We start from the raw sequence: 221,048 nt of genomic DNA, 5'->3' as shown, positions 1-221,048 counted from the left end.
CTAGCCCCTGCAGGCTGTGTTCACGCCGCCAACCCCAGTCCTCTCCCTGCGCTCCGACCGAAGCCCGAGCCTCAGCTCCCAGCCCCGCCCACCCCGGCGGCCGAGCAGACAAGCCTCTCGGGCTGGTGAGTGCCGGTCGGCCCTGATCCTCTGTGCGGGAATCTCTCCGCTTTGCCCTCTGCACCCCTGTGGCTGCGCTCTCCTCCGCGGCGCCGAAGCTCCCCCCTCCGCCACCCGCAATCTCCGTCCGCGAAGGGGCTCCTAGTGTGTGGAAACCTTTCCTCCTTCACGGCTCCCTCCCACTGGTGCAGGTCCCGTCCCTATCCTTTTGTCTCTGTTTATTCTTTTTTTTCTTTTGACCTACCCAGGTATGTGGGGAGTTTCTTGCCTTTTGGGAGGTCTGAGGTCTTCTGCCAGCGTTCAGTAGGTGTTCTGTAGGAGCTGTTCCACGTGTAGATGTATTTCTGATGTATCTGTGGGGAAGAAGGTGATCTCCGCGGCTTACTCTTCCGCCATCTTGAAGGTCTCCTTGAGGGTTTTTTAAATTGAAGTGTAGTTGATTTACCGTGTTGTGTTACTTTCTGCTTGCAGCAAAGTGATTCAGCTTTACATATACACATATATAGACATATATATATATACATTCTTTTTAAATATTCTTTTCCATTAGAGTTTATCACAGGATATTGAACACAGTTCCCAGTGCTGTACAGTAGGACCTTGTTGTTTATCCATTCTATATATAATAGTTTACATCTGCTCACTCCAACTCTCAACCCATCCCTTCCCACCCACCCCCACTTGGCAACCACAAGTCTATTCTCTATGTCTGTGACTCTGTTTCTGTTTCATAGACAGGTTAATTTGTGTCACATTTTAGATTCCACATATAAGTATTATCATATGGTATTTGTCTTTCTCTTTCTGGCTTACTTCACTTAGTATGATAATTTCTTGCTGCATCCATGTTGCTGCAAATGGCATTATTTCATTGTTTTTTCATGGCTGAGTAGTATTCCATTCTATATATGTACCACATCTTCTTTATCCATTCCTCTGTTGATGGACATTTAGGTTGTTTCTGTGTTCTGCATGCTGATTGCTCGTGGGAAACGCTATTTGCATGGAAGGATGTCACATTCCATTCCCCAGGCAGGAGGATATAGTGGAGAAGGCAGGGACGTGTAAAATCAGGAGACTTGGCCTTGAGCCCACCTCGTTCCACCAGTGGTGTCCTTAATTAGTCTGTTTTAAAATTTATTTTTATTTATTTATTTTTGGCTGCATTGGGTCTTCATTGCTGCATGTGGGCTTTCTCTAGCTGCAGTGAGTGGGGGCTACTCTTCATTGTGATGCATGGGTTTCTCATTGCGGTGGCTTCTCTTGTTGCAGAGCACAGGCTCTAGGCATGCAGCCTTCAGTAGTTATGGCTTGCGTGCTCTAGAGCACAGGCTCAGTAGTTGCGGCGCACGGGCTTAGTTGCTCCACAGCATGTGGGATCTTCCTGGACCAGGGCTCGAACCTATGTCCCCTGCATTGGCAGGCGGATTCTTAACTACTGCACCACCAGGGAAGTCCCCTTCATTGGTCTTAAAACCACTGAGCTGGTTTCCTTTTCTGTCCAGTGGGGAGCCCCTTAGAAGTTCACTGTGACACCCAAGCTCATCCACACGAGAGAGCTTTGTAAAGTGTCAAGTAACCTACAAAGGTAATTATTGTTTCGGAAGGATTTAGGGAGTACCTGTGATGTGCAGGACCACAGTTTCACATAGTAATCACAACTGAAGAAGGCAAACTCCCAACTCTCAAAAACCTTAAAATGTAGCAGAGAAGCGAAGACATACATACCCTTACAGAGTAGCAGATAGTAAGTTCCCTAAGCAATATGCCATGACTTCAACTCAATTTGACAAATATCCGTGAAACAGGCTCTTGAGATCCAAATGTAAACACAGTGGGTCACTGTCACCTGTCTGGCAGGAAGGACAGAGAAGCAGTGACAGTGTCAGTACAAGCAGATGGTGACAAATCCCGTAAAGAAAGAGCTTCCTGGGAATGCGTTAGGTCTGTGTAGAAAGGCAGATGGAGAGGCTGAAGCCTAGATGTCCACGGGGAAAGTCTGCAGGAGATGGCAGAGTGTGAAATCTGTTTCCAAATACTGGGTTTCTATTTCCAGAAAAGGTGAAAAGGACCAGACGTGGCATTGGGTCGACCAGCGCAGTAAGGCAGCTGGATGCTGGGGGTGGGAGTGGAGGTGACCACGGAGACTCAGCTGTTCTGGGAAAGCGTAAGGGTGGGTTCGCATCACCTCCAGCAGAAGCCTGATCACTGTGGGGGGAAGAGAATGGTGCCAACAGGGTCAGCGAACCAGGGATGGGAAAACAGGGACTTTGGTTCTGGAAGGACAGGATCTACCAGATGGGTTTCTTGTTTGTTTGTTTGTTTTTTAAATCATAACTTTAAAATAGCAGTTTTATCTGGGCACTCTTCTAAGCGTTTCATCTATAGTGACTCATTTAATCACACAGCAACCAAGAGTGGTAGGCGCAGTTATCCCCACTGGATGGATGAGGAAACTGAGATGAGGAGAGTTTGACCACATTTGTGGGCTGAGAAAAGGGAGCCAGCACCTATAGGGAGAGCAAAGATGCTATCTGAACTCAAAGAGGGACTGCTCGGGGATTACGGATGATCGGTATTGTCCTTTCCGCATTTTATAACTCCTAACTTCTCTACCATAGGCATTATGATTTTTGTAATCAGAAAACTAAACCATACAAAAATGGGCAATCATGGCTTCCCAGGTGGTGCAGTGCTTAAGAATCTACCTGCCAGCTTAGGGGACACAGGTTCGATCCCTGGTCCAGGAAGATCCCACATGCCGCGGAGCAACTAAGCCTGTGTGCCACAGCTACTGAGCCTGTGCTCTAGAGCCCACGAGCCACAACTACTGGACCCACATGCCACAACTACTGAAGCCCGCATGCCTAGAGCCCGTGCTCCGCAACAGGAGAAGCCACTGCAGTGAGAAACCCACACACCGCAATGAAGAGTAGCCCCCATTCACCACAGCTAGAGAGAAGCCCGCGTGCAGCAACAAAGACCCAGCGAAGCCAAAAATAAATAATTTTTTTTAATGGACGACCATGTTAGTGATTCATATTGTCTTTAAATTTGTCCTTATGTCTTCTATGTAAAAATAAGCTTTCCAATAAGAGAGTTAGCATCCTGAGGGTAGGAACGGTCCCTTATTTCTCCTTTCCCCCCACGTCTGCACCTGAGGCGTGTGTGTGTGTGTGTGTGTGTGTGTGTGTGTGTGTGTGTGTGGCTTTTAAAGGGAACAAGATTAAACCCAACCAAACCCAGACCCTTTTTAATAATGCCTCAAATTTAGCTTTCCACACGCTAACTACCCTGTGTTGCTGGCCTTGAGTACCTTTAGTATGCGCTTTAATTCTTTTTCCTTCCCCTTCTATTATCCCATCTCCCACTACCACTACTTAAGGACCTAGGATATAGGCATCCTCTCCTGGGGCCGGCCGGCCAGATGGCAGATATGTCCTGCCATTGGCTCTCACTGTCTTATGTTGGAGATTCACAACTTTCCCCTGTAACATCACCCAGATATCTGAGTAATAATCTGAGCATACTGTCATTTTTGTTTCTTTGTCATTTTCATAAGCTGAGTTATAAATTAAATTGCAGTCTTTTACATTCAATCTTAACGTAACTTTCCTTCAATATATTGATTTTTTAAAGTTTGTGGTTGTTGCTGATATTGTTTTTCTAGGGAAGAGAAAGCAAAAATGCCATTTTTCCTATATTTTGATATTCCTTTCTTTCTTCTCCTTCTCTCTTAGCCAACCCATCCCTGAAGTTCATGCTTCTCTTCCTCCTATGAAAACTGTTCCCCTTGGTTTCCTCACTGCTATACATTAAAATTTCAAGGGAGGAAGCCTGAACTCCTAGGTCCATTCATGGGGATCACTTCCTCCCAAGTTCAATGCAGGTCCTGTAGGGCTTTGTCAGGGAAGAAGACAGTCATGGGCGAGGAAGAAAGGTAAGTATCAGCCTGTCTCCATGCGCTGGCCTGTGTGGACCTGTGTTCAGCACATTCACAAAAGATGGGGAGGTTGTAAGTGTGATCTGCTTCCCACTTCTTCCAGAAGTGAAGGTGAGAGGGGTCCCAGGATGAGAGTGAAAAGAGAACTCCCTTAAACAGAATGCTGGTTCTACTCGATACAAAAGAATGTATATATATATATAAACTGAAACACTTAACTGTACAGCAGAAATTAACACAATATTGTAAATCAACTCTACTTCGATTAAAATAAAGGATTTTTTAAAAAGCTGTCACACAATATCTGAAATTCTGGACCTATTTGTCCTCTGAATTTTTGATCCATTAGAGACATTATAGCTGTGTGAAACAGTATGTTAAAATGACTTGCTGACCTTTTTAAAAATTCCAGTGCTTGGATCTACTCAAGCAGATCTGGGTAGATCAGACTTAATTGTTCAGAGGTTCAGATTTAATTGCCTGGGCATCAGTATTTTCTTAAATCCCTCTCCCCATCCCCTCACGTCCTCCATGTTCACCCCCAATGATTCTAACACGTAGTCAGGTTGGGAACCACTGCTATAGAGCCAGTCCAAAAACCTAAAAGTTTTAGGGGTGATTGAACATCTATGCATCCTCATTGGATCTTGAAATACATTCTAGATCTAGTTTCTTTTTAATTAAGAGAAGATTACATCTGAGGTGACAGTCAAAGCTCTTCACCAAATTATCTCTTCTTTACTACAAACATGCACAGAAATGTTAAACTAAAACATCATCTCCAGGGCTGCTCAGGGGACTCACCAAGAAATTTGAGCTAGTTATCTTTACACCAGCTGCATGTGACATCGCTAAACTTGCTAACGAGGCAGCAAAGTCATTTGGGAGAGAATGTTTCCATGTTAATATGACTTTGATCCAAGAAAGCAAAGAAGCATATTCTGCTGAAAGTAATTAGAAGATGTGGCACTTTTAAAAAAAACATCTAGTCAGAGAGATTATAAAAGTCTGGCCCTGAACGCCAGGATATATGCAAGCTTTGGGATGTGGAGAGCCATTCCTTGCTTCAATTCCTAGTTTCCAAGTCTGGGATAGAGCAATATTCAGGTGCTCTAAATACAGTCTGTTCATATTTAAAATAACAGAACATTTCACCTCTCAGTGACTCGTGGAAACTGAAGTGCACCCCAATGTAGAGGGCAGAAACTGCGAGAAACCATGCTTCAGAGTTTTAACTACAAACAGCCGCAGCCGTGGTCTCTCCTCAGTTCATTCCTGGTTGGTTTCATTTTCAAGTTAGGCAATTAGATTGAGACCCTTTCCTCAAGGGGCAAGAACTTTTTTCCTGCAACTCACAGAGGGCAGTGAAACATGATTCTCCTGACCCTCAGTTTGAGTGGCTCTTTGTCTTATGAAACTTCTAGGCTCAGGTTCATGTCACACACACGCACACTGTCTTTGCAAAGAATCCACAGTTCATCCTCAATAATATATAAACCAAAGGTCTAAGGTGACCAACTCATCCCAGTTTGCCCAGGACTTTCCCGGTTTTAGAAAACCTGGTGTCCTGGGAGCCACACTCCCATCCCGGTCCTAAGCAGATCAGGATGATTGGTTACCCTAAAAACAACCAGAATCAGAATCCAGCCCAGAGTGGACTTGGAGCTGTCGGAGCCATCCTTGGGGCCAGCCGTTCCTCCCTGATTACAGTTAGCGGTACCTGCGGAAGAGGGTCAACTGATCCACCAGCCCCTCCCACGCTCCCTCGCCTCATGGGACCTGCCACCATGCTCTGTTTGTGTTGTCTGGAATCCTGCCAACAATGAGGAGGATAATTGTCCTTACCCCAATATTAGAATATAAAGCAATAGAGGCTCTGATAAATTAAGCGAGCTGACCAAGACCACACTGGTGGTACCTGGTAGGGCAGAAGCCCACCACCAATAATACATCTGAAGAACTACATAGAGAAGATTTCATAAGAGCTAAGGCAAAACTAAGTAATAAAACATGGAGGAAGAATGGAAATGACAAACCAAATATCAGACTCTATATGAATTTAATCAAATGTGAGGCATAAACAAGACAACCCGAAGCTAACTGATGGGTTACAAATCGCCCAAAGTGAAATTCATAAGCTTCTTTATAATATATCCTCCCAAGTATTCAAATAAATACCGTGACCTTAGGCAAAAAAGGGTTTTCTATTCATATGCATGAAATATTTTGTTCCTAATTATTTCTCCTTAGAGTGAATAATAATGTCTAGCATAAATATGATTTGTTGCTTAAATTTTTGTATTTTAATTTATCCTATATGTTTACAAGGAAAAATAGGATCATAAAGTTGCTATATAAGAACTGTCTAACAGGAGCAAAAAAAACCTGTTGATTTATAATTTACATCTTAGCTGTGTGTATTTGTTCTCAGCATATATTTAAATATGTGCTGATGTAAGTCAGCACATATTTTTGGACCAACATAATTGCAAAGACATTCCTAAAGCAATTCATGTCTGCTGTCTTTTTCTTGACATTCCTTTATACTCCTAATTTTCCCTATATGTCAGTCCTATTATCTGCCTCCTTACAGTGGATCTTTGGAAAAGCACAAACCAAAGGAGATTACTTCTAGTAGCTACATGTAGAAGAAAGGAACTGACACCCATCAGTGATAATGAGAGTGAGTCTCGATGACGTGTGATTGGCCAGGGCAGGGTCCCCCTGTGAATCTCTCAATAGAATGGCAGAGAGGCAGACTTTCTGGTGCTGATCTTTAATTAATTTTTTTTAATGTGTGCTCCTATGTTATACCATCTTAAGGTTGTCCAGCAGCTTAAAAAAATTAAAATACTCTTAACTGTGGTCAGACAACTAGATTTACAAGTGGCAGAATCAACAACCAGACCTAACATTGTCTGGGTCTCAATAATTTCCAAAGTCTCCAGTATTGTGGGTTATCAGACACCTCTGACATCTGGAAAAGTTTATAAAATGTCTTTAGGATACCATTTCCATCCATCTTTAGGGTATTTTTTTCTCTGAGAAATCTTGAACATAGCACATTTCAGCACTTTCCATAAAGATCTTTTTTTTGAGGCATAGTTCATTTACAATGTTGTATTACTCTCAAGTATACAGCAAAGTGGTTCAGTTTTATAGATAAATATATATATGTATACACACACATATTTACACGTATGTATTCTTTTTCAGATTCTTTTCCATTATAGGTTATACAAGATATTGTATATAGTGCCTTGTGCTATACAGTAGCCACTTGTTTTTTATCAATTCTATATATAGTAGTGTGTCTCTCTTAATCCCAAACTCCTAATTTATCTCTCCCATCCCCTTTCCCCTTTGGTAACCATAAGTTTGTTTTCTATGTCCATGAGTCTATTTCTGTTTTATAAATAAGTTTGTTTGGATCTCTCTTTTTTTTTTTTTTTTTTTTTTTTGCGGTACCTGGTCCAGGGAGCTCTCTGGTCCTCTCGTTCACGGGCACCATCCCTACTGTGAGGGCTCCACGCTCACGACTGATCCCCTTGCAAAGGCCCCACCGCCTAATACCATCACGTCAGGGATTAAGATTTCAACTTGTGAATTGTGGGCGACAGGGGGGCCCAAAAATTGAGTCCATGGCAGAATCCATTTAATTTACACATAAAGTCCGAAGGGAGCCACCCTCGCTGCCTGCACAGCCTACATTAGATTAGAGAGTATCTAATCCAGAGAGGCTACATTATATCCGTTCTGCTCTATCATGGCCAGTTGGTAAAAGCTTGAAGTACCCGAGTCCATTTTTGATAGAGTATAACATTCTGATGGGCTCTCATTTCCATGCCACCATAAAGACTCTACAGGGTTTCCTCAGTAAAAGATCTCTTAAAAAACGATCCAGGGCTTCCCTGGTGGCGCAGTGGTTGAGAGTCCGCCTGCCGATGCAGGGGACACGGGTTCGTGCCCCGGTCTGGGAAGATCCCACATGCCGTGGATTGGCTGGGCCCGTGAGCCATGGCCACTGAGCCTGCGCGTCCGGAGCCTGTGCTCCGCAACGGGAGAGGCCACAGCAGTGAGAGGCCCGCGTACCGCAAAAAAAAAAAAAAAAGCCATAAAAAGAGAGAGACCCCTAAAATAAGTAAATAATGCTTTTGCACAAAAATCCAAATCAAAGGTTAAAAGCTTGGCACTGTGTCTGAATACAAATTCAGTGCAAGCCAGTACACATGTGTAATTATAAATTCCAGGTCATGCTTCCTATTTACCTATGCTCCGCTCTTTTCTGCACCAATCACTAGACATTAGCAAGACAAAATTGAGCACAAATGGACAAGTTAATTGACAATGCCATTAGAATTGTGGACAGAACTGAAATAACTCTCAAGCTAATTGTTGAGTGGGGAAGTTGGCTTTTACAGTTTCCATTTTGCAGAAATCTTTACACACATCTTTTTTTCCCCAGAAACTCGACATTGTGTGAAGCTGTACTGACGTGAGGTAGGGGAGATGATCTGGAAAAATTCTGGATCAGGTGTTTCGGAATTCTCACCAGTAGCAAAACAAACCAAAGCCAGGTTGAAAGATTCCCAAAAGCATCTCATAATCTGCTAGCAGCAAACTGTGAGTCACGTCTATTTTTTGATCCTCTGCAAGGGTACAAAACAGGAAATAATTTTAGAATGTAATAATGTTTCTTCCTAGTTACTTAGAGAGATTTGACTTTAAATTCCGGTCTTTCTCAGTTGTCACATAAATATTGGGTTGGCCAAAACGTTTGTTCGGGTTTTTCTGTAACATCTTATGGAAAAACCCGAACAAACGTTTTGGCCACAACCCCATACCTTCTCCGCATCCTGAATATTAGCTGTGTCATAACAATCTCCTAGGAGAGACTCATCAAACAAAGTGTCACACCCAGGCAAGTCATATAACATGTATGACATGGTAGGTCACAGCAGCCAAATCTAAGGAAACCTGGGAGAACTCAAACCCGATTCTAAGTAGGTGTCAGTATCCATGTGAGATGATAGTGGCCACTGATGACAAAAACCATGCAATCTAAACAAAATGACTATATAGTGATCCCACATAAATATACAAACATGACAAAAAAGATTAAGACTAGGCACCATTATTAAATACAAAATCCAGTTATTGATACATGTGTGCAACTAGAGATGATATCTCTCCATCCTTTATGCTAGAGACATTGGGGAACAGGGCAGCAAGAGATGCCAGAGACCTAGTCCAAAGGGTCAAGGGCTCTTCCCCTCCAGCAGCCCCTACAGTGAGGAGAGCATGGAGATGCTGAAGCCCTGTTTGTTGATGACTTAGGTGACAGTAGTATCTTTTAAAGTACTTCAGGGCTCAAGCTGAAGATGGTGAAGAGCGTTTCCGAACCATACTGACTGCTGAGACCCGTCAAGGGTCTAAAATTCTACCCTCCTTGCAAGCTAATAAGACAGGCTGCCATGTATTCACAGTTGCTGGCAGAAGACACAAGATTCCTGGGTCAGAGGCAAAGGACAGTTTACCATTCATAGCTGTAGCCAGAGGATCAGCATTTGTGTCAGGGCCCTGAACTCCAGTTCCCACAGGGGATGTGAAGGCCAGGTGATGTCTGCACGTGGAGTGGGGCTTGTTGCAGGAGAACTTAGGAAACCCCAATCTTTTAGAATGGGAAGTCAGCCTGGCAGAGCTGGTCTTGGAGGGAGACGTACCTATTATACTGGAGAGTAAACAGACTTGACCTTCCTCCACACAGAGACTTTCCTCCTCTCTACCTGCTCAGCACAGCACCATCCTCCTCAGAAACTGCATTCACCACCCCAGTCCCAAATTGCCCCATGTTTTTCCTTTTGTTCCCCAGTGGTTTCTCCATATTGAATCTAGTCCTTGTTTTGGCTCTGGTGTCTGAACTACTGACTCCCAGCCCCAGCTCTTAGAATCACCTCTGACTTATGTGCCTAGCTCATACCCCCAGCAAGATGATCTCACAAGTATCCTACCACTGACAGCTTCCTTACCTCGCTGGTACTGGCACTCAAGCACTGCCCTGATAAGGAGCCCTCTCCTCTCACAGGGCACGTACTGGCCACGAAATTGTTTATTTCTAGGGCTGGGCAGGATGGACAACCTATAGGTGACTGGATAATTGGGTTCAGCCTGCTCTAGCTTTTTTTTTCTTTTAATGAGCTTTCTAGGGAAGGAGGGGACTCATCTCATGCGTATGCAATTTTAGTTAGTGCTATTTGGAATAGTCTTTCAGTCTGTAAATCCCATATGTTGCCATAGAAACAAGTCTCCATCTGAAATGCATCCAGTCAATTCTGAAATTATCATTCAGAGCACTGCTATAAACTGGAACAAATCCAACAGGTACCCAGCGTATCAGTATTTAGGCAGTAAGCTGCATTGTCTCATTTTCAAGTCAAAAAAATGAAGAGAGAAGAACCCAACTTGCATATCCATAAAAATTCAAACATATTCAAAGTAAGAACATTTCTTCTTGATTATTTTACTCTTGAAGCAGCATTAAAATAGAGCTATGTACACCATTCAGAAAAGACAAGGTATGTTTCAAATGACTAAACAGAATGCAGTGTGGGGAAAAGGGTTCATTTAAACAGCTTTATTCTTCTTAGCAAAGGAAACTGTAAATTTATTTATTGGAAGAACTCCAAGAAATTTTAGAGTGAAATTTTAATACTCTCTTGCACCTATTGTCTCCTTGAAAATATTTTAACCACTTCATATTCCCAAATGGAAAATTATTAGGAGTTATGTAGCCCATGGGAAGAGAGCCACAGATCTGAAATAAGGATCCAAAATTTCCAGAATTTAGGGGCAAGGTCAGAAATTTTTCCCATATGGAATTTATGATAAAAAGAATAAACATAAAATTAATTAAACGATCCATCAGTTAAATTAATCTACCCCAAATGATGATAAGCTCACGTGTTGGCAGTAAAACTTAAGTGCTTTCCAAATCTCTTCCTGGAGTTCACGTTACTGGACTAAGATTTCATCAGGAAAACACTGGTATACAGTCCGTAGAGAAGCATGGTTCTAGAGAATTTTCTGTGGTGATGGAAGGAAGCTGTAAGCAGTGCTGTCCAGGATGGTAGCTGCGGCCACATATGGCTGTTGGGCACTTGAATGGGGCTAGCATGACTACAAGGCTGAACTTTTAAAAAAATGATAGTTAATTTAAATTTGAATTGTGACATGTGCCTAGTGGCAACCATAATGGACAGCACACATTTATATCTTAATAGTCAGAGTTAATATTCAGAGTTGGAGTCATACTGACAAGGTTCAAACTCTGGCTTCACTATTTATTTTGTTACTTTTCTCTCCCCCATTATTGGGTTGATGTGAAGATTCAGTGTGTTACATGACATGCTATATAAATCTTAGCAATTGCGTTCTTTTAGTTTATTTTTATTGAAGTATAGTTGATTTACAATGTTGTGTTAGTTTCAGGTGTACAGCAAAGTGATTCAGTTACACACACACACACACACACACACACACACATATTCCTTTTCAGATTATTTTCCCTTATAACTTATTACAAGATATTCTGTATAGTTCCCTGTGCTATATAGTAGGTCCTTGTTGGTTATCTATTTTATGTATAGTAGAGTGTATATGTTAATCCCAAAATCATTCCAAAAAATGATACAAATGACCTTATTTACAAAACAGAAATAGACTCACAGACATAGAAAACAAACTTACGGTTACCAAAGGGGATGGGGGCAGGGAGAGCTAAATTAGGAGTTTGAGATTACCAATGGTTATTATTATATCAAAATTGGACAATTTTCTAGCCTTATGGTCAAGTTACCTAACCTCACAGTACATGAATAATTTCATCTGCAAAACAGGGTTAATAATACTCCTTCATGGGGTTGTTCTGAGGATTAAATGAGATAATGCATTAAAGTGCTTTGCACACGCCCACCACACGGAAGCACTCAATACATGTCAGATGTTATTATTCAATTATGATTGAAGTCATATTGTAATAAGAGATTTTTATAACTTGTAGAAAATACTGGAGAAAACAGGGTGAAGTTATAATGATTTATACTGGGTGAGCCAATAACAGGGAGCCAAATCAAATTTGTTCATCGTCAAATGTAAGACTTTAAAGCTGGAATGATTCCACCAAGATTCAAAAGACACATGAGATCTCAACACAGTCTGCCAACTTTTCTTTTTCATAGTTGCAGCCTCATTAGCAGAGGAAAAATGTATATTATATATATATTTTTAATATATATATTTATATTATATATTTTATATATGTATATTCTATATTATATATAATATGTCTATTATATATATGTATATGTATATGTATAGAATATGTATTCCCTTCGTCTCTCCTAGTATGGTGTTACTCTTTCCTTATTTTCAGTACCTGGTAGCACAGGAAAGGTAGGTAGGAGAAATATATCACTTCAGGAAATCCTGTTTCAAATTATTTCAAGATGTGCAGCACCCATCAATGACATTCCCAGCTCTAAAAACAACATATTTATAGCCACGACTTTGCACACCTCAAAAGATTTCTTAACATGATGTTCAAATAAACCAGTAACTCCCACACATGTCAACTCTCTCTATTTATATCTTAGAGTACCAAATGATAAAACAGCTAAAATTTAAGAATTCAGAGAAATTGTTAACACATTTTTAAAAAAATGTTTCTTCAAATGTTTCAGAACTATGTGAAGTCTGGAAAATCTGAGTAGGAATGCTGCAAGTCATGCCTTAAAACAGTTTTACCTTATAAATGGACCTGGTGCGCCCTTCTCATCATTTTTCTGGCATCTCGAGAGCAGACAAGGAAAGTTCTTGTTTGTCTGGCAGCCTCCTTGGTAAAGTCTAAGTAGGTCAGGGCAAGAAGCAAAAAGCCTTTCTTTCAGTGAGAAATTAGCAACTTTATATTTAAGATGACTTTGACCGTACAGTTGCCTAAAAGCAAACATGTAGCAGACCCCTCGCTCCCAGATGTGTGCTCACAGATCCTAAAGACACAACAAGCCTTCAGTGTTGGAACTGCAGATTTCCTGGAATATTTTGTACTCTGCTAATCACAGTTTGCGAAATTGCGATGCGACGTCAAAGGCATGGCAACTTGTGGTTAACCTCGGCCGTGGCTGCCCCCTGAATGAGCAGTTAGTTGTAATTCAGACTCCACCTCTGGCAGACAAGGTAATCTGGCTTTGGGTAATTTTCAAGTACAGATTAGAGTAAGAGGACAAAGGTGTGAGGGTTGGAATGCAATTTAGAGGCAACAGGAAGATGATGTGAGTCTGACTTTCCAAGTCCTCCCAGATTGGACTACAACGTCTCAAGCTGACTGTCACGAGACAAGGATCACACCTGTGCTGTGTCCTTTTGCAGGGACGATGCTTCTATTGATCTGAACTTTTAACTTACACCAGTGTCTGATGATAACCATTCTGACAGTGACATGTAAACACTTTATTGTGTTAACATGAGTAATGCAGATGGTAAATGGGATCTCTCCACTCCCTGAGTTCCAGCTGAAACTGCCCTGCTCTGCCCAAAGCCTCCCCCAGGATGTTGCTGATTTGGGGGTAACTATATTCCCAAGGGCTTTGCCTCAGCTTCTTGCATCCACAGATGTGTCGCTACTTCACTAGGCATCAATTTGGACAGAAAATACAAACCTTTCATCAATTTCCACCCCCACCCCCCAAAAAAAGGCTCATTCACAGAGAACATTCACATGGTTAGTAGAAGGGGGTGACATGGACTCATCTGAGGAAAGATCTCCTGAAAAATCAATGGCCATAAATTTAGGTAAGCAAAAAGATAGACTCTCTCCCACTCTCTAACCCCGAACCATACTGTCTCAGGTGATCATCGCCCAATGAAGAAAAGTTACTTCCACATAAGACTAAATGGTATTCTGGGATGGAGTTCAAATACAGTATTCCAAAAGTACAAGCATATATAAGTATTAAGGACTACATCTTTAAGAAAAACATAAATGAGAAAAATGGCCAATAAGCTCCCACACACACAACTGCATAACTTGATTACCACACCACAGTCTTTATTTCACCACTAAAAACAAAAAAGAAAAGAAACCTTTCAGTAATTACTGTGGCCCAAGTCCAAATTCTTGATAATTGGAAAATTTTTTTAAATTTAAGATTTAGTTTCATGATTAAACGCATTGTGTGAAGTACTTGATTCCGGCTTGTTTCAAATTTTAAATTGCTTTTCTTTCCCCGTATGTAAGGGGTTTGGAAAGAATCCCATTTAGAAAGCAAGCTATCAGGGCAGGGAAAGGAGTATTAACTCACTAAAGTCACTATATATACTTAAGAGAGCCTGTAGCCTTGATTTAAGTGCTAAGCTAAATATGGTATCTCATCACACTTCTGTGCTTGGAGCCAGTGCCGCAGAAAAGCAAACTGACATGAATGAGGTTCTTTGATTAATTTTCTAGTACAAGACAGTTTAAACATCACACTGGCTATGTAATTTAAATTAAGCAGAGGGAGATGGCAAAGTCCTTAAAAAGATTCCTGCACACTCTTCCGGGATTAAGAAGTCTCTTGTTTAAGTACCAGAGCCTACCTTAATATGAGTTACTTGTGGATATCGGCTATTGAGCTGCCAGGTCAGAGGGAGTGTAATTCATGTGACCCAGATGAATGATTCTACTGCAGAAAAAATCAATATACAACTACCATATTTTTACTCTGGTAAGTGGTGTTATCTGTTATGGCTCTGTGTTCTAACCAGGTAAGCTTCTATCGGACACCCTAACAGGAGTTATCCCAGTAGATGGTTTCAGGGAATTTGATGTTATTGGTTTATGACCCATCCCTACTCCCACACTCGTGAGAATGTCTGCAAAATGAGACAAGCATGCCTGGACTTTTACCATGGAGCTAAATCAATATACTGAGTTACCGTAACATAGCAGAGTTCAGTGTTGGTCTGTGAAGCCAACCTATTTCTCTGCTCTCACACTGTCTGACTCCTGATCAGACTTGTTTGTGATGACTAAAGATACAGGCATTATTTTTTCTACTTGGGCTACCTTGCTGCCTAAGTTTGTCTTCCTGGTTCAAACCAGAAGGGCTTTTCTGGGTTTGTCAGGATGCTGAACAGCTGCTCAGTATCCCCAGCCTCCAGCCTGTGCCTACGTGGTTGCTGTGACACCGGTGGTCCATACGATGCTCGATGCATTCTAACTTCTTCCTTTGGCTCCCAGGATCTGTGTCCTCTTCAGTTTCCATCTCTCCTCTCTTATTCCCATCTGTGACTTGATAGAGATATGGGGTTACACTCTGTAGGAGTGTAACGTTCACACTCTGTAGTGTTCCCAGAACAATGTTACTCTATGTGGCAAAATGGGAGGCATAATCACTTTGTCAATGTGATCCTGGTTATGGACATTAAAATAGCCATAGTATCCCCGTTTATTCAGCTGGGCCCAATATATTATCAAGCAAAATGCTTAGAAGTAGGAGAGGAAAAGGAAAAGTTAATCAGAGGTGCAGCAGAAAAGGAGGCAGGAAAGATGAGGCAAAAGGAGAAGTCACAAGGAATAAGTATGGGAATGCCTGGACCACCATTGCTGCTTTGAGGATGGAGAAAGAGGCCACACCCTGGGATGCAGACTGGACCACCACTGCTGCTTTAAGGATGGAGAAAGAGGCCCACTAGCCAGGGATGCAGATTGGACCACATTGCTGCTTTAAGGATGGAGGAAGAGGCCACAAGCCAGGGATGCAGGCAGCTTCCAGAAGCAGAGAACAACCACTAGCCAACAACCAGCTTGGAAATGAGGAACTCAGTGCTGTACCACATGGAGCTGAATTCTGCCAAAGGCCCAAATGAGCGTGGAAGTGGATTCTCCCTCCAGGTAACACCCTAGGCTGACCGGCACCTTGATTACAGCCTGTGGCACCCATAGCAGGGAAACCAGCTGACCCTTCCAGGCTTCGGACCTACGTAACTGTAAAATAATAACTCTGCTCTATTTTAAACTGCTGAGTTTGTGATAATATGCTGGTAATAATAGGCAACTAATACACAGTCAGATTTAACTTATTATAAGAATATGATCCAAAAAAAAAAAAATATGATCCTCTCTGCTTTTCTAATAGTATAGTGCCTCCATACCTTCAAGGAACTTAAAATCCAAAAATCATTTTAAATGACCTTGTCTTTCACAGAAGTAATTTCAAAAATTTGTTTTGTGCCTTTTGCTGAAAGCTAGAATGGTCTCCATTATTTTGCTGCTGCTTTTTGGAAGAATTGGTTTAAAGATTCAAGATCTAAAATGTACTTCTCCAAAATTAGCAAAATCACAAGACAGTAGTACTCTTGTGAATTTCTCCCCTGAGTTTCAGGTGGTGAGTTTGAGTTCCAGAAAATCAAAGTGGTGTGTTGGAGGAGAGCTCTCAGCAAGATCCAGGGGCATGAATTCCTGTCCTAGCTCTGATACGAAACAGCTAGGCAACCTCTTGGAAATCAGTTGCCTGTCTGGATCTCGTTTCTTTCCTCTAGAATAAAAGGGATGGGAAATCAGGGAGGCTTCCCTGATGAAGAGCTGCTCAGTTGGAATCTGCAGGCCTGATATACGTCAGTGAGGTATGAGAAATGGGCAGATGCTGGGAGAAGAGGGGGTCAGCAGGCTCAGCCTGTCAGGTTCTATATGCCACGTGCTACAGTATCACTCAGTGACCAAAACACAGAGCCCAGAACAGTCCATAATGGGCTTAGAAGCATTCACACCACTTGCAGGCAGTGTTACCTCTAAGAAGCTTTATCTGGAAAAACTGAGGGCTGAGAGAGTCTTATAAAGTAGAGTTTAAGGGCATGGAACACTTGGTCACATCTCCTAAATCGAGTCATGGCTCTGCCACTTATTAGCTGCGTGTTTTCTCTAGATCCCTCAGTTTCCTCATCTGTAAAATGTGTATATGTGTGCAAATGCTGCTCAGGACAGATCTTGGCACATTATATAAATTAGCAAGCACTACACCAATGTTTATCAATATTATTGCTATGGACTGAATTGTGTACCGACCCACCCCCAGCCAAAATTCATACACTGAGGCCCTAACCCCTGTTGTGATAGTAATTGGAGATGAGGCCTTCAAAGGTAGCTGGGTTCAGATGAGGTCATGAGGGTGGGGCCCTCTTGATGGGATTAGTGTCCTTCAAGTAGAGACACCAAAGAGCTTGCTCTCTGTGTCCAGCCTGTGAGCACAGAGCAAGAAGGTGGCCACGTACAAGACAGGAAGAAAGCTTTCACTAGAACCCGGCCGTGCTGGCACCCTGATCTCAGACCTCCAGCCTCCAGAACCGTGAGAAAATAAACTTCTGTTGTGAAGTCTATGGTATTTTGTTATGGCAACCTGAGCTGACTAAGACAATTATTAAGGAAGAACTTCAGTTTTGCTCTGTAACTGCTATTTTATGTAACTTTCCTTTAAGAACATATTAATGTATTTTTATTATTTAAATGAACTAAAAGCAAATCAAGGGGGAAAAAAGCCCTATAGCTCATTTACAGTGATACTTTCAGTTATCTCTTAGACTCAGAAGCATACCAGACGCAGGTTGAACGAGCCATCAATGAAAGACATCAACTGTCCGTTTCATCAGTACTCACACTCAGTTTGGAAGATGTCTCATTGATCCACTCATCTACATTAAAGTGATGCAATTAACAAGCATTGCAATGAAAAGACCCTTCAGAACAATGTCAAAAATTCAAGAAAGTACTAAAATGTGGCTCTTCTGGTGACATTTAGAAGCATATATAAAGTTCAGCAATTACTTCAAAGGATGACTATGAAAAAGAAACGTTCATACAATTCATGAAATTCAGACCTTGGAAATTACCTGTAGAACCGCTCATATAATATTAGAGAAAATACTTAAAGAGAAATTTTAAGTTGGCAAGTTAAATATCTCTTTTAAAAAGGACAACTAGGGCTTCCCTGGTGGCGCAGTGGCTGAGAGTCTGCCTGCTGACGCAGGGGACGCGGGTTCGTGCCCCAGTCCGGGAGGATCCCACATGCCACGGAGCGGCTGGGCCTGTGAGCCATGGCCGCTTGGCCTGCGCGTCCAGAGCCTGTGCTCCGCAACGGGAGAGGCCACAACAGTGAGAGGCCTGCGTACCACAAAAAAAAAAAAAAAAAAAGGACAACTATATGCCTGTTATCAAAATGTAATTTAAAATGTAATTGTTGCTGTCTTGGTGCTTACAATTTAGTGGGTTAGAAAGGTATTTTTAAATAATCAAATAAATTAGTGTACAACTACAAACAATAATACGGATTTTATTTTTCTATACTCTCCCAGGGGTCCCCAAGCCCCGGGATCTAATGCCTGCTGATCTGAGGTGGAGCTGATATAACAATAATAGAAATAAAGTGCACAATAAAGGTAATGCGCTTGAATCATCCCAAAACCATCCCTCCACCCCCAGCCTGTGAAAAAATTGTCTTCCACGAAACCGGCCCCTGGTGCCAAAAAGGTTGGCAATTTGTCCATAGTACTTTTTAGTTATCGCTATTAATCTTGCTTGCTTAGACCCTAGATCAGCCTTTCTATCCCCTCTATGTACATGAGGAGCTATACACAATGAGGAAATTATTACATAAGGCACAAAGCACCGGCCTGAAAATCAGTTGAGTTCCAGCTCTGCCACTAGCCAAGTGAACTTGCAGACTTCTTTAGACTCTGTAAAATTAGGTGGTGCCATAGATATCCTGGTAGGGTTCTTTCAATTTTAAAATCACGTGATACGTATCTTTCCAATCACAACATTATTTTATATTCCAACAATGCATTGTTTCATAACAAATAAAGGCTGTGTCCTCCAGAAGGCAAAGGGACTTGAAAATATTCATGTATAAAGAATTCACACAAATAAGTAATAAGCAAAATTGTAAGAACACAACAGTCTTGGCTTTAAGAAACTTATAATAAAGAGTGTTCAGTATAATCAATAATGGACAGGTTTAGTTGTGACCAGAGGATGGTTGACCTGTGTGATGTTAACTCCTTTCTCTGGAGGTCTTTAAAGACAAAGCAGTTGCAGTGGGAGGGCTTAGGAAGCAAGAGGGCTGGGATTACGTGTCAGGCACATCTGTACATTACCTGAGACATTTTCTTCAGAACTCAAGAATTTTTTTCTATAAAGGAAGAGCTCTTTTTTAATTATGCATGGACATAGACATTATTAATCAAACTCTATCTTTGAATCATAATTCATGCCAAAATCCCTAGAAGTTAAGGACATGTATAAGAATTTATGAGAATTTGAAAATTCCACACAAAGGTCATTGCAAAGACATTAAAGGGCATTTGCTTTGTTTAAATGGGATATACTTTATGATTAGGGCTGATTCACACCCTCTGCAATACTCCAGGGTAATTAAACACATTAATCTAATTATGAGAGTTTCACATCGCTCTTAGTAGAAAGGCATTCAGCAAACTTCAATTATTTTTAGAGGATGTACCTTTGAATTTAATTTAAAATTTGATTAAATTCCCTTTTCTGTTATCTAAACTGATGTCAAGACATTGTTTAAGCTTATTCAAAAACAAAAGAATATCTTTATTAGCTTTTGGTTTCTTCATGTAGCCCACATTTAATAATAAAGCATTGCATAGTTTATTTATATCTGATGACATTATTCTTCAAACCAAACACAGGTTTTATATTGGACAGTCTTGAACCCAATATGGTACAAACATTAACCAGTTTCTCTTTTCCCGGTCATTGTTTTCAAATATACTGTGTCAAATCTTTCTTTCCTGACCCTTAATAACATCTCAGGCAGAACCCATAGCTTTCTGGTGACTTCAAATATTAAAACATCCAGTCCAGTATAGGCCAGTTTAAAAGTTCAAATCTTATAGCACAGGGAACTATATTTAATACCCTGTGATAAACCATAATGGAAAAGAATATGAAGAATAATGTGTATATATGCAAAGCTGAATCATTTTGCTGTACAGCAGAAATTAACACAACATTGTAAATCTACTATACTTCAATAAAATAAATTTTCAATCTTATACTCAATTTAGTATTCACGACCTCACCTTCCAAAGCACTGCCAGGTGCAGCCTGAGGGTCATGGCATGTACCCAGGTCGTGATCTGCTTTTTTCTCTCCTTCAAAGACATGCAACAGAAACATGGTGTTGAGGAACTGGGGATATGCCATGCCTGTCAGCACTCACGGAATATCCATGTGCTGCTCAAAGTTTCCCAGCCCTCGTGCATCAGGACCATGACTTAGTCCTCACCAGGAGAACTAAGGAGAATGGAGGTGTCTCTGCCAGCCTGGACAGGTATAATCAAGGGTCTCTTCCACACGTGTGCTCTCTCCCTTGGCTGGGGCTGAAAGCAAAGCCTTGGATGCTAATACAGCCCCATGGAGCTGGTTGTAACTGAGGTCTCTGGGTTAGTCTCGGGAGAGACTGGGTGAGACGCGCCTGCCCAGCCTGCATCAGACTGTGCTGTGGATGGATGCCGAGCTCTGTTTCGCTAAAGCCACAGAGAGTTCTCACATATTTGTTATCACAGCATAACCTCTCTTGCATCCTGATTAACGCAAAGATAGACTGGGAGGTGGGGCAAAAAGAGTAGGTTACACTGCCTCTGACCCAAACAAAGAAGGAGAAAGAGAGGGTGACCGCATGAAAAGATAGTGAGCCCACTGGAGCCCATTGGAGCTTGTTTGTACCCAAGCAAGAAGGAGTCAAGAAAGAGAGACACTGGCAAAGTAAAGAAGACGGGAGGAAATGGAGGGACCAGTCTTCATGAAAAGAAATGAAAGACTGAGATTCAAGACACCAACGAAGAGATAAGTCTTGGAAGGAATGTTTGCTCAAAGAGTGGAGCAAAGGAAAGTAAGATGGGAGAAGAAACAAAAAAATTAGAAGGGAACGAAAAGTTGCAGAAAACCTAATAATAGCAAAATGGATCACTTTTTCCCATCTTCTGATAGGGACATAAGGAATTGCCAAAGGACTGAGCTTGTGTTAATCTTCTCTCACTTACTTAAATGTATTTAGCTTCATCCCCGCAGACTACACTTAATACCTAATCTTAATTCACTCTAAGCCTGATGTCTTCTAAATCTTACAAGCTTTTCATGGATTTTCGGGCAGTCACTCATGCACCATGGCCACTAGCGATATCATACATTTAGATCGAGAGCTGCAGGGATAGGAGAGAGTTTACCAACCTGACTCAGTGGAAGTAGAAGACCATTATTCATAGGTTTTACAGGCAGATATCTTGTTTGAATTGAACACCAAACATAAGGAAAAGGTACATTTCATTTTTTTTAAATGGTTGGAAAAATGTAATTTACAGAAAAGTGTGTTCTCCTTTCTATTAAAGAGACAGGAAGAAACGGAGGGAGGGAGGGACACAGGGAGGGAGGGTTGACAGTTCTAAAATTCTGGAAAGTTCTATTTCTGCTCCCTCCCACAAAGTTCCTAAACCAACAGTGTCCAAGTCAGCGGATAATCGGGCATGCAAACCTACTGCTCCCAACAAACGAGTCAACAGATTTGGAAATACTAATTTCTTTCACGCGTGCCAGTATCACTCTTTTTTTTTTTTTTTTTTTTTTTGCGGTACACGGGCCTCTCACTCTCGTGGCCTCTCCCGTTGCGGAGCACAGGCTCCGGACGCACAGACTCAGCGGCCATGGCTCATGGGCCTAACCGCTCTGCGGCATGTGGGATCTTCCCAGACCAGGGCTCGAACCCATGTCCCCTGCATCGGCAGACGGACTCTCAACCACTGCGCCACCAGGGAAGCCCCAGTATCACTCTTTAAAAACAAGGGATGGTTACTGTGTCAATTGGCTCATCTTTAAGGATCGTTTTTCAAGAGCACAAAATCATTGTGATCGGGTTTCTCCACACAAGTGATAGGAGAGCCCCTCTGCTCTTCCTTTCCTGCGTCTCCTTCCTCATCCACAGGGCATCGCGCTCTGTCGCAGCCCCTCCTCACCTTATACCCACACCCTCCCGCTCTCCAGTTCCCAGCTTTCTGTCCACCCTGAACACCTCCTTGAATCATCTTCATCTCGTCTTTGCAGACCTAAAAACTTTCAGGGCCTCCCCACTGTGTGTTACAGGGGCTATTTTGTGGCACTCGTGGATGGGCTTCAAAGGCATTTTTGAAGGCACTGAAATTTTGTGCTAACTTTTGTATGCTGTGCGTTATTTTGCTGGTAAAAATTTCCAGTTGTTTCACATCCTCCTAGAGGCCCTAAAAAGGTTGAGAACCACCAGTCTAGAGGGCAAAATCCAAACACGACATGCAAGAAGTGAGACCAAGTCTGCATCCTAAGTAGGATCTTCTGCTAGGTCAGTTCTCCTCGCCGCATTCGTTCATGTATTCATTCAATAGACATTCGCTGAGCACTTCTATGTTCCAGACAGGACGATACGTACTGAGGACACATAAATGAAAGAACAGTTTCTTCCCTAAAGAATTTCCAAGCTCTCCTCACAACTCCCTGCTCAGGCGGGTAGGGAATTAGGTCTGTGGCCAGGCTTGGAATTTTAGGAATTGGAACAGGGTATGGATGTGGAATAACAGAAATGGCCCTTGGGGTCAGGAACAAAAGGGATGCCATCAGATCTGAAGAGGGGGTGCTGGGCAGAGAGGTGAAGACCAAGCAGTAGCTGAATCCAAAGTTCAGCCAATCTAAACAGAGCAAATGAACTCAAGAGGATAACACAGGAGAGGGACCAATAGAGACAGACCCTGAAAGTCCCGAACCCGCCGCCAGGTTTACTACGCATCCTCCAGCTGTGCCAGGGAGAGCGCTGTCAGGACCCTGAGAAACAGCAAAATGTGGTGCCGAAGTGTTCTGAGAGTCATGGAGGGCCTACAGTGGTGGGCACACACGAGCTGACCCTTTAAAGAGGAGCAAGATGCTGTCAGATGGACAGACAGGAAGGCAGGACATTCCATAAAGAACATTAAATACAAAGCCCAGAGATCTGACACAGCGTGTTTGGGAGAATGTAAAGTGCTTTAGTACAAATAGAGGTTTGGGGAAACTAATTTAGAGATGATGACTGATAACCCAAAGTGCATTGATACGCGACATTGCAAAAGAAAATTAGATTTGTAATTCAGAATTCAAGAGCAGGGATAATTAGAGTTTGCTAGACCAAGCCTCTTTATTTTGCAAAGAAACTCAGGTTTGCAGGGGCTGGGGGACGGGAGGCATCTGTCTCACCCAGGTTAACTAAACGGCATCCTTGTCTGCTGGTCCCAGCTTTGATGTTGCTTCTGCGACGCACAACACAGCTCTGTGACCTGATCCAAACAATTTGGCCTCACACTCAAACTGGGGTGTTCAGAAAAAACCATCCATGCCTGCAAGGTTAGAGGGTAGGTGAGAAAAAGGTAATCTTTCACCTTCGTGGTTTATAATACTGAGCAGCTTTGGAGATTCTAATATGAAACAAAGTAGAGAAGACCTGACCGGGGTGCCGCGATCCCACCATCCCTGCCTGGACCAGCACGAGGACCAGCCTTGAGTCTGGTGCCTGGGCAGTGGTGTGCTGACAACTGTTTAAGCACCAGCATTCAGGGCGAGAAGGCGGGAGGCTCATCTGCAAAGTCTTCCGACTTCTGTGTTGTGACTCTTCCCTTCATGGCCCGTTTCAAGCTACCAATGTGATATAACTGAGATGCTGACAGTCAGGTCTCAGGAGCCAGGACAAGCTGGTTCAAACACAGCACTACGGGTAGACCTCAATAAGCCCCTAATGAATCCATCCACAGCCAGCCAACCACCACCTGCAGGGCTTCCAACCTCCTTGGCTTCAGTCAGTGGTCGAGCCAGGGCTGCCCATTCGTGGCAGATAGTCAAATAGTGCATCTATCTCGCTACCAAGTGCTGCGCTTCCTAGAAGAATAGAAAGAGGCTAAACCCTGCCTTCCTGGCACAAGAGCACTAGCGGCTCCTCCTGACCTTGGATCACGAGCTTGAACTTGACCTCGGTCCCCACCATGGTGTGCCCATCACACTCCAGGAACAAGAGTGACCAAAACGTCGGCCAAAAGAGAGCTGGGAAATCACCCCCTTACAAATTTTCAAACAGTCTCCATGGAAGTTACAGGGTTTCCACTGCTCCTGGAGTACTTACATTGTCCTGAAATTAACAGCACGGAAATCAAGTTGCGATCAGGCAGATGGAGTTCAGTGGCCGTCAGGCAGAAATCAAGGGCAAGTGTGACACTTGGGGACAGTCCCGAGCCATGAGGGGCCATAGGGAAGCCTGGTGACACTCGCCAGCCACAGTTAATATCACTGCTGGCCTTGTGCCCCTACTGTGGCTGAATGTGACTCACAGGCTCCGGGCAAAGCACTACAGCCTGGCGTCTCTTAGGACCTGGGCTACGTGTTTGCAGCCACACTAAAGTGGGTATTTGAAAGGTCCTTTAAGGAAAGGCCTTCTAGGGCTAGGGGATCGTGCAGGAGCGTCCCCTGCAGGCTTCACCACTTAGCCAGACCAGCTGGAGCTTCTGTAACTATCACGCCCTCCTCCCGGCTTCTCCCTGCATTCCTGGCTCCTAAATTGACTTTGATTCAACCGGGCCACCCTGCGGCCCTCTGCTGCCCCCTCCTGTCACCAAGTGGTACTGACTCCAGCGGCCCCATCCTTTGGACCAGAATCCAAGGTCACCCAAAATCTGATCTTTCCCCTCTGACTTCTGCATGTTCCTGTGAACTGTTGGCAGCTCTTCCCACTTTGTCCTCTGGCTTCACAGACAACTACCTCTCCTGGCTTCTTTCATAACATCTCTGTTGACACTCAGTGCTTTCCTGAATTTTGTCTTCTTCTGTATTAATAATGAGCATCTTCAAAGAGACAGTTCAAGGACATCTGCTTCTTTTCTCGTATATTCAGTCTTGGGGAAAGCCATTCCCTTACAGGTTTTCAAACAGCAGCCTCAGTGGAAGTTGTAGATTTCCATTACAAGACCTATGCTACGTTTTCTCTCCACCCTGCATTGTTCATTCTCTCTCTTTTCACAAACTTTATTTATAGATTTCCGGGCTGGAGTTAATCGTTTAGCTGGTTGTCTGGCCCTGGCACTCGAATGACAAGAGTATAAGATTCAGGCTTTCAGGGACAAATTGTGTAGATCTTTATGAGAAAATTAAAGTTTTTCTTCCCATGTGCAAATCCAGCACACTTCTGCTGGAAATTCATCAGCACTAGAAAAATAATGGTTAGTCAGACCCAAAGAAGAGGCAAATGTGTACACAAACCAAGACAACAGGGTTTTGGTTCATGTACATATCGCGAACCACTCAATGGCATTTGGGCAGAAAAATGATGCACTAGTCATGTGGTTTTCACGAGCCTCTGCATCCCCTCCCCTGTTCAACCCCATTACAAAGGGACAACTTTATAATTTACAAACACACGCACATGCTAATTATTCTATTTTCTAAAGACGTGGAAAGATTCACAGTATACCAGTGTCAGTTCCAAACAGGATAATCTATTGAGGATTAAGTTCTAAGCTTATCCTCTCTAAATTCATCCATAATAATGAGATTTGGGTTCATTTGAATATAAAATGCTACAGCTGAGTATCTGGAAGCTGGATTGATTAAAATCCTTACCCAGGTTATTACTGACTGTGCTGCCTACATGTCTGACATGATTTTCCTTAAAAAAGTTAACATTTACCCAGAAATGAACTAAAATGACTCCACAGTGTAAACAAATTACCTCATTTCTATTTTAAATAATTGTACTTCATTTTACTTTTTAAACTAATCTTGGGCATTTTCCACTTTTAATAAAGAAGTATTTTTCTGTCATTGAAGAAAATTAGCTGATCTAAATCAAACTTTATGCCACCAATTTTATAAGAGCAGTCCAATCTGAAGTAAGCATACCTTATCATGAGTAATAAAATATACTTATTATAAAATGGCTTTTTAAAAGCTTCATTATAATGTTGCCAATAAAGACATTACCAGCACTGAATTTTACATATCCTAAGGAATGAGAAATCCTATTTTTGACTTTTAACCTGACAAACATCTTACAAATAACCCATGATATAGAGCTCCATCACTATCACATGTGGGAAAATATGTTCAATCAATTAAAGCTTAATTTAAAATAGTGAACATAACCCACATTTAATGTGTGTATATATATCAGAGCTTAAGAAATTAACTTGAAAGTAGTTAATACAAAACCTGACAAAAACTAACAAATTCTTCAATTACCTTCTGTTTACAGTGCAAATAGAAATGTTTTTGTAAAACTCAGTCTGCCTCAGTTATAAGTGGTTAGAAACTAGTAATAAATTAGTATGTCTTGAAGTCCCAGGTTTTGTACTGAAGGCAGTTAACATCAAAAAATAAAAGACTGATAAAGTCATAAAAATTTTGTGCAAACATTAGCTCAGTACTTTGAACTAAAGTGTAAACATAAAGATTAGTCATTAGTTTGCCGATGGTTCTTAAGAGTTCTTGGACATCTACCAAAGTTTGTGCACTCAGAGCTGTGTAGGAAACCAGAATTTCTTCAATATTGCCACTAGATGGCAGAGACTTGGAGACTCAGCTTTGGTCTAAAAGCAGTTTAAACAAAACAAAACACAAAACCCTATGGGAGAGATGGACCTTCAAGATGGCAGAGGAATAAAACGTGGAGATCACCTTCCTCCCCACAAATACGTCAGAAATACATCTACATGTGGAACAACTCCTAAAGAACACCTACTGAATGCTGGCAGAAGACCTCAGACTTCCCAAAAGATATATATTTTTTCTTCCTTTTTCTCTTTTTCTGAGTGTGTATGTGTATGCTTCTTTGTGTGATATTATCTGTATAGCTTTCCTTTTACCATTTGTCCTAGGGTTCTGTCTGTCCATTTTTTTTTGTTTTACTTTTTACTTTTTATATTTTTAATAATTAAAAAATTTTTTTATGGTAATAACTTTATTTTATTTTATTATTATTATTATTATTTCTTTATTTTTTCCTCCCTTTTCTTCTGAGCCGTGTGGCTGACAGGGTCTTCGTGCTCCAGCCAAGTGTCAGGCCTGTGCCTCTGAGGTGGGAGAGCCGAGTTCAGGACATTCATCTACCAGAGACCTCCCGGCTCCACGTAGTATCAAACGGTGAGAGCTCTCCCAGAGATCTCCATCTCAATGCTAAGACCCAGCTCCAGTCAATGAGCAGCAAGCTACAGTGCTGGACACCCTATGCCAAAAAACTAGCAAGACAGGAACACTGCCCCACCTATTAGCAGAGAGGATGCCTAAAATAATAATAAAGTCACAGACACCCCAAAACACACCACCGGATGCGGTCCTGCCCACCAGAAAGACAAGATGCAGCCTCATCCACCAGAACACAGGCACCAGTTCCCACCACCAGGAAGCCTACAAAACCAACTGACTCAACCTCACCCACTGGGGACAGGCACCAAAAACAACAGGAACTTCGAACCTGCAGCCTGCAGAAAGGAGACCCCAAACACAGTAAGTTAAGCAAAATGAGAAGACAGAGAAACATGCAGCAGATAAAGAGCAAGGTAAAAACCCACCAGACAAAAAAAAATGAAGGGGAAATAGGCAGTCTACCTGAAAAAGAATTCAGAGTAATGATAGTAAAGATGATCAAAAATCTTGGAAACAGAATGGAGGAAATACAAGAAACATTTAACAAGGACCTAGAAGAACAAAAGAGCAAACAACCAATGATGAGCAACACAATAAATGAATTAAAAATTCTCTAGAAGGAATCAATAGCAGAATACCTGAGGCAGAAGAACAGATAAGTGACCTGGAAGATAAAATAGTGGAAATAACTACCTCAGAGGAGAATAAAAAAAAAAAGAATGAAAAGAATTGAGGACAGTCTCAGAGACCTCTGGGACAACATTAAACGCACAAACATTTGAATTATAGGGGTCCCAGAGGAAGAAGAGAAAAAGAAAGGGACTGAGAAAATATTTGAAGAGATTATAGTCGTAAACTTCCCTAATATGGGAAGGGAAATATTAATCAAGTCCAGGAAGCGCAGAGAGTCTCATAGAGGATAAATCCACGGAGAAACAGGCCAAGACACTTATTAATCAAACTATCAAAATTTAAGTATAAAGAAAAAATATTAAAAGCAGCAAGGGAAAAGCAACAAATAACATACAAGGGAATCCCCATAAGGTTAACAGCTGATCTTTCAGCAGGAACTCTACAAGTCAGAAGGGAGTGGCAGGACATATCTAAAGTGATGAAAGAGAAATACCTACAATCAGGAGTACTCTACACAGCAAGGATCTCATTCAGATTCGATGGAGAAATTAAAACTTTAAAGACAAGCAAAAGCTAAGAGAATTCAACACCACCAAACCAGCTTTACAACAAATGCTAAAGGGACTTGTCTAGGCAGGAAACACAAGAGAAGGAAAAGACCTACAATAACGAACCCAAAACAATTAAGAAAATGGTAACAGGAACATACATATCGATAACTACCTTAAATGTAAATGGATTAAATGCTCCAACAAAAAGACATAGACTGGCTGAGTGGATACAAAAACAAGAACCATATATATGCTGCCTACAAGAGACCCACTTCAGACCTAGGGACACATACAGATTGAAAGTAAGGGGATGGAAAAAGGTATTCCATGCAAATGGAAATCAAAAGAGAGCTGGAGTAGCAATTCTCATATCAGAAAAAATAGACTTTAAAACAAAGACTATTACAAGAGACAAAGAAGGACACTACATAATGATCAAAGGATCAATCCAAGAAGAAGATATAACAATTGTAAAAATTTATGCACCCAACATAGGAGCACCTCAATACATAAGGCAAATGCTAACAGCCATAAAAGGGGAAATCGACAGTAACACATTCATCGTAGGGGACTTTCACACCCCACATTAACCAATGGACAGAACATCCAAAATGAAAATAAATAAGGAAACACAAGCTTAAAATGATACATTCAACAAGATGGCCTTAATTGATATTTATAGGACATTCCATCCAAAAACAACAGAATACATTTTCTTCTCAAGTGCTCATGGAACATTCTCCAGGACAGATCATATCTTGGGTCACAAATCAAGTCTTGGTAAATTTAAGAAAATTGAAATCACATCAAGTATCTTTTCTGACCACAACGCTTTGAGACTAAATATCAATTACAGGAAAAAATCTGTAAAAAATACAAACACATGGAGAGTAAACAATATACTACTAAATAACCAAGAGATCACTGAAGAAATCAAAGCTGAAATTAAAAAATACCTAGAAATAAATGACAATGAAAACACGACAACCCCAAACCTATGGTATGCAGCAAAAGCAGTTCTAAGAGGAAAGATTATAGCAATACAATCCTACCTTAAGAAACAAGAAACATCTCAAATAAACAACCTAACCTTACACCTAAAGCAATTAGAGAAAGAAGAACAAAAAACCCCCCAAAATTAGCAGAAGGAAACAAAAAATAAAGATCAGATCAGAAATAAATGAAAAAGAAATGAAAGAAACAATAGCAAAGATCAATAAAGCTAAAAGCTGGTTCTTTGAGAAGATAAACAAAATTCATACATCATTAGCCAGACTCATCAAGAAAAAAAGGGAGAAGACGTGAATCAATAGAATTAGAAATTAAAAGGGAGAAGTAAGAACTAACACTGCAGAAATGCAAAGGATCATGAGAGATTACTACAAGTAACTATATGGCAATAAAATGGACAACCTGGAAGAAATGGACACATTCTTAGAAAAGCACAACTTCCAAGACTGAACCAGGAAGAAATAGAAAATATGAACAGACCAATCACAAGCACTGAAATTGAAACTGTGATTAAAAATCTTCCAACAAACAAAAGTCCAGGACCAGACGGCTTCACAGGCGAATTCTATCAAACATTTAGAGAAAACCTAACACCTATCTTTCTCAAACTCTTCCAAAATATAGCAGAAGGAAGAACACTCCCAAACTCATTCTATGAGGACACCATCACCCTGATACCAAAAGCAGACAAAGATGTCACAAAGAAGGAAAACTACAGGCCAATATCACTGATGAACATAGATGCAAAAATCCTCAACAAAATACTAGCAAACAGAATCCAACAGCACATTAAAAGGATCATACACCATGATCAAGTGGGGTTTATCCCAGGAATGCAAGGAATATTCAATATACACAAATCAATCACTGTGATAAACCATATTAACAAATTGAAGGAGAAAAACCATATGATCATCTCAATAGATGCAGAAAAAGCTTATGACAAAATTCAACACCCATTTACAATAAAAACCCTCTGGAAAGTAGGAATAGAGGGAACTTACCTCAACATAATAAGGCCATATATGACAAACCCACAGCCAACATCGTTCTCAATGGTGAAAAACTGAAAACATGTCCTCTAAGACCAGGAACAAGACAAGGTTGTTCACTCTCACCACTATTACTCAACATAGTTTTGGAAGTTTAGCCACAGCAATTAGAGGAGAAAAAGAAATAAAAGAAATCCACATGGGAAAAGAAGTGGTAAAGCTGTCACTGTTTGCAGATGACATGATACTATACATAGAGAATCCTGAAGATGCTACCAGAAGACTACTAGAGCTAATCAATGACATTGGTAAAGTAGCAGGATACAAAATTAATGCACAGAAATCTCTTACATTCCTATACACTACTGATGAAAAATCTGAAAGAGAAATTAAGGAAACACTCCCATTTACCACTGCAAGAAAAAGAATAAAATTCCTAGAAATAAACCTACCATAGGAGACAAAATACCTGTATGCAGAAAACTATAAGACACTGATGAAAGAAATTAAAGATGATACAAACTGATGGAGAGATATACCAGGTTCTTGGATTGGAAGAATCAGCATTGTGAAAATGACAATACTACCCAAAGATATCTACAGATTTCAATGCAATCCCTATCAAACTACCAATGGCATTTTTCACAGAACTAGAACAAAAAATTTCACAATTCGTATGGGAACACAGAAGACCCCGAATAGCCAAAGCAATATTGAGAAAGAAAAATTGAGCTGTAGGAATTAGGCTCCCAGACTTCAGACTATACTACAAAGCCACAGAAATCAAGACAGTATCGTACTGGCAAAATAACAGAAATATAGATCAATGGTACAGGATAGAAAACCCAGAGATAAACCCATGCACATATGGTCACCTTATTTTTGATTAAGGAGGCAAGAATATGTAATGGAGAAAAGACAGCCTCTCCAATAAGTGGTGCTGGGAAAACTGGACAGCTACATGTAAAAGAATGAAATAATAACACTCCCTAACACCATATGCAAAAATAAACTGAAAATGGATTAAAGAGCTAACTGTAAGGCCAGACACTATCAAACTCTTAGAGGAAAACATAGGCAGAACACTCTATGACATAAATCACAGCAAGTTCCTTTTTGACCCACCTCCTACAGAAATGAAAATAAAAACAAAAACAAACAAACGTGACCTAATGAAACTTAAAAGCTTTTGCACAGCAAAGGAAACCATAAACAAGACAAAAAGACAAACCTCAGAATGGGTGAAAATATTTGCAAATGAAGCAACTGACAGTGGATTAATCTCCAAAATTTACAAGCAGCTCAATATCAAAAAAACAAACAACCCAATCCAAGAATGGGCAGAAAACCTAAATAGACATTTCTCCAAAGAAGGTATACAGATTGCCAACAAGCACATGGAAGAATGCTCAACATCATTAATCATTAGAGAAATGCAAATCAAAACTACAATGAGATATCATCTCACACCCATCAGAATGGCCATCATCAAAAAATCTACAAACAATAAATGCTGGAGAGGGTGTGGAGAAAAGGGAACCCTCTTGCACTGTTGGTGGGAATGTAAACTGATACAGCCACTATGGAGAACAATATGGAGGTCCTTAAAAAACTAAAAATAGAACTACCATATGACTCAGCAATCCCACTACTGGACATATACCCTGAGAAAACCATAATTCAAAAAGAGTCATGTACCAAAATGTTCATTGCATCTCTGTTTACAATAGCCAGGATGTGGAAGCAACCTAGGTGTCCATCAGCAGATGAATGGATAAAGAAGATGTGGCACATATATACAGTGGAATATTACTCAGCCATAAAAAGAAACCAAATTGAGTTATTTGTAGGAGGTGGATGGGCCTAGAGTCTGTCATACAGAGTGAAGTAAGTCAGAAAGAGTAAAGCAAATACCATATGCTAACACATATATATGGAATCTAGAAAAAAGAGTGGTTCTGAAGAATCTAGGAGCAGGACAGGAAGAAAGACACAGATGTGGAGAACAGACTTGAGGAAACGGGGAGGGGGAAGAGTAAGCTGGGACGAAGTGAGAGAGTGGCATGGACTTATATACACTACCAAATGTAAAATAGATAGCTAGTGGGAAGCAGCCGCATAGCACAGGGAGATCAGCTCAGTGCTTTGTGACCACCTAGGGGGTGGGATAGGGAGGGTGGGAGGGAGACGCAAGAGGGAGGCAATACGGGGGTATATGTATACGTATAGCTGATTCACTTTGTTATAAAGCAGAAACTAACACACCATTGTAAAGCAATTATACTCCAATAAAGGTGTTTAAAAAAAAGACAAAAACAGGGCTTCCCTGGTGGCGCAGTGGTTGAGAGTCCGCTTGCCGATGCAGGGGACACGGGTTCGTTCCCCGGTCTGGGGGGATCCCACGTGCCGCAGAGCAGCTGGGCCCGTGAGCCATGGCTGCTGGGCCTGCGCGTCCGGAGCCTGTGTTCCGCGGCGGGAGAGGCCACGGCAGTGAGAGGCCCGCGTACCGCAAAAACAACAACAACAAAAAACACTAATAGAGTAAAATTTGATCAGAAGAGTATACACTTTTAGTTTTTGATTCAAATGTGAAGTTTAATTCACTTCTGAATGCTTCCTTGTCTGATAGAAGTGAAAATGATAGCTACTTCATAAAGCAGTTTTAAGAATTAAATTAACTAATGTCAATAAAGAGATTAGCACAATACCTGGCACACAATAAATGATCAATAAATGGTAGCTTTTATTAATGGTTAATGTGATTTTCTGATTGGGATATGAATTTTATTTTTTTATCATTTACCAGTTTGTAACTTTCCATACTATAGTGAAGCATATGCTTTTCTAAATAAAAAATTTAACTTTTAAGGTCTATTTTGAAAAAAACTGTTATACATCCATTGAATTAAAAGGTAAAATATAGTGTGTAAAATAAAATAAAATAATTCCAACTGGTTAAATTTAGTCAAAATAAAAGAATATTCTATCACCTCTTCAAAAAAAATATCCCTATGGTAATAGTAGGCATAGAGAAAAGGTGTTTATAATACTTTGGGTCAAAGAATCAAAGAATGAATAAGGAGTCTTTCTTTATACCAGATTCAGTTTTCCCATATGAACATTTAGGATACTAGAATTTTACAATTTGGCACACATAGGACAAGTGAAAAAAATTGGTGGTGAAAGAGAAAAATATTTTCCCTAAAATTTGTCTATTTTTAACTATGATAAATATTACAACAGAATAGCAATAAGTGAGAACTACAGAGGTTAAAGCCTATGGTTCTGCCCTCTACCCACTTTGGAATGAACTCAGATGAAAATATATCTGCCAACTATTAGGAACATACACTTACAGATTAGTAAATTAGTTGAATTTAACTTGAAGCCATCTGGTGGCATATTGAACAACTTAAATGTCTTTAAGTGTAGCTCCTTATTTATAAAGCCCAATGGTAATTTTCACTCCAAACAACATTTTTTAACAGCTTATTGAGATAAAACTCACATACCATACAATTCAACCATTTACCCTGTATAATTCAATATTTTCCAGTATAGTCACAAAGTTACACAGCCATCGCCATAATCTAATTTAAGAGAATTTTGTCTCCCTTAAAAGAAACCCCGTACCCATGGGCTGTCAATACACATCCTCTCTGCCATCCCCCACTCAGCAAGCACGAATCTACTTCATGTTTCCATGGATTTGCCTGTTCTGGATATTTCATATACATGGAATCACACAATATGTGGTCTTTTGAGATTGGCTTCATAAGTGTAGCATAATGTTTCAAGATTCATCCATGTTGTAGCAGCTATCAGAACTTCATTCTTTTCTATTTATTACTGAAAATATAAAATATTTTATATACTGCATTGATAATATTATATAACAATAATACATAGCACATATTCTCTATCCATTCATCAGTTGATGGACATTGGGTTGTTTCCACCTTTTGGCTCTTCTGAATAACGCTGCCATGAACATTGGTATACAACTATCTGTTTGAGTCTGTGTTTTCAAATTTGGGCGTTTATACCCAGGGGTGGAATTCCTGGATTATATAATTCTATGTTTAACCTTCTGAGGAAATGCCAAAGTGTTTTCCACAGTGGCTGCACCATTTTATATTCCCACTAACAATATACAAATGTTCCAAGTGCTATTTTCTAGAGATTGTTTGTTTGTTTGTTTGTTTGTTTGTTTATTATGGCCATCCCAGAGTCTGTGAAGTGGTTTTTCGTTGTGACTTTTGTTGTGTTCCCCAAGTGCCTAATGATGTTAAGCATCTTTTCACGTGTTTATAGGCCAATTATGTATTTTCTTTAGAGAAATCTCTATTCAAATTCTTTGCCTATTTGTAATCAGGTTATTTGCCTTTTTATTATTGAGTTCTATGAGTTCTTTATATATTCTGGATATTTGTCCCTTCTCTGATATATAGATTGCAAACATTTTTTCCATACTGAGGGTTGTCTTTTCACTTTCTTAATGGCACCTGTTGCAGCACAGAAGTTTTTGTATTTATAATGTGGTTTAATTTTCCATTTTTTCTTTTGTCACTTTTGCTTTTGGTGTCATATCTAAGAAGCCATTGTCTAACTCAAAGTCACAGAGATTTACTCCTATGTTTTCCTCTAAGAGTTTGGTTGTGTAGGTCTTACATTAAATTGATGACCCATTTTGAATGAACTTTTATATGTGTGAAGTATGAACCCACCTTCATTCTTTTGCATGTGAATATCCAGTTGTCTCAGCACCATCTGTTGAAGAGACTATTATTGCCCAGTTGTTGCACTGTCCTGGTCCAAGTAACATATTATATCTTAAATAATCTGTATGTATTTGAAAGCAAAATTAAGATATATTGTTCCAGATGCTTTACTGAGGCTCAAACAAAGGTTATTCTTTTATACATTTCAAATGAACCTGTGATTTCAACATAGCACCATGCTTAGCCTCAAAAGACACTCAAATTTTTTGACAAATTAGTGAATAAACATACAAACATCTTTGTCATTTTCTATTTTCAAAAACCAATTGATGTATCTCCTCCTTCATTTTGACTTTGTACATTTTACTTACAAATTATAAAATTTTCAAATTGTATAAGACATGACATTGTTAAATTCACTAAATTCTTACTTGTATCTATTTATTTTGCCTCTTGAGAAAGGTGTTACTATAAAGAAACTTGTTTAGAAGACTACCTATATTGAAACAGCACCTGACTTTAAGTTTGCTTGAAATTTTATTTTGATTTTTTACAAGTGCTATTTCTCAAACTTGACCCCAATCTGCTAGTAGCAACTGAAGATGATACACAAAATGCCTTATGAACTTACTCAATAAAAAATGACATACAACGTGATGAGGACAATTACCATCCAATACTGAGCATTGGACCAGGCCTTTTTACATATGTTAAGCCACTGGCCTGCGATGGCACAGTTAGTAAGTTACTGGACTTGGATTCAAATCTAGATCTGTCTGACTCCAAGGACAATTTGCTGGCCTGTTTATTGTGTCCTTTGGAGATAGCAGTGATTGTGTTAAATTTCCCAATGAACATTTAAAACATGTGTCTCTAGACATATAGACAAGATTTAGATTTATAATGGTTAACACTGAGGAGGCCCAGGGACACATGAAACTTTTTAGTTCAAAATGTATGCTCCGACCAATACTGTAATACAAATATAACTATAAGAAACATAGGGCTTCCTTGGTGGCTCAGTGGTTGAGAGTCCGCCTGCCGATGCAGGGGACACGGTTTCGTGCCCCGGTCCGGGAAGATCCCACATGCCCGTGGAGCGGCTGGGCCCATGAGCCATGGCCGCTGAGCCTGCACGTCTGGAGCCTGTGCTCCGCAACGGGAGAGGCCACAGCAGTGAGAGGCCCGCGTACCGCAAAAAAAAAAAAAAAAGGGCTTCCCTGGTGGCGCAGTGGTTGAGAGCCCGCCTGCCGATGCAGGGGACGCAGGTTCGTGCCCTGGTCCGGGAGGATCCCACATGCCCGTGGAGAGGCTGGGCCCGTGAGCCATGGCCGCTGAGCCTGTGCGTCCGGAACCTATGCTCCGCAACGGGAGAGGCCACAACAGTGAGAGGCCCACATACCGCAAAAAAAAAAAAAAAAAGAAAGAAACATAACAGAATGTGAAACATGACAAAATTTATTCAGTTATTTTTCCTTTTATTCACTCATTCAGCAAATACTTAAAGAGAGTGATGATTATACTCTAGACGTTACCCCCGACACTAAAGATACATCCATAAACAATATAAAATTCCTGCACTCGTGGACCTTCCTTCCAGTGGATAGATACAGATAAGAAATACAAGAAACTAAAAATAAAATAAGCTCCTTTTTGATGGTGAAAAAAGCTATAAAGAAAATTCAAAAGGATGATGAAATGAAGAGTTAGAAGGGAGAAGGGCTACTTTGCCTTGGAGAGTCAGAAAAGGTCTCTATGTGAAAACGACATTTGCCAAAAAAGAGGAGAGGGTGCCAACCATGCCAAGATCTGGGAAGACAGGGCTCCAGGCAGAAGGAGCAAACAAAGCAAGTGAAAACACATGGAGATGAGAGTAAGCTTAGCGGCTGCAGGAAGACCTAGACGGCTCCGGGGATGGGACACAGCAGATGGGAACGCATGGTAGGAGGTGAAGTCTGGAAATAGGCTGCCATGGGGTCGTGCAGGCTCTTTTCAGCTGTGGTAAGAAGTGTGGGTATCAGTCTAACGGCAGTGAGTGTACCTCACAGGATTAAAAGCAAAGAAATAGCATGGCCAGTGGATACGGTAGAAGTGGTCAGATTCAGGGCATAGTTGAGAGGTAGAACCAGAAGATCTTGCTGAAGTTTCACCTGTACAAGTAACAGAAAGAAAAGAGTTATTCATTCGTGAAACAAGGTCTCGAATTGTAAAACATAATTCATACTTGTATTTTTGTAAGACAAGAGAAAAACAGTAAATTTCCTAACAGAATTGAAATTTAAAGAAAAACTCTGTTCCCCTCTTTCCTCCTGTGGAGAATGTTGCCATCACCAAACATCCGATTGTGCATTCCAACAATTCTAATCACACCATGTGATTCTAGGTATAGGACATTGTTTCACGAAAAATGAAAAGAATGAACTATTTTGCCGTATTCACTGAAGGGCTTTTCCTTTCAGTAACTGTGTGTACTCCTAGTGGCTGACATGTCTGGGGGTACCTACCCCATCCTCAGCCTTTGTCTCTACAAACTAATCTTACCTATAATCCCACCCAAGGAGCCAGCCTAGATGGCCATGCTTGTACCATGTAATTTCATTCCCTTCCCCCAAGACCGCAGGTGATTGGGGCAAGATTGCCCAGGACTGGCTAAGTTATTGGCAGATCAAAGGGTTGACAGAACAAAGACAGAGCCCAGTGACTTCTGTAGCTCTAGGGGAGTGGAAACTGGAGGTAGCAGGCTGGGGCGAGGGTGGGGCTGGGGCGCAGGGGAGGTGAGACCAGTATGAAGGCAGGAGAAAGTGGCAGACCGAAAAGCAGAATCAAGAGAGCATGCAGACTCGGAATTTGAGCAGTCCAATCCTTTGGGTGGGTATCTTGCAACCATAATTCCAGGCTGAGACACTTCTCTGCTCCATTTAAAATATGATGCCCTTTACATCTACTGGGCTTTATTTAACTTTTATTAAGAACAAATCCACTGCAAGTCCTGGCTGTAGGGTGGCCACGGGGGGATACTGTGGACAGCTGGCCTGTCTTTTCCATTTCAGTGAAACAATAATTCTGTCTCAGTATGACTCTTTCAAGACAGCTTCAGACTGCCTCGGTGGCTCTGAGAAAGAGAAGAAGGTTAGGAATTACAACTCCCTTTTCCAGAAACCCTAACAGATATTCCAGGCCACTTAAAATGTCTGTGACGGCCACCAAACTAACAGCAAAAACTGCAAGAGAAGACATTTTTTCTGGCCAACTTGATTTGATCCAGCCCTCATTTGCTAGTTGAGATTAGAATATGTTGGGTGATAAGATTTTGTATATGAGAGTTACAAGCGCACTATCACGTTGTGCTCTATCACGGGGCCAAAATAAGAAGAAAACATGAAGGGCTAGCACTCTAAATGTGTGGGAACCTGATAAGGAAAAGGAAGTCGGCAATGTGTGTCCACAGATAAATTTCACCAAGTGTAGCAAAAATCAAATAATAAATATTCTGGGCACCAAAAGATCTAAAATAGAAACAAGGACAATATGATGTATTTTTAGCTGTATATTCTCACACAGACTACATTCCCAAGTATTATATATTCTACACATATATGTATACACATTCATAAAGAAAGAGCTGCAAAAAGACACACCTACCAATGAGAGCAGTGATTGCCTCTGAGGAAGGCTTCAGGGGACAGGAGTGGTCGGAGGGAAATTGGGCTTTAGCTATAACGTCTGAGCTTGTTTTTTACAAGAGTTGCTTATATAATTAAACATAGTTTTAACTGCTTGAGGAAAATATGAAGAAAGGCTTGAAAAGGAAAAAAAAAACAGGAAAAACTACATCATAAGAAACTGTGCTTCATGCAGCAGAGCAACTAAGCCCACGAGCCACAACTACTGAGCCCACGTGCCACAACTACTGAAGCCTACATGCCTAGAGCCCATGCTCCGCAACAAGAGAAGCCACCACAATGAGAAGCCCATGCACCACAACGAAGAGTAACCCTTCTCACCGCAACTAGAGAAAGCCCGCATGCAGCAACAAAGACCCAGTGCAGCCAAGAATAAATTAATCAATTAATCAATTTAAAAAAAAGAAACTGTGCTAATGTGAAAATAGTTGCAAAAGACAAGGGTGTGATGCTGCCCTGTTTACCAACCCGTAATCTACGGAAATCGCGGCTAAAGGCTAACATACCCTTGCAACCAAATTCTGACGCAAAACGTGTGCAGGTCCCCATCATCCACTGTTTCACTGAATTGGGGAGGAATAAGATGTATCTAAACCCGCTACACAGGCAAGCTGCATCAGTAGAGAACGCTAGGTTCCAGGACAGTTTACGTTCTCAACAAAAGATAGACTGTCCGAGCTCTTTCTCACTGATCTTGTTAAAATCTAATAAGATGTGCCTGTCAGAAAGTTGGTGTTTGACATATATATACTAATATGTATAAAATAGGTAACTAATAAGAACCTGCTGTATAAAAAAATAAATTAAATAAAATTCAAAAAAAGAAAGTTGGTGAGAGCTTAGCTGCAGTGGTAGTACTGATAAGGAACCCTCACTTCAAACCCTGAAAGTCTACTGCAGTAAGTTAGCAGTGAACAAACAGGAAACAGCAAATGGCAGATGATCTGTTCTAAACATCACTGTTATCAAATAGGAAATCATTATCTGCCTTGTCATCCCTTAATCCTTTCAAACCACCTGAAGTTATTCAATACATAACTGAAATTTCTAACCTTACACCAAAAATTTCCCCAACCATTTATCAGAATACAAATCACAATTTCAAACCATTCTTTTTTTAAAAAAGAAAAGATAAGAAAAAAGAATAGTGAGAAATGTACTTACTTGTGTGCCAGATATCTCAAAGTTTTTCAAAAGCATGAGCTAATCTAAAAATGTTCTAGAAGCACAAGATGACGTCACACTTTTTCCATGTACCTTACAGACATCTTGCCAACCTTATTGAAGGTGTTCAGAAGGAAAATCTGATTATGATTTTCATGAGAAAATCAAAGGTTCACTCTGAAAAAATACATGAAATGTTAGGGAAATCTTCAGAATGTCTAGGAGGAGAAATATAAAAAGAAATTTCCCTTGGAATTCTTTTTTTCTGTTTTTGAGGGGAAGAAAACACAAATAAATAATTGAAGACACCAATTTTTTAAATGCACTATTTTATTCGATGTGCTTTTGTGTACACCACTGAACCACTGTAAATAGGGTGATGAACTTCCAATTGACTTTTCATTATTGATATCAGCTTTGCGCACTGTGTTCTTTTAGACTGCCCCATGGGCCCCAAACCACACATGTGCACAATGGCAGAGACAACTAGGAGGCACTGCAGCTTCCAAAGCAAGTAGGGCTGGCTAACTGCACCGTGTCAGAACTGAACTCACGACCCTGGGATCCTCAAGGCTATAATCAAAAGAGCTGATAAGCAACCAATAACTGCTCAGATAAAAGCCGTTTTCAAAAATAATGATGAGATGAACAGTATTTCAGAAAATAAAAGTATATTATTGAAGACTCAGAAACCAAATAGCAGAGTATAAAATCAAATTTTGCTTTCAAATCATGTCCAAAATGCTTTTTTGGTTGTTGTTTTTAAATCTCAGATAGCTTTTGGTGCAATAATTTTAAATGTGTTTTTTAAACCTAAAGTTTTATTTATGTGGATTTTAAAAGTCTAAGCTTTCGAAAAGTAGTCTGTATCAAAATAGGTTTTTAAGACTCTGTGAATTAAGAATTCATTTCTATGGGATCTTGAATGAGCTACTGATCAGAAAGGATTGGGTAAGTTAAGGTAGGGGCAAGTTAGTAATTAATAAACTACTAAGTTAGTAAACTAATAATTTTTCTGCTGTAACAGAAAACTAAAAGCAACCACAAAGTTCAACACAAACGACCAGCAACATTTGGCTGCATAAATAATGGTTCTGTCCCTTAGTAGATCCCCATCAACACAGGAGCCTGAAAAACCAGGACTGAGGAACTGTGATGGTTAATTTTATGCGCTAATTTAACGAGGCCGTGGCACCCAGATATTTGGTCCGGTGCCAGTCTGGACATTGCTGAGAAGGTATTTTTTGATGATATTCACATTTAAATCAGTAGACTTAAGAGTTAAGCCGTTTATCTTCTGGTTGTGTGTGGACCTCATGTGACCAGTTGAAGGCCTCGAGAAGACAGACTGAGCTTCCCCAGAAGCAGACGTAATTCTGTCTGCAGTCTGTCTTGAGAACCAAACTGCAGCACCAGCTCTTGCCTGGGTTTCCAGCTCACCCTGCGGCTTTGGAGTTGCCAGCTCCTACAATCACAGGAGCCAATTCCTGCGACTCTCTCTCTCTCTCTTTATTTATCTATGCTTTATATACGTAGGTACATAAAAGAACCAAAGAGAAACACTTTCTCTCCTGCCTTAGCAGGTTTTCCCGCTAAAAAAAGACATAAGGACAAATACCAGTCCTATGATTACTTTTAAATATGTGCATTTCCATGAAAAGAGTGAAGGCGAAGACTGGATTCATTTACACAACAAATGTTTACGGAGCACCCACTACAGGGCAGACCCTGCACTGCCCCGGTTCCCATGGGGATGCAGCAGAGAACAAAAGAGACTCAACCTCAGCCCTCGCAGAGTTTATCATCCAGTGACAAGATACACATGATAGAAAAATAAATAAATGCATAACGGATTCAATGGTATTAGTGCCAAGAAGAAAAATAGAGCAGGAAAGGGAGATGGAGAAGAGGGTTGCTGTTTTATAGTGATCAGGGTGGGCCAAGAGGGTATCAGTGGAGGAGAAATAGCAGGCGAGGGAACCGCAGGTGTAAATGTCCGAGGTGGGGGTGTGCCCGGTGTGTCCACAGAGCAAGGAGGCCAGTATGGCTGGAGCAGAGTCGTCCAGGCAGAGGAGAACAGAAGACAAAGCCTTTCTCTGAGTGAGGTGAGAAGCCAGTAGAAGCTTTTGAGCAAAGGAGTGAGGTGATCAGACATGATTTGGGACAATTACTCTGGCTGCTCTATGGAGAGAAGATTATGGGAGGACAAGCCTGGACTAAGGGAGACCTTGAAGACGTTATACTTCAGGCAGGAAAGGATGGTGGCTAGAGTCATTGGGTAGGAGATATGCAATCCATCAGTGCATGGGCGACAGAATTCCAAATTAGAGCTGTTCCTCTTTGGAAACATCAAGGTCTGAAGGCTATAGCTGATTATGGCACAGAGGGGTGACCAGTGCTTATGCATGAACCCAAGTAAACATTCTTGGAAGTTCCTGAGTGGGGGACAGGCAGGAGGATCTATCAGAGACTTTGCAACCACAATGACCCCTTTATAATCACAGCTAAACTATCCAATGTTCATGGCTGTGGAGAAAGGATATGGGGCAAAGGGGACATAGTGTCTCTGCAGTCTAGCAAAGGGAGCAATGGCTCTTCTAGTCTGTCTCTAGAATCATCCCAGAGAGGCAACATGCTGGCTGTTTTCACATTCAGTCCGTTGCAGGGCACAGACATCCTTATAACACAGAGGGATACAACAGACTCTCTTGGCTTGCTGGCAACAGATGCTAGGATCACCCACCTTCATCTCCTTATCCTGATTCCATGCTCCACTAACAACCTGATGCATAGATTACTAATTGCTAGAGTTCCCACACTAGTGAGCATGAACTTTACAATTTGCTTGATAGCTATGCTTTTCATTGTAAATTAATACATCGGTTCAAAGTTATAATTTAGTGAATACCATGAGTCTAACTGATGTGAATCAATCCGCTTGAATCTGAATGCTTCGAAAATTTCAGGTTTGTGTGTCTTGCTAAACTGAGGAACAGACTCTGAATCCCTGGCAATGCTGCCCTGAGAAGTTCAGCATAAATGGTGGGGTGATTTGAGTTGTCCTTTGATGAGAGAATAGGAGTTTGCTAGGCGAAGAATTCAGGAGGAAAGCTGAAAGAATGAAATATGCAAAACCACAGGGGCAGGAGAGGGAGCACTGTGTTCACATAGTTGTTTAACATCCACTAAGCAGAGACTGAGCATTTGAGCAATGTTGAGATACGTCTGGAAAAGTTGTTTGGGGTCAGATTATCCCCCAAATGCCATAATGAGAAGTTTGGATTCTCTCTCCTAAGGCCAGGGAGAATGAAAGCTATCTGTGAGCAGAACTGGAATACAGAGGAATATACAATTGTTTTAGAAAATGTCTCTGGTGATGGCGTGGAGGATGGACTGGACAGGAGAGAAATTGGATGTACTGGGATGTATGAGGGAGAGTTTCCACAGGAAATGACATGGACCTGAACAAAGGCAAGGGCGATGGGTACAGAATGGAAGCAGAACCAGCAAGACAACACAAAACGAACCACACGTGAATATTAATAGAGAAGCACCGGTAGCTTTAGCTTAGTCAAATAATTAGACAGCAAGATCGTTAACTGAGATAGGGAAGGGAAATGGACAAGCAGGTTCTGGAGGGGGATATGTTGAGTTCAGTTTTGAACATGTTGATTTTGAAATGGCTATGAGTCATCCAAGTGAAGAGGTCCAGAAGGCAATGGAGACATAGGTCTGTGGTTCAGGAGAGCTGTGTGGGCAAAGCTGTAACTTTGGGATTTGCTGTAGGTGACAAGCAAAGTCCTAGAAGTTGATCATTTAGAATATAAATTAGAATTTGGCAGTGGGAGGAAAGAGTCAAATGAATAAAATGCCAGATTAATCTAGAACGCCAGTTACCTCATGTGATTGTCCGTTCAAAAAACTCCAGTGGGAGAGATCTTAAAAGTTCTCATCACACACGCATAAATCTGTAACTATGTGAGTTGATGGATGTACTTGACTTATTGCAATAATCATTTCACAATATATACAAATACCAAATCATGATGTTGTACACCTGAAACTAATATAAAGTTCCATGTCAATTGTATCTCAATAAAAAGTAAACAAATAAATAATAAAGTTTATCTCTGCACACCAAACAAACAAACAAATCAAACACTCCAGTGGTTCCTCATTCTTTCTTATACCCTCTTCAGCCTGACATTTGATGTTTGACCAGGATAGGTCATCCTCATCCTTTCCATCCTATAACCACCTCCCACCTGCTTCAGCCGAGATGGACTTCTCACTGTTCTACATGCCAAGCCATTAGGCTGACTGGTTCACCATCTGCCTTCTCTCAGGTAATCAACCCCACCTGTCCTTCAAGGTCAAGTTAATTTCCAAGACTTCTATGAAAAATGAGGAAGAAGAGGAAGTGAAAATAATTACTAAACAATTTTGTCTATTTTACCTTACAGGTGGGCTAGAAAGAAGAGAAGGGGAAAATAGTTAGGGAAATAAATAATAATGTCTCTATGAAGGTAGAGATCAGTAAATAGACACTTTTGACAACTATCATTCATGAACGTGTATTTACATGCTTTTGATATTGAAGTTTCCTATTTACTTCAAACAGTAATGTCTTGTTTTTACAGTAACATAGCAGCTCCTGGATTCAAGGTTTACAGCTTTCTCCTGAATATGTGAACAATTGCTATATGACAGGTTTTGGTCCCAGCTTTGCAATTCAAGCACTAGAGAAAAATACATGGGGAGATTTTTGAAATTACCCACACTCCTAGAGATTCTGTTATCACTTCCCTTGGGGGCTACTGCCCCTGCCTGAGAATCCCTGGCTTGTGAGTCTTCTCACAGATGGATGCACCACTTGCCTCAGGTGTGGGTTTGAGAATCACTGCAGAGCATGTGGGGTGGGAAAAGGCAGACCTCTGACAATACCTCAGGTTGGTTATCCCTAGTGAAAAAGTGAATCCCCCACATGAGAGCAATTAATTGGGTGACTCCAGTTCCTCAGGATATAAAGAATAACCCCCCAAAAGTATTAAATAATAGAAGGAAATTTTCCCCCCAAATAGTCACACAAAAATTTGAAAAATACCTAAGAAATGCAATATCAAAGTGAAAATAAGCCAGCAGCCTGTCTCCAATCTGTTGGGTGATATATTTAGCACATTTTACAATTAAATAAGCTGACTTGAAAGTAGTTTTGAAAGTCTAAACTACTTAGTTTTCCTCATAAGACTGCATGGCACTCTGTATCTTCCGCATCGGCGATCATATTGATGACGCTGTGTCCTCCAGAGAGGCGAGCTGTATTTCCTGCTACACTGTGTTAATAGCTCTTAATGATATGGATACAGTTTCACTGGGGCAGTCATTTTTTTATTCAATTAATGAACACCAAACAGTCCCAAGCTGTTCTGATGACTAATGCCCTCGGGTATTCTTGTTCAGTCAGAGCCAGGATAGCCAGTATGTATTTAGCACCTTAAATTTTAATGGCTTTGTGTTTATTTTTATTAACAAAAGCAAACAGCGCTCTTTGAAATAAGTAGGCAGGTGGCTCTGAGGAAAGATACTAAGGTACCAAAAGTTCAAATTCTAACCCAGAATTTTAAAATCAGAGGAGACTTCAGCCATTCCTTCCGTTGTTGACTCCCACTTCAGGTGCACAGGAGAATCATGTGGGGAACTTGTTCAACATATGGATCCCCAAGCTGGAAAGTTCTCCTGAGTTCCCCAAATCTGCAACTGAAACAGAACTCAGGATGATCCTTGAGCTCCAGTGTGAAACTTACTGACCAACCCCCTCACTTACACGTGATGAACCTGAGCCCCAGGGAGGTTAAAGGACTTCCCCAAGGTCACACACCTGGATAAGGACGAATGACGGCCAAGGGAAGAACTGATGAAGCCTCACTCTCAGCTCTGGGCTCTTCACCTCGACGTCCTGCCCGTCTAGACTGCCGTCCTCCTAGGTCCCCAGGGCAGGAGCAGTCACCTCTCTAGGGCTTCCAAGAAGGGACATTCACAGACAGTTCTCTGCGGGTGCCGTGGACCAGAAGGAAGTTACCTCTGTGACAATAGCAGGAGAAAGGCTGTCACCTTAACGGGAGGACAAATGATGCAGGCACCAACGGAACATTAAGGCCAAGTGCCAAGGACTTGGTGAGACAGACAGAGACCCCTCTGAAATGGCACGTTCACTCATGGACTCAATGTGAATAAAATCATAAAAAATAAACTAAAAAAATACATTTTGAGTTTATTTTTGTATATGGTGTTAGAGATTGTTCTAATTTCATAATTTTACATGTAGCTGTCCAGTATTACTCAGCCATAAAAAAGAATGAAATAATGCCATTTGCAGCAACATGGATGGACCTAGAGATTATCACATTAAGTGAAGTAAGTCAGAGAAAGACAAATATCATATTATATCACGTATATGTGGAATCTAAAATAGGACACAAATGAACTTATTTCCAAAACAGAAATAGACTCAGGGACATAGAAAACAAACTTATGGTTACCAAAGTGGAAAGGGGGGGTTGGATAAATTAGGAGTTTGGGATTAACAGATACACCCTAGTATATATAAAATAGATAAACAACAAGGACCTACTGTATAGCACAGGGAACTAGACTCAATAGTTTGTAATAATCTATAAGGGAAAAGAATCTGAAAAAGCATATATATATATATATATATATATATATATGGAAAGTAGATATTTCAATTGAAAAATGAAATTAAATTTAAAAAGAAATAAAAACAAAATTTGTGCTCCTGGTAACAAAATCTCAGAAAGGCCCGAACTTACTTATCTTTCTGAATTTCAGTTTCTTATCTGTAAAAACAGTATGTTAAACCTATACACTATGCAGAATTATCAAGAATATAGCGATATTATTTGAACAGTACTTCAGGCAGTCCTGGCACATGGTAGACACTCAATAAATGTTATAATTCTTAAAAATATTATCATGTGGTGGGAGGGCCAGGGAGATTAGAATTACAAACACAGGCTTCCCTGGTGGCGTAGTGGTTGAGAGTCCGCCTGCCGATGCAGGGGACATGGGTTCGTGCCCTGGTCCGGGAAGATCCCACATGCCGCGGAGCGGCTGGGCCCGTGAGCCATGGCCGCTGAGCCTGCGCGTCCGGAGCCTGTGCTCCGCAACGGGAGAGGCCACAGCAGTGAGAGGCCCGCGTACCGAAAAAAAAAAAAAAGAATTACAAACATACCAGAGTAGAATTATTGATTCCTCCCATCACTAGACTGTTGTACAAATTACAACGCATGGCAGATAGAGGATATTAGAAAGATTTAGGAGTTTTAAGAGAGCGCCTGTGTATAATAACACGAATGGAGCTCATGGAATATAATGTCGAACAAAGGAAGTAATGCTGAACAAAAACAGCCACAACCCAAAATATATTGCTTGGGAAGGCATAGTCAGGAGGCAGAGCTAGAAAGCAAAGCCAGGAATTAACAAAAACACCAGGATAGTCGTTCCCACTAAAGGGTACAGGGTGAGGGCGTTGCCATGAGGAAAGGCACTCAGGGGCTTCTGGGGGTGCTGGCCGTGTTCTATTTCTTGACCTGGGAGGTGGTTACATCGCTGTTCCCTTTAAAACTTTTAAGTCTCTTTTTGTCTTCTGTTTCTATGTATATATGTTATATTTCACAATAAATTTTTCCAAAGATTTTTCAGAAGCCTGAGGGAGGCACTGGAGGTTCCTAGTATAGGTGCTAGGTTGCCTTTCCACGTGGACTGCTAAGATTACAGAGTCCAGCTGTGCCGCGGGCTCGTGTAAATATTTGTCTGTGTACCGGCCCAGACGACTCACACCCCGGAGGTATTGGGATGTTTAATTGCAAGGCACTTGATGGGAGGTTGCCAGGACCCATTCAACACTAAATATAGAGCCCATCTGAAATAATGTATGTCCTAAAGGAGAAGATAAATAATTGTCTGAGTTTTACAAGGGCAAAGGCTTCATTTTGCCACCTAAAAAAATATCCCTGCATTTATTTTGTTTTAGGTGTGATTAACCAGGAACTAAACTAAAACTTTAACTAAGACGTTAGAGGATGAAATTATAGTCAATGGCTGTGGTTTATCATTTCATTATTTGAATTGATTCGCACAGCTTTGACACCTAGAAAAGACAGCTTTGGATGGTGTACCCCTGTGTGCTGTTCTAAGTTACAGCATACTTAAAAACTTAAAAACAATTTGGTATCAGAGTTGGTGACAACAGCTTCCACGAAACTGAATTCTTAAAATGTTTTTAATTTCCTGTGATTTAATATCTGAAGGCAGAAAATGGACCTAACTTATTAACATGCTACTTCAAAATTAATTATTTGGAATTACTTTAGTGAAGTATGTCATACAAACAAGAGAGTACAATTTATATGTACAGTTTAAAAAATAATAATGAAGCAAACACCCAAGTACCCACCACACAACTTACGAAATAGAGCATAATCAAAATCTCTGTTCCCTTTCTCCCCTGTGAGAGGCAAACACTATTTTGAATTTTGTGAATATCACTCCATGCTTTTCTCTGCAATTTTACCACATGTATGTGGTACATATAATTGTGCATATTGTTTAGTTTGACATATTTTTAAGGAATAAATAAATGAAGTCATGTAGCAGCATTCTCCAATAAATGTTCTTTATTCAGCATTACATTTTTTTAGATTTACCATGTTGACAAATGTATCCGTACTTCATTTTCAATGTTCTATATTCAATTCTATGAGTATATATCATACTCATAGAATACTCATTCTTAAATTCATATAAAAGGTATTTGGGCTGTTTCCAGTTTAAGGGTTTTTTCTGTTACCAAATATGATGCTATAAACATTCTTAGACATGATTTTTCCCTTGTGCAAATTTCTCACTAATGAATATCTGGCAGTGGAATTCCTAGATCATAGGTATTCATATCTTTAATTCGAGCAGATAATGCCAAATTGTTTTTCCAAAGTGGTTGTACACGTTTACTTTCTTAAATGTCTGAATTTGCTTTTCACTCCCACTTACTCAGTTACAAACAACATAGCAGTAGTAACTTTCCCTTGTAGATTCTCTTGGTTACAAGCATTGGACGCAAACTCTGAAAAGTGACTAGGACTCACATAACCAGTCTACAGAAAGGGCGAAGGTAGGGTTGGCCTTGGGTGTGACAGGAAGCGGGAATTTGAATGCCATCAGGACTTTCCCTCTCGCTCTCATTTCTGCCCCGCAGTGACTGCCAGACTTGTTCTCCCAGAGCAGCTTCTCCTCTGAGGAAGGGACACCGTTGTCTGTAATTCCAGATTCACTTCCTTCTAACGTCTCAGCTCCAGATTGAAAAATCCTAACCAGAGCTATGACTGGGCAGCCTGGGGTGCAAGCCCATTCCTTAGATTGGTAATCCCTGTGACCAGCGGGCAAGGCCCACTGATGGGCTCACAGGACCACTTATGTAGCAGACAGTTAGGAGCCTTTTTCCCAGAGAAGAGGGATGAGACAGCGAGCCGATGACAGATGTAAAATGTAAAGAATGACTCTAACTGGGATGGTGGCTAAAAAAAAGAAATCTGAGCCAAACCTTACATGACGTAAAGTATGACACCTGGAGACCAGAGCACACAGAGGATGTCACACCTGAGGACCCTGACTCTTCCACCGTGAGAGGCCAAGGAAGGTGCATCCCTCTCTCCAGGTGCCCGGCTTCACCTGTGGAGGCGTCGCAGGTGGCAGATATGGGGAGGGAAGGGACCTGGCAGCCAGATCATATCTTCTGTGGACTGAACTTTACCTGAAAGGACTGTTCAGCTTCAGGACCAGAGTAAGTTTTAAATGTAATAGACTTAGGCTTCCCTGGTGGCGCAGTGGTTTAGGGTCCGCCTGCCGATGCAGGGGACATGGGTTTGTGCCCTGGTCCGGGAAGATCCCACATGCCGCGAAGCGGCTGGGCCCGTGAGCCATGGCCGCTGAGCCTGTGCATCCAGACCCTGTGCTCCGCAACAGGAGAGGCCACAACAGTGAGAGGCCCGCGTACCGCAAAAAAAAAAAAAAAAAAAAAAAAAAGTAATAGACTTGCCACATATGTTCAGCATACCTGCGCTGTGGTGAGAGCCTGCATGGCTTTGAAGTTCCTGCTTCTGTTTTCTGGCTCAGGCGGAGCTGACACAGTCCTCCTCTCAGCCCCTTCTGGCTGCAGGTTCCCCAGTCTCTGCTTGGCCCCCTCTCTACTTCGGCTTAGGTGTCACAGAGCCTTACCATCAGGATGCCGCGTGGAGTCAGCACCCTTGCACCTGGGGATGAAAAGACCAGGTGTATGAGATGCGACCAGGGTCCAGCCAATATTCCCTCATGCTTACACTTTTCATGGACGCCAGTCTGACTCACTGGCCAACTTGGTTTCTTGGCTGAAGACTTTCTCTGGCCACAAGTGGCTACTCACGAAACACACGACAGGCTGGAAATGCCAGGCAATTAAGGTTCTTCAGGAACAGCCCCAAACCACTGACTGTCTGGGAGACAGTGGATAAAGACCCCAGCTCCTTTGCCTCTGGTGTGGAGTCACCTGAGATATGTGCTCTAACATACTCTCCAGAGTACCCAGCAGGGTTAGACCCCAATTGCCCATGTGGCAACTTGTGTGACAACACACCTGTGAAGTAATAGAAAATCTATGTAGTGCAAGTCCCCTATGTACGATTGAGTTCCGTTCTGAGAACGCGTTCGTAGGTCTAATTTGTTCGTAAGTCCCACTCATTTAGCTTAGGTACCCAACTAACACAATCAGCTATATAGTACTGTACTGTAATAGGTTCATAATACTTTTCACACAAATAATACACAAAAAACAGACAAACACAAAAAATAAACATTTTAAATCTTACAGTACAGTACCTTGAAAAGTACAGTACAGTACCAGCTACATCACTGCTGCTTTTATGCTTGCTTCCGGACATCCTGGGCTTGAAATAAAGATACTGTACTACTGTACTCTATACAGCACTGTACAGTAAAGTACACAAAAGCACAACCACTTGTAGAGGATACATGCACATGACAACATACACCAGACACATGAACTAACTTTCGTGATTGGACACACAACTGCACATTCGCATCTTTGAAAGTTCACGACTCGATGGTTCGTATGTAGGGGACTTACTGTATTGGTCTCTGCCCCTGGTTTCTGGCACAGAGCTCCTGAAACCCTCGTAAATTCCTGAGTGATAAGAGTGCCAGGAGCATTGTTTGTTCTAATATTTGGTCTTTGACTCTGGTTCCTGACATAGGGCTCCTGAATCCCTTGTAATTTCCTGGGTGACAAGAGTGTCTTTTGTTCCAATGAGGCAATGCTGAGTGAGCCCCTGGATGGCTCCTGGATGGGGCCTGGTCACCAGAAAGAACAAGCCATGATCAGAAGCTTGGAATTTCAGCCATACCGCCACATTCTCTTGAGAAGGGAGAAGGGCTGAAAATGGACTTGATGATCGGTCATGCCTACCTGATGAAGCCTCCATAAAAATCCCAACAGTAGGGGGTTTGGGGGGCTTGCAGGTTGGTGAACACATCCATGGAGTGGGGTGCGGGTAAGGCAGCCCACCTCCAAGGGGACAGACGTCCTATGCTCAGGACGCTCCTAGGTACATCTTTATTCAGCTGCTCACCTGTACCTTTTATCACATCCTTTAAACTGGTCAACGTACGTGGTTCCCTCAGTTCTGTCAGCTGCTCTAGCAAGTTAATGGAACCCGAGATGGGCGTCATGGGAGCCCCCGATTAGCAGCCACATCAGACAGAAGTGTTGGGTACCCTGAGGACCTGCTCCTTGTTTTTTTTTTTTTTTAAAGATTACCTACAATTACCTCTAATTCCACCAGACCTTTAAATACATATGCATCACATATTTAGTATGGGGAAAACTCACTGTGACTTGGAGAAGGTAAAACTGTAAGGTTGGGAGCTCAAATTAAAAAAGCAAATAATATTACATAGATACAAATAAATTATATAGTGCTTCCTTCTTGCCAGGCACTGGTGTGATCATATATATTTTACGTGTATTAATTAACATATATAATTAATCCTCAAAACCATCTTTTGAGGTAGGTAATATTATTCTATCTTACAAGTGAGGAAACTGAGGCACACAGAACTTAAGTAACTTTCCCAAGGTCATACAGCTCGTAAATGGTAGAGCCGGGAAGTTTTTTTTTTTTTTTTGGCTGCACCGTGTGGCATGTGGGGTCTTAGTTCCCCGACCAAGGATCAAACCCATGCCCCCTGCAGTGGAAGCGCGGAGTCCTAAGCATTGGACTGCCAGGGAAGTCCCAGGATCTGTTATTTGTAATTGACACCTGAAGAGGGCTGGGGGCAGTCTCGTGGGACTGGGGGATCTGACACCATCCCCATTAGACAATGTCCGAATTCAGTTAAATTGTAAGACACCCAGCTGGTGCCTGGAGAATTGCTTGTGCATGGAAAGGACCCCACGCTTTTGGTGACCAGAAGCGTCAGAGTGAAACACACAGGAGAAGGACTGTGGGTTATTCCAGCACTGCACCCTTATTGGCTTTCTTCCTTTATGTTTAACTTCTCCACTAACCTACTGGTGTTTCCTGGGAACACGTCCCACATAAATCCTCCCATTCCCAAATCCTTTCCTTGGCTCTGCCTCTGAAGGGCCACAAATTAAGACAACAGGGAAACACAACTTAAGAGCCTCTAAAAACGTGACTGTGCTGTATCTGCATTGCTGTGGCCGTGCCCCAGATTCTGCAGCAGAGTCTGAGGTAAGCTCCTCTCAGAATCCCAAGCGGGAAACAGAAGCGAGAGCCCTCCCCACCCTCACCCTCGTTGTTATCCTCGAGGAATCAGTGCAAAGTTAGGACACAGGCTTCCTGAATCTCTTCCCTCTCTGGCTTCTCCTCCTTTCCTTGCTGGAACACAGGTAACTTTTTCTCGGACATTTCCTATATCATATCTTCCTTCTACTGTGGGAAAGCAGGCCTCCTGCTTATATATTACAAAGGTTTTGACTACCATTGGCTGAAGGGGTATTCTTCTTAAGCTCCATGAGAAATCTGTGTGCTAGGTCATGCTGGTTTAACCCTTGGTATGTTAAAGGGGAAAGACTGAGCAATTTATAAAATGCTCTCTCAAAGCTTGTTGTATACACTTATTTTTTTCATTTCAGAAACTTTCACCTGTTTTTATCCTCCATTCTTTCTGAAACATCCATTTCCCTGATGGAAACATAGATACTGAGGAAAAATAGGGAGGAAAGAAACAAACAAAAGTCAAACGAAGAATACAGAATTTCAGGCCCTTTCCTAGCAAAATAGGTCAATTTCAAACAAATAGTTCTGCCAATATTCAAAGAAACTAAAAGCAAGTTTCCCTTCCTGAAAAAATGAGCATGAAAAACTAACAGGTGATCAAAACAAGAGATGAAGAGAGAACCGGAGATGAAAATTGAGTTTATGGAGCTCAGGAATGAATAGAAGAATAAAACGAAACTGTTACAGACATGAACCTCCCATTAGACCCAACAAAAAGTAAAATAGATATAGATAAAAGCATAGTCAAGTACAAAGAGAATAGGCTTGAGGAAATAACAAAATGAAATGACAAAGAACAAAGAGATAAAATAAGAAAGAAGATGACAAATAGGGACAACATACAAATAATCACTCTCCTAGAAGAAAAGAGCACATGATATAGGGGGAAAAATCAAATGTATAACTGAATAAATGTTCCTGAAATAAAGATTCAAATCCATAGATTACAAAGACATAGCTTAGCCAACACTCTAGAAAATCTGACTAAGACTGATTAATCAGACAGATCCCAGAAAATGGATTTGAGGAGGGAAGTTGTAGTAAGTTACACAGGCAAGAAATAAGGAAGCACATGAACAAAATCAGCTGAAACAAGAAAGAATAGGAGGAAATGAATTCAGGATATTGAGGATCCTGACATGTTGGAAGACAGCAGATCATGGCTGTTGAAAGGCTGGCTCTCTAGTTAGACCCCACCCCTACCCTATTACCCCATGTCCTGACAAATTATTTAGCCCCTTGTGCCTCAGCTTTCTTACCTTTAAAATGGTGTTAGTAATAGCCATAACACATAACACAGTGATACTGAAGACTGAGATGATGCACTTAATCCTCTTAGAAAAATGCCCAGCCCATATGAAGCACTATTAATTATTACTAAATCCAACAGAGCTTGGTAATTTTCTGAAGGTGGAGAGTCAGAGAGAGAAGGGAGAAACAAAGGTGATTCCTAGGCTTCAAGACTGGACAGTCATAGCCCCATTCATTATCAAGGAGAATACAGAAGAGAAGATTATAAAAAACATCCCCAATTATGGATTCATTTTGGACATTTTGTGCTGGAAGCATCTTTGGACAGAGCTGTGCCATGGGCAGCACCTGGAGCTCTCAGGAGAGCAGTCAGGGCTGGGGGCAGATGCAGACATCTTTAGTGTGAGCTTGAAGCCAGGGGAGTGGGTAAGATCTCCTTTGTGATACACAGAGGAGAGAAGGAAGGGTTTGAGGGTTGAACTGCAGAACGTCCTCACTTAGGGGCTGGGCAGAGGGCTAAGGTCTGTGACAAGGGACCAGGGGGATAGTTGGAGCAAAGCCACCAGAGCTTTGGAAAGCCTGAGTTTGGGAGCACAGATCAATGGTTAGCCTCTGTCAAAAGGAGGACACTCCTCCCACGAGAGAGAAAGAAAACTGTAAGGATGTGTCGGGGAGCAGATAAGTTTGTAGACTGTAGTTTGTAAAGCTGAAGAGAGTTCCCATCTGATGCTTCGATTTTGTCTGTGAAGTAAGAGCAAGGCCACCTGTAGCCAAATACAGAAAGTCAGTGCAGGACCAAGGGTTAGGATCAGTTAATGACAGGAGGGTGGCCAGAGGGGACTCTTCTCAAAAAAAAAAAAGCCTCATTGAGGACCCAGCAGATATGGAATGAAAAGTATGAACTATGGTATTGCAAGTAAAAAAATTTTTTGCCAAGGTTTTTTCTCAGCAATTTTTCCAGTGTTCTGAACGTAGAAATAAGATCCAGGATGGAGATTTTGAGGTAAGATGTGGCATGCAAAATTTGTTACATGGCTACTTTTACCATAAAACAAAGTATAAAATAACCGAAGTCCATTTCAAGATTTACCTGGCACTGCAGTATTGGCTTAGGATACAAAATACCTGTATCCGCCTCACATTCCTATTGTCTATTGAAAGGATTTTAATCATTTAGTAAAATCACTCATAGCATACAATGAAAAGTATTTCCTAGAATTTTTTAAAACTAATGAGAAGGAAGCTTGAATATGCTGATTAACATGGAAGCTAGTTATTGGGAAAGGAAAGATTATTGTTTTAATATCCTTTTGGTTACTCTAAAAGATTCCAAAACTGATAGTATAACATGCTATATAAAGTACAAGGCTTAGTCATAGAAACATCAGTCTCATACCTGGGTTTTCATAGTTAGTATAAATGTCTGGAGGATTTTTTATCCTCCACCTGAATGGTTTAAAACTCCCAGAAACCTCACTACACAGCACAAAAAGACATCTTAGAAATAATTATTTCAAGTTGCTTATGCAGACAAGCGCATTTCTGTTCGCCTTCAGCATTCAGTAGTTTGTTGTAAATTGGTTGGAGTGAAATTAGGAAATCTCTTCAACGATCATTTCAAATATACAACGTATTAAATACTTTAAACATCATTCACAAAACAACATTAGGACATAAGATTGACAGTAAATCTCCCTAATCAATAGAGCTGTTAACTTTCCTTCTTTCCAAGGAGTCAGTTGTCAATACAAAAAAATATGTTAAAGAAATGGGTCAGTGAATGAGACGTTAAGACAATTTGTTGAAGGATAATGAATCAAACTGAGGGAAACAAAAAGAAAGTGAGAATAAAGATTAGCGATAAGTGGATTAATGCAAGTAAAAGTAATGTGCATTTTATTAACAAACTTATAAGGCAAATTCTGCAGAATAAACAAACTCTCAACAACGAGTACATGAAGGAAGAGCTGCATCTGGACACCAGTTTCAGATCCACGTCCACTAGCTCAGGAGGCAGCAGCGGGCTGCCGACCAGGGAGAACCCAAACACTGAAGCACCCCTTCAGGTCCTTTCTCCTCATTTCCTCCCTTATTTGACGTTATATTTGAAAACAAATCAGGTCAATGAAAAACAGTGAAAGGCCACGTTAGGAAAGAGTTCATGATAAGACAACAGAGGTGGGCTTCCCTGGTGGCGCAGTGGTTAGGAATCTGCCTGCTAATGCAGGGGACACGGGTTCGAGCCCTGGTCTGGGAGGATCCCACATGCCGCGGAGCAACTGGACCCGTGAGTCACAACTACTGAGCCTGCGCGTGTGGAGCCTGTGCTCTGCAACAAGAGAGGCTGCGATAGTGAGAGGCCCGCGCACCGTGATGAAGAGTGGCCCCCGCTCGCTGCAACTAGAGAAAGCCCTCGCACAGAAACGAAGACCCAACACAGCAAAATTAAATTAATTAATTAATAAACTCCTACCCCCAACATATTCTTTAAAAAAAAAAAAAAAGACAACAGAGGTGTTCGTGTGTCTAGAAGAAGAAAAGGGAAATACAGGTCCTGAAAAGAACTAGACTGGGAAGATAATAACTTAGTTAGAAATGATGGAGAAAGACGCTTAGGCCTCAACACCGTGGTGTTGTTTGTGTGGCACGTGATGACTTCTGGGAGCCTCTTGCTATTGATCCTCTGGGTTAGATACGGGTGTAAATGATTTTTGGAATCGTGTTCAAAGTGGATATCATATCACAAAAAACCAATGGCTCTCCAATAACTTATCACATATGTGGCATCTCTACTCATTATCGGAGGAGAAACTCTGATTTGACTAAAGTGGAATATGAAACATGCCTTTTTTATTCTACAGGAGCCCATTCCTCCTTACTAGTTAGGTTTTCCTAATTACCAACACTTGTTTTTCTGAAACCTATGCAATCAATCCTTTGTCAGTTCCTTACTACTACTATTTGAATTTAAGAAAGTTCCAATGCAAAGACAATTTAGGTTACAATTATACTTGGAGATGAGAGTACTGAGAATCTATGAGTACTTCTGAAAACCTGGCAAATGGTTAGCTCTCAGTTGCTTTCACTACTTTATTTGATGCCTAGTCAACTCAACTGGGTGCCCAAAACTCCCTTTCTATTTATTCTCAACTTCTATTATACAAACTAGTTTAATAAATTATTTAGCCTCTATTGTTTTAAGTTCTTGGATTTTTTCACATCACAATTCTCCAGTTTCCAGTGTGTTACTTCCTGTTATGAAAGGATTCAAAGTGGTTTGTTTTTTATTGTTGTTTTTTCAAGAGAGGGAGGCTCGCCAGTGGTACTTGGGGATATTTCGCAATGCTAGTTCCTTCCTGTATACACACACACACACACACACACACACACTCAAACACACACTGGCCCTAGGTAAGAAGTTGCCAAATTTCTCAGGTCTTCAAACAGCCCTTTCTGGTTCTTTTCTCCTCCTTGTGGAAGCACATCCTGCCCTTGAATTGTCCCGCATCCTGGATTCTCCTCTCTTCCTTGCAAACTGCCTGGCACGGGTCACAGCCCTCGTGCTCCTGGGTGACAGTGGTCCACTTCTACAAGAATGCATGCACTGGGTAGCAAAGCAAAGGGAAGAAGCAGGCTGGCCCCTCAGCTGGAAGCCTCAATCTTTTTGGGACACCAGGGCTTCTCCTTCCTACAAGTTATATCCTGTCTGTAGACAGACTGGCCCAACAAGGTTGTATCTGTTGCAGTGAAACTTGCCCCAGAGGGTGTGTGTTGGAGCAGAGGTGTGGGGAAGGGGAGAGGTGAAATAGGAAAGTGGACTCTCAGAAAAGAGTTAGAATCCAGCCCATCAAAATCCTACATATACTCAGTCAAGTAAACCCTCCTGATATTTTCCTGGTATTTTGTTCTAGAAGAGAGCAATATTAGCATATTCTAGGAAAGAAAAACTTGACTTTAGTAAAATATCACTAAGTGAGAGGTACATGATTATGATATATGATTAAATGTTATGTTATTGACAAAAACGTTATTTCGAAGTTATCTCATACACTTAGGTTTAATGAAGTCTTAAATACATAGAAGTATTACAGGCACATGTTAAAGAAATATGAAGTAGGCGGCTAGGTGGAGTTGAAAAACAGGCATTCAAATATTTCAGATTGCTCATTCCTTGTATATGTCTAGTTTTATGTGTGAGAGTGTTTGTCACTCTATTCAGAATACAGGGACTTTCTTGTCATTTATTTAATTTTTTAAATCGAAGTATAGTTGATTTACAATGTTGTGTTAGTTTCAGGTGTACAGCAAAGTGATTCAGTTATATACGTATATATATATATTTTTTCTTTTTCAGATTCTTTTCCCTTATAGGTTATTACAAAATATTAAGTAGAGTGCTATACAGTAGGACCTTGTAGAATACAGTGACTTTTAATAGTCCTTGTGGAATCATTTTTTTCCTAGCCTGTGGAATAATTTATTGTGGAACAGCTGAAAATGTGCTCTAATTTGCTAACACTTCAAAGCATTGTTTATTTTCTCAGGGAAAGAGCTAGAAAGATTTGTTCCAAATTTAAAATGTCACCCAGGTAGTTTAATATTCAAAAATGAGTAAGTACATGGAGTTATCAGTGATATTTTCAAATTCATATTCTGGCTTTATGTACATGACTGGATGTTTTTTGTTTTTTGGCAAAACCATAGCAAGTACACCAAAGTGAGCTAACAGTCTTCATTCCAAAACGATTTCCCAAATAATTTCTGAACCATATGGCAAAATTGTGATACAGATGACTCAATTTGCAGTCATGTTTCATTATTATTAACAGTGAAACCAATGAGAGAGCTAGGCTTTAGACACAAATTAATACCTTATAAATATGAACTTACATCAGACAATATAGATATCATCTTAAAGTACTCTTACTCTTCAAAAAATAAAATTTAAAAAAGATCAGAGATTAAGGGAAGAAATAGATTGAGTGACACTATATGCCAGCCAGACACTGGTCTGGATGCTTCACATACCTTAGGTTATTTAACAGTATAGTTATATAGGAAATTTTTTAAGTTGTGGAAGTTTTCTTTTTCTAAGCCAGCATAACACTTTTTAAAATTTTTATTTTATTGAAGTACACTTGATTTACAATGTTGTGTTCATTTCTGCTGTACAGCAAAGTGATTCAGTTATACATACATATATTCTTTTTCATATTCTTTTCCATTATGGCTTATCACAGGATATTGAATACAGTTCCCTGTGCTATACAGTAGGACGTGTTGTTTATCCATTCTATATATACTAGTTTGCATCTGCTGTTACCAAACTTCCAATCCATCCCTCTCCTGCCCTTGGCAACCACAGTCTGTTCTCTATGCTTGAGTCTGTTTTTCTTTAGTAGATAAGTTCATTTATTTCACATTTTACTTTATTTTTTTAATTTACTTATATTTATTTTTATTTTATTTATTTTTGGCTGTGTTGGGTCTTCGTTGCTGCATGCAGGCTTTCTCTAGTTGCAGTGAGTAGGGGCTACTCTTCGTTGTGGTGTGCAAGCTTCTCATTGCAGTGGCTTCTCTTGTTGCAGAGCACAGGCTCTAGGCATGCGGGCTTCAGTAGTTGTGGCTCATGGGCTCAATAGTTGTGGCTCACGGGCTCTAGAGTGCAGGCTCAGTGGTTGTGGCACACGTGCTTAGTTGCTCTGCGGCATCTGGGATCTTCCTGGACCAGGGCTCAAACCCCTGTCCCCTGCATAGGCAGGACGATTCTTAACCACTGCACCACCAGGGAAACCCCTGTGTCATATTTTAGATTCCACATATAAATGATATCATATGATAATTTGTTTTTCTCTGTCTAGCTTACTTCACTTAGTATGATAATCTCTAAGTCCATCCATGCTGCTGCAAATGGCATTATTTCATTATTTTTTATGTCTCAGTAATATTCCATTGTGTATATACCCCACACCTTCTTTACTCATTTATCTGTCAATGGACACTTAGCTTGCTTCCATGTCTTGGCTATTATAAAAGTGCCGTTATGAACATTGGGATGCATGTATCATTTTGAATTAGAGTTTTGTCTGGATATATGCCCAGGAATGGGATCACTGGCTCATATGCAAGCCAGCATAACTCTTGACTACTCACACGTTCATAATGCAGAGATCATTTGCTCTGCCCTATGTTTCTGTTGCACAAGATTTTCTCTTTTTTAAGCCCTATTTCTTGAATCACCAGCTGCTTCAGGCTTGGTGTGGAGCAGTCTCTGAAGGACTGGGCTAGTACGTCGACTCACCTTTCAAAATATTTCCAGTACAGGTCACTCCTTCAGCGTCCCAGGTGCCTAATGAGTCATGCTCCTCTCCGCAGCCAACTAGACAGGTTATCAAAGTCTCCTTTATCTCTCTGGGTGGATACAGAGTCATTAAGCTTAAACATGCCCTTTGCCGATAGACTTGAGGGTTGGGTTTAGTTATTAACTTGGTGAGCCTCCACCCAGCTAACTATTCTAGGAAATAATTTGGTGAGTCAGGTGTTTTTATATTCATATATCAGCAAACCAGTAATCTTTCCTGAGCACTGTGGCTGCAGGCTGAATGTCCCAGAAAGTTGTCCATCTCGACACAAGCTCCGTGGCTAACAGACGGAGAGTGCATTGTCAACAGAATTATTTTTGTTTTCTTTTAAACAACATTGCCTTCTTTGTGATAAAAGGTCAGTAAGCATTTGTTCACCTCAGCTTTGATGAGGCTGTGAGCTGTTACCATAAAGCACAGAGCAGCATCTTAACTTAGGGAGTGTGGAAGTGGGGATGGGAAGTGAGAGTCTATGATTCAGTGGGATGGAAACCTGAGAAGTTCCTCCTCTGCCTGGAAGAAAGGCAGCACTGGGAGCATCTGCCTTTCTTCCCACTCCGAGCAAAGACTAGACTCCCTGGTATGTTTTCCTTATGGCAGCATATGGTGTGACAGTGCCAAGTGAGACAGCTCCAGGGACACCTCTCCCTTCAGCCAGACACAACACCTGATCCAGAGGAAGAGCTGTAGGGAGGAAGGAGGAAAGGGTGTGAGGGGGCACAGCAGACTGGGCACCTTCCCTTCATCTTCAGAGCAAATGCAATCAGCGCTCACCTGCTCGGGACCTGAGGATGCTCGTAATTCGTACAACACCATAAACAGGACTTAACTTCCTAAATGTAAAGACATAAGGGAAGTTTAATCGTCTGTATGAAAAAGTTCTCCTGAAATCAAATGAGTTGATTTTGTATTCCATACTTCCTGGGAAGTAGGCGCTGAACCAAGCACCGTGCATACTTTTGCTACCAACAAAGCTCACGACAAGTCCAGAAAGTTGTCATTGTTTCACCATTTTACAGATGAAAAACTTGGGACAGTAACTTGCCCAGAGTTCCATAGCTGAGCCAACATTTAAAGCAAAGTTTTGTTGGTTTCTAAGAACCAGAACTATTGACAAGCATATTATATTGCCTGTATAGTAACTGATTAAATAAAACTAACATGACTAGCATGTATCCTGCATATCTAAGCTTACAATGAATTTGTATTATATATATAATAACTTATTTTGATATAAAATACAAAAACCTCATGGTAACCACAAACCAAACCACTGAAAGTCACAAAGGAAAAAAAAGGATTCAGATTTGACAAAGATGGGTTGTGAAGTCTCAGGCATTCTTTGTACTTCTCTCTATATTTTTATATAAGTGTGAAATATTTTACATGGAAATATATTTATAAAAGACAGATCACTACCCGTCTGGCAGAACTTCTGGCCATCATTTTCACCTTGATGTTGCCCTGGGTGGCCATGTGCCTGGGCTCACAGGCATTACCAAAAATAATGAAAAGAAAAGCTGTGGGCTTCCCTGGTGGCGCAGTGGTTGAGAGTCCGCCTGCCGATGCAGGGGACATGGATTCGTGCCCCGATCCGGGAAGATCCCACATGCCGTGGAGCGGCTGGGCCCATCAGGCATGGCCGCTGAGCCTGCGCGTCTGGAGCCTGTGCTCCGCAACGGGAGAGGCCACAACAGTGAGAGGCCCGCGTACCGCAAAACAAAAAAACAAAACAAAAAAAACAAACTTAAAGCTTTTGCTCTTCAAAAGATATTGTTGAGAATGCAAAGACAAGTCACAGACTCAGAGAAAATATTTGCAAATCACTTGTCTGTTAAAGAATGTACAGTAAATCTGACACACCATTGTAAAGCAATCATACTCTAATAAAGATGTTTTAAAAATTAATTAATTAAAAAAATAATGATAGAAATTAATATATTAGAAATTAATAATAAAATGAATACATAAAACCAAGAGTTCAGATTTGGCATAAATACATTAAACATACTATTTGCTTGCTTAGCAAAAAAAAAAAAAAAGAATGTACAGTATATCCAGAGTATATAAAGAACGCTCAGAAATTAATAACAAGAAAACAACCCATAACATAATGTGTGAAAGATTTAAACAAACACTTCACCAAAGTTACATGATGACAAAAAAACTCATGACAAAAATGCTCCCTCCAGACATTAGTTATTAGAGAAATGTACATTAAAACCACAGTAAGATATCATTATATACTTATTAGGATACTAGCATTAAAAGATTGACCATACCATATTGAAGAGGATGTAAAGTAACTGAAACTTTCAAACACTGTTTGTGGGAATGTAAATTAGTACAATCAGTGGGAAAACAGTTTGACTGTTTCTTTAAAAATTAAACATACACCTACCATATGACCCATCCATTCCATTCCTGGGTATTATCCAAGAGAAATGAAAGTATTGATATATGTACACACAAGTACATGTAAAAACATTCATTGCAGCTTTGTTTGTAATAGCCCAAAACTGTAATAATCCAAAAACTGTAATAGTCCAAAATGCCACCACCACCACCAGTTCGTACATTGATGCCCTTAACCCTCAGCAAGACTGTATTTGGAGACAGGACTTTTAGGAGGAATTTAAGGTTAAATGAGGTCAAAAGGGTGGGACCCTAATCCAATAGGATTGGTGGTCTTGTATGAAGAGGAAGAGATCTCTCTTTCTCTCACCACCATGTAAGGACACAACAAGAAGGCAGCCTTCTGCAAGCTAAGAACAAAGCTCTCACCAGGAACTAAACAGGCCAGCACCTTGATCTTGGACTTCCCAGCCTCCAGAGCTGTAGGAATTCAATTTCTGTTGTCTAAGCCACCCAGTCTATGGTGTTTTGTTATGGCAGCCAGAGCTGACTAATCCAGCGGACTACTACTGAATGGTAAAAAGGAGTGAATTATTGGTATGTGCAACAACATGGATGAATCTCAAAATAATTGTGCTGAGTGAAAGAAGTCAGACAAAAAAGTAGGCATTGTATGATTAATTCCATTCATATAAAATTCTAGAAAATGAAATCTATCCTATAGTGAAATAAAGTAGTTTGGTGCTTGCCTAGGGATAGGCGTGGGTAGGGAAGGGGACAGGATATAGGGTTACAAAGAGGCTCAAGGAAACTTTTCATGCTCATGAATATGTTCATTATCTTGATTATGGTGATGATTTTACAAGCATCAACATACCAAATTGTACATGGTAAATAAGTGCAGTTTTTGTCAACTGTATGTCAATAAACTATTTTTTAAACCTAATAAAGTTTTGCTTTAGCACTTGTAAAATTTTCATCTACAAATTTCAATCTTGACAATATACTATTTATATGATCATTTTAAACCAGTGAAAAATTAGTAGAAGATATTTTTTACAGGAGTAACTTAATAAAATCCTCTGTCAGCTTTTAATTCCTACATTCTACATGGTGATAAAGCAAGAAAAAAGAAAAGCAACTGCCAAGAACATTTTTCCTTAACTTGTAAAAGCAAGTACAAAGGCATATGTTCTCTTAAAGTAGTTTCTACAAATAGAATCACCCAAAAGCTAACTATTTTCTCATCTCCCAGATCACTTTAAACTACTTTTTTTTCTAAATAATTCAAAAATAGTGGTAGCTTTTAATAACAATGGAAATAATGAATGAAATTCATATTTCCTAATACAAAGAAGCTTTTATTTTCAATACCCGAGACAAATTTGGCAACTGTTACACATTTCAAATAAATCTAAGGATAAATAAATTTGGTAATTACCCAAGAAAAAAATAAAACATAATGACAACTATAATACAGAAAAATGATTTTATTGTAGTTTTTTTTTCTTTCTATTGAGTTCCCACCAATGTTCCCAATGCAGAAACTAAGAAGTGGAAAGAAGAGTTTTCCACTGAAGACATTTTAAACATATGAAGTTAATTTTGCATTCTCTATGGTCTTCAAATTGACATAGGAGTTTAGAATTGTATCTGTTGCTTTTCAAGAGGAAATTAAACACTAATTATGGACACATTATAAGTTCGATTCATCTCTTAATCTTCCATGACTTCTCATTATTCCTGCCAGTGCCAGGAACTATCAGAAATGTATACCTTTTTTTTTTTTTGTAAAAGATCTTTGTAATAATTTCACAACATTCTCGTGAAGCAACTTCTTATTATGATACCCAACTTACAGATCAGGAAGCTAGAAAAGAAAGTTATGCAAAGGTTTAAGGTCACAGATATTAGAAAGCTGTTTTGATTATGTGTTCAATCCATAAAGTTGCAAATACAGCTGTGAGGTTCCAGGCTTAGGTAAATGGGAGGGGAGGAGTGTCATTAACAGACACTAGAAGGTTGGTAGGGAGATGGAGCTGTGTGTGATGGGGAAAGGAGAGCAGGATGAGTCTGGGATGTGTTGAGTAACAGGCGTCGACAGGATACCTCAGTGACAGGGCCTGATATGAGGCAGAAAGAAGTTTTGTGACTGGAGTTAAGGATCATGACTTGAGATTAAAATGTGTGAGTCATTAGAAGAGTGAGATAGTTGCCCTAATATGTTTGCTATCACAGATCAAATGGCAACTAGTGTAAATAATACCTTTTTAAAAATCATGTTACCCTTCTAGCATATGAGGAAGAGAATAATTCAGAAATCATTTCATTACTGTCACATGATGCTAGATAATTATACTTCACAGGAATGATTCGGTGGGATGGTGGTGGGGGGAACACCTTCTGTCTGACAGATTCTCTCTGAGTGATCCAACCAGACACTCTGTCTTTAGGAAATCCAGATAATCGGAGTTGCAACCAAGGAGTCACTGTTTACCCCTTTCACATTGTACAACAAACACTTGTTTGTATTTTAATCAATTATGTAGCTATCAAGGTTTTCTTTTCTGTAATATCATCATTAAAGTCTGTGTACATTAAAAAAAACTGTATCATTTAACATAGATTCAAACATTTTTTTCTTTAATACATTTGCTAGCTTTGAACTTAGAAGAATATACTATATAAAGCCTTCTTTCCCTCCCCTCACCAAAAGCCCAGCCCTCCAAGTCTCCCTCTCAGAAGCAAACACCATTATCAGTTTAAAAAGAAAGAGAGAAAGAAAGAAAGAAAGAAGGAAGGAAGGAAGGAAGGAAGGAAGGAAACTTTTTTTTTTGAGGGTTTGCTATTACATTACAGGGAAGAAAAACTTGGTAATTGAGTTTTATATTGTGATTCCTCCAGAAAGACCATGGCTATTAAGTCATGAAATAATGTTATGACATTAAGTTGTGAAGTAATACATTTGTCCTTCTGGTTTGTAGTTGTTACTAAACCATGAAGGAAGTCCTGTAATGAAACTTTTTTTTTTTGCCCCATCTCATATTTGTTAAGATTATATAAGCGTTAAAAAACTTACCTTGAGTACTGTGGGCACTTTCCCAAATGTCTGCAAATGATTAAATATATATTTTACATGGAGACAAGAGTGACCGCCCCAGAAGGAATACTCCAGTTAAGAGAATACTACAGTTAGAAGGGTTTAGTAAAGATTCAAATGCATTCTATGCCAAAGTGAAATCATGTAAACCATAAATAGTAAACCACAGGATAGAAAGTATTCCAACTTTGCATCCTTTGAGCATACATGGCTTGGATAGAAAATGACACATATAACATAAAACTTAGTTTAAATGTTAAGTGTGTTAAGTGTGACACAAAAATGTTAATTAGCAGCATAGAGGCTGACTCAAAACCTTGGTAGATAAATGTGAAGTAAATTTAGAGTCAAAAATTTTCTAAAAGACTTTAGATACCATATAATCTGATTCTCTTGTTATGAGAGAAACTGAGACCTAGAGAAGGTAGGATTACACAGATTACACAGACTCTTCAGATTACACAGTGTATTGCAGATCTAGAACATGAACCAGGTAAACTGATGCCTAGATCAACACATTCTGCACTCTAATAGTCTGTATGTCAGGAGATATCATAGTTTTTCTAATTTGAAGAGAGTATTCTGTATTCTGCTATTGACAAATCATTTCCAGGAAGTCTTGTCTAAACCTCTAGGTTAGTTAGAAGGGAGCTCCTTTTCTGGACCCCCAACCAACCTTCTGCCTACCCCAATTTTAACTCCTTGGTACAACTTTTTGACTTTTGAGGTGCCTGTCTCCCCTTACTAGATTGTAAACTCCCTGAGAGTTAGGAGTGACTCTTGTGCCCTAGTAACTAGCACAGTGCTTGGCATACATTGACTAGGTAATGAAAAAATACTAAATTGACCTTTCCTTGAAATCCTTCAAAGGCTCACCATGATCTGATCTTTGCCTGGCTCTCTAGCGTCACACCCCCAAATTGTGGCACCAAATTGCTTAGTCTTAGTTCTGTGCAAAGATCAGTTTCTTGTTGCCTGGTTTTGTTTTAGTGATCTTTTCCCCCTCTATTCCTCCTCCCCCCTCCTCACCCCCATACACACATATATTCCACTGCATTAACACTCTGGAATCATTTCCTCCTGGAAGTCTTTCTTTTTCTTTTTTCTTTTTTTTTCTGTACGCGGGCCTCTCACTGTTGTGGCCTCTCCCATTGCGGACAGACGCGCAGGCTCAGCGGCCATGGCTCACGGGCCCAGCCGCTCCTCGGCATGTGGGATCCTCCCGGACTGGGGCACGAACCCACGTCCCCTGCATTGGCAGGCAGACTCTCAACCACTGCGCCACCAGGGAAGCCCTGGAAGTCTTTCTTGACTCATGACCTCTCCCAACCTAAATTGGACTAATCCTCTTCTGCGCTCCAGTAGTTCCCTGTGCACACATCTCTGCACTACACACATCACATCATAAGGCAGTTATGTAAACACTCCACCCAAGTTCTGTTTTATTCATGTTGGTATCCTCCAAGATTAGTATACTCTCTGGCACATAGGTGTCTTAAAAATGTTATTTGAACAAAAAGAATACATTAATAGGGAAGAAATCTTGGCACAGGGTGAATTTTAGGGAAGACATAGATATGGAACTGCAAACTAGTGGATATTTAGGACATTTTCCTAAGAGAGCCAGACCTAAAAAAGAAAAAAGAAAAAAATAGGAAAAGGCCTTCAGTTGTGAGGTTACAATTCAAATCACAAAACAAAAAAAAACCTTTACGTGTAAGGATAGTAAAATGCTATTTGGCCATTTTTTAAAAAGACAGAGATTAGGAACCAGGAAAGCAAGCCATTTATGCAAATGCTAATACACTGGTTATCGTAGGGTAACAAGGCACTTACAGTCATGTTAACAAGACATAGTAACACAAAGAAACACCAGAGGTTAAATTATATTCAAAACCTGTCCCCCAAATGGTCTAGGCCAGGGGTCCCCAACTCTTGGGCCACAGACTGGCACCGGTCGTGGCCTGTTAGTAACCAGGCTGCACAGCAGGAGGTGAGCAGCGGGCCGGCAAGTGAAGCTACCTCGGTATTTGCAGCCGCTCCCCATGGTTCGCATTACTGCCTCAGCTCCGCCTCCTGTCAGATCCGCGGTGGCATTAGATGCTCAAAGGAGTGCAAACCCTACTGTGAACTGCGCATTCGAGCGATCTAGGTTGCACGCTCCTTGTGAGAATCTAATGCCTGATGATCTGAGGTGGAGCTGAGGCAGTGATGCTAGCGCTGGGGAGCGGCTGCAAATACAGATGATCATTAGCAGAGAGGTTTGACAGCACTGAGACCATAATAAATCAATTGCTTGCAGACTCATATCAAAACCCGATCTGTGGGCTTCCCTGGTGGCGCAGTGGTTGAGAGTCCGCCTGCCGATGCAGGGGACACGGGTTCGTGTCCCGGCCCGGGAAGATCCCACATGCCGTGGAGCAGCTGGGCCCGTGAGCCATGGCTGCTGGGCCTGTGCGTCCGGAGCCTGTGCTTCGCAACGGGAGAGGCCACAACAGTGAGAGGCCCGCGTACTGCAAAAAAAAACAACCCGATCTGTGAATGGCAAGTGACAAGTTGCATCTTATGGAGTAAGGTTCATAAGCAACACATAAGCAACACACGTTGGGTGTCACTGTCCCCATCACCCCCAGATGGGACCATCTAGTTGCAGGAAAACAAGTTCAGGGCTCCCACTGATTCTGCATTATGGTGAGCTGTATAATTATTTCATTATATATTACAATGTAATAATAGAAATAAAGTGAACAATAAATGTAATGCACTTGAATCATCCCAAAACCATCCGCCCCCATCCGTGGAAAAATTGTCTTCCAGAAAACTGGTCCCTGGTGCCAAAAAGGTTGAGGACTGCTGGTCTAAGCTACAAGGCATCAGTGTTACTCCCAAATCAGTGCACAAAGCTTTTTCTTTCCAATTCATTTTTATTGTGGTAAAATATACATAAAATTTACCATTTTAATCACTTTTTTTGTTGAAGTATAGTTGACTTATAATGTGTTAGTTTCAGGTGCACAGCAAAGTGATTCAGATTTTTATATATATATATATATATATATATATATATATATATATATATGTATCTTTTTCAGATTCTTTTCCTTTACAGGTTATTATAAAATATTGAGTATAATTCCCTGTGCTATACAGTAGGTCCTTATTGTTTATCTGTTTTATATATATATAGTAGTGTGTATATTCTAATCCCAAACTCCTGATTTATCTCTCCCCCGCCCCCATTTTAAGCACTTTTAAAAGTGCAGTTCAGTGCTATTAAGCATACTCATATTGTTATATACCCTCACCACCATCCACCCCCCTCAGTTGTAAAATACCCGCCGCAGCCGCAACTTCCTTCTTTTCAACTTTGCTTTTGTAACACACTGAGCTTTCCGCACCACAAAAGGTTCTTCTGGGTTAGGTTCAGAAACTGGGGTGAGTGAGGTAGATCACTGAAGGATTATCCTTCACGGGCTCCGTTCATGGAACCTAAGAGGTACATTCACTTCGCCCTCCAACCCTTTTCGGCATCAGTAACCGAGCAGTAACCATAGCAACACGGACACCTCCCCGCTTAAATGCAGCAACCGAGTCTCCCACGGCAGCTGTCCCTTCCCTTCCTGCTGCGCAGAGTGAACAGCGCGAGGACCGGGCTCTTCATCCCGGACCGCAGGCAGGAGGTGAGGAAGAGAGATGAACGAAGGACGCTGTGAGAAATACAGCTCAAGTCCCCGCATTCCCTCTCCTCACCCGCCGCTGGGTGCCAACCCCAAGGAGCTGAACCTCCTTACACCCGCAGCCCGGCACTTCCAAGACGCTCGCGCTTTTTATTGACGCAAACCTCCCGTTCTCGCGGGAGCTTGGGAGCGGGAGCCCAATAGGGCGGACAGAGCTCTCGAAATCTCAGTCAGCGCTGGAGCTGGAGCGGCTGCCGGGGCGCTGGGAGCGCGCGGGGGGCGGGGCGCAGGCCTGGGGGGCGGGGCCTCGCTTGGAGAAGGGAGGACGGACGGGGGCGGGGCCGCGCGGCGGGACCTGTGGCTCCCAGGTAGCGCAGCCGGCCGGGCTCCCTCGGGACCGGGCGACTGCGCATGCTCACTGGCCGCGCTGGGCCGTTCGTCGGGCGGCGTTGACGAGCCGGCTCCTCAGCGGCGGAGGTTGCGGTGCTACGATGGCGATGTGAGGGGCCCGCGGCGGGATGGTGCTGACCCGGGCGGGGCCGCCTTCTTGCAGCGACACCACGGGCTCCTTCGTCCGACGGGCGGTGGCGGAGGCCGAGCCGGGCGAGAGGTGAGCCGCCGACGCCCTCCCGTCCCAGCTCGCGACCCCCGCGACCCCCTCCTTGTCCTTCCCGCGGGCCCGGCGGGAAGCGGCCTCCTCTGCGCCCGGTCCGCCCTCGCCGCTCCGGCCCTCACCGTCCGCTCGGGTGAGAGCCGGCGCCGGGCGGCTGAAGGTCGGCGGGGACAGCGGTGCGGACGCGCTCGGGATGCGGAGCCGCTGTCCCCCGTGCCCTCACTCCTGCCCCCCCCACCCGGTGCCCCCGGCCCCCTGGCCTCGGCCCCCGCCCCGCACTTCTTCTGCCCGCCCCCCTGCGCCCCCGCCTGCCGTTAGCCCTCTGCCCATCCTCGCGCCTCGCTCCCGCCCGTGCCCCCCTCGCGGATCCGCTCTTCATCCCCGGTGGTCCCCCGTGGGAGGCGGCGTACCCCTTGCGCGCCTGGACTTCTCTCTCCCCCTCCCCCCCGTGCATCCCTGGGCCGGCTCTTCCCTCACCGGCCAGGCTTCCTACTCCGCCGCCTCTGTCACTGCTCCCTTGGCTCTCTGCTCTTCCCATTGACCCCCTTCGGTACTTCACCTTCTCTCTCTCGTGTGAGTTTCCGACGGTGTGTTTGGCTTTAGCATCGCTCTGTGCTGGAGTTCGTTCTACGCCCCTCTCGCTGCCTGAATCCTTCCCTCTCGGTCCCTACTTCCTCGCTTCCGTTTGACGGCCCCTGTCCTCCAGTCTTTATCCATCCTGATCCCATCTCTACTCTCTAACCTTGATCTTCTTTTTCTCTAAAACTTTTTCTTTTTTCTGTTTGCATAGGTCGAGCCTCTTAATGCCAATCCGTTTTACTTCTTGTTAAATCTCTGAAGAGTTCTAGTCTCTTTTACTTTCTACCCAAACCAGGTATCCACTCAGTATACTTAGTTCAGTTGACAATTTAATAAAATCTCTTCCTTTTCTTTCTTCGCTGACTGGAAGTATCATCAAAAGAGTGACAGTAGCAATAACCTGTTACACTTACTGATAGAAGCTTTAATTTTTAAGAATAGTGTTTGCCTGACGTGTCAAGAGAAGCCACTTGAGGACAGAGCTGATGAAAATATAAAGGCTGACCTCCAAACATAAGGTTAAAATTTGGAGATTTTATTGTCCTCCGGGAAATACAGTTGTCCAAGAGCTAGTCTTAAATGGAATTTAACAAATTAAAAAAAAATAAAATTAGTTATTAATTTGATATTTTATACATTTGCTATTGCAACGGATTGCATCGTTTTTGTGATGGTCTCTGTAATAAATGCATAGTTTTTACTAACTTACAGAATTAGTGTCCTTACTAAAGGAGAAACATGTGCGGACAGAAGTGCTAACTTTCTGAATTGGGTAAAAGAACTTTCTAAACAGTTGTGGAGGTTTTTTCCTCTACTTCATGGTGATCAAGATTTGGCTTACGAAAAACTTCTCTATGTAAATAATGTTGTAGGAGCTTATTTTGAAGGCATCTGCGGAAGCAGTCACTCTCAGTGAAGTTTGCGTTCATTCTAGGGCCGAAGAACAACTGGGTTATGTGTTTCATTCTGGAATCTCAAAGCTGTCCACAAACAGTAAATTCTTCCTTACGTTGTCTATGTCAGGTAGGAATTAAATTTTTCTGTTTCTCTTGTACAGAAGGGAAGCACCAAGACAAAAATGTGTAGTTCCTTATTTGAAGGTATATGAGAGGTAAAAGTAGAAGGAGACGCTGTTAGGGTCTGAGGTGGTGAAACCATATCTCTTTTGGAAGAACCAGCAGTTATTGTGTATGGTAGGAGGTGATAAACTCCTCAGCTTTTAAGATTTTAAAAATGATCTTTCCAATGCAAATAGAGATAAGTGCTGCTTCTGAAGGAAGTCTTCCCATCATTCAAAGGCAAGTCTTTCTATTTCCAGGTATTTATAGTGAGTTGATTCTGTGCTCTTAGAAATTAAAATAAAGATTCATGGTGGACAGCGGGCACAGGGCTAGAAATCAGAAGATCTACACTCCTCTGATGAGTCATGACATTAGTCTGTAGAAGTCGCTTAACCTCTATACCTCGGGTGTGTCTCCCTGTAATATGTGGGTAAACAGGTGGCTGGCTACCCACTAATCTTTCAGAAGCAAAGTAAGCCCTAATCATTTAAACATGCTTAGGGCCACCAGAGTCAAAAATTGCAATATGAACTCTTAATTTTTATCTCTTTTAGACTATGTTGTAAGTGTAATTGAATGCTTAAATCCCAGATCACTGCAATTTAGATGTTTTTTTTTAAATTTTCAGACTTATGTGAAAAGTTTAGTAGCATGTGCCATGAACTGTGGACTAGTTTAATGTTCATATGCAGTGAAACAGCCACTGCAGCGTTCAGTATGTTTGCTGAAAATGTAAAGTTACATTTACATAAACTGAAAAAGTAAAATTAACAGGATTTTGGTTACTTCCATAAATTTCTGTTGTCTTACATTTTATCTTTGCTGTGATGTAGACCCTTGAGAGTGGAGGTTCTTTAGGGGATAGAAAGGGCAAGGATTTCCTTTGCTTTGATTCAAAGTATCAAAAAACTCTTTAAAAAGTAAGAAAAAACTGCTTAAAAGTGAGTTTTGTGATATGTTCATTGTGTGTTTAAATAAATGGTTGGAGATGTGAGTATGTAGATCTGAAGTGAGTAGTGTATCGTTTTTTTTTTTTTTCCTTGAGTTGTCAGGAAGAAGGTTTAGAAATGAATATGAGTAAGAAGCAGAGTGGTAATACAGAAAAAAGTGTTCCTAATGGGCCCAGGGGATTTTCAGAAAAATCAGAGAGCACAAGTTGTTTGGCAGGTCTAGATTTTTCAGGGAAATAATAGTGGAACGACTTCACGGTGAGTTTTACCATTTTATTTTCAAAGATTGACACTTTTAACAGGTTCATACTTGGTAATCAGTGATGTGCTAAATTTAATAAAAACCTCTTTTTTCTTAATGGAAATATAGAAGTGTCAGGTCCTTTTGACTTAGGAATTATAAATATTATTTCCATTTGAGAAAACTGAGGCTTAGAGAGTCTGAATTAGAATCCAGGTTACCTGGATCTGTTACCAAAGTTAACGGTATACTGAAGAAAGCAAGAAAGCAGAAGCTGTTAAGAAAACATTGGCAGTTTCTTGGAATATTTTTCAGAGAGAGGATTGTGCTTTCTGTTCTGGTTCTGAGTTTTGTTCTCTGTTGAGATAACTAGTAAGATGAAATATTTTCTGAATGTTGGGCAGATCCCTGAACTAGGTAATAGATAATGATTGTGGTTCTTTCTGAGTTTCTCTTTATGTTAAAAGGAATAACTAGTTTTGGTACTTGGGGCTATTCTGGGATTTTAAAGATATATAATAACATGATATATTCAAAGGCGTTCTCTATTATGTTACTGGCAGGTTTATTTTCTGGCATATACAACTGAAAAGTTTATATGAACTGCTCTTAATAAATTAAATCCGATTTGCCATGTAATGTCAAAAAGTATCTTTTACCAAGTGTCCCATAATGAGCAAGAAAAGTTGTTTCTCAGTTTCTTTACTTCATTCATGTAGTAAGTCAATCATCGAAATACTCAGAAGTTACTGACATTCTTTCTACATTATGTTTAAAAATTATTTTTTCTATGGATTTTCTATCATATTAGTACAATTATACAAAATTAACAATTTCTGAGAGTGCTTCTTAATCTAAGTGTCAGTTCTAAGATGAGTAATAATAATATATATCTCTTTTATTAGACACAACTGTTTAAACCCAAATTTTTAAGAAATCAGAAGATAGCAATGCCTTTAAACTTCAGATTTTGTATTTGTGGGTGTGAGGAATTTGAAGATTTCATGATTAGGGAATAATGTTAATTACATGAAAAATTGAATATAGTTAATTTATCAAGTGTAATTGTTTCATCAATATTGCATTCTGATTTCAGGTTTTCTTGTAGTAGGGGCATATTTATCTCATGGCTTGATGACTACTGAATCTATTTCCTAAAACAAGGTGTGGACTTTAGAATTATACAAGTTTAAATATAGGCCATGAAGTTTGACACTTTTGAGGTATTTGTCCTCTTTTCATTATTTTCTAACTGTGTGACCTTGGATAAGTTATGTAAACTTTTTGCTCCTTAGTTTCTTCACCTGTAAAATGGAGTAATAATAGCTCTTTCAGATTTTTATGAGAATTAGATGCAGTAATAAAAGCTACTGGTATAAGAGTAAGTAATCCATAAAGTTTTGAGTGTTCATATTTGGTTTGTATTTGATATTGCCATTTGGTCTATATTTGGTATCAACAGGGAAACGTATAGCTTTTTAAAATATAATTTGTCTGTCAAGCTATTTTGCTTATCTTTCCTTTGGAGGATTTCCCTCTTACCCTCTCCCCAGAAGAGAAGAACTTAGTACTCTGTTCTCTTCTTAAATATTTCTATAATTAGTGCATACAGTATGTGGCCTTCAGGAGTTCGTTTTGATGAGTGATGAGTAGCAGCAAAGGGTTCTAGACGGGCGATTTTCCTCACATTACATGTCCCCTTTACATTTTCCTCACATTACATGTCCCCTTTACATTTTCCTCACGTTACATGTCCCCTTTACTCTAGTGATTCTCTTAAGCTCATCCTTGTTGAGAATCACCTTTTAAGATGAGAGATGTCACTGATGAAAGGGTGTTGTGTGTGCGAATAATCGTGGAGGCAAAAAGAAGGTTAGACGCCGTCTGAGTGGTGGTGAGCCTCAGAGTCAGGAGAGTGCCGGGTGGCTTGGCTGCTTTAGAGTAGGGTATAATTCAGGGACTAAGCATGCTTAGCCCCTGAAATAGGGAGCTTCCAGAGCTGGGCAGGGTGTCGAGGCCTCAGCCAGTCCTAAAGGGAACTGAATGTCAATCAAGAAACAAGACCATAGGCCAGATATTTAGACTGAACCAAGCAATGCAGACTTAACCGGCTTAGGTGGCCAGAATTACACCAGAAAGCAGGGCGAGAGGTGCAAGACTAGTACAGACGTCACTGGCTGGTTGTTTTCAGTTTATGGCTGTCTGGTTTGAATTGGTCAAGATTAGCTCAAAGACTGTGAGGGCTGGACCCTTGTGGACTGGAGTTCTGCTGTGCCCTAGGTGAGTGGTCCTTAGGAAAGGTGGTGGCTGAGCGTACTTTCGCCAAGAGACGCATCTTCCTACTCTCCTTGGTTTGCTACAGAACTTGAGTGTTACAGGAATCTTTTATTATTTGCAAGGTTATGAGACAGCATTCTGAAGGCTTCTTGCAGTGCCCCTCTTTGGGGCTTCCTGTTTATTCATGGGAGAAGGCCCAAAAAAATGGACTCAAAATTGACTAACTAGTATTAAATGATTGAGTTAACCCCCTTCTAGATCTAGAGGATTCCTTTGTTCCCGTCGTATTCCTATTTAACAAACTTGAATTTAACTGGACGTGTTTGATGCCCTTCCCTTCACTGGTCCCAGGTCCCCAGTGTCACTCTCAGTCCCCAGATATCTGTCGTAGTGTGAGTCCCTCATCTGGTTGGGCTCGAATTTGATGTTCCTTCATTTGGTATCAGTTCCTATGTGTCTATCATAATGTGAGCATCTCACTACATTGAGTGTGAACATTTAGAGATGTATAGATTTTTGTACACTATGGCCCCTCAGTGCAAGTTTACTACATTATCTAGTGTTCATCTGAAGAACCAGTGATTTTTTTTTTCTAAAGCTAGAAGAAAAAGTGAATGTGCTTTATTCATTGAGAAATGATGTATTGATTGCCAACATGGAGCCTTTCTAAGGGTAAGTTGGTCCATACGTATTTTTTACCTTATGTGGTATCTTTAGTACCTAACATCTGCATACAACTGGGCATCATTATTTGGACAGTCAGTATTACAGGCTCTGAACCCATTTGTCCCATGTCTGCTGACTTGGGAATGGAATTCAGAAGCTGGAGCCTTTGGCTCCATAATTGATAAAAGTGGTGCCTTTATTTCTTAGGTTGACAAAGGGAGTGTCTGGAATCTCCAATTTGTTCAGCTTCTTACCCTCGGCCTTAGGAGAAAGGATATCCTCAGAACATCTGTTTTGGGCTCATAGTTCAAGAGTCAAGACTGTTAGCTCTTTGATTTCTGAGAAAGGATCTCATCATCGCCTGTGGTCTCTAGTCTTTTGTAAGGAACCTCTGAACTAACTGTGTCTCTTAGTTTCAGATATTTCTGTGTCCTCTTTTAGGTTTCCGAAACACTCAGGAGTTCAGGCTGAGCTCAAAATGTTTAGCTATTCTTTCAGGATGGGTATTGGTGGTGCAGGAGCATCTTCCACATTTTTCCAGGTATCCATGCCCAGACTCCTCTTTGCGGATACCGGAGGTCTCAGCTGATCTGATGGGTGTGAGAATCCCTGGTCTTAGAAGCTAGGCACAGTGTTATGCACCCAGCGCTGTTTCTGGGGCAGTTGCTGTGCACTCTAGTGATTAAAGAGTTGGCTTGGCATTCCTAGACTAAGATCTAGTAGAAATATGTGAGATACATGTAATTAAACATGTCCTAGGAGCTACATTTAAAAAAATCAAAACAAACTGATAAAATTAATTTGTATAGTATATTTTGTTTAATCCAGCATATCCAAAATATTATTTCAAGATGTGATCAATATAAAAAACATATTAATGAGACATTTACATTCTTTTTCTGTACTAAGTCTTTGAAACCCAGTGTGTGCTTTACATTTACAGTATATCTCAGTTAGTACACTCATCTTTAACAGTTAAAGTAAAATACAGCCCTATCAAAACAATAAAGTTATGTTCAATGAAAAAGTGTCTACACTGCTTCAGTGTTTGGATGTAAATGTAAACGAATTAAAACTTTTAAATTCAGTTCCTTGGTCCCACTAGTCACATTTCTGTTGTTCAGTAGCCATTGTGACTGCTGGCCGCCACGTGGGGTGTAGCGACTCTTGAGGGCCAAGGCCGTCTTCCAGTCTGATCGGTGACTGCATTCCTCTGGGAGTGGGCTGCCTTTCCCTGAGGTGTTACAGGGGATTGTCGGGTTTGACTGTCAGAGAAATCCCTCTTCAGACCTAAGAGCCTTGGTGCCTACGTTTCTCACTTAGTATCAGGGGCAGTTCCTGTTTGAGGTTCCCCTGTGGCGTCTTTGGATTGAGGTTTGTAGTTTACGCAGCTCAGTTCTTTCTTAGGGACCTAGGAAATGGCCCAGGCAGGGACTCTTCTTGAACAGGCCTCTCAAGTTATTCTGTTTAGGCTACTTTGCCAGGGCCAGGAGAGCAGAGTGGACAGTCTCAGGTAAGCCAGGGTTCCCATAGCTTCAGAGGCTCAGATGAAAGTGACAGATATGAGCTGTCTAGCAGACTCTGCAAGAGGCCATGAAGCTCACAGCTTCCGGTGGTGCAGGGAGTTTCTGGCAGTGGAGAGTCTCCCAGGCACGTCTGGGTAAAAGGAAAGGCTTCCTCTCTTCAATTTCTTTCCTCCTTGAGAGAGGACAGGCCAGAATTTCCCTCTTTCATGAAAGATTCTTTACCTGATGAACTGAGTGGCATGAGAATCTGTGGAAGTCAGACATTGCAAACTTTGAATGAATTTGTCCTGTAGAGGAATTTGATTTTCACTGTACAGGTTTTGTTCTGTTTGTGTTTGTTTGTCTGTTGTTGTTGTTGTTGTTGTTTTTGCAGTACGTGGGCCTCTCACTGTTGTGGCCTCTCCCGTTGCGGAGCACAGGCTCCGGACGCGCAGGCTCAGCAGCCATGGCTCATGGGCCCAGCCGCTCCGCGGCATGTGGGATCTTCCCCGACCGGGGCACGAACCCGCGTCCCCTGCATCGGCAGGCGGACTCTCAACCACTGCGCCACCAGGGAAGCCCTGTTGTTTTTTTAAATTTAATTTAATTTTATTTATTTTGGGCTGTGTTGGGTCTTCGTTGTTGTGCGTGGGCTTTCTCTAGTTGCGGCAAGCAGGGGCTACTCTTCATTGTGGTGAGTGGGCCTCTCCTTGCGGTGGCTTCTCTAGTTGCGGAGCATGGGCTCTAGGCACGCGGGCTTAGTAGTTGTGGCGCATGGGCTTCAGTAGTTGTGGCTCGCGGGCTCTAGAGCGCAGGCTCAGTAGTTGTGGCACAAGGGCTTAGTTGCTCCGCAGCATGTGGGATCTTCCTGGACCAGGACTCAAACCCGTGTCCCCTGCATTGGCAGGCGGATTCTTAACCACTGTGCCACCAGGGAAGCCCCTGTATTTGCTTTTTAACTAGCTGGCAACATCTAAAATTTAGGAGAAATTTAGGTGAAAACCTTTAGGAAAAACATTTTCAATATCTACTTGGAAATTTAGAAGCCTCTTATGGTGCTGGGCCAGCAAGGATTGTGTGGACCTTAGTAGCAGTTACTCCCTGTGATGGGGAAGAGCAGTTTATGAGGAGAGGGTCCCACAGATCCCCCTGGACTCTGAGAGTGCTCTGAATTTTTCTTTCCTTTCTTTTTTGCCTATTCTCCTTTTCCTTTAGTCTCTTCTCCTTTGAATTTTTTTCTTCTACCAACATATAAAAATAAAAATAATTCTTTTTTGGGGGGGAATGAAAAATAGATTTATCAGTATTACTCTGTATATATCTGTACACATATGTTTCTACTTAGGGAATAATCAGTAAAATGGGATGAATTGAGGAAAATTAGGCATCAACAAAAGAACAAAAAGCACAGCAGGATATGAGACGAAAAGTGAAGGAAATTGCTAACAGATCTTGGACTTATACTGGTAAAGGAATTCTATCATAACAGTTTATTCATGCAAGACTTTTCAATACATCAGCGTAATGATTCCTTTCTTCAAGTCGGTCGGGTTTAAATAGGAGAAAACTACTAATAGTTAATATTTATGGAATATTTAAAGCTAATTTATTAAGTGTTCCTGAAAATCTTAAATTAAGTGCCTGCCGTGTGGCAGGCAGTGGGGTACATCTGTGAACAGAGTAGTCAGAATTTCCTGCCTTCATGAAGTTTACATTTTACTGGGGAGAATAAAGACTACTAAGTAGAATCTTTGGTTTGTTAAATGGAGATTAGTGCTGAGGAGAAACAATAAAGGAGGAAAGAGATAGGGTGTGTCAGGAGAGAGAGTCCTGTTTTAGAGGGTGTGGCTCGAAGGTAACGTTTGAATCAAGGCTAGGAGGAGTGGAGTGAGTCATTTGGATATTCTGGAGGGAAGGGTGTTCCAGGGAACCACTGCAGATGCCCTGGAGCAGGAACCTCTCTGGTGTGTGTGGGGAAAAGCAAGGAAACCACGTGACTGGAGTGGGCAGACTGGTAGGAGATGAGAACAGAGACGGGATGAAAGATCCAGATCCTGTAAGGCTGTCATACAAGCCCTTGTAAGGCACTACTGCTGAACGTGGTGGGAAGCCGTTTGGGGTTTGAATCAGAACAAAGAGAGACAATTTGAATTATTGTCAAATAATGTATGTCTTTATATAGTATTTTATATTATTGTACATAATTATATAACATAATTATTAATTAACATATGTAATACATAATATAAAGGATCATCTGCCTTCCTCTTTGAAAATAGCCTGGAGGGGGGGATGTATTACTTAGGGTATAGGTTAGGTACAGTTGCTGTAATAAAGAGTTATAAGACATAAAAATCTGAACAGTCTAGATAAGTTCGACATCTGTGCTCTGTGAAACCATTCAGGAATCCAGAATCTTTCCACCTTTCTGTTTACCATTCTTCAGGTTTTGCCCTAATCTGTGTGGTCAATACTGGGTCACTATTCAGAAGGTATTCCAGCCTGTAAAAAAGGGAAGCAATGAAGTCCAGGACAAAGAAATTCCTTTTAAACAAATGAGGCAAACATTGCATATATTACTTCAGTTTGCGGTCCACAGAAAGGATCGATTGGCCACACTTGCCTCAAGGGTGGTTGGGAAACGTAGTCTCGGGCTGGGTGACCATTTAGCAGTGAGGAAGAGGAAAACAGAAATGACAAGTAGTTGACCACAGTCTTGCAGTTCGGCACCAAATATCCATGTGTATCCTTCATCCTACCTATTGAAAACACTCCAGCTCCCTTCCCCAAAGGAGACAACCCAGGTGCAATCCTCTTGTTGCACTAATCCAACTAAGCGATCAGTACTTCCTGTCAGATCGCAAGTCCAGTGACCTGTAGGCAAAACACAGTTATTACCCCTTATCCCTCCCACATACACTGAACATATCATGGTGGATCAGAAACAGGAAAAGAATAATAAAATTTTCCATTTGGGTAAGTAAACAATGAGAGACACATAGAGGTCTCTGGTTGAGAGTAATGCTGGGCAGTAATGGTGTAGCATCTATTATCCTTAGTTCTGCTTTCTGGTAAGAATGCCTATATTCATTGCACTATGACCCCAGTCTTTGCTGTCTGGGTGTTTCTTCCTTACTTTAACCTCCATGACCACATCTGAAGTTGCTATTGAAAATTTCCCAACTTTGGAGGGTATATAGCTTTCATAGTCAGTTTCCTGCTACTGCAGGCTTGCTATCCTGCAAGTGACATGGTCACAGGTGTTTGTAGGTTAGCTTATAATTTCTCTGACAAATACAATTCTCTCAAAAATATAGTGGGATTGTTTAATGTTTGTCTCCATTCCGTTCTGGTGCCAGTGACTATAGTAAAATTGTTTCCTGGTGTAGTTCTTAAGCCTGCCTTATTTACTGCTCTCTGTGCGCTGACCACTTTATCTCATTCTAATGGCCACTGTCTTGAAGCCAATCCGAAACAGCAGGCATTGGGGGGTGGGATGACAGCACCCTAAAATATAATCTTAGCCACAGCGCTAGATTCCTTCGTTTCATCAAGAAGTCTTAAAAGTTCTGCGAAAAATGCCATTGGTAATTTGATAGGGATTGCATTAAATCTGTAGATTGCCTTGGGTAGTGTGGTTATTTTAACAATATTGATTCGTCCAATCCAAGAACAAGGTGTATCTTTCCATCTGTTTGTGTTGACTTCAGTTTCTTTTGTCAGCATCTTATAGTTTTCAGAGTGCAGGTCTTTTGCCTCCTTAGGTAGGTTTATTCCTAGGCATTTTATTCTATTTGAAGTGATGGTAAATGGGATTGTTTCCTTAATTTCTCTTTCTGATAGTTAATTGTTAGTCTGTAGAAATGCAAGAGATTTCTGTATATTAATTTTGTATCCTGCAACTTTACTGAATTCATTGATGAGCTCTAGTAGTTTTCTGGTAGCATCTTTAGGGTTCTCTAGAACAACAAATTTTAAGACTTGTATGAAAACACAAAAGACTCCAAAACAATCTTGAGAAAGAAGAGCAGAGCTGGAGGAATCACACTCCCTGACTTCATACTATACTACAGAGCTACAGTAATCAAAACAGTATGGTACTGGCACAAAAACAGACACATAGATGGATGGAACAGGATAGAAAGCCCATAAATAAGCCCACACTCTTATGGTCAATTCATCTTTGACAAAAGAGGGAAGAATATACATGGGAGAAAAGACAGTCTCTTTAATAAGTGGTGCTGTGAAAACTGGACAACTGCATGTAAAAAAATGAAATTGGAGCATTCTCTAACACCATATACATTTAGGATTAAAGACCTAAATGTAAGACTGAATGCTATAAAACTCCTAGAGGAAAACGTAGGCAGAACACTCTTTGACATAAATCATAGCAATATTTTTTGGATCCATCTCCTAGAGTAATGGAAATAAAAGCAAAAATAAACAAATGGGACCTAATCAAACTTAAGAAGTTTCTGCACAGTAAAGGAAACCATTAAAAAAAAAAAAAAAGAAAAGGCAACCTACAAAATGGGAGAAAATATTTGCAAATGATGCAACTAACAAGGGCTTAATTTCCAAAATATACAGCTCATACAACTCAACAACAAAAAAACAAACAATCGAAAAATGGGCAGAAGACCTAAGTAGACATTGCTACAAACAAGACATGCAGATGGCCAATAGACACGTGAAAAGATGCTCAACATTGCCAATTATTAGAGAAATGCAAACCAAAACCTCAATGAGGTACCACCTTTTCCGGTCAGAATGACCATCATTAAAAATCTGCAAATAACAAATGCTGGAGAGGGTGTGGAGAAAAAACCCTCCTCACTGTTGGTGGGAATGTAAGTTGATGCAGCCGCTATGGAAAACAGTATGGAGGTTCCTCGGAAAACTAAAAATAGAATTACCATATGATCCAGCAATCCCACTCCTGGGAGTATATCTGGAGAAAACCATCATTTGAAAAGGTACATGTACCCCTATATTTATAGCAGCACTGTTTACAATAGCCAAGATATGTAAATGACCTAAATATCCATTGACAGAGGTATGGATAAAGAAGATGTGGTACGTATATACAATGAAATACTACTCAGCCATAAAAAATGAATGAAATGCCATTTGCAGCAACATGGATGGACCTAGAGATTATCATGTTAAATGAAGTAAGTGAGACAGAGGAAGAAAAATATCATATGGTATCACTTATATGTGGAATCAAAAAAGAATGTTACAAGTGAACTTATTTACAAAACAGAAATAGGCTCACAGACATAGAAAACAAATTTATGGTTACCAAAGGGGAAAGAGGGGGGAGGGATAACTTAGGAGGTTGGGATTAAGAGAGACAAAAACTGCTACATATAAAATAGATAAACAGCAAGGACCTATTGTATAGCACAGGGAACTATGTTCAATGTCTTGTAATAAAGTATAGCGGAAAAAAAAATATATGTAACTGAATCACTTTGCTGTACACCTGAAGCTAATACAACATTGTAAATCAACTATGCACCAATAAAAATTTGTTTTGAAAAATAGTGTCTTAATAGAAGTCTTTAAGAAAAGTACTAATAATCTTATCTCCTGATATGCAGGTACTAAGGACCCACATCTCTATATTTCCGCAAACTGGCCAGTTCTTGCCTGAGTAAATGCAGCAAAGAACTACTGACACACACAAATATTGTGGTTCTTTTCATCTACTTTCCCAGAAGTTCTGGGCTTTTTATGGGCACCACGTTCTGTAAGTTAGTATAGGCAACAGTTTATGGAATGTTTTGCTCCGTTATAACCAGGGTCACCATTATCCTAGTAGTATCTGCTTCCCTGTTGCCTGCTACCCGGTGACTTAGCCAGTGCCGCATATTTTAGGATTTTGTTGTGGCAGTACTCTTAATTTTGGTATTAATTTCTGGGTTAAGGAAAAGGCTGCTGTAAAGGGATCCAAAAGTAAAATGGCTTAAATGAGAAAAAAGTTTGTTTCTTCCCCAGATAACAGGCCTACTAATTTAGGTGGTAGGGATGCTATATTCCATGAAGGAAATGAAGACACTAGAGGGGTAACTACCAGAATGTTGGATCTGGGGCTCAGATCCTCAGCCTTGTTTTAACCATTGTGCAGTACTTACATATATTTATCTCTTCCTGGTGGCTAGTGAGCACTTTGAGGTGTCGGGAACTTAGCTATGCCTTGATCTCTTGCATTTCCTAGCTTATAGTAAGTGTTCAATAAATGTTTGAATGAATGAATACCTGTTTTATATCTGAGTAAGTTAAGGCATATAGACCTAAGCAAACTTGAGTCACAGGGCTGGAACATGATCTGAACCCTGCACACAAGAATATATGTACAGGAGAAGCTGTCTTAGAGAAGAGGCTACTTCCATAAAATGGGGCATATCTTATATAAAGGAAGTATCATTTTGATCTTAGGAATAGTTACTGTAAAAATCTTCTGATGTGATTATTAAGGTTTAAAATAACAATTATGGACGGTGGTAGAGTCTATATCTGTATGATGGAGAGAAGGAAAAAAATGTATGAGGAAGAGAGAATGTGGTCTTTATTCTAACATTTTTAGTACCTAAATAATTATACCAAGGGCAAAAGACTTTTTTTAAATTTAAGCAATAAATATTTGGAGTGTGAAAAAACTATCCATAGCATATCCAGGCAACCTTTTTCGTCAAAATATTTTAAATCATAGCATACGTGTGTATGTATATACACACACATTTCACATATCTGTGTGTGTGTGGATGTGTGTGAAGTTTCAGAAATCACCAAGGGAAATACATATTTTTAATGAATTTTTATAGGAGTATAGTTGCTTTACAATGTTGTGTTAATTTCTACTGTACAGCAAAATGTATCAACCATATCTATCTGTCTATCTATCTATATATATATATCCCTTCCCTTTCGGACTTCCTTCCCATTTAGGTCACCACAGCGCATTAAGAAGACTTCCCTGTGCTATAGAGTAGGTTCTCATTAATTATCTATTTTATACATAGTATCAATAGTGTATATGTGTCAATCCCAATCTCCCAATTCCTCCCACCCCCGCCTTTCCACCCTTGGTGTCCATACATTTGTTCTCTACATCTGTGTCTCTATTTCTGTTTTGCAAATAGGTTCATCTATAGCATTTTTCTAGATTCCACATATATACGTTAATATACGATATTTGTTTTTCTCTTTCTGACTTACTTTACTCTGTATGAGAGTCTCCATCCACGTCTCTAAAAATGACCCAATTTTGTTCCTTTTATGACCCAGCAATCCCACTACTGGGCATATACCCAGAGAAAACCATAATTAAAAAAGATATATGCACCCCAATGTTCATAGCAGCACTATTTACAATAGCCAGGACATGGAAGCAATCTAAATGTCCATCGACAGAGGAATGGATAAAGAAGATGTGGTACATATATACAATGGACTATTACTCCGGAATTACATAATTTAAAATGGTGAATTTACATCTTAAAAATTAATAAGCTTATACTGTTTTGGGTATTCATGAAGATTGTTTCTGAATCACTGAACTCAGAAAGCACTCCTTTATTATTGTACTTTGACGTATATACAAGTGAAGCATAACAAAGATATAATAGTTTATATTTATATGTGAAACTGTGAATGAAAACATCTCTAAAACTTATTCCCTAAGCCTTATTGAGGATATGGATCTTTTAGATAAATTGAAAGTACTAAGTAACTAACGAAGCATAGGTTTCCTGAAAATGGACATTTTTATGTCTGCTATTTTGTTTGAGATGTTATTTTTTCTTTCTCATAGGGGGAACAATATTTTTTTAGCAAGAGTCAGTAACTGGAAGTACAACATTGGTTATTTAATGCTATTAAAATGAAGTTTTGATCAGCAGAGGTAAGAATATGGCGTTTAATTCATAATAGGTCAAAATACTTGCCAGATTTCTATGAAGAACTATTTTAAGAACTGTGAAGGGTCTGAGAATTTATCCCGCTTGCAGAGTAACAAGTTAGCCTGCTGCAGCGCCATGGATGTGGGCAGGAGACATGAGATTCCTGGATCAGAGAAAATGATAGTTTATATGCATGGCAATAGCACTGGCTAGAGTATGAGGCCCCCTGCGTAAGAGCAGGTTGAGTTATGGAGAGGACCCCTGAACTGAGGAACCCAAATCTTTTATGATGGACAATGAGCCTGCTGACTTATGCCTCAGGGGAGACTTTATTACATGGCACAGTAAATAGATCTGCCCTTAATTCCAGTATGAGACACTGTCTCTGACTCCTAAGACTGTTTGCTAAACATATGTCCTTGAAAAATAGTCTGGAATAAAGGCAGTCAGTGTCTCTGCTTGCAAGACATGCAGAAACACAAGACTCAGAATTGTCTTTCAACACTCTCTTACTCCAAACTTCTTTTTAAAGCATGTGTCACTGATAAGGATAATTGTAATAATGCTTTTTTGAAATAGTGTGAAGGTGGAAACCACTGAAATACCCAACAGCAGAAGATTGCTTAAATTATAACATTCACAGTATAATAGTTATTAACTAGGTGTTCATCAAAAGTGAAATACAGCGGGTTTCCCTGGTGGCCCAGTGGTTGAGAGTCCACCTGCCGATGCAGGGGACACGGGTTCGTGCCCCGGTCCGGGAGGATCCCGCATGCCGCGGAGCAGCTGGGCCCGTGATCCATGGCCGCTGAGCCTGCGCATCCGGAGCCTGTGCTCCGCAACGGGAGAGGCCACAGCAGTGAGAGGCCTGCGTACCGCAAAAAAAAAAAAAAAAAAGTGAAATACACAGGTTATAAAATGTACATGTAGTTCGATCCTACTTTTATAGATATTGTACAAATGTACACACGTATGAAGAATATATACCAAAGTATGTATTTCAATGGATAGAATTGTGAATGTTTTTGTTTTTTGTTTTTTGCTTGTCTGTTTTTTTTAACCTCTTGAAAATGAACACTTTAGGCTTTTGTAATGAGGGAAAATTTTTTTTTTGAAATTTAAAAATGAACAGTCACTTAAGAACTTCACCTGGCAGAGAAAAAGCTTCATGAATTTAAATGGGAATTAAAGAATGTTAATTCTTTTGTTTTGACTCTGAAGTTGCCTTTATATGCAATGTAGAACTAGAAGAGAATAATTAGGTAGCTTAATTTTTTCTTCAAAAGTTACTGTTTTATCTATGATAAAGTCAGAAGTTACTTTTCGCAATTAGCTATATTATTTATTATCACATAGTTGTCACGAAGGGAAACAAATCTTAGAAAATGCATTCTAACGGCATATCTTCTAGAGTAGTGCTATTTAGTAAGTATTTCATTAGTAAGTATATTTAGTGAGTATAGATTCTGGTGCTATATAGTCGGGTCAGGCTAACTTAGGAGCATTGTATTAATTAGCTTCATTTTTATTTCCTGCCTATGTATCATGCTCTGAAATATGTTTAATATTAGTGATTTTGTGAGTTGGCATTTTTATTGTGCTTCTCATGATTTTTTTTTCCCTTCTTTAACCAAGGTGCTGTTACCAGATTTGTCTTCTGAGTATAAATTAAAAATGACTGAAGTTCAAGCAATGGTAGAATTCTCCGTGGAGCTAAACAAGTTCTACAATGTGGATTTATTTCAGAGAGGGTTTGTATTTTAATGTGAAAATTATATATTTTGCATAAGATAAATTGTACAGTTTTCATTTAAATTTAATTACATATTTTTGTTCCACCATATATAAGGAAAACAATGAGCTATGTTCAACTATTTTCTCAGAGAAATTTTATTTCTAAATATATATTTGAGTATATTCACATGGATTTAATGATAATGCTGGATATATTTAACATGTGTTTATGAATTTGTACTCCACATTGAGAGGATTTTAATGAAAATGTTTAAGATCTAATTTCTGCTTTTTAAAAGCTAACAGTGTGTGGGAAAAATAAAACATACATACACAAAACACAAAATGTTGTAGGAACACAAAATGTTGACTCCTCAGAAGGTATATATAGAAAGTGCTCCGGGAATCAGAAGAGAAAGATATCTTTCTGGGCTTGTACGTTAGGAAAAGCATAAGGGAGGGATAGGATCAAGGTATGGATAAGATTGATAGGCAGAGGATAAGGGGAAAGACCCTCTTAGTAGGAGAGTGCATCATGAATCAAGTCTCGGAAACAGGGATGAGCAGGTTATTTTAAAGAGTAGTAGGAGGTTGGATATTCTCTTGTAGGGTTGTGAATAGATAGTAAAGAGAGGAGAGGTTATGTTTGTGAAGGGCTTTTGATGTCCGGAGGGATTTGGGCAGCCATTGATGGTTTCCAAGGAAGGATGGAACTATCACTGTTATTACAGTCAGCACTTACTGACATGATGAAGAGCACGGTGATGCTGGATGGATGGTCGTGTAGAAGAAGTTGAGGCACAGGGAGCAGTGTGGAGGTGCTCACGATGTCTCAGGATACAAACCTGAATTCCTGTGCTGGCAGTGGTAGCGGTGGGGCTGTGACCAGCCGGGGTAGGATGAGAGAAATCTTCTATTGTTTGTCTGTCTGTCTTGGCTTTGCCATCTTGTTGAAAAAAACAGACAGCTGTGCTCTGCTGTGCTCCACGTGGTCTCTCAGGACAGCCTGGGCTTGTTCTCATGGCAGAGGCAGGAGTCCAAGAAAGAGAGCAGAAGTTGCAGGATCCCTTGTTTAGGCATACTTGCTTCCTCACTGCATTCTGCTGGCTAAGCAAGTTACAAGGCCAGGCCAGGTCTGGGCTGGTGGCTCTCTGGCCAGTGAAACTCACTGTAAAACTTTATGGGGATTCTGTATGTCTGATATAGTCCATTCCATGCTCTGAAACCCACACCCACAATTGTTTACTGAGACACGACTACTCTCTCAATGAATCACTACTATTTGGAGGTCCGAATGCTGTGGGCTCACGCCCTTTAACTTCCTAAAAGCCTTTTTGTCAAGCTGAGAATGTCTGCTTAGACACTGCCCTTAACTCCTTTGGAGATCTAAGAAAGGGATTTATAGCCACTCCCTTGATTAGATCTTTGTAAGCAGTTTTATTTTCCTCCCCAGGAAGTCTTGGTTCCTCTAGATTCTGCTTGTAAAATGATCAGGTCTTTCTTTAGCTCATCTCATCCTTGCAAAACCTTACTACCCTTGTTAGGAGCAACCAGGTGACTTTTCCAACATTCTGCCAGGAAATTAGCTTGCTCGAGTCCAAAAGTTTCTTAGGTACAGTGTCTAACTTCTTCTAAGTTATTGTTTGAAAGCATACTGACCAAAAGTTTATCACTACAAAACATGGGTCACTGTTTTTTAAGTCTCCTATAGTTTCTGCATTATTTTTTTTTCCTCTATAATTGTAACTAATGGTTACTTTGGTCCCAAAGTCAGTGCCACATATTTTAAGTTTCATTAGTACCCATTTTCATATTAGTTATTTATTGCCACAATAATGCAGCTGACAACAAACACAAAGCCTCAGTGGCATCACAGAAGTAAGCATTTATTTTTGCTCACAGATCTGTGGATCAGCTGAAAGGTCCTGCTGATCTGGGCTGGCCTGGTTCATCTTGGCTGGGCTCATGAATTCACAGTCAGCTGGCAGGGTGCTACCTGGTGCAGAATGGCCCCACCTGGGTGCACTCAGTTCTGCTTTATCATCTCTCATCCTCCAGCTTATTGTCATAGAGGAGGCAGGGATCCAAAGAGAGAGAAAGAAACTGTACAAGAAGACGTTTTAAGACCTAGGCTTGGATAGCTCACTGTTATCTCTGCCACATTGTACTGCCCAAAACAAGCCGTAAGGCCAGCCCGGATTCAAGGGATGGGGAACTACACTCCACTTCTTAATGGGAGTCTCATTGCGAGAGTGTGGATACAGGGGTGGAGGAAGAAATTGAGGACATTTTAAAGTCAGTCTACCACACACTTTAGCATCTTTTGGTTTTTGTTATTAATTCCTGTGAGGTATTTTGGGGAATAAAGAGTAGGATTTAATGAGTGACTCCATGTGGAGGATGATGCAGAGACAGAAAAAGCATTAAAAAATATGTGTGTGGAGGGTGAATTTACATGATCTCTAGGATTACCTTGAAATAGCTCAGCAAAGAAAAAAATGAATATATGAATCAAATATGGCAAAATCTTTTTCACAGATGAAAAATGGGCAGTGGGATATGGGTGCACTGTTCTACTTTTTGCAAATTTAGAATTTTTAAAAAGAAATTTTAAAAGATAATGCTGAAGTTTCAAATCACACTGACTTGGACAATATTAGTGATATTGAAATGAGCAGTGAAGTTGAAGGGGTCCATGGTATAGGACTCAGAATTGGCTCATTTCCATATGTTGAGTTTGAGGTAAGATACCAAGTGGAGATAGTTCCTAAATAATTGGAGGTTTGGAACCGGAGATAAGGACTAAGTGAACTGTTGTTCCATTTTATTGTCAGCCATCGTAAACATAGCATGTATGATTGCTGCTTTCATTAATTTTCTGTTATTCTACAATCTAGTTTCCTCATCCACTGAGGACTTTTGAAGAATATTGTTATGTAACTGGTCTTTCTAAAATCGAATAATTAGAGGCTCATTGTCTTTAGATATATTGCTTGACTTGTTTATTTGTAAGAATATTTTCAAGGATATAATTTACTCTTTTCTATTCTGATTTATCAGTTCCTGCCTTTTAAACCTTTTCTTTATGCTTCTTATTGAGTCTTTACTACTTTTGCCATAAGCAAGTTAATTTAGAGCTTGTGTTTGGCTGTTATGTTAAATAACTGTCAGCTTTGATAGATAAACAGATAAATTTATCTAAATTTATATTTAAATGTTAGGAAATAGAATATATCTTTTCCAATTTATTTTCTGATTTATGAAATGACTGTTTAGGAGACTGAGATGAGGAACTTACAAATTCAGGTAATGAAATGCAGGCAGAACTCAGAGAGACTGCACGTTCAGCTCCTGACCACTGCAGTAAAGTGGGCATTGCAGTAGCCACATGAAGTTTTTGGTTGCTCAGTGCATATAAGAGTGATGTTTATACTAAACTGTAGTCTGTTAAGTGTGCAATAGCATTATGTCTAAAAACACAATGTACATACCTTAAGTAAAAAATACCTTAATGCTAGAAAATGCAACAGTAACATCAAAGATCACCAATCATAGATCACCATAGCAAACATAATAACAGTGAAAATGAAATATTGCAAAAATTACCAAAATGTGATGCAGAGACACGAAGTGAGCAAATGCTGCTAGGGAAAATGGCACCGATAGGCTTGCTCGGCACAGAGTTGCCACAGACCTTCAATTTGTAAAGAAACACGTCGTGTGCGAGGTGTAATAAAGTGAAGTGTAATAAAACGAGGTCTGCCTGTAGTCCTGTGCAGTATTTTACTTCAGTGTTTTTAAAATAACATCAATAAATATCTTACTGAATAGCACTAAGTCATGGCCCAGCAAGAACTAAATGGAGGTGGAGTATGAGGAAGCACTTCTTGTGCACGTTTGGTGATGGCCCTTGTCCTGCTCATCCACAGTGTTTAGTGTTTAATTTTGCCACCGTTGTTACACGATAAGGAACCGACTAGGCAGGGCCTAAGCTGTAGGCAGGCGCAGAAGAGAGAGAACATGTGGCATCTGAGTAGGTCTGTTTTTTCTATAATTACATTGTTTTTCCTTAATGGTAAACCAATAGCCCAGATACTAACAATCTAAAGAAAAACTAGCTGTATTTTTATTTCAACCTATTCTGTCTTTTTCTAAGTATGGTAGATTGTAAACTCTGAAAAGAAAATTGAGACTCTACAGCATTGATTATAAATTTGATGTTATTAAATGGTATGTGGGCGTATGTCTTATGTAAATGAGAGATACAAGAACTCAGTGTAACTAACTTGTTTTGAGTTGTTTATTATACTAGAAGTACATGATTACAAGTTGGTGGACTTCCCAATTGACTCTATTCAAAATTCGTTTATCAAGAGGGCTCCAAAGGGGGAGGAGAGATTGCCTTTTAAATATACAGGGAAAAGTATTATTTAAACACCTGTTCTCAACAGCATAAAGGATAAGAGAGTGGGATTAAATTGAAGCTGTAGCAATTTCAGTTAGGTATTAAACTGGAGGGGAAATTTCCTCTCTTTGGAGACCATTGCAAAATTATGAGAACATCTTTTTCTGGAATTCTTTAGGATAGTGCTATTGAGTACTCATCTGCATACAGCTTGTTACTAATTCAAGAAGAGGTGAGGCACTTTTGCCAGAATGTAGATTAATGCACTGCTTTCTTCAGTGAGAAACTCTTGCTAGGAAGAAAAAAAAAAAAAAAGACTAGCTAAAACAGTGTGTTCTGAGATGGAGTCGGTTTGCTTTATTTCACTGCAGGTTGGTAACATGTCACAGAGATGCGCCAGTGTACGTACCACAGTTTAAAGAACACAGCTTTAGAATATCAGTGAATGGCTTCTAGAATGGAGTTGAGTTTAATTCATTTCAGAAAGAAGCAAATGGACTAACGTTAGGTATTCTCAAATATTTAGAAAGTGTGGGAACTTGGGCAAAGTGTTGTATGTTTTAACATTCTTTTGTAAAGCAAGTGAAATGTTATCAGTTTGATTTGTTTCCAGGTGTGTTTGAGACAGTCAGCAATCCAGCATACTGCTGATAATAAAACAAGTAATGAGGGAAACGGCCATGGGGTGCAAGTTGAAATGATGATAGTAGTACTTTGTTATTTTTTATTTTCTTTCGCATGTGGTTTCCCATAAAACAGTTTAATTATATACCTGTAGCTACAACTGCCTTCCCTAGTCAGTCCTAGCACCATTCCCTTGTCATAAGCTATACTACTGCAAGGCGACTAATGTATTATGATTTGGAAATAAAGAAGATCAAAGATATGGACTTAGAAATTGTTTTCTTAAATTTCAGTAACATCACAAAACCGTGGAGCTGAAATCCTCTTAGGAAAGGCCTGTAGAACCCTAGAAACCGGGTTCCATACTACAGTCTTTAAAGGCTCTGAAGAAAACAATCTTTTTTTTTTTTTTTTTTTTTTTTGCGGTATGTGGGCCTCCCACTGTTGTGGCCTCTCCCGTTGCGGAGCACAGGCTCCGGACGCACAGACCCAGCGGCCATGGCTCACGGGCCCAGCCGCTCCGCGGCATGTGGGATCTTCCCAGACCGGGGCACGAACCCGTTTCCCCTGCATCGGCAGGCGGACTCTCAACCACTGCGCCACCAGGGAAGCCCGAAAACAATCTTAAATCCCTTCCGTTTATGATTCTGAGGTTGTTAAACTCATGGGAAGTTGATAGCTTGATTTAAAAATGATTGTCAGCCAAAAGAATCAGAAAATTTCATGCTGATTTTTTGGATTATTGACATTGATTACAACCTTGGAAAAAATGATCCCTAGTCTATAATGTCATGTATATGTTGTATAAAGTTCACAAATTGAGGACTTCTGATTAAGTGGTGCTGATTGGACTCACAGGAAACCACCTCAAATTTTCTTCAAGGCCTTCAAAACTGTCTAAAATTGTCTCTTTCTTCAGTAAGGTATAAGAACTGAGAATACTATCTAAGAAGGTCATCACTTTCTCAGGTTTAAATGAATCAACCATTCTCTGTAGTCAGAAAAGTTAGTTTTCTCACAGCAATTTACATCAATTACTAGACTATTTCTGAATCTTTAGATTTCTCTCATTATTGTGTCCTACCTCATTTTTAAAAATCGATGCCATAGTATAGGTCTGCCATTTGTGGCCTGTGTGAGATAGGATGTCTGCATCCTTTGAAGGATCATAATGATGGAGCATAACAGTCAATGATGGAGCTGATACTGAGTATACCAGCAGTTAGCCAGTACTGGCCTTGAACGCATCTGTGTTTGAAGTATAAATATATAGAAGAAATCAAATTAGGAACTGTGAAAAGAACTATAGAAGACAGAAAAAAATAGTTTAATATTAATGTTGTCAATTAAGTAGAAGAAAATCTTTCCATTAAAGGACAGTTGTTATGAGAAGTGTCTACTCGAAAATCAAAGCATAAATGACGTGACTTCAAGGCAATGCAAACACCAATGGGAAGAGAAACATGAAACTTAAGAATTTGTGTACTTGTTAACAAAGTGTACAATAATGTGTTTCCATAATAATGCAAATATGTAATTTAAGGAACAATTTGCATAAAGAGGAATTTATTTATGGGTCATATATTACTTAACCCAGGGACTATCTGTATGGATTTTATGAGAGTTCCACCTGTAAATAACAAGATGCTCTCAAAGAGGTAACCAGTAAATTTGGCTAGATAATAAACAATAAGAATAGATCTTTCCTGATTAATAAAGACTTTTTGAGACAGCAAGTGAGCTCATTGTTTTCTTGACAAAATTAAAGAATGGATTTTAAAGTTAACATATTGGGGTAAAAAGTTTATATTTCAAAAATTAAAGAGTTCTGTTAAGTATTCAGTTTCAAAAGATTTTACTGAAAAGGAAATAAGAATCTGCTCTGAAGCTTTTTTCCTAAAATTACTCATGATCCTACAATAACTCCACAGCCTCTTCAGAGCTTTGCAGGGAAGATGTAGTGATCCAAGTAGTCTGTCTTTTGTAACAGTAGGAAGATATTCTAAGAAAATACAGAGTCTTAGAAAATATACTCCTTACTTACTCTTTTTGAATAAATTATTTGTGATATGTTCTTGAACAACAGGAAAGGGAGTAAAAATTTAGAACTCTAAATTTAGGAAGTTGTAATAGGAGATTACCTTTGAAACTTATTGAAATGATAGAAATAAGTCAAAATAATAAATATATTTACAAAATTAAATCTTAGAGTTTTTAAGAACTATTTCCATTTCAAATAGATTAGTGAGTTGTTTCTCCTGATTTATTAATAAAATATGGAAAAGGAGAATGACGGTGGGGGAAGTAATTGTTAAATTCTGCATCTTACATAAATGAAAAGCAAAATTTTTAAAAATGTCTTTCTGTAAAAACCTACACCTATATACTAATGTTTTTGAAAAACTTATTTGCTTTCTAATGGAATTAGAGATTATATATGGTTATTACAAAAAAAAAAAGCAAGTTAACCAGAGTCGACATAGCAAATGAAGGAATGGAAAAAGTAAGCAACATCAAAAACAAAAAATATAGAATAAGATGACAAGTACAAACATTTAAAATTATTATGACCATAAAACTCAAATAGTTTTAAGTTTTCCGGTTTAAAGGCAGACTTTTGGATTTTAAATCCAATAATTTTCTGTTTATAACAGACATACCCCATGTTTTGAGAACAGATGCCTACAAATTAAAAATGCTGATTTGGTGAATTGAAGCTTTTATCATTATGAAAAGACTTCTGTATCCTAATAATGCTGTTTGCTTTTAACTCTCTTTTGTCTAATATTAATATTGTGACATCAGCTTTCTTTTGGTTAAAATTTTCAAAGTGTACCTTTTACCATTCTTTTATTTGCAGACTTTCTCTATCCTTGTATTTTCCATTTTTCTGTTGTAAACAACGTACAGTGGGATTTATCTTTTTCATTCTCTAGGGCACTCTTTGTGTTTTAACTGGAGCATTTGGTCCATTTATATTTAATGTAATTGCTGATATATTTGTGTTTATATCCATTATCTTATATTTTGTGCTTTCTATGTACCCTCTTCTTTTTTTCTCCCTGTGCATCTCTCTCTTTTTTTTTTTTTTTTCATGTTCTGATTTCTGCCAAGATCTTCAGGGTTATTCTTTGAGAGAGATTTTCCTTGTGTCTGGCCTTTTAGGAAACACCAATCTAGGACCCACTTTTTGTTTCTTTAAGGAAAAGTTTAAAACATATGAAAGTATAGTAAACACATATATACCTATGATCTAGCCAACAATTATCAAAGTTTTTTCTCCTTATTTCACCTATTACCCTCCTCCCCAATCTTTTTTTAGTATCTTTAATACAGGAAGACTTTTGATTTAAAAAATCTGCAAAACCATTATTGCACTTAAAGAAATGTTTAAAATAATTTCTTGGCATCAAATAAAATGGTGTTCTCATTTCTTCAGTCATCTTATAAATGTGTTTTTATAGTTTGTTTGAGTCAGTATCCCTCCAAAATTTACAGGTTGTATTTGGGTGTTATATCTCTTAGATTTTTTTTTTAATTTGTAATTGCTAGTTTGATCCAAAAGCTTGATTAAATTCTGATAGTTTTTGAGAAGAGTCCTTCATAGCTGCTGCTGTGTCCTTCCTGTTACATTATATTTGGGGACATAAAATGTCTGCCTCTTTTCATGAGATTGACTCAGGCATTGTCAATCTGATGCATCCATTATAAAGTTCTCCATCACTTAATTGATGTTACCTATTAATAACTTTTCCAGAGTCATTATTTTATTTTACTAGGGCTTACAAAATAGTGATATTCTATTATTCCTTCTGCATTTATTAGCTATAATTCTGTGAAGAAGAATTTTGCCTCATTAACTATTTGGTTACTCTGAAATACAGTTTATACAGGAAAGACATGGCAAGTGTTTTTTTCTTTTCCTTATTTACTAGTTTTCAGAATATTGTGTTGTTGCTCTAGCATCTTTCAAATATCATCAGTTTTTATTTAGTACAGGTATATCTCGGATATATTATGAGTTCAGTTCCAGACCATCGCAATAAAGTGAATATCACAGTAAATAAGTTCACAGGAATTTTTTGGTTTCCTAGAGCATGTAAAAGTTATGTTTACACTTAAAAAAGTAAATGTGCAATAGGATTTTGTCTAAAAAAATGCACATACCTTAATTTAAAAATACTTTATCACTAAAAAATGCTAACCATCATGTGAGCCTTCAGTGAGTTGTAATCTTTTGGCTGGTGGAGGGTCTTGCTTCAGTGTTGATGGCTGCTGAGTGATCAGGATGGTGATTGCTGAAGGTAGGGGTGGTAATGTGGCAAAATAAGACAATGAAGTTTGCTGCATTAATTGGCTCTTCCTTTCACGAACCATTTCTCTGTAGCATGCAGCACTGTTTGGTATCATTTTATCCACAGTAGAACTTCTTCCAAAACTGTAGTTAATCCTTTCAAACCCTGTCCCTGCTTTATCAACTAAGTTTCATATTCTAAATCCTTTGCTGTCATTTCAACAGTCTTCACAGCATCTTCCCCAACAGTAGATTCCATCTCAAGAAACCACTTTCTCTGCTATCCATAAGAAGCAACTCCTCATCCATTGATTGCAGCAATCCAGTCACATCTCAGGCTCCACTTCTAGTTCTCCTCCTGTTTCCACCACATCTGCAGTGACTTCCTCTGCTGACGAGTGAGTCCCTACAAGTCAGGAGGGTTGGAATCAACTTCTTCTGAACCCCTTATAATGTTGATATTTGGACCTCTTCCCGTGAATCGTGAATATTCTTAATGGCATCTAGAATGATGAATTCTTTCTGGAAGGTTTTCAATTGACTTTGCCCAGATCGACCAGAGGAGTCACTGTCTCTGGAAGCTATAGCCTTATGAAATGTATTTCTTAAATCATAAGACTTGGGAGTGGAAATTAGTCCTTGATCCATGGGCGACAGAATAGATGTTATATTACCAGGCATGAAAACAACATGAATCTCATTGTCCATCTCCATCAGAGCTCTTGGGTGACCAGGTGCACTGTCAATGAGCAGTAACATTTTGAAAGGAATTTTTTTTTCTTAGCAGTAGGTCTCAACAGTGGGCTTAAAATATTCAGTAAGCCATGTTGTAAACAGACGTACTGTCATCCAGGCTTTGTTGTTCCATTTAGAGAGCACCGGCAGAGGAGATTTAACCCTAGAATTTTCAGAATGGTGAATGAGCATTGGCTTCAAGTTAAGTCACCAGCTGCATCAGCCCTAACAAGAGAGTCAGCCTGTCCTTTGAAGCTTTGAAGCCCGGCATTGACTTCTCTCTAGCTATGAAAGTCCTAGACGGCATCTTCTAATAGAACACTATTTTGCCTACATTGAAAATCTGTTGTTCAGTGCAGCCACCTTCACGAATTATCTTAGCCAGATCTTCTGGATAACTTGCTGCAGCTTCTCCATCAGCACTTGCTGCTTCCCCTTGCACTTTGTTGTTATGGAGATGGCTTTTTTCCTTAAACCTCGTGGACCAACCTCTGCTGGCTTCAGACTTTGCTTCTGCAGCTTCCTCGTCTCTCTCAGCCTTCACATAATTGGAGAGAATTAGGGCATTGCACTAATTTTGGCTTCAGCTTAAGGGAATGTTGTGGCTGGTTTGATCTTCTCTCCAGGCAACTAAAACTTTCTTCATATCAGCAATAAGGTCGTTTTGCTTTCTTATCATTCGTGTGTTCACTGGAGCAGCACTTTTAACTTCCTTCAAGGCTTTCCCTTTACATCCACAGTGTGGCTACCTGTTTGGCACAAGAGGCCTAGTTTTCTGCCTCAGTTTTGAACATGCCTTCCTTACTAAGCTTAATCGTTTCTAGCTTTTGATTTAAAGTGAGAAACAACCAACTCTTCCTTTAACTTGAACACTTAGAGGCCATTGTAGGTTTATTAATTGGCCTAATTTCAACATCGTGTGTCTCAGAGAATGAGGAGGCCCGAGGAGAGAGAGAGATGGGGGAATGGCTGGTCGGTAGAGCGGTCAGAACCCACACAACATTTATTAAGTTCACTGTCTTATATGAGTGGTTTGTGGGGCCCCAAAACAATTACAAGAGTAGCATGAAAGATCACTGATCGCAGATCACCGTAACACATGTAATAATAATGAAAAAGTTTGAAATACTGTGAGAATTACCAAAATGTGACACTGAGACATGAAGTGAGCAAATGCTATTGAGAAAATCATGCCAATAGACTTGCTTGACACAGGGTTGCTAGAAACCTTCAACTTGTAAACAAAATATTGGGTTAGCCAAAAAGTGCCTTCAGTTTTTGAGTAAAAATAAAAGACATATTTTTCACTTTCAACAAAAACTTTATTGAGCAACACATTCGCCGTTTTGTTCCACTGTCTTCTGCCATTTATCAGGTAACTTCATAATTCCATCTGCCCAAAACTTTTTATCTTTTTGAGCAAAGAACTGTTCTAGATGCCTTTTACAGTCTTCCAGGGAATTGAAATTTTTTCCATTAAGAGAATTCTATAAAGACCGAAATAAATGGAAATCCAAAGGTGCAATGTCTGGTGAATACAGCGGATGAATCAGAACTTCCTAGCCAAGCTGTAACAGTTTTTGCCTGGTCATCAAAGAAACATGCGGTCTTGTGTTATCCTGATGGAAGATTATGCGTTTTCTGTTGACAAATTCTGGACGCTTTTTGTCAAGTGCTGCTTTCACTTGGTCTAATTGGGAGCAGTACTTGTTGGAATTAATTGTTTGGTTTTCCGGAAGGAGCCCCTTCCAATCCCACCATATACACACCATCACCTTCTTTGGATGAAGACCGGCCGTTGATGTGGTTGGTGGTGGTTCATTTTGCTTGCCCCCTGTTCTCTTCCATTCCACATTATTGTACAGTATCCACTTTTCATCGCCCATCACAATATGTTTTAAAAATGGAACATTTTCATTATGTTTAAGTAGAGAATGGCATGCAGAAATACGGTCAAGGAGGTTTTTTCACTTAACTCATGTGGAACCCAAAGATCAAAGCCATTAACATAACCAAGCTGGTGCACATGATTTTCAGCACCTGATTTGGATATTTTTAGTATGTCGGCTGTCTCCCGCATGGTATAACGTTGGTTGTTCTCAATTAATGTCTCGATTTGGTCACTATCAACTTCAACTGGCCTACCCAACCGTGGAGCATCATCCAGCGAGAAATCTCCAGCCCAAAAGTTTGCAAACCACTTTTGACACATTCTATCAGTCACAGCACCTTCTCCATACACTGCACAAATCTTTTTGTGCGTTTCACTTGCGTTTTTACCTTTCTTGAAATAATAAAGCACAATATGCTGAAAATGTTGCTTTTTTTCTTCCATCTTCAATATTAAAAAGGCTGCACAAAAATTCACCAATTTCGATAAGTCTTTTTTTAAATGGACGCTGATATGACAGCTGTCACATACAATCTAATAAAATTGTTTTGAATGAAGTTAAAGACAACCAAAGGCTACTAAAGCCATCTTATGGGAAAAAACCAAATGAACCTTTTGGCCACCCCAATACCTTCAAATAAAGTGTGATAAAAACAAGTTATGCCTATACCAATATGAACTCATGGATTTTTAATGTATCTGATGGTAATTCTGCATCATTAGTCTTCTTGATGTTCGGAGAGAGCCTTGTAGGTTGATTTCTGTGAACTTCTCATAGAGTGATCCAGGCAGTATTTGAGAGCTTCCGTGTTTCCTACTGTGACTAGCTTTTCCAGATTCTAGTATATTCCCTGCTCTAGATTTGGAATCAGCCAACGGGCTCTAGTTCCTTTTAGTGGGAAATAGTGTTTAGAGATCGTAATATACGTGTTAAAGATACACATTTTTATTGAGTCATTGCTTCTAGGCCTTCTCAGTTGACAGAGATAGAAAATACATTTTTTAAAGAAAAGTACATGATAAATTTTTACTATTTTCCTATTCTAATTTTAGATTACAAGGATTTTACTTTTTTAATTTTATGTTTATCTCTTTTCCTTTACACTGAAAATCTTGGTTCCTAATAACATGATTACTTAACTTGCTTTATTCATGTGTGTGCAAATATGTCTAAGATAATTTCAAAATAATAGTAGCACCACCAACAAGACTATAAATGTTGTTTAAAACTTCTTTGGAGGGCTTCCCTGGTGGCGCAGTGGTTGAGAGTCCGCCTGCCGATGCAGGGGACACGGGTTCGTGCCCCGGTCTGGGAAGATCCCACATGCCACAGAGCGGCTGGGCCCGTGAGCCATGGCCGCTGAGCCTGTGCGTCCGGAACCTGTGCTCCAAAACTTCTTTGGAGTTCTCTTTTATTGTAGGATATATCCCATGAGGAATAGGCACTTAAAGTACTGTGTTTTAAAAATCACTTGAAAGAACTTTGTGAAATTGCAGTTAAGAAGGTACACATTAAGTTCAGTTGTTTTAGGGTGGTTTAGGGGATTTTTTTTTAATTTAATTTATTTTGTTATTGTATAAAAATATTTTGTGGTTCCAAAATCGAAACTCTGAAGTACATACATTGAGAGAGGCCTTGTTTTCATCCCGGTCCCTTCTCCTGACCCCCATCCCCCCACCTATAGGTAACCATTTTATTTTTTATTAGTTTTGTGTATATCCTTCCCTTTTATTACTTTTCTTAAAAGGCAAAAATATATATATAATCATATCCTTTCTTCTTACACAAAGGTAGCATAGTACACATGTTCCATGCTTGCTTTTGTTGGTAAAAAATGTATCTTAGAGATCACTCCTTTGCAGTATGTAGAGATATACATATATGTAAATATAGATATACTAAAGTATATATATAAAAGATTACTTTTTATAACCATGTGGTACTGCATTGTATAGTTGCACCATAGTTTATTCAGCCAGTCCCTTAATGATGGACATTTTGCTTTTTTCTTGAGTTTTCCTGTTGCAGTTAAGGCTGCAATGAATAGCCTTGTGCTACCTCATTGAATATTTTTGCTAAAGTATCTTTGGGAGATAGTCTTAAAAGTGGGATGCTAGGTCAAAGAGTAAATGTCTATGTGTTTTTGCTCCTTATTGCTAAATTCCCCTCCATATGGCGTTGCACAATTTTACCTCACCAGCAGTACAGAAGAATTCCTTTTTTCCCAGAGCCTCACCAGAAGAGTATTTTGTCAAACTGCTGGTTTTCTTTCGATGTGACAGATGAGAAAGGATAGCCCATTATAGTTTTAATTTGTAGGTTTTTGTTTGTTTGTTTTTTAATTTATTTTTTTTTTGCAGTACGCGGGCCTCTCACTGTTGTGGCCTCTCCCGTTGCGGAGCACAGGCTCCGGACGCGCAGGCTCAGCGGCCATGGCTCACGGGCCCAGCCGCTCCGCGGCATGTGGGATCTTCCCAGACTGGGGCACGAACCCGTGTCCCCTGCATCGGCAGGCGGGCTCTCAACCACTGCGCCACCAGGGAAGCCCCTTAATTTGTAGTTTTTAAAATTATAAGTAAGATTGAAAATTTTTTCATGTATTTAAGAGACATTTGCAGTTTTTTTTGGTGAACTGTTAATTTTCTTTTTCTTATTTATTTATTTATTTATTTGCGTTACGCGGGCCTCTCACTGTTGTGGCCTCTCCCGTTGCGGAGCACAGGCTCTGGATGCGCAGGCTCAGCGGCCATGGCTCACGGGCCCAGCCGCTCTGCGGCATGTGGGATCTTCCTGGACCTGGGCACGAACCCGTGTCCCCCGCATCGGCAGGCAGACTCTCAACCACTGCGCCACCAGGGAATCCCTCTTTTTCATTTTTTTAGGTTAATTGGCCTTTTTCTTCTCAATTTTTAGTTGCTCTTTATATATTAGGAATATAATCCAGGCTTTTAAAGCCGAAAAGAAGGTTTGTCAGAATGGATCAGCAGATGCCTGCAGGACAAAAGCAGCTTCATTGCGGTGTCTACCTGACTGATTTTGTTTGATAATTCCATACTATTTTGTTACTTCAATAATTTTATAAAGATATATTTTATACTTTATTTAGCTGTTGTAGTTGTTTTTTTTTAGCAAGAAGTTGTTCTGAATAACCTAGCTCACCACAGCCCTTAGAAAAGGAAATATTTTATCCTTTGCTTTTAAAATTTTATCTGTTACTTGATATTTTACGTAAAAAAGTTAACATGCACATTTGAAAGTTCATTTTTGAAGATTTATACCTTTAAAGTATCATTAATCTTTATTAAAACAATATATTTACAGTCATAATAGGCTGCTTTTATAAATGCAAAGTGAACATCGCTTAAAATAATGTAAGCAATTACTTCCAGTGGTTTGTTTTTCCTCTATCTCTAGAACTTAGCCCAGTGGCTAACACATAGGTGGGTCCTCAATAAGTCATGAATTAATGGTACGTGTATGTATATGTATACACACACACATTTATTTATTTTTTAATATGTTGAACTGTATGTTTTAGGCACTTTTTTTTCATTTATTTATTTTTGGCTTCATTGGGTCTTTGTTGCTGCACGCAGGCTTTCTCTAGTTGCAGCAAGCGGGGGCTACTCTTTGTTGCAGTGCGTGGGCTTCTAACTGCAGTGGCTTCTCTTGTTGCGGAGCACAGGCTCTAGGCACATGGGCTGCAGTAGTTGTGGCACGCGGGCTCAGTAGTTGTGGCTCGTGGGCTCTAGAGCACAGCCTCAGTAGTTGTGGCACAGGGGCTTAGGTGCTCCGCGGCATGTGGGATCTTCCCAGACCAGGGATTGAACCCGTGTCCCCTGCATTGGCAGGTGGATTCTTAACCACTGCACCACCAAGGAAGTCCCACATGCACATTTAAATTCAGGGAATTTTAAATTAGGATACTCTAACAGTATACAGTAAATGCAGAGTGTTGTTTAAATGTCTCTGAATTTATGTGTGCAAATCATTATATTAGGATTGAGGGTGTACACTTACAAATAGGACATAGTTCTCGTGCTTAAGAAGTTTAAAATGAAATGTCTATCAGTTGCTTATTCTTAAGCTCTTATACCACATACCTGAATATTTTAAAATAACAATATTTCACTTAATCTTTAATTAAAATTAAAACTTTGCTATCCTTTGGTCCCAAGGCTCCTGCTGTTTCCACTTTGATTTTTCTTCTCAGTCATCTTACGTCTTCAAGGTGACCTCATCTTAATCTCAACTAAGCATCTATCTCTGTGGAGTTTTGCCATGTCTATTTAAGGCCAAATTGTGATTTTAAAGGTTCTAAATTTAATTGGCTACTGTTTCATTCACTCTTTAATTCGGGCTTTGTGATCTGACCATATGTTCTCTTCAAGGCCACACCTTCCTAGCAATAATAGTAATAAATATATTTATATATTTTAATCTTTGTATTATTTACAAATGTAATATTTAAACTATCATCTAGGAAATTATTAAAGAGAAATAAAGACTAAATATTCAGCTCCCTAGGGTCCATCTAAAGTCATCACTGATTTATAATCTTCATTTAGCTTTTAGTAATCCTCTGTGTGTGTATGTGTGTGGGTGTGTGTGTGTGTACAAAGATACCTGTATCCTCCATGACATACACAAACTAGTAGTGTAATGATGTTAAAACACAAGCATATTATAATACTTTTATCTCATAATTTTTTCTGTTTAAACTGATATTGTTAATGACTGGTAGATTTTTTTAGTATATATTTTTTCTTAATTTTGTAGAATAAACAAAAGTGCATAAACTAAACAGAATAGTTATGACCTCGAAAAAATACTGAATTCTTTAAACCAAATACATATCTTATAGTATGAAACTAATTGTTTTAAAAACCCTCTACTATTAATCCTGTATTTTCTCAAAATTATGCTTAAGAATAATTTATTATCTTTTAAAAGAAAAAAATGAATAAATCAAATAAAGCAGTGAAACTCTTAGAATCGTTAGTAACTCCTATGGTTGCTATGCATTCTCTCATTTAAAGTAAGGTTGTTTCTCTCGTCTGTCTTTACACACGCCTGTTTCCCTTTGGGTTTTATGCCATGCTAGTATTTGATCTGTGTATGGATCTGATACACTGTTTTCCACCAGCAGTAAATACTGTGGGAGACTGATAGAAGCAGACCAACTTTATTTTTTAATACATATAGATATATAGAAATTGCGGCATTGCATATTTTTAAATGTTTTGAAGTGACTTCTTTGTCTCTTTTGCTTTAGTTTTTACCAGATTCGTGCATCTATGAAAATTCCACCAAGAGTTCCCCACAGAGTAGAAGCTAGTTTGTTACATGCAGCAGGTAAGCCAAGGAATGTTTTCAACTGTTTTTAAAAAATGTGAAGCAACATTATAATGACTAATAATAACTTTTCATAATTATTTTTATCTTTTAATTACAAATAAAAGATGCCAAAGAGCATCATTCTCATACCTCTTATAAAAAATATATTTGAGGCCTCAGTAAAACAGTCTTGATTATAGTTCCTTGTCTCCCTCTTAGGTTTCTTACGATGAGCGAATAAAAGAAAGTATGTGAAATTTCCATGAAACCAAACATAAGTGGGGGTGGTATCATTTATATCATGTAATATATAAATTTAACAAATACACAGTGAATGTGGACACATAATTTGACATAGGATCACAAAGGTGTTTTATGATAAAGTTTGATAGTATGCGTTTTGAGAATATTTTTCAACCACTTTTTTTTTTCTGGTTGATTACTCTAATTAGAAAACAAAGGGCCAGAAAGCATAAAATAGACATGTTATAGCAGCTCTTTTATTACTCATATTCTGAGGAGACACGCCAGCATTAAAGGATTGGAGCCAAAACTGGTGGCCCTGACAGAATCATTGGGCATTTTTTCAGCTTTCCTGATACAGTATACTCTGTTTCAGTCTAAGCAGTTAGAAAACGAAATGGCTAATGAAACATACTAGAGAGTTATCATATATTTCTAATATGAATTACTAGTTTTCAAAGTATCATAAAATAATAAGTATACCTAACATTAAAGCTATGTTGAGCACAGTTCAGTTCATTTTTGAAATTTAAAAATATATTCTGGGAATTTGAAGTGTTGTGGATTATCTTTCTTAGCGTACTATGGATACCAAAATGCTGCTTAATGTTAAAGTTTAATGAATTGTACATAATGGAGAGTTTACTCTTTCTGAAGACTGTCAAAATGCTCAGGGAGGCCTATTGCTTATGACCAAAAATATGTACCTTTTTTCTTTTCAAAATTAATTTTCTTCTTGGCCTGGTGTACATGTTGGAGTATACATTTATTGCCAGTAGGTCTTTTGTAAGTCTACTTTCTAGGAAACAGGTTAAAACAACTAATGTTACAGGTCAGATTGGTACTGCCTTTTTGACCTTCCTTAATCAGCAGGCTAAATGTCCTGCTCTGTTGTATCTCCTAAAGTTGCCAGTTGGAAAATACTGTAGAAAAACTTCTTTTTTCTGGACTACCTTTTTATTTATATATACTTTCAGCTTTATAGAGGAATAATCGACAAATATCATTTTATATATTTAAAGTGTACAATGTGATTTGTTATACACATACATTGTACAGTACATATACATATGTGATTTGTTATACAGATACAATGTGAAAAAATTGCCATGGTCAAGATAATTAGCACATCTATCACTTCACATGGTTAGTTGTTTTGTGTGTTTGTGGGAAAGAAGGCTTAAGATTTATTCTTAACAGATTTCAAGTATACAGTACTTTATTACTAACTATAGTCATCATGCTGTGCATTAGATCTGCAGAACTTATTTTTCTTATAACTAAAAGTTTGTACCCTTTGACCTACATCTTCCCATTTCTCCCACACCCCAGCCCCTGGCAACTACCATTCTACTGTCTGTTTCTATGAAACTGACTCTTTTGTTTTGTTTCCACATGTAAGTGATAACATCCAGTATTGGTCTTTCTGTGTCTGACTTACTTCATGCAGCTTAATGCCCTCCAGGTTCATTCTTGTTGCTGCAAATGACAGGATTTCCATCTTTTTTTATGGCTGAATAGTATTCCATTGTTTAAAGAAACACTGCCTTTTCTTTATCCATTCATCCACTGACAGACACTTGGGTTATTTCCACGTCTTGGCTATTGTGAATGATGGTGCAATGAAAATGGGAGTGCAGAATTTTCTTTTAGATACTGATTTCATTTCTTTCAAATATATATTCAGGAGTGGGATTGCTGGATCACTTGGAAGTTCTATTTTCAATTTTTTGAGGCTCCTCCATACTGTTTGCCATAGTGACTGCACCCATTTACATTCTCCCCAACAGTGCGCAAGTGTTCCCTTTTCTCCACATCCTGGCCAGCATTTGTTATCTCTTGATGTTTTCGTAATAGCTATTCTGACAGATGTGAAGTAGTATCTCTTTGTGTTTTTGGTGTGCGTTTCCCTGATGATTAGGGATGCTGAGCACCGTCTCATGTACCCGTTGGCCATTTGTCTGTCTTCTTTGCCAAAAATGTCTCTTTGGTTCCTCTGCCTCTTCTAAAATCAGATTGTGTTTTTGCTATTGAGTTGTTGGTTTCTTTATATATTTTGGATATTATCCCCTATCAGATATATGATTGGCAAATATTTTTTCCCAGTCAGTAGGTTGCTTTTTCTTTTGTTGGTGGTGTCCTCTGCTGTGCAGAAGCCTTGTAATTTAATGTAGTCCCACCTATCTATTTTTGCCTTTGCTTTGGTGTCAAATCCAAATAATCGTTGCCAAGACCAATGTCAAGGAGCTTTTCCCCTTTGTTTTCTTCTAGGAGCTTTGTGGTTTCAGGTCTCAAATTTAAGTCTAATCCATTTTGCGTTAATTTTTGTGAGTGATATTAAGAAGAAGAGAAAAAAATGATGATTTTGTCTGTGAGTTGCAGTAGGCAGGTTAGATGGTTTGGGAATTAGAGGGTGTTATACAGCTTATTGCAACATGTTTAAATTATTTCCAGCACAAGATTGTGCTGACAGTGAGAGGCTTGAGTCAGGACATAGCTGTCATCTTATAATAACATCAGTCATGAGAGACAGTGAGTATTTATGGGGCTGTTGAAAATGGAATAATAACAGTGCATTCAGAGATTTCTACAACAGAGAAGTCATTGCCGGTTCTGGGAAGCTGGCCCCAGTTTGAAATGTTAGAAGACTATGTATAATTTTGATAAAAAAGTCAAGAACAACTTGCCATTTCTAATAGTGATAGTAGTTTTTAAAAAGAAACGTATACTGTTTTATTTGATTTTTCGTATCTATCCATCCCTTTTCTCTGAAAAAAATATTTTTATGCAAATAATACCAGCAAAGAGTTAAAAGATCTATTAGTCCAGAAAGATTAGTAGTGAAAACCATAGCTCCTTCTCTGGATGCATCTGCTTTTAACTGTTTCTGTAGTCCTGATGGTTTCCCCTACATGGACATTCCACGTCCTGTGACAATTTATGTCACACCACTTCCTCCCTCTCCCCCTATTTTTTAAGAGATACCATTATTCTCACATTTCTCTTTGATCATTACCGGAGCTTCAAATGAAATATTTAAAGCTCTGTTTCTTATTTCAGCATATATTACAGCCCCCTCATTTTCTAAAGTAAGGATATAAGCAATCTTACCTCTTTTTTCAAATTTTCTCTTTCCCTCCACTTCCCAACCTGTTGGATATATCCTTTGTTTTATATTATCAAGATTGCTAACATTCATATTCGGATTTGTAACTGTAGTTAAATCTTGTGTTTTTTGTCTATGGGTTTATTCCAAATGTTGAAAACAAGCAAACAGCATTTCCATTTCCATGGTAACACAAGAGGAAAAGGGTTTATAAAATTGAAATGACTATCCAACATAAAGAAGGAGGACAAGGCAAGTCTAGTTCCCGTTTTGGTATTGATCTGGGTCACCTATGAAATCGAGATAGCTATAGGTATATCTTAGATATTTTAGTAGTTGTAGAGTCAAAGGTGCAGCTTTGTTGTGGTTAACTAAGTAATTCTTTGGAATCAGGATACCAGCTTCCTTTTATGTTACCTTGGAAAACTCACTTAAACTCTGCGAGCTTCAGTTTCTTATCTGTGAAATGTGTAACCTGCTTTACAATAAGTGAAAGTTCATAGCAAAATGTAAAGGGCCATATACACGTAGGATATTGTTATTGGGCTTCTAGTAATACAAGAAAGAATAAGAAGCAGTCAAGTTTGACTCATTTACTATGCCATTTGTGAACCATTTAATGTTGTAAAGAGCTGAAACTTATATTATTAATTGGATGTTTTCCTATGATTTATATAATTTCTTTTATGCAACATAGTAATTAAGCACGTAGGATAACATCTCATGTTAATAAGTAAATCTAAAATTTTTTTTTTTAAATCAATAAAACCATTTCTTGGACAAGAAGCATGAACCAGGATGACCAAGGGCAAGAGGGGAAAACCGAAGGGAGGAAGAGACCTCAGAAAAGTCCCAGGACTTTATAACTTATTACAGAAATCTGGGTACCTGGGCTTCCATTTCTATTCGCATAAAGCTAGTGTAATCTGCACAGAGTATTTGAATTTAGACATAACTAGTTTCAAGTCTTGTTCTGCTGTTTACTAGCTTTATGGTCTTAAACAAATTATTCAGTTTCTCTGAGCCTTTCCTAATCAGTGAAATGGAAATAATCCCTGTTTTACAGTGTGTTTTTTGAAAATTAAATGAGAAAATTGGGTCAAGAGGCCTGGTGTAGTGCTCAGTAAATATTGGGTACTTTGTCCTGGCTTCCCATTCTATCTTAACTGCCGCAGATGTTAAAGAGCTGGAATAGGTGACCTCTAGGATCTCAGCACCCGCTTGATGTAAGGAGAGACAGTCCCGGAAGAGGGAGCTACTGGAGCCGTTTGTGTGCCTCTCCCTTCTCCGTGTTTAAGGGTTGGCCTTGCTTGTACACAGGAGAGCTGATTGATATGGTCTGCCCTCTTCAGCACCTTCTCTGGGTCTTTTCTTCCTCAGTGAGACAGCTCTTCCCCTCTAGTGTGGGGTTCTGTAGTAAGTGTAAGAGTGAACTGCGGGTATGTCTTTGAACTAGTTTATCAGTGTAGCATAGAAGACCAAGCACAGGCTTTGCAGCAAACAGCAGTGGCATTTATTTCCTGGACAACTTAGTTACGTTATCAGAGGCTTGGTATCTATAAAATGGATATATTAATCCCTGCCCTATAAGATTGCCTAAAGGATTAATAACAGTATACGTAAAGCACAGTGCCTGGCACATAGTAAGTGCTCTATAGATGGTAGCTAGTAGTAGTAGTGAGAAGCAATAAATAAGTAATAAGTAGTAATTAAAAGTCAGCTATTTTTCCTTTTTTATTGAATAAATTTGGCATTTTTATTGAATAATGTAACACTGTATAAATTTAACATTGTGTACAATGTATTACTTTGATACATTTGTATATTGTACTGTGATTGCCATTGTAGTGATATTTATCACATTACCTAATTATAGTACAGTATTGTTGTCTTTATTCATTATGCTATGCATTAGATCTCTATGACTTATTTATACTATACTCATTGCAAGCTCATACCCTTAAGCTACATCAGTGTTATCTTCCCACCCACCCCCATACCAGGGGATGGGGGTGGGTGGGAAGATAAGATTGTTCTTATTTTACTCTCTGTTTGTTATGAGTTTGGCTTTTTTTTAGGATTCCACATATAAATGATATCATACATACTGTCTTTCTCTAACTTACTTCACTTAGCATAATGTGCTCAAGATCCATCCATGTTGTCGCAAATGGCAGGATGTCCTCCTTTCTTGTGGCCGAATAATATTCCATTGTGTATATATACACCACACCTTTTTTATCCTTTCATCTGTTGATGGGCATCGAGATTGTTTCCCCGTCTTGGGTATTGTGAATGATGGTGCAGTAAACACGGGAGTGCATATATCTCCTCAAAATCCCATTTCCGTTGCCTTTGGGTGTATACCCAGAAGTGGAATTGCTGGATCGTATGGCAGATCTATTTTTCGTCTTTTGAGGAACCTCCATATTGTTTTCCACAGTGGTCAGACCAACTTACACTCCCACCAACATCGTGTCAGGGTTCCCTTTTCTTCACACCCTCGCCAGCACGGTTGTCTCTTTTCTTCTTGAGGACGGTCATTCTGACAGGTGTGAGGTGATAGGTAATTGTGGGTTTGTTTTGCATTTCCCTGATGGTTAGCCTTGCTGAGTATCTTTTTATGTGACTGTTGGCCATTTTAGTGTCCTCTTTGGAAAAAAAAATCTATTTAGTTCTTCTGTAAGACTGCTGTTTATGGGGAGAAAGAAAGAGAAATTGCCCAAAATTCAAGCAATAATATGCAGGGAAAATCTTATTACTAAAAAAGTATATTCTCCACTTTGATAAAAGCTTCACAACTAGATAAACATTTGGACTAATAAGAAATCAAACCTGGTTGAACCAAAAGGAAATTTCCAGCTATTTGTGTTTGACCAGGGTTTTTCTAAGGCTGTCTATTCTGGGTAAGATTCCTTGTGCATATATGTATTGCATTCTTTTTCCTACCTACCACCACCCAGTGCTTTTATACAGGTGGTAGTGGTTAAAAGAAAAAGGGGGCTTCCCTGGTGACACAGTAGTTAAGAATCCACCTGCCAATGCAGGGAACACGGGTTCAAGCCCTGGTCCGGGAAGATCCCACTGCCACAGAGCAACTAAGCCCGTGTGCCACAACTACTGAGCCTGTGCTCTAGAGCCCGTGAGCCACAACTACTGAGCCCACAAGCCACAACTGCTGAAGCCCACATGCCTAGAGCCTGTGCTCCGCAACAAGAGAAGCCACTGCAATGAGAAGCCCGCGCACGCAACGAAGAGTAGCTACCCCTCGCCGCAACTAGAGAAAGCCTGCGCACAGCAACTAAGACCCAATGCAGCCATAAATTAAAATTAATTAATTAATTGATTAAAAAATAAATAAAAGGAAAAGAGAAGTCTGGAAATAGGGGCTAGGTATCAGGAAGAGTTGGCCCAGGTGCTTTGCCTTGGCGGTAGCTAACTGGCCACTTGTAATGAAGCATCAGTATTTTGCAGTGCTGCTAGAAGAGCCATCTCTTGCTCCCCTGTTAGTTGTTTCCTTAAGCTCTGCCCAGACACCAACCTTTCAGGGCCTTCCTTTGACAGACACTGAAATGTTGTGATAGATTTTTCTGAATTGTGAAGATTTTTCATGACTTGACCCCCATCCTGACTTTATTTCCCACCATTGTCCCTGTGGATTCTCTGGAACAAATTCGCTGGGCTCTAGCCTCCCTCCTATTCTGTGCACATTCCTCCCCTCATTGTCTCCTTTGTTAGCCCGTAGATGCCTCCCATAGGCACTGAGGAGTTTCCTCTGCCATGTTGTCATAGCGCTTTCTATAGACTTCTTTCAGCTCTTAGCATCTTAACACATTTTTTTCCAATTCAGAAATGGAATTCTAATACAAACAAACAACAAGAATATTAAAGAAAAATGCTTATAAAAATGAGAGTTTAAAGAAATATATAGCTAGAAACAATTCATATTATGTCACTAATCCACTACTGTTATCAGGAACTGAATAATTTCAAGAACTGTGAATGGAAAACTCACCAGAAAGTTAGCTCTTTCAATAAACTCTTGCACAGATTATGAAACTTGAGTCCATTTGGCATCACAAGCCTCCACTTCCTTTCCCTGGATTCAGTGGCTTCCTTCTGTCACTGCCATTTGTTGTCTTTTTACCTGGCTGAAGAGACAGTGATAATTACAGTGCCATTTGCTTTGGCCTCCGGAAATAAGGAATTAGGAGATTATCACATTGTACTGCAATTATTTGCTTGAATGTTTCTATCCAAACTAGACAGGGAACTCTGAAAATAAGGGCAGTGTTCTTATTTATGTTCATATCTCTTAGTTCTCAGTATTTTAGCGGCAAATTATGGTTGAATGAATGCTCACTTGTTCACAGAATAAATGAGAGATACCAGTGCTAGCTGTTTAACCAAAAGAACTGGAAATGCAGAAAGATGGTGATAGGAATAAAATCTAAATTATCATGATTTAATGGAAGTATTTGTAGGCCTCTATCACAAGTCTCTCGAAGTGTAGGTTTGATGTTTGGGTTAGCAGACGACTGATAGGCAAAGTGAAAATAGAGTCATTTCAACAAGGAAATAGGGCACTAAATTAAGAAGTTAGATGCAAGTTCAGTTCTTCAATAGATACTTGCTGAGTGCCTATTATGTGTAAGACATGGTCCTCACTCGTAAATCAAAGCAATGAAACATGTTTATGTGGTTCCTAACCTCATGGATGGAGGTTATCATCAAATAAGTGTTAAAAAGCAGGGAGGCTTTCCGACTCAAGACAATAAACTGAGTACCCACATATGTCTGGGTCTTCTTATTTCCAGGACTCTCCGGTAATAGCAATGGAGGAGTGTAAGAAGGAATAACAAAAATATTTCAGTGAATTTTGAAGGACAGAAAACAGAAGTAGGAGCTGAACTACCTTTTCGGGACACTTTCCCTGCAAGCATGCAGATGGGAATAGCAGATGAAGGAAAGTGAGAGGCGGGCCTGAAAACAGGGATAAATTAAAGATCTGTAATCAGGTCAGCTGGGCACCCCAGGCCCAAGTGCAGAATGTCAGGAAATTAATGTTAACCTTAGGACGAAAACCTCAAGGGCTTCTCTCTAAATAAATTGCCATGGGTTACTAACACTCCAAAGTAAAGCACTCTTTTTTTTTTTTTTGGTTAAAAAACACGTAGCATGAAATTTCCCCTTTTAACAAACTTTTAAGTGTTAAGTGTTGCTAACTGTATGCACATTGTTGTTTGACAAACTCTGTACGTTGAACATGGTGTACCGAGAACTCCTCACTTACCCCAGCTCCCTGCCCCTAGCAACCACTCTTGTACTTACCCCTTCCGTGAGTGACGATTTGAGATCCCTCGTGTAGGTAGAATCACGCAGCATTCGTCTGACCTATTGCACTTATTATAAGTCCTCATGGTTCATCCATGTGGTAGCGTATGACAGGATTTCCTTCTTTTTTTTTTAATTAATTAATTAATTTATTATATATTTTTGGTTGCGTTGGGTCGGTTGCTGTGCGTGGGCTTTCTCTAGTTGCAGTGAGCAGGGGCTACTCTTCTTTGCGGTGTGTGGGCTTCTCATTGTGGTGGCTTCTCTTGTTGCAGAGCACAGGCTCTAGGTACACAGGCTTCAGTAGTTGTGGCTCGTGGGCTCTAGAGCGCAGGCTCAGTAGTTGTGGCAAATGGGCTTAGTTGCTCCGTGGCATATGGGATCTTCCTGGACCAGGGCTCGAACCTGTGTCCCCTGCATTGGCAGACAGTTTCTTAACCACTGCGCCACCAGGGAAGCCCACCTCCTTCTTTTTTAAGGCTGAAAATATTCCATCTTATATCTCATTTTCTTTATCCATTCATCTGCTGATGGACATTTATGCTTCCATGAACAGCACTGTGCAGATACATGTCTTCAAGACCCTGTTTTCAAATCTTTTGTATAAATATCCGGAAGTGGGATTGCTGGATCATATGGTAGTTTTCTTTTAATTTTTTGAGGAACCTCCATACTGCTTTCCATTGTAGCTACATCATTTACATTCCCACCAACAGTGCACACATGTTCCAATTTCTCCACAAGTGCTGACCATGTACCTAATACCATATGAAGTAAGAAATAAATGAAGTTTCTTTTTTTTTAATTTTTTAATTTTATTTTATTTATTTTTTTATACAGCAGGTTCTTATTAGTCATCCATTTTATACACACAGTGTATACATGTCAATCCCAATCTCCCAATTCAGCACACCACCATCCCTACCCACCGCCGCTTTCCCCCCTTGGTGTCCATACGTTTGTTCTCTACATGTGTGTCTCAACTTCTGCCCTGCAAACCGGTTCATCTGTACCATTGTTCTAGGTTCCACATATATGCGTTAATATACTATATTTTTTTTAATTTTTCTGACTTACTTCACTCTGTATGACAGTCTCTAGATCCATCCATGTCTGACCAGATGACCCAATTTCGTTCCTTTTTATGGCTGAGTAATAACTGTATATATATACCACATCTTCTTTATCCACTCATCTGTCGATGGACATTTAGGTTGCTTCCATGACCTGGCTATTGTAAGTAGTGCTGCAATGAACATTGGGGTGCATGTGTCTTTTTGAATTATGGCTTTCCCTGGGTATATGCCCCGTAGTGGGATTGCTGAATCATATGGTAATTCTATTTTTAGCTTTTTAAGGAACCTCCATACTGTTCTCCATAGTGGCGGTATCAGTTTACATTCTCACCAACAGTGCAAAGGGTTCCCTTTTCTCCACACCCTCTCCACCATTTGTTGTTTGTAGATTTTCTGATGATGCCCATTCTAACTGGTGTGAGGTGATACCTCATTGTAGTTTTGATTTGCATTTCTCTAATAATTAGTGATGTTGAGCAGCTTTTCATGTGCTTCGTGGCCATCTGTATGTCTTCTTTGGAGAAATGTCTATTTAGGTCTTCTGCGCATTTTTGGATTGGGTTGTTTCTTTAATATTGAGCTGTATGATCTGTTTATATATTTTGGAGATTAATCCTTTGTCTGTTGATTCATTTGCAAATATTTTCTCCCATTCTGAGGGTTGTCTTTTCGTCTTGTTTATGGTTTCCTTTGCTGTGCAAAAGCTTTGAAGTTTCATTAGGTCCCATTTGTTTATTTTTGTTTTTATTTCCATTACTCTAGGAGGTGGATCAAAAAAGATCTTGCTGTGATTTATGTCAAAGAGTGTTCTTCCTATGTTTTCCTCTAAGAGTTTTATAGTGTCCGGTCTTACATTTAGGTCTCTAATCCATTCTGAGTTTATTTTTGTGTATGGTGTTAGGGAGTGTTCTAATTTCATTCTTTTGCATGTAGCTGTCCAGTTTTCCCAGCACCAGTTATTGAAGAGACTGTCTTTTCTCCATTGTATATCCTTGCCTCCGTTTTCATAGATTAGTTGAACATAGGTGTGTGGGTTTATCTCTGGGCTTTCTATGTTGTTCCATTGATCTGTGTTTCTGTTTCTGTGCCAGTACCATATTGTCTTGATTACTATAGCTATGTAGTATAGTCTGAAGCCAGGGAGTCTGATTCCTCCAGCTCCTTTTTTTTCCCTCAAGACTGCTTTGGCTATTCTGGGTCTTTTGTGTCTCCCTACAAATTTTAAGATTTTTTGTTCTAGTTCCGTAAAAAATGCCATTGGTAATTTGATAGGGATTACATTGAATCTGTAGATTGCTTTGGATAGTATAGTCATTTTCACAATATTGATTCTTCCAATCCAAGAACATGGTATATCTCTCCATCTGTTGGTATCATCTTTAATTTCTTTCATCAGTGTCTTATAGTTTTCTGCATACAGGTCTTTTGTCTCCCTAGGTAGGTTTCTTCCTAGGTATTTTATTCTTTTTGTTGCAATGGTAAATGGGAGTGTTTCCTAAATTTCTCTTTCAGATTTTTCATCATTAGTGTATAGGAATGCACGAGATTTCTGTGCATTAATTTTGTAGCCTGCAACTTTACCAAATTCATTGATTAGCTTTAGTAGTTTTCTGGTGGCATTTTTAGGATTCTCTATGTATAGTATCATGTCATCTGCAAACAGTGACAGTTTTACTTCTTCTTTTCCAATTTGTATTCCTTTTATTTCTTTTTCTTCTCTGGTTGCCGTGGCTAGGACTTCCAAAACTATATTGAGTAATAGTGGCGAGCGTGGACATCCCTGTCTTGTTCCTGATCTTAGAGGAAATGCTTTCTGCTTTTCACCATTGAGAATGATGTTTGCTGTGGGTTTGTTGTATATGGCCTTTATTATGTTGAGGTAGGTTCCCTCTATGCCCACTTTCTGTAGAGATTTTATCATAAATGGATGTTGACTTTTGTCAAAAGTTTTTTCTGCATCTATTGAGATGATCATATGGTTTTTATTCTTCAGTTTGTTAATATGGTGTATCACATCGATTTATTTGCGTTTATTGAAGAATTCTTGTATCCCTGGGATAAATCCCACTTGATCATGGTGTATGATCCTTTTAATGTGTTGTTGGATTCTGTTTGGTAGTATTTTGTTGAGGATTTTTGCATCTATAGTCATGAGTGATATTGATCTGTAATTTTCTTTTTTTGTAGTGTCTTTGTCTGGTTTTGGTATCAGGGTGATGGTGGCCTCATAGAATGAGTTTGGGAGTATTCCTTCCTCCCCAATTTTTTGGAAGAGTTTGAGAAGAATGGGTGTTGGCTTTTCTGTAAATGTTTGACATAATTGACCTGTGAAGCCATTTTGTCCTGGACTTTTGTTTGTTGGAAGATTTTTAATCACAGTTTCAATTTCATTACTTGTGATTGGTTTGTGCATATTTTCTATTTCTTCCTGGTTCAGTCTTGGAGGGTTATACCTTTCTAAGAATTTGTCCATTTCTTCCAGGTTGTCCATTTTATTGGCATAGAGTTGCTTGTAGTAGTCTCTTAGGATGCTTTGTATTTCTGTGGTGTCTGTTGTAACTTCTCCTTTTTCATTTCTAATTTTATTGATTTGAGTCCTCTCCCTCTTTTTCTTGATGAGTCTGTCTGATGGTTTATCAATTTTGTTTATCTTCTCAAAGAACCAGCTTTTAGTTTTATTGATCTTTGCTATTGTTTTCTTTGTTTCTATTTCATTTATTTCTGCTCTGATCTTTATGATTTCTTTTGTTCTGCTAACTTTGGATTTTGTTTGTTCTTCTTTCTCTAGTTCCTTTAGGCATAAGGTTAGATTGTTTTTTTTGAGATGTTTCTTGTTTCTTGAGGTAGGCTTGTATAGCTATAAACTTCCCTCTAAGAACTGCTTTTGCTGCATCCCATAGGTTTTGGGTCGTCGTGTTTTTATTGTCATTTGTCTCTAGGTATTTTTTGATTTCCTCTTTGATTTCTGCAGTGATGTCTTGGTTATTTAGTAACGTATTGTTTAGCATCCATGTGTTTGTGTTTATTACGTTTTTTTCCTTGTAATTCATTTCTAATCTCATAGTGTTGTGATCAGAAAAGATTCTTGATATGATTTCAATTTTCTTAAATTTACTGAGGTTTGATTTATGACCCAAGGTGTGATCTATCCTGGAGAATGTTCTGTGCGTACTTGAGAAGAACGTGTAATCTGCTGTTTTTGGATGGAATGTCCTATAAATATCAATTAAATCTACCTGGTCTATTGTGTCATTTAAGGCTTCTGTTTCCTTATTTATTTTCATTTTGGTTGATCTGTCCATTGGTGTAAGTGAGGTGTTAACGTCCCCCAGTATTACTGTGTTACTGTCGATTTCCTCTTTTATAGCTGTGAGCAGTTGCTAACAAGAAGTTTCTGCTCCTTCCTCCTGAAATTCTCCTCCCTTCCATCTTCTTTTGACTAACTTTTTCATGATATTTCATCTCAAATGCTGTATTGTCACCAAAGCCTTTCCTGACTCTGCAGACAAAGTTCACCCTCATCTTATGAGATGCCACAGCACTCTGTCCTTCTCTGTCACACTTAGTGCAGATGGAATTTACAGAATTAGGTGAGGGCAGGGAAGGTGGTTTTTTGGTTTGTTTTGGTTTGGTCTGGTCTACTTAGCTTAGAACAATGCATGACATAGATAATGCAATAAGCATTTAAAATTTTATTGTGAAATGTATCAGACATTTTTGAAGATAATGTAAAACATTATTTTATTAAGTGATAAAATAAACACCCAGGTACCCAACCCTTCATTTAAGAAACAGAATATTATTAGTACTATAAAAGCACCCTGTGTAACCCTCCTGACTTCTGTGTTAATCATTCTTTTGTTTTGCTTATAGTTTCATTACCTATGAGTATATGCCAAGGACGTGTCTGGTTGAGTTTGGAAAAACTGAGTAGCAAGCACAAGCTCAGCTGTGAGGGAAAGCTGCTCCCATGAGAAAGCTGAGCAGTTCTTGGGTTATGGTGTGCTTTCTGTGCACTGAAAGGGTTCAGGATCCCTTAGGGGAGTTAATGGGCAAGGTCAGGAGTGACTTGTGTGAATCCACACTTCCAGGCTGTAGTGTGCTGGAATATTTTGTGAGTTCACACATCCAGGGCTCCTGCCAAGGTCGTAGTGTGATGGAGTACTGTGTGAACTCACACATCCAGGGCTCCTGCCAAGGTCGCAGCGTGGTGGAGTACTGTGTGAACTCACACATCCAGGGCTCCTGCCAAGGTCGCAGCGTGGTGGAGTGCTGTGTGAACTCACACATCCAGGGCTCCTGCCAAGGTCGCAGCGTGGTGGAGTGCTGTGTGAACTCACACATCCAGGGCTCCTGCCCAGGTCGCAGCGTGGTGGAGTGCTGTGTGAACTCACACATCCAGGGCTCCTGCCAAGGTCGCAGCATGGTGGAGTGCTGTGTGAACTCACACATCCAGGGCTCCTGCCCAGGTCGCAGCGTGGTGGAGTGCTGTGTGAACTCACACATCCAGGGCTCCTGCCAAGGTCGCAGCGTGGTGGAGTACTGTGTGAACTCACACATCCAGGGCTCCTGCCAAGGTCGCAGCGTGGTGGAGTGCTGTATGAACTCACACATCCAGGGCTCCTGCCCAGGTCGCAGCGTGGTGGAGTATAGATAGCCAACGTGTGGGATAGGCTGGTTTACATCTACACGTACCGTTCAGTTTTCCTTCCTTCAACTCTTAGGAGCAGGACAAAGCAGAAAACCTCTGTGAGGGGAAAAGACTGCCCTCATATGATCTCGGCTATAGGGCAGAAACTTTCTTAGTCCACCCTCAAGCAAACCAAGGGCTGAAAGGAATCTGGCCAAGCTTTTAATCTGTCCTTAGGTTAAAAAATGGCACCATGGCAGCACAGGTCTTTCAGATGATAGGCTTCAGTGTAGCTGTCTGTTGAGCACACGGATCCAATCTTGATCAGTCAGCTCTGTACCTAAGACAGAGGACCTCTTGGGAATCTTCCTTCACGTCTTCCTAGGGATTCCCTCTACCTTCCTTGTGCATTGGCTCTTGTTTCCTAACACCCATTTTGTCTCTTGGTTTACTCTCTCATTTTGTTGGAGCCTATTCTCCATTATCTGGTTGGGGAAAGTGGTGTAGGAAATACATATATCTCTGAAACCTTTAGTGTCTAAAAATGTCTTTATTCTGCTCTTACACTTGTTTAACTACGTATGGAATTCTAGCTTGGAACTCTTTCCTTCAGAATTTTGAGAATATTGCTCCATTGGCTTTTGGGTTGCAGCCTGGCTGTTGAGAGTTTCAAAGCTTTTCTGGTTGCTAGTTCTTTATATGTGATCCTTTTCCCCTTTCAGGAATCTTGTAGAATCTTCTCTTTGTTTTGGCTGCCCTAATGGCAAATGATGATGTACCTCTGGTCTCTCAGTACTCATTGGGCCCTTTTCCTCTGGAAGCAGATGTACTTCAGTTCTGGGAAATTTTCTTAGTTTGTTAATCATTTTCTCCCATCTGTCTTCTCTGTCCTTTCTTTATGGAACTTCTGTCATTTAGATGGTGGATCATCTTCACTGGTTCTCTTAATTTTTAGTTTTTTTCCTCTCCTTTTTTTCCATTTATTCCTTTTTGCTGTATTTGTTAGGTTATTTCTTCAGCCGTAACTGCTTTTTTGAGCTTTTTGCTTTTCTTTCTCCCTTTTTTTGTCTATCTCTCTTTCTCCTTCCTCTCTCCCCTCCTTTTCCTCACTCCATCTCATTCCATTTTTTCTTTTAAAATTCAAGTGCTCTTTTGTTCTATGACTGATCCTTTGTTAGAGCAACATTTTCCTTTTAAAAAATTCATTGTATTGAAGTATAGTTAATTTACAATGTGTTAATTTCTGCTTACAGCAAAGTGACTCAGCTATACACATATATACATTCTTTTTTATATCCTTTTCCATTATGGTTTATCACAGGATATTGAATATAGCTCACTGTGCTATACAGTAGGACCTTGTTGTTTATCTATTCTATATATACTAGTTTGCATCTGCTAATTGCAAACTCCCAATCCATCCTTCCCCGCCCCCCAGTTATAGCAACATTTTCCTATTTCATGAATGTGATTTTTTTTCTCTAAGAACAATACTGATAGATTTTTTAGTTTTATTTCTCTCTACAAGTTGCTTTGTCTCTGTTTTGGTTTCTAACTTGCATGTTAGAAGCTTTCTTCAGCTGTCTGATAGTCGTCAGTTATCTGCACGTGACTGAAAGGAGGCTGATTGGATGTTCAGAGAGCACACATGGGACTTCTGTCTTCGAGTGTCACATTAGGGTGATGTTGGTGAGCTGATTGCTAGGAATCTGTGAAGTCGGTATCTGAGATCTTATTTATTAAAATAGATTTACATAACAGATCTATTATAGATATTTTGGCCTGGTCAGATTCCCCACATCAAGAACTGTGAAGAAGCTGAGATTTTACCCTACATGTTGTTGAAAGTAGCTCTCCATGGTTTCTCAGTTTCCGTACATCTTGTGAGCAAGGACACTGAAAGGCTTTTGTTCCAGACCATCTTTTTAAGGATGTTGCTGTAGTGAAGAGCTTTGGGAGGTGTAGGTAGTGTCTCTGTCTGGAGCAGAAGGTGGATTTGTTTACTGTCCAGTATGACAGAGATAAGGTCTCCCTCCAGTTCAAAGGTTAGACAGGTTTTCTTATACCTCCTTAAAAAAGTTCAAGGTTTCCTAAGCTTAGAGTTCTTCAACTGTGACCCAAACCCTATTCATGCGTGGTATCCACCTGTGTCACCCCATGTGACTTGGGGGAGTGAGAACAAGGGCAACTGAGGTGAACTTGAAACCCTGACCCCAGAGTCTCGTGTCTCTTGCCAGCATCCATGACACTGTGGCCAGCTGGCTTATTGCCTTGCAAATAGGGTTAGATCTTACGCTCTTTACAGTTCTTGAAATGCCAGAGAAGACTCTAGCCTGTTTCCTTCCTGGAGAGTAAGACTCTTTTAACTGCCAGCATTCTGGGAACCCAGTAGAGGAAGAGCTTTGTGCACCTCGGCATTCAGGGTTCAGAACACCTCTGCTTATACCTTCGTGCTCTCAGCTTTGCCAGGTGACTTCCCGTTCAGAGGGCCTCTGTTCTGTCCTCTCTGGGGAACAAACCTCCAGACTCCTCAGGTGAAGGAGGCCTGTAGCAGGGAGAGGACGTGAAGATCTGGTCCTTGCTGAGAGGTCCCCTTCTCAATGAAGCGTTGCCTGACTTTTCTGTTTAAAACCGCTACCTTTCTCACCCTCTTTCCTCTCTTTATCTTTCTGCATAGCACTTATTACCTTTACCCGTGGTAAAAACCACAAGTTCACGTGAGTATTTCTACTTTTAGTCCAGTTTAGTCCAAAACCACAGGATTCGTTTTATATTTGTATCTCCTTTCCATCTGTGGACCTTCTTTCCCTGAAAGGTCTCAGTAGGGCACCTGGCTCTCCTGACCCTTGGTGTGTTTTCTCACTTGATCAGCCCCTTCCATAACCAGCTCCTGTCACTGCCTCCCTCCCTCACGATGCATCCGTCCACCTCTCGGGCTTCAGCACCTCCTGCAGCCCACGTCCCTGTGCGACACCCTCCTCACCCCACCCGGACTTGCTCAGCCCTCCTGCCAGGAGCTCCTCCTGCAGGGACATTCTCCTCCCCTCACTCGGGCTCCATTGCAGTGTATCGGGCTTCTGCTGCCCACACCCACCTTCACCCCCCGAGAGAAGTTTCTCTCCTCCTCTTGGGACTCCTGCACCCTGTACCAGGCTGCCCCTCTGCCAGGACCCCCTCCTCCCCCACAGCCTTAGGTCCCCTCCCATGCAGTTGCCCCCTCATCTTGCTTGGGCTCCCAGTACCTTGTTCTACCTGGATTGCCCTCGGCATCTGCACAGGCTCAGACCTCAGGCCACCCCAGCAGGGATGCCCACCTTACTCCAGGTGGACTCTGGTATCTCACTGTGGGCTCCCTGCCCACGGAGATGCCCACTGTGCATAGTCTCTAGATTAAACATCTCCAGGTTCTTTGACTCCTTTTCCCATCATGTTATTTCTGGAGGATTGAGCAATAAGATAGCAAGCAAGTGGGCTGTTGGGATGACCTGACACCCAACAGCCCAGAGGTGGACCACACTTGGCAGGTAAAGGACACAGTTTTCCGTGATACTGCTCTCACCTCAGACACCAGCTGCAACTTGAGGATCCATAGGCTACCCTTGCTTCTGGTCACATGGCTACAAATTGGGAGTTACTAATTACCCCCTCAGGTTCAGTAATTCACGAGAACAGCTCACAGAACTCAGGAAAGCACTCTACTTATTATTAAAGTTTTGTTATAGCAAAGGGATACAAATCAGAGCCATCCAAAAGAACAGATGCACAGCGCCAGGTCTGGGAGGGTCCCAGATTTGTGAAGTCTGTTGTTATCCCCCCCAAGGGCTCAGGATGCATTACCCACCCAGAAAAATCTACGTATGACAATGTAGAGAGTATTACCAACCAGAGAAGCTACCCCAAGCCTCAGTGTCCAGAGTTTTTATTGGTGTTTCATTACATAGACGCGATTGATTGACTCATCACCCACATGGCTCAGTCTCCAGCCCCTTTCGCTGCCCTGAAGATTGGGCTTACAGCATGTGGCTCAAAACCCCAACTTTCCAATCACATGGTTGGTCTCACTGGTGTGGCCAGCCCCCATCCTGAGTCATCTCCTTACTGTAAACTATCTGGGCCACCATGAATAACAGAGACACTCCTGTCGTTGGGAAATTCTAAGGATTTACAGGCTAACTCTCAGGAATTAGGGACAAAAGCCAACCAAATTCTTTATTCCAAGAGTTTAGAAGTTACTTCCCAGCAAGCAGGACAAAAGCCAACCAGATTCTTCACTAGGCAGCTATGGAAAACTAAATTGCTTTCTTCTATGGTATATAGATCAATTGTTCACTCTTAAAATATCTACCTTGAGATTTCTCATTTACCTTCTCAGATTAAGTTGTATAAGAGTTCTGTAATGGTTATAAGGTACTTATTTACTCACTTTTTTCACAAATTTTTAAAAATTTATTTGTTTATTTATTTACTTTTGGCTGCAGTGGGTCTTCGTTGCTGCACGCGGGCTTTTCTCTTGTTGCAGCGAGCGGGAGCTGCTCTTCTTTGCGGTGCGCGGCCTTCTCATTGCGGTGGCTGCTCTTGTTGTGGGGCATGGGCTCTAGGCACACGGGCTTCAGTAGTTGTGGCACACAGGCTCAGTAGCTGTGCCTCGCGGACTCTAGAGCGCAGGCTCAGTAGTTGTGGCACACGGGCTTAGTTGCTCCACGGCCTGTGGGATCTTCCCAGACCAGGGCTCAAACCTGTGTCTCCTGCATTGGCAGGAGGATTCTTAACCCCTGCGCCACCAGGGAAGCCATATTTATTCATTTTTTATCATAGTAATTAATAAACTTTCAGAAATGTTCTAATACTGCTATATAAAATAATGGCATTGGAGTAATATAATCAAATATATAGTAAAGTAAAAGTATAATTGTATTGTATTTTTCCTTTTACCTGTCTTATCTGTTTTAGGTATGACTTTAGCCTTTCCAGCTTCAGTTCATGATTCTCTGATTTGCAGTAAAACATTTCAAATTCTATATAAAAATGAGGAAGTTGTTTTAAATGATGTCATGATCTTCAAAGTTAAAATGTTGTTGGATGAAAAAAAGGTAAACATTTCTTCATATATATTTAGATAAATATTTTTTGTAAAGCCTCAAGACATATTTCTAACTTTCTATAAAATATTCAAAAGGCAGCTCATAGTATAATTTCTCTTCAGATTGAAGAAACCCTTGAGGAAATGAATTTTCTGTTATCCTTGGATCTGCACTTCACAGATGGAGATTATTCGTAAGTAGGCTAATCAAACAATTAAAAATCTTAAGTTACTCATGACTGTTATCTATCTGTATTAGAGTCCCCATTTTCTTCTTAGAACCCAGCCTACCCCCTTCTTTATTTTGGGCTCCGTCTCCCTTCTGGGAGAGTCTCATGGGAATGGTTAGGCCTACTTTTTTGTGCCCATGCTGATTCCATGAGCTCCAGGTAGCAAAGTCAGACGACTTGAAGAAACATGGAACAATTTCCTAGACTCTAGAAATTGCACGGTTGATACCATACCACTGCCTTGAGGCATTTAAACACAACCGAGCTCTGTTCCACTGCATCACTGGCTTATCTTTCTTGGTGGCATGAGTGATGCCACCTTCAGGTGGGACTCTCTTGATATTCAGAGTTATCAAGACTGATGACTCTTAGACTTAACAGTTGTTTCCAGAGTCCATGAAGAAGTTTTAGGACTGGTACCCTGAACTTGTCCACACATCTGGACATACAGTCATACAGTTTAGGGACAAACTGTGCTTGTATTCATTTAAAACAAGAATCAAAGATCCATTTTACTATTTTACTTTCATGGGGGTTTTTTTCATTTCAAATGTACCTGTCAAAATACTTCTTGAAAATTGTATATAAATTCAGACTACATGTGGGATAAATGTCTAAGCAGTTACATTTCTCAGAGGTCTGCTTGTGAGATGTCCTCTTTACTACCATGGAGAAATAAGAATTTTTTACATGGTGGCTACTGCTCCTCTGTAGTACTTGTTTATTGCAGGGAATTCCTTGAGGGATTCTTTTTTAAACCAAGTCAATTCTGTAAGTGGAGTAAGCTGAAATGAGTAAATAGTTAATTAGCTGTAGGTAATTATAATATATGTATTGGTTAAAAATAGATACACATTTGGACATATTTTCATGGCATTGTTTCAATTTTTGTATGTGTAAATCTAATGACAGATTAAATATCTGTAATAAAATATATACCAATTATTGATACTTGCTTATTTTTGAGCAACACTTAATAACAAAATTTTGTACCATAAAAACAATTTTAAACACCTTTTGGGATTTATCACAATAGGATTTGACCTACACTGTATTGCAACTTTATTATAAACAGTATTCCCTATGGAATAAAATTTTAAGATGAGAGTATTTCCTAAAGTATCAAAAAGACTCGTTTTGTAGGAGCATTAGTGAAAAACAGTCCATTAACATGGAAACTGTAAGTACGGTTAGAAAACTAGAAATAAGATCTGGTTATTTTCATATTGTTGGGTTTCATATTACTGTCTAATGCAAATGTGATGCTTTAAAAATTATTCTCATTCTGTTTTTAAAAAATAATTAAGTAATTAAAGGTTTTGATAGTTTAAACTATGCTATAAAATGTTGGCCTTTACTAAATTTTCGTACTAATAAGCAAATGTGTTGCTTTTTATAGGGCAGATGATCTGAATGCCTTGCAGCTAATAAGCAGCCGAACACTGAAGCTGCACTTTAGCCTCCAAAGAGGCCTCCATCACCATGTCAATGTCATGTTTGATTACTTCCACCTTTCTGTCGTGTCTGTGACAGTCCATGCATCATTGGTTGCACTACACCAACCACTAATAAGGTAAATGTAACCACTTCCCTGCTCCTTAATTACATAGTGTCTTTTATTTTCATAATGAAAACATATACTTTGATAAAGATAACTGACATAGGAATTTCTAAAGTCACACTTATTTAATAAATACTTTCATTTTTATTCTAAAGTATCAATAAAATATAAGAGCATGGGAACATTAGATTGATGACTTTTTTATTACAAAAATATGGAGCATTCTTTGTCAGATAAACTGACCAAGAAAAGTAATGCAATATGGAAATAACCATACAGCATTGTTTAGTCTGCACCTCTGTTTTTATGCAATGCTGACTGTAACTATTCATTCACTGGGAAAGTGTATTCATTTTTTCATAGTTTTTGTGTCTTTTCTCTAGACTAGTTTATCTTCTTAAATCTATATAGTAATTCTTGTTTTCTAAGTTATTAACCAATTTTATGGATCTTTACTAAATAAGCCATTTTAAACTATATCATGTTAGCCTAAAGTTACATAATATTCTGGATCATAATAAATTCATTGGGATAATTGTTTTTTCTGCTCACTTCCATGGGGAGACGGGTTGTCTTTCATTAATGTAAGAATACAGTTCAAGCTCTTTAGTTCTTACAGTAAGACATCATCCTTGTGGCATGGGTAACAGATAGACACTTTTAGATCAGTAACTTATGTGAAAAGGCTCCAAATTGACTTGACTTCTGAACTACTTTACAATTTCTGATGCAAATTTTATTCCAGCAACTGAGGTTAAGGATGATGCTTAAGGGTTATGATGTTAAACTGACTAATCAGAAAACTAAGTAGGTGATTTTGTAGAATTACCTACTTCAGAATTTATAGAAAACCAAGACAATTTAACATATTTTCCCCAAGCATGTCTTTACGTTGCTGTAAAAATTGTGAGCCCCACTTCCCCTGTATTGTCCCGTGATGTCTTTAGAGCATGGGGCCAGGAAGAAGTCTGTTTCTCCTGATGGCCTGTTTTGCCTTCCTTATTCTGTAGTAAGATCTGGAACTAGTTGTTCTGCCATTTTTGTCTTTCCTGTTAGACCTTTGAGAGCTTGTTCTCAGTTGCTATAACTTTTGTAAACAGGAAAGTGTTCCTATGATTATATATAATTTTATTATAAACTTACTCAAAACAATTTTAGATGTTGATTAAATAAATTAATATTTGACAGCATGATAACTCAATGAAACTTCTTTGACAGGAAAGTATGTTTTTTTGAAATACAACTTCCGAATAAGTAGTATACATATGAATAGCCTGTTAGGTTTTAATGCTAAAAGTTTTTAATCTGTTTATAAAATACATTCCTGTAGTTTTCCGCATTTCTTAGTTTTGTAATTTCAGTAAGAATCCCTAACGAAGCTATTTCAAGCATTCCTTTCTCTTTATAACAATGGTTCCGTTTCTTTTCGGAAGAAATGCGCAAACAGTCCCTAGCGGTTAGCTCGGGTTATCAGTGCTGCTCTCTAATCGCTGAGTACAGAGAGCTCGTCCTGGTGACTCAGTGTGCGATTCCTCCTGCGGTACTGCAGCTCTTGCACAGACTGGTGGGGAGAGGCGGCTCATCTCCTAGAGACCGTTCACTGCAAGGAGAGGACATTTTTGGCTCAGAATCAGAAGCCAAGAGGACTAGCTGTTGGCTCTGGTTGGCGACGGGAAAAGAGACTGAGGTGCCTGCGACAACTGGGGTTGCTGCTCTTTCCGTCACTGCCCTGGGCTCTGATGTCCCCTCTCTCGCTGCTAGAGCTGTGCCCTTCTTTGTCTGTAAAGGAGAGGGTCGGGAAGAAAAGCAAGGCAAGGGGAAGGAAGGCTTTTTGCTGGTGGCACGCTGGTAGAGGGGTCCTGTTAACGGTAGTGTTCTTCACTATTTATGCTTCTATAAATGCAGGGTTTCTCCTGAAGTTTTGTTATAGCTGGACTTTTTAGTCCTCTAAACTAGATGAAAAAATTTTTAGTTTACAGTATTACATTTTTAACCATTATTATTTTAATTTATTTATTTTTATTTTTGGCTGCATTGGGTCTTCGTTGTTGTGCGCGGGCTTTCTCTAGTTGTGGTGACCAGGGGCTGCTCTTCATTGTGGTGTGTGGGCTTCTCATCGTGGTGGCTTCTCTTGTTGCAGAGCATGGGCTCTAGACATGCGGACTTCAGTAGCTGTGGCGCGTGGGCTCAGTAGTTGTGGCTCACGGGCTCTAGAGCGCAGGCTCAGTAGTTGTGACTCATGGGCTTAGTTGCTCTGCGGCATGTGCGATCTTCCCAGACCAGGGCTCGAACCCGTGTCCCCTGCATTGGTGGGCAGATTCTTAACCACTGCACCACCAGGGAAGTCCCTAAATATTATATTTATATAAAGCAATTTCTATGGTCAACCCAACTATAGACATTAAATCAATTATTTAACGTAACTGAGGTTAAGACTTTGCTTGTTTTTTGCATAACTTGTTTCTTATATTTGATTTTTTTAAGTACAGCTTCTTTGACTCAATTTTAAGAAACACTTCATAGCACGTGGTATTTACCAATGACTTGCGACACCCTTGTTGCTAGGATCTAGATATTTCATTTTTGCAAAGCAAATTCATTTTGCAAATGAAGGCTGCTCTCTGCTTATGGTACATTTGATTTACTTTCCTGTCTTTTCCCTTTTGCCAAACTGCCAACCAGTCAAATGCTTTGGCCTTCTTATAGTTAGCCAGTACTTTATCTCAAATTCTTAAAAGGAAAAATTGTAAAGTTACTTTAAGAAGAGTTTAGAAATAATAGCCTTGCAAAGCCCTTGCTTTTTATTCTGTCCCTCTAAGACTTTCTTTTGTAAAAATTTAACTTAACACTATAAATAGACTCTTATGACAGTAATAATGTGATGCTTGTTCCTCCAGCTTTCCTCGCCCTGTGAAGACTACTTGGTTAAACAGAAATACACCAGCACAAAACAAAGATTCTGTGATTCCTACTCTTGAAAGTGTGGTCTTTGGTATTAACTACACAAAACAGTTATCACCTGACGTAAGAACTGATATGTTTATAAATCCTCTTTTCTCTCTTACTTTGAATGAAATTTGTTTTAACTGTTATGTTTGTGAATGTGATCGTCCTTTTGTTAATTATTTGAACTCAACAACTTACAGATCTAATTAAATATGATCTTAACAAATTGGTTGGTTCCAGTTGTTTTTTTGAAAACGAACCTGATACTTCAAGGTTTTACAAGACTTAATGGATAGAGACCTTTGACAGCCGGGGCCTTTTTTATTACTTACTCTCTCCCCCTGCTCCCTTCACACGACTGGTAGAATCATTGCAAAGGCTCTTGTAAAGAGTCAGTGCCAGAGTTGAGACCCAGCTTGCAGCAGTATGAGTACAGCCATTACTCCACTGAAAGAAAAGGGGGCTCAGACTACAGAAGTGGAGTACCACTCAGTCGAAGTTTCCTGTGTTTAAATTACTTGTGTGAACGAGAGGAACGCCCTAAGATATTGCTAGATTTCTTATCCGTTTTAGAATTAACTGTGATTTGTAAATCCTTTATTTTTCTAAGCTTCAGGGGTGCTATTTTTAGACTCTTGGGTACTAACAGTGTGTCCCACATCGACTCCTTGTTTAGGGCTTCAGCTTCGTCATTGCAGACTCCTGCCTGCGTCACGCCTACCGTTTCCATTACACCCTCTGCGCCACCCTCCTGCTGGCCTTCAAGGGGCTGCACAGCTACTTCATTACGGTAACGGAAGAGCTTCCCTCTTGTCAGAAACTAGAACTGGGTATGTTGAAAGGAGCCAGACCTCTGCTTTAGTTCAAGGCACTCTCTTCATTCTCATATTGCTAGTAACCAGCTTGGCCATAGTTTCTGTACTAAAACTAGGTTTATGTGCTTCACTTTTGCTTCTCTCTCAACTTCATCTTTTTCAATCTTTGATAATTACTTTCTGAAATTAAAAAACCTGTATGATATTGAGAAATAATTTCTTGGTGCTAAGTTTGAAATGAGTCCTTTGGTAGATTTTTTTGAACAGTATTTCAATATTACTACTTCTCTTAGAATACAAGCAGAAAGCTTACTAGAAAACAAATGTAATTATCCATAGAATTATTAGATAGGGAAGAGAAATTAGATAGATTAGGTAAGATAAATTAAATCCATACTTCCAAATATTTAACCGCCTAAGCAGATTGTAGGTACTTGGGACCTTTTTTAAAATATGTTTGGTTTTAAGTGATCTCAGATCTTATTTCTTTTATTTCATTTCAGAAAATAATAACATTACTCAGTTTTAACATTCTGAACTTTTTAAAAATAATTTTAAAACACCAGTCTTCGGTTTTTGTCCGACATTAATATCTGCATGTATATTGTAATACATAATAAAAAATCATATTGCCTTGATTTTGTATACCACTTGTAGTTTGCAAAATACATATATCACTTCACAGAAGATAAATTATTGAGATTTGCAAAAATGTTTTTATTCAGACATTTTATGAAAGTTTTATAAGCTTTTACTTTCAAATATCAGCTAATAGCTCATCATAAAAAGCACATTTTAATTATCTCTTTAGAATAAATTATTTTCATCATTACATACTTGAATAAATCAAAATTACTTTTTAAATTTTACTGAAATTAATCACTGTTCTTGTTTATTTCTTTGTTCCTCAAGGATCTCAGTCTTTTAACAATATTGATGCACTATCAAAAATAGTCAGTTACTGAAAATAATTATTGGGTTTGAGACTAATTAGCCCGTTTTTATAACTGCCTATCTTGAGATACAAAAGAATTGTAAGGAAGTGATCTGTACCTCACTGAAGTTCAGCTGTGAGAACAGGCTGGCTGTTGTACCGCTGCCTGTCAGCAGATGCTCCCACGGGTTGGATTAATTTCATTATCAGTCAGTTCAGTGCACACTTTTCCTGACTTGACTAGAAACAGATATCATTCAGTTGACTATTTAGAATGCTTAATTCAAGGATCCCAATGTATCCCCAGTTTTACAAGCAGTAGGAAAATGTTTGTTCTTTCTTGCTCATGTATTCTTCCTCAAGTCAAAAATGGTAGTACGGAAACCTTTTGATTACTATTCTCTGGAATATTCTTTTTCCTTGCTGTTTCATGTACTTAGAATCTTCTTTTTCCCTTAGGAAAATCCTTTAAGAGACCAATGCCTCAAATGTAAACTGTTAAAAATGTTCTTTTTTGAAAATGAAAGAATTGTTTGTAGAATAGAACTAATTTTAGCTATCACTAATCCTCAATTAATGGAAAAATTATGCTTCATATATTTTTTAATTTGGTTCTTTGGGATTCAAACACATTTTCTTAGGAGAGTTATATGATAAATTTTGGTTAATTTAGGCTTAATGGTCAGACCACAAAACTATTAAACCATAATGTTAATGAAGGGCAATAGCATGTTACTGAAAAGTAGTGGTATGACACGGAAACCGTGTGTAATGGCATTTCTGTAGGAGAATCTGTTAGTAGTTTGGATGTTGAATTCGTGGAGTGCTCAGGACTGCATTTGCATGTGTGCACCACTGCTGTCACTTACTACCTGTAAGTAACTGGGACTGTTTATGCAAACTGGTTTCCATTCTAAGGGCAGGAGGATTGAAGGAGTCCAGATGTGCTGAATGCATCAGGAAGGAAAGAGGAGGGCATCCAGAAAGCAGAAGGTGTGAGGAAGCTCCACAAGGAAAACTGGTTAACGGAGGAATTCCTTCGGGCTGAGCAAAGTGCTAAGGAAAGAGCAGGCCTCTTCTAGGTCTTTGAAGAGCTTTGACATCCCCTTTCCCTTAATAAGGAGTCAGTTCAGCACTGAGAGAGACAGGAGAGACTCCCACAGCTGGGTGGGGTTCTTATGGGTTAGTACAGAGAGCCTCGTGTGAGGTGGGCCTGTCCATGCTGCGTGCACAGAATTTTCAAAGAGTTTTAACGTGTAATGTTTCCGAATGGAAAAACACTTAAACCACATTTTAACTTATAAAAAAATATTTCTATACAAAAGGAAATAATGTTTAAAGGAAACAAGCATCTCTTTTCAAAGGCAAAGATTTATTTCAAATAGCTTAGACAGTATTAGCACTAATTTATCTAACTTCAGTATGATAATTCATTTATTTTTAAGGTTTTTAACTTTGGGGTAAGGATGGCTTTTATGACACATATATATTACTTTGGGTTTATGAATATAGTGTAGAAAATATCATAATTAAAAGAGCCCTTATGTTTAATTTCAGGAGTCAGTTACTAAATATCAATTTTATTCCAAATTATTTGCTTAAAATATTTTATCAGAAAATAAAATTCTAAATCAAACCCCTAGACTTCAGTTTCAGAAAAGTAAATAATAGTGGTAGAATAAAGTTATTAGTACCTTACACATGGTGTTTACTCAAAATATATTTGTTGAATGGATGAATGAATGAAATAGCACAATACAGTTTTTATTGATAATTGAAAAGTACATAGACATCAGCACATACTTTATAGTAGTTTCCTAGGGATTTTTAAATTCAAGATTCATCTTCAGTAAATATTTGTCAGTGATACCTTGTGTTATTCTTAAACTTTTCATTATTTATATTTTCTATTGTGAATTTTAGTTTATTCTTGAATGCATATTCTAGGAAAACATCTAAAAATATTATTAACTATTCAAAAAAAACTATTGCATATTCTGAACTATTAACATTGTTTATTTTTATCCTAGCAAAATTAGATTGTAGGCACTAGATAATATTTCTGTAAAACACTGTTGACTAAATATCATTATATTCACCAGTTTTAGTATGTTTGTAAAGTAGTTCTTGATTAGAGGATGTATTCTATTTCTTTCTACTATTTAGCACTTTTCTTGAGTTTTCAAATATGTATATATTTAAAAGTCTTAAATTCCACCATGGTGTGAGGAGTGTATCTAAGCTCTATTCCCTTTTTAAAAATAATGCCTTGAATTCTGTTCTGCTTGTGTCTTTTTCTTTTCTCGTAGATGAATGATGTACATTTTTTTGATGACATACAGTTAAATATTGGTTTGGTGCAAGGAACTCTTACTGAAAATGGGTGTCAGGGATTCTGGAATCTAGGCTTTACCAAGTCATGTAACCTTTTGGGGCCCCAGTCTCTACACTTGTAAAGGCAGGGGGTTGACCTCGCTGATCTCTGAGACCCCTGCCAACTCTAAAATTCTGAGTTTAAGAAATTAAAACAAAAATAATATTGGATTATGAAATGTTGAGTGGCACATACACTTAAATAGAAAAAAGAACAAAGTAACATAAACGTGAATGTACATCATTTGTAATTCTAATAAGCTAATTAACTAACTGAAAGGTTTTGCTTTAGTGTTCTAATCTAACTGCACTATCGGAGCAGTACTAAAACTATTAATAACAAATTGGAAAATTCTAATAAATTTTATTGTAAAAGGAGTATAGTAACTAGTGCTGTGTGCAATCCTTATAACTAGCCAAGGCCAACATGCAGGTCCTTTATGAGCGCCTTCTCAGAAGAAAACAGCCACCAACCCAGAAAGACACCTGTCTAGGTACGTTTACAAATAGGTTAAGTAAATAATCCCTTTTAATTAGCAGGAAACTTTGCTTTAAATTAGTGTCAAATTTCATAAATATGTATTTCTTAATATTGTATGTTCCTACCACCCTTATGTAAGAACTTACTGTTAGAATCAATTTGGTTTGTAGGTAAGCTTTGGTTAATTTGTGATTAATTTTAATACTGAAGTTTTCATTTAAAACTGGAAATGTTAAATGCAAAGATTTCTTCGGCTTTCAACATATTCATTTTAGAGTTCCTACAAAGAGCACTTTTTGGAAACCATGTTCATTGCCAGAATTTGTTGGTTTAATGGTAATGCCTTAAATTTGTTCAAAGTCAGTTTGTCTTTGGGTAGGGCTAAGGATAATAAAATGTGGTTTAAAAACTGAAGCTAATTTCATGCATTACAGAAGTAAAGAGAGAAGCATCTTTAGTATCTGGCTTTGTTTTTTGAGTCAATTTGTATTTATTTTTTATTGTTCTAAGTTTAAAAAGCAAAATACAGTAATATTAAGTCGCCACTATCCAGATATGTTAAACATTTGAAAGGAAATACTGTGATCTCATTATTTTATTGATATATTTCCCTATATGTTATAGACTTTTGTTCTTGAATAGCAATAGTACTTAATTTATTATCTTTCCATAAGTATATTGAATGTTTTTACTTGGTGTTGAATAGACCATCACTATTACATTTTTTTAAAGTTACGAAAAGCTGTAGAAATAAAAAATAAAATTAAATCACAGCATTTGTTTCTCAGTTTTCAGAAGTATGGACAAAAGGAAATTAAGGAGCCAAAATCTTTCTCCACATTTCTCAAATGAAAACTAGCCCAGAAATACTTAAAGTGGGTCAGTTTTCACTAAAACTGTGAAGCGATAAACTTATCTTGTTATCAGGAAGGAAAAAAGAAAGGTTGAAGATTTATTTATGATCATTATTTTAGAATATAATTTTATATTCTCATTAAGTAACTTAACTATAAAATTGAAGAATTCATGGTGTGAAATTATGGTCGTTTATGACATGGTTTAGTGTTCTTTTTAGCAATAAAAATATACTTCTCATTAACTATTGTATTGTCAGCCTATCAATTTAGATGTGAGCATGCTAAATAATTTTAAAAAACGCTGCTCATATAATGAGGCCTATATAAAGAAGGGCCCAGTATTTGGTTGGGTGGGAAAAGACTTGATTCAAAACTAAAACTTAGTGAAGTTAGTTAAATAGCACTTTTTTTGAGATATCTTTCATCCTTAACTCCTAGCAGTGTATTGGCATTATCTCAACTATGCTATGAATATCTGTTGAATGAATGAGTAGATGAGAGGGTGGATAGATTTAAAGGATAAATTTAAGATGCATTTACCTTTCGACCTAGCAACTCCATTTTTGTTCATCTGTAGCACGGAAAGGAGTACTCGTATGTAACAGTATATGTACACGCACGTTGATCACAGTATTCTTAGTGGCAAAACACTGAAAACAAAGATAAATTCCCATCATTCAGCAAAGAATGGACTTTGAGGTACCCACACCAAGGGATATTATGCAGCCATTTGAAAAAAGTGCTTTAGGGCTGCATATCCCATTTACGTGGAGTACTGCTGAGAGAAAAAAAACAAATTGCAGCAGGTTTGTAAAATACATCGATTTTTGGAAAGCAGTGACTCCAGATCTCATATATGTATATATTTGAAAATATGGAAAGATGTGTTCTAAGCTGCCACCTTCAATTAGCAGGAGGAGCCAAGGTAAAGCAAAGTGTGTAGGGAGCTCCCTGGTGGCCTAGTGGTTAGGATTCCAGGCTTTCGCTCCCACGGCCCGGGTTCAGTCTCTGGTTGGGGAACTGAGATCACACCGCATGGCGCGGCCGAAAAGAAAAATCGTAAGAAAATAACCTGTATACATTTCTCTAAATTTGTATAAATAGATATATAGGCATTTTTAAAAGAAAAATTAATTAAACTCAGTTAAAATCCTAAATGATGTTGAAATCATTTCATCTCAGAGGTTTTGAAGTTAAGTTTTGCATTTAAGCATCCCTGAAGGTGTTTGCATTGAAGTAGCTCTCACAAACCATAATGCAAATGGACCAGTTTCTGCACTTAGGCTCTTGTATGTAAAGATGAGAAAAGTGTATCAAAACTCTAAAAAGTTTATTTTCATTTTTTAAAAATTCATAGGTAGGATATGTAACCTACTAAGACCAATTTTGCTGATTTTCTTCTATCAAAGGAAAATATCATGAGTGATGTGAAAACAGATGTTGGCATATGGAAGTTATGATTTTAATACAGGGTCTGCCAGATTTTTTCTTTTTTTTTTTGGAAAACCTAACATTAGAAGCCACTGATTTACCTGACGGTGAAATGATTTTTGAAATCTCAGCAGATTTCTGTAGTTATCAGTGGGTAATTTATATATTTTGTGAATTCCAAAACATTTGTGTGTCCTCCTGGTTTTAGTTACCAACAGAGTGTTTGTTGTTCCCATCATAGGTTGGTTGTGTTCAGCACATCAGTGTGTGTAACTGCTTATTTTATGAAATTTAAATGTTTATCATTCTTTTATCAAGTAGTAAACATTCAGTATACCTTACGAGACAGTTCAGTATACCTTACGAGACAGTGAGCTGATGAGTGAATTCAGGGATGTCACAGAATGTATTCTTGCTTTTGTGTGAGAATGATCAGTTAAACTCCCTTACAGCAACAAGATTATGGAATGTTGTGTGCTGACGCTATGCTGTTAAGAGTTCTCTTAGGAGAACTCATTTTAGTTTGATTTCTGAAGAAAAACTGAGTATATCTAAACATGATATTTCAGGCTTTAGCAAAATGTCTTCCCTGCAAAAAGTAACTAATAAGTCTTCTATTCTGTTAGTTTCTGTACTCCTTTGTAACTATTACCATTTTGATTGTAAATTAATCTGCACCCCCCTTTGTAAATGGTTGTAGCATACATTAAATAAGTCAGGATTATATGGGAAAAAATTGCCTCGGTTTTAGACTGTCTGATAGAAAACTGAATTTATTAAACTAAAATAGAAACTTATTTTTTGTTGGAAAGGATTTTGTCATTCATTTTCATTAAACAGCTTATATTCCAGGCATGCTTTATATATGTTTTGGTTATAAAAATTATTTTGACTTGAACTATAGCTACTATAAAAAGCGAAGCTTTTGTAAAAAGTGAAGCATGTACATATGTAATACAAAATACTAAGATCACTGGAATTTATAATATGTGAAATGCAATAAAACCTTAGTTGTGTGTTTTATCTTTTCTGGGATGCAGTTGTGCAAGTTACTTGAGGTGTATAGTCAGTAGTTCCTTGACAGTGTTAGCCTCTTATGAGAACAGAAACCCGCTACTTAATACAGGCATACCTCACTTTATTGCACTTCACGCTTACTGTGTTTTCCACAAATTGAAGATTTATGGCAACCCTACGGCAAGCAAGTCTGTTGGCAGCATTTTTCCCAACAGCATTTGCTCACTTTGTGTCTCTGTATCACGTTTTGGTAGTTCTCTCAATATTTCAAGCTTTTTCATTATTATCATTATTTTATTATGGTGATCTGTGATCAGTGATTTTTTTATGTTACTATTGCAAAAAGAGTACAATTCATGGCAGGCTCAGATGATGGTTGGCATTTTTTTAGCAATAAAATATTTTTAAATTAAGGTATGTACATTGTTTTTTAGACATAATGCTATTGCACACTTAATAGACTACAGTATAGTATAAATGTAACTTTTATATGCACTGGGAAACCAGAAAATTCATGTAGTTAGCTTTATTGCAGTTTTCACTCTTTTGCAGTGGTCTGGAACCGAACTGCAATATTTTCGAGGTATGCCTGTAATCAGAACATAGAATTTACTAATTATCACATTACCTGCATGATTAATGAGTTTAGAAAAATATATTACATTGAAATTTAACTCATTTAATATAGTCCGGATATTTTGCAACCTTCTTGTTTTTTAAAGGTAATTTAATTTATTTCTATAATTTCAAAAACAGTTTACAGATCTAACATTGAGATACTTCCTCCAATTACTCTTTACTCCTTTCAGAGGAAATGGATGTGGAAGCGCGACTTACTGAATTATGTGAAGAAGTCAAGGTACTTGCATTTTTAAAATTCACGTTACCAAGTTATTTGGGTGGATTCTGTTTTCTAAGTATTTTATTGAAGAAAATATTAATTATTTATCCTTTCTAAAATGCAAAGATAAAATTGTTGATCTAGGTAGAAACACAACTTAGTTGATCAAACAACATTTGACTTGAACGTGAAGTTAAATTAACTTTAAAATGTATATTATTGTGCATATAAATAGCAAAGATAATTAAGTGATCAGAAGTGTCCTTTTTCTCTTATTAGTTCACTCAAAGAATTTATGGAAAAATTTTTTTAAGCATTACTTAAACTTACATATTTTTGTAAAGTGATACTGTTTGGCAGTATGTTTCCAAAGCCAAAAAGAGTATTTCTTCTCAATTTATACCAAATAAACAGAGATTCATATGTAGTGTAACTTATAATATCGTAAAACATTAACCTAAATAAATCCCCAACAGTAAGACAATGGTTAAAGAAATTATGGGACACTCATAATCTAAAAAAGTTGTACAACCTTAAAAATGTTGCTTTCAACAAATGTTTGATGATGTAGGGAAATGCTCATACTGTGTTATCCAGTGAAAATGGCATAAAGCTATATATGATTCTGTTTTTTTTCTCTCTATAACTGAAAAAAATTGAAGACTATAAACTAAAATGAACTTTATTTTTTTCTTTTTTGCTTTCCCCCATTTTCCAAGTCTATTAAAGTAAGCACCATTTTGTAATCAAACAAGGTCAGTGAATGCTATGAATAGGACAAAATAATGAATGTTATTTGAAAAAATATATATAAATGTAAGGTCTTATTATTCCTACATTTATACATATAAAAGATCTTGTCCAACTTAATTCTGATTTCCTTTTTAATATAAAAAAGAAATGATTATTATTTATATTTTGACACTTACTGTAAAGAGTTATATAAACCAAAGGAGTAATTTGTTTATACCTGAAGGGATGCTTTTCCCAATAATGAAAATACTAAAAGTCCTTTCTCAAAACCTTGGTGCTGTGATCCCTGAGAAATACAATTAATAAATACAAGGTATCTAGATAGCCTTGCTCTCTGGAGGAGAATTAGTTCTACTTGTGTGTAGATTATACTAGGTGTAGCATTGCTTGCCTTACGTAGTGCTATTTAATTACTGTCAAATACTTATTCTAGTCTTCTTTTCCTAACTCCATTAAATTCATTCTTGAAACAATGCTGCAGGTTTCAGCTTCTTTATAGTACATTTTAATCTTTTGTGTGTTCTTAGGAGACATGAAAAACTTGTTAGCTTCATTTCTAATAACATTTATAAACCATTTCCTGGGGCAGAACACCTCTGTAGAATTTCTGTGTATGTTGATTAATCAGTACTTATCATCTGTTGACTCTATTAGCTTCCATTCCAGAATTCTGGAATTTGTCAGCATTTTCTGAGTTTGTCCTTGTATTCTGGGAGCTTTTTCCTTATCTGAGGCCTGTAATTCCTTATTCATTCATTCATTTATTCGTCCAGTAAGTATTTATTGAGTGACTACTGTGTACCGGTAACCAGAATCACAAAAGTGAATAAGACACGATCCCTTCCTTTCTTACTAATGTTGCTGAGTTTTTGTTTTAAGTGTTCTCTTAGTTAAGAAGATAAATGGAAGCTTGGTTTGGGTTGGGGAAGAAAAGCCTGCTGGATTGCAGACTTCCAAAGGAAGCCAATACAAACTGAGAGAAAGAGGGTCATATGTGATAAGCAACATTTGGGGGTTTTGTTTGTTTTTAGAAAGGGAGGGTGCAGTGCAGTTTAGGACACGTTGAACTGTCCAAGTGCAGTCATCCAGTAGATGCTAGATCTAGAGCTCTAGAGCCATAAATGAGGCCATCATTGGTCTGTAGGCGGGAATGGCTGTCAGCTTCAATCTGAGCAGACTTCTTCCATCTTTACAGTAGGAAAATGAGATCAGCACCCATGTATGTATTTAAAGTAGATTTCTTAGTGTTACTAGTAATTAAAGACAGATTTTTTTCATCAAGATACTACCTTTCTGAAGACTGACTGCTGCCTCAGTGTATTGAAGAAAAGCCTGTCCTCATGATAAAAATGCTTGACCAAAGAGAAACATTCTGATTTATAGTCCTTTGTTATTCTTTGTTTAGAAGTTCTTATTTTATCAGTTCAAGAAAACCAAATGCCTTTTAGAAGATTCTGCATCTCATTCAGTACTCTTAACTTCCATCATCAGTTTAGGTGAATATTTAAATAAAGGGGATAATTTAATACCAGTATTAGAACACTCATAATAGTATATTGTAATCGTTTACCCACTTTTCTTTCCTCATTAGACTGCAAACTTTTCATATTAATCTTGGTGTCTGTAGAATGTAGGCCTTAGCATGTAAAATGTGCCCAGTAAATACTGGGTGAGTGAGTTGTTAGAAAAGAGAAAGAAAGAAGTGTTCGACAGCTCTATGAAAGGATTCCTGCAAGCAAAATAAAATCTAGGGGCACAGGCGTGAGGGCAAAGCAGTACTTTAGAGAGTGTCTCAGTCCTTTCTGAGGAGTTACGGATCTTTTAAGTACTTTACTTAGCTGATGGGGAAAAAAATCAGATTTTAAGATTTCATCATCTTTCAAAATTTTTATAACTTTCATCATTATTTGTACATTGTGTTTAAAATTCCCAGTATTTTAGTGTTTGAATTTGATCATGTTCTATAGAATCCTGATTTGTAACTTTAGACTATGATGTTATTTCAATAACAAGATACCTCCGGTATTGAAATATTGGTTAAATGGTCGAAAAGTGCTGTAGTAACTATCAGATAGAAAAAAGCCATGGGTCAGTTGGTCTCTCTCTACACACACATGCAAGCGCACACACACACACATGCAAGCGCACACACACACATTTTTTAAAACTAAAAATTTGCCTTTGTATTAATATTCCCAGTAATATATATAGGTGTGTTATGGTAATTCTCAGAGAGCAGTAAAGGTTTTTTTCCTTGTCATTTCAGAAAATAGAGAATCCTGATGAACTGGCAGAACTTATAAATATGAATCTCGCACAACTTTGCTCACTTCTAATGGCTTTATGGGGACAGTTTCTGGAAGTTATAACACTACATGAAGAGCTAAGACTATTACTAGCACAAGAGCACCATACTTTGAGGGTAAGTTTTTAAAAAGTGATGTTAGAGCGTTTTAATGAGTACAGTAAGTCCCCTACATACGAATCTTCAAGTTGTGAACTTTGAAAGATGCGAACACATGTTCGCGTGTCCAGTCACGTAAGTTAGTTCACATGTCTGGCTACATTGTCACGTGCTTGCATCCTCTACAAGTGGTTGTGCTTTTGTGTATTTTACTATACTGTACTGTATAGAATACAGTAGTATAGTATCTTTATTTCAAGCGTAGGATGTCCGGAAGCAAGTGTAAAAGCAGCGGTGATGTAGCTGGTACTGCTAAGAAGCGCCAGCTGTTGTACTGCGCTACTGTACTTTTCAACGTACTGTACTGTAAGATCAAAAATGTTTTCTTTATTTTTTGTGTTGGTTTTTTATGTATTATTTGTGTGAAAAGTACTATAAACCTATTACAGTACAGTACCGTATAGCTGATTGTGTTAGTTGGGTACCTAGGCTAACCTTGTTGGACTTACAAACAAATTGGCCTTACGAACACACTCTCGGAACAGAACTCGTTCGTATGTAGGGGACTTACTGTGTCACTTTCTATTTCTCCCTTCAGATCTGTTAGTATTTGCTTAATATATTCATGTGTTCTGGTGTTGGGAACATATATATTTACAGTTGGGAACTCCCTGGCAGTCCAGTGGTTAGGATTTGGTGCTTTCACTGTAGTTGCCTGGGTTCAGTGCCTGGTCAGGGAACTAAGAAGCCACAAGGTGCATGGCACAGCCAAAAATAAATAAATAAATAAATTAGGTCAAGTTGATTGATATGGTTGTTTAATCAATATTCTGGATTAACTTTTTTTCCTGTATCAGTATTTTAAAGACATACCTTTATCATCCATCCTCCATAATCTCTGATGAGAAATCAGTTGTCATTTATATTGTTGTTTCCCTCCAGCTCCTGTTATAATTTTCTCCTTATCTTTGGTTTGCAGCAGTTTGACTCTGACGGTGCCTTGTTGTAGTTTTCTTTATATTGCTTGTAGTTTATATATTTCTTTATATTTATCTAAATATATATTTATATATTTTCTTGGTATTTATCTTTATGTTTATTTATCTCGTGATTTGCCGAGATGCTCATATCTGCAGGGTGATATTTTTATCAAAATTTTAGCCATTAGAACTACAGAATTTTTCTGCCCCAGTTTTCCCCTCTACTCTCTCTCTCTGGCACTCTGATTTCACTTTTGTTACACTATTTGATATTTTTTTGTTTCTTAGTAGTTTTTCTCTGTGCTCTTCAGAGTGAATAATTTCTGTTGTTCCATCTTTGAATCCACTAACTCGTTTCTATAGTGTCTAATCTGCTTTAAATCTTGTCTAGTAAAATTTTCATTTCAGATATATACTTTTTACTTCCAAAATTTGCCTTTGGTTCTTTTCTTTTTTTAATTGTTTCATTTTTCTGCTAAGGTTCCTCATCTCTTCATTCACTATGACCAGCTTCGCCCGGTCATTGGCCAGTTTATACTATGGCTTGAAAGTACTTGCCTGAACTTCTGGTTTCTGATCCAGCTTTAAGAGGCTTGGACTTCATCACTCCCTTTCTAACAACAAGAAAAGAGCTGAACAAACCAAATATCAACACATCTTTTTAGGTCCATTAGAGAACCGAAGCCACAGGATAAACTCCTGACCCCCAAACTGGAGAGATGGCTAGCCAGTTACAGAGAATCACATCTTACCAAAGCAGAAACCAACCCATGAACAGAAGTCACCAGGAGCCAGTACCAGGAGAGCAAAACTTAAACTGTAATTGATGAATTTCTGGAGGCTCAGTGTGAACAAGCTTGAGTTAATAACTCCAGGAGGGCCCAGTCTTAGGGGACACCCACACTTCTATGAGTTTTAGCTCCAGGAACCCTACCAGGTTCACATAGTTCAAATCAGAGAAATCCCCTCATGCAGGGAGAGGGGGAAATAGCCATTTGTAAAACATCCAGAGCATTCTGTCCTTCTTAACAAGACCTTCCTCCTCAGAAACTGTCTTTCTAGAGTCCAGCTGACCTGGGGGACCCAGCTCCAGCCCTCTCTAGCCTTTCACTTGGGGGAAGGAAAATACCCAACTTATACATTATTAGGGATTTGCAAATTAAAGCAACAGTGAGATACCATGCACACCTGTAAGAATGACTAAAATTGAAAACACTGACAGCACTAAATATTTGTGAAGATGTGGAGCAACAGGAACTCTCATTCATTGCTGTTGGGAATGCGAAATGATAAAACCACTTTGGAAGACAGTTTGACAGTTTCATATAAATCTACACATACTCTTACATAATAATCCAGCTACCATGCTCTTTGGTATTTACCCAAATTAGTTAAAAACTTAGGTCTGCACAAAAACCTGCACTCAGATATTTACAGCAACTTTTTTTTTATAATTGCCAAAACTTAGATGTCCTTCATCAGGTGAATGGTTAAACAAACTGTTGTGTATTTACACGATGGAATATTTTTCAGTAATAAAAAGAAATAAGCTATCAAACCATGAAAAGACATAGAGAAACCTTAAAAGTATATCACTGCTGGGCTTCCCTGGTGGCGCAGTGGTTGAGAGTCTGCCTGCTGATGCAGGGGACACGGGTTCGTGCCCCGGTCCGGGAAGATCCCACATGCCGCGGAGCGGCTAGGCCCGTGAGTCATGGCCGCTGAGCCTGCACGTCCGGAGCCTGTGCTCCACAACGGGAGAGGCCACAACAGTGAGAGGCCCGCATACGGCAAAAAAAAAAAAAAAAGTATATCACTGCTAAATGAAAGAAGCCAATCTGAAGAATTACCTACTATATGATTCCAATTCTATGACATTCTGGAAAAGGAAAAACTATAAATAAATAATCAGTGGTCGCCAGGGGCTCAGGGGGATTGGGAGAGAGTCTAGTGGGTGGAGCATAGGAGATTTTTAGGGCAGTAAAACTGTTCTCTATGATATCGTAATGGTGGATACGTGTCACTATACATTTGTCAAAGCCCATACAATTCACAACAACAAGGGTGAACCTTAATGTAAATGATGGACTTTAGTTAATAATAATGTATCAATATTGGTTCGTCAGTTATAACAAATGCATCACCATAATACAAGACGTAAATAATAGGAGAAACTTGGGGGCTTGAGGTATAATTGGAACTCCCTATACTTTCTGATCAATTTTTCTCTGAACCTAAAACTGCTCTGAAAAACTTAGTCTATTAATTATTTAAAAAGAGAAAGAAAAGTACTTGCCTGCTAATTCTAACACCTAGATTATCTTGGAGTCTACTTCTACTAACTGCTTTTATCTCTTGGTTGTAACTTACATCTTCCAGCTTCTTTGCATGTCTAGTTGATGTTCTTCAGTGCTTGAAACAGTTGCTCCTGTATCTTGTGCAGTTTTATAAGTTGTTTTCAGTAGAGTCAATCCAATACTAGTTTCTCTGTCATGGTCTAAGTAGAAGTTAAATAGTGCTTTTCAACCATGGCTGTACATTAGAATCACCTAGGGAACTTTAAAACTTACCAGTGCTGAATGGGGCCCAGGCATGGGTAATTTAAAAAAAATTCTCCAAGTGATTAACAGGGTTAGGCTTTTCCCTGAATAAGAGCATTCTACTGGGGGAGTGGGAACTGAAATCTGTCCTCTCCTCCCTGGAGGCAGGTTGTATCTGCCTGTGGAAGGAGCACCTTTTTGTTTTTGTTTCTGTTTTTTCCTTTCTTTTCCATTATGGTTTATCACAGGATATTGAATATAGTTCTCTGGGCTATACAGTAGGACCTTGTTGTTTATCCGTTCTATATATACTAGTTTGCATCTGCGAATACCAAACTCCCCCTCCTTCCCTCCCCCAACACCCTCCTGCTTGGCAGCCGCAAGTCTGTTCTCTAGTCTGTGAGTCTGTTTGTGTTTCATAGATAAGTTCGTTTGTGTCCTATTTTAGATTCCACCTATAAGTGATATCATATAATATTTGTCTTTCTTTGTCTGACTTACTGCACTTAGTATGATCATCTCCAGGTCCATCCATGTTGCTGCAAATGGCATTATTTCATTCTTTTTTACAGCTGAGTAGTATTCCATTGTATATATGTACCACATCTTCTTCACACATTCATCTGTCAGTGGACATTTAGGTTACTTACATGTCTTGGCTACTGTGAATAGTGCTGCAATGAACATTGGGGTGCATGTATCCTTTTGAATTAGAGTTTTCTCCAGATATATGCGCAGGAGTGGGATTGCTGGATTATATCGTAGTTCTGTTTTTAGTTTTTTGAGGAATATCCATTCTGTTCTGAAGGAGCACCTTTTTGAATTTGCCCTTTAAAGCTTCCATATGGATCAGCAGGACCCTGGATTCTAATGTGTAGCCACTAGCTTCCCCTAACAAGGGTGGAGGGTCAGGAATTCTTATTAACTTTTACGGAGATTTTAACATCATAACGTTTTCAAGTGTATTGATGCTTTCTGTGCTCTAGAAGAGGGAAAGAATTAGAAATAACTTGTATAGCCATCCTTTCCCACTTAAAGGTTTCTTTACAATGATGTGTTATCTATTCAAAACATTACACAGTTTGCATTTTTAAGAACTCATCTCTAAAACTACTTCATCTGATATTCCTTCAGTACAACTGTATCAGTGAACCTTAATATATTAAGCTCTATCTTTTTTAATAAAGTAGAAGTACTTTCTGAGAACATATTGTTTATAATATTTAGTTTGATGCTATTTATTTCCTATTTTCCATGGTTTAGGCAGACTTCCATTGTTAATGGAAGTTAATATGTTAATTAACATAAAATATATTATAGCTTTTATGTGTATATACAAAAAACATGCCCAGCATTTTCAGGAAATAAGTCTACCCAAAAGTGAATTTTGTTATCATCCAATATGTGCTTTTTAAAGGGCTGATTTTTTCCTTAAATTATTTTTGACCATTTTAAATGAAAACTTTCTAGTGTGCTTCATGGTTGCTTACTTTCTGAAGCAGAGTATATGGAACCTAATTTAGCCCTTTCAAAGTGACTTAGTTATCATTATGAATCTTGTGTAATATATTCCGCTTTAATAGTACACTGGTGTCCTATGCTCTCAAAAATATCTGGATAGTAGATCTTCCATTAGAGAGGCCCAAGTTATATTAATTTTTTTACTTATTTTATCTGCTTTTTATGGGAATTTTCTAGGTTTTCTTTAAGGGGGGCCTTTTTGTTTCAGCATCAAGTTCTCATTTCCTTTGTCTAGTATATTATGTGTACTTAATGCCTATATATACTATGTATACTCTAATTCTCCTTTTCCCTTGGTTTCATTTGCTCTTTATAATGTACTGTGGATTGAGAAACCAAATAACTTAAACCAATAGGGGTTGTATCTAATAGTAAGCATAAATCAGGTTTGTATAAAAAGAACTTAAAGAACATTGGTTCAGATAGCCTCATCCACCAGAGGGCAGACAGCAGAAGCAAGAAGAACTACAACCCTGCAACCTGTGGAACAAAAACCCCATTCACAGAAAGATAGACAAGATGAAAAGGCAGAGGGCAATGTACCAGATGAAGGAACAAGGTAAAACTCCAGAAAAACAACTAAATGAAGTGGAGATAGGCAACCTTCCAAATAAAGATTTCAGAATAATGATAGTGAAGATGATGCAGGACGTCGGAAAAAGAATGGAGGCAAAGATCGAGAAGATGCGAGAAATATTTAACAAAGACCTAGAAGAATTAAAGAACAAACACCTAGAAGAATTAAAGGACAAACAAACAGAGATGAACAATACAATAACTGAAATGAAAAATAAACTAGGAGAAATCAATAGCAGAATAACTGAGGCAGAAGAACGGATAAGTGACTAGGAAGACAGAATGGTGGAATTCACTGCCATGGAACAGAATAAAGAAAAAAGAATGAAAAGAAATGAAGACAGCCCAAGAGACCTCTGGGACAACATTAAACGCAACAACATTCGCATTATAGGGGTCTCAGAAGGAGAAGAGAGAGAGCAAAGACCCAAGAAAATATTTGAAGAGATTATAAAACTTCCCTAACATGGGAAAGGAGATAGCCACCCAAGTCCAGGAAGCACAGAGAGTCCCAGGCACGATAAACCCAAAGAGAAACACACCGAGACACATAATAATCAAATAGACAAAAATTAAAGACAAAAATTATTGAAAGCAACAAGGGAAAAACAACAAATAACAAACAAGAGAACTCCCATAAGGTTAACAGCTGATTTCTCAGCAGAAAGTCTACAAGCCAGAAGGGAGTGGCATGATATATTTAAAGTGATGAAAGGGAAGAACCTACCACCAAGATTACTCTACCCGGCAAGGATCTCATTCAGATTCGATAGAGAAATCAAAATCTTTACAGAGGAAGCAAAAGCTAAGAGAATTCAGCACCACCAAACCAGCTCTACAACAAATGCTAAGGAACTTCTCTAAGTGGCAAACACAAGAGAAGAAAAGGACCTACAAAAACAAACCCATAACAATTAAGAAAATGGTAATAGGAACATACATATCGATAATTTCCATAAATGTAAATGGATTAAATGCCCCAACCAAAAGACACAGGCTCACTGAATGGATGCAAAAACAAGACCCATATATATGCTGTCTACAAGAGACCCACTTCAGACCTAGGGACACATGCAGATGAAAGTGAAGGGATGGAAAAAGATATTCCATGCAAATGGAAATCAAAAGAAAGCTGAATTAGCAATACTCATATCAGATAAAATAGACTTTAAAATAATGAATGTTACAAGAGACAAGGAAGGACATTACCTAATGATCAAGGGATCAATCCAAGAAGAAGATGTAACAATTATAAATATATATGCACCCAACATAGGAGCACCTCAATACATAAGGCAACTGCTAACAGCTCTGAAAGAGGAAATCAACAGTAACACAATAATAGTGGGGGACTTTAACATCTCACTTACACCAATGGACAGATCATCCATAATGAAAATAAATAAGGAAACACAAGCTTTAAATGACACAATAGACCAGATAGATTTAATTGATATTTATAGGACATTCCATCCAAAAACAGCAGATTACACTTTCTTCTCAAGTGTGCACGGAACACTCTCCAGGATAGATCACATCTTGGGTCACAAATCAAGCCTCAGTAAATTTAAGAAAATTGAAATCATATCAAGCATCTTTTCCAACCACAATGCTATGAGATTAAAAATCAATTACAGAGAAAATAATGTAAAAAACACAAACACAGGGAGGCTAAACAATACATTACTAAATAACCAAAAGATCACTAAGGAAATCAAAAAATGCCTAGAGACAAATGACAATGAAAACAAGATGATCCAAAGCCTATGGGATGCAGCAAAAGCAGTTCTAAGAGGGAAGTTTATAGCAATACAAGCCTACCTCAGGAAGCAAGAAAAATCTCATAAACGATCTAACCCTATGCCTAAAGGAACTAGAGAAAGAAGAACAAACAAAACCCAAAGTTAGCAGAACAAAAGAAATCATAAAGATCAGAGCAGAAATAAATGAAATAGAAACAGAGAAAACAATAGCAAAGATCGATAAAACGAAAAGCTTGTTCTTTGAGAAGATAAACAAAATTGATAAACCATTAGCCACACTCATCAAGGAAAAGAGGGAGAGGACTCAAATCAATAAAATTAGAAATGAAAAAGGAGAAGTTACAACAGACCACAGAAATACAAAGCATCCTAAGAGACCACTACAAGCAACTCTATGCCAATAAAATGGACAACCTGGAAGAAATGGACAAATTCTTAGAGAGGTATAACCTTCCAAGACTGAACCAGGAAGAAATAGAAAATATGCACAGACCAATCACAAGTAATGAATTGAAACTATGATTTAAAATCTTCCAACAAACAAAAGTCCAGGACCAGATGGCTTCACAGATGAATTCTATCAAACATTTAGAGAAGAGCTAACACCCATCCTTCTCAAACTCTTCCAAAATATAGCACAGGGAGGAACACTCCCAAACTCATTCTATGAGGCCTCTATGAGGTCACCATCACCATGATACCAAAACCAGACAAAGATAACTACAAAAAATTAAAATTACAGACCAATATCACTGATGAATACAGATGCAAAAATCCTCAACAAAATACTAGCAAACAGAATCCAACAACACATTAAAAGGATCATACACCATGATCAAGTGGGATTTATCCCAGGGATGCAAGGATTCTTCAATATACGCAAATCAATCAGTGTGATACACCATATTAACAAAGTGAGGAATAAAAACCGTATGATCATCTAGGTAGTTGCAGAAAAAACTTTTCACAAAATTGAACACCCATTTATGATAAAAAGTCTCCAGAAAGTGGGCATAGAGGGAACCTACCTCAACATAATAAAGGCCGTATACAACAAACCCACAGCAAACATCATTCTCAATGGTGAAAAACTGAAAGCATTTCCTCTAAGATCAGGAAGAAGACAGGGATGTCCACTCTCGCCACTGTTACTCAGCATAGTTTTGGAAGTCCTAGCCACGGCAACCAGAGAAGAAAGAGAAATAAAAGGAATACAAATTGGAAAAGAGGAAGTAAAACTGTCACTGTTTGCAGATGACATGATACTATACATAGAGAATCCTAAAGATGCCACCAGAAAACTACTAGAGCTAATCGTTGAATTTGGTAAAGTTGCAGGCTACAAAATTAATGCACAGAAATCTCTTGCATTTCTATACACTAATGATGAAAAATCTGAAAGAGAAATTAAGGAAACACTCCCATTTACCACTGCAACAGAAAGAATAAAATACCTAGGAAGAAACCTACCTAGGGAAGCAAAAGACCTGTATGCAGAAAACTATAAGACACTGGTGGAAGAAATCAAAGATGACACAAACAGATGGAGAGATATGTCATGTTCTTGGATTTAAAGAATCAATATTGTGAAAATGACTATACTACCCAAAGCAATCTACAGATTCAATGCAATCCCTATCAAGTTACCAATGGCATTTTTTACAGAACTAGAACAAAAAATCTTAAAATTTGTCTGGAGACACAAAGGACCCCCAATAGCCAAAGCAGTCTTGAGGGAAAAAAAAGGAGTGGGAGGAATCAGACTCCCTGGCTTCAGACTGTACTACAAAGCTACAGTAATGAAGACAATATGATACTGGCACAGAAACAGAAATATAGATCAATGGAACAGGATAGAAAGCCCAGAGATAAACCCACGCACCTATGGTCAACTAATCTATGACAAAGGAGGCAAGGATATACAATGGAGAAAAGACAGTCTCTTCAGTAAGTGGTGCTGGGAACACTGGACAGCTACATGTAAAAGCTACACTCGCTAACACCATACACAAAAATAAACTCAAAATGGATTAAAGACCTAAATGTAAGACTGGACACTATAAAACTCTCAGAGGAAAACAGAGGAAGAACACTCTTTGACATAAATCACAGCAAGATCTTTTTTGATCCACCTCCTAGAGTAATGGAAATAAAAACAAAAATAAACAAATGGGACCTAATGAAACTTCAAAGCTTTTGCAAAGCAAAGCAAACTACAAACAAGATGAAAAGGCAACCCTCAGAACAGGAGAAAATATTTGCAAACAAATCAACAAAGGATTAATCTCCAGAATATATAAACAGCTTATGCAGCTCAATATTAAAAAAGCCAAACAACCCAATCCAAAAATGGACAGAAGACCTAAATAGACATTTCTCCAAAGAAGACATACAGATGGCCAAGAAGCACATCACTAATTATTAGAGAAATGCAAATCAAAACTACAATGAGGTATCACCTCACACCAGTTAGAATGGGCATCATCAGAAAATCTACAGACAACAGATACTGGAGAGGGTGTGGAGAAAAGGGAACCCTCTTGCACTGTTGGTGGGAATGTAAATTGGTACAGCCACTATGGAGAACAGTATGGAGGTTCCTTACGATACTAAAAATAGAATTACCATATGATCCAGCAATCCCACTACTGGGCATATACCCAGAGAAAACCATAATTCAAAAAGACACATGCACCCCAATGTTCATTGCAGCACTGTTTACAATAGCCAGGACATGGAAGCAAACTAAATGTCCATCAACAGACGAATGGATAAAGAAGATGTGGTACATATATACAGTAGAATATTACTCATCCATAAAAGGGAATGAAATAGTGCCATTTGCAGAGCTGTGGATGGATGTAGAGACTGCCATACAGAGTGAAGTAAGTCAGAAAGAGAAAAACAAATATCATACATTAACACATATATGTGGAACCTAGAAAAATGGTACAGATGAACCAGTTCGCAGGGCAGAAATAGAGACACAGATGTAGAGAACAAATGTACGTACACCAAGCAGGGAAAGTGGTGGGGCAGGGGTGTGGGATGAACTGGGAGATTGGGATTGACATATATACACTAATAGGTATAAAACGGATAACTAATAAGAACCTGCTGTATAAAAAAATAAATAAAGTTCAAAAATTCAAAAAAAGAAACATGTGTTCAGTGAACATTTGTGAGGTGCCTTCTTTCTTCAAGGCAACATAGATAATATATCACATATTTAGACTCTGCACTACAGATTAGAAACTAACCTGGATGAGGATGTATAAAATTATTGTAGTAAATATTATAATAATATGTGATTAATATATTAAATTATAATAAATATAGTTATATTAATAACTACTTATTAAAATTATTATAGTAAGCCTTGCTTAGCAATTTAAACAGCATATTAGGGTGAACATAGATAAAGGAACATTTAACTCTTTAAAGCACTATAAACACTCATTTTGAGCCCTTAAAACCTTTTTTTTTTTAATGTCCTAGTTAAATTTTGAATAGTTGATATTGCCAAATAAGTAGATTCTTTAAAATTAGGGTACATACTCAAAACGTGTCTTACAGATATATATATATATATATACCAAAGTATTAATATCTGTTACTCATATCCTGAGTTTGTAAATTTGACATTTTCTTCTATGCCTGCCTTTTGCCCAGAATTAAGCTGTGCTGCCATCAGGTGGCAGTGATGCCTTAGTTATGGCCTCACAGAGCTGTTGCCAGCCTTCTTCCTCATGGGTTGCCACTGCCTGGAAATCAGGGCAGGAGAAAGTTCAGACAGAGAACCTCATCTGGGAGCAGAGAGGAAAGGAAAGACTTTATGATAACAGGGAGTCCTAATGCAGAAGGGAAGGGATCAGTGGTTGGAGCACAATTCTTGACACTTTTCTCAAGTCCTTATTTGAATCCCATGTGTATCACAGCCCAGCTATGTTGTCTTACCTCACTTGTTAAATGAAGATATATCCACTTCATAGGGTTTTTACATGGTTCAAATCAAAGAATGAAACTAAAGTGCTTAGTACGGAGCCTGGTAGGGAGGATGCTGTCCAGAAATGGTGGTTCTTCTTGTAGGGATCAGGGATGGTGGGGAGGCAGGCCCAGCTGCAGCTGCAGGAATCCAGATGACTTCAGGCTGCATTTCTTTACAGCCCTCGGGGGAAATACCTCTAACAGACAGACAGACAGGCAGGCAGGCAGATAAGTTTTCCTCATGTCTCCCTTAGTGTTGGAGAGGAAGAAGCAGTCGTCAGCAGCATTTGAAGGTGAAGACAGTTGCGTCCTTCCCACAGACATTTCGTTGCCCCCTGTCGACTTGTCCCTCTGAAGACCCAGTCTCACCAACTCAGGGAGACAAGCTTAGGAAGTCAGAAACTCAACTGGCTATAACTTGATGACGAATAAAACGTTTCTCCAATTCACTGTACTTTTTTTTTTTTTTTTTTGGCTGCATTGGATCTTCATTGCTGCGCGCAGGCTTTTCTCTAGTTGCGGTGAGCAGGGGCTACTCCTCGTTGCGGTGCGTGGGCTTCTCCTTGTGGTGGCTTCTCTTGTTGCGGAGCATGGGCTCTAGGCACGCGGGCTTCAGTAGTTGTGGCACGTGGGCTCAGTAGTTGTGGCTCGCGGGCTCTAGAGCGCAGGCTCAGTAGTTGTGGTGCACGGGCTTAGTTGCTCCGCAGCATGTGGGATCTTCCTGGACCAGGGCTTTAACCTGTGTCCGCTGCATTGGCAGGCAGATTCTTAACCACTGCGCCACCAGGGAAGCCCTGAGAAGTGTACAAATTTGTTTAATATAAGTTTTATGTGACAAGGTAGCCTTCATAAGGAAATGAAGACCCAAAGAAACAGACCTGAGTATTTTATGATAGGCTTGATGAAGAGTTGACAGTTCATGAAGGAATATGATAGGTTAAGGAGTATGAAGTAATTGTAGTAAACCGAGGGAATTTATTAGCAAGCCTGTTTGTAGGCTTCTTCTTGGCATTCCTTTGTTTTGGGAGATAAGAATGGACATTCCATTCCTCTGGGTATAGTGAGGGCACCTCTCACATGAGGGTTTTATGACCTGTTTTAGGGGAGAAGGGTTGGTGAGGAGGTCAGGCTGACTTTCCTGCTCTTCCTTTTCTTAAATTTCTTCATCTTAAGATATTCAATATGCCAAGGTGCCATAATTTGGGGTAGCATGTCCAGAACCCCATCACCACCAGCCTCTCCTCTCTTTTTTAAAATACAAGGGGGAGCGTATAATACATAATTTTCTGCATTTGGCTTTTTAAAATATTTGACTCTTTTTTTGAATATATATTTTTTTTCCTTTGGCTGCATTGGGTCTTTGCCGCTGCCTGCAGGCTTTCTCTAGTGGTGGTGAGCAGGAGCTACTCTTTGTTGCAGTGAGCGGGCATCTCATTGCAGTGGCTTCTCTTATTGTGGAGCATGGGCTGTAGGCATGCAGGTTTCAGTAGTTGCAGCACGCTGGCTCAGTAGTTGGGGCACATGGGCCCTAGAGCGTGTGGGCTTCAGCAGTTGTGGCGCATGGGCTCAGTAGTTGCAGCACAAGGGCTCTAGGCCGTGTGGGCTTCAGTAGTTGTGGCACAGGCTTCAGTAGTTGTGGCTCGTGGGCTCCAGAGCGCAGGCTCAGTAGTTGTGGCACATGGGCTTAGTTGCTCCATGGCATGTGGGATCTTCCCAGACCAGGGCTCGAACCCGTGTCCCCTGCATTGCCAGGTGGATTCTTAACCACTGCACCACCAGGGAAGCCCCTCATTGTACATTTAAAACCAAAGACCCCTAAGTTGTATTTCCCTTTAGAAAAAAATTTTAGGTGTAATATAATTCCAAGATGTAATATCATTTCTCTCTCCTCCACGTACCCTTCAAACAAAATATCTTTTCCATCCCCTTACTGTTGCTTCAGTTGCTCCAGTAGCTGACAAAGCCTTTTCCTGCATAGTTAGAAATGAAACAGTCAGAATACAAATATGATGGAAGAAATATTCAACTAGATTTGACCAGTATTTACCAAGTACTTGCTTCTGTAACATACCAAGACATATTTTGGGGGGATAGCAAAGATCATCCAAAACACAGTTCCTACTCTAAAGAACATTACCCATTAGGAGGGGAGACAGTTCACATATACAATTATTTTAAGAAAAAATGTGGTGAATGCTACAGTGGTAATTGTAATAGCTTATATTTATAGACACTTTCCAGATTAAAAACTGCTATCAAATACATTATCTTGTTTATTCTTTGCAATAACCCCCTATGAAGAATAAGTATTAAGTGTAATTGAAAAAGAGTCATCGAGGCTCCAAGGTGAAATGCCGAAGGTCACACAGCCAGCGAGTCCACCATCAGCTCAGCTGGTGTGTACTGGGATGCCTGGCACACGGCACCGGGGAGTGCTAGCTTATCCCACCATTCTTCTGTGCGCTGGGTGCTGTTCTTGGTGTGGGGATGTAGTGGTAAATAAGACAGAATCCCCATCTTCAAGGAGGATGAATGGTGTATCCATAATGTAAAACGAAATTTCTTACCTACATTCTATTCTTTCTTTTAACTCTTGGAGTAAGTACCAAAATACAGCGCTTTGGCAGCCCTGAGGAGGGAGAGTAATTCTCACAGGGGTGGTTATGGAGGGCCTCGCAAAGGGGGTTTCTTTCCCTGCCACCCAGTTCCTGATTGACTTTTTAAATGTGCCATGTTATTCATACTCCCTTTTGGAATTTTCCAGGTGCGCAGATTTTCTGAGGCATTCTTTTGTTTTGAACATCCAAGAGAAGCTGCCATTGCATACCAGGAACTTCAGTGAGTAGCATAAGTCCAAAATTTAACTGGCTCTATTTCCTGTTACATAAGATATCATCTCAGAATTTATCAGTGACAGAATATACAATATTTACAATGAAAGAAATTAGGAGAATTTGAAGTTTAGAAAGCTCCTGTTTAGTCAAATTGCATTTAATCTTATGCATTACTTCACTAAAGACCCTGCCCTTACATAAAGAAGTGTACTGTGGTGTTACCCCTCCCCACACAGATCTACCCCACCCTTGGGAGTCCCACGCAGCCCTGGCTCCAGCCTTTCATTTGGCCATCTTGTTGTATTTTTATCTTCACAGGTCAGAATCTCTTACATTTATCATTATGTATTACATATTTTCACAGGTAGTCTGACTGGCACTTCCTGCTGTTATGTAAAAGATTTACAATTCAAATATCCTGAGTAGATGCCTTCCACTTTCCCTACTGAGTACATTTAGATCTGGTTTTCTTTGGCTTTAAAGAATATTTTGAGGACATAATGTTGAGTGAAAAAAGACATAAAAGAGTAAAGAATATATGACTCTGTTTATATGAAGTTCTGGAACACGTAAGACTAAGGTGAAGCAAGTCAGAAGAGTGGTTGTCTTGGTGTTGACTTGGGCTGGGAGTTTGCCTGGAAAGACATGAGAGTACTCTCTGGACAGGTGGAAAATGTTCTGTATCGCGTGTCCGTTTGTCAGAATCGTGCAGCCAAGATTTGTTTGTTTCAGTGCGTGTGAAGTATATGCCCCAACAGACAACTGTAAATAATCATAGGTTGTGTGGGTAGGCAGTGAGTGGAGGTACAGACAAAGCAAGAAAGGAAAACGTTTGTTGATGGGGCTTATGGTGCTGTTCTGTGTACTTTGATTTGTTTCAAATTTTCCGTAAGAAAGTTTTTTTAAAAAAACTGTTTTGCATTAGAAAGTTATATACCTTTTTAAAAATAGCTGTTAATTGTATTCATCAGTACGTGTTAACTTTTTTTTTCAACATTATCACCAAGTCGTTAGCAGGCATTTGAGCTTTTGGTCTTTCTCCTCTATGCTATTCTCAGCTAATTAGGATGTTCAGACATTAAGCACAGATGACTCACTTTGAAATAACATTTAAAAGTATAGAAGAGTGTAATAGAAATTAAATAATTTATCAGTAAACCATAATTTTATTAGTCAGTAATTTTTGTCAACAAACCATAATTTTCATCGTACCAGTTTTTATCTCTGACCAAGGAGCTCTTTCGTAAGGAGGTTGTCTTGAGGAGGGGTGGTCCTGGAGAGACAATGAGGTGAAATTGGTGTGATTGTCTAGATTGCAGTCTGACGTAAGACATGTTTTTCAGTGCTCAGAGTCACCTCCAGATGTGCACCGCTCTCAAAAACACTTCCTTCTGCAGCTCTCTCCCACCCCTGCCTATTGAGTGTAGTGAATTAGATGGAGATCTCAATTCATTACCTGTGATCTTTGAAGACAGGTATTTAGATGCAGTTACTGAAGGTAAGTGTAATCTAACTAAAATATGTAAGCTGTGTGTGTCATTTTCAGTATATTCTGTCTAATATACACAAATCCATTCCTTAATGTGGGGCTGTTTTCCCCCCTCCAGTTTTATTTATTTTTGAGGATATTAGAAAGTTATAGTCAGAGAAAGTAGTCTTAATCATATGAGTTCTTATACCTCGTTTTAAACCTGAATTTCTTTTTCTTTGGATAAAAGACTTAGATGCACCCTGGATGGGAATTCAGAGTCTTCAGAGATCAGAGTCCAGTAGAATGGATAAATGTGAGACTGAAGAAAGCTCTCTAGCTGGACTTTCCAGCCCAGAGTTGAAAGTCAGACCTGCTGGGGCCTCCAGTTTTTGGTCTACAGAAGGTGAAAAGCAGCTAACAAAGTCTCTAAAAGGAAAGAATGAAGAATCAAATAAATCCAAGGTTAAGGTTACTAAGCTCATGAAAACAATGAAACCTGAAAACACAAAAAAATTAATAAAACAGAACTCTAAGGATTCTGTGATTTTGGTAGGCTACAAATGTTTGAAAAGTACAGCATCAAATGATCTCTTTAAAAGCTTTGAAGGCAATCCTTCACATAGTCAGAAGGAAGGTCTGGACACCACAATATGTGGATATAATTTTGACCTAAAGACCTACATCAGACAGACAAGTCAAAAGGAAGCTAGCTATTTGCCAGCTAATACAGAGAGAACTGAACAAAAGTCTCCAGATATTGAAAATATGCAACCAGACCTGTTTGATCCTTTGAACTCTGGCAGCCTAAATCTTTGTGCAAATTTGTCCATTTCAGGTAAACTTGATATCTCCCAGGACGATAGTGAAATTGCACAAGTGGAACACAGTGTGGCATCCAGAAGTTCATCAGATGATTGCCACGATCATCAAACTGCCCCCACTTCGGGAGTTAGGACAATTGAAGTAAAGCCCTCTAATAAAGACCCTTTCAGTGGAGAGAAAATAACTGTTAAAATAGGACCTTGGACAGAGCTTCGACAAGATGAAATATTTGTGGATAGTTTACAGCTACCCAACTTTGAGTCCTTAGAACCTAACGGTAAATCTAAATCTATAGAACTAACACTTGAAAAGGAAGCTTTGCAGGAAGCAAAGTGTCGTTCTGTTGGAGAATCACTAGCTAAGCTAAGAAGTAATCAACCTGCTTCTTCTACAAGAGAATATCATGTTGTAGTGAGTGGAGACTCAATTCAGTTACCAGATGTTAGGGCCACGTGCGCCTCGTCTCGGTTCTCAGATTCAGGTGTGGAAAGTGAACCAAGCTCTGTTGCAACACATCCAAACCCTGACCTAGTCTTTGAAACTGCACAAGGGCAAGGTCTTTACATTAACGAAAGGTTATTTCCTCAGCTTTTGATGAAGCCGGATCATAATGTAAAGTTTTCAGTAGGCAGCCACTGTACTGAGAGCACAAGTGCTTTCAGTGAGATCCAGTCATCCTTAGCGTCCATAAACTCTCTGCCTTCTGACGATGAGCTGTCACCTGATGAAAATCCTAAGAAATTGGTTGTACCTGAATGCCACCTAAGCGATAGCAGAACCATGTTGAATCTAGGAACAATTGACGTGCCAAAATGTGACGATAGGAAAAAGTCAAGTATTATCTTGCAACAGCAGAGTGTCGTGTTTTCAGGGCATTTGGACAATGAAATGATAGCAATACATTCCTTAAATTCAAGCACTAAAGACCCTTTACAATTTGTTTTTTCAGATGAAGGTACTTCCAGTGATGTGAAAAGTAGTTGCAGCTCCAAACCTAACGTGGACACTGTGTGTAAAGACTCCCAGAGCCCTGATAAATCTAGTGACCCTGCAGGGACCGCAGTTCCGTTAAGTTCAGGACTGGTTTGTTCAGGCACCCCTTGTGTCGTTTCAGGTTCCATTTCTACCAGGACAAACGTCAGTGAAGATAGAACTGTGAAAAGAAAAAATAGCGATGTGTTAAATCTCAAACAAATGTATTCAGAAGCCCCTACAGTTAAAGATGAAACGCACCTGGGTACAGGTGACCCTTTTTCAACCAGTCCTGATATGGTAAAGCAAGGGCTTGTGGAAAATTATTTTGGCTGTCAAAGCAGTACAGATACTTCTGACACGTGCACTATTAGCTACAGCAATTCAGTTAGCCCTCAGAAGGAAGCTTCTGAAAAAGAAATTAGTAATCTTCAGCAGGACCAGGGTAAAGATGAGGAGGAAGAAGAGCAGGACCAACAAATGGTTCAAAATGGGTATTACGAAGAGACGGATGACCCCGCTTCGGCTGGGGCAGTACGTGCTCACTGCACAGACCGAGGTGCCCTAGAAGAAGAAAGATTTATCAGATCCGAAAAGATTAGCACTGACTATCTGAGGGATGGTATAACTATGCCTACTGTCTGTACTTCCGGCTGTCTGTCCTTCCCATCTGCACCACGAGAGTCTCCTTGTAGTGTTAAGTATTCTTCTAAGAGTAAATGTGATGCCATTACAAAGCAGCCAAGCAGCGCTTCTTACAACTTCACCTCATCACTGTCCTGGTATGAAAATTCACCAAAACCTCAAATACAAGCGTAAGTAATGGAGCACGATAGCACGTGCTACTAAAGAGAGAGAGAACATATATGTATATTTCTCCGGTAACATACATATTTCACGTTCTCTGGTTTCTGTAATACAGAACATGTTTCTTCGATTAGCTGTCTGAAATGGAGGAGTGAACTCAGTATACTCTTTGACAGACAGACCTGCAGTTCCCTGTATGACTGTTCTGTTCTGTAGGCTTGACTTGCCAGATACAGATTTTCCATTGGTAGCTTTATGGTAGAAGTATGGAATAATTGAGGTTAAAACCCTTTTTTTCCCATCAATACCTCATCTATCCCCTGGTTAACTCCCAGACAAAAGTTAGGTTTTATATCTAGCAAATAAGGACAATATTAGATAATTGCTAGAAACTTCCTAAAGCCTACCAGACTTAGATTGCCTCAGCTAAGTCAGTGTTTCCAGAATTGGGATTTAATGGACCAGTAAAAAAAAATCCAGAAAATTTTGAGCATGACATAGGTTTACTAGCATGGCACTGGTTTTCTACTACCTTATTCCAGATGGAATTATAATCCCTGGAATAAAATGTCTGGGCATATCTACTGTAGGTTTTTTAAGCTCCCAGATCATTCTGATGTATACACACAAGTAAGACCCATGGTGCCTACACCTAGTGAGCCTAGCAAGGCGAGAACAGCCCATTGAAGACTTGTAATGTGCTGGGAAGCTGAAGGTTGCACCACCTCCTGGGTACCTCAGACTCTTCTGAGTCATTAGTTAAAGCAGTGGTCTGTATTCTTCACCCAGGGTGTCCCACTCAGTTTAGTGTTCATCAGCTTCTTGGAGTTTTATCAGTCCAAATGATCTAATGTTACGATAGTTAATAATTTTTGATGTTCTCAGTCCCCAAGTTGATTAGATATTCTATCAGTAAATGAGTGTATGCCACCAATTTTATTTAATCACATCCCCCTCTTAGTTCTGTTCCTTCTTATTGGTATTTTTAGAGAAAAATACAAATAACCTCATCTACTAAATACTATACCTGCCATTCTCACTGCTACACTGTGTAGAATATCTCCTTCTTTTCCTTTTATATAAGATTAAAAAGGAGCAAAAAGGGTAAGATTTGATCACAGGATCAGCATCAGACTGTCCTCCGTGCAGTACTTCTCCCGTCTTTTCTATGCATACAGTATAAAATTCAGTAGAAAGCATAACTCCATTCCCAGTGTTTTCTTAGTGGATTTCAAGTTTAAAAGAATATTTTTAAGTGATGTCAGGCTTTAAATACTCATTGTATTTTGTCACAATATGTACTAAAAAATAGTAAAAAAAAGTACTCTCTGATTTCTAAATCATTTAGGTGAACCCACATATTTTCATTATTTTAAAATCAAATATTTCTGGGTTTCCTCTTCTGCAGTTCTCTAAATGCAGCATATTATCTTTTGGGTTCTAAAAACTGAGTATAATACTTAGTAACGAGTGTTTTTTACACTATTTTGCTTCAGCTTCGTTCAGGCAAAAGAAGAATTGAAGCACCTTAAGCTCCCTGGGTTCATGTACAGCGATGTTCCTCTTCTGGCATCCTCAGTACCCTATTTTTGTGTGGAAGAGGAGGAGGAGGGCCATTCCGAAGACGGAGTCCATCTCGTTGTCTGTGTGCACGGCCTGGACGGTATGTAACGTCTGTGTGTGTAACCCGTAGCAACTCAATCTTTTCTTTTCCTAGTAGATCTCATTTAGTTTTATTTAATCTTTGACCTGAAAAAAGATTTCTAAATTGCTGATATTAATTAAATCTTAAATACTCTCTAAAACAGAGATGTGCTTAATTTTGCTGAGTATAATATTAGATTTCTTTGTAAAGTAAATTTTCCATGGAATTGACATCCACATGCCAACATTTTATTTATTTTAACTTCGGATTTTTCTGTCTTCTCTGTTTTTATTCTTTTTGTCAGCTGTCACCTCGTGGCAATCATTTTGTCTCCCTTTGATCATCTTTCTGCTTCCCTTTTAGCTTGCTGCTTTAACCTTATGGACAAGAAAAATCAATACCTAAGAATTAAAGATTCACTGATTAATCAGGGTATAACTTAAATTCCTAATACCTTGTTTTACTGCTGTGGTTTTGTGACAGCTGTTTTGGTTACTCAACAGCCTATTTTTCTTGGTTAGGAACTATGTTAGAAGACACCAAATATCTCTGGACTAGCGGAGTATTACTGTGTTATAAGGTGATTCTGTAGCAACAAATTGACAAAAGATTTTATGGATTATAAAAATGCTAAACACAGGTCTGAGCTAGTAAATTCTTATGAAGTTGGATATTTTTCTTTAAGAAAAACAAAACCATGACTCTTAAGAAATATCTCTAACACTAACCTCTTTCCCCCAACTCATAAAATTTTCAAAGGATTATCCTCCAAGAAAGGCTTCTTGGCCCAGTAGAATCTCTGGTAAATTCCTCTTTGAAATCGTCAAGAAACACACTATCCCATGTTATAGGGAGGGAGACAGACACACTGCTTGGCGGGGGGTGGGGGCGGTGGCGAGAGCATCAATGCAACCAGACCTCTGAAGAGACAGGCTGTTGGAGGCCATTGCCAGCTGATGGAAATCCGCTGTGAAATAGACACTGAGGATTCTGGTTCCCAGGGCCTTGTCACTTCACAGCTGGCACAGGCCTACGCTTGTCCCCAAGAAGTGTAACAGAGTATGAGGGTGCGCATTGTACCTTTTGCTTTATCTCGTCCCTTAGGTATAACTTTCATTTTCTTCATTTTCTAGGTAACAGTGCAGATCTCCGGTTAGTAAAAACTTACATTGAACTTGGACTGCCTGGGGAAAGAATTGATTTCCTTATGTCTGAGAGAAATCAGGTATAGATAGCTGTGTTTTCAGTGGAAGCACACATTTTTCTACCAGTTTCTACCTAAATATTTGCTGACTACAAAATGCCTGTAGTAGTAGAAATAATTTTTCTGATTTCTATGAAGTGTAACAATTCATGCGTAGCCTAAGGAAGTAGAAGTGATTTACAGTTTGATTTATGAGCTATTTACATGTGCAAAATTCCTAGGATTTCACATTCTGTGCAAATATTTTAATTAAACCATTATAAATAACCTTAATAACCTTATGTTCAGTGTTGATAGTGGACTAAACAATTATCTAATGAAGTATTAAGAACAGTGAGCCTTTTTTTCCCCTAGAAATTCACTACTTGTTCATTTTAATATAATGAATAGTACATTCACTAACTTCTTTAAAAACCACTGGTCTTTAACCATATTTTCAATACCTAAATTAAAAATAATGTTTATATTCAGTGTTTTATGTAATTACACATATTCAGTATATAACGTATCTATTTTGCTTTTGTTTAGAATGATACTTTCGCTGATTTTGATAGCATGACTGATCGCCTTCTGGACGAGATAATACAGTATATTCAGATATATAGTCTAACAGTCTCAAAAATAAGGTAACTTCTATAATATTACATAAATTGTTTTTATATCTTTATGAATTCTAGAAAAATCACACAGAATTTCTGGTAATTTTGTTGTCCTATTCTGAAATATAGGATACCGCAACTCTAATTTAAAGAGAATAAAAATAAAAAGATTTTAGGGAAAGACCACATATTATATAATTCTGTTTATATGAATTGTCCAGAATTGGCAAAATTATAGAGATAGAGGTAGATCAGTGACTGCTTAGGTCTGGGGGAGAGGGGAGATGGTGTGGGGAGGGGCAGTGATAGCTAAAGAATATAAGGTTGGGCTTCCCTGGTGGTGCAGTAGTTAAGCATCTGCCTGCCGATGCAGTGGACACGGGTTCGAGCCCTGGTCCAGGAAGGTCCCACATGCTGCGGAGCAACTAAGCCTGTGCACCACAACTACTGAGCCTGCTCTCTAGAGCCCACGAGCCGCAACTACTGAAGCCTGCATTCCTAGAGCCCATGCTCTGCAACAAGAGAAGCCACCGCAATGAGAAGCCCGCGCACCACAACAAAGAGTAGCCCCTGCTCACCACAACTAGAGAAAGCCTGCGTGCAGCAACGAAGACCCAACGCGGCCAAAAATAAATAAATAAATAAAATTACTTTAAAAGAATGTAGGGTTTCTTTTTAAGGTGGTGAAATATTCTAAAATTTCTTGTAGTGATGGCTGCACTACTCCGTAAATACACTAGAAAGCGTTGAATTGTACACCTTAAACGGCTGAATTGTATGGTATGTGAATGATATCTCAGTAAAGCTGTTACCAAAAAGAAAGGTTATAGGGAAATGGATATATATAAAAAAATGAAACTGTAAAATACTTTCAACGTGTCATGACGATACTTGGAGAGTCAGCTTTCCACAAGCAGGAGATGATCAAATCAATATGTCTTATTATTTAATCACAGATGTTGTGAATAGACATGGGGGAGAGAAAAGCATTTGTTTCTTCTAGTCCAGTAAGAATTAAAGAAAAAGTCAAAACTAATCTTCCTGCCTCAAAAAGAGTAGAGTAAACTGATGAGTTTCACATCCCAGCTGGGTTAGAGGAGGAAGCTGGCTCCTTATACTCTAGGCTTTTGTAGAGTTTGCTTCCTCTTCGAAGTACAGAGTAGGGACAAAGAACAGAGAGAGCAGGTTTTTATTTGAAGTCACTGTTTAAAAACAGATTTCTGTTAAAATGTGGTGGGAGATGCAAGTATGTGGAGGGTGGAGAGAGATTGTTTTCTTGTTCTAGTCATTCTCTTCATTTATGGATTTTTCATCTGTTTACTAAATTTTCTATAGTCATCTTGTATTCCTTTTATTAATTTGTTATTTTATGATGAGAAAATAAGTCTGTTGTTTCAGTTCTTTTATTCATCCACCAAAGTATGCCCTCTTCTAGATTAGATGGTCAGTTATAATCAACCATTATCCAAAAGCTTGATTTGGTTGATTGAGGACTGTTCGTTATCAGACTTTAGTGTACAGCTTCAGGAAGTTTGCAGCTTCTCACACTAGTTATATCTGTAAGCTAGTTATGTCTGTAAACTAGTTATATCTGTAAACCACTTTTAAGGCAGCTTTCAGGCTTTCTTCTTTCACTGTTAATTGTCCCGAGGGATTCATATATTGTCTATTGTAAAATAATGGTAGGCAAAAAGGCTCTTTTGATTTAAACTATTCCTTAATAAAGGTGAAATGCTTTATAAGTATTAGTTATTCTTTTGGTATAATTTTAGACTTACAGTCAGAAAATGCACATTTTTTTTCCTGTGGCTTGAAGGTACTTAGTCAGAGAACTCCCCACCTTGGAGTGTGGACCAGAGAATAAGAGAAATGGGGATATAATGTCTCCTAAATCATACTTATATGTATAATTTCATTATTTTGTTTTAAATCATGACTTAACAGGTAAATAATTGGTGTGTGTACCTAAAGATGCAAATTTATCATCTAGTCAATATATTAGCACTTTTAAAATGTATTTCTTTCTAAGCAATTACGAACTAGGAGTAAAAATCTTCTGATAAGTAGTATCCTATTTCTGTAGAGTAAGTATATAAACTCTATAATAATAGGAATTTTCTGATAAGTAGTATCCTATTTCTATAAAGTAAGTATATAAGCTCTATAATAATAGGAATTTTCTGATAAGTAGTATCCTATTTCTGTAGAGTAAGTATATAAACTCTATAATAATAGGAATTTTCTGCTACATTCTCACATTTTTTTGCTTCAAAATATAAGTTATGTCATTTCAGAGTATCAAACCATAGTTTTAAAACAGAACATTTTAAATGCTTAGTATTTCACATCTATGTATAGTGATAGCAGCTTTTTTTTTTTTTTAAACTAACACTATGGGAGAAATGCCATTTTGTTTCTCTTATAGCTTTATTGGACATTCGTTGGGCAATTTAATAATCCGTTCAGTGCTTACAAGGCCACGGTTTAAATATTACCTTGACAAACTTCATACCTTTCTATCACTCTCTGGACCTCACCTTGGTACGCTCTACAACAGCAGTGCTCTTGTTAATACAGGTAAGAAGTTTTATTGTCCAGTACAAAAATTATGGCACGGAGAGAATATTTAAATACAAATTTAATATTTTCTGGTGTTTATTTTAGAGCAAATTTGTCATGTACTTGGAATTTCATGAAACAAAAGATGTATCTATTTTTCTATTTTGTCATGCACATGAAATAAGCTGACAAAACTCATTTCAGAAAATGATGTCATATTGAGATATTTGTCAAATCACAAGAGCATTTTTTCCCTTTTTATCATTAAACTGTTTAAATATTTTCAGTAAATGTTTGTCTTATAAACAGGCTATTTTGTTGTTCCATTAGTTGAGCAGATAACAAATATCTATGCTTAATACATTTTAAAGTTATAAAATATTTTATGTAGAACATTAACTCTGATTTTGGTTTGATAGTGATAAAGGGATATTATGAGAAAATAAATTCTAAACTTTTAAAAGAAATTAAAGTAAAAATTAAGACCCCAATTTTGAATAGAATAAATATGCTCATTAAGAAGGATCTGATACTTGATTTGCCCTTTATTTGGCTTTGTTTTTCCCTTAGAATTTTAAAATGGCTTTTATAGTTTAGTCAGTTGATTCCCATTGTAAGAATTAGATTTCTTTCTGACTTTTTTTCATTGAGCCTTGAAACTCTTATTTCCATTTTCTCTTCTACTTCTTTCATTGACAAGTAAACCATACCATTTTCCTTTGTATCCCATTTCAAATGGTGGTATTCAAAATCTAGCTAGTTGTAGATTTTTACAGTTTCAAAAAGAAGGCATGAGAAAAATGAAATCCATAAATAGTACAAAATAGAACCCAGTATGAGTCGGATGCAGTACTTTGAATTTCTTTCTTTTGAATTTCTTTCTTCACTAAACTTTTCCCCAGATAGACTTTCAATTGGCAGCTTTAATCAGTTAAAGGGTTTTCTCCCTCTTTTCCTCCCCTGTTCACCTCAATAATAGAATCAACAAAAGTAGAAATGAATAGTCTACTATCTTGAAAACCAGCTCCAGAGTGATTGAGGTTTCACTTAAGGCAAAGATGCACTTAAATACGGGTAACTGGTAATATAAAGAAATGCAATTAAATATGACACTTAAATTATATTCAGCTGTTACTAGAAAACGTTATCCAGTTGCTCATCCTTAGAGGTGGTCCTTATCCAGTTAGTCTCCCGCGACTGACCTGTGATTGTCTGTAAAGGCTCCGTGCTCAGGCATGTGGATCTGCTACTGTGTTTAAAGTTTACTCCCCCTCTGCTTCATTATAATTGGAACAGGTATATCTAAAGGTGTAATTTTCCCAAATGTGTTCTTCATAGACCATTACCTATTTCATTACCTAATGAGGTAGAAATAAATAACAAGCCCTCTGTCACCACCGTTAACCCATCATTAACCTCTGTGTGTCTGTATGTTTATATTTGTTATCAGAAAATGGAAATATTTTGCAAATATATTTTTTATTCGCCAACAAAATGCTAATTTGGGAGGTATATTTTGAAGTGAAATATATATATTAAAATGAATAACATTGGCATATGGTACTGTGTATTTCCGGTTTATAACTCTCACATATCACATACCATTTATAACTCTCTAGGTCTGTGGTTTATGCAGAAATGGAAAAAATCAGGTTCTCTTTTGCAACTGACATGCCGAGATCATTCAGACCCTCGCCAGACTTTCTTATACAAGCTTAGTAATAAAGCCGGTAAGTATATATAAACAGTTTTGAAAACACTCACTTGAAAACCTTTTTAAAAATAAACCTTTAACAAATCAATTATCAGCATGTCTTTCTGGTGATTAAAAAACTATCAGTCAGTTGTTATTTCTTAATAGTGAAATAGACTCACAATTAAAACTAAGCAATTGATAGCATGGTTTAATTTTTTTTTTTACATGATTGTATTTATTTTTTGTGAGCTGCACAGCTACTTTGAAGTTATCCTAAAATTTTTGGCCTATATAATTCATACCAGCTATAAGTTAAGTTTTTGAACTAGGCCTCTGCATGTCCTAGCCCTCCTGTCCTTCTAGCTGCCCCCAACCCCAGTCCTCAGCCTTTGTTTTAAACTGCCACATTTTTTTTTACTTTCCTATTATAAGCATTTCTGGAAAATGTCAGAAACGAAACCATTAATAGTTATTCCTTCTTCAGATTCTCACCACTGGATGGATCTTGTTACTCATCTCTCATTAACCAGTTATTAAGTATATTCCCCATCTTGCATGTGTATTCTAAGCTTTTACTCCCGGAAGTCCCCAGCTGGTCCTTGGCCATTCATTCTCACGCTCTGTAAGTGACCTCGCCTGTGACCTTTCCTCTCTCCTGGACTCATCCTCGCACTCACAGATTCCCGGCACATTCTTTCCACTGTGTCCTTTGAGGTCTCCGCTTGAGGAGAAGAGACTGCCCTCATCTGTACGTTCCTCAAAGAATGTGATCGCCACTTCCTGCTGAAAATGGAGCCATAACTGAAAGCCGGCTATTCCCCAGCCCGCCCCCGCCTGCCCACTCCCCCGGCTGTGGAGCAGAGGGTGGCACACTTTTTTGCTAAAGGGCTGGACAGTAAACATTTTGGCTTGTGGGCCGTAGGATCTCAGTTGTAAACCACTCAACATACCACTGGAGCCCAAAAACAGCTATAGACAACACATGAGCTACTGAGTGTGGCTGCATTTCAAAAAAACTTTATTTACCAAAAAAAAAAGGCAGCAGTCCAGACAACACAGGCCTGCCATAGAAGCAGCTGGATTTCTTGATTTCTCGGTTACTGAGGCCCACCTAGAGCGGGAGCCTGTCCTCTTGCTTTCCATCCCTCCCAGTCGTGACTCCTCCACTGCCACGTGAAACTGCTTCCTTTGAGCCTCAGCCTTCTCGTCGTCTTCAGTATAGTGCTCTCCTGGGCCCTCCTTGCATCTTCAGTGAGAACTTTGAAAAGAGTTCATTGACAAATATTTATTACACAGTTATGCTTAGGAAAAGATACATTTCCTTTTTTAATTGTACGATTTTCTTTTTTTTTTAATTTATTTTATTTATTTTACTTTTGGCTGCATTGGATCTTCGTTGCCACTTGCAGGCTTTCTCTAGTTGTGCGAGCAGGGGCTACTCTTTGTTGCAGTGCATGGGCTTCTCATTGCAGTGGCTTCTCTTGTTGTGGAGCACAGGCTCTAGGCGCACGGGCTTCAGTAGTTGGGGCACGTGGGCTCAGTCGTTGTGGCTCGCGGGCTCTAGAGCGCAGGCTCAGTAGTTGCAGCTCACGGGCTTAGTTGCTCTGCGGCATGTGGGATCTTCCCAGACCAGGGCTCAAACCCATGTACCCTGCAGTGGTAGGCGGATTCTTAACCACTGCGCCACCAGGGAAGCCCGGAAAAGATATTTTTCTTGAACCTTAATATACTTAATCCTGGCATCATTTTTGGTAATTTGATCAGCCGACCCTTTAGATGATTCACCAAGCATTACAGAGCCTTTCTCAACTCTGGTAACCTTCTGTTCCACTCCACTGTGAACCCTTACCCATGGCTACACTCCACCCAGAAATTTTAACCAGTATTCCACTCTGTCACTGTAATAGCCTGTCCTTTCTCTCTCACTTCCTCATTCTTGCCTGCTTTCTAGATTCAGTTAAGATCCCTACTCTATCTTCTTCAGATGACCCTGTGCCTCAGGGTTTCATCCCCTTCCTGACCTGTCTCAGACCCTGTGAATTATCACTTGCATCATTCATACACTGTCACCCTTTGCTTTCTATCATAGCCAACTAGCAAACCTGTACTACCGCTTCTTCACCTAGCCTGTTGAGCTCTGCCACAAAGGACACGCAGACGTGCACATCACTACTGCTGTAGATCTGTGGCTTCCCTGTCTGGTTATCTCTTAGTAGCTTTCTACTCATTCCCTTCAAAGTTTCTCACCTCTTTTCCTCAGACTTAAACTACCGCTGCTGCCTGCACTTCCACAAATGGCTCTGTTTCCTGTTCTATCTGTGAAAGTCAAGGCCGTCAAGCAAGGACTTTCCTGCTTCCTTCTGTTGGCCTACAAGCATTAGCATACCTAGACCTGTGTGTGCAGCTGCCTACAGAGTATATTTACTTAGATGTCTCATGGGTGCCTCCCGTGCAGTGTGTTCAGACACCTCCTGTTTCCCCTCAGATTGGCTTCTCTGCATCTACCCAGGCAGAAACTTAGAAGTTGTTCTTGACACCTCTTTCTCCCTTCCCCCCATCTGCTGAGTTACCAGGCCCTGAGACGTCCAGCCTGCTTCGCAGCTGGTGGAGCCTCCCTTTCCTTCCTTTGTGACTGCCTTAGTCCAGCCTTCATCACTTTCACTTAGATGAGCGCTGTGGCCTCCAAACTGGTTATCCTGCCTCCTGTATGCCCCCCTTCTCCTCTGTCTCACTTCCTCATTGGATGAAATGATTTTCTAAAAATTAAATCAGACTGTATTGGTCCTGTTCAAAACCCCTCCAGAGCCCCTTATAGTTTTCAGGATGAAGCGTAGAGTCCGTGGCTTAGGGCATCAAATCCTGTATAATCTGGCTCCTGGTTCTCTCATGTGCTCCGTATCCTCCTCTTTGCACACGGGCATCCTTTGCTGTAGTCACGTCTCACGTGTCTGTGCTTCCTCGCCTTCACCATGCTGCTTCTGCCACCATTCCTCCCCGTGCGGTTGCCCATCTTTGTAGCACTGATTCTCTTCATCTTCTAAAATGACACTCCAGCACCACCTGCTCTCCGGAGCTTTCCCTGATGCCCTGTCTGATTCGGTGCTCCTCTGCTGGCAGAGTACCAGCACATGCCTTCATATCCCAAATCTCATGTCTCAGGACTGACCACAGGAATGAATTCCACTCCTCGTTTGCCTGCTACATATCTGTGCCTATATTTCAAACTAAGTGTGTCTAAAATTGACAGTTTCTTTTTTTGCTATCTCTTTTTTTTGACCTTTTCTAAATGTTACTCTGTCCTCTAGATTACTGGGTTTGAAACACCTCAGGGTCATCCTTGATTGACCCCACTTCTTTTCTTTGCATACCACATCCCAAGATTGTTAGTGTCATCTCTGAACTGCTATAACATTACATATAAACCTGTTTTATCATAGTCATTTATAGCTTATCTCATGTCAGTCATTTTTATGTATCTCAACCTTTTTTCCTTAAGTGGGAAGATCTGTCATGACAACCCTTTCCCACCCCCACCACATACCCTCAGCATTTACCGTAGTTCTTCCTAGTAGGTGTTCGCTGTCAACCCATTGAATCAACGAGTAATCTTTTCAATATTATGTTCGGTATCCAAAAGCAGGTCAAATACTGTACGGTAAGCTGAAAATCACACCCATATATTTGGTGAAGGCTGAAGTAGCTTGAACTTGTAAACTTAAGCCCTGGCCTTTTTTTTTTTTTTTTTTGCGGTACGCGGGCCTCTCACTGCCGTGGCCTCTCCCGTTGCGGAGCACAGACTCTGGACGCGCAGGCTCAGCGGCTCAGCCATGGCTCACGGGCCCAGCTGCTCCGTGGCATGTGGGATCTTCCCGGGCCGGGGCACGAACCCGTGTTCCCTGCATCGGCAGGTGGACTCTCAACTACTGTGCCACTAGAGAGGCTCAGCCCTGGCCTTTTAAATCCATTTTTCATCTTCATTCCTCTCGCCATGTCTTCCATCCTGCTCTTGAAACGTTTGATACGAACACTAGACAGATTTAGTCACTGAATACAGCCCACTTCATTTGAGTCTTATTTTAACCTTTTCAAGATTCTGCCTTAAATACTGCTGTCAATATGAGAAAGAGAATTGGGAATGGTTATTTCATGTGTCGTCTGTTATTAGAATCAGTGAAAGAAAAGTTCTTTTGTAGGTGGAGTTTTGTGATTTTGTTTCTAAGGGTACAAAGTAACAACAGTAGGGTATTTACAGTACACAGAAATACATACTTGATTCACAAAACCACAAGATATTCCTACAAAATCAAATACATCACATAGTTCTCATGTGAGAAAAACTTACCCTGACTAGAACCATTATGTGTAGCTATGTGTATAGCATTGTGAGTAGCTATGGAGTTTGTACCGGTGCTGCTGACAGGATAGGAAACGTATGAAAGGCAAAGCTGAATGTAAGTACTCCCTGGGGCCTGTGTATTTACACTGCATTTTCCAAAGTGAGATTTAATTAGCAGTAGTGCTAATAGCAACATAAGAAAATAAAAACACTAAAGAAAGCATAACTATAAAATTTTACTGTAAAAATTCTGTAAATCATGGCATTTCCCAACTGCCTGAACAGATACTTGTATCACTAAGTTTATAATTATTAGTAGATATGAGTAGGTCTTTTGTACTTGAGTTATTTTTTAAGGTTTAGTTAAAACTTTTCCTTACAAGTTATTAATTTATTATTTGCCTTTTAATGCGTGGCGGGACTTTCATCTCCCCCCCTGTTTGTACCAGTGTAGCACTGTTTAAGAGGCAAACTTTGAAGGCACACGTAGATACTAGGTTTAGCTGAAACACTGACAAAGGTTACTTGATCTAAATATTAAGTAATTCTGTTTCTTCATTGGTAAAATGGGAATAATAGTATCTTCCTCACAAGACCATTAAAGGTTGAATGAGATAATTCATGTAAAATGATTATGGTCTGAATAGCACGAAACTCAGTAAATATTAGTTGGTAAAAATAGCTCTAAATGAAGAGGCGCCTGAACTAAAATAGTATTAGTATTATAGATTATAGAAATTTGCTTTCACATTAACATCATAAATCTATTTTAGGAGATTTTCTTTTTAGCAGAACTGTCAGTATTACTAGCTATAAAAATTGTTCAAATGACTTATTAAAATTGCTTTTGTGTTTTAAGATTTCTACTTGTAGCTAGAAATGAATTTATTAGTATACACCTGAATTGAACTAGTATTATTATGGAACATAGCGTGAAAGCATACTATGTTTTCTAATAATAACTAGTACATTAAATAATGCTAAAATATAGAAATAAATAATAGCCAACACACAAGGCACATACCGTATTCCAGGTGCCACCCAAGCATGTCATACATGTGGGTGTGTTTAACCTTATGAAGTAGGAGCCCCATGGCGCCACTTTGCAGGTGAGGACACAGATGCCCAGAGTGGCCAGATGCCGCCTCAGCCCAGAAACTAGTACCACAGCCATCATGCATGGTCAGACCAGGTCGTGTTAAGCCAGTGATGTATACTTTCAAGAACTTGAGAAGGTTATCCTAATTGTAGTTTTAAATGTTAACAAATATTCATTAATTGATTTTAAAATTATAATATTGTCATGGGAGTTGGAACAGGTCTCTCTGAGCTATGTTTTTTTCCTTTCTTTTTTTTTTATCATCTAAAGAATTATGAGAAATGAGTAGTCAATTCCTAGGAAACTGCTACACCTGTATATATACATAAAATTCTTTATTCACAAAGTAGAAATATATGGGTTCACATCAGAAACATAAGAAAATAAAACAGGAAAACATAGAGCAGTGTTTACTTAACCAATTTACGTAGCCAGTATGCTATTCTCAGGTATTTTTAAACAATCAAGAGCCCTACAGATAACTGTTCTTTTATATTTTACTCTGCTAAAGCTATAAAGTCTTTGATGCCCTGATCCAATTATTGCTTCTGTTTCTTCTGAATGGCCAATTTCCTATTCTTTTGAGAAAGCGTAAAATCACCTGTCTAAAGCAAAATCTAGCCTTCTACCCTCTTCCCTTGTTTATTTAAGCAAAGCCTCCCCTGTGGGTCTTCATTTTGAAACAGTCTTTTTCTCTGCAACGTATCATTGGTTAATAGCGTTCCTTAATCGAAAGCTATTCATTATTTTAAAATTAAGGAAGCATTTAAAAGCCTAAAATAATTTGAGTGATTTCTAAAGCAATTAAGAAATGTTATCTTTTTGTAAAAATCAGGTATGTATTAAGTGTGAATTGCCTTTGTTGTTTTGTGAACACAATAGATATTGTAGAGGGCTACAGAAATGTTACGTTTAAAAGGAAATTATCTTTTTTGATTAAGGCATTACAATTATAAACAATGATTAAATTTTTAAAAAATTTTATTGCAGTCCAGTTTTACAGTGTTATGTTAGTTTCAGGTGTACACCAAAGTGAATCAGATATACATATACCTATATCCACTCTTTTTTTAGATTCTTTTCCCATATAGGCCATTACAGAGTACTGAGTAGAGTTCCCTGTGCTGTACAGTAGGTCCTTATTAGTTATCTATTTTATACAGAGTAGTGTGTATGTGTCAGTCCCAGTCTTCCAATTTATCCCTCCTCTGCTTTCCCCCCAGTAACCATAAGTTTCTTTTCTACATCTGTAACTCTGTTTCTGCTTTGTAGATAAGTTCATTTGTACACTTTTTTTTAGATGCCACATAGAAGCAATATCATATGATAACAATGATTAAATTTTATAGCAGCTTTTAACTAAAAAATCTATAGCATCCTACAGATTGCTGATAGAGTATATCAATAATTTACACAATATAGTTGCAGCATGCTAGCATGTCCTCATTGAATATCAAGGGAAAGAAAGATGAAGGAACCTAGAGCAATGTGGAAGGTAAACAGTATACTGTATCTAGATGAGGTGACAGCAGTGCTGAGTAGTCAAGATTACATAGAGAGATGGCTCAGGGGCTCTCCTGTATTCCATGATGAGGGCTCAAAAAGAGCCAAAGAACAATCTACCCATTGTTGGAATTTCAAGAACAAAATATCCTTATTTTAAAATCTTCCTAAAAACATCTGCTTAGAATCTCTTTACCAGCTGTTGAATTCTGACAAATAAAATATAACAATTGAAGTCTCCTGCTGTGCTACTATGGTACCAGATAATCTTTTCTTCCAGCAGATTACAGAGGTGTTTAATAATAGGTATCACTTGATTTGTAATTAACATTTGTATTTTGTTTCTGAAAGTGTAGGAAAGCATCAGCAGCAGCTTACATTATTTCAGGAAGCAAATTCTTTCAAATGTATTTAAAATAAATGAATAAAAATAAGAATAGTTTAATATTGAGTAGACTATGTGCATTTAGAAAGCACAGGGTTTCTCAGCCTCAGCACTTTGACATTCAGGGCTGGATATTCTTTGTTGTCAGGATCTGTCCTGTGCGTTGTAGGATATTTAGCAGCATCCCTGGCCTCTGCCTGCTAAATGCCAGTAGAGCACGCACCCATCAGCACCTCACACGCCCCACCCCCTGCTTGTGAGAAACAGCGTTGTCTCCAGACACTGCTAAATGTTCCCTGGAGTGCAAAGCCACCAGTTCAGAACTGCTATTTTTGCCAGTTCCAGAAAGTGACCAGAGATGAGTCAATGTGAATTGCTTTAAAACTCATTAAATTTTTCAGAAAAATAAATGAGCAGCCAAAAATATCAGGAAGACTAAGATAATGAAGGTGAAAGTTACCATTACAATGTTCGTTCATATGTAAACCATGTAATTATGCGCTCCAGAAAAATATTGAACATTTACTTTAATCTTTTTCTTAGCAATCCTGAAAAATAACTAAAATATTTAGAAACTTTTCCAGTTAACCTGTCTCACTCTATAGATGGGGAAATCGTGTTACTTTCCCAAGTTAGAGGTAACTTCTGAACCGAGAATGAGTCACCTTGGGCTGAGTGAAGTGCTAACCCGAAGGCCAGTGGACGAGACCGTCTGAGCAGGTAGAATCAGTGCAGGTGCAGAGAGGATGAACCTACAGTACAAGCCTCCCCAATACACACCTCAGACATTGTCATCAGCTGGACTTCAGCTCGGGTGAAGTGCTGCCATGATTCCCACCAGCACTGCGCCTTGGGGGCTACCATGTTTCTCTTTGAGTTTCTGCCCTCTCTAGCCAGCACTGCTACACAGGAATGGAAACCAGAAGACTCAAAAAAGGGTCAGAGTCTGTTTAACTTGGTTCTTGGCTAATACAAAAAGCAAACCTTCCATACAGAAGCACAGTACTAGTAATAATACACTGTTGTTGAAAAAGTATTATTAAAATAATTACTAAATTTAAAATGTATTTTTAAAGTACAGTGCCATCTCATGTTTAAAAATATGACAATATCGTGTATCTATGTCAGTGTCAGAATCTGTGATTGTATCTATTTTATCATCATGGAATCTGAGAGTTAAAGGGTTTCTTGGACATCCCCTCCTCTCCCTTTGTTGGTTTGCGTGCTTCCTCTCCCCCGAGCTGCCTGAACCTGGGGAGACATGGGTACTCCTCTCCAGGGTCTTGGTCTAAAGCAGTGATTCTCAGCCTGAGTGCCATTTCTCTGTAGAAGCACACAGGATCTCTGCGAAGAGCAATTATTTTGAAAAGTATATTCAATTTTTAATGTAATGACTATTACTCTTATAATGTAAACTATAGAAATAGAGCAGTGCCGAGAAATGGGGGGCGGGGAGGAAATTGGAGGGGAGAATAAAGCCCAAGGACAGATTCATTGAGGGATTGATTTTTTAAGACAGGAAGTATAATACTGTAATATTTTCCATCCTGATAAGAATGATCCATCCAGAAGAGAAAATTGTTGATGCGAGAGAAAGATGGGCCAGCAACTAGAGGCATGCCCTTAAGCAGACGGGAAGAAGGAATGGGACCTAGTGCACTAGTGCAAGGGCCGGCCTGAGGCAGGGGTGGGCAGAGCGGGAAGGTACAGATGCGGGAGGTGGGTTTTGTGTTAAGGTAGAGTCTGCGGAAGCCCCTCCCGACGCTTCCGTGTGCCCAGTGAGACAGGAAGGCCACAAGGTAAGACAGAGGGGGACATAGAAGATGCTGGTGGTTTCCGGAGAAGTACAGAGGTGGCCATTACTGAGCAAGGCTGCCACCGGCTGTGCAGTGTCATTCCTGTCGATGTGATGGGAGTGATGCCCCCGGAGGTGTGCAGGGTGGTCGCCTTTATGGAGGACACACATACACACCTTTTAGATAAAAGAAAAAGCCAACTGTGCTGTTACATGGCTGGTTTCATGCAGTTCGGGATAAAATTTCATTTAACAGCATCATACTTAGAGATTCAGAAAGTACAGTACCTAAAATAACTGGGTTAGAAGTGAAGATGATGTACCATACGACCGTGGCTTTCACATTTTTGGCTTGTTTACCCCTCAAAAGAATTTTGGAAAAGTTTGTATCCTCTTGTATAATTTTATGGTGACACCTAAAACTGTTTCTATAATTATAAATAGTTGCAAAGGATATATTTTCTGGCATATGAGGTAGTATATTTTTACTATATTCAGCTGGAGTCACAGACTTAGCTCATTTAATTTATGGAAAATATGTGCCATAAAATCTAACTGGCACAGCCATTTCTTATGGTCAAACAGTTGGTAACATCAAACTTACTTTTTGGAAGAGGAAGACTTCATTCATATTTTGCTTGGTTTCCCAGAGATTTTATACCCCAGGGCCATATACCATAAGAAGATCTGAAATAGATTGGAGAAATGTCTTTCTCTTGTAAAGTAGGAGAAGGAAAAGTCATTTGTAGAAAAGTGCTCATATGAAGTTGGGATCTGGAAATCAATTTTCTTAAAGCTGTAAATGCCCATCTACACCATGGAGAGTCTTAAATTACCCCTGGGGGTAAGTGTATACCAGTTCATAGACCTCTGCTCTAGGACACACAGACGTTTCCCAAAGTAGCACCAATGAAGACTGTCATCAAGTGATGCCAAAAGGGGATGACTTTGTCTCGTGAAATGTGAAAATGAAGGGGAAAAAATTCAGTTTTTCTTAATCTTTCTCAAATATTTTAAACATGTTTATTCAACTGAGTTAATTCCTGTTATAGACATTCTGTTATTTCACTTATATCTCTAGAATTTTATATATTCAAGTGGCCACAAAGTAGTATCTTCTCATTGGGAAAAGGAGGGATACCTTATATTTGACACAGAGGGTATATACTGTTTCACCTGGCTATGTGTCAGTCTAAACTCTTCCCATCATTAGGATCCTTAAGTTCCAAGGAAGACAGGGAGCGTCTACAAAGGCTTCCTATATTCTGGATTCACAGTAGTCCTCACAATTGGCCTGTCTCTAAGAGTCTGAATTTCAGTGCACATAGAGTATCAAAGTTTTATTCTGGAACATTCCAGAACAAAATTCTCTGTACTGCACACCCAATTCTAATGTGTTGCCATTATTGATTTGTATCTTATTTAATTATCATATAAAATTTTGATTTTGTATATACTAGTCTGAGCCAAATAGTACATTACTGTAATTAGAACATTATTGGTATTAAAGAGGTCAAGAATGTGGTTTCAGTACTTAAATGAGTTATTTAGCAAAGTACCCCAAGGACACAAGTCCTAAATTCACATAGTTTACTGAAAAAAAAAAAAATTAAAATAGACCTGACAAAAGTCTGTTGGATGGATCACAAAAATTCGTTATTTTTATTGGAAAAATCAAAGTGTTTATCCTCTTGACATCATGCTTAAATAAGGAGAAAATATAAGTAATATTAGGCAAGAGTCAAATGAAAATTTAAAGTAAAAAGTCAGCTTTAAAGGATTTAAATAGGTGTTTTGTTTTTATGGAAGACTATATGTTTCTTTGGGGAATAATCCTAAATATTGATGAATATCCTTTGGAAAGTAAAAGCGTCATGAAACACTTGTTACAGAATTTTAGCCCACCATATCCAGTCTCCCCCTAACCCCCAAGACCACAATCCTTGCTCTCACTCAGTGCAAACACACATTTCTCATATCAGCACATAAACTACATATAAGGAAGCTGGGGATTTGGGTAGAGAATGTATAGAAATTTGGAGAAGGAATTCATTAGTTATTTTAAAAGGCATAAACTTAGTACTACCAAGGAAATAAAGTTTATGGTCACTTAATATGCTAATGAGTTATTTCAAATCTGGTTAATTATTGCACTGTAACTCAGTATTTTTTCTTCACAGGGCTTCACTATTTCAAAAATGTTGTACTAGTGGGCTCTCTGCAGGATCGCTACGTCCCTTATCATTCTGCCCGCATTGAGATGTGCAAGACAGCTTTAAAGGACAAACAGTCAGGTAACAAAGTATATTCGAAGTATTTCAAAGAGCTACGTCTACACATGAGTTTCTCCCAAAGTTTTCTTGCAGTTGTCTTCTCCCTTATTTTTGTTGTCCTCTCTTTCCTTCGACTTCCTTTTACACCCGCTGATAGTAACAGCTATCCTTCCTCCATTTTTCTTCCTTTCTTTTCTTTTGCTGTGTAAGATGTTTTGGCCAATGACACAGTAGTTGTTCTTTTGAAATCTTTTTTTCATCTAATTACCAATGCTTCTCCGTTTTATTGCCTCAAAAGTAATCCATGCTTTAATTTCCTCCGGATTATTGGGATTGGTGGTTGCAGTAATGGTCATGCTGCATGTTCGGCTGTACTTTACTTTTAGTCAAAGATGGCAGCAAGCGGACTCATCAAGAAATGAAAGAGGGGGCTTCCCTGGTGGTGCAGTGCTTGAGAGTCCGCCTGCCAATGCAGGGGACGCGGGTTCGTGCCCCGGTCCAGGAGGATCCCACGTGCCGCAGCGCGGCTGGGCCCATGAGCCATGGCCGCTGGGCCTGTGCGTCCGGAGCCTGTGCTCCGCAACGGGAGAGCCCACAACAGTGAGAGGCCCGCGTACCGCAAAAAAAAAAAAAAAAAAAAAAAAATGAAAGAGGAATAGTACAATGTCTGACGCCACAAAAATACAAGTATCATAAGAGATTACTAGTCATCAGTTCCCATATGTAATGCAAGGAAATGTAGACAACCAGCTTCCTGGGCAGGCTGTTCCGGCTGGATTCCCAGGGTATCCCGCTTTCAGCCCACTGCAGATGCTATGGTGGCAACAGATGTATACGCATCAGTATTATATGCAATATCAAGCTGCAGTTTCAGCTCAGGCCACATCAAATGCCAACCCAGACCAGCCTGCTACCTCAGCCTCTAAATGTGGCACATGTTCCTGGAGAAGAACCCTCACCAGCTCCAAACCTAGTGGCCCAAGAAAATCGACCCATGGATGAGAATGTTCAGATGGATGCACAGGGAGGTCCAGTGCTAAACGAAGAAGACTTCAGTCGAGACTGGCTAGACTGGATCTGCACGTTCTCACGAGCTGCCGTTCTCCCTAGCACTGTGTACTTCTATTCCTCTTTTAGTCGGTTTATCATGGTAATGGGAGCCATGCTACTGGTTTACACCGAGCTGGATGGTTTCCTTTTAGGCAAGAAGGAGGTCAGCAACAGGCTCCCAACAATAATGCCGAAGTCAACAGTGATGTGCAGAATGCAAACAATCTAGAACTTGAAGAAATGGAGCGTCTTATGGATGATGGGCTTGAAGATGAGAGTGGAGAAGATGCAGGTGAAGATGCCAGTGCAATTCAAAGGCCTGGATTAATGGCAGCAGCTTGGTCTTTTATCACCACCTTCTTTACTTCACGAATACTAGAGGGGCCTCCCCAGTTGCCAGTTAGACCTGAAAAATTGTTCCGGCTGCAAAGGAGGGTCTGAATTTAGGAAAGTGTTTTAAATAACAGTGCAGTTTCAAAACATTGATTACTTTATTTTCATCATCATTTATAGAGGTGTTTTTTTCCTTAAAGCTTCTCATGCATATGAATATTTTAAGCACAAATGGACTACTAAATGTGTGATTTTTTTTAAGATCTTAACAGAACATAGCATAATAATATTGGTCTTCCAGGTTTTATTAATTTCAATTATGTATATTACACCAAGACAGACCTGTTTGTGTGTCTTCTTTAAAGAGCTGCTTCACGTATAAATGTCTATAGCTAATATCTCAGCCCTTCAATGTATACTTTGAATAAATATATCTATTTTCTGTGAATTATCCTGAAAGTTTTAAACAGAATGACCTCATAGTTTTTAACAAAGAATATTATTTACCTAAAATGTGCTAGTAGCATCTTGCCCAGCCATAAAGCAATAAACTTCTCAATAATCTTAATTTTGACATTTGAATAAATGGAAACTTTCTATTTTAAGGGCATGTATCCCATCAATTGGAATTAGTACCTTAAAAAAAAAGGCAGCTCTTCAATGGAATTAATAGTGATATAAAATGTTTGATATAGGCAGTACTTTTATAAAATAAGATTCTGGAAATTGCTCCCTGTAATTTTTTAAAATAAAAGGTCAATTATGAAAAAGCACCAATAAAATGGACAACTTAGAAGAAATTAATACATTTCTAGAAATGTAAAATCTCCAAAGACTGAATCAGGAAGAAATAGAAAATATGAACATATGATTACCAGTAATGAAATTTAATCAGAAAAAAAAAAAAAAAAAACCTCCCAATGAACAACAGTGCAGGACCACACAGATTCACTGGTGAATTCTACCAAAAATTTGAAGAGAGATAACAGCTATCCTCAAACTATTCTAAAAAATTGAAGATGAAGAAAGACTTACACTATTCTACAATGGCAACATCACCCTGATACCAAAACCAAACAAAGGCACCACAAATAAAGAAAATTATAAGCCAGTAGCATTGATGAACATAGAAGCAAAAATCCTCAACAAAATATTAGCAAACCAAATTCAACAACGCATTAAAGGGATCATACACCAGAAGTGGGATTTATCCCAGGGATTGCAAGGATGGTTCAGTATCTGCAAATCAGTTGATGTGATACACCACACTAACAAAACAAAGGATAAAAATCACATGATCATCTCAATAGATGCCAAAAGGGACTTCCCAGGTGGTCCAGTGGCTAAGATTCCATGCTCCTAATGCAGGGGGCCTGGGTTTGATCCCTGGTGAGGGAACTAGATCCCACATGGCCGCAACTAAGAGTTTGCATGCTGCAACTAAAGACCCCACATGCTGCAACTGAAGATCCCACATGCTGTAACTAAGACCCAGCACAGCCAAATAAATAAAAATAAATATTTTTTAAAAAATAGATGCCGAAAAAGCATTTGACAAAATTCAACATCCATTCCTGATAAAAACTCTCATCACAGTGGGTATAGAGGGAACCTACCTCAATATAATTAAGGCCATTTATGACAAACCCATAGCTAACTTCATATTCAACGGTGAAAAGCTGAAAGCATTTTCTCTAAGATCAGGAGCAAACCAAGGGTGTCCACTATCATTACTTTTATTCAAATAGCATTGGAAGTCCTACCCACAGCAATCAGACAGAAAGATAAATAAAAGTCATCCAAATTGGAAGGGGAGAAGTAAAACTGTCACTGTTTGCAGATGGCATGATACTATTTGCTTTTCTATGTACTAATAATGAACTGTGATAAAGAGAAAGCAAAAAAAAAGAATCCTGTTTAAAATCGCATCAAAAACGATAAAATACCTAGGGAGTAAACTTAACCAAGGAGGTGAAAGACCTATACTCTGAAAACTATGAAACATTGATGAAGAAAATTGAAGATGATACAAAGAAATGAAAAGATGTCCATGTTCATGGATTGGAAAAATTAATATTGTTAAAATGTCCATACTCCCCAAGGCAATTTACAGGTTCAGAGCAATCCTTATCAATATACCAATGGCATTTTTCATAGAACTAGAACAAATAATCCTAAAATTTATATGGAACTAAAAAAGATCCCACATAGCCAAAGCAATCTTGAGAAAAAAAGAAGAAATCTGGACAATCACACTCCCTGACTTCAGACTATACTATAAAACTGCAGTCATCAAAACAGCATGGTACTGGCACAGAAACAGCCACATAGATCAATGGAACAGAATAAAGACCCCAGAAATAAACCCACGCACCTGTGGTCAATTAATCGATGACAAAAGAGGCAAAAACACACAATGGGGAAAAGATATTCTCTTCAATAAGTGCTGCTGGGAAAACTGGACAACTACATGTAAAACGATGAAATTAGAACATTTTCTCACACCATATAAAAAAATTAGACTCAAAATGTATTAAAGATCTAAATGTAAGACCAGAAGCCATAAAACTCTTACAGGAAACCATAGGCAGAACACTCTTTGGCATAAGTCATAGCAATATTTGCATCTGTCTCCTCAGGCAATGGAAACAAAAGCAAAAATAAACAAATGGGACCTAAATAAAGTTTTCAGTGTGAAAGCTTTTGCACAGCAAAGGAAACCATCAACAAAACAAAAAGACAACCTACTGAATGGGAGAGAATATTTGCAGATGATATGACCAGTAAGCCAAAATATGTAAACAGTTCATGCAACTCAACATCAAAAAAACGAACAAACAGATTATAAAATGGGCGGAAGACCTAAATAGACATTTTTCCAAAGAAGACATACAGAGGCTAGCAGGCACATGAAAAGCTGCTCAACATCACTAATCATCAGGGAAATGCAAATCAAGATCACAATAACAAATACTGGTGAGAATGTGGAGAAGAGGGAACTCTCGTACATTTGTAGTGGGAATGTAAACTGGTGCAGCCATTGTGACAAACAGTATGGAGTTTCAAAATAATTTAAACATCATAGAACTACCATGTGATCCAGCTATTCCACTTCTGGGCATATAGCCAAAGAAAATACTCATTCCAAAACTTATGTGCACTCCAGTGTTCATAGCAGCATTGTTTATAATAGCCAAGACATCAGAGCAACCTGAGTGTCCATCAACTGATGAATGGACAAAAAAGATGTGTATCCACATAATGGAATACTACTCAGCCATAAAAGAGAATGGAATATTGCCATTTTCAGCAACATGGTTAGACCTGGAGGGCATTATGCTTAGTGAAATAAGTCAGACAGAGAAAGACAAATACTGTATGATATCCCTTATAGGTGGAATCTAAAAAATAAAGCAAACGAACAAATATAATGAAACAGAAACAGACTCACAGATACAGGGAACAAACTAGTGGTTCCCAGTGGGAAGAGGGATGGGGGGAGGGGCAAGATAGGGATAGGAGATTAAGGGATACAAACTACTGGGACTTCCCTGGTGGCACAGTGGTTAAGAATCCACCTGCCAATGCAGGGGACCTGGGTTCGATCCCTGGTCCGGGAAGATCCCGCGTGCCACGGAGCAACTAAGCCCATGCGCCACAACTACTAAGCCTGCGCTCTAGAGCCTGCAAGCCACAACTACTGAGCCCACGCACCACAACTATTGAAGCCCTCGTGCCTAGAGCCCGTGCTCCGCAACATGAGAAGCCTGCGCACCGCATCAAAGAGTAGCCCCCACTCGCCACAACTAGAGAAAGCCCGCTTACAGCCATGAAGACCCAACACGGCCAAAAATAAATAAAATTTTTAAAAAAGAAAAGATACAAACTACTATGCGTAAAATAAATAAGCTACAAGGATATATTATTGTACAGCACAGGGAATAGGGCCAATATTTTATAATAACTTTAAATGGAGTATAATCTATATTGAATCAATATGTTTGTACACCTGAAACTAATATAATATTGTAAATCAACTATACTTCAATTAAAAAAAGAAATAAATAATTTTTTAAAACCGTTTTTTATGAAATCTATATGATATTGATCCCTCTTTTAAACACATCTCTCTTCTTTCTCTAATTATGCTTCTGTATGTTATTCACTTCTCATCATTCCTCAAGGCTACATCCTGCCTCAACCCTGAAATTTAATACCTGCCTCCCTAAAATTCACGTTTGATGGATATGTGTTAGCACTCATCTGTTAGTAATATAGTAATGCATGAGCATTAAAAACTGTTTTGTCCCTTTTAAAGCAGTTTGTGCTTGTATGTGCATATGTATGTAACCTTTACCTTTTATGCTTTGCATGCCCTCAATAAATCCATTGTAAGAATTAACCAAAAAGAGGGAGAGAAGAGCACAACTTTGAAATTAAAAGCAAAACCAAGCATTAAATAAACCTGCAGGCCAAAAAAAAAAAAAAATTCTCAATTTGACCTTTAAGCCAAACTCACATTGTTCTTCTGATTATGGGAAGTTGCTATTCTTTCTCAAGATAATTTGGAAATATGTGGAATAACGTTGGCTGCCATGGAAACTTTTTTAAGTATTTGCTCTTGACTCAAGTTTTAAATTTTGCCTTATCAGAATGTCTCAGCATGGCTCCTTTACTTTCATAATGAGTCATAATTGACTTAAGGTTGAAAAAAACTATTTGCTCTGTTATATTCATTGCTTTTAATTAAAAATATCAAGTTGGGGGCTTCCCTGGTGGCGCAGTGGTTGAGAGTCCGCCTGCCGATGCAGGGGACACAGGTTCATGCCCCGATCCGGGAAGATCCCACATGCTGCGGAGCGGCTGGGCCCGTGAGCCATGGCTGCTGAGCCTGCGCGTCCGGAGCCTGTGCTCCGCAACAGGGAGGCCACAACAGTGAGAGGCCCGCGTACCGCAAAAAAAAAAAAAAAAAAAAAAAAATCAAGTTGGCAAGAATAATGTATGATAAATTTATTTTACTTGACTAGATAAATAATGTGATTATATTTTCTCTAAAACAGTCTCAAAAGTGATATTCAAGGGGAAAAAAACCTTTTAAAAGACAATTTTCTGCTTTAAATGGAAATAATGTAACTAAATTTTATAAATTATATAAAAGTTGGCATAGAATTTTTTTTCAGTTCTTCTTGTGAACCAATTTTCCTTTTTTCTATTTGTTCCATAGGACAGATCTATTCAGAAATGATCCACAACTTGCTTCGCCCGGTTCTGCAAAGCAAGGATTGTAACTTGGTTCGATATAATGTCATCAATGCATTGCCCAATACAGCTGATTCACTCATTGGGAGAGCTGCACATATAGCTGTTCTGGATTCGGAAATATTTTTAGAGAAATTCTTTCTGGTTGCCGCCCTCAAATATTTCCATTAGGATTAAATGCATTGGTAGAGACTTGACAATTACCTCATTCAACAGTGATTCAGATAATGTATTATATTAAACTGTAGATGCTGATAAGTCCTAAGAAATATTTATACCTTTTTATATGGAAGATAATTTATATCATCCATGTTTAGAGCTTTTTAAACATCAACTTTACTTTCTAGGTAATGTGGCTGTGCAATATTTTTTTAATTTTATCTTTTTACTTTTCTATTACCTTTTCATATATTTTGCTACATAAGTATTTCAGTGAAACTCTAAGCCCATATATATGTCTGATTGTTTATTATTGGCTTTCCACAATCCTCACATCAGACACATCGTATTAGAGGCCATTATTGCTAGAATAGCATGGGATTTTAAATTTTCTAGTACTGGGGTATTATTTAGTTAATCATAAATTTTACTTTTAACATTTTACTATGTTTTAACTGGAAGTAAAACTACGGCTGCTAAAATATATTTTTGAAATCAACTCTTTTGCCCTCTCAAATCGGGTAGTTCATATATGACAACGTTATAAACATTTTCTATAAAAGAATCATACTGTTGCTAGTAAACATATGTCATGCCTATTAAAATATATTTTCTACTGGTGATTTCAACATTATTTCTCATATTGACTTTTATTACTGGAACTTTTCATGTTCATGTTAGCAGCATCTAGAGATTTTTGAATGTTTGAATGCCCTCTGTCTTGATTTGGTTGGAATTTTGCTAAATTTGGAAATGTTGCTTGAACTTTCTGACTACATTTCTTTAACTTTTTTCATGGACTTCCTTGTATGTACATAATAATTAAATGTGGAAATTTATGAACTACTTTTATGAATTTAGATAATTTTTAAATATTGTTAAAATTTGTTGAACTAAAGAGTAATGTAAATAAAATAATTCATGTTTCAAATGGAACAAAATAATTAACTTTACATGTTTGGTGATACAGATGCAAATGTTTTGATATATGGAGATGTAAAGTCTTTTGACTTTATTCAAGGTGCTGAATAGCATTAAATTCACTATTTTCCTTTCCTGTTTTACTTGTGAAAAAAATAATGCACTAAGGATAGATAGGCTTTTGTAAGTGTGTATTGTACAACTGATGCATGTTTATTTTTAACATTGTGTTATTGCCTCTGCTGCTAATAAATGAACAAATGACTATCTGGAGGGACAGCTAAAACACTTGCTTATTTTCAGAATACTAGAGGTATATTTTTATTTTTGCTATACACATTTTTCATCTTCACATTCCTTGGTCCTGAGTTTGAAATACCATACTTCTTTTCTTTTATTCCTTTTTTTAACTAAAAAAAGAAGTTCAACTTATTCTAAGTTTGAATAATCTTCCAGCTTTATCAAAGTATTCATTCTTATTCATAATCATATCATTCTTTTTAAGGGAAAACTGCTCTTATGATCATAGTAGGTTGATTGGTTGTTGGTTGTTTTAATAGTGATTATGGTTTCAAGTCTAACAGATTTAACTTCTGATTAACCAGGAAAACTGTCATATGCTATTCACCTCCAAATTCAGAGTGCAGGGGTGGGGTGGGGTTCTGAGGGAGAGAGGCAATGATCATAACTGACTCTCAGAAAACAAATCTCATTGGAGTGTATACCAGTAAGAATTCTGGGTTGCAGACAACAAAAAGCATTGTGATTAACTTAAGCAGAAAAAGAATTTCTTGGAAGAATATTGGTAGCTCACAGAATTGACGGAAAGGCTGGAGAACCACTCTTGGAAAACTGGTAGAAACCGAGGAAGCTAGACTATGACCAAAATTATAGGCAAGTTCCAACTGCAGGGGAGCTGGAGGTTTGTGTATGTTTCTGCCAGCAGGGACGCCTCTGAAAACTGGATCCCAGACATCCACTTACTTCCAGCACTCATTCCAGATTCAAAGTCTGGTGAGATCATACGACTGACAGGCTTAGTCTTGTGCCAGCACCCAGGCTGTCAGGCACCCAAGACAGTGAGTATATCGGACTTCGTCAGCTTCCCCAGCTGAAGATGGGACCGTTTCTCCTGCCAGAATTCACTAAACCTGTGGAATGGGTTTGATGACTGAGCACCAAATAGAAAAACACATCAGAGGTCTACTACAGTCCAGCTCTTTGCCTTTCCAACATCACAGATATCATATTCACACATTTTTAAATGCTTCATCCTGACATACTGCTATTATCCCCCATCCAGTTTCAAGTCCAGGATTTCAGTGTCATGTCCATTTCTCGTCTGGTTTTGTAATGATCTTGCCTCAGTGGTGTGCAGACCACAGACAAAACTGTGACTTTATCACCCACGCCCCCGCTAATATACAAGGAGAGAAAAGAAATTATTAACTACATGAGCACACGCATGAGCCAGTGAGGAAGAAACTACAGCGAGAGCACTGCTTTGCAAGTTTCCTTGGTGAACTCAAGGGCCCCAGGACAGACCAACTGAAGCAGAATCTCCAGGGTAGGATGTAGGGAGCAGCGTGTTTTATGTCCCAAAGAGCTCTGATTTCAAACCAAAACAAAACTATGGTAAATAGAGCCCTCAGTTCTGCCACTGGCCATTAAGCTAGATGGCTATGACCCGTCACCAGTGCCACTTATTCCCTGTTTTCTTTGTGCTCAACCAGCACCTCAGCTGATCAGATTTCTTTACATTTTGTGTGACCCAAGGATCTGAGGCTTGGGTGGCCTTGCCTCTATATGGTTGCAATAGTCTTTGCTTAGTGTTTACAATTCAACATGGTGTGAGAGGTTATTCCAGGAGACGAGGTCCCCCAAGTTCTAGACAGAGTCCTCTCCCCGCTCCCTTTTCCCCCGTGGTCATCAGGGCCCATCGCTACAGCTAGCACCTTAACCACTTTTTCTAACTCCTTACCTAGGGGCATGAGCTACAAATGGCCAGGAGGCAATCCCAACTTCCAATTCGGAGAAAACACTATCCCCTTATACCCCACTCTGGGTACAAAAATTAGCATACCAGCAGAACCTGGAATCGTGCAGGTGGATGGCGAGAAGCGAAGGATCTGAGATTGTATCTACTTGTCTTGCTTGCAGTCTTGCTGCAGCTTCACGGATGCATGGAGACAGGAGACTCCCAGGTCAGAGACAAGAGACCTTACTACAGCAAAGTCGTGGCCAAACGGTCAGCACATTCACACCAGCTCCTAGAGCCTCATTTCCCACGGTGATGCTGAGGGCCAAGTGAGGCGTGTACACGCGATGCCGGACCAGGGCCAAGCAGTTTGGATTGCATTACAGGAGAAGAATCCAGAGCCAAGGGCCAAGCCATTTTTGAACAAGCAGCACACAAGCCGGTTCTTTCCCCCAGGAGAGCAGCAGTTAAGTGGTAGCAATGCTGTGGTTGCCTTGACCTACTTAGATGCCCATATGACCAGATACAGAAACTGCCCAGTATCAGGCAATGAGTTGCAGTTGGGGTACTCAGCAATAATATGCAGGGATGCTCGGGACCTATGGCAGACTGTGTCTCCCCATAATGGAAAGCAAAATACACGGGCAGGGTGTGAGACGTCACGACAAGAGGTCAATCCCTCTGCTGCTCTTTGGAGCCTGTTATTCTGGCAACAGAAGAGCTATCACTGAACACTGTTAACTCATTTGGAGCATATGCCAAATCCTTTAGGACAGCATCCCAAAGCATTTTCTCACCTGGTTCCAAGAGTAAACCTTTAACAGGGCTGTCCTACAAGACCAGCTGCTTCTGATCTCATGGGATACGTGATGATTATCCCACAGGCATCTGTATCCACAGCAAACAATGTTGTATGGGATGCTACATAAAGTGTACGGAACATAAGGTATTCAGTAAGTCCACGGGTGAAGTGTTAAAAGAAGCATAAGTCAGGGAAAGCAATCCAAACCCAGAATAATTGTCTATTCCTATAGAACAAATTGCTATCTCCTTCATTATAGTAGAGTCCCTTGTAACCAAAGCTGCCACCAGGCTATTCCATATTATATCAGGGATCGAGCGGGTTGGTCACTGCAAGTAGTGGTGCCAGCCCGTCAGTCTTGGCAGGGGGGAAACTGTTAACACATGCATGTCTCCACGCGACTGTGGCTCCCTTGTTAGGGGGGCACTGAGCAAGCACAGGTGGGGTGAGGGGAAGAGGCGAAGCGATGCCTGCAGGATGGTCCTGGTGGTCAGCAGCCTCTAAAATGCCCTTCAGTGATCCCCACCTGCTGGCATTCACCCCCAGTGTAATCCCCTCCCGTTGAGGTGGGCTGGATGTGCTAATTCATTCACTTCTAATGACAGACTTCAGCAAAAGTGATGGGCTGTCACCTCTGAGGTTAGATTACAGAAGGACCGTGGCTTCCATCTCGAGCAGTCTCCCTTGTTCTCCTGCTTGTTCATTCCGTGGACACCCAGCTGCCATGTTGTGAAATGACCTTTGGAGAAGCCCACGCAGCATGGAACTGAGGGAGGCCTTCAGTCCAAAAGCCACAGGGAACTAAATCCTGTCAATAATCATGTGCGTGAGCTCGGAAGCTGATCTTCCCCTAGTCAAGCCTCCAGGCGAGACAGGAGCCCCGGCTCACAGCTTGACTGCAACCTCATTTAACACCTAGAGCCAGAGGCACCCTGGCTCCTGGATTTCGGACGCACAAAAACTGCGAGAGAATAGATGTTTATTATTTTAAGCCCCAAAATGTTGGTATAATATGTTAGCAGTAGATAACGTGCAGTCATCTTGTTCTGATTAAGAGTCCTTTTGCCATGGGAGCCTTCTTTTGAGCACTCAGTGGGACCCAAATGTTCTCATGCTTTGGGGCCATTTGGAGAGGTCCGAATTACAAAAAAAACCTATTCCAAAACCTTTACATTTTCCCAGTCCCTGACCACTTGATTTCAGTGCCCATGAATTGATGTAGAACTTCATCTCAAGCTATATCTCCTTCCAGGCAAAGAGTATAAGATAAAGTTCTGCCCTCTGGGAGGATCTTTTTTCTCTCTGCTGTTCCTCGAGGGCCTCTGTTAAATGCAGCTCGAAATGCCAAAGCAGTCATTTGCCAACTGGTCAGTATATTGAGCAAAGCCCTCGGTAATCCAGCTTTGAATTTTTTCCTCTGTCAGCTGGTCACAAGGAGCTCATCACTAAGATGTAGATATGAACTAAGGGTGAAAAGTGTGTATGTAAGCTACCGAGCTATCTGCTAATGAAAACTGCTTGGGTTTTGGCTCTGGCCGCGTTCCGAATATACCACTGCCTCCTGGTGAAAGGAGTCCTTATCTAGGGGGACCAGATGACTCCGGTTCGTGATGAGAAACTCAAATTATATAGCCACCTGATGTTACTTGGTCAGACATCACCAGGGCCCGAGAGCTGGCCAAGAACTTTCCTAAAAAAGAAAAAAAAAGGAAGGAATGAAGGAAGAAGAAGAAAAAAAAAACCCGGAGGACTCCAGTGTGATTCTGTGTAGACTTTCCACAGGTCCCACGAAGCCTCCTGGCCCGCCACACGTGCTCCGAATACGGCAGGAGCCGCTGGAACCGGAGGGCGGATGCGCAGCGCTCCTTCCCAGCAGCCGGACCAGATGAGAGCCTTCTGCTCTGCGCTGCACCCAAACGTCATCTTCCAGGCCACCTAGTCAGTGGGTCAGAGTTCACTGAACAAGCAGAAATGTGAAAAAATAAAGACGGAGAACTGAGGGGAAAGAAGCCTATTGCACAGGCAAAAGAGTAGAAGGTGCCCACTATTTGTAGACTGGAACAGCGAGCTTCCAAGAGACCTTCGCCTCAGATTGAGAGGAACAAACGGAAGCATTCCCTCATCCAACTTCAGCCATGATTTGAGGTTTTCATCAACACGAGGTTCAGGGTAGTTTTGGTTGCTCTTCATGAGAAGGCCGAGCCGCTTCACTTTTTCCAGCAGAAAGCCAGGTGCGGGAGAGCGGGTTTCCAGCGCTGGCTACGGAGGCCCCGCCCCAGGCCCACACAGGCCCCGCGCACCCGCGGAGGCCCCGCCCCTCCCGCGGGGGGTGCCGGGAAGACGCGGCTGTTGCGGACGCCGCGGGAGCTGGTGTCATGGTCGTGCTGGGATTTGCTTCGTTGCTGGGCCACATCCCGGCCACAGCGTGGAGAGCGGCAAGTAAGGCGCCCGGCCCCGGGGCCGAGGTCGCGGGCGGGGTCGCGAAGGCACGGGTGCCGCGAGAAACGCGTCCGGCGGGGCAGCGGCGTGTCGCGGGCTCGGGGGCCCCGGGCCTGCCGAGCCTTCGTGTACGGCACGGCCACCGCGCTCCTCCCCGGCAGGTCCTACCCGCCCGAGCTCAGGGCGGGACCGGAGCTGGACAGTCGCTGGGCCCCGCTGGCCGGACGCCTCCTTCCCAGCGGCCACCGCGCTGGCCCCGAAGCGGGGCGGGCGTCCTGAGTCCTGGGGGGTTCGCAGGGCGCGCGGCGTCTGGTGCGCGTGGAGAGTGTGGTAAAGCGGGCCCTGCGGCAATGGAGTCATCATTTGCTTATTTAGTTTATTTACAGCGAAAAAGATCTCTGGCAGTCTACAGTACTAGAAGTGGAAAGGTGCAGAGTTTTGGAAAAGTGGGCCGAAGGCAAATAAGTATAATAAAAATGAGGTGAAAGGAATTGTTCCTGAGAAAGTATGCATGCTTTCAGTAAAAACCAATCTTCTGTAAAACCCATTTTTGCTGGAAAATTTTCTCAAAATATTACAGCCTTAACCCACAGAGTATGCTAAGCCTAGTTTTAATTTAGGACATCCTGGAGAAATTGTGTTAAGTTGAAGACAATTCCGCCCCTCCTCCTGATGGGCTCCAGATTCCTATAAAGTTTGTTTTCCTTTCTGTAATCACCTCTCCCCAGACAGACTACCTGTTAGTTGTAAAAATTTTGAATGATCCAGAAATGAATAATATATAAAGCAAAAGTCCCATACTGTCCAAACCTCGACGTAATAACTGTGTAAAGTTCCGTTGTGTCTTCATTCAATATCCCTTTTTCACTAATGTTCAAAACTTAAGAATGAAGTGTTTCATACCAAAAATTTACATAACACATGTAAGTTATGAAGCAAAGCCAACATTTATGAATCCATTCTCCAGTTTAAGAAATAGAATATTTCCATTGCCAAACGGCTACCTGCTACCTGCTTCCTGATGCAGTTGTGTAACTGCAAGCTTTTGATCTTTATAGAAAGGGCTTCATGCCATTTGTATTTATTTTTCTTGCTTTTTTTCAACTAACAGGTTTGAGATTCATCCATGTTGATATGTGATGCTGTAATTATTCATTGAGTTATGAGAGTGTATCATACATTTTTCCTTTCCCCTTCTCAGTGGACATTGTGTAACTCTAGAAGCACCAGGATTGACTGCTACACATCTTGTGTACATTGTAGGTGTACTTGCACAAGGGGTTGAATTCCTGGAATATGTGGCATAGACCTGTTCAGTTTTACAATACGATGGCAAGCTGTAAAGGCATTTTCCATTCCTACTGGCTATTTATACTTCTACCAGCAGTATTAGAGTTCCTGTTGCCCCACACACTTGCCAACATTGGATAGCATCAGACAATTTAATTTTTGTCTGCGTACAGGGTGTTGAAACGGTATTTCATTACGATTTTGCATTTCTCTGATTAGAGAAGTTAAACATCTTTTCGAAAGTTTTTCGCTTTTTTTGATGAAGTATCTCTTCATTTTCTTATTGGGTTGTTTGTCTTTCTTATTTATATTCTTTACGTGTATTTGACCATTATACCTTTTTTACTTAAGTAAATGGCAAATAGCTCTGTTTGAGGGCGGAGGGAATGAGAAGTGTTTACTGAACTGAGAAGGCATCTTGAGACTGAAAAACGCGGCAGGCAGGTTCATACAATCGGTGAATCAGTTTATCATAGGGTAACTTACCTGTAAAGGCTGAGAGCAGGCGGACAACCATCAGGAGGAGTTAACAGCCGCCCTCCAAACCGCTAAGGGGGCCATTGGGACAGTTTTATAGTTGACCTAGACTATGGAGGTATGTGCTTGGAAACAGGAAGTGCGTTCCTAAGATTTATGAGTAGGTGACTGGTCTTGTGGGTGCCCAGAATATGTCAGCGAAGATTTTATTTTCCTCATTGTTTGGGGACGAACAAAGCATAGAGACCACCTGATCCGAATGATTATTAAACAATGTTGATTAACTGCTAAGCTCTTGACAACAGAGAGTGATTGACTTCGCAGTACAGTCCTGGGTAGGGTCAGCAGAAAGCCTGTATGGGCCCAAGATGGCCTCACTTATGCTAACGGCCATACAAGCTCAAGCTCAGGTTGTGGACTGCTTTTGTTACTCTTATGGTGTCTTTTTTAAAAAATTATCTTCAGCAGTAGACAGAATAAAATAATGGATCTGATTGTACAATCACACAGATTCAAAGGAAAGGTGTCTTTTGATAAACAGGTATTCATAATTTTATTATAATCTTGTCTTGATCCTTTTGTTTATTGTCTGTGCTTTGTGGTCTTTCTTAAAGCCTTCCCTACCCTAAGGTCGTAGAGATATTCTTCTGTATTTTCTCCTCAAAGGTCTATAGTTTGGCTTTTTATATTTAAGCCTTTATGCTACCAGGAATTGATTTTCATGTATGGTGTGAGGCAGGAAACCAATTTCACTTTCTTCCCATGTCAGTAACCAGTTGTCCCAGGTCCATATATTGGACCTTTCCTCCCTGATGTAACGCAGCTGTCATAAATCAAGTTTACATATGCATATGCACGGGGGTTTATTTCTTGGCTCTCTTCAGTTCCATTGAACTATTTGTCTGTTCCTGTGATGTAACACCTATCTTAATAACCATGCCTTTGTAACAACTCTGATATTTAGTATGGTAAGTCCTTTCATCTTGTTTTTCAGAAGTGTCTTGGCTATTCTTGGATATCTGCTTTCCATATAAAATTCTTAAAAAAAAAAAGTTCCTGTTGGGATTTGGTTACAACTGCTACAACAAATGATAAAAGATTATCATTTTCTGATTGCTGCTTATGTATAGAAACACAGTTGACTTATTTATTGATTTTGTGTCCAGTAACATGGCTAAATTACTTTATTAATTTAAATAATTTATTTGCAGATTTTGGTGGGGCAGTGCTAGGTAGACACAAATATTGCCTGCAAATAATGAAAATCTAGTTCTCCCTTTCCAACCTTTATATCTTTTTCTTTTCTCTTGTTTTTCTGTCCTTGCTCAGATTTCCAGTACCATGTTGAGTAAAAGTGGTGATAGGCATACTTGTTCATAATTGTAAAGGGAATATGTTCATATTTCATCATGTAATATTAGCTGTAGGTGTGCCCTTTATTAGGTTAACGAAGTCCCTTGCCATTTCTAGAAGGATTTGGGGTTTTTTTTGTTTATGTAGTTGTCTGTTTTTTAAGACAGAATAAATCTTGAAATTTACTAATTCATTTTTCTTTATCTTGTTTGTTAATTCATTTTTCTCCTTTAATATGGTGGGCTGATGAATTATAAATTTTTCTAGTGCTGAATCACTCTTGCGTTTCTAGAAAATATTCAGATTGATCAGGTTGATTATATTATTAATATAGTGTTGGGTTTGGTATGCTAATATTTTGTTTAGAAGTTGGCCTGTAATTTTCCTGTCTTGCAATTTCCTTTTCTGGTTTTGAAATTAAAGTTATTCTAGCCTCTTACAATGAATTCAAGAGTCTTCTCATTCCTTTTCTCTTCTATATTAGATTTTTTTTTTTTTTTTAAGATTCAAATATTCCGTTCCTTGAGTGTCTGCTACAGTTTGCCTACAAAACTGTCTAGACCTGCCCTTTTCTTTGAGGGAAGATTTTAAATTATTGGTAATTTTTGTAATGATTATTGTGGTATTTATCAGATTTTCTCTTCTAAAGTCAGTTTTGATCAGTTAAATTTTTTGAGAAAATTGTTCATTTTGTATACTTTAAATATATAGGCATAAAGTTCCTGGTTTGGGGTTTTTAAAAAACTTTTGTTCTATGTAGCTATGTACTCTTCTTCTACTCATATTATTTATTTTGTCTTCTCTTGGTTTTTTGGGGTGTTTTTGTTGTTGTTTTCATATTAGCTTTACCAAAGACTTCACAGTAGTTTTAGTCTTTTAAGAGAACCAACTTTTGGTTTTGTTGATCCTCTTAGTTTTATGTCTTTTATTTATGTTATTATTTTCTTCTCTTATTGTTGTAATTTTCTTTCCATTTTCTGTGGGTTCCCTTTTTGTTTTAGAAGATGTGGAAATGGTGCATCTCACATGTCTTAGCTCAGGCTGCAATAACAAAGTACCATAGACTGGGCGGCTTAAACATCAAACATTTGTTTTTCACAGATCTGGAGGCTGGAAAGTCCAAGATCAAGGTGCCAGCACATCTGGTCTTTGGTGTGAGCCTGCTTTCTTGTTCACAGATGGCTGTCTTCTTGTTGTATCCTCATGTGGCAGAGAGCAGAAGGCCCCTGCAAGCTCTCATAGCCTTTCTTATAAGGGCACTAATCCACCATGAGGGCTCCACCCTCATGATCTACTTGCCTTCCAAAGGCCCCACCTCCTAATATCATCACATCAGGGGTTAGAATTTCAGCGTATGAATTTGGGGGGGGGGGTTGGGCACAAACCTTCCGTCCATAACATTGGTCCTTTTTTTTTTTTGAACCATGGTAATGGTTCTCTTCATATAAACAACATATGGCTAGATTTTGGTGAGTTTTTATTTTGAAATCCGACAGCATACCTTTTAACTGGAGAATTCAATCAATTTACAATTATAGTTACTGATAAAATTGGCTTTATTTCTACCATCTTATTTTTCACACCTTCTATTTGTCATACTTTGAATTCAGTGTTTGCTTTTTTCATTTGTTTCCTCTGCTGGGAAAACAGGAAAAAAATGAAGGTACACACTGCTTTGGAAGATACACACTGCTTTTTATTGGTTACCTTTGAAATCTAAATGCATGCTTAAGGAAGTTGAAAGTTTATTAATATCTTTATTCTCCTCCTAAACAGTACAAAGCTTAAAAATGCTTTGAATTCACTCACCCTCCACCTCTGTTGTTCAGCCTTTTGGGGGGTGTGTGTGTGTGTTTGTTGTGTGTATATTAGGTGGAATTGTGTAGTAACACAAATCAATACTGTTACTGCACTTTTATACAGTCAACATATAAAACTTTTATCTTCTATTTTATCTCACACTTTACTTTTATGATCACTTTCTTTTTATAAATTTATTTTCCCTGTGATGAGAACTCTTAGGATTTACTCCTTTAACAACTTTAAAATTTTTTATTTATTTATTTATTTTTGCTGCGTTGGGTCTTCGTTGCTGCGTGCGGGCTTTCTTTAGTTGCATTGAGCGGGGGCTTCTCTTCAGTGTGGTGCCTGGGCTTCTCAATGCGGTGGCTTTTCTTGTTGCAGAGCATGGACTCTAGGCACGTGGGCTCTAGAGTGCAGGCTCAGTAGTTGTGGCACACGGGCTTAGTTGCTCTGTGGCATGTGGGATCTTCCCGGACCAGAGCTCAAACCTGTGTCCCCTGCATTGGCAGGTGGATTCTCAACCACTGCACCACCAGGGAAGTCCTTGGATCAGTTTCTTAAAGTACATTGTTTAGAAGTTCCCTTTGGTGACAGTCTTGTGATAAAGTTCTGTGTTTTTTTTAAAATATATATTTTATTTTTAATCTGAAAATATGGTTTGTTTTATTCCTCTCTTGTTCTTGAAAGGTGGTTTCAATGGCTGCATCATTTTCTCACAGCTCTATCTCTTCTGGCTTTCATTATAGCTATTGGGAAGTCATCTGTCTAATATTTGTTCCTTTACTAGTAATATGTCTTTTATCTGACTGCTTTTTTAGATCTTCCTTTAATATCGGGTTCTTCATTTTACTTTGTGTCCACGTGTTTTTTTGTTTTTCTTTTTAATATAATTTTATTTATTTTTTATACAGCAGGTTCTTATTAGTTATCTATTTTATACATATTAATGTATATATCTCAATCCCAATCTCCCGATTCATCCCACCACCACCACCACCCCCGCCACTTCCCCCCCTCAGTGTCCATACGTTTGTTCTCTACATCTGTGTCTCTCTTTCTGCCCTGCAAACCGGTTCATCTGTACCATTTTTCTAGGTTCCACATATATGTGTTAATATACGATATTTGTTTTTCTCTTTCTGACTTACTTCACTCTGTATGACGGTCTCTAGATCCATCCATGTCTCTACAAATGACCCAATTTCATTCCCTTTTATGCCTGAGTAATATTCCATTGTATATATGTACCACATCTTCTTTCTCCATTCGTCTGTCGATGGGCATATAGGTTGCTTCCATGACCTGGCTATCATAAATAGTGCTGCAGTGAACATTGGGATGCATGTGTCTTTTTAAATAAAGGTTTTCTCTGGGTATATGCCCAGTAGTGGGATTGCTGGGTCATATGGTAGTTCTATTTTTAGTTTTTTAAGGAACCTCCATACTGTTCTGCATAGTGGCTGTATCAATTTATATTCCCACCAACAGTGCAAGAGGGTTCCCTTTTCTCCACACCCTCTCCAGCATTTGTTGTTTGTAGATTTTCTGATGATGCCCATTCTAACTGGTGTGAGGTGATATCTCATTGTAGTTTTGATTTGCATTTCTCTGATAATTAGTGATGTTGAGCAGCTTTTCATGTGCTTCTTGGTCATCTGTAGGTCTTCTTTGGAGAAATTTAGGTCTATTTAGGTCTTCTGCCCATTTTTTTTTTTTTTTTTTTTTTTTTTTTTTTTTTTGTGGTATGCGGGCCTCTCACTGTTGTGGCCTCTCCCGTTGCGGAGCACAGGCTCCGGATGCGCAGGCTCAGCAGCCATGGCTCACGGGCCCAGCCGCTCCGCGGCATATGGGATCCTCCCAGACCGGGGCACGAACCCGTATCCCCTGCATCGGCAGGCGGACTCTCAACCACTGCGCCACCAGGGAGGCCCGCCCATTTTTTGATTGTGTTGTTTGTTTCTTTAATATTGAGCTGCATGATCTGTTTATATATTTTGGAGATTAATCCTTTGTCTGTTGATTCATTTGCAAGTATTTTCTCCCATTCTGAGGGTTGTCTTTTCATCTTGTTTGTGGTTTCCTTTGCTTTGCAAAAGCTTTTAAGTTTCATTAGGTCCCATTTGTCAATTTGATTACTATCAGCTGCATGGTATATTTGCCTGATATTTTCTGAGGGTGAGTTCCCAGCAACCTGATATGTACTTGTAAACACAATTCTCAATAGGCTCTGGATAAGGCCAAACCACCCCTTGAAAAAGAAGACATGGGCTTTTTGGTGCATTTCCCTGTTTCTCAAAGAGGAGAGCAGTGGGCTTCCCTGGTGGCGCAGTGGTTGAGAGTCTGCCTGCCGATGCAGGGGACACGGGTTCGTGTCCCAGTCTGGGAAGATCCCACATGCCGCGGAGCGGCTGGGCCAGTGAGCCATGGCCGCTGAGCCTGTGCGTCTGGAGCCTGTGCTCCTCAGCGGGAGAGGCCACAGCAGTGAGAGTCCCGCGTACCGCAAAAAAAAAAAAAAAAAGGAGTGCAGTATCCCATCTGATCTTGTACTCTGCAGAAATGAGGGAAATTCTTTTCCTCTGCATTTTGACACATGCTTACCTAACTACAAAAATAGTTCTGTTCGTGCTTCCATGGTCTCAGAATCCCTTGAGAAAACTGGTCTTTCGGCTTTTCCTTGTTACCCTTCTTTGTGTAGATAAAGTTCCTTCAGAACTACCCAAAGCCAGACTGAGGGACCAGTTTCTCAAACTTACCGTTTGCTACTCTTCTTTCTTTCCCCAGGGTACACTCACGTTTCTGTTCTTTACCCAAAATGCTTGTGCACGTTGACTTCTGTGTCCCACAGTTAGGCTCAATTTATTAATACACTCAGTGTGTGCACCTGAAGACATACGCATTGCTTCATTTCTCTGAACTACCGTACAAGGTAGGAGATATATCCCCATTTTTCAGATTGGAAAACAGACTCAGTGAGATACAGAAACCTTCTTTGCATCATATTGCTATTAAGTGGTATGGGTGGCACTGGGACCCAAGTGTGACTCTGGTGCCCTTAGTTTGTGTTTTCTACTTCTCCATTGTATTACTTAAGGGGAGGGCCTAGCTGCTCTGACAGTCCTACTGATGGGACAGGAATCAGGATCTTTTCATCTTGACACAGGCTGTAAATAACTAGTAAAACCCATACACACTAGTAGCGTTTTACTAGTTATTTACAGCCTGTGTCAGTTCTGGTTGGTTGGACATATATTATGATTGAGCAGTGTCTATGTCATACAAGTTGTTAAATATTTTAAGTATCACTTGGCCCTGGGTTTTGTCCTCATCTTCAAGGTTACAGCTGGGTCACTGCCATGGCCACATTACAACCTGAGGGAATGGAAAAAGAAATCTAGGGCAGTTGGTTTGTTGCAAAATTGAGGCGACCTAAAATTTGCACGTGCCATTTCTAGCCACAGCCCACTGGCCATAAATTGGACACGTGGCTTCATGGCTGCAGGGAAGGTTGGGAAATGTGATCTCTAAGCGAGTGGCCTTGTGCTCGGCTTGATCACAAGCCAGGTGGGAATGGGCGTCCTAGACCTCAGTGGAAGAAGGGCAAGTGGCTACTTGTGACACTTAGCAGTCTCTACCACATCTGCCTAATGTCACTTTTCCAAAAATGACTGTGTTCATACTGAACAGAATTACTGTAAAATACAGTTATACACATCTCATCAGTTTATTGTGAGGTTTAAATAAGCTGACATATTTTCAGTCCCTAGCACTGTGCCTGGCACACAGGAAGCAACTAAAACATAAAATTACTTTTCTTATTTATAGTTCATATATCTGCATCATTTAGGAAGCAAAATTTATTTACAGTTCATATATCTGCATCACTTAAGAAGCAAAATTTTTAGCATCAGATTTTGTCTACATTATAATTGACAGCCAGGGATTTTGTGCCATTTTCCTGATTTTTCATAAATGCTTACGAATTTCTACAGATTTGAAACATACCAAGGTTACTTTTTACACTGAATATCATTTCAAGTTTCCAATACAGGGATTTTTTTTTTAACTTGCTAAAACAGCCAAACCTAAAAGAAGAATTACTAATTTAATTGTGTTGAGTCAAGGCTGAGTGCACAGTAGCAATGGCTACTGGTATCTATTAAATATTTGCTGAATTTTAGCCTTCAAAGTAAGTTATTTAAAGTACAGTAAAATAGATTTAATTAGTAACCAAATGCAGAAACTATTTATTAGCCAGAGTAGATGTAAAATCTGTCCACATTTAGAATCTATTTGTTAAAATTCTCCTTTCTGTATATCTGTATTAATTATTACTAAACTGTCATGACTTAGTAAACAACCTTTAATGCTTTACAAATTTCTAATTTGTTGATGGATAGAAAGTTGGACATCATATGATGGATAGAAGTTCCTATTGTGGAGGCTGGCTGAACTCGCTAAATTGGGATATAATATTGTCAACTTCTACAGAATCCTGTATTTCGGATAGCAAATGACTGATACAAACCCTGTGATTTGGGACCGAGAATGTCTTTCAGTTGTGCATGGTTTACATTCACCAACATTTTCAATATAATATTTTGCTAAATAGTCAACCACAAAAAACCAAGAACAGATTATTATATGAAATATATTAGTATGATCAGAAACTCATTTCTGTTACCCATACAATTTTTTTTTAATAAATTTACTTTATTTATTCTTATTCTTGGCTGTGTTGGGTCTTCGTTGCTGCACACAGGGCTTTCTCTACTTGCTGTGAGCGGGGGCTACTCTTTGTTGCGGTGCACAGGCTTCTCATTGCAGTGGCTTTTTTTGTTGCAGAGCATGGGCTCTAGGCATTTGGGCTTCAGTAGTTGAGGCATGTGGGCTCAGTAGCTGTGCCTCGCAGGCTCTAGAGCACCGGCTTAGTAGTTGTGGTGCACGGGCTTAGTTGCTCCATGGCATGTGGGATCTTCCTGGTCACGTGCTCAAACCCATACCCCCTGCATTGGCAGGCAGATTCTTAACCACTGCACCACCAGGGAAGCCCCCATATAGTTTCTTAATAAGAATAAATGCTGCTTTATAAGATATTTTTTTGCAGGTTTTTCTCTTTTGATTTTTAGTGAATGCTTAACTAAGTAATATTATGAGGACATAATTAAAGGTAAAATATGCCCTTAAATAACGAAGTGGAAGTTTGAAGGCAAAGTGGTCTGTAGTCTAACTCAATAAATACATTAAAGTTTTAGGTAAGTGTTTTTATTTTAATATGTATAGAAATTTTTATTGATTCACAGATTCTTCTCAGCCAATTAGTATCATAAATGTGAAGTATTTTATGTAAGTGAGTATTTAGATGGGAGAAGTCTATATTAATTCTGTAAGTCGTTGTAGCTTTCTTAATACATTCAGTTGTATATTTATTTTCTTAATCCTTGAATTTTGTTGGCTGAAGACTAATCTGCATTACATTTGGACATTCAGACAGTCAACAATGTTGCTAGACACTGAGATATATGCAGTGGACGTGCAAATTAACAGCCTGATGTACTATTTTGAAATTGTTAATGCAGTTTGTATGTAATGTTAACTTTATGTAATCTTACAAACAAGTCTTAATGTAAATTCCAAATTGGCTGTGGAGGGTGTATATATATATACATGGAGACATATATACAAACAAATACTTGTGCATATATATTTGCATGTGTGTATGTGTGTGTGTATATATATATAATTTTTTAAAGCGGTGTGGGTAGGGTGGTGTAGTCATTGTTGGAATATGAATAAAATACATGCAGTGAAAGAAAATTCTAACTACATGTAATGCTATCAGGAGCTTCCAGATAATTCTATAATAATAATAATAGATACAGTCTGTCACTGTGCTAAGTGCTTTGCCTGAATTGTCCTGTTTAATCTATTTAGTAACCTCATGAGGTAGATACTGTTATATTCAATTTAGAGGGGAAGAAATGGATTTAGAAAGGGTAAATAACTTGACAAAGGTCAAACAACTAGTAAGTATTTGTTTTAGTTTCTTATTGCTGGTGTAACAAATTACCACAAACTTAGTGGCTTAAAAATCCTTACAGTTCCGGAGGTGAGAGGTCTGAAATGGGTCTCTCTGTGCTGAAACCAAGGTGTTAGGGTTGTGTTTCTTCTGGGTGCTCTAGGGGAGCATCTGTTTCCTCCCTTTTCCAGCTTCCAGAGGCTGCCCAAGTTCCTGGACTTGGTGGCCCTTTCCTCCATCTTTGGAGCCAGCAACATCATCAAGTCTGTCTCTCACGGCCACCTCTCTGGTTCTCTCTTCCAGTTCTCTCTTCCCCTTTGAAGGACCCCTGTGATGACAGTGGACCCACCCAGGTAATCCAGGACAGTCTACCTAGTTCAGGGTCATCTGATGAGCAACTTCAGTTCCATCTCTCACCTAATTCTCCTTCACCATGTGACCTAGCCTGCACATAGTTTCCAGATATGAGGTTCTCACCCTCTTTGGGGGCCATTACCGTGCTGCTACAGTGGTGTGACCAGAACTGGCACCCACCTCTGTCTGCCTCGGAAGCCCTTCCCTCAGGAAGGTGAAGACCCCATCCCTGAGGCCAGTTTTCACAGTGATTTTGCCTTTATTGAGCGTTACCTCAACAAGGGTTGGATGCCTTTCATAATATACTGAAAGCTTAGCTTTCTCACTGTATCCTAGAAAGGGAGCTCATTTTTAAATTGCAGGTGCCCAGTACATTTTAAGATGCTTCATTGGCAGAAAAAGAGGGCCATGATTAGGATTTAAATATAAGAATACTAAATACAGTGCCTTGTGACTTAGAGAGATTTAAATACTAAATATTGTCATTGAAAAGTTCCTACTACTTAGTTACTCTTAATGATCTGATTCCTGGTATTTTTGGCATTGCTTCAGACAGGAATCCGTATTTTATTTTATTTTATTTTATTATTTAATTTTTTTAAAATAAATTTATTATTTATTTTTCGCCTTGTTGAGTCTTCATTGCTGCACGCAGGCTTTCTCTAGTTGCGGCGAGCGAAGGCTACTTTTTGTTACGGTGTGCGGGCTTCTCATCATGGTGGCTTCTCATTGCGGAGCACAGGCTCTAGGCACGCAGGCTTCAGTAGTTGTGGTACGTGGGCTCAGTAGTTGTGGCTTGTGGTCTCGAGAGTGCAGGCTCAGTAGTTGTGGCACACGGGCTTAGCTGCTCCGTGGCATGTGGGATCTTCCTGGACCAGGGCTCAAACCCGTATCCCCTGCATTGGCAGGCGTATTCTTAACAACTGCGCCACCAGGGAAGTCCCAGGAATCTGCGTTTTATATCTGTTTTTGCAATTTTGATAATGGTTAACTAACTCATTTCAAAGCTCTTCTTTTCAAACTGATAGCATTGGTTGCCTCCAAGGAGGGGAACTGGCCGTCTGAAAGATAGGGGCAGAGGGAAGGGTGGTCACTGTGTGTCCTTCTGTACTTTTTAATTTTGATAACTGTGAATGTGTAAGCTTAACACAAGTAAGTAAAAGTATTACATTTTGAAGTAGAATAAATGAACAGCTCCTATTGTTTCACTGTCTTCACTCTGCTAGGATCACCCATTCTGTGTCATTCTTTGAGGAAAATAAGTTCTCAAGGAGAAAAATCCAAACCCATCAAAGAACCCCTCAAGAAGCCAAAGTTACCAGAAGGTCGCTTTGATGCACCAGAAGATTCCAATTTAGAGAAAGAACCACTGACAAGTGAGTAGAGTAAAGCTCCTCTCTTAATTTTTGGTCTCAAAGAAAGTGTTTCAGTCATTGAGAAGCAAATAAAAGGAAGGAAGCATGTTATTGTTTATAATTCTTCATTGACAGTAATAAAGAGCATTTCAACAATGAATAAAATTACCATACGGTAGGTCCTCTATATGCAAACGAGTTCTGTTCCGAGAGCACATTCGTAAGTCCAATTTGTTTGTGAGTCCAACAGAGTTAGCCTAGGTCCCCAACTAACACAATCGGCTATATAATACTGTACTGTAATAGGTTTATAATACTTTTCACACAAATAATACATAAAAAACAAAGAAACACAAAAAACAAAGAAAACATTTTTAATCTTACAGTACAGTCCCCTGAAAAGTACAGTAGTGCAGTACACCAGCTGGCACACAGGGGCTGGCATCGAGTGAGCAGGAAAGAAGAGTTACTGACTGGGGGACGGGGAGGAGGTGGGAGATGGTAGAGCTGAAGGATGGTCAGCAATAGGAGATGGAGGGCAAGCTGCAATGTCACTCATGCCTGACGTTGATGGAATGCACATTCTATCTTTGAAAGTTTGCAACGTGAAGGTTCATATGTAGGGGACTTACTGAATTGACTGTCAATATGTATGGGTTAACAAAAAGATTTCCAGGCCCCTGGCAGTGATTGATTATGTTTGATTAATTTATTCGCATGGCAAAATATATGAATTAAGATGCAAATAACAGAAACTTACTTGAACAGACTTAAGCAGAAGGTAGGGTATGTTGTTATTAAGGTACAGGGAGCAAGTGAGGCTCCCTAGGGCAGTAATGCTTCTGGGCCTTAGAAGAAGACTGGGACCTCAGGACTAAACACTGGATGGAAACCAGGGTGTTCTTCCTTCTCTTGTCTTTGGTGCCTACTCTTCATTGTTTTCTGTCTCCATACTCCCTTCTGAGTCCACTGGGCAGAAAGTAACTGCTCCTAGCAGCTACTCAGTTCAAGAGAACAACAAGACTGAAAATACAATTTCTTAGTCCTGATTTCATATTCCTTAAGAAGAGAGCTCATTGGCCTACCTTGGAACAGATGTCCACAGCTAAATCAACCAGTGGCCAGTGGCATGGGTCACAGGTGAAAATGTGGTTGTTCTCACTGTAACTACATGGCTGGGGAAAGAGAAGGGGATGTTTTGGAGAATAAAGAGGTTTTGTGGGGGGAGGAGGGATGATAGACTAAACATTATTTTGTATTCAGTATATATAAAGTTTGTTTCATGTCTTAAAGCCTTTTTTTTTTTTTTTTTTTTTCTTCTGTATGCGGGCCTCTCACTCTTGTGGCCTCTCCCGCTGCGGAGCACAGGCTCCGGACGCGCAGGCCCAGCGGCCACGGCTCACGGGCCCAGCCGCTCCGCGGCATATGGGATCCTCCCAGACCGGGGCACGAACCTGCATCCCCTGCATCGGCAGGCGGACTCTCAACCACTGCGCCACCAGGGAAGCCCTTAAAGCTTTTTTTTTTAAGTACTACTTTATTTTCATGCTGTATCCTTTTGTACCCTTGAATTGTGGAAAATGTGCAAATATTAGCTATTCAAAAAATAGCATTTCATACAGCATAAATGTAAACATACCACTTTGAAACTTCGGCAAGCCTGCCCTGCTTGTCTGGTTTTTCCAGTCTCATGAGCGCTAACCCATCTATGAAGTGAAGCATCCTAGGCAAGAAGATACCAGTAGAGGATACAGGGACCTGTGTCTGGAATTCTTCCTAGAATATAAAAGCTTTTGGGTTTTGCTCATTCATTAAGTATTTCAGATTATAGCACTCTACCAAGCCCAATCTCATAACCAGATCAACCTGCCCAGATGATGGAGTCTTTTAAAAAGTTGCCATTAATCTAGAGGTAAAATTTTTCTTCAAAGGTTTTAGCTAAGCATAAAAATCTGAGAGGAAATATTTCCTTAAAATGTCTCACACAAAAGCAGCAGTCTCAGAAATAAACACTCACGTATATGCTTGATTGATTTTTGACAGGGTTGCCATTACCATTCAATGGGGAAAAGGACAGTCTTTTCAATAAGTGGCGCTGAGAAAACTGGATATCCACATGTAAAAGAATGAAATTGGACCCCTTAGCTTACACCATATTCAAAGACTAACTCTAAATATGTCAAAGACCTAAACTTAAGAGGGAAGACTATAAAACTCTTAGAAGAAAATTGGGCAGACTTTTCATGTCCCTGGATTTGACAATGATTTCATGCATATGACACCAAAAGCACTAGCAACAAATGTAAAAATAGATAAATAAGATATCAACAAAATTAAGAAATTTTGTTCATCTGAGAACATTATCAAGAAAGTGAGAAAAATAACCTACAGAATGGGGAAAAATATTTGTAAATCATATATTTGGGGGAAAATATTTGTAAATCATATATTTGAAAAGAATTAATATCCAGAATAAAGAACTCCTACAATTCAACAATGAAAACAGCCCAATTCAAAAATGGGCAAAGGACTCAGACATTTCTTCAAAGAAGATATACAAACGACCAACACGCATTTGGAAAGATGCTCAATGTCACTAATCATTAAGGAAATAGAAATCAAAACCATGGTGACACACCACTTCACACCAACTCGACTGTCTATACTTTAAGAAAAACTGGAAAATGACAAGTGATGGTGACAACGTGGAGAAATTGGAACCACACGTGTTTCTGGAGGGAATGTAAAAATGATGCAACTGCTATGGAAAGCAGTTTGGCAATTTCCCAAAAAGTAAAATATAGAACTACCATGTGATCTAGCAATTGTACTTCTAGGTATAAATCCAAAATAATTGAAAACAGAGACTTGAACAGATATCTGCACAGCCATGCCTTATTCACAGTAACCAAAAGATAGAAACAACTTAGATGTCCACTGATGGATGAATGGATAAACGAAAGTGTGATATGTACACACAGTGAAGTACTATTCAGTCATGAAAAGGAATGGCATCTTGATGTATGCTACAACATGGATGGACCTTGAAACATTATGCTTAGTGAAATAAGACAGTCACAGAAGGACAAATATTATATGATTCCACCTATATCAGGTACCCAGAGTAGGCAAATTCATAGAGATAGGAGGTAGATTAGAGGTCATCAAGGTCTGGGGGAAGGGGAAAGGGAAAGTTTTTATTTAATGGGTACAGAATTTACACTGGGGATGATGAAAAAGTTTGGGGTATAGTGTAATGGTTACACAGCATTGTGAATATTTAATGCCATTGGATTGTACACTTACAAATAGTTAAAATGATAAATATTATATATATTTAATACAAAGAAAAAGCATATTTCAAAAGGTAATCATCTATCTGACACAAGGCTAGGCATCCATCTTAATTTTCAAGTTACTGAAGTTTTTGTTGAAGGTACATTACCAAATCCAGCAGATGCTTTGCAATCCTCATTTTATCTGAACTATCCACAGCCTTTGACAGTATTAACTACTGCTTCTGGAAATGTTCTGTTTTGGTTTCGGTTATGCCTTCTTCAGTTTCTCATCCTATTTCTTCAATCATTTCTTCCTGGGCTCTTTTTTAAGCTCCTCTGCATCTGCCCAACTCTCAAATGTATATATATGCCAAGCCTTTGTCCCGAGCCCCCTAAGCATTCCTAGAAGAGCTCATATCTTCCTGAGATTATCTGAAATGTCACGTATGTGTTGACGATTCACACATTTATGCCTCTAGTCAGACCTCTCTCCTGAGCTGCTCCTGTCTACAACTGCAACATCTTTGTTTGCATATTCCAGGTACATCTCAAATTATTGCGTCTAAAACTAAACTCATCCTTTTCTCATTGTTCCCTCCCACCAGCCCTACCCCAATCCTCTTCCTTCTGAATTCCCAGTCTACCCCAAGCCTGAAATCTGGGGATAATCCTTCACTCCTGCCTCTTCCTGTGTCCTGGATCCAATCACTAACCAAGTCTTGTTGGTTCTACCTTCTTAACATCTCTCAAATTCATCTCCTTTTATCCATCCTATTAATAAAGCCTAAATTCAAGCTGTCTCTAGCTCTGTTGGTCTCCTAACAAGTCTGTAATTCTTCCTTGTTGTCTTCCTTCTAATGTAGTCTCCCTGCCTCTTTACTTTATTCTAAGAAAAAAATGATAGGTTACCTTTGCAGAGAGTAGTTTTTGTTACTAAGATGATATGCTTGTTTGCAACTAAGCACCCTGTTTGATGCAAAGATGAGTAAGGAAAGGAAAATGGAATGCCTGCATAACTATGAACAGGACATTGTGTGGTAAATGATGTGAGAGATACACAGAAAGAGGTTAGAGAAAGGTAGACAAAAGAGAGAACATTTGAGTTGGGATTTAAAGGATCAGTGAAATTGTAATGAGTAGATAAGGAGTTGTGGGGAGATGTTTCCAAAAAAGAGAGAAAGGAATGATCAGAAAGAAAGAGGCTGGGAACTTGACACATGCAAGACTCAGCCAATGCGTAAAGTGTGTATAGTGGATTAATGGAAAATAAGGCCAGAAAAGTAGATTCGTTTCAAATCTGAGAGGGCCTGAAGTATATGGGCTTTTTGCAGTGTACAGTGAGGAAAACACTGAAAGTTCTCAGATGGAGATTGTTTAATGGGCTTTCTTTAAGTATGATCTGCATGTAATAAAATTTACCCATTTTTAAATTCACCCATTTTAAGTAAACAGTTCAGTGAATTTTAACAATTGGCTACAGTCATGTAACCAACACAAACTATAACACGTTCTATCTCTCAAAGACTCCCCATGCCTCTTTTTTAAAAATTCATTCATTCATTCATTCATTCTTGGCTGTGTTGGGTCTTCGTTGCTGTGTGCGGGCTTTCTCTAGTTGCGGCGAGTGAGGGCTACTCTTTGTTGCGCTGTGCGGGCTTCTCTTATTGCAGTGGCTTCTCTCATTGTGGAGCATGGGCTCTAGGCGTGCAGCCTCAGTAGTTGTGGCACGTGGGCTCAGTAGTTGTGTCTCACGGGCTCTAGAGTGCAGGCTCAGTAGTTGTGGCGCATGGGCTTAGTTGCTCTGTGGCATATGGGATCTTCCCGTACCAGGGCTTGAACCTATGTCCCCTGCATTGGCAGGCGGATTCTTAACTACTGTGCCACCAGGGAAGTCCATGCCTCTTTATATTTAGTCTCATTTTCACATCCCCCTGGCAACCATTGATCTCTTCTCTGTCACTATAGTTTTGCTTTTTTTTTAGGATTTTAACTTAATTAAATCATACAGTACCTAGTCATTTATGTCTGGCTTCTTTCCCTTAATATGGTATGGAGGTGGGATTCTGTTTTAGAAATATTAATTCAGCTTTCTTTGCAGGTTAGGCTGGAGCCATGAGAGTCAGAAAACAGAGGTGAATTAGAAATATTGCATTTGTCTAGAATGAGACTCAGAGTATGATTCAGGGTTGAAGTAGTGGGAATAAAAAGTTTTAGAAAACTACAGGATATAATGAGGGTGAAGATTAGGTTAAACACACATGAAGAAGAGGGTGATGGAGGGATGGATAGGAGGTTGTGGTCAGAAGGAAGAGAGCTCAAGAGTGTGGGATTTGGAGAAGGAACATATGCAAGAAATAATAAAACCCCAATGGATGGCAGAAATGGAGATAAAGATTGCTAGGGAAGAGGATTGAGGACAATTTGTGGCCCCAGTATGTGATGTTCTTAATGTGGATGTTGATATTAAGGGCAATGGGAAGAGAGATGAAACTACCTGCCCAAGACGATAGAAGAGTCTTTGAGTTTCTTACGAGACTGGAGAAAAGCACTGGAGAGGTGAAGTTTGGAATTCAGAAGAGGAAGGGCTGTAGAGGTGCGGTGGTAGAACGAGAGGCTGGGAGCAGCAGTGAGCAGCAGGGACATCTTGACCCTCTCCTTCTTCCCTCCTGCTGCGGGTTGAATTGTGCCTCTAAAATCCGTATGTTGAAGCCCTAACCCCCAGTGTGATGGTATTTGGAGTTGAAGGCCTTTGGGAGATAATTAGGTTTAAGTGAGGTCATGAGGGTGGGGCCCCATGATGGAATTAGTACTCTTAGAAGAAGAGACAGCAGAGGCCTTGCTGTCTTTTTCTCCCTGCCACGTGAGGACACAATGAGAAGGGACCATCTGCGAGCCAGGAAGAGTCCTCACCAGAGCCCAACCATGCCGGCACCCTGATCTCAGACTCCCAGCCTCCAGAACTGTAAGAAAATTAATTTCTGTTGTTTAAACCACCCAGTTTCTGGTATTTTGTTACGGTAGCCCAAGCTGACTAAGACATAGTGAGCCCCAGAGATATGGGAGAAGAAAAGCTTCCGCTAGAGAGACTTTCAGAGGAAGTCAAAGCAAGGAGTCCTTTAGAAACAGAATAATGATGAGGGTGGGGATAGTTTATTCACAGTGGAGATAGAATTTTGAAATGAATAAATGTTTGAAATTTTTCAAGGTAAATTCCGTGTCTGCTTTCTTTTGCCGACATGATTTTGGTGATGTTCGTTTAGTTTTCTAAAGAGACGCAGTTTGGAGAGATTGATCAAGATGGTGGAGTAAGAGGATGTGGAGCTCACCTCCCCCCACGAACACATTAAAATACATCTATATATGGAACAATTTCACTGGAAACTAGCAGAAAGACCCTGGTACAACCCAGACTGTAAAAAAATATCCACACATAACTGGGTAGGAAGGGAAGAAAAGTGATCAGGTCAGGACCTGTGCCCCTGGGAGGGGACTCTGAAGAAAAGGGAGAATACATGGCGGAGACTCACCATGGGCAGTGAGTGCTGAGAACCACAGATTGGGTGCCCTAGTCCTGGCGTCCTCCACAGGGGAGACGAGCCCCCTTGGCTGGTTGGAGGGCAACTGGGACTCCCAGGAGGGCAGAGGGACACCTGGACTCCGCTTGTGAGGAGGGCGCACGCAGGCTTGGCCCAAAGGCAGTGCAGAGAGAGGTCTGCTACAGCAGCTGCCAAGTCCTGCGGCTGCCTCATCATGCACCCCAGCCCCAAGCCAAGCCAACTCTCTGGTCCCACTCATTCCATTCTGGGGCAGCCACTACCAGGAAGAAGACTCAGCCGTGGGACACAGAGGTGACCCAGTCCCAGGGTGGAGCCTGGGAGGGGTAGCGGCAGCCATTGTCGGGACTTACTCAAGTGGCACAGCAGAAGCAGCCCAGACCTCTGATAGCAGCTGGCCTGCCACAGCTCACTCCTGGTACAGGCCGAGAGTCCACACAGGCCCCCACAGCTCTGCAGTGTGGCTCCACAGCCAGATGGAGGTGACGGGCTGGGGGCAGTGATCAGCTGCGAGGGTCAAAGTGGACTTGTACTGAGGCTGCATCTGAATGGAGCATGGGAAACAAATATGTGCACCTGAACAGGCAGTGAAGCAGAGACAGCTCAGACCTCTGTCTGGGGCTGACATGAGCGGAGAGCCCACATAGGCCCCACTCACTTCAGCACTTCCTGCTCTGGGGCAAGGAGAGAGGAAGAGACCCACTTAATGGGAACAGAGCCAGCTCATGCGTGACCCTCAGGGCTTCTGCTCCAGCAACCTGGGATCAGACCCCACCCCTGATAGGGCAGCGACAGCCACCTAGCAGAGGGGAAGTCCTGCCCCACACCTGGCTCCAGCTCTAGCCCCTCCACCAGCAAGCCCACCTCTTACCAAGGAGATAGCTGTCAGCACACCCTGAGGAAAGACATGATTTGCGTCCATGTCAAATTCAGTTCTCCCACAAAAGGCATTGGGCACACGCAGTCTGTATAGGGACACTCCTACATAAGAACACTCCTTCAAGGTAACTTTCACCTAAATTCGCAGAGGCAGGAAAAGTTAAGCAAAATGAAAAGGCAGAGGAACTCCTCTCAATTGAAAGAGCAATAGAAAACCCCTGAAAAAACTACTAATGAAACAGTTGACTAGATAAAGAATTCAAAGCATTGGTTATAAGAATGTTAACTGAATTAGGGGAAAGAATACATCTACACAGCAATGTTTTTAACGAGGAACTAGAAAATACAAAAAAGACCCAATCAGAAATGAAGAATTCAATAGTTGAAGTAAAAAACACACTAGAAGGAATGAATAACCAGCTAAGTGGCACAGAAGAACGCATAAGTGATCTGGAAGATAGAATAATGCACATCACCCCATAAGAACAGCAAAAAGAAAGGCAGTTTTTTTTTGTTTGTTTTTGCGGTATGCGGGCCTCTCACTGTTGTGGCCTCTCCCGTTGTGGAGCACAGGCTCCGGACGCGCAGGCTCAGCGGCCATGGCTCATGGGCCCAGCCGCTCCGCGGCATGTGGGATCTTCCCGGACCGGGGCACGAACCTGTGTCCCCTGCGTCGGCAGGCAGACTCTCAACCACTGCGCTGCCAGGGAAGCCCAAGAAAGGCAGTTTTTAAAAATGGAAAACAGTCTAAGAGATCTCTGGGATAACATATAAGGGGCCCAGAAGGAGGAGAGAGAGAGAGAAGGGAATTGAAAATGTATTTGAGGAAATTGTGACTGAAAACTTCCACAGTCTGAAGAAAGAGATATCGAGGTACAGGAAGAGGGTCCAAACAAGATGAACCCAGACAGATGCACACCAAGACATATCATAATTAAAATGGCAAAAGTTAGAATTCTGAAGGCAGCAAGAGAAAAACAAAGTGTCATACACAAGGAAATCCCTATAAGTCTGTCACCTGATTTCTCTGCAGAAACCTTACAGGCCAGAAGGGAGCAGAACGATATATTCAAAGTCCCGAAAGGGAAAACCTGCAACCTAGGGTACTCTGCATAGCAAGATTATCATTAAAATAGAAAGAGTGATAAATGGCATCTTAGATAAGCAAAAGCTAAGAGTTCATCAATACTAAACTTACTCTAAAAGAAATGTTGAAGGGACTTCTCTGAGTGGAAAAGAAGTAAGCTGTAGGAAAGGGGAAATCCTGATAGGAAAGGTAAATATATAGTAAGGACTTAGGATCAACCACTTAAATAAGTCAGTACAAAGATTAAAAACAAAAAATTGTAAAAGCATTTGGTTAACTGATGCCTGCAGTGACCTGGGACATAGACCCTACGTACCTAATGAACTTGTAGCTTTAAGGGAAGGGCTGGAAAACAGAACCTTAATAATATCTGTTGGTTGTCACTGACTGTTTGGCAAGGAATTAAAAAGAAAGAGATGAACTTAAAAAAAATTGTAGAAGCAACTGTAACTACAATAAACAGTTAAGAGATAAACATGAAGATCTAAAATATGACATCAAAAACATAAAATGTAGGGGAGAGGCGTAAAAAACGTAGATCTTTTCAAATGCATCTGAACTTAAATGACAATCAGTTCAAAACAAGTAGATATAGTTACAGGTCAACATATTTGAATCTCATGGTAATCACAAATCAAAACTAGTTTAGATAGTTTTGGTTTAGATAAAACTAAAAAGAATACAAGCATACTACTAAAGAAAATCATCAAACTACAAGAGAAGAAACGAAAAGAAGAAATGAACAAAGAAATAGAAAAACAACCAGGAAACATAAAATGGCATTAAGTACATACCTATCAGAAATTACTTTAAATGTCAAAGGACTAAATACTCGAATCAAAAGACATAGGGTGATGAGGCCCTTCTATTTGCTGCCTACAGGAGACTCACTTCAGAGCTAAAGACACAGACAAAGTGAGGGGATGGAAAAAGTTATTTCATGCAAACAGAAGTGACAAGAAAGTGGGGGTAGCAATACTCATATCAGATAAAGTAGACTTTAAACAAAGACTAACAAAAGACAGAGAAGGGCATTATATGATAGTAAAGGGATCAATACAAGAAGAGGATGTTATCATTAACATAAATACTTGATACAGGAGCACCTAAATATATAAAGCAAATACGGACAAAAAGGGAGAAATTCACAATAGTAGGGCACTTTAACACCACATTTACATTAATGCGCAAATCATCCAGACAGAAAATCAATAAGGCAACACTGGTCTTAAATGACACAATAGACCTCTGGACTTAACAGATATGTACAGAACATTACATCCAAAAACAGCAGAATACACATTATATTCAAGTGCACATGGAACATTCTCCAGGATAGATCACATGCTAGGCCATAAAACAAGTCTCAAAAAAATGTGAGGGGCTTCCCTGGTGGCGCAGTGGTTGAGAGTCCGCCTGCCGATGCAGGGGACATGGGTTCGTGCCCCAGTCCGGGAAGATCCCACATGCCGCGGAGTGGCTGGACCCGTGAGCCATGGCCGCTGAGCCTGCGCATCCGGAGCCTGTGCTCCGCAACGGGAGAGGCCACAACAGTGAGAGGCCCGCATACCGCAAAAAAAAAAAAAAAAAAAAAAGTGAGAAGATAGAAATTATATCAAACATTTTTTCCGACTGTAGCAGTATGAAACTACAAATCAATTACAAGAAGAAAAATGGGAAAAGAACAAATACTTAGAGACTAAAACAACATGCTACTAAAAAACCAATGGGTGAATGAAGAAATCAAAGAGGAAATCAGAAAATACCTCAAGACCAAAGAAAATGGAAATTCAACACTCCAAAATCTATGGGGTGCAGCAAAAGTAGTTCTAAAAAGGAAGTTTATAGCAGTACAGGCCTTTCTCAAGAAAGAAGAAAAATCTCAAGTAACCAACCTAACCTGCCACTTAAAAGAATTAGCAAAAGAAGAACAAAGCCCAAAGTCAGCGATAGGAAGGAGATAAAGATCAGAGGGGAAATAAAATAGCGATCAACAAAACAATAGAAAAGATCAGTGAAACGAAGAGCTGGTTTTTTTAAAAGATGAATAAAATTGGTAAACATTTAGCAAGGATCACGAAGAAGAAAAGAGAGAAGACCCAAATAAAATAAGAAATGAAAGAGGAGAAGTAACAACAAAAACCACAGATAGAAAAAATCATAAGAGAACACTACTAACAGTTATATGTCAGTGACTTGGAAAACCTAGAAGAAATGGATGTTTCTAGAAGCATACAACTTGTCAAGACTGAATCAAGAAGAGATAGACAACTTGAACAGACTGATCACTAGTAGTAAAGTTGAATCTGTAATTTAAAAACTCCCAGCAAACAAAAGTCCAGGACCAGACAGCTTCAAAGGAGAATTCTACCAAACATATAAAGAAGAGCTAATACCTAACCACCTCAAACTATTCCAAAAAATTGAAGAGGATGGAACACTCTCAAATTCATTCTACAAGGCCACCAGTAATTACCCTGATACCAAAACCACACAAAGACACTACAAAAAAAGAAAACTACAGGTCAATATCGTTGATGAATATAGATTCTAAAATCCTGAACAGAATATTAGCAAACTGAATCCAAAAATATATTAAAAGGATTATATATGATCAATTTGGATTTATTCCAGGGACACAAAGATTGTTCAATATTTGCAAATCAATTAATGTGATACACCACATTAACAAAAGGAAGGATAAAAACCAACTGATCATCTCAATAGATGCAGAAAAACCATTTGACAAAATTCATTATAAAACTCTCACCGAAGTGGGTATAGAGGGAACATATCTCAACATAATAAAGGCTATTTATGACAAATGCACAGCTAACATCATATTCAGCAGTAAAAGCTGAAAGCCTTTCTTCTAACTCAGGAACAAGACAGGGATGCCCACTCTTTGCCCCTTCTATTTAACGTAGTATTGGAAGTTCTAGCCACAGCAATCAGATAAGGAAGATAAATAGGTATGAAAATGTGAAGGGAAGAACTAAAACTGTCACTCTTTGCAGATCCATGATAATATATATAGAAAACCCTAACGTCTCCACCGAAAAACTATTAGCACTAATAAATGAATTCTGTAAAATTGCAGAATACAAGATTAATATACAGAAATATGTTTCCTTTACATACACTAATAATGAACTATCAGAAAGGTAAAGTAAAAAAAAACAATCCCCATTAAAATCACACCAAAAAGAATACAATACCTAGGAATGAATTTAAAGGTGAAAGACTTATACTCTGAAAACTATGAAACAATGATAAAGGAAATTGAAAATGATAAAAGAAATGGAAGGATATCCTGTGCTCTTGGATTGGAAGAATTAATATTGTTAAAATGGCCATACTACCCAAAGCAATCTCCAGATTAAATGCAATGCCTATTAAAATACTCATGACATTTTTCACAGAACTAGAACAAATAAGCCTAACATTCATATAGAACCACAGAAGGCCCCAAATTGCTAAAACCATCTGGAGGAAAAAGAACAAATCTGGAGGTGTCACGTGCCCAGACTTCAGACTATACTACAAAGCTACAGTAATCAAAACAGCATGGTACCGGGGCAAAAACATACACATAGATTAATGGAACACAATAGAGATCCCAGAAGTAAACCCGTGAACCTTTGGTCAGTTAATCTACAATAAAGGAGGCAAGAATATACAATAGAAGAAGACAATCTCTTCAGTAAGTTGTGCTGGGAAAACTGGACAACTACATGTAAAAGAATGAGATTAGAACATTTCTTCACACCATATACAAAAATAAACTCAATGGACTAAATATCTAAATGTAAGACCTGAAGCCATAAAACTCATAGAAGAGAACATAGGCACAACACTCTTTGACATAAATTGTAGCAATATTTTTTTGGATCTGTCTCCTAAGGCAAAAGAAATAAACAGATGGGACCTAATTAAACTTCAAAGCTTTTGCACAGCTAAGGAACCGTGGACAAAACGAAAAGACAGCCTGTGAATGAGAGAAAATATTTGCAAATGATATGACCAACACAGGGTTAATATCCAATATATATAAACAGCTCATACAACTCAATATAAAAAAACAGTCCAATCAAAAATTGGGCAGAAGACCTGAATAGACATTTTTCCAAAGAAGACATACACATGGCCAACAGGCACATGAAAAAATGCTCAACATCACTAATTATTAGAGAATTTCAAATCAAAACTACAGTGGGGTACCACCACCTCACACTGGTCAGAATGGCCATCATCAAAAAGTCAACAAATAATAAATGCTAGAGAGGGTGTGGAGAAAAGGGAACCCTCCTCACACTGTTGGTGGGAATGTAAATTGGTGCATCCAGTATGGAAAACATTATGGAGGTTCCTCAGAAAACTGAAAATAGAACTACCATATGACCCAGCAATTCCACTACTATGTATATATCCAAAGAAAATGAAAACACTAATTTGAAGAGATACGTGCGCCCCAGCGTTCATAGCAGCATTATTTACAATAGCCAAGATATGGAAGCAATTTAAGTGACCAACAGATGAATGGATAAAGAAGATACACACAAACACACACGAAAAATGGAATATTACTCAGCCATTAAAAAGAATGAAATCTGCCATTTGCAACAGCGTGGATGGACCTCGAGAATATTACGCTTAGTGAAAAAATCAGAGAAAGACAAATACTCTATCACTTACATGTGGCACCTAAAAGATAAAGCAAACAGTGTATATAGCAAAACAGTAACAGACTCACAGTATAGAAAACTAACTAGTGGTTCCCAGTGGGGAGAGGGAAGTGGGGGCCAAGATAGGGGAATGGGATTAAGAGGTACAAACTACTGCGTATAAAGTGGATGAGCAACCATGATATATAGCCCAGGGAATTATTGCCTTTATCTTGTAATACCGTTTCCTGGAGTATAATCTGTAAAAGTAACCGAACTGTGCTGTACACCTCAAACTAATAAAATACTGTAAATCACCTATACTTCAAAGAAAATGAATGAGTGATTAGACATTGTTTAAGAATCGGGATTCTTTCTAATAGCTGGTTCCTCTCCTGATCTTCCTGTATACAGTTCAGTACAGTGAATGTGCTAAGAGCAAGACTGCAGCCAGAATGTGTGAATTCAAACTCAGTTTCATCACTTAGTCTCGTCTTCCTCATCTATAAAATGGAGACAATAATTGTTCCTGTCCCAAAGGATTATTATGAGGGTTAAATGAATTAATATGTATAAAGTCCTCAGAATTGGGCCTGACTCAAAACGGATATTCGTATTATGAACATACACTGTTAACAATAATAACAGCTGTTATGCCCATAAATGGCAGTTTCAGGGAACCAGTGGCTGAAGCCAAAACTGTATGATGAGGAAAATTAATACTCATAGCTAAAATTATTTGAGCATTCTTATGTAGCTGGCACTGTGCTAGACCTTTTACATGCATTTCTTTTTTTATATCTCAAGATAGTAAGGCAGGTATGATTGTTGTACCCACTTCACTGTTAAGAAAAATAAGGCATTGAATCAAAGTAATCTTCAAAGTAATCTTGTTTCAAAACCTTCCAAACCCTGTGGATTTGTACTCTGTATTCTCTGTACCCCTTTCCTTCTGTTCTAACCCAGCCATTCTTCAGATGAGGGCCTGAGAGTCCTCTGAGAATTCTAAGTCACTAATGCAGGAAATAAAGTAGATTGGATATGAAGATTGGATGCTAAAGTGATTTCTCAAACTGGGGAGAGGAACCACTCTCTGGAGAGAGTTTGTTTAAGGACTGCATAGTAGTAGCCTCATCAGTAGCATGCAGCCTGTTAACTGTCAGCTCTGCAACCTCGTCTGCAGAATTGACCATAATGCTTTTTCCATCTCCATTGACTGCTTTTGTTTTTACATCTCTGTCTTTCTTCAGAATTCCCAGATGATGTTAATCCTGTTACCAAAGAAAGAGGTGGACCCAGGGGCCCAGAACCTACCCGATATGGAGATTGGGAACGAAAAGGACGCTGTATTGATTTTTAAGCCACATATTCGTTAACTTCAGTATCTTTTTCTGATTGTGTACATCTGAATTAACTTATTTTTGATGATTTTCTTTCTGTATATCCTTTAAGTCATCTAATTTATATAATGTGTTTAAAAATATATATGATAGCTTTGGAAGAAAATATGCTGTTATAAATCAGGAAAGGAAATATTAGCACATTAATTTTAATTTTAATGTATTGGGATATTTAAGTGATGATTAGAGCTGCAAACTTTTATTTCATCATGTTTCAGTTTAAGTTAATCAGTTGCTTATGAGATACAAATGTAAATAAAACAACTTTTTTTAAAAATGATTTTATTGCCATGTGCTAGGTAATAGTGACTTTTTTAATGTGAGTTAAGTAATGCATTATAGTTTGGTAAGGCCACAGTAACAGCAGAAAATCTTTAACTCTGGAGCCAGATCACTTGGGTTCAAATCCTGGCTCCACTACTTACTAGCTTATGTGACCTTGGGTAAGTTATTGAACTTCTCTGTGCTTCAGTATCCTGATGTGTAAATTGGAGATAATCCTAGTTCCACCTCGTAGGGCAGTTGAGAAGATTAAATGAGTGAATACATGTAAACCACCTGGAGCAGTGCATACTAGAAGAGCTGAAAGTAGTTGCCTCTGGAGGCGAGTTGGGTGGACAGGGACTGCAGTTTCTCATTAGATGCTGTCTTTCTTAAAATAAATGAATATATTAGGTACTATTTTAAGAATTTATACAAGTTCATTGGGGAAATTTAGAAAACAGTATAAAGAAGAAAACAAGAATTGTCTGTAAAACCTCTACACCTGCTTACCCTTTGACGTATTGTCCTTCAATAATCTAAGTAAGTATACATGTTTTGTATATCTGTTATCCTAACAATTTCGTAGTGAAAATGTTTCACTATTTGAATCTTCACTTTCTAAATCACAAGTGATGTTAAACACTCTTCTCTATGTTTATCAGCGTTTTGTGTCTTCTGTTAATTGCTTTTTCTTATCTTTTGCTCATTTTCTGTTGGATATTGGTCTTTTGTTATCAATTTGTATGAGACTTTTGCTTTTCACTTGTGCTTATTTATGTTGAAATTTTTCTTATTTTTGTGGCGTCAGTTTTTTTTATCTTTGTGTAACTTGGTCTCTGTGACCTTGATGTACTAATATCCCTTCACAAGTCCCTTGGTGGTTCCTGTCCATGATGAAGTCTTAAGTTCTGTGTCCTTCCTGTTCTGGCCCTTTACGTCTGTTCAGGCCCCTCCTTCCCAGTCAAGCCCCACTACTCACAGCCTCTTAGACAGGCTTTTCATCGCCTCCATGTGTTGGTAGATAAACATGCCTTCTGCCTGAAATGCCCTCTTCTTTACTGTCTGCCTAGAAAACACCTATCAAGCTATACCTCACTTCCTTGACTATCTTTTCTGTGTCATTTCCACATTCAACTATTACAGACATACTAACTTGTTTTAGAATTAATTTTCAATTCTGCGTCCTCCATTAGTCTGTGGGCTTGCCTATCTGTCTTATATTTCTGATTTATTTCATTCAGTTTTGTACCCCCAATGGCAGCATGGTGCTGGGCATTTAATAAACACTCAAGAAACATAGGCTCAGTTTTGAATCATCCAGCAGAACTCCACAATGGCTCCCGAGATTCCCTCTCCCTGGTATGCATGTGAATATGATGAGATAGTCATTCCCTTGATTAGGTTACGTTATATGGCAACGATGATGGAATAGTCACTCTGGGGCTCAAGTTACCTTTGTAAGAATCCACTGTAGCCAACTGGAGGAAGGTTCTCCTGCTGGATTTGAAGAAGTAAGATGCTCTGTTGTGAAAGTGCCAGTGGCTAGGTCCTGAAGGCAGCTTTCAGGAGCTGAAAGTGGTCCCCTGCTGACAGCCAACAAGAAAACAAGAACCTCAGTCTTCTTACAGCCACAAGCCTCTGAATTCTGCAAACCACATGAATGAGATTGGAAGTGGATTCTGAGCCTCAGATGAGATCCCAGCTCCAGCTGACACCTTGATTTCCGCCTGGTGAGACCCGGAACAGAGGACCCAACTACCCAGTACCCAGACTCCGGACCCAAGGAAGCTTTGGATAATGTTTGTTGTTTTAAGCCACTGGGTTTTCGGTAATGTCTTATGCAGCAACAGGAAACTGTTAACAGTATTCGAGCTGCTATTACTAGGGCATTGGCCTTGAATCTCTGGAGCAGTGACTAGGCTGGTTTTAAGACCTTGCAGTTTGATGAAATGGATCCTTGTCTTCATTATTTGTACACAAAGTTCCTCTCAGACCTGCTTTGCCAAACTGTTGCCCTGTCTTTCTTAGGAGAAACGAAGCCCTACTACCTTGCAGGCATTCTTCCCTGTGCCACCTCCCTGGTGATCAACAACTAAGTTTAGTTCCTGCTCGCAGGTTCCCTCTTGCCATGTTCTGTCTGCACATGATACCACTCCTGCTACTTTATGGCGAGTCTCTTTCCCTGTGGGACTGCATGTGTGTGAACTACACCTATTTATTGTGACATTTTTGTGTGCAGTGTCAAGCCTGCTGGACTGACCTTCCTTCAACACCTGCAGCCTGGTCTCATTCAGTGCCCAGAAGCTGGGATTGTTTCCTTCTCACAATGCCCCCTGTAATAAGTTTCCTGGCCCAGTATT

General features: G+C 39.4%; 2 protein-coding genes and 1 pseudogene across 3 annotated transcripts; all 3 read left to right on the top strand.

Moving 5' to 3' along the window:
- Positions 1 to 87,147: 87,147 nt before the first annotated feature.
- On the top strand, positions 87,148 to 184,786 carry FAM135A (family with sequence similarity 135 member A; the record flags this gene model as incomplete). Its single annotated transcript, XM_079716073.1, has 20 exons — positions 87,148 to 87,224; positions 104,433 to 104,512; positions 123,834 to 123,973; positions 124,087 to 124,157; positions 125,593 to 125,766; positions 128,652 to 128,778; positions 129,377 to 129,530; positions 133,239 to 133,316; positions 137,418 to 137,467; positions 140,469 to 140,624; positions 154,738 to 154,811; positions 156,151 to 156,305; positions 156,526 to 158,887; positions 160,376 to 160,542; positions 161,658 to 161,749; positions 162,257 to 162,354; positions 164,753 to 164,904; positions 166,506 to 166,616; positions 177,881 to 177,994; positions 184,581 to 184,786. 20 exons carry the CDS (start codon positions 87,148 to 87,150, stop codon positions 184,784 to 184,786), a joined length of 4,638 nt encoding a protein of 1,545 aa, XP_079572199.1.
- On the top strand, positions 178,670 to 179,464 carry LOC307061152 (homocysteine-responsive endoplasmic reticulum-resident ubiquitin-like domain member 2 protein; annotated as a pseudogene). The gene has a single exon. The product of its transcript is annotated as a homocysteine-responsive endoplasmic reticulum-resident ubiquitin-like domain member 2 protein (transcript).
- Positions 184,787 to 190,850: 6,064 nt separating the features above from the next.
- Positions 190,851 to 218,704, top strand: SDHAF4 (succinate dehydrogenase complex assembly factor 4; the record flags this gene model as incomplete). The annotated part of the gene is made up of 3 exons (XM_079716960.1): positions 190,851 to 190,914; positions 203,434 to 203,583; positions 218,275 to 218,704. 3 exons carry the CDS (start codon positions 190,851 to 190,853, stop codon positions 218,382 to 218,384), a joined length of 324 nt encoding a protein of 107 aa, XP_079573086.1. The 3' UTR covers positions 218,385 to 218,704.
- Positions 218,705 to 221,048: the final 2,344 nt, after the last annotated feature.

This window comes from Hyperoodon ampullatus, assembly GCF_949752795.1.
Source record: "Hyperoodon ampullatus genome assembly, chromosome: 12".
Taxonomy (NCBI): domain Eukaryota; kingdom Metazoa; phylum Chordata; class Mammalia; order Artiodactyla; family Ziphiidae; genus Hyperoodon; species Hyperoodon ampullatus.
The sequence above is the reverse complement of the archived record's forward strand: the minus strand, read 5'-3'. Positions and strand labels throughout refer to the sequence as shown.